This window comes from Dromiciops gliroides, chromosome 1 (genome assembly GCF_019393635.1).
Source record: "Dromiciops gliroides isolate mDroGli1 chromosome 1, mDroGli1.pri, whole genome shotgun sequence".
Taxonomy (NCBI): Eukaryota; Metazoa; Chordata; class Mammalia; order Microbiotheria; family Microbiotheriidae; genus Dromiciops; species Dromiciops gliroides.
Window position 1 is genome coordinate 5581265 of NC_057861.1, and position 259300 is coordinate 5840564.

At 49.1% G+C, this 259300-nt stretch overlaps 3 protein-coding genes and 1 non-coding gene across 7 annotated transcripts; 1 reads left to right on the top strand and 3 right to left on the bottom strand.

Moving 5' to 3' along the window:
* Positions 1-9604: 9604 nt before the first annotated feature.
* On the bottom strand, positions 9605-15651 carry GP1BB (glycoprotein Ib platelet subunit beta). Its single transcript, XM_043987150.1, has 2 exons — positions 12921-15651; positions 9605-11844 (listed from the first exon to the last, which is right to left on the bottom strand). Exons 1-2 carry the CDS (start codon positions 12928-12930, stop codon positions 11231-11233), a joined length of 624 nt encoding a protein of 207 aa, XP_043843085.1. The 5' UTR covers positions 12931-15651; the 3' UTR covers positions 9605-11230.
* Positions 15652-15705: 54 nt separating this feature from the next.
* Positions 15706-50410, bottom strand: SEPTIN5 (septin 5). Of its 3 annotated transcripts, XM_043987137.1 has the most exons (12): positions 50219-50410; positions 49971-49984; positions 26225-26321; positions 25590-25676; positions 24344-24467; positions 23080-23214; positions 20485-20602; positions 20227-20328; positions 19191-19287; positions 18166-18301; positions 17081-17183; positions 15706-16850 (listed from the first exon to the last, which is right to left on the bottom strand). In XM_043987137.1, exons 1-12 carry the CDS (start codon positions 50259-50261, stop codon positions 16794-16796), a joined length of 1113 nt encoding a protein of 370 aa, XP_043843072.1. In that variant the 5' UTR covers positions 50262-50410; the 3' UTR covers positions 15706-16793. The 3 variants fall into 3 exon arrangements, with proteins under 3 accessions (XP_043843072.1, XP_043843057.1, XP_043843065.1); XM_043987122.1 differs by lacking the exons at positions 49971-49984; positions 50219-50410 and adding an exon at positions 30139-30307; XM_043987130.1 differs by lacking the exons at positions 49971-49984; positions 50219-50410 and adding an exon at positions 28827-28928.
* A 16148-nt stretch (positions 50411-66558) lies between these two features.
* Positions 66559-202824, bottom strand: LOC122736701 (septin-2). Of its 2 annotated transcripts, none has more exons than XM_043979086.1 (13): positions 202716-202824; positions 180335-180383; positions 178700-178802; positions 172966-173052; positions 171543-171666; positions 162930-163064; positions 162391-162508; positions 140927-141028; positions 125796-125941; positions 120809-120892; positions 119880-119937; positions 95902-95995; positions 66559-68082 (listed from the first exon to the last, which is right to left on the bottom strand). In XM_043979086.1, the coding sequence occupies exons 2-12, from the start codon at positions 180356-180358 to the stop codon at positions 95927-95929; spliced, it is 1050 nt and encodes a 349-aa protein (XP_043835021.1). In that variant the 5' UTR covers positions 180359-180383; positions 202716-202824; the 3' UTR covers positions 66559-68082; positions 95902-95926. The 2 variants fall into 2 exon arrangements, with proteins under 2 accessions (XP_043835021.1, XP_043835022.1); XM_043979087.1 differs by lacking the exon at positions 202716-202824 and adding an exon at positions 180839-180967.
* On the top strand, positions 136321-136427 carry LOC122737467. The gene has a single exon (XR_006354300.1). It is a non-coding gene; the product is annotated as a U6 spliceosomal RNA (small nuclear RNA).
* Positions 202825-259300: the final 56476 nt, after the last annotated feature.

Here is a 259300-nt window from a genome sequence, read left to right on the forward strand (position 1 = left end):
TGGCAGAGCTGTGAGGGCCCTTAGAAGAGGGGATGGCAGGGCTGGAGAGAGCTTAGACACCACTCATTTTACAAAGAAGGAAACTGAGGCCCAGATGGGCCTGGCCCTAGGTCCCAGGGTTTCCATTTCCCAGGTCCGCGCTACTTCCTCCCCCAGGTTGGGAGCCTGTGCTGCACCAAAGCCTGGCCCTGGGCTTCCTTCCTAGGCTCTCAGTCCCCTTCTCCCTGGTGGAGCCCATGGACACAGGGAGCTCTTTCCGCAGGCTCAGCGTGCCCCCTGGTGGACATTGGAGGAGTTGTCAGGGCTCAGGTGACACCCCTCAGGGTCCTGGTGGTTTGCTCCAAGCTGGGACCCAGGCAACCATCCATTTCAAGCAGGGAGGGTCCTTAGAGACCTGGCCCCGCCGGCTTCCTTTTACAAAGAGGGAAATTGAGGCCCAAAAAGGAGAAGGGTCACTTGAGGCTGCCTGAGAGCAGGGTCTGGGGCTCGGTTTGGTGGGTTTTTTTTGGGGGGGAGGGTAAACCCAATACTTGGCAGATCACAGGCCCCCAATAACCACATGCCTGTTGACAGACTTGACCTTGGAGTGAGTGGCTGAGCTGGGGCCCCAGCAGAGCCCCCCCTCCTCACTGTCACCATAACCTGGGCTGCCCAGGACGTCCCCAGAGGACAGGTCAGGAGTATGTGTGTTTGTGGGTGGGGGGCTGCAGCCCCAGAGCTGCTGCTGATTCTCCACCTGCCTTCCTGCCGGTGCTGCCTCTATAGCTGATGCCTCTGCACGGTGCCTGCTGTAGGTGTCTGATAAGTGCTTTTGGCAGACTGCTGAAAGACAAATTCTGGCCCTGCCCCACAGGGACCCATCTGCCCCTCAGTGTCCAGGCCCTGCAGGCAGGCCATCCCTCTCCAGCCCAATGGGTCTTCCTGCTTTTCCTCCATCTCCTCCCTCCCTGTCTTTGTACTGGCCGGCCCTCATGCCCGGCGTGCCGGCCCTCCTCACCTCTGCTGCCTGCGAAGCTCTGCTTTGGGGCCCCATCCTGTGCGAGGCCTTTTTCTGATTCTGCAGCTCCCGAGCCAGGGCCTCCCCACCCACTTTCCTCTGTGCATCATGAATGTGTTTTGTCTTTATTGCTTGCCCTTTTAGAAGTGAGGTCCTTGTTTGTGCTTGGGTCCTCAGCCCTAGTACACAGCAGATGCTTAATAGCCGTTAGTTGCTCTGCCAGTCAGTCAGTCAGTCAACTAGCATCTAGCCTGTGACATGGATCTCTGCAGTGTCCCTCTCCAACCTTGGCCAGCACCCTCTGCCTCACTCTTCCCAAACCCGTCTGCAGCCCTATTTTCATAGTCTTGGCCCAATGTCACCATCTCTGTCCCCTCACCCTTTTGTTGCTCATACCCTGCCCACTGGAGACCCTGTTTCATTCTCCTGGAAATGAGGGCTGGGATCTGGATTGTGAAGGGAAGTAAATGTAAAGCTGGGATAGTCCTAGGGAGCTATGGAAGACTGTTGAGAGAGAGTGATATGATCTTGGGCCTGTTAGTTTGGCAGCCGTGTGGAGAGCAGACTGGCCAGTAGAATGGCTCATCCCTCCTCGCTCTTTCTGCCCCTGGGACCAAGCAGAGCCAGTCTGACCCCCCTGCAGTCTCAGCGCCTTCATCTGACTCCCTCCAAGGGCACGGCGGCCAGGCCCCTTTCCATGCCGTGTGTGGAAAGCTTATCTGAAAGGTGGTTCCAGGAACCAACCTAAGTCCAACCCCCCATTTTGCAGATGTGGAAACTGAGGCCCCAAACAAGGTGGTGATTTCCCTAAGCCAGAGCCCAGGCCCCCTGACTGTAAGCCCATGCCGCCTCCTTTGGCCTGAATGTTGGACATGGAGTCAGGAAGCCTTGGGTTCAAATCCTTCCACAGACACTGTCCCTGGCAGGTCACTGAGCCTCAGTTTCCTTCTCAGCAAGGGGAAGAATTACCTCAGGAGCCCCTTCCAGGATGAGAGCATGGGTGTGTGTGTGTATGTGTGTGTGTGTGTGTGTGTGTGTGTGTGTGTCCTTGCAAACACTGCTTGCACTCACACACCGCCCCCCCAAACAGGCTGAGACATCCAACAGGCTCGCCCACACCCTGCACTCCTCTCCTCATTCAGGTGCACTGAGGCGGGACCCCTCCACCCCCAGCCCGCGCTTCACTGCTCTCCTAAGAGGGAGGGCCGGGCTGCTTGGGGCCCAGGCTCAGAGCAGGCTGAGGAGGAGGAGAGGAGGGGAGGGGAAGGGTCAGTGCCAGGTCGAAGGGCTGCAGGCCAACAGCCCATGCAGAGATTCTGGACACTGGGGGACAGGGGATGAAAACTCAGCTTATCCCACGGCAGGCTGAGCTCCAGGCTTCATAAACCAAGCCCCTAATGTCAGAGCCCCAGAGTTGGAAGGGACCTTGCCCTGCCCCTCCCTCCTCTCCTTGCACACTTCCAGAGACAGGGAGCTCACTACCTATGGAGACAGCTCTGATCCTTAGTCAGGTCTCCCCCATTCTGAAACGGTTCTGCCTTCCTGTCACGGTAAACATGAACATCCAGGGGGTCTCCAGCATCAGAGCCCCCAGGGACCAGACACAGGCAGGTCTGGATAGCAAGTGTGCTCACCCTCTCCAAGTAACTGAGATTACTGGCAATTTATCCCCTCTAGGCTTCAACTGCGCATAGACATTTATTGCGCACCTGTGGACCACAAGGCAGTTTCCTTCTCTGCACCTCAGTTTCTTCTTATGTAAAAGAAGAGGTAAGATTGTGCCCAAGGGCACTCCCGGTGTGGGCAGACAGTGTGGCACAGGGGAGAGGGCACTGGGTTCACATCCCGTCTCAGACACTTCCTAGCTGTGTGGCCACAGGCAAGCCCCTTCCCCTCCGTCTGCCTCAGTTTCTTTTTTTTTTTTTTTTTTTAGTGAGGCAATTGGGGTTAAGTGACTTGCCCAGGGTCACACAGCTAGGAAGTGTTAAGTGTCTGAGGCTGGATTTGAACTCAGGTCCTCCGGACTCCAGGGCCAGTGCTCTATCCACTGTGCCACCTAGCTGCCCCTGCCTCAGTTTCTTGATCTGTGAAACAGACACTCTCCTGTCGGCAGTGCCCGCCCCATGGGCTTGTGATAAACGAGTCTCCAGCAAGACAATTACTTGAGACATTTTAGAGCTTTGTGGAAATGTGGGTTGTTATGATCATCCCGTCCAGTCCCTTTATTGTACAGATGAGGGTACTGAAGCCCAGAGAGGACAGGAGACTTCCTCAAGGTCACACAGCAAGTCAGGGACTCGATAGAACCAGAGCTCTGGGCCACTGCATCTTCAATATGACTTTTGTCTATCAAGGATTACTGGGGCTGGAGCGGGTGCGAGGCACTGGGGGGAGAATGGGGGTACTGAAGTGTTTGGAGGAAGGGGGATGGGGCTGCAGAGGAGGCAGGAAGTTGGAAGAGGGCGAGGGGGTAGGGATAGGGAACAGGCGTCCCCTGCCTGACACCAGCCCCGGGCTGTGTTTGTCTAAGAGGAGGAGGGGGCTTCTCCAGCACCCCCCCTGCCTCCAACCCACTTAAGGCCCCCCAGTGATCCGGAAGCCCCAGCCACCTGGGCCAGCCAGGCACAAAGGACGGGATGTGAGGGCCTACACCCTGTCAGGGACTCTATGGGCCTGGGAGAGATAGCAATCACGGGCTCCCGGAGGGACAATGGTCCAGCCCCGTGAGGATGAGCTCGGACGGAGCCATCCGTCTTGTGGGGACAAAGCTCATGTCAGCAGCGCCACATCCCCGGCAGGTCAGTGGCTGATCACCCGAGGCCGGACACGAGAGGAGCAACCCCCCCTCCCCCGTCCCCAGAGGAAGACAGAGCCAAGCATCCTGGGCCCGGGGTCACTGGGGAGGGGCAGGGTGGGGCTGGGGGGCTGGGCTCACATCCCCAGCCATTCCTGGTTAGCTATGTGACTTTAGACAGGTAAGTCTCCTTTCTGGGCCTCAGTTTCTCTGCCTGTAAAATGAAAGAGTTGGGCCCAATGACCTCTGAGATTCCTTCCTGCTGTAACCATTCCTAGGGAGCTAGAAGGGACCATAAATTCCAATAAATCCATTTCACAGACGTGGAAACTGAGTTTAATGCTCTTTCCAAAGTTATACAAGTGCTGTTGTAGTGAGCAGTGTGGCTCTGAGGCCCCTCCCCAGTCTGGCATTGCATATTCTATGTTCTAAGGGTACTTACCAGACATGAATTCTCTGTTCTCAGGCCCCTCTCACTTCTGACATCCCCTGTTCTAGGGCTCCTCCCAGCCCTGACATCCCCTGTTCTAAGACCCTGCCAGCCCTGACATTCTTGTTCTAAGACCCTGCCAGCCCTGACATTCTTGTTCTAAGACCCTGCCAGCCCTGATATTCTTGTTCTAAGGCCTCTCCCAGCCCTGACATCCCCTGTTCTATGGCCTCTCCCAGCCTTGACATCCCCTGTTCTAAGGCCCCTCCCAGCCCTGACATTCTCTGTTCTAAGACCCTGCCAGCCCTGACATTCTTGTTCTAAGACCCTGCCAGCCCTGATATTCTTGTTCTAAGGCCTCTCCCAGCCTTGACATCCCCTGTTCTATGGCCTCTCCCAGCCTTGACATCCCCTGTTCTAAGGCCCCTCCCAGCCCTGACATTCTCTGTTCTAAGACCCTGCCAGCCCTGATATTCTTGTTCTAAGACACTTCCCAGCCCTGACATTCTTGTTCTAAGACACTTCCCAGCCCTGACATCCCCTGTTCTAAGGCCCTGCCAATCCTGACATCCCCTGTTCTAAGACCCTGCCAGTCCTGACATCCCCTGTTCTAAGGCCCCTCCAGTTCTGAGGATCTATAATCTCCAAACCCTGCCACGAGTCCTTCCCCATCCCCAAAGGAATGGACCCTTCCCCCTTAGGCCCTGTCAAGGCTCCCTTTCCCAGAAGCTGGGGAGTTGGGCTGGAGGAGGCAGGACCCTCTCAGAGCACCACTCCCCCCACTCTGGCTCTGCCAGCCATTGACTCACCCCATGATCCTAGAGAAGTCCTTTCATCCCAATGAAGCTCAAGTTTTTTCATCAGCAAAATGGGGATGTTTTATTCTCCTGCCCCCAAGGTCCTGCAGTAGGGAAGTCCCTAATAATACTTAGGGTGGGCTGGATAGAAATGATTGTTATTCTCGCCCTTATCGGCTCACATCCCTAAATCTGCCCCAGGACACTTCTCTATGGCCCTGCTGGCTGGCATAGAGTGGACTCTGAAAAGTTCTTCCAGAATCCACCTTAGCCACGGCAGGTTCTGGGGAGATCCATCCCAGCCCCAGCAAGGCGAGCCTGGCTAAATGCACAGAGCTTGGTCCCCAGCAGGCCCAGGAGGCAAAGACCAATACAGAATGGTGCCGAGGCCATTTCTGCAGAAGGGTGAGAGAAGGATGGGGGTGCTCCAAATCCCACAGCTTTCCCATCAGCTAGGCTCTGAAAATGATGACAATGGAGACAGAAGCAACTCTCTAAGAGGAATCTTGTGGCATGTTAATGACTAGGCTGGGCCAGAGGCATCTCTTTCTCTTCTTTGTAGAGGTGGGGGAGTATGGGTGTGGACTTGCTGAATTGTTCTTCCTCTTTTCCTTTTGTATTCTTTGATCATTTGGGGTAGGAAAGGGAGGATAGATACACTGAGAAGTGCTAGAGGGGCTGAATCCTCGCAATCACAACTTTCTTCCTAGGAAAGAGTCAAGAAGGCCTGAGTAAAACCTTGTCTCCAATTTCACTAGCTGTGTGACGATAGGCAAGTCACTTAACCTTCATCGTCCTCAGTGTTCTCAAATGGAGATCATCATAATAGCACCTACCTCCCAGGGTTGTTGTGAAAAGCCAATGAGATACAATTGGTAATGTTCCTAGTGCAATGCCTAGCGCATAGTAGGTGTTTTAATAAATGCTTGTTGCATTCCTTCATTCCTAGACTTAGAGCTGAAAGGGAACTCAGACAAAGAAACAGATGAGGAAACAGGCCCATTGAAGAGAAGGGTCCTGCCCAGGCCCAGGGTTTTGGAGTGAGTCTAGGAGAGCAGCTTCACCTGCTTCCTGTAATTAGGAGTCCCGGGAGGCTTCCAGCACACCTGGAATCTGCTCCCACCCCCTCATTTCCTTCCACTCTTCCCAGGTCTGCCAAAGCCCTAGGGTCTGATCCCCGGCCCGAGGCAGCCCTGCCAAGCTCACCTGCCCAACAGGGGACAGAAAGGCTCGGCCCAACTTGGGGTCTGAGCAAGGGACGCAGGCTCTGCTCTAACCCACGCCCCCTCTCCCTTCCCTGCCTTGGTGGCCCCTGGGGTCCAGGCAGAGTTACAATAATACTGTGGGGGAAGCGGGACAGTGTTAGCAACGGCCCCTTTTTAGCGAGCAGGAGCAGACCATGTGTTAACGACAGAGCGCACATCCACTATCCTTGGCTCCCCACCAAGATCTTCCCAATCCTAGGCTCCCCCATCCCTGGGGCTGGAGGTAGTTGGCACACGGCTGCCCTCTGCTGGCCTTCTGTAGGACTGCAGACATTGGTTTTTCCCTGGTCCTCCCCATTCCCCCAAGCCACCTTCCTTCTTGGAGGGGCAGCTCCACTGCTCCAGGTGTGTGGCACAGACTGGGGACCTGCCTCCCCATCTGACCTCAAGTAGTCTCCCCAGGTCCAGCCCCCTCCCACCTTCCAGAGTTGTGGTAATAACAAAAGGTCTTTGCAAATTTGACCCCTACCATCATCATCATTATTATTATTAATGAGCACCATCTCTGTTGGTTTGTTTTGTTTTGTTGTTTTTTGGTGAGGCAATTGGGGTTAAGTGACTTGCCCAGGGTCACACACCTAGTAAGTGTTAAGTGTCTGAGGCCGCATTTGAACTCAGGTCCTCCTGACTCCAGGGCCGGTACTCTATCCACTGCGCCACCTAGCTGCCCAAGCACCATCTCTGGAGTTCGAGACCTGGGTTCTAATCCTGCCTCTGATAATGTCTGCCCGTATGACCTTGGGCATGTCCCTCCTGGAATCTCAGTTCCCTCATTTGTTTTTTGTTTTGTTTTGTTTTTTGTTTTTGTTTTTCGTGGAGCAATGGGGGGTTAAGTGACTTGCCCAGGGTCACACAGCTAGTCAGTGAAGTGTCTGAGGCTGGATTTGAACTCAGGTCCTCCTGAATCCAGGGCTGGTGCTTTATCCACTGCGCCACCTAGCTGCCCAAGCACCATCTCTGGAGTTCGAGACCTGGGTTCTAATCCTGCCTCTGATAATGTCTGCCCGTATGACCTTGGGCATGTCCCTCCTGGAATCTCAGTTCCCTCATTTGTTTTTTGTTTTGTTTTGTTTTTTGTTTTTGTTTTTCGTGGAGCAATGGGGGGTTAAGTGACTTGCCCAGGGTCACACAGCTAGTCAGTGAAGTGTCTGAGGCTGGATTTGAACTCAGGTCCTCCTGAATCCAGGGCTGGTGCTTTATCCACTGTGCCACCTAGCTGCCCCCCCCAGTTCCCTCCTTTGTAAAAGGGATTGGACTAGATGGTCTCTTCTGGTTCTAGAGCTAGATTCCTTGTGATCCTAGTAATAAACTCTTACCTCCATGCCTTTGCCCAGGCTGTTCCTCATGCCTGGTATTCAATCCCTCCTTACCTCCACCCTCTAGCTCCCTTCAGCACAAATTAGATGCCACCTCCCACATGAAGTTCCTTCCTGATATCCTCCCCTGACTCCCCCCACCAAACCCTTCCTCTCGAAATCACTTTGCATGATGGTGTGCATGCACTATCATGTCTTCTCTATGTGTTGGATCCTCCCATATAGAAGGTAAGCTCTTGTCTCCAAAGCCAGCACAGTGCCTGATGCCACATCCCTCAAAGGAATGAGTGATCGAGTATAAATCTAGGTGTGAACATATTCTCAGCTGAGTGTAAGCACCTTGAGGGTGGGGACTGACATTGGAGGGAAAGGAACTTCAAAGGAAATGACTGGAGGCCATTGGGGATTATTAAGAAGCTCCAGTTCCGGACTAAAGCTCAGGGCTCTGCCCTCTCCCTGAGCCCCCAGACAGGTCACCTAGAGCCTCTCTCTGTCTGTCTGTGTCTATGTCTCTGTCTATTTCTCTGTCTCTGTTTCTCTGTCTCTCTCTGTCTCCCTCCCTCCTTCCTCTCTCTCTGTCTCCGTCTCCCTCCCTCCCTCCTTCCTCTGTCTGTCTGTTTCCCTGTCTTCTCCCTCCCTCCTGTCTCTCTCTGTCTCCATGTCTGTCTCTATCTCTGTCTATGTCTCTGTCTGTTTCTGTGTCTCTGAAATATATCTCTCTGTCTCTGTTGGTCTCTCTCTGTCTCCTCCCTCCCTCCTCTGTCTCTGTCTCTATATCTCTGTCTCTGTCTCCCTCCCTCCCTCCTTCCTCTCTCTGTCTCTATCTCTATGTCTCTGTCTGTTTCTGTGTCTCTGTCTATATCTCTCTGTCTCTGTTGGTCTCTCTCTGTCTCCTCCCTCCCTCCTCTGTCTCTGTCTCTATATCTCTGTCTCTGTCTCCCTCCCTCCCTCCTTCCTCTCTCTGTCTCTATCTCTGTCTATGTCTCTGTCTGTTTCTGTGTCTCTGTCTATATCTCTCTGTCTCTGTTGGTCTCTCTCTGTCTCCTCCCTCCCTCCTCTGTCTCTGTCTCTATATCTCTGTCTCTGTCTCCCTCCCTCCCTCCTTCCTCTCTCTGTCTCTATCTCTGTCTATGTCTCTGTCTGTTTCTGTGTCTCTGTCTATATCTCTCTGTCTCTGTTGGTCTCTCTCTGTCTCCTCCCTCCCTCCTCTGTCTCTGTCTCTATATCTCTGTCTCTGTCTCCCTCCCTCCTTCCTCTCTCTCTCTGTCTCTCTCCTCCTGCCCTCTGCCTCACAGCTCCCTGAGTTGCTGTGATAAATCACTAAATTCTCAGGGATCTATGTGCCAGGAAAGATTGTCTATGGGTAAAGTACAAAGGAACAGTCTGAAGCGCCCCTGCTCCAAGAGCAGAGCAAGTTGGGGAGCAGGGAGGGACCCTGGAGGTCTAATTCCCTCTTTTTTTAGAGAAAACCAAACTGGGGCTCAGGGAAGGGGAGGGTCACCCCCAGGGAGGAAGTGGAATTGGATCAGAAGTCTTTGAACCGGGACTGTAACCAGCACTGAGTGAATGGGGTTTTGTCCAAGGGCACTGATATCTAAGGGGGTACATTGCCCTGGATGGGTGTCTTCCCTGCTGGGCCAGAGTGCTTCCCCCATCATAGCAGAATTCACAAGGCCATTGAGCTGATAGACTGGGGTAAAAAAAAACCTAGTTATAAATGACATTTGCCAAATCGCTGGGCTGTCTTCAACCAATATTGTTCCCCACCCCATGGGGCACCGTGTCTCTCACCCCCAACCCCACCCCCGTTACTGCCTTCTCCCTCAAGGATCCAGGAAGAGAAAGGGGGAAATGGGCACTGATTTGGAACACATGCTCTGACCCCCAGCCCCAAACGCCCCAAAGACACCATTACAGCACCATAGTTTATGCGGTTGTCTGAATTCTGTTCTGGGAATCTTTCCTAGCTCTCCCAGATGAAATGGTCCCAGCAGTCCCAGGATCAGTGATTTCTTTTATTAATTCCCCCCACACACACACTCCCCACCACACACACATGCTTCTTCCCAAGCTGGAGGATGGAGCTTCTCAAAGAACTGTAGCAGATTCTGGCCCATTTTCTGGGTCCGGCTCCTCTCTGCATCCCCTGGGAGCCTGACGAAGTTGTCTTGACCCCCTCCTCCAATCTCACCCATGTTCTGGATGGGACCCAGGCCAGCAGGCCCGGGACAGAGCTTAGACTAACCCCCTCACTTAGAGACCCGGGGTCTCCTTCAGGGTCTGTGCTGTGGGCCACGCTGGCCCTCTGGATTCTCTGTGATGTGACCCATCACCTGTCACCAGGTGGGGACAACCGTTCAGTTGCAGCATGGTAGGGCTGGCCAGGCCAGTGTCTGACGGGGTGTCTGCTAGAAGGCTCTGGCAGATCTGGGACATGCAGCTGTCCTCTCCGAATCTCAACCATTGCTGATGAGACCTTGTTCCAGCACTCCCTGAAAAATGAGTCTCCAGCTTCTCCTGAAGGCCTCCCATCCTGGGGAAGCCACCCCTTCCTCCTGGGGCAGCTCTCCTTGTGAGGACTCTGCCCCTCAGCCAGCCCCCACCCCCTCCTCCTGGCTCTGCTCTAGGGCCCAAGCTCTTCGGATCCTTGGACAGAGTCACCCCCTGTCCCCCTCCCCCCAGTCTTCCTTCGATGGCTCCTCCTTGGGGGAGGCACTTCAGGTCCCATCGCCAGCCTGGTGGCCTCCTCAGGACACATGACCACCTCTCTGTGTCCCTAGTGGATGTGACACCCGGAGCATCTGTGCCCTCTTCTGAGGGATGGGGGTAACCGAGGGGGAGCTACAGAGGAGGTTGGCAGAGGGTCAGAGAGCCCATGAGCCTGGGGAAAGAAGCAGGTGTGCAGGATGTGGCCACCCTGGAGATGAGGCCTTGCTGAAGACCTCAGGCCTCGGGCAGTTCCCACCAGAGGGAGCCCTGAGGCCTGTGATTGTGCAGTCCTTGCCCCCTGCCTCCCTCTCCTCTGCTCCCGAGGATGAAAGTCAGCAGTGGGGGCCTGTCACACAGGTCCTGAGCTCAGGGCTAGGGAGGCAAGGGAGATGGGTGCCCCTTGCTGTGGGGTATGCTCCTTGGCGCCAATGCCAGGCAGAGCAGGGGCATTAAGGGTGGGTCAAGAGGAGCAGGCCTGGGCCTTTGCTCATGTCAGATCAGAGGGGCATTAGCCCCAGGCAGGGTGGAGCCAGCCAGGCTGGGCAAGGGTCTTAGGTGGGCCAAGGGGCACAGGCCTGGACCTTTGCTCAGGTTAGGTTAGGGGGGCATTGGCCCCAAGCAGGGCAGATGCATTAGATGGGTCAAGGGGAGCAGGCCTGAGCCTTTGCTCATGTCAGATCATAGGGGCATTAGCCCCAGGCAGAGTGGAGCCAGCCAGGCTGAGCAGGGGTCTTAGGTGGGCCAAGGGACATAGGCCTGGGCCTTTGGTAAAGTTAGGTTAGGGGGGCATTGGCCCCCAGCAGGGCATGGCAGGAGCCTTAGGTGGGTCAAAGGGCACAGGCCTGGGCCTTTGCTCAGGTTAGGTTAGGGGGGCATTAGCCTCAGTCAGGGTGGAGCTGGCTGGGCTGGGCAGGGGCTCAGGTCAGGGGGTCTGGAGCACCAAAGGCATGGTCTGCAGCAGATCCTGAGCAGTGAGCTGAGTCTCTCGGGCCAGTGCCCGGTAACGCCAGAGCCGCAGCAGCAGGACTAGCAGCAACAGGAGGTGCAGCAGGAGCAGGCAGAGGAGAGCAAGCTGGACCCCCAGCGCCTGGCTGCAGCCCGCCAGCCTGCAGCTGGCCTGCAGCTCCTCAGGGCCCAGGTAGAGCAGGAGGCGGCCCTGCAGGTGGCGGGGCCCAGAGCAGCGCAGGTCGCGATAGGGCCTGCGATCCTGCTGGCCCCCCAGCCAGGCCCACAGGTAGAGTAAGCCACAGTCACACTGCCAGGGGTTGGCCGCCAGGTGCACCAGGTGCAGGGAGGGCAGCCCGTCGAAGAGCCCGGCGGGCACGCTGCTCAGGTTGTTGGCTTGGAGGTTGATCTCCGTGGTGCTCAGAGGGAAGGCCTTTGGCAGGCTGGCCACAGTCAGGTGCTGGTGCCCGCAGTCCACCAGGCCACCGGCACAGCGACAGGGAACGGGACAGACCGGGGGCTGGGGGACCGAGGCCTGGGGGACAGAGGCCAACAGCAGGAGGCCCAAGGCCCGGGCCCCCAGCAACAGCCCTAGAACAGAGAGCCAGTGATGGGGGGGGGGCTAGGGAGGGGCCGCCCACAGCCCTGCCCAGGCCCCAAGGCCGGGGCCTTCATCGAGGGCCCAAGCTCCCCGTCTCACAGATGGGGAAGGTGAGGCTGGACGCTGGGGCCGGCATCACGATTTCCTTCCCATTTACAGATGAGGAAGAGAGGACTTTGGGAACCCAGAACTTAAGGCTGGAAGGACCTTAGAGATCCCCCGGCGGGTCATACCCTCACCCCGCAATGTACAGAGGAGAAACTGAAGTCTGGCAAAGGGAGAGACCAGTCAGTGGCTGAGTCTGGATTTGAACGGGGGTCTTTGCCTGCCAACCCCGGATGCCTCCCCCCGCACCCCTCCTCACGCCATTCAGTTCAACCCTATGACATTGTACTGAACATGTGTTGGAAACCAGGCAGTATCCTGACCTCCGGTAGGCAGAGGGAAGCTGGGAAAGGGGGCCTTGAGGGAGTTAGAGAAATCTAGAGCAGAGGAGGGGGCACTACCCCAGTGGGGCTGCCTGTCTGCCTCAGGTTCCCCATCCGTGACCTGCCTTCCCTGCCTCCAATGCCAAGGGCAGCAGGGGTTTGGGGTCTGCCTCTCCCACCAGCTCACTGTGTGACCCTACTCAAGAGATTCCTCCTCCCTGAGCCCCCAGTTTGCTCATCTGTAAAATCAAGGGGTTGAGCTGGAGGACTTCCAAGAACCCTCTGACTCTGGAATTCTGGGATTCTGAGCCTGGCCTGACAGACAGGAGCGCCTAAGGGCCGGGGCTTTGGGGGTAAGCCCAAGCAAGGTCTCGGCCCAGCCCTGGCCCCAAGAAAAGCAAAGCAGGTGAAAGGGCCTGGGAGGATGGTCAGGGACGAAGTCCCTGGTTCCTCCAGGGAGGGGAGTTGAGGGCTGGGGATGGACACGTCTATGGGGAGAAGACCCCTGTTTTCCAGGACTGCAGAAGACAAACAGCACCCTTCCACCCACCCCAGGCCGGGGGGAGCCTTGAGAGGGCCTGAAACAGCTCAGAAGCCTCCCCTCTTAACCCTTTGATCAAGGCCAAAGCCACACTCACCAAATCCCATGGCCCCTTGCTGGCAGGGCAGAGTGGATGGAAGAGGATAGGGAGTGGACAGGCTGGCCTCCCCACAGTGAGCCCTTCAGGGAACAGCGGTCAGAGTAAGGCAGGCAGAGATAAGGCAGAGGCCCGCCCCTCCCCACCCATCGGCCCACAGGAAATAGGAAAACAGCCAGTGGGGGCTGGGGAGGAGTGGGATAGGAAGGAGGGGGATGAAGAGACAAGCCAAAATGTGGGAAACCGAGGCTCAAAATATCAACCATATAAGTCCAGGACAGAGGTATGTCTGGACAATGATTCACATGAAAATGATCTGGGGGTCTTAGTAGAACACAAGTTCAATCTGAGACTGATGTGGCAGCTACAAAAGCTGGACCTGAGACTTCCTTGCTAGGTATATAAAGTCTTGGAGTGGGGGGGGGGGGGTGATAGCTCCACCATCCCTTGACCTGGCCAGATGCCACCCATAGGAACGTGTCCAGTTCTGGGCCTCCCATCCAGCACCTCCTCATGGGGTAGAGGAGACCCTGAGCCCCGGCAGGCCACACTGAGGGGCAGAGCTCACCCAGAGATGACCGTGCCCCTGACACAAGTCCCAAGTGGCTCAGCCTTAAAGGCCCATCAGCCACTCACTCCCTGGGCTCCTTCCACTCAGACCTTCAGCTTCATCCTCTGCAGAATGAGGGTCCTGTTCTAACCCTCTGCTCTCACATTACCCTGGGCAGAGTTCTCAACCTCTCTGGTCCTGTTTCCCCATCTGACCAGGAGATTGATCCAAGTTCTAGATCTAAGGTGCTAAGGTCTCATCTATGTGGCCCCAAGCTTGAGTCCCCCCAGAGCCTCGGTTTCTTCATTTGTGAAATGAAGGGGTTTGACGAGATGCCCTCTGAGGTCACCCCCAGCTTAGATCTTGGGGAGCATCCGTAGTCAAAGCTCTCCCTCGTGAAGAGCTTAGAGAGACAGCCAAGAGCACTGGCTAGGGCTGGGGACTCCAGCCCGGCGGGTGTAATGGGAAAGCACTGGGACCCGGCCCTGGCTCTCTCCCCCGTCCCAGCGTGTTTGCAAACCTCACCCGCGTGGGGGCCTCATGAGGAGAGCTGTCTGTGTACTTTTAAATGCTCCTGAACTGGGGGCCATTTTCTCAGCCTTGGAAGGACCTGGGGGTGTGAGGCAGGGGATGATAAAGGAGCCCTTCAGATGGGGTTTGAAAAGCAACAGAAGGAAGTGGCAGATTTGAGCTCAGTGGCAGAGAACACTTAAATAGCTATGCCCAGATGCAGTGGACTCCTGAGAGGTAGTGAGCTCCCCATGCTCAGGACTCCTAGCAGAGGCCAGATGGCCACACAGCAGTAATGTATTGCCCTGGCATTAAACTAGATGCCCTCAAAGCCCCTTCGAGCTGATTCCCTGAATGACTCAGAGGGCCCCGGGCCCTGAGAGATGGACCCGCTGGGAAGTACTGGACCCAGCTGGACTCGGGCTGTCATAAGCCTGAATGCCCCCTCCTTGAGAGCATCCAAGTGGGGAAACCCAGGGCCTCAGTTTCTCATCTGGATGATGCTGGACTTGGTGGTCTTGGGAGACCCTTCCGGTTCTAAGCCTTCAAGGCTTTGGGACCAGCTTCCTTACGGGCCAGGGACAAGGAGGGCGCAAGGCAGGGACCCTGAGAGGTCTGGAGCGGAGGAAGCGTTGCTGGGCAGCTGAGGCTGTTGGGGAGACAGGGGGCTGGTGAATAGGGTTTCCAGGCACCACAAGGGACCACACAGGACAAAGCCGGGAGCTCCATCATCATCCTTATTCTCCCATCCTCCCTTGGGATGGGAGACACGAACACACTGAGAATGTCAGTTACCCAAAAGGCTCCATTTCCAAAGGGGGGGGGACAGAAAGGATTGTACAAAGACCAGAAACTGGGCCACAAGTCCAAAGTGGGGGGATCGGGGAGGGAGGATCTGCCCCCAGAGGCTGCGGGACATGCAGGATGTGCCTGGAGAATGGAGACCCCGCCTGCCTGGGACCCGCTTCTAGGGGGCTAGCCTGGGCATTCGGGGCTTGCTCCAGACCAGAGGGGGTCTAAAAAGCCAGCCCGTGACAGGGGGGATAGAGGGGAGCGATGACCAGGAGTACACTGAGCCAGTGGGGATGGGGGTGAGGGCCCGCAAGGAGGGGGCGGGGCACTCTGGGGTGGCTGGTGGACAGGCATCCTCATTCCCTGGGCCCCAACCATGGGAAGGTTTGGGTCTTTAGGGAGCTGGGGGCCCCAACAGAGGCACATTGGGGGGGAGGTCATCTGGACAGGTCTCATCCACAAGAGGGGGAGCTGCTGGGGGAAGGGAGAGCTCAGGCCCTAGGCCCAGCAAAGGGCTCAGCTATGTCTGGGGGGTCAGGGATGGAGGACACCCACCAGCCCTTCCCCCCCAGGAACGGCCTCTTCTCTCCATGCCCAGCTTTTACTGAGCCCACAGAGGACTCATCTCCAACCCCCTGGTCAGGTGTGGGGCTGGGCTGTGCTGAGAAGCTCTGTCCCCCAGGTTGTTGGTCCCGTGAAGAACCTCAGCCCCCTTCTTATGGCCCCTAGGCTGACCCACCCGGGGAACAGCCCAAGGCCTGAGCAGCCCAGGAGGCCCAGAGCGGGAAGGAGCTGGCTAGAACCACCTGCTCCCCACTCCTCCAGGGTGAGGCCAGGGCTCAGGGTCTGCTGGGAAGCCCAGGACCCGCCCCCCACCCCCCACCCCCCACCCTAGCAGCCTGAGCCCAGGGATGGGCAGGAGCTGAGCTCTGAGTGTGTGTGAGTGTGAGTGTGTCTGTATGCTGACAGGAGGGGCAGGGACGGGTCCATGGAAGGAGGACTCTGGATAGGGAGTAAGATGACCTGGGTTCAGATCCTGATTTTTGTACCTGCCACCGCTGGGCCCCTGGGTCTCTGAGCCTCAGTTTCCCTGTCTGCAATCGTGCTTTTAGGTTTATAAATATTTCTTCTGTGATCCTCCCAACAACACCAGGAGGTGGGTGCTATTGCTAGCCCCATTTTACAGACAAGGAAACTGAGGCAGAACAAGGGTAAGGGACTTAGCTGGGGTCACCCAAATAATACGTTTCTGCATCAGCATTTGAACTCAGGTCTGGCTGACTCCAGACCCAGCGCTCTGGGCACTGTGACACCTCATTTGTACGTGGGGGGCATAGGCCAGAAGGTCCCGGAGGTCTCTCCTGACAATAATTCCCATGATCCTCTCTGTCTTCTGGCCCTTCCCCTCCCCAAATAGGCAGGGCTGGCTAGGTCAGGGAGGGGACAGGGGGAACCACATAGCCCTTATCTGCCTGCACCATAGTTCCCCCCCCTTCCCAGCAGGGGGGAGAAGGGGGGGCCTAGGAGGAAAAAGGGGAGAAAGGAAATGGGGGAGGGGGTGAGAGCCTGGCCACTCTCTGCCCCAAGGCTGCAGGGAGCCTCGGTCCCGGGAGATAGGGAGTCGAGGCAAGACTTCCTCTGGCCCCGGAGCGGGCCTTGGTCCTCAAGAGGCAGGGGAGGCACGTGGAGTTGGGTCTAGGTCCGAGGCATGGCTGGCGAGGCCTCAGACCCTGAGATGGGAGAGGGGCCGGGGGAGGGAGGCTAGTTCCCCAGCCCCTGTCCTGTTCCTTGCCAGCGCAGCCTCAGAGGGGGCGGTGCCTAGCCCAGGAGGCCTGAGTCACACAGGGGGTGCCTGACCCTATTCTGGGCCGGCCGGCACAGGCTGAGAATAAATTAGGGGCTGGCTAGGGGGCTCCCTCATGGGAGAACCCCTAGACAGCAGGGGGGCCTGGCCTCCTCCCCCGGTGGAGGGAGTTGGAGGAGAAGTTTCTTGGGGTGGGGGCCCTGAGTCAGCCCCAGCATCACTGATCCTGCATTTGCTGTTTCATCTTCTGTAGCATCTCCTGCATCCGCCTTAGCTGAAGAGGGGAAAGAGAAGTGGTGAGTGAGGCCTGCAGAGCCCCCAGAGCCACCCCAGGCCTCCCCCTGACATCCTGAGGGCCCCCAAGGTCTCCTCTCGCAGAGAAAGCGGGCCTGGCTCGGAGGCAGGAAAGTCTGGGGCTGAGGAGATGACAGGCCCAAGGAGGGCCCCCAAGGCTAGCAGCTGGGGGGGGGCGCCCTGGGGGAGCCGAGGGGCCAAAGGACTCACCTCTTCATCCTTCATCTTAATCAGCTTCTCTGTCTCTGTGTCTGGGGTGGGCACAGGCAGAATGGGGATGGGGCTCTCAATTCGGTTGTCCTGGGTTAGTTTGCTGGGGAGAAGACAGGCTGGTTCTCTCTCTGTCTCTGTCTCTCTTTCACACACACACACACACACACACACACACACACACACTTTGGGGGGGGGGTTGTGGGGCAATGAGGGTTAAATGACTTGCCCAGGGTCACACAGCTAGCAAGTGTCAAGTGTCTGAGGCCGGGTTTGAACTCAGGTCCTCCTGACGCCAGGGCCAGTGCGCTATCCAGTGTACCACCTAGCTGCCCCCATACACATACTCTTAAGAAGTTCCATTGGTTTTGTTTTGCCTGACAGTCTCACATTCCATCTCCCCCTCTCAGGAGAGTGAAAAGTGCCCTGAAGCCCAGCTGCCTTTGCTTGAAGACTTTCAATGACAGGAAGCTCACTCCTTCCCAAGATGGCAGCCCATTCCACCCTTGGACATCTCCCCTTGCTAGGAGGCCAGAACTGTCTTATCTAAACTCCATCCCTTTTCCAGTACCTAGCTCAGGGCCCTGCACACAGAAGGTGCTTAATAAATGTTGGTTGAGGGGGCAGCTAGGTGGCACAGTGGATAAGGCACTGGCCCTGGATTCAGGAGGACCTGAGTTCAAATCCGACCTCAGACACTTGACACTTAACTAGCTGTGTGACTCTGGGCAAGTCACTTAACTCTCATTGCCCTACCAAAAAAAAAAATGTTGGTTGAGAGCAAACCAGAGCTGGAGGCAGGTGTGTCAGAACCCAAGGAGGCCTAGGTCCATTCTGCTCAGACTCCCCAGCATGGCAGGATTCCTCCCCAGCTCGGCCAGGATGGCCTCAGGGAGCTAGGGACCACTAGGGACCAGGTCTGATGGTGGCAGGGAGGGGTGGGAATGAGGACACCGAGACAAGGGAGGGGCTGAGAACTGGGCAGCTGAGATGGAGGGGGCCGGTGGGCAGGGCAGCCCCAGGCCCCCTGTAGGTGCTGCCTTCCTTCCCGTGCTCAGGCTGCCCCACCTCTTGGGGGTCCCCACCTGGTCATCTGCTGGATGCAGTGGGCCCGGTAATTCTCATAGTGCACGTCACAGGTCACATCCTTCAGGTCGTGCATGTGTGTCCGGATCAGCATGTTCCGAAGCTTCACAAAATCGCAGTGTGCCTGGTTCTCCACTGCAGCGAAGTGGGGGGGAGGCTGAGCCTTTGGGATCTTCTCTCCCCCACCCACCATCCTGCTCTCCATAGCCACAGCCCATGTGACCTGGGGCCAGCCCTCACCTGCTCTGGGCCTCAACTGACTCTTCTGTAAAATGCCTTTCCCAGCTCTGACATCCCCTGTTCTAAGACCCTTCCCAGCTCTGACATCCCCTGTTCTAAGACTCCTCCCAGCTCTGCCATCCCCTATTCTCAGGCCCCTCCCAGCTCTGCCATCCCCTGTTCTCAGGCCCCTCCCAGCCCTGACAACCCCTGTTCTAAGGTGCCTCCCAGCTCTGACATCCCCAGTTCTGTGATTTAAGATTGTTCTCGGCTCTGACATTCTGTGACCCTTTGAAACAGGACAGAACCCTTGACAAGTCCTCTCCCTGGGGTCACCACATTGGGAGTGCTCTCTTTGTTAAATTGGATAGGGGTAGTTAAAAGGTCTTTTACACCCCTCCCCAAATATCTCCTGCATTGAAGCTGATGTTAAAGACTCACCCTTTGGGTTAAGGCCTCTCTGGGTTGTCTCCCCACCCCCAACCTTCAAAATGAAGATTTCCCTTAGGCTAGAGTGTTATACAGGAAGCTGGCTATTATCAATCATTGACACTCTAGTATGAATGAGTTCATCAGCTTCCTGAGAGGGGTCTCTGAGGAAAGGAGAATTATGATGCATTTTAGCGATAGGACACAAATAGGGGCAGATTGCCAGGACCAGGAAAGGGGAGTGAGGCACACTGAAAGGGGCCCTAAAGGCAGACGTCCCAGCATCCTTGGCATGGAGCCCCAGCTTGCTGCTGGTCTCAGTGTCCCCCAGTGTGGGGGAGGCGGGGCAGTGGAGACAGAAACCAAGCAGACTCACCTTCTACGATGCCCCAGGGATAGAGCCTCCCCCGGACTCGCTGGCCCTTGGCCTCCACCACAGTATTGCTGCCTATGACAGCGAAGGGCGCACTCTCCTGAGGGGACAGAGGAAGACGAGGGGAAGCACAGGAGGCAACAGTGCCTACTTATGCTCCCGGCACCTCATACAGACATTCCTAAAGGTTCCCCACAGCCATGCTTGGTCCCACCTTTCCAGCCCCATCCTCACTGAGGACTTGGGGTCACTAGAAGGGTCTCAAGGTCATCCAATTCACCCCCCCCCATTTTACAGTTGAAGAAACTGAGGCCCAGAGATGAGGTCACATGGGGAGATATCGTCAGATATGAACCCCGGTCCCGTAAATCCAAACCCGGCATTCTTTTCTGGCCTCCTGCTTGCCAGCTCTGGGACACAGCCATCTTTGCTAAGCTCTGGACCCCTCCCTTGAGCGCCGTCCCCACATTGTGGGACAAAACGGTCCCTATCTTTCGGGCCCCTTCATGCTGATCTCACTCATCTCTGAGCCCCTGCTGAGCGCGACTGTGCCAGGCTATCACCATCCTGCCCTCCGAGTGAGGTTTGCCTGCCACCCCTGCCCCTGGGACCTCTGCCCTGTCTCTTGTAGGTCAGTCTGCTTGTAGAGAGAGCCCAAAGATCCCAGCTCCAAGGACAGAGGAGCGCTGGCCAAAGGCAGGCAGGCCAGCCTTGAACGAGGGGCCCTGCGGGTTTGGAGACGGAGCAGGGAGTAACTTTCGGACGTGGGCCAAGATCCCTTGGGCCCTAAGAGGAAATTGGGAGACTGAGCTCACTATCCTGGGGATCCCCCAGAAGGAAGGCCCTGCAGAACCCAGAGTAAGGTGACAAAGAGACAGGATGGCCAGAGCCAGCTCTGCCCTGGGCCCCAGGCCCCGGCGCTTAGAAAGGCCCCCTTAGAAAGCAGGCCAAGGCAGCAAAATGAGCAGGCCAGGGCCGGGAGGGACAGCCACCCACTGCAGGCCGGGACGTGGGTCCTGGTGGGGAAGGGGCTGCTTACTTTTAACTCTCGGTCCTGCTGCTTGAACTCCTCGTCCTCATCCGAGTCACACTCTGGGAACTGATACACCTTGATCCCAAACTTGTCAATCTCCTCCCGGATCTAGGCCAGATGCTCAGCTCAGAGCCCCCAGCCCTGGTACCATCCTCCCCATCCCTGTCCACCTCCGCCCTGGGAGTCCGACCATCCCCCATAGGCCCCAGCCCTCGACCCCAGTTTCTGGGACCCTCGGGAATAGGGGGAGAGGGAGTGCCTCACCCGCTCCTTCAGCTTTCGGATCTCTCCTGGGACGAGGCAATCAGCCTTGGCGATAAGGGGGACGATATTCACTTTTTCATGAAGGGCCTTCATGAATTCCACGTCCACCGGCCGCAGCCTGGGATGGGAACTGAGGCGTTAGAGGTGGCGGGGACCTCAAGTCTGTCCAGTCCAACCACCTCACTTTACAGACAAGGAAACTGAGGCCCAGGGAGGGGCGGGGGCTTGCTCCAGAAAGACAGAAGCACAGAATAGACAACTGCAAGGGAGCCCAGTGACACTTTGGTCTGACCCATATCAGAGCTAGACTGACCAACAAGGTGGGCATCCTACCCCGACGTGGAGACCTAGAGGGAGGGAAAGCCTGATGCCTCTGGAGGCAACACCTTCTACCTCTGGGGAGAAGCTTTTCCAGGTACTCAGTCCTGGTCCGCCTCCTGGCAGCTTCCCCCCATTGGCCCTAGTCCTGCCCCCTGGGGCCAAGCAGGAACGACGCCCCCCCCCCCCACCCCGCCCATCCTTGAAGATTACTCAGAGGTCTTCCCCAGGCTTCTCTAGACCCCATCCCCCACTCCTCCAGCTGCCCCTCACATGATCTGGGCTCTCTCCTTCACCTCCCAGATCATCTCTCCTGCCGGACACTGTCCAGCGTAACACTGTCCTTTCTAGGTTTGACAAGGTACCCCAGGACACCTTCCTTCCTTCCTTCCTTCCTTCCTTCCTTCCTTCCTTCCTTCCTTCCTTCCTTCCTTCCTTCCTTCCTTCCTTCCTTCCTTCCTTCCTTCCTTCTTTCCTTCCTTCCTTCCTTCCTTCCTTCCTTCCTTCCTTCCTTCCTTCCTTCCTTCCTTCCTCCCTCCCTCCCTCCCTCCCTCCCTCCCTTGAGTGGAAATTACAAAGAGGCAAACTTAGGTTTGAAGTCTAAAAAAACCCTCTGCCAATCAGTATTGTCTCAAAGTGGAACAGGGTGCCGGGAGAGGCAGTGAGCTCCTCAGCACCCAAGGTCTTAATCAGAGGCTGGGTCGGCACTTGTCAGGTGTGGTGGAGGGGATTCTTGGCCAGGTCTGGGATGTGCTGGTTGGCGTCTGAGTACCCACAATTCTGATTAGCGTCTGAGCTGGCTAGTGGCCAGGAGCTCCCCACAAGGATTTCCGAGTAGAAACCCAGGCCTCTTCCCTCTCTGTACTTCTGCCTTGGATTGCCCTAGTTCCCCTGTCATTCCCTCCTCATTACATAGGTTGGTCAAAAGATGACCTCCCTTCACCTCTTCACCAGGGAGATGGGCACTGTTCCCACAGCCTTAAGCATCCTGGGGATAGAGCTAGGCTAGTCTAACAAGGAGGTCCTACAGGATAGACAGGACAGGTCTGGCTGGCCACTGGACCACAAGGAGGGCCCTCTAGTGGGGGATGGGGGCAGGGGACCTGAAAGGACTAACACCTCCACCCATATCATAGAATTTAGAAACAGAAGGGTCAAGACCAGAGATTTACAATGGAAAAGGACCCTAGCAGTCATCTAAATGACCTTGATCATCTCTCTCTTTCTTTCTTCCTTTCTTCCTTCCTTCCTTTATTTATTTGTTTGTTTGTTTATTTTCGCAGGGCAATGAGGGTTAAGTGACTTGCCCAGGATCACACAGCTAGTAAGTGTCAAGTGTCTAAGACCAGATTTGAACTCAGGTCCTCCTGAATCCAGGGTCGGAGCTTTATCCACTGTGCCAACTAGCTGCCCCCTCCTTTCTTTTTTTTTTAGCACAGACTTTTTAATTCTTTTGTTTTCTAGTTCCAAATTCTCTCCCCTTCCCAATAAAAAGGCACTTGACCACACACACCTATAACAAATGTGTATAGTCTATGCAATGAACAGGCAGATTTCAGAAAAACCTGGAAAGATTTATATGAATGGATGCAAAGTGAACTGAGCAGAACCAGGAAAACATTGTACACAGTAACAGCAACATTGTACAGTGGTCAACTGTGAATGATTCAGCTCTCCTCAGCAACACAATGATCCTTCAAGACAAGTACAAAGGAAAATTCTAGCCACAACCAGATAAAGAACTGATGGATTCTGAATGCAGATTGGAAGCATATTTGTTTCACTATTCTTTTTTGTGGTTTTTTCCCTTTTGATCTGAGTCTTCCTTCACAACTGTGACCAATATGGAAATGTGTTTTACATGATAGCACATGTATAACCTACATCAAATTGCCTACCATTTTCGGAAGAGGGGAGGGGAGGGAGGGAGGAAGGGAGAAAAATTTGGAACTCAAAATCTTGTAAAAATGAATGTTGAAAACTTCTTTACATGAGATGGGGGGAGGGAACAAAATACTATTTAAAGAAACAAATGTGTATAGTCATGCAAAGCACATTTCTACACTAGCCAAGTTCCAAAAATCAAGAAAGAGAAAGAAAGAAGTAGACTTCAATCTGCCTCTAAGTCCATCAATTAGGTTCTTTCTTGAGGTGGGTAGTATTTGTCATCATAAACCCCTGCTTTTACAGAGGAGGAAATTGAAGCCCAAGGAGGGGAGGAGAAGCTGGCCCGCCTGGTCCACCCACCATGCATGCCCACCCGCCACGCTTACCCACCCATGCCCGAAGGGAGAAATGAAGTAGAGGCAACAGTGGACTCGGTTGTCCTGAATGTTCTTGCGATTGAGGCCACTCTCATCTCGGAAGTACTGCTCAAACTGTTGGTCGACATAGTCTGTGATGGGTTTCCAGCTGGGGGGACAAGGCGTCACCTAAGCATGGGGACCCACCTGCTCCTCCCAGCAGCCTTCCAGAGGTGGAAGGGGCCTTAATGGGTCACTGAATCCAATTCTTTCATTTTACAGAAAAGGAAACTGAGGCCCAGAAGGAAGGGGACTTATCTAAGACCACACAATTAATAAACGGCAGAGTGATATGGTCTCACATCAAATTCAGGGCTCTTCCCACTTGACCACACTGCCCAGACTGGGTCTCTCATTAGCGATGGGGATTGGGATCTTCCCACTAGAAACAGGGCGTGGCAGGGGTTGGACCCTGGCCATGACCCACCTTCTCCCCCTCCATACATGCACCCCCTGCCCATGCATTTTGTTCCACCCAAAGAGGCAATCTTTCCCTCGGGGAGGTAAGGTCTGGAGGCCTCGCTCTCTTTTCTGCCCTTGTTCATGGGATTTAGAATTAGGAGGAACCCTCAAGGTCTTAGGACCACAGATGTAGGGTCAGAAGGGACCTCAGAGTCCAAAGCCTTAATCTTACAGCAGAGGAAACTGAGGCCCATAGAGAAGAAAGGACTTGCCCAAGGTCACACAGCTGGACTCTGAACCCACTACCCTTTCCACTATCCCACGTGGGTCAATGTTCTGGAGGTGCTGGGAATTCAACCTGAGGCCTCAGACTGATAAAGGCTATGTTCCCCGACTGAGTTACATCCTCACCATGATCCAGGCCTATCCTCTCCATTTTACAGGGAGAAACTGAGGCCCAGGCAAGTGCCATGACTTGCCCACAGTCACTCTGGCCATACAGTGCGGAGACGGGATTTGAACCCCTGACCTCTGACTCCAGGGCTCTTTTCACTAACAACAATAATAACTAGCATTTCTCTCTCATTTAAGGTTTGCAAAGTGCTTTACAAAGAATTTCATGGGATCCTGACATCAACCCTGGGGGGAAGATGCTATTATCACCCCCATTTTACAGATGAGGGAACTGAGGCAGACAGAGGTCAGATCACTTGCCCAGGGTCACACAGCTGTCTGAGATGGGATTTGCACTCAGGTCTTCCCAACTCCGGGCCCCAGACTATGGGTTGCATGGCTGTTCTGTTGTCCCCAGGCCCTCCAGAGGCCTCAGTACTCACCACTGGGTGTTGTTAACGGCATCCCCAAAGCCCGGTGTGTCCACAATAGTCAGCTTTAGCTTCACACCCTTCTCCTCGATGTCTACTGTGTGCTTCAAGATCTCCACTGTCTGGTTGATTCTCTCTGAGAAAGCCAAAGACCGTCGATCACGGAGTGCCCTGGCTAGATCAGTCAGGACATGGCAAAGGCCTGGAGGCCATGCTGAGCCAAGGCAAAGGCCTGGAGGTGGTACCGCACAAAGGGCCCCTGAAAACACTGGGACGGCCCAGGCTGGCCAAGGGAAGGCTCAGGGGTGCCTGCTGACCTTGCCCTGCAGAAAGGCCTCTCTGGGCTCTAGGGGACCTCAGGGGCTTCCTGTCCAGCCTGCCCCTGAGCAACACACAACGTGGGGGGGGCCTCCAACCTTGCCTTGCAGATCTCCAATGATGGGAAACTCCTTCCCTGCCTCGGCTGCTCATTTCACTGTGGGCTGGCGCTAATCCAGCCTCTTCCCACTTGGTCCCCAGGGCGGAACCAGGCGCAAGTTGGGACTGACACTGTTGTAGTCAGGGAATTTTCAACTGATTATAAGGAAGTCTCCCTAGCAGGGTTGTCTCAGTCTGAAAGGGCTTGCCTCCCCCAGGTCTCCCCGACTCCAGGGCTGATGGGACAGAGTGGAAGGATTGGGGCAGGGAGAATGATTTAGTCTATGCTGGAGGTCAAAGGTTTCACACTCTTGGGGACCTGGGAACCAGGTGCTGACCCAGGAGCTGTAGGACCCTGGGCACCTTCGGCAGGGGGCAAGGGGCAGGGACAGGCGGGGAAGATGGAGGGGGCAGTCCATTCCCCGCCCCCCCCCCCCGGCCAAAGGGATCCAATTCTTGTCCCTTCCCGCTAACATTCCCTCTGACTCCAGGGATGATCTCATCTGATTTGCGCCACAGCCCCACGATGGAGACAGGACTTGCCCCAGTGTACACTTGGGGGAACTGAGGCCCAGAGAGGAGAAAGTCACTGGCTAGAAGACAGATCAGGGAAAGGGCCAGGCTGACCTTGACCCATGAGTCCGGCTTGCTCCTCTCCCTCAGTTTTCCCATCTATAAAATAGGCTGTTCTCTTAAGGTCTCTACTACATCTGGTGTTCTATGGGCTTCTTCTAAGGTCCCTTCTAGCTCAGATGTGGAGGGGGCATCTATTTAAGGGCATTCCCTGGGGCTGGGGGAGCTCCCCGGGAGAGTTGGGGGTCCTCTGGAAGCTGCCACTCACCCTCCGCATTGAGCAGCTTTCGGTCCTTGTAGAGGTCAGTCAGGAAGAGGCTGTTCACCAGGGTGGACTTCCCCAGGCCTGACTCCCCTAATGCACAGCACAGAGACCCCGGTTACAAAGGGAGAGTGGCTGCTGCGGTGTGCCGAGGACTAGGCCAAAGGGATGGACCGAGGCAGGGCCCCTGCCCAGAGGTGCCCAAGAAGATCCCAGGAGATGGGCAGAGGCAGTCCCCCCACCCAGGTTGGAGGCACTGCAAGGGCACGGCCCGTCCTTGGTCTCTCCCATCCTAGGGGACCCCACATCCCCACCCAAGTGAAGTCCTAAGAAGAGGTGCCCCTGAGGGACAGCATCCATGGGGAGCAGGACCCAGATGAGCCTGCCAGCCACCTCCCTCCCCCGGGAGTGAGCCTCTCCACCCAGCCCTGGCTGATACCTTGTATCTTCCTTCCTCCCCCTTGTGTCCTCACTGCCCACCCACCCCCACCCTCCCACTAGGCTCTGAGGCTGTGCTGGTTTTCAACCTCAGAGTCAGGGCTTGAGAAACTTCCCAATTCGAATGCAGACCCCTTAAGCCCCCAATGAGGCGCCACCCCCAGGGCCCAGGGGGGCCACCCGCCACCCTGGGCAGTGCTCACCGGCGACCATGAGCGTGAAGTCAAATCCCTTCTTTACCGACTTGCGATGGACCTGGTTGGGAAGCGTGGCAAAGCCCACATACTGCTTGTCGTGGTCCTGGAGGGGACGAAGCAGGGAGGGAGGCGTGTGAGCGCGGTGAGAACGTGCCTGCACATGTGTGCACACTCACACATGGACGCATACCACGACGTCACGACTGGAGTCGTGTGGGACGGGGAGGCCTGGGTTCAAATCCTGACTGCCACCTGCCCACTGGGTGACCCTGGGCAAACCGCATGACCTCACTGAGACTCAGTATCTCTCCCAGGGTGGCTCTGAGAAACAAATGAGCTCATGATACAAACAGCTCACATCTGTACAGGGCGTCCCAAAGGTCTTGGTGCAGGAAGAAGGCCTTACTAGTCATCTGTCACTCTAGACATTTGCACGGAATGCACAGGAAGCTCTGGGGAGGTAAACCTTAAATAACGGAAGGTACGAATGCAATTCATTTTACAAACAGTGTCATGTTTGATCCTCACAGCAACCCTGGGAGGGAGGGGATATTGGGATCCCCATTTTGCAGATGGGGAAACCGAGGCAGGCAGAGGTGAAGTGACTTGCCCAGGGTCATACAGATAGTGTCAGGCTGGATTTGAACTCAGGTCTTGTTGACTCTAGGCCCAGCGTGGTCTGTTCATTGAGGTGCTCCTAATATAGTAGCTTCCAATATAGAATGTCCCCCAAAAAGTCAGCTTATGTTTTAAGCATGAACAGCCCTAGGACTTTTGGGACACCCTGTGCAAATGTGAGCTCTTAAACCTTAAGATGATCATCTTGAAGTAGTGGACAGAGAGCCAGCCTCAGAGCCAGGAGGCCCTGGGTTCATGTCCCGCTTCTGGGGCATGCTGGCTGTGTGACCCTGGACAAGTCATTTCACTGTGTCCCAGGCAATTCTCCAGACTGGGCTGTAGCAGGAAAGAGATCAGTGATCCACCACACACAGGGAGACTCGACTCTCAAAGCCCCATAGACACGGTGAGAGGCTGCTGCTCCCTGCTCCTGCCTGGCGCTGCCAATGCACATGCTCCTCCCGGTCCTGAGCTCTCGCTGGCTGGTACCCAGCTGCAGTCCAGGGGAAGGGAGCAGCCCCTGGCCCAGCTGGGGGGTACAGGGAGGGAGATGGGGAGACTTTGGTCCCTGGTCCTGCTTTCAGAGAGCTTCTAGTCTAGGGACAGCCCCCTCTTCCCTGGGCAAAGGGGCCCGAGGGTGCAGGGGATGAGTGTCCTGACAGGGCTAGAGCCCAAGGAGGGTGGCTGTCCAGACTAGTCCCAGAGACCCTGGCTGGGATGGCAACCTAGCACGGGCCGAGCCTAACCTGGGCCAGGAGCCTGGGGGGACACCCACCCCTAGAAGGCAGGAGGGTGAGGAAACAGCAGCGGAAGTGGCCAGACTGCCACCCCCAAGCCTGGCTATTCCTGGGCACTCGGCCCACTGCTGCCAAGCGTCCCAGCTCCCTCGAGCAGCTGCCACCCGGCGCTAGTGGGCAGGAGACTGTCTGTCCCAGCCTCCAGCTCCGACTCGTGTGGGAGAAGCCAGGATGCAGAGCGATATATATATAGAAAGGAGGCCAGCTGAGCTGGGCCCCGCAGCCAGCCCACGCCTGCCCCATGTCCTGGGCTTGGAGGGGGGGAGGGGCCCACCCAACCTCCCTCCTAGTTGGGCTGGGGCTTCTAGGGGCCAGAACTGCCCCATCCCTCCCTCCCATCAACAGAAGCCCATGGGTGCTGACACAGCAGGTTGGCTGCCAACATCGGCTGGACCAAGTCAGGGTCCCATAGGGCAGGCTGGGGCGGGGGGGGGCGGCATTAGAAAGGGCATCTCCTCCCTAACCTCTTGCCCCAGTCAATCAATTAATCAAAAGCATTTATTAATGGGCCCCAGGCTCTGGGCTGGGTGCTTTCCTCAATACCCTGCTAGGGTGGGGGGATGAGACCCCAGGGTCCCTTTCTCCCCAGCTCCCAACATTAGGAGGAGACCAGAGATAGCCAAGGGCACAGTCCCTTACAAACACCTGGCCCAAAGGGGCAGCTAGGTGGCACGGTGGATGGAGCATAGGCCCTGGAGTCAGGAGGACCCGAGTTCAAATCCGGCCTCATTCACTTGACATTTACTAGCTGTGTGACCTTGGGCAAGTCACTTAACCCCAATTGCCAAAAATAAAACACCTGGCCCAGAATTCCTGGGGGTCTTGTTCCCATAGAGACTGGCACAGACAGGAACACAGGCACCCCCAGCTGAGGGCCGTGTGCCCACAAATACATGTACATGCTCACACATGCTGAGCCACAGACAGAGACAGACTGCATCTCTCTGCCTCTGTCTCTCTTATACACACACATGCTCCAGGGAACCTCCTGGCCCATGACACCAAGGGTCCCAGCTTCCAAGAACCTCAGTTTCCTCATATGTAAAATATATCTAATCTGGCCTCCCTGGGTTAGACCCCTGATAAGACCATGGTCATAACTAACATACACCGGGCTGGGAGGCATGCAAAGAGTTTTGTGTATAAAGAGCAAGCCTTGGACCCCTCCCCCACTCGGAAACCACGAGTCTCACATCATCCCCAGCCTGGAAGGCAGCACCAGCCTCCAGCCTTCCTCCCGGGTCTCCTTGCCTCCTGCCTCTTATTCGTCCTTCATACATCTGCCAAAATAATCCTCCTTGAGCCTGCCACGACCCTGGTGAAAAATATTCAGCAGCTCCCACTGCCCCAGGATGAAAATGCAAACCTCTCAGGCTGGCATTGGCTGCCCTCCATAATCTAACTCCAACCTTCCTTCCTCTGTGCCGGAAGCGGAGCCTCCCCTTCCAGGAGCCAGAGACAGAAGCAAAAGAAGTATGAGGACTGAAGGGGCCTTAAAGAGTGAACCCCGCCCCCCATTTTACAGAAAAGGAAACTGAGGCCCAGAGGGGTTAAATGTTGTTTGAGGCCACACAGTGAGTTCCGGAGCTGGGATTTGAACCCACACGTGATTCCAAAGCCAGTTTGCTTTCCATGGCCGCCTGGGGACTCTGACATCACATTACCAACTCGGGGCTAGAAGGGACCTCTGAGACCATTAAGCTCGGGCATAGCTAGGATGGAGATGAGGCTTGGAAGACACATCCCCCTCTCTGCTCAGTGCCCATCCAGGAGTGTCCTGGATTGGCCTGGCCTCCCCAGACCCCACACAGCATGCTCCACCTCGGCTCCTGGTGTCCTCTCCCAAGGGCTGCTTTGACCGAGGTAACAGGACAGGTCGACCGAGGCCCGAGGGGTGGTGTCCCTGACAGCCCCAGAGTGGCCCATCTGCCCTTTGGGGCAGCCTCTGCTGGGAGAGAGGTCGGGGCTCACTGCTTCCCAGCTGGGCCCTTCCCCATCCTCTGGGGGTCTTGGGGCCCATTCTGCCGGTGGCCTCTCTCCTGGGACCCACTTTTGCCATCTAAGTCCAAGGAGACACAGACTCACTCCCAAAGAGGGACCATCACACATCCCTTCCACTCCCCAGGCCTCAGTTTCCCAATCTGTAAACTGAAGGGATTGGATTAAATGTTGCCCTACATTCTGTGATGGGAGAATGGATGAGATACAGAGACAGAGACTAGGTCACTTCCCCACGGACAGACAGAGGCTGTGATGGACACATACACATCCCGCTCTTCCATCTACAACCCCCCCCTCCGCCACGCACACATATTCTCTGGCCTGGCCCTGCCCAGACCAGTCTCATGTCCTGTTCCAGGCCCCACATCCCCTCCCTTGACAAGAAGAGCGCCTTCCCCGGGTGACACAGTCACAATCCAGCCCCAGACCCACCCTGTTCCCTCGCCCCACTCCCCCAGCTGCTCCTCCCAGTGGGCCTCACTGCCCCGAGCCTGGCCCGGGTACCTTCAGTTTGGGCAGCCTCCTCTGGGCCTGGGTCCGAGGTGACAACAGCTGCTCGGCCAGGTGGTCCTGGAGCACCAGGGTGTCCATACCGCCAGCAGCTCTGACAGGCTCACACACACGCGCAGCCACGCTCGCTCGCTCCCTGGCTGGCTCCCCAACTCCCGCCCATGTGGTCCCCCTCCCACTTGACAGCTGGGAGCTGGCTTGCAGGCTGCCTATCTCTCCCACCCCCACGCCTGCGAGAGCCTGCTGGATGTGGGACAGCCAGGGCCCCGGGCGCAGACTGCAGCACGTGACCAGCCCCTGACCCGGCCTTGGGCAGGCCTCACTTCCCAGTAGAAGACGCCACTGGGGAGGGAAGGCAGGGCAGTCCAGTGGCAAGGGCAGCAACTGTGGCCCTGTGAAGCGGGACTGCAAGCACAGTTCTGCTCCCTACCACCCCTGTCATCTCAGCCAAGACCCTTCCCTCTCCAGGCCTCAGTCTCCCCATCTGTAAAGTGGGGGCTGGGGAGACTCACTGGTCTCCTCTAAGTCACAGTCCCAATAACCTGCAACCTCTTCCTGGAACGGCTTGACTCCACCCCCATCGTGGTGTGGTAGGAAAAGTACTGATTGGACCCAGAGGCCTTGAGTTCAGATCCTGGCTCTCCACTTGGGTGACCTCACAGGGGCAGGGAGGGCCTGATCTCACCCTCCTCTGGAAGACTATCTCATGTCCTTCCCCCCTTCTTACCTCTCCGAGGTCTGGCTCCCAACCCCTCTGTTCCACCCAAGCTGCTCTCTCCAGTGACCGGTTTTTCTCAAAGCTCATTCCCCTGACTTCTCTGTACGCTTTGCAAGTATTTCTCCCCCTCTCCTCCTCCATCCTCTCTTCTCTCAAGGTCTTCAGGACACCCTCCTCTCTCCCTCCCTCTCCCCCCTCTATTTCTGCTCTCTCCCTCTCCCTCCTTCTTTCCTGTGTCTGTGTCTCTCTCTATCTCTGTCTCACTCTGTCTCTCTGTCTCTGTCTGTCTGTTCCTCTCTCTGTTCTCCTCTTCCATCTCTGACAACCCCTCTGTCTCCTTTGTTGTACAGGCCACCCCATCCCTCAAGGTTCTGGCCTGGGTCCTCTTCTCCCTTAACACCATTTTGCTTGGTGATCTCATCAGCTCCCACAGACTCAGATCCAGCCCTAACCTCTCTCCTAACCCCCAGTCCCATATTTCCAGTTGCCTATTGGACATCTCCAATTGGATTTCTAGTAGATACCTTAAAGCCGACCAAAGCTGAACTCAGTATCTTTCCCCCAAACCCTCCCCTTGTCCGGAATTTCCTATTATTGTTTGGGGTTTTTTTGCACAGGGCAATGAGGGTTAAGTGATTTGCCCAAGGTCACACAGCTAGTAAGTGTCAAGTGTCTGAGGTTAGATTTGAACTCAGGTCCTCCTGAATCCAGGACCAGTGCTTTATCTATTGCGCCACCTAGCTGCTCCCTTTCCTATTATTGTTAAGGGCACTGCCCTTCCCCCAGTCCTCCAGGCTCCCAACCCAGGAGTGATCCTTGGCACCTGAATTTCTCTCACCACCTCATCCAAGCTGTTGCCAAGGCCTGTCGATTTCACCTTTGTGGTATTTCTTGAATACACCCCTTTCTTTCCTCCGATGTGCCACCCCCTCTGGCCCCCATCACATTACACCTGGACAATGGCAGTAGCTGCTGGGGGGGGGGGGGCGGTCTGCCTGGCTCCAGGCCTTCCCTCCTCCCATCTATCCTCCATCCTTCAGGACCATGTCACTCCTCCTATTGCCTCAAGGATCAAACAGAAAATCCTGGTTTGGCTTTTAAAGCCCCCTGAAATCTCCCCTCCCCTAGTCTTCTCACCCCTTCTGCCCCGCCCCCACTCTTCCATCCAGTAACACAGGCCTCCTGGCTGTGCCTCAGCTCCTGACTCCAGGCATTGTCTCTGACTGGGTCCCACACCTCAAAATGCTCCCCGCCTCCTCTGGGCCTCCTGGCATCCCTTAAACCCCACCTCTCACGGGGAGCTTCTCCTGATCTCCCATAATTCTTGGGCTTCCCCCCTGTTCATTAAGTCCAGTATATTCCATCTGGGACCTGTTGGTGCACAGGCCTGTACATATAGTCTTCCTCATTAGCCCAGGAGCTTCTGGCATACAACAAGCACTTAATAAATGCTCATTGACTATCTGCCTCTTTACATTCTCCTCATCCTTCAAGATCTGGCTCAAGCTAAGCCTCCATCATGATTACTCACCCTCAGCTCCTTCTCCCTTTTTTCTAAGCATGTTTAGATATTAAGGACCATCCCATACTTTCCACAACATTTCTCTTCTGGTATGGGGGAGGGGTCTTGTTCTTTGGCCACTTCAAGATTGGGAGCTCCCAGGGGCAGCTAGGTGGCACAGTGGATAAAGCACTGGCCCTGGATTCAGGAGTACCTGAGTTCAAATCCAGCCCCAGACACTTGACACTTACTAGCTGTGTGACCCTGGGCAAGTCACTTAACCCCCATTGCCCCGCAGAAAACAAAACAAAACAAAACAAAAAAGACTGGGAGCTCCTCAAGGGCAGGAGGAATATGGTCCCTGCCAGCTCCAACATTCCCTGTTCCAAGGCCCCTCCCAACCCTGACATCCCCTGTTCTAAGGCCCCCCCAGCCCTAACATCCCCTGTTCTAAGGCCCCTCCCAGCCCTGACATCCCCTGTTCTAAGGCCCCTCCCAGCCCTGACATTCGAGATTCTAAAGTGTAAGGTCTCTTCAGGGCTAACCTTTAGGGTTCTAAGGTCTCTTTCTTCAGGTTGGATAAGGGGGGAAGCCCAGCTCTAGGGAGATAGGATCAGATTCTCTCCTGAGGGCCGGGTTCCAGTCCCACTTTGGCCTCACTGAACATGGAGCTGCCTGACCAGCATCTGGGCCTCAGGGGAGGCTTATGATTGGCCCCCGGGGCATCTCCCCCTTGCTCAGGAGGGCTTGGTGCCCACCTGCCTGCCCCACTGCCCCCCCCAGGGCGCTCGGCTCTGGGGCTCATCTTCCCATTCTGCCCACGCCCTCTATTAATGATCATAGCCCAGCTGCTATCCACCCCCCTCCCCATCACCTCCCACCACCAGGGGTTGCTAGGAAACCATATTACCCCAGCAACCCAGGAGGAAGGGATGAGGACTAAAAACATCCCAGGCCTCCTTCTCCCTGGGCAGGCACAGGGGAAGCCACAGGACACAGGGACCAGGGAGTGAAGTCTGGAGATGGGAGCTGACACGCCGGAGCCGCAGCCGCAGCCACAGCCACAGCCAGGTCACCAGGTGCTGGGACGCAGGGGCTTGGGGTCCTGATGGTTGGGGGTGAGGGGATGGGCTTAGCCTCCTCCTGGTGTGGCAGAAAAGCCTGGGGACCTGGGTTCCACTCCTGTCCCTGGCACCACTGAGTGCTGCGTGACCTTGCCTGAGCCCCTTCCCTTCTCGGGGTCTACAAAATAAGAGAAATGAGCTGAATAATCTCTACGGACTCGCCCAGGTCTGAAAGTTGGTGTCCTGAGGCTCTATGACTTTGGAGAGGCAGGGCGAAGGGACTGCCTGGCAGGGGTGCAGGGTGGCAGGAGCATTCTCTGTGCCAGCTAAACGGTCCTGGGGAAAGAACGCCAGACTCAGTGTGAGAGGAGCTGCCCGTGAAGGCCAGCTCTCTGCTCCCTGAAGCAGCTGGGGCAAGAGGCTTTCCTTCCCGAGGCCCCCAGTTTTCTCCCCTGGAAAGGAGGAATCCCGAAAGCCATGCGATCGCTATTCTCATAGCAACAAGGGTTTCATGGCTCCTCGAGAGCTTTCCAAGCAGCAGCCCCATGAGGTGTCAAGTGGACAGGTCAATAAACCCACTCACCGGATGAGAAAACCGAGGCTCAGAGGGGTGAACTGGCTTTCTCAAGGTCACAAAGCTAGGAAATATCGGGGTTACGATTGGAAGCCAGCTCTCTCCTTCCTTCCAAGTCCAGCCCGAGTCAATCAATGTTGCCGGTTTTGAATCAACAAGCCGAGGATTCCAATCTGTTCCGGGGTGGGGCGGAGGCTCTTCAGTTAACAAGGATGTTGGGCAACCCAGAGCTGAGGTGCCTTTCGTTAAATAAGTTAACGTAGGAAAAGCTCAAGTGCTTTAAGTATAATTAATAAATAACGCAACCTTCAAGCATAATTATTAGCCATCATCCCCATCATTAAAATTGTCTCTAGAACTGGAACCTTGGAGGGTAAGAGACCTTGGAGATCATCCCATCCGTCTATCTAGAGACAAAGAGGCTTGCCTACGGTCACAGAAAGTTAGTAGATGGGGCAGGAGTAGAACCCAGGACTCAGCTCCAGGCCTGTTCTGAGCATTTCATCTGGAACCAAGAAGACCTGGGTTCAATTTCCAGCTCTGGCACTGATTGTATCATCTATATGGCCTCAGGCAAGTCCCTTCCTTTGTCCTGGCCTCAGTTTCCCCAGCTGTAAAATGAGAGGAGAACCAGATCATGGTTAAAAATCATCTCTGGCTTGAGATCCAATGATGTCCTGACAGGCACGAGGGCCTGGATTTGAACCCAGATCTTTCAAAGCCTTTTAAGGAAAGAGACCTGGGCTGGGAGTTATGCCACCTGGGTTCCAGTTTTGATACTGATCCCAGGTCAGCCCCTCTATACTCCCCAGGGACAAAGGCAGAAGCAATTGTTTTCCAGGGGAGCTCATTCGGACCATGCTGCAGCAATGCTGCCTTCAGCCACCAGGGGGTGTCACAGGACTGCAGATGGACCCGATCTCCTGGTCCCACTGGTTCTGGAGAGAGACCTGGAAATGGAGAGTGTGTGTGTGTGTGTGTGTCTGTGTGTGTGTGTGTGTCTGTGTGTCTGTGTCTGTGTGTCTGTGTATGTCTGTGTGTCTGTGTGTCTGTGTGTCTGTGTGTCTGTCTGTCCTCTGGGGCCTCGACAGACCCTCACAGAGATGGATCATAGTTCTAGAGATGGAAGAGACCCTACAATCCATCTTTTCCAAACTCCTCATTTTCCAGAGGAAGAAACTGAGCCAGAACTGGGCGGGGCCACAGAGCCCCAGGCCACGGAGCCAGGATTTGAATTTACGTCTTCCTGCTTCCAGATGATGCAGCCTCTTTCCCTAGTACCCTGTGAGGGGTGGGGGAGGGGCCGCCTTGGACTGGAACCCGGACTCGGCATTGTCTTCCTGGACCAGCCCCTCCACCTTCCAAGGTGTTCCCGAGGCCAGGGAATCCCCTCTGCCCAGCACCCAGCTGCAGCTGGGTGCTAATTAATGTTGGATGTTGTTTGAGACCTTGAGCTCAGGGATACTCCCTGGGGGGGGGGGCGGAGGGAAGGAAGCCTCTAAAACAGTAAAGTGAGTAGGGGGGAAAGAGGCCTGGGGGGGGGGGAGCCTGAAAGCCTGGATTCTAAGCCCAGCTGTGACACTCACTCCTGTGCTAGGCTCACTGGCCCTCTCTGGCCTCAGAATCCTTTCAGCATTGAAAAGGTTGGAGCTGGTGTACAGGGCCCCTCCCACCTCTGACATTCCACCTTCTAAGCTCCCTCCGGCTGACATTCCACTGTGACACTCCATGTTCTAAGCTCCCTCCAGCTGACATTCCACTGTGACATTCCATGTTCTAAGCTCCCTCCAGCTCTCCAGGGCCCTCCCAGCACTGAGAATCGGCTCTGCTCCTCTGGAGCTCAGACAATCCTGTTCTAAGCTCTCGGCCCTCCTCCTCCTCTTCTCCCTCCCCTCCTCCCCTCCTCCCCTCCCCACAGGGCCTAGGTCCTCTGATCCTGCTCCCCCATCAGCAGCCCCTCCCTTTGGCCTTGGCCTAGGCTTTGCAGACAAGAGCAGCTGCAGCAGAGGTTAGGCAGCCTAGAAGGGCCAGGAGGGGCAAGGAAGGGAAGATGGGGGTGGGATGAGGCCGGGGTGTGGGAAGGGGGGGAGGCTGGGATGGGGGGGGTGTTACCGCATGCTCCCTGCTGTCACCCCACCCCACCCCCCAGCCTCCTCAGACACTGTACTCGGCTCCAGACCCGACGGAAACTTCCTCTGGAAACAGTCACAGACTGGGCGACGTCTCAGAAGCCACGGCCACCCCCCCCTCCCCCCACCCCAGAGCCAAGAACGCCCTGGCCGCAATGTCCAGAGTCGGGGGAAGTGGGGGGTGCTGGGAAGGAGGCCCTGGCCCCTGCCCAGCTCCCCTGTTTACACAGGCCCTGCGGGGGCTGGGGAGGGGGTAGCCAAGAAGAAAAGCCCATTGAGAGGCCCCCCCAATCCCCGCCCTAACTTTCCGTGCCCTGGGCCTGAGTGGGCTCCGAACAGCAGCTGTCTGTTCCCTGTGTCCGGGCCCAGGTGGCCTCCCGGCTGGGGGTGCACCACAACAGGGAGAGGCTTGGGGGGAGAACAGAAGACAAGGCATCTCTGATGCCTCCAACGGTGCCCCTCCACGTTTAGAATGCTCCCCGAAACAGCACGAGCTGAGCTGTCCATTTTGCACTTAGGAGACACTGTCCAAGGCGGCCCCAGCCAGTCTTGCTCCCCATATGCCAGGCCGAGGTTCACATCCATCCTCGCTCCCCCCCACACACTTCCAGAGAGCTCAACTTGAGGCACAGAGGGTCTCTGGAACCCGGGGGCACTCAGTCCCTCCCCCTCTTCACCCCAGCCAGGCAGCCAGGAGGGTGTGGGGTGGATGAGGGAAGATCACCCCCCCCCCCAGCTATCCTGGGGCTGGAAGAGGAGACCAATGGAGAGAATGGAAATACCCACACGGAACTTTCCAGTATATACTACAAACCTCTCAGAAAAACAACCCTGTTTCTGCCAGAAAGGAGTGAAAGGGAGAGGAATTGGGGGGGTAATGGAGGAAGAAGGGGGCTCCAAGAGGGGCCCAAAGGGTGAAGGGAAGAGGGGGAAGGTGTGAGGAAGGGGAGGAAAGGGGAGGGGGGAAGACAAGGGGAGGGGGGAAGGCAAGGGGAGGGAGTCAGGAGGTTAAGAAAGGAGGGATAGAGGGGGTCTGAGGAGGGAGGTGAGAAGAGCCCAAGCCTGGATCTAGAAGGCGCCACCACCCATCAAAGGCAGGAAAGCGGCATCATCCGCCCATTTGCTGGCTACCCAAAGGGGCTGCCAGGCTGACAAGGGGGCCCTCAATCTGCTCCTTTCTCAGTCACTGCAGGAGAGTCCCCTAGCTGTGCAGGGTTCAAGTTTGGGGGGTTGTTGTGGGGTTTTTTTAAATGGGAGATATCTCCCTGCCCCTTCCCTGCCTTGCCCAGCACCAGCAGCTACTTCCTCCTCTGGTACTGCTCAGTAGAACAGACCCCCCCCACACACTCTATGGGGAAAGAGGGCATACAGATGGGGAGAGAGGTGACACCCCCCCCCTGCTGGCCAAAGGCACACCTGGATTCGAGATGCCCTTTCACCCCCCTCCCTCCTCCACAGCCTCTCACCTAAACAACAGAGAGCACACTTCTCTTCCCACAGCCTGGACGCTGACTGACAGCTGAAGGGAGGTTGAGACTGGTCCCAAAACACAGGATGGAAAAGCAGAAAGCCCGGCTGGGGAGGGGCATCGTCCAGCCCTTTGGGGGTTTCTATCCTACTCCCAGAGTTCAAGTGGTCCACCCAGCCCCGCCACAGAATGTGTGAGCTAGAAGGGTACTCAGAGCCCATCTCCTTAGGAATGCTCCGATCTAATGGCCAGTCTAGATGAATACCTTCAGTGATGGGAAACTCATTACAATCCATTCCACTTAGACCATCCTGCTTGTTTTCCCTTTTATACCAAACCTCAATCTGCCTCTTCCCCCATCTCCCCTGGGTTCTTCCCTCTGGGGCCAAGCAGAGCAAGGCGATCCCTCTTCCAGGTGACAGTAATAGTCCTTTTAGATACTTAAAGACAGCTATCAATTATCCCACTAAGTCTTCTCCTCTCCAGGCTAACCAAGCCCAGTTCCTTTGACCATTCTCTAGATGTCATGAACCAGAGATCTTTTCCCATGTGGACTGCCTCCTCTGGCCCCTCTCCAGCTCATCATTCCAGCCTTGGGGAGTTGTCTGGGGGCACTAAGAAGCCAACCTCTTGCCCAGGGTCCCCTAAAATGTCTTCCCCAAAATGTGGCCCCCAGAACTGAACTCAGCACCGCAGGTGTGGTTGGACCAGGGCAGAGTACTTGTGGCTCAATCGCCTCCCACTGCTGTTCATCATTTCTTGAGCTCCAAGTGGTGGGATTGGTCTTTTGGGGCTGCTCTATCTCATGAATGACTCAGACTGACTTTATGTGCTGTTTCCCCCAGGCTCAGTGACCACCTTTCTGCTTGTGCCTCCCTCAATAGCAGTACATCCCTCCATCTCCCTGCTGAGTTCCAGCCCCTTATCTCCACAGAATCTTAGAACCCTGAAGTAAGAACCTTCAAGGTTGTCCTACCTCCTAGGTGGTACAGAATGGTTCCCACCACTCTGGTCCCCAGTGATGCAGCGCAATAAGCAGTTATTAAGCACCTGCTGCATACAAGGCAGAGAGGTAGGTAGGAGTAGACTGGGGACCTACCATGGAATAAGATCAGAGTGCAAATCTTGCCTCCCATTCACAGTGACTGAGAAACCCCGGGTGTGGCACTAATGTCTTAGTGCCCCTCAAGACAACAGTCCAAGACTCTGCTGAGTCTCAACAGTGGGGGCATTTTTCACAGAGTTCCTCTGCACAGATTAAAAATCACAAGTCCAGAACCTACTCCCCCTTACATACATAAAATGTACAACACATTGGGGATACAAAAACACAGGGAATGGAGCAGCTAGATGGCGCAGTGGATAAAGCACCGGCCCTGGATTCAGAAGGATCTGAGTTCAAATCCGTCTTCAGATACTTGACACTTACTAGCTGTGTGACCCTAGGCAAGTCACTTAACCCCAATTGCCTTACCAAAAAAAAAAACAACCATGGAAAAACTCTCTCTGCCTTCTAAGATTTAACTCTGTACTGGGCTCTCTCACTTTGTCTTGCTCCCTCCCTTCCTCCCCCCTCTCCTTTTCCTTCTCCCTCTCCCTCTCTCCCTGTCCCACGTTGCTATAGAAAGATCACTGGCTATGGACTCAGAGGATGTAAGTTCAAATTCCACCACCTACAATTTCTCCCCATGTGCCTTTGGACAAGCCACCTAAGTTCTCTGGTCCTCAGTTTCCTTATCTATAAAATGAGGGGGTTGGTAACCTCTGAGGTCCTTTATCTGCCTAAGACTCAGGTACAATGAACTCACTTGGCTCTGAGTCTAGTTTGCCTTACGTTATTTCATTTCTAAGTCACACCAGCTCCTCTGTAAGTTCCTCGAGGGCAGGAACTGATGGTAAAAACTAAATACAGTGAAGGGGAGGTATAATACATAGGAGTTTCTGTGAGGATGATCTACTGGTCTAAGTGGACCACAAGCTCCAACCTATGCTGCCATACAATGTGACATCACTTCCAAACAAACTAACTTGATCTTTAGCTGCATGAATAGAAATCTAGGGCCTAGAATGAGGGATCTTCCCACTGTCCTTGGCCCTACTGGAAGGAATATGTATGGGAATCATCACTGGTGACCTAGATTATGTCCATGAAGGGGCAACCAGAATGGGGAGGCACCAAAGACCATGCCTTGTGATCAGAAGTTGGAGGAACCGGGGATCCTGAGCCTGGAGAGAAGTAGACTCAAGAAGGCCTTGATCACTGTCTCCACTGTCACTAGGAAGAGGATTAGCTTTGCTCTGCTAGGCCCCCCCAGAGGGAGTTTAGAGGGAGGTAGATTTGGGCTGGATGCGAGAAAGCTATTTCTAATCATTGGCGCTGAACCCAGCAGCTCCCACGGCCAATGACTTCCCCATTGCTGGGAGAGACTGGGTGAGAAGGGGCACTGTAAAGGGGGTTCCTGTGCTCAGGGGAGGCCAGGGAAAGGACGGATTGGGCAAGCCTCGCAACTGGGCAAGGGCAGCCTCAGGCTCAGTTACTCGCCATCAGTGTCCTTGGATCTGGAATAAAGAAGCGTAGCTTTTCAAGATTCCTCCCAGCAACATCTTTCTTTATTCCAAGATCCCTCCCAGCTCCTACACCCCCTGCTCTAAGGCCCCTCCCAGCCCTGTCATCCCCTGTTCTAAGACCCCTCCCAGCTCCTACACCCTCTGCTCTAAGGCCCCTCCCAGTCCTGTCATCCCCTGTTCTAAGGCCCCTCCCAGCTCCTACAGCCCCTGTTCTAAGGCTCCTCCTAGCCCTGTCATCCCCTGTTCTAAGGCCCCTCCTAGCTCCTATACCCCCTGTTCTAAGGCCCCTCCCAGCTCCTACACCCCCTGTTCTAAGGCCCCTCCCAGTGCTGACATCCCCTGTTCCAAGGTGCCTTCTAGCTCTGACATCCCCTGTACTAAGGCCCCTCCCAGCCCTGTCATCCCCTGTTCTAAGGTTCCTCCCAGCCCTGACATCTTCTATTCTAAGGGCCCTAGAACAGGCCATGGCTCTCCTAGAGAAGGTTCCCATAGAAGAAATGACTGCCCTCCCAACTGGGGCTATCCCATCCCCCTGGTCTGTAGCTATGCCTCTTTATCACCGGGCCCCTCCCTTCCTGTCTCTTCCCTGACCCAACTGTGACCCACACAGTGGGAGGCTCCTGGGTAGAGGCCATGGGCAACCTCGGGCAGGAGGCAGGGCTCCTGGACCCGGCCCAATGGCTGGCTCAGGCTGGGCCGACTTGGGGACAAGGATGGGGTAGCAGACCAGTAGAAACAGGGAGCCTTTTCATAGGGGGTGCAGTGAGCATGATGGGCCCGGAGCCCAGTCCTCATGGCCACAGCTGATGCTGGGAAGACCCAGGCCAGGGGCTGGGCCTGGCCTAGGAGCCTGGGAGACAAGGAGCAGAGGGGCCGGCTCTCATCTACCACCAGCCCACTTTGCAGGCTACTGGGGAACTTCACAGCCTCACACTCACCCCTAGGCCCAGTCTTTGTGCACAGGTGCCCCATCACCTTGGGCCATAGGACCGAGGCCTGTAAGGGCCCCCCTGCCCTGGCCCCCCAAACCCTGGCCCAGGCCTCTTCTTCTATAGAGGGAAGAAACGAGCCGAGAGAAGGGTGAGTGTTACACAGAGGCACCAGGTGACTTCTTGGCGGGGTTAGACCTCAAACCCAGGGCCTCCAAACTCCAATGACGGGTCCTCACTAAACCACGCCGAGTACCCCAAGGTGTCTCCATCAGGGCTAGGGACAAGCTAGTCCTCTCACTTCCCCTTCAGAGCCCCAGAGGCCTGTAGGCCCGGCAGGCCAAAGGAGGATGCCCCCAAGCACTGTGGCCACATTGCAATGCTCTGTACATGCTCATTGTCCTTGTGCCCAGGCCCCAGACTCCCTGTCACCTGCTCCAAGGTGCCCCCATGCCCTGTCTCTGTCCAGAGCCTCCCCATCTCTGGCCATGCCCAGCCCCTTCATCCCCCTATTCCTCCTGTGGAGGAATATCCCACAAGCCCTGCTCTGGGTCCCACACCATCCATCCCCACCCAGCTTCCAGTGCTCTGAAGGCACAAGTCTCATCTCTTCAACCAGACTGAGGGATCCTGGACCACAGGGGCACGTCCAGGAAAGTCTGTGACCTCGAGGATGCGCCTGTTTCCACTATGATCGCCAACATCTCATGCAGTTCTTAGGACTGAGAGCCGGCAGGGGGACCGTGCCAGGGCTCTCCCTGAGCAGAGGGGTTAGCTTTCTCCTGCTTGGCCCGGAGGGCAGAACCAGGCACGATGGCAAGGATTTTCAGGAAGGCTCCAACAGCCAGCCCTGCTCCAAGTTTAGAATGGGCTGCCACAGGAGGCAGGGAAGTGAGTTTCCCATCGCTGGAGGGCTCCAAGCAAAGCCCAGGTAACCAAACCTAGAGGGGACCCCTGCTCACACAAGGGTCCCACTAGCCAGTCCTTTCCACCTCTGAGATTCTGCTCTTCCTCAGAGCCCAGCTGGCACAGGGCTGGGAGAGCTCTTGGTGACTAAGACCCCCAGATCCTTTTCACCCAGACTCCGGGCCAGCCCCATTTCCCCAGCCTGTCCCTGAGCAGTCGATCCTAAGCCCAAGAACTGGACTTCTCATCTGTCCCTGTCAAGCTTTATCTTATTTGGTCTGGCCCAGGCCTGGCCAGAACCTTTTGGATGGGGATTGTTGTCCCTCCCAGCCACGGGTCATCTGCAGAGTGACCCAGCCAAGTCATTGATAAAAATGCTAGGGGACCCAGGGCCAAGGACTGCCTCCCTGGGCACCCTGGGAGAGGCCTCCCTCCAGGCTGACCTCAGTCCATTCATCATCCCCCTCCCTTTGGCAGAGGCCTCGCTTGTCCCGTATCCCAGCCAGAGCGGCCTCCTCAGTAGGAGGGCCTCGGGCCTACGCATAGGAGAGACGCGGCCTCTGCTGCTTCTGGCTACACACGGCAGGGCCGCCCGTCTTGCCCCACCTTAGGGCCGGCTGCTTACACGGCCTTGCTACCACTCCCACCCTCTGCCCCCAACGCTGGGCCACAGGCAAGAATCGGCCTCCTTGTGTGAACGGCCGGGCCTGGGCTGGTGCCAGGAACCACAGGCAGCTGGCAGCAAGCTTATGCCGCCCAGCCAGGGAGGCCCAGCCACACTGTGCTAGGGGAAGAAGGATCCCGGGCTACTGAGGATGGGCTCGTGAAGAAGCCCCCAGGGACCCTCCTCATCCCCGTCCCCAAATGCCAGATGGGTTCCTAGGCCCTCTCTGCATCCCTCTCTGCATACCCACGAAGCCATTCTGGACATGGCGGGTCCCCACCTTGGGCAGAAGTGCTGAGCAAGAAATTCCCCTTCGGGAAGCAAAGGGAAGGCCCTCTCCCTTCCGTCTCTATTCTCCGAGATACTCAAAGTACCAACACATCACACACACACACACACACACACACACACATATGTACACACACTCATGTACACACAGGCACACACTCAGAGTGCATGTACACGCATGCACACACATGCATACACGATACTCAGATCTGATTCTAGCATCTCTCTCCTTCAGATCCATCAGTGTCTCCCTATTGCCTCTAGCTCAGGGCTTCTTAACCATTTTGGTGTGTCTGGGACCTCTGGCAGTCTGGTCAAGTCCCAGGGCCCCTTCTCATGAAAGGGCTGTTCAATGCATGAAATGCAGTCTAGAGGATAACCCAGGAAGCAAAAAGCTGGGGAAAATCAAGATGTCATTTTTTCCCCATCCAAGTTCCTGGCCCCCCTGAAATCTATTAAGGGCTTCTCTCAGGGGCAGCTAGGTGGCACAGTGGATAGAGCACCGACCCTGGAGTCAGGAGTACCTGAGTTCAAATCCAGCCTCAGACACTTAACACTTACTAGCTGTGTGACACTGGGCACATCACTTAACCCCAATTGCCTCACTAAAATAAAAAAAAAATAAAAAATAAAAAAAAAGAAGGGCTTCTCTCGAGTCAAGGTCTGGCTGAGTCTGGCATTCAAGGCTCTTTGTAATCTGTCACCAATCTCCCCCTACAGCCTTGCCCCATACACATCCTAAATGCTCTGTCCAGACGAGAGCATCAATCCACAGCATATCCCAGGAGCTGGCCCACCCCGGGGCCGTTGTTCAGGTTTCTGCCCCCGAGTGTTCTCACCAGCCTGGCCATCTACTGGCAGTCTACTCAGCTCAAAAGCCACCTCCTCCAGGAGGCCAGCCATGATTTCCTCCGTCCTCAGGATGGAGCCTCAGAAAACCTTTGCTCACAACTCTCAGAGCCTCTTCTCAACGACTTCATCCCTCAAAAGCCCCCTCCAGGTCCTTGGACCTGAGGCTCCAGGGCTTGCCCGCTGTTGGTAAGTGTTAGGAGGGCTGGGCTGGTTCTGTTGGCCCCCAGGGGCAGAGGGGAGGGGGAAGGGGATATAGAGGTCAATTTTGGTCAGCAGCAGTGTCCAGATGGCTACAGAGCTGGCCCTGGGTTCCAATCCCACCTCTCACACGATCTGGATGACCCTCAGCTTCAGTGTCCTCGGCTGTAAAACGGGGGGTGAAGATAATGTGGTTGTTCAGCAGTTTCAGTCGTGTCTGACTCTCCGTGACCCCATTTGGGGTTTTCTTGACAAAGACACTGGAGGGGGGTTGGCCATTTCCTTCTCCAGCTCATTTTACAGATAAGGAAACTGAGGCAAACAGGGTGAAGTGATTTGCCCAGGGTCACACAGCTAGTAAGTGTCTGAGGCTGGGTTTGAACTCAGGAAGATGAGTCTATGCCCTAGGGCGAGCACCTATCTCTCAGGGTCAGATGAAATAATCCATTTCACTGTAAAGTACTTTGCTACCTCAAGGCACCACAAGCATGTCCATTGTCATTATTACCACTCCACAAAATGAGAGGTGCCCATGAACAGAATGGGCTGCCCCAGAATCAGGGGACAAGCTCTCCATTCTGGGAGGTCTCCAAACAGAGGCAGCTGTAGGAGGGATTCTGGGGCTGGGCTCTACCAGGTCTGGGATTCTGCTCTTAGACAGTCAGCTCCCCTGGGGCTGGGCAGGGACTTTGTACCCCTGTATCCTTGCCAGCAACAGGCTCTGCATGCAAGAAGTGCTTAATAAACATGGCATTGCTGCTGGAAACAGTCTAAAGAGGAGGCAGCATCACAGAGTGAGCACAAAGCCAGGAGGGTCTGGGTTCAAATCCTACTCCCCATCCTGGGGAGGTCACCTCACCTCTCTGTGCCTGGTGGCAATTTTCAAAAATTCTAAATTGCAGGGTGGGTAGAGATTTACATCAGTGGAGGGCCCTTCCTCACTGGGACTTTCCTACACCTGTGAAAGGACGTCTGGCCAAAAGAGGGGAGAAAATCAGAGGCGGGCCGTGTGCTGCCAGTGGAGCCAATCATTGAGAAGCCTAGGAGGAAGGCTCAAAGCTGGGTGTGCCTTAGAACTCTCTGTGCCTACTTAGCTACCCTTCCCCCAGGTTCAAACCTCTGAATTGGGGAGTCTCTTATCCAGGGCTGTACACTGGCAAGAACTTTGAATATGGCACCTGAGGTCCTGGATTCGGGTCTTCCCTGTCATCTGCTTGGTGAGTGGAAGTTGGTTTGGGGGAAAGTGCCCAGGTTGGCCTCAGGAGGTAGTGAGTGAGCTCCCCGTCACCATGAGACTTCAGATGGAGGTTGCATGTTTAGGGGGTCAGACTAGACCCCTCTCTAATGATGAGGTTCTGCCTTGATGGCAGAGTGATCTTGACCAAGTCATTTCTGTCACCTGGCAGTCTGGAGGGGGAGACCTAGAGAAGCAATCAACCAGCAAATGTCTCCTAAGCTCTTGCTGAAGGCCCGGAGCTCTAAGCAGAGTCTGGTATAGTTCTGAAGCCTGTGACCCCGGGGAACACTGTCTGGAGGGTAGGGTCTTCCAGCCTCTCCCCTACAAGGAGCATTTAGTGGGGCTGGGGAGATCAGTCAGTCAGACAAAGCACCTACTATGTGCTGTGATCTATACACACACACACACCCTGCCAAGTGTCAATAGAGACAAGCTGCACTGGAGCCACGCCCCCGCCCCAGCCTTGCTGTCCAGTCTTCCCTCTCTCCCTCATGTGGTCCAAGCTTCCTCCCCATTCACACCAGCATCCCCAGGTTCCACTGAGGGCTTCTGGGTCATTTTCCCTCTCCTCGGTCCACACCCTTCTCTTCCTAGCCCAGTCCCCCTCCTCCCCCCTGTCCCCTGCGGAGACCGTGAATGTGCCTCTTTTTCACAGAAGGCAAAACAAAAATGTGCCGAGGCTGCAGAGGTCAAGATCGCACACCAGCAGGCTTTAACCCCAATTACTCCTCGGGCTGCAAGGCCTGCTAAGGGTCAGGGGATAGCAGCTGTAGAGGCAGTGGGCCGCAGAGGAGGGAGTGCCTTCAGGGGTAATCTAGCTAGACACCGCCCCCCCCCATGACTTAGCACAGAGACAAGCATGCAGTAGGTGCTTAATTGCTTCTCACTGACCCCCTCATCTTACAGAGGTTCACTGGCCTGGCCATGGGCAAATGGGCAGAGCTGAGATCTGAAGGTTGCCCTCAGATTCTAAAGGCTCTGCTTTCCACTGAGCCACACTGCTTTCTGTCTTGTCTCTCGTCAAAGCTAGACTTTTAGTTGGGTGTCTCAAGGGACCGAGCTGCTGCCCTGGGACCGTGGCAGGGCCCACTGGGCAAGTCTGCAGGCACCCTAGAGGTTGGGTGGGATGGGAGACAGGAGCCACACTCTCTCTTCCAAGCTCAGCCTTAGGGCCACAGCCTCCAGTCAGGGCCTTCTTCCCTCTCCCACTGGCTGCCCTGGGAGCAGCCATCCTCAGGCACAGTTTTCCAGGGACCTCATGAGGCCCAGAGAGGAGAAGTCAATTGTCCAAGGTGTCCGAGGTGGGTCCTCTGACTCGAGGGCCAACGCTCTTCCTGCCTTCCATACCAGACTGTCTCCCTGCGGCTCACATCAAACCCTATTGCTGTAAGGTGGCCCCGCATCCCTCCAGCTGTGGCTCCCAAATCTTGTGCCATTATCTGGCCATGCAGAAGAGCTGGCCCCACTAGCTGGAGAGGGGGGATAGGCCGAGGGATCCTCACAGGAAGATGAAGAAGCCGGGAAAAGAAATGGGCGCCCAGACATCCTAGGGTTCCCAAGGAGGCTGTCCTGCTTCCAGGCTGCTGCCCTGGCCTCTGCTGGGAAGGCCAGGGAAGGGCCCTAGTAAGGGGATTAAGCCTCTCCCCAGGGGGTGCTTCATTCCTGACCTTCTCTCAGTTGCTTTCACTCCCCTAACCCTTGGTTAGGCCAGTTGGGGAAAGCAAGGCGAGGCTTTTCCTGGCTCCCATCCCTAGGTGGTACACAGCTGGTGCTTAATAAATATTTGGTGACTCAGATGAAATGCTGCTGTTTTGCTCGATCTTCTTGGGTCTCAGGAGGCTCTGCCTCAAGGTATGTGTGGGATGGGGGGACCATTGGGATCACAAAATAGTCAAAGAGGAGCAGCTGGCCATGTAGCTGTGTATAAAGTACCAGCCCCAGATTCAGGAGGACCTGAGTTCAAATCTAGCCTCGGACACTTGACACTAACTAGCTGTGTGACCTTGGGCAAGTCACTTAACCCTCATTGCCCCACCAAAAAACAAAAACAAAGCAGTCAAAGACACGGATGTCCAAAAACTAGCCCTGGGCTCCTGTTTTTCTCAGCATCTAAGGGGGGGGAGCTGGGTGATGGGCGAATGGGAATGAGAAGGGAACAGTGGTGGGGAGGGTGTGGGGAGAGAGACAAGACCTCGGTGCCCTCTTAGGGCCCCTTCCAGCTGTGACCATCTGCGTCGAAGGCGCAGCCACATGAAGCCTAGAAGCCAATAAAGAGGGTGTCAGCAGGAAGAGCACCGGCTGCTGCGATCCCCGGAGACACAAGCCTCTCACAACGCCCAGGAGAGACAACGGTTCTGTTTACGCCCCTGGCGGCCTGGGAGGAGGGCCCGGGGTGGAGGAGGGGGACAGTCGGGAAGCGGGGCCCAGAAGCCACCAGAGACAACGGTTCAGACAAACCCATTAAGAGAATTGGCTCCCCCGCCCGCCGCCAACCGGCGCTTTCTCTTCACCCAAACAATGGTTCCTCCTTTTCCCCCAGTGTCTCCAAGCAAAGGGCTTTGTTCTCTCCCAGCACCTCGGGCAGGTCTGGGGATTTTGCCACCATCCTCCTCCCCACCCTGGCTTCCCCGCACCTTCCAAGTTCATACCGGAGCCCAAGGCTTCTAGCTCTGGCTCCCACGATCTGCCAGGGGAGAGGTTCTGTGGGGCGTGCCCCACGCGGAGAGGAGCCCAGGGCTGGCAGCTACTGAGGGGCACGCCCTCGCTCCATCCCTCCCCGGGCTCCTGACGTTGAATGGCTCCACTGAGACACTCCCCTCCTTGGTGGACTCCTGGGTCCTACTGATTTGGCACCCATGGGCCCCAAAGCACCAACTGAACCGTCTCCCTTTCTGCTCAAGCCAGGAGCAAGGAACAAAAGCTGCTGATGGGGGTGGGGTGGGGGTGAGGGGAGAGAGAATATCTGGCCAGACTCCCTGATACAATGTTCTTTCAAGCGGGCAATTCTCCCTCTCCGATCCCCATCCTCCCAGAGGTGCCCATGGTTACCACCTGGACAGAGGCACCCTCACCCTGAAGGCTCCACTGTCCTAGCTCCCCACTGTCCCGCTCTCCAAAGGCACGAATGTCCCCCCTCCCTCTGCCAAGCTCCCTGCTCCTGACTCCGAAGACACAAACTTCTGCAAGTCCCTTAGCGGTCATGTGCCTCTGTTTCCCTATCTGTCAAATGCAGAGAAGCATGCATACAAACACAAAGCTGGCCCGGACTGTGGACGCCACATGAATACTGCTCCCATTGCTATAGCATTTCCCTCAGAATCCTCTTGGGAGCTGGGGAGTGCAAGGATTGCTCTCTCCATTTTACAGAAGGGATAATGGGGGGTGGGGATAGGGGTGGATGGGGACCCAAGGAAATGAAGTGACTTGCCCAGGATCACACAACTGGGAAGCGTGAGAGCTGGGGCTTGATCCCAGGTCTGCTGCTTTCTTCCAGGCTGCCTCTTGCAAGTTAACAAAGAGAAGGCTCCCCGGCCACAAGCCCCTTCCCTCCCATCTGCACACAGAGGGCCAGGCCAAGCCCTTGGGGTGGATGGGTGGGGAGAACTGAAGCAGGTAAGATGAGCCTCCTCCGGAGCTCCCAGAAGGGCTGTGGGCACAGAGAACACCAGTGACCAGTGACTTTACCCTCTCCACAGGACTTGGCCTTGGGGGGAAGTCTGGCACAACTACAACAGCACCAGGGCCCTGGGGTCGCCAGCTGGAGGGAGGGGGCATGTCCTTTCCCCTGAAGAAGCCAGGGCCTCCACCTTTCCACACAGCCCTACCAGAGCTGGTCTGGCTCTAAGGCACTGATATCCTGGGAAGAGATGGGAAGGAGACCGCCCCAGGAGGGGGCGCTGGGAGGGTAAGAGAGGGGCCTGTGAGTCTTCGAGAGAATCAAAAGGCAGATAGATCTACTCCCACCTAAGCTCTGACACTGTATATACCCCTATCCTGCCCTACAGGACAGAGCCAGCAGGAATCAGAGGAGGAGGGGGCAGAAAGAGGCCGAGTTAGAAACCCAAGCATCCCTCCATCCCTGCTAACACAATTAGGGAGAGGAAGCGGGGTCCTGCTGGGGTTGGGGGGAGACGGCCCCAACATCTGGGAAGGCGATTGGAAGGTTAGGGGGGGCGGGGAGAGGCAGAGGCTGGGAGTCCGGGCATCCTGAGGCATCCCAAGCCCTAGTGGTACAGCAGAGAAGGGCAGGATAGGGCCCCTGTTTGGGGGGAGGGGGGTGCAGTCTCACGCTCGCACCTATCGAGGGGCCCAAAGCTCCGGAGGTCCTGGTCCGGTGCCCCTCCCCCTCCCCCCCCATACATAAAATACACACACAGAGCTGGGTTAGAGCCAGAGGGAGCTGGGCAGGCCGCTGGGGGGAGGGGCTGGGGCTGGAGACCACAGCATCTTCCCTCCCAGCCCTTCCCCAAGCCGCCGGGAGGGGAGGCAGCCCCCTTCCACATCTGGCGTGGAGCTCCAGGGCAGGGCAGGCCAGGGCAGGGCAGGGGGCCCGGGATCAAGGCCAGGGCATCGCCCCTCGCCCATCCCCACGGCTGGGCCGTGGCCAGCGAGGACCAGACCGCTCCCTGCCTCCCCATCTGGGCTGATGTCAGGAGGGCGCGGCGGCGGCGGCCGCCCGGGGGAATGTCGCGACCGACGACGACTGGGAAGGGGCGGCGGCACCCACGTACCTGCTTCTCCTCCACTGCGGACGGGGTCCGGGTCCGGGTTCGGGTTCGGGTCCGGGTTCGGGTCCGAGGCGGCGACAAGGGGCAGAGATGAAGAGAAATAGACAGAGACACTGTGAGCGCCCAAGGGAGGCAGGGATGGAGGGATGGATGGAGGGGGGTACGGGGAAGGATGGAGGGATGGAGGGGCTCGGGGAGGGATGGAGGCAGGGATGGAGGGCACAGGAGCAGGGAGGGGGCCCCGGGCTCACCTGGGTTCACCAGCTTGCTCTTGTAGCGGAGGCTGGTGCTCATGGCGGCGGCGGGGAGGGGAGGGGGCCCCGGGCCGAGCCGGGACTAGAGGGGACCGAAGGGCAGCGGCGGCGGCGGCGACGGTGGCGGCGGCTGCAGAGCCAGACAGACGGAGGGAGCGCGGAGCTGGGCGGCAGCCGAGAGAGAGCCAGCTCCACAGCCGCCTGCCCCAGCCAATCATCAGGCCGCACTCCAGCCCCGCCTCCCCGCCCCCCCCAGCCCACGCCTAACCACGGCACCGCCCACGCGAGGCTCCCCCACGCCCCGCCTCCACGCGCGAGACACGCCCCGCAGCACCCGACCGTGCTCCGTGGGGCGTGTGGGGTTGTCACCCAGACCAGCGGCAGCAGGGCCCCTTTCCCAAAGGTCCAGTCTGGAGGCTGGGCCGGGGGCTGCCTCTAGCTACTCTCCTGGAGGGCCTGGCCCTTGCAATGATTCCTTCTCAGTGCAGGCCGGCTGAAACTCAGTCCCTCTCTCTTTTTAAAAAGTACTCCAGCCCTTCTCAGCTCTGACATTCTCTGTTCTAAGGGCCCTCCCAGCCCTGACAGGTTCTGTTCTAAAGTCCCTCATAGCTTTACTGTTCTGCCCATCAAGGAAACCGAGGCCAAGGACAGCGGTCCCTCGGTGGCCATATGACACTGAGGCATCTGCAGGCAGTTTCTGCCCTGGGTACCCCTGCTCCCCAGTAGAATATAAGCAGGGTGGAGGGGGGGGCTCATATTCGTGTTTATCTTTTGTTTGTTTGTACAGGGCCTGCACAGATTGTTAAATCCAACTGAAGATGTGACTCGGGCTTCTTCTGCTGGGCACCCATTTAAGACAATATAGTGGGGGCAGCTAGGTGGCGCAGTGGATAAAGCACCGGCCCTGGATTCAGGAGTACCTGAGTTCAAATCCGCCCTCAGACACTTGACACTTACTAGCTGTGTGACCTTGGGCAAGTCACTTAACCCCCATTGCCCCACAAAAAAAACAAAAAAAACAAACAAACAAAGACAATATAGTGCATTGGTTAGAGCACTGGATTTTAAGCCAGATTCTGGCTTCAAATCCTGTCTTATACTTCCTACCAGTGTGACTTCCCTGAGATTTTTCTTTTCTTAAAATGAGGGTGATGAGAGCTGCAACACTTGCTTCCCAGGGCTATAGTGAGGCTCCAGTGTGATCATGTCTGCAAAGCACTTTGTACATCAGAAATCACCGTGTAAATTTCAGTTATTATTATCTTCATGATGGTGGCCATGGACTGAGTCAATCAGGTGAGAACACATCTCCACTGAATGAATCAGAAGTATGAACAGGTGTGGAAAAGACCTGTACACCTCCACCATTTCAGCTAGAAGCAAGAGAAAAGTTTGTCTTTGGAAGAGAAGGGACTATAGTCTGGGGGACTATAACATCAGGGAGCAGGTTTGGTATCCAAGATTCCAGTCTCAAAGCTTAGATGCAAAAGCCTCCAGTCAAGCCCCAGCAAAGGAATCTCTCTGGGGGAGAAGTGCCTGGGCCCTCCCTTAGTCTCCTCCCCACCCCTACCCACTCTGGAGAAGGACCCCAGGAAGGCACTCAGAGAATCAGATGATTTCAATTTGTTCAAACCGATCCTAATCCTGGGGCCATCTGCACCTGGTGCCCAAGGCCAGAAGGGTGCCCAAGCAAAGACAACTTTCAGATTCTACAAGGAGTCCAGAAGCATAGACACCCTATGCCTTGGGGAACCCCTTGAAGATTCCAGCAAGATAGGACCCGAGTTACCTCTTTGCCATCCATATGTGTTCTCTAAGCTTGTGGCCACTTTCCCCTTGGAAATGGCTCACACGTGCCTGTGGGACAGTGTATCACAGACTTTTTTTAGAGCGGGGGTTGATGTTTTGTATCAATTGTTTTTATCATATTACTTTTTTCCTTTAAAAAAAGATATTATTATTAATATTATTGTTATTTGTGGGGCAATGAGGGTTAAATGACTTGCCCAGGGTCACACAGCTAGTAAATCTCAAGTGTCTGAAGTCACATTTGAACTCAGGTCCTTCTGAATCCAGGACTGGTACTTTATTCACTATACCACCAAGCTGCCCCCTGTTTTTTTCTTTTTAAATAGTATTTTATTTTATTTTTTCCAATTATGTGTAAAGATAGTTTTCAACATTCATTTTTGTAAGATTTTGAGTTCCAAATTTTCTTCCCTCCCTTCCCCCGTCCCCAAGACAGCAAACAGTCTGATATAGGTTATACACTTGCAATTCTGTTAAACATATTTCCACATTAGTCATGTTGTGAAAGAAGAAACAGAACAAAAGGGAAAAACCACGAAGGAAAAAAAAAACAAAAAAGTGAAAACAGTATGCTCCTTACCACTTATTTAACAAATACCTCTTTCGAAAAGCTAAGTATCTGGCTGACTGATTGATATCTGCTGATAATCAATGAAGGGAAACACACTGATGGGGGCTTTTTTATGAGCTATTGCATTAGAAAGATCCATTGCTCCACCTCCCCTCCAGTGCCTCAGGGTTAACCCTAGACCCTTCTGGGGATAATGACCATAGCCAGTGTCCGGGACCTGGCAGGCCAATGGCAGAAAGGAAATGAGGGTTGGGAAAGGTGCTCCAGAGCATGCCCTGCATACAAATATTCCTCCTTTGGGCTCTGACACCAGATGGAGGTGTTTTAGTTTGGGGGTTTGTTTGGTTTTTTTGGTGAGACAACCTACCACACAGACATGTCAAGTGACCTTGAATCCATGGAGACCTTTGCCCTTCTACATGATGGGGAGAGAGTAGCAAGAAAAGGAGCCAAACTGAGCCTCCTGGGCCCAGGGCTGGTGCTTTGTCCACTGTGCCACTCAGCTAACCCATGATGACATCTTTAAAATAGGGTTGAGGGGTAGGAGGAATGCACTGGGGGAGGAGGAAGGGGAGAGGTGGACTGGGGAGAGGTAGCTCACATGAAGGAAACAAGAAAAAAGCTTATGGAGGGGAGGGGAAGAGGGGGAAGGAGAGGGGGAGTGAGTGAACCTTACTATCATCAGAATTAGCTCAAAGAGGGAATAACATACATACTCAAGCAGGTATAGTAATATATTTTTGCCCTGAGGAAAAGTGGGAGGAGAAGGAGATGGGAGGGGGGGTGGGGAGAAGAGGGGAAGGAGGGAAGGGAAGTTTGGGGGAGGGAGCTGTAAAAAGCAAAATACTTTCGAGGAAAGTGAAGATGTTCTGAATAACACCACATGTATGACATATATTGAATTGCTTGATTTCATAGGGAGACTTGAGGAGGGAGAGAGGAAGAAAAATTTAGAAAATAGAATTAGCTCAGAGGCCTTAACCTCATCAGAGTGGGCTCAAGGAGGGAATAACACCCACACCCAATTGGGAAGAGTAATCTATTTAACCCTACAGGAAAGCAGGAGGGGAAGAGGATAAGGAGGGAAGGGTGAATGAAGGGAGGGTAGAGCGGGGGAGGGGGCAGTCAGTAGCAAAACACTTTTGAGGAGGAATAAGGCAAAATAAGATAGACAACGGAGTAAATATCATTGGAAGGGAATGCGATGGAGGGAAATAGTTATGATGATTGAATACAATGTCAAAACGTATGGTACCTACTCTGCTGGGCTATTGTGAGGAAAATTCTCTGTCAAGTTTAAGGCACTATGTAAAAATTATGATGAACAAGATGCTATCAGAAAAACCTGGAAAGACCCACATGAACTGAAGCAGAGAGAAATGTACTGTATACAAAATAACAGCATTAGTGTAAGATGATCTGCTGGGAAGCATGTGGTTATTTTCAGCAAGGCAATGATCCAATATAACTCTGAAGAGCTTATGAAAATTGCAGTCCATCTACAGAGAAAGAACTGATGGTATCTGCAAACAGACTGAAACATTTTTTTTTTGACAATTCCTTAATCTGAACTTTTGTTTTTATCTGTTTTCTCTCACAACCTAGCTAATGTAAAATTGTTTTCTATGACTACTCATGTATAATTTATATTGAATTGTTTGAGTTCTTGGGATGGGGGTGGGAAGGGAGGGAGGAAGAGAAGTTGGAACACAAAGGTTTTTTTTTAATTTATGTCAAAATTTGCTTTTACATGTAATTTGGAAAATAAAATTCTAAAGAAAAAAAAAGAAAAGGAGCCAAGGATGCCAACAATTTAATTGCAGGCATTCATTGGGCAAATGTTGTCCAAGGACCACTGGAGGAAAGAAGTCCTACATGCCTCTCTGAACTTGTTTCCTTATCTGTAGAATGGGGACAATATCTGTGGTTCTTGCCTCACAGAATTGTTGTGAGAGATAAAAAATGTAAAGTGATTTGCAAAGTTTAAAAGCCAGATAGTATTACTATTCTTTCTCCTGCCCCAGATATTAAAAGAACAAGAGAAAGGAATCCAGTGTGTTGGGTGAAATTTCTGTAGTGAAAATCACATGCAAAGTTAAGAATAAGAATTATGCATGATAAAAGGGTTGCAATTTCTATTAATGTAGGGAAAATAATAAAAATAATTCATATATCTGTATGTATATATATCAGTCAATACTTGAAGAAACTAATTAATGGAAATCAAAGGGATGTCCATCCACTGGGGAATGGCTAAACAAACTGTGGTATGTGATGGTGATGGAATATTAGTGTGCTTTAAGAAATGACAAGCAGGATGATTTCAGAAAAGCCTAGAAAGACTTGTCTGAACTGATGTATAGTGAAGTGCACAGAACCAAGAGAACATTGCGCACGGAGACAGCAATATTGTTTGGTGAAGAACCGTGAATGACTAAACTATTCTCAGAAACACAGTGATCTAGGACAATCCCAAAGCACTACTGGTGAAACATACTCTCCACCTCCAAAGAAAGAACTGATATTGATTGAACACAGACTGAAGCAGGCTATCTTTCACTTTCTTTCTTACATTTTTTCTTTTATTTGAGTTCTCTTATACAAAATGCCAATCTGGTCGTGTTTTACATAATGACAAATGCCTCAAGGAGAGGGGAAGGATAGAATGTGAAATTCAAAACTTTAAATAACAATGTTTAAAATTTTTTAAAGATTTTTAAAAGGGAAAAAAAGAAATTAATTCAGGCTATTTACTGTCAGGTCAAATCCAGAAGCTGAAGCTTCAATACTTTGGCCACATGATAGGAAGATGGGACTTGTTGGAAAAGCCCCCCGATGTTGGGAAAGATCGAAGGCCAAAGCAGAAGGGGCAGGCAGAGGGGGAGCAATGAACATGAGCTTGGACGGACTTCGGGAGATGGCCCGTGTCGGGCCGTGGGGTCACAAAGAGTCAAACATCCCTGAATGACCGCACAACAAATATACGGGGCGGGGAGAGAGGGGGGGGGAGAGACAGAGACAGAAACAGAAACAGGGGCAAAGGTAGAGAAAGAAGAGGAGGGAGGAGATGGACAGAGAGAGAGAGAAAAGAGGAGGGAGGCGGGGAGAGCTCTAAAACGTGCCAAGTATTATATGGACATTATCTCATTTCATCTTTACAACAATCCTGGGAGGTAGGGCTTATTATTATCCCCATTTTATAGATGGGGAAACTGAAGCCAACAGGGTCATTAAGGGACTTGCCCAGGGTTCCACAGCTAGTGTCTGAGGCTGAATTTGAACTCAGGTCTTCCTGACTCCATGTCCAGCTCTCTATCCACTAAGCCACACTGCTTTTGCTGCTGGGTACCCACCCTTGAAAGGCTCAAGTTTAACACAACATACCAAGAGCTGGGAATTCCTGCTCAGGTACAGGTTGGACTAGCTGGCCCGGGAGTTCGATTGCATCTGGGAGATGCTGTGATTGGATGAACTGGAAGGACAGGAAGTGCTCACACCCATTCCTCATCAGCAGTTGGCTGCTGTTCACAATAATCATAACCCTAATAGCTTCTCACATGTTGATGCCGCTTAGCTCCCTCCCCCTCCTTTGATACATTGTCTCGTGAGAATAATTATTATGTAATTTCATTGTTCCCAGGATCCATAATTTCATTAGTGCGGGTGCTCCACCAATGCAGACAAATACAGATGATTAATAGGTTTTACAAGATAGGGACTGAACCTACGGATTGTGATTTCACTGGCGCAGGGAACTTCCAGGTGAGGAAACTCTACCAATTCAGATAGTCACTTAGAGACTTAGAAAGTTGACCAGGTGAGCATGGAGAGGTTAAGTGACCCTGTTCCCAGGGTCACACAGCCTTTGACAGAATGTATCAGAGGTGGGATTTGAACCCAGGTCTTTGGTGCTTCCAGGCTACCCTCTCTGTCTAATACAACACCCAGCCGCTGTTATTTGAGCCTCCCACCAGCCCTGTAAGGTAGACACTACCATCCTCATTTCACAGATAGGAAACTTGTAAGGAAAGTGATTTGCCCAGGGTCATGAAGCCAGTAAGAGTCAGTGGACCCCTGGGGGTTCTGGCATTCAATCCCACTGTGGACCACTTGGGGATACACCTCACAAGACATGGATGTGACCTGGCCAGGGCAGAATATGGCAGGGTGGGGCTCTCCCCATGCAGACTCGGAACCTCTCTTTATGTAGCTTAGTCCAAGCAAGCCAAAGCAGGAAGCACTCCTGGGTGTGAAGCACCATACTAGGGTCTGGGGCTATGGAGACAAAACAATGCCTGTCCTCAAGGAGCTTACACTCCACAGCCTTTCTGGCTGCATTCTCACCTCTGTACCCCTGTTACTGCATTGGTTAGAATACTCTGCTTCTTAACCCCTCTCCAAATCTATCCATCCATCCATCTTTCCGGGCCTGGCTAGAGCCTTCCCTGATCCCTCCAGACCCGACTGAGGAGCCTCTCTCTCCTCTGAACTCTTCTGGTGCTCCCAGCTGACACCAGCCTCCTCCCACTGCCCTTTATCATTTATCAGTCTCCTCTCCAGCTAGACTAGGAGCTACCTGAGGGCAGGATCCAAGTCTGATCTTTTTTTTTTCTTTTGTGGGGCAATGAGAGTTAAGTGACTTGCCCAGGGTCATACGGCTAGTAAGTGTCAAGTGTCTGAGGTCAGATTTGAACTCAGGTCCTCCTGAATCCAGGGCTGGTGCTTTATCCACTGTGCCACCTCACTTCCCCGTGGATCTCTCCTTTGCCTTTATCACATCATATTCATTCCCTATTGGAATGCTAAGCTCGTTCAGCTTTGTGTTCTTACCACACGTCCAGTCATTTTTCAGGCATGTATGACTCTGTGACCCCATTGGGGGTTTTCTTGGCAGAGATACTGGAGCGGTTTCCCATTTCCTTCTCCAGCTCATTTTACAGATGAGAAAACTGAAGCAAACAGGATGAAGTGACTTGCCCAGGGTCACACAGTTAGGACGTGTCTGAGGCTGGATTTGAACTCAGGAGGATGAGTCTTCCTGACTCTGGGGCCGGGGCTGCACCAAGTTGGATTTGCGGACAGGCCATATGAGGAAAGTCTTTCTAACCACCAGAACTATCCAGTGGTGGGTGGGCTGCCATGGGGAGGGGATCCATTTCCCCATCACTGAGGAGGCTGTCCCTTGTCTGACATGGTGGGGGGGGGGGGTAGAGGCCTTAGCTTGCTAGGGTTCCTTCCACTGCTTCTCTGCTTGTTCTACTGGAGAAAAGGGAGGAGGAGGGGGAGGAGGAGGAGGGGGAGGAGGAGGAGGGAGAGGAGGAGGAGGGAGAGGGGGAGGAGGAGGAGGGAGAGGAGGAGGAGGGAGAGGGGGAGGAGGAGGAGGGGAAGGAGGAGGGAGAGGGGGAGGAGGAGGAGGGAGAGGGGGAGGAGAGGTAATCCAGGCATCGTGCTCAATGAGGACACCCGGCCTCATTCCATGAGACTGAGGAGGAAGGAAATCCATCACTTCTACAGCACGGATTCAATTATTCATCTGAGTGAATTTTTATTCATTCCAATTTTATTGATTACAATGAATATTAATTAGGTGCCTGCAGTGAGCAGGAAGCTTCACTACGGGAGGTGCTGTTGGGGGAAGGGGAAGCGATGGTTTTTAGAAAGACACTGCCCCTGCCTTCAAAAAGTTTCCACTCTAAGAGGGGGGAAAACATTTGCAGGGTAAGAATAATCCCTGGGGGCAGCTAAGTGGTGCAGTGGATAAAGCGCCGGCCCTGGATTCAGGAGGACCTGAGTTCAAATCCGGCCTCAGACCCTTGACACTTACTAGCTGTGTGACCCTGGGCAAGTCACTTAACCCTCATTGCCCCTCAAAAAAAGAAAAAGAAATAAAAAGAATAATCCCCAACATCAACTAGCTTCCACCTAACGTCCTCCAGCGATGGAGGGGAAAGCTCTTCCTCCCGAGGCCGCCCAGCCCGTCCCACTTAAGGATGCCTATAATTATTGGGTAGTTTTTCCTTTCTTACATACATTTCAATGGCCCTGTGATTGTATCCATGTGGGTAACTCCCTCCATTGGTACAGATCATAACTGTTTGTGCCATCCCATCCTGTGGGATTCTTAGCTCTGTGTTTCTGCAGATCTGCCACAGAAGGTCTGGGTCTACTCAGCACAAGAGGGCGCTCTTCCTATCATTTCTTGACCTCTTCATCTCCTTTTCCAACCCCTCATATTTCTGATACAGCCCGGGGTGGAGGGTAGTGCTGGGTGCTGGCATCGGAAAGACCTGGACTCAGATCTCACGCCGGACCCTGGACATTGAACATCTGTGTGGCCGTGGACAGTTTTCTCCAGCTTCTCTCATGAGTCATGGCTGAGCTGTGGGCTACTGGGAGGGAGCTCCTTCCCCCATGTGGGGGCAATCATGGATCCTTCCTGCATTTTTGTTCCTCGTACAACCTCTTCCTCGAAGGTCATCAATGGAAAAATGTAATCGCCTGTTCAAACCCAACATGAAGCCCTCTGTTGTCCTTTGGATCCCCTGTAACTTGGACTCCTTGGAAATTCCAGGATTTGTTCCAAGATTTGTCACCAAAGAACATCACTGCATTACTGGGAGAAGTTGTGTGTGTCTGTGTGTGGTTGCCCAGTAAGGGCTTTTGTGTGGTGTGGCACACTGCCTGTCACATAGTGGGTGCTTAATAAATGCTTCTTGATTGGTTGATATCCCTGAGGAGTCCTAAGAATATTCTGGGACTCGTGCATGACTGCATGCATGACAGCATGAGTCCAATCCCATCGGTGAATGGAAGCCCTTGGGACACCTGGTCATATGATCCCTATTCTTTGAATTATCTCCTACTTATCCTATAGATAGCTTGTTTTTTCCATATTTCTTTGAATGTTATTTCATTAGATCATAAGCTCCTCAAGGGCAGGAATCATCTTTTGCCTCTTTTTTGTATCTCCAGAGCTTGGCACAGTGCCTTACACATAGTAGACACTTAATAAATGCTAGATTGATTAGTGTGGATCTTGCATAAAGCATACTTCAAGCCCAAGGCAAATACCTTCAGCAAGCATGCACCTCCTTGTTTTGAGCTTCACATACTTTTAATAATCCAGGTATTATTGAAGCATTATCTCTGTGGTCCCATTTTTCTGTGTTGTATTTTTCAAAGAATCTCATCTGACCTCCTTCAACTATGATGCGGCTCCACTGAGATTCAGGCCAATCTTTGGTTAGATTTCCTTTTGCTCCTACTCTTTAAATGAGGCAACACTGTTTGTAATCTTCTTCCGGGTACAAAGTTTAGAAAGAAATGGTCACTTCCCCATGAAACCAGTAGCCTAGGAGATATTTGAATACAGGAACTATAATACATATATTATAGTTATTTCTAACTTGGTTGTTTTTGTTTGTTTGCTTTTTGTGAGGCAACTGGGGTTAAGTGACTTGCCCAGGGTCACACAGCTAGTAAGTGTTAAGTGTCTGAGGTCAAATTTGAACTCAGGTAACTCCTGACTCCAGGGCCGGTGCTCTATCCACTGCGCCACCTAGCTGCCCCTATTTCTAACTTAATAAAAGCTGTAACTGTAACACATGATGCTACAGTTACCTCCACTGAGGAGCCTCTGCCTGCACATTTCTGGTGACAAGTAGATCATTACCTTTCAAGAAAGCCAGTTCTGGCTAATGTGGAAATGTTTTGCGTGACTGCTCATGTATAGATTGTATTGAATTGCTTGAGTTCTGGGGGGGTGGAGGGCGGCGAAGGGAGGGAGGAAGAGAATTTGGAACACAAAGTTTTAACAAAATTGATGTCGAAATGTGTATTTACATGTAATTTGGGAAAAATAAAATTCTAAACAATAAAAAAGGCAGTTCCACATCTGGACATCTCCACTTAGTAGGTTGTTTTTCCTTACACGAAGCCTAATTCTGACTTTTCTGTGGCTTGCATTTATCGCTACTGGTTCTGCCGTCTGGCACCAACTAATCTTTCTTCTGATGGCTTTTCAGATACCTGAAAGCAGAGGTCATGTCTAGAACCTTCCCTTCTCTGGGCTAGGCGTCCCCACATATTTGCTGTGGTTTCCGTAGGAAAAGCCACCCCCGTTAAACCAGAGGTTGTCTAACTTTCGAATCGTTATGGTTCCAAACCACAAGATTCACCATTTCATGCTGCTCTGCGGTTAATTATGTCAAGATTGACCTACTGGGCACAGACCTTCTGCACAGGGACAATAACGGTGTTTAAGGGGCTCTCTGGGGGTCGAGGTGGCTCCTAACTGAGCTCTTGTCTTTGACTTCAGAAATGAATCCCTCTTTGCTGCTTCAGCTACCCCTCCCCGCAAGCCCCAAGGGCTACTCCATTCTAATCAGTAATGTCATTCCCTCCTCATGATTCCCTTTGCAAAGTCAGGTTGTCAAAGCCACTTTCCATCCCTCCTGTCCAGAAACGTTACCGAACTTACACAAAAATCTTGCTATTCCGAGAAAACTGTGTATCAGTTCTGGGGAAATGAGTCAGCCAGCAAGCATTTATTAAATATTCCTTGTTATAGGAGATGGCTTTTTAGACGGGGGAAAAGGAGACACAGCAGGAAATCTAGGTGTTATAAAAACAAAACCCAAGCATCTATGAAGCACTGACTATGTGCCTGGCATTGTGCTAAGCATAGGGGAGACAAAGAGAGGCAAAAATAGTCACTTCCTCTAATGGGGGAAGGGGGTGACACATCATGTATAAATAGCAAGATACATACAAGAGATGAGCACAGGAGATAGAAGGTGATCTCAGAGGGAAGGCACTGCTGGGGGGGGTTGGTGGGGGCCGGGGGAGAAAGAGCAGAATCAGAAACCCCAAGTTCAAGTTCTGCCTTTCTCTGTGTGACTTTGGGCAAATCACTTAAGCTCTCTGGGCTTGGATCCAAAGGTCACCAAGCTTTCTTCCAGCTTGAAACTATGATCTTATGAACTGAGCCTTGAAGGGAACGAGGAGTTCAAAAGGGCGGAGGTGAGGAAAGCGAGTGTCCCAGGCATGGAGACAGGAGATGGGATGCATGTCCAGGGAGGGGTCAGCAAGTGAGGCAGCTTAGAGAATGTGTGCAGGGGAATAATGTGAAAGGTCTGGAAAGAAAGGTTCGAGCCAGTTAGGGAAGAGCTTTGGGTGGCAAACAGAGGAGTTTGTTGGGGTGTGTGGGGGGGTTTCTTAGAGAAATAAAGAATCACAGAACGTCTAGTTCGGGGAGACAGATGGCCAGATTTGTTCTTTAGGAATTTCAGTGTGACGGCTGTGGAGACCATGGATTGGATCAGGAAAAGACTAGAGGCAGAGAAGTCAGTTAGGAGGCGATCGCACCAGGAGAGGAGCTGAACTCAGTGGAGAGTGAATGGGCGTAGGTGATAGAGGTGAAGGCAAAATGGATTAGATTGGGCAACAGCAGAAAGGTGAGGGCCTGAGGGAGAGAAGGGAGTCAAGGGTGACCCAGATTTCAGATCTTGGTGACAGGAAGAATGGTGCCCTCTACCACACCCAAAACAGGCAACTTAGGAGGATTGAAAGGGGTGATGTTAACACCAGATGGCCCAAAGGGCTATAAAGCTGTGCATACCCTTTGACCCAGAAATACCACTTTGGGGTCTTTTTCCCAAAGAGATCATGGAAAGAGGAAAGGGACCCACATGTACAAAAATATTTATAGCTGCTCTTTACATAGTGGCAAGGAATTGGAAGTTGAGGGGATGCCCATCAATTGGGGAATGGCTGGACAAGTTGTGGTATATGAATGTAATGGAATACTATTGTGCTATAAGAAACGATGAGCAGGAGGAGTTCAGAGAAACCTGGAGGGTCTTGCGTGGGCTGATGATGAGTGAGATGAGCAGAACCAGAAGAACATTGTACACAGTATCATCAACATTGTGTGTTGATCTACTGTGATGGACTAGATTCTTCTCACCAATGCAATGATACAGAAGAGTTCCAGGGAACTCCTGATGGAAGAGGATCTCCAAATCCAGGAAAAAAAAAAAAGAACTGTGGAGTATAGATGCTGAATGAACCATAGTATTTCTTTTGTTTTTGGTGCTGTTGTTTTTCTATTTTGAGGTTTTTCATCATTGCTCTGATTTTTCTCTTCTAACATGACTAATGCAGAAATAAGGTTAATGTTATTATGTGTGTGTATATATATATATATATATATATATATATATATATATATATATATATATATATATATATATATAAAACCTATATCAGATTACCTGCTGTCTAGGGGAGGTGGGAGGGAGGGGAGGGAGAAAAATCTGAAATTGGAAAGCTTATATAAACAAAAGTTGAGAACTATCTTTACATGTAACAGGAAAAAAATACTTTATTAAAAAAAACATTAGATGGCACTTTCTGTTGTGCACATGGTAGGTCTGAACTACCTAGATGGCATCAGATGGGGAGGGATGGGGGCTGAGTATGTAGATTTGACAGACATTTGCAAAGAGGTGATCCACCCCATACATGTAGAGAAAGAAAGAGGACCCAGGTCACAAAAATGGAGCATCAGACAAGTCATCTTGAAAACCTTTCCCTATCTTGACCCCATGGAGAATACATTTTTTAAAATGTTATATTCTATTTTATTTATTTTTATTATTTTTTTAAAATAATAAACATTTTATTTATAGTTTGCGGTTCCAATTTTTATCCCTCTTTCCCTCCCTTCCCTCCTCCCTCCCTGAGGCAGCAAACAAATAAGGGTTATACAAGTATGATTATGTAAAACATGACCATATTTGTCATTTTGTATAAGAAAGCTTGATTAAAAGGAAAAAAATGAAAGAAAGTAAAAAATACAATGCTTCAGTCTGTTCCATTAATATCAGTTCTTTCTTTGGAGATGGATAGTATGTTTCATCGTTAGTCCTTTGGGATTGTCTTGGATCATTGTATTGTTAAGAATAGTTGAGTCATTCACAGTTCTTCATCAAACAATATTGCTGTCTCTGCGCACAATGTTCTCTTTTTCTGCTCTCTTCACTATACATCAGTTCATACAAGTCTTTCCAGTCCTTTCTGAAGTCATCCTGCTTGTCATTTCTTAGAGCACAATAGTATTCCATCACCAACATATACCATAGCTTGTTTGGCCATTCCCCAATTTATGGGCATGCCTTTGATTTCCAATTCTCAGCCACCACAAAAAGAGCAACTAGAAATGTTTTTGTACAAATAGGTCTTTTTCTCTTTTTGGGGAGAGAATACATTTAACTTTTTAGTATCCCCTATGTTCAAACTTTTACCCCCTTGTCCCACTGACAACCACACCTTGAAAGCCCCAACCAACCCCAACAACTTCTGACATTCACATGCTGTGAATGGAATTAGGTAAATCACAAACCTGAGCTGACAAGGTTCACTAGAAACATACTATTTAATCTCAACCAGGTTCTTCCTGTAAGGAGGCAGTTTATCCTTCCCTGATTGACTCACCACCCTACTCTCTGCAGCAGCTGTTCCAAACCTTCTAATCTCTCCTCAAACCTCCTTCCTCACTCCCAAGTCTTTCAGCTGAAGACCTCATCTCATAATTCCCCAAAAGAAATACAAGTTAGGCCATTTGCTAAGACCTCCCGTTCTCCCAATCTCACACCATCTAGATATCTTCCCCCACTGAATCCTCCTTCACTCTGGTCTTGGACAGAGGTGGTCCTTCCCTTTGTCAAAGTCAACCCCTCCCCCTCCCCAAACCACCATTTTCTCCCCATTTTCTCCATCAGATTGCCCCTATTCTATCTTTGGGATTGATTGAATTGGGTGAGACTGAGAGACTAAGTACCTACTTGTGATGATTAAATCAGGACCACACCTGGCTAGCCCTGAGGAGGGTATTGTTCTCAGAAGTTGAACCTAGTTAAGGTTGATTAAATTGAGATCACACGTGGGCAACCCTGAGGAGGCTATGGACTTCGACATCAACAGGAGACCGCTCTCAGTCAATCAACTTTTTGTTTTCTTTTGTTTTGTTTTTTGTTTTTTTGTGGGGCAATGGGGGTTAAGTGACTTGCCCAAGGTCACACAGCTAGTACGTGTCAAGTGTCTGAGGCCGGATTTGAACTCAGATCCTCCTGAATCCAGGGCTGGTGCTTTATTCACTGCACCATCTAGCTGCCCCCTCAGTCAATCAACTTTTGAAGAACCTCCCATTTCGGGGAGGAGGACAGGAAGTAGGAAGCTAAGGCTGGTGGAGGGGAGTTGGCTCTTTTGGTTTGAGACATCAGTGTGGTGGCAGGACTTCACGTGGGCTGTTAGGAAAGCTAGGATTTCCATGCTATAAGGAATCTGTTCTCAATCTTTCTCTCTCTTCACTATCTTACATCTTTTCATAAACCCTTAAAAGCCTAAACTCTTGGTGAATTTATCAGTGATTTTAGCCAGTTTCCCCCCAAAACTGGGGGAGGGGACAGATTAGAACCCACATTTAGATTTTTAAACACACTCTTCTGTTGCTAATCTCCTCGAGAAAGCTATGGCAATAGGCCTCCATTTCGCCTCCGTAGTTTAGCTTCTGACCTCAGCATTCAACTGAAATTGTTCTCCAAAGTTAACGATGATCTCTTCATCCATCCACATGATGCTCACGAGCCATGGTGCCCCAAGGCTCTGCACTGGGCTCTCACTTGGTGGCTTCCTATGGATTCCATTGCCATCCCTATGCAGATAGTTCCCAGATCTCTATATCCACCCCCAGCCTCTCTCCTGAACTCTAGTCCTGCACTTCGTGGAATATCTTAGACCCAAGGGAGAACTCATTATCTTTCCCCCTACACCTTCCTTCCTTCTTAATTTTCCTATTATCATCCAGCAATCCCTAACTGGTCTCCCTGCCCTCTAATCTCTTTCCACTTCAATCCATGCTCTTCTCGGCCACTAGGGTGGTTGTTTTTTTCCTAAAACTAAGTCTGGCCACATCATGCCCCTACTCAATGAGCAGCTGTGGCTCCCTGTTACTGTTAGGTCAACCATATCCATGCCTGGCATTTGAAGGTCTTCAAAAGCTGGTCCCTTTCTGCCTTTGTGGTCTTCTGTTCATTATTATGATGTTAATACATATTTATGGAATAAAACAAGCATTTCCATGACATGGAACAACAAAAGATGATTGTACATGAACCTGCCAATCTACTATGCACAACTTGCTGTTCTTGTCCAATGGCCAATGAGATTCTCATGTAAATTTCTTTTGTTTCTGCCCTCCCCCCACCCTGCCCCAGAGATATGTCTTCTCTATGGTCTTCCACTTTCCTCCTCCATGCACTTTGCTCCAATGACTCTGCTCTGGGTCTCCCATTGCCCTGCCCATCCTATCTCCCCCCCCCCCCATCTCTCTGCCTCTCAGCTTCGCTGGCTTTCTGCAAGATTCAGCTCCAACCTTATCTTGTGCTCTTAAATCTGAGATGCATCAAACCACTTCTGCCTCTCTCTCAAGTGCCCCCTTCTAGAGAAGGCTTCTCCTGGAAGCTCCTCTTTTCTCCTTGTGTCCCCAGCACATAGTAGGTGCTTGATAAAGCTCTGTGGGGGGATTCCCCCAGTTTTTAGCAGCTCCTCTTCCCCTCCCAAGAAATGACTGTCTACACGGTCTGGATTTCTTCTCTGTGCCTCTCTCTACTGGGATGGAAGCTCACTGTGGTTCTGTCTGTGTGTACCTGGTTCTTACTTGGTGCACAGTGCAGGATGGTCAATGCTTCACAAATGCTGGATGCACTGAACTTTGGCCTCTATTTTCCTGGGCTGTGGTGTCCCTTCCCCCCCACCCCCCACCCCCATCAGTAGCATGGAACCCTACCAGCCCAGGTCCCCAGAGAGGTGGAGGTCTGGGTCAGCCAGCTAGACCAATGGGAGACTTTACCATAGAAAGGAAGCTGGGGGAGACAAAAGTAGGAGACGGACCAGGTGAAACAAGAACTTTTTAATAAGATTAAGGATATTCCACAAAGTCACAGAACCCAGAAGGTGAGATTACACAGCAGTTTTTGAGGTCAGGGCACCGTGGCATTCACATGGCACCAGCATGTACCGCAGGCTAAGTTTGGACGAATTCATTCAAATACGGTCCTAGAGCAGAGACCTAAATGATGGCGAGACAAGAGGCCCAGTAGTGGGTGGCCCTAAGCTCAGACCATATGCCAGAGCAGGGTCCCCAACAACCTGGGGCTGCATGTGCTCTCAGGAAGCCCGCCCCAGGGGCTGTCTGGGCCTTCCTATGCATTACAGACTGCCTTGTTTCCTGGTTCCCTTAGCAGGCTCAGGGGAGAGTGGGAGGAAGAGGAAACTGGATAAGATTAGAGATGATAGGCATGTGACTGATTAAGAGGAAGGTTCCCTTGGGAGTGGGGAGGTCAGCATAACTCACAAACACAATGTGGCTGGAAACTAGAGTGTGGTCCACAAGGAGGTTTTCAAATGGTCCAGTTTAAGCAGACAAGGTCCCCGCAATGGTGTCCTTTCTCTGCAGGTGGGCCTAGAACCCAACTGAGAGAGAGAGGGGCCCTGGGCTGTGTACAGGAAGGGGGCTCAGTGCCATCCCCCTCCAAGCAGCTCCCATAGCACCTCTCCTTTAAAGAGCTTGCTCGCTGGGGCTCACTCACTGGGTGAGAAGATGTGGCTTGTGAAAGACTCCCTCAGGACAGGGGTCGCTGAAGGCACAGGGGTGTTTGCACATAAGGCACTAGATACAGCGTTCTGAGTTAAACTGCCCAGCACCACAGGGTCACAAGATTGGGAGAGGGAAGGGGCCTAGTGACTCCCCAGGCAGGACACAGCACCAGTCATGAGGCAGATGGGAGGAAACTACAGATGACCTCTTAGAAGGACATGGTGGACATCACCCATCCATGGACATCTACACATTTTATTATTTTATTATTATTTGTCAATTAGTTTGTGGGAAAATATCATAAATGGAATTATGAAAACCTCATATGATGGTACAGAGACAATCAAACAGGACAGGAACAAACATGTTCAACTGGGACAGGCTGTCATGGATTATTTAGTTGAAAACAACCAAGGCCCTTTCCCGAGGTGGTCCATCTCCCTTTGGTACAAGCAGTGCGGGGAGAGAGAGTTTTTTTTCCTATGATTTCATATCGATGAGATCATGAGCCTAGGAAAATACTGACACAGGATTTCATAGAAAAGAGGTGTACACAAGGAGGAAATGAGAAGCCCCTATTAGAGAAAGCATGACCACAGTTAGCAAATGGCAGAGAAAGAAGTCTGGACAGGTTTATGCTTTAGTATATTTCTTTCTTTTTTTGGTTAAAGTATCACAACGATTGGGCCGTTTCTTCCTTGCAGATAGGCAGGACCTGGCCGTCGTCCAGCAGGGCTCCTGTAAGGTGGTGTGTCCGGTAGGTGACTAGTGCTGTTAATGTACAACAAAGCTCCAAGCCATTTCCAGAAGCATCATCGGTATCTGCAGGAGGAAGGGAAGCAGAGAGAAAAGACAACATCTGGTTAGCAGAGACATAAGAGTCTGCATGGGATGAATGGCCCCCGCAGTGTGACAGGTGCCATTCACCAGGAGGCAATGGTGAAGCTGCCTTTGAGCAGACCTGAGCCCTGCACATAGAAGAGACCAGTGCAGCAGGATGGATGGCCTCATGGGGGACCAGGATCCCCTCACCAGAGCTCTGCGGGGATCGAGATGACGAATGACCATTTTGGGGGAGGTTGGGGGGATGACTCGCATTAAGCCTTTGGGGTCCTTTCCAGTAGAAGATGGTGGGATTCCCCAAAGAGACTCCCAAAGCCATGGAATCGTTCTGTACCTCCTATGTGAAATACCAAGGAACAAAGGATGGATGCTGAAAAGGGGCATTGGGGACGTCAGAAGCTCCCTAATGCCCATCGGTGACATCTAAGTTCTCACTCCTGACGTTCAAGGCCCTTCACAATCTGGCTCTGACCTCCCCCCCTTTCCTCCTTCCCTGCCCCTTCCAGCTGCAGACTGGCTGGGCTGGCCACTGACTCTAAATCGAACCAGTTCATGCACAAACTGTGCCTTCCTCCAACCGCTGCCCCTCCTGAGCCCCTTCCCTGGGTGTGTTCTCTGAGGTTCGGTGTACACTCAACCTTCTGGGAGTCCTCCCCACCGGGCCAGGACCCTGGCCTCTGTCTCTCCTCTCTGACTTCTCCTTGTGCCCCGGGAAGCTCATTCCTGGAAGCACCTCATCATGCTGCAAGACCCTGTCAGCTGTGGTATCCCACCTCATTCCAGCCTCTGTCCCTCTGACTGGGGGTGCAGCGTCAACCCCAAACCTCCATTTTGGGGGGGGGCTCAGCTCACACATCTTTTCTCGCCTGGATGCACAACCTGGAAGCTCCCTGAGGGCAGGAACTGTTCTTTTTGTATCTGTATCTCTGGCACACAGTAGGTGCTTAATCAATGCTTATTCGCTATTGACACAATGCACTGTCTGAGGTAATCACCTGTCTCTAAAGTCACTTTTGATGTTCATGTGTGTGTCTTTCCCCCTACCTCAAGGATGGGGGTCCCCAGGTCCCTGTAGGGCATACGTCTGTCTCCATCAGACCACCTGGGCATCCTGCTGAACCCAGAGTGGGTAGTAAACACTTGTGCCTGGATGCCATAGGAGTGACTTCAAAGGAGAAAAACAGATGTGGGGCTGCGGGGGCGGGGCACCCAAACACTGGTGCATGCCGATTCCTCCTTGGGGCTTTCTCCAGGGTCAGCCAAGATCAGAGGGATTTGCTCCTTTTCAACTGGCCACAGCCTGAAGATCTTCTACTAAGTCGGAGAGGAGCTGCTCTGTGTCAGAGAAGGGAGCTCCTACATCCAACAGATTGGTCACGGTGGTTGGGGTGAGGAAAATGAGATAAGATAAGAGAGGGAGAGGGGGAGGGAGAGAGAAAAAGGGGGGGGGAAGAGGAGAGGGAGGAGGGGAGATAGAGAGAGAGAGAGAGGGAGAGAAGGTGGGAACAGGTGCATTCTGGGGGAAAGAATCCAAGAGCTCAGTCTCCGGCTGGCTCTGGGACCCTGGACAACTCCACCTCTTAAAGCCTCAATTGCCTCCTCTGTGAAATGGGGACAATACAATACCACTCGTACTCTTACAACCACCCAAGTCATGCAGAGCTGATCATGCCACTTCACTACCAGATAAATTCCAGTGGTCCACTTCTCTACTGATAATGGGCTCAAAGATTATTTCATCTTTTTTTTTTTTTTTTTTTTTTTTTGCGGGGCCATGGGGGTTAAGTGACTTGCCCAGGGTCACATAGCTAGTAAGTCTGAGGCCGGATTTGAACTCAGGTACTACTGAATCAAGGGCCAGTGCTTTATCTACTGCGCCACCTAGCTGCCCCAGATTATTTCATCTTTAAGTCATCCTTTTAAAATGTATTTTTATTTGATTTTCTATAAATGTATAGAATTGATAGTATAGCAATCAGCAGCCTCTCAAATGCTCAGATGGGTCTGTGATCCCATCGATTCTGGCTATTTCTCCAAGACTGCAGGTCACAAGGCAGCCATGATAGCCTAGGAGAATATGTCTGTGACACAAGAAGTAAATGCACCTCTCCTATACTGGGGGTGCATCAAGGGGGCCAAAAGTGAGGCTGACCCAGTGCCTGCTTCCCCACAGCCCAAAGCGCCTCCAAACCAGCCCTGAAGCGGGTCTGAAGCAACACCCGGGGCTCTTTCCTCTCTGCCCCATGACCACCCCGCGTCCAGAGTGGAGGGTGCACGGAGAGAAGGCGTGTTTGGGACGCCCCACAAGGAGAAGGATGCCCGCCCACTGGCTGTTTGTCAAAAGCAAAAGGTGGTTCCCGAGAAGAACTCAGGCAAGATTCCCTAGTGAGCCAGACTTGGAGTTGACAATTCTCCCATGATGCATTAAGACAAAGAAAAACACAATTCCTCATTGAAAGCTGGAGGCTGCAGAGATGAGCCAAAGGAAGAGACGGGTTGATGGGAAACATGCTGACCTAGAAAGCGCCTGGACGAGAGAGTCTGACAAAGTAGGACGAGCACCACCTGGCCATCCAGTGGTGGGCTCCCTCCATCAGAGTCCTCCCAGATTCCTCACACCCTCCACCATGGCCCGGACCTCAGAAAATGATGCTAGGACACCCTACCATGCACCATGGACTGAGCCTGCCATCCTCAGACCGGGTCCGGAGCAGCTCATCGCCACAGGGCAGTGGGGATGATGGGCTCTGGCCCCGAGAACCCAAGAATACCACTGCCTGCGCCAGGGCCGTGCAGGCCAAAGCAAAGCACAGATCCCTGGAGTCTGGGCGTAATGGCTCTGCTTATCCTTCACCCAATGACTCCTTCATTCACTCAGCAAACACCTGCCAGGTCCTGCCCAAGGATGAAAGAGGGGGTGGGGTGGGGGAGGGGGGGGCATAGTTGGGCCAGGGCCCAGCAGGTGAAGCACAGCCGTGTGGGGAATTAGTGGGACAAAGGGAAATAATGAAAGACGGTGACTTAACACAATGAACTCCCTGCACTGCACTCGCTCCACATTTAAAAACATTCACCAGGGACTCTTGTCTTCCCTTTGCTGCAGTCACTCGTTTGGCATGACTAGCACTGAGTTCACAAGATTCTGACACTTAAGTTTTCATCATGAAACCACACATGCCGTGAGATATTAAGTGTACTAGGAAAGTTCATTTTTCCGGCTTAGTGGCACCACAGTACCTGGAGTGCGGGGCCTGCAGCCAGATACCAGCTAGCATGTTACCTAACCCCTGCTTGCCTCAGTTTCCTCATCTGTGAAATGAGGAATAACAACAGCACTTCCTTCTCAGGCTGAGGATTAAATGAGACACTTGTAAAGTGATTTGAAAACCTTAAAGTGCTCCATCAACGTTGGTTTTTATTACTGTTGTGATTATGACTACTTTCCAAGTCTATCCTTGATTATAGCTCAATGGTTCTCCATGGGGTTTATATGAAGGGAGTCTCCCAGGCCAGTGGAACACATTTATTTTCATCTCAGGTCAATTTTGAATGAAAAAATAGGTTTCATCAGTAAAAATTACTTTCCCCACCTTTAGGACTCCAGTCTTTGTATTGTCTCGCCCATGAGAAGTTATTTCTTCTTCACAGAATGGTCTTTCACTCTTCTCCCAGCTCCAAGAAGCCTCTCCCACACACACTTCCAATCTGCCAGCCCCTCCGAAGGTTTGCTTTTTCCCCGAGGATTAATTAAGTGGCTCTGAAAGCAATCGCTCACTAGTCCTTGCCACTGCTCTTAGTTTCCACCACCCTTCCCTTTGGCACTTTGGTGAGACTGGTCCTGTTTCTTTCTTTTTTTTTTTTTTGTGAGGCGATTGGGGTTAAGTGACCTGCCCAGGGTCACACAGCTAGTAAGTGTTAAGTGTCTGAGGCTGGATTTGAACTCAGGTCCTCCTGAATCCAGGGCCGTTGCTTTATCCACTGCGCCACCTAGCTGCCCCCGACTGGTCCTGTTTCACTGTGGGCTTAAATGACTTTTTTTTTTCATTTTTATTTATTTATTTTTTTAAGGGCAATGGGGGTTAAGTGACTTGCCCAGGGTCACACAGCTAGTTAAGTGTCAAGTGTCTGAGGCCGGATTTGAACTCAGGTCCTCCTGAATCCAGGGCCGGTGCTCTATCCACTGCGCCACCTCGCTGCCCTTAAATGACTCTTAAAATGCCCGACCTCGCCATGCCAAAGTGTCGCCATATTCCCAATAGCTGTCTGAATGTTTTCTTTCAGAGCTACAACTTCTGAAGGTTTCCTACCCTCACGCCAAGAATGAAGAGCACAACAAAAGAAAGCACTGACATGGTACAAAAGCCGTCACGCAGGGTGGGGAAACCAGCTCCATTGAGTCTCATGTGGCCGAGGCTGAATGTCTGAATTAGCCGGTCTCTGCTGACACGACGCACATTTGTGTCCAGTCTTTCCCCAGAATGAAACGGTGCCACTAAGCCCACAAGTCACCTCTCATAGAGCCCTTGAGCTCGGGAGCCAGAAGAGACTAGAGAGACGGACCATAGTCCCACAAGTTATCAGCCATTCACATCTTTGAGTGAATTAGGTTATAGGTCATAGGACCAGAGACTTACAAGCTGGAAAGGGGCCTTCTGAGTCATCTAGTTCAACCCTCTGATTTTACAGAGGAGGAAACTGAGGCCTAGGGAAGGGAAGCTACTTCGCCCAAGGATGTACAGGGAGTAGGAAGGCCCCCAGCATGCCTGAAAGGGTACTCTCTGCTTGGGGCTTGAGGCCCACTTCCACCATTCTCTGTGGCTTACTCCTCTGAGAAATGGCCACACCTGTGCTCCCTGTGTGGAGCGTTAACACCTCCTGTGAGCAAGAAGCCCTTCACAAACTGATGCACAACACACAGAGATGGGCAGTGGTGGCTCTGGCCACACTCTGGGCCTCTGGCATTTAGGTCAGGCAGGGGACCATTACCATGGAGGACAGAGGCTGAGGCCACAGAGGAAGAGCCGGAGGAAAAGGTCTGAGAAGGTGTGCGGCTTTCATGCTACAAGTGCTGATATAAGAGGTGGGGGAGGGGAGATAGGAGCCCCTGGCCTTCCTGCCCCCTGAACAAGGCCCCAGGGAGCAGAGGGCCTGGGTTTGAAACCCAGCCCAGCCTGTTGTTCCCAGGACCAGGGGCTTCCTCTCTGCTCCTCAGCCTTGTGCTTTGTGAAATAAGGGAGCTTTCTGGCTCCAATTCCTACCTAGAAGCCCTGGAGTGACCCTCCAATCCCAGCCCTCTGAGGCTGCTGCTGATGCCCAGGACTGGGTGACAGGAGACTGACTCCCCCATGATTTCTAATCTTCCAAAACCTGGTGGGAGAAGCAGGCTAGTCTCTGAAACCACACGTTCCTACACTCTCGTGTGCTGTGCCGACAATCACCACAGACACAAGTAAGGAGAACTTCCGGCTTTCTACAGGACTTTCTCAATCCATTAACCCTGGGAGGGAGACTGGACCAGACTGGCTATGTCCAGTTGACAGATCAAGAATGAGATTTCTGAACCTCTCCCCGTCCCCACAGCTGAATGGAAATGTCAGAGCCTGGCCTAGAACTCGGGTCTCCCTGACTCCAGTTCAATGCTCTGATGAGAAGGCCAAAGAGGGATGCCACCAAAGGCCTGGGTTTATCTCATCTATGCAATGAGCAGGTTGGGCTGGGCCACTGGGCCCCTTCTGTTGGTGATTCTGAAATATCTGAAGGATGGTTAGGCAGAGAAGAAATGCCTCGCTTGATGGTGTTCCTGCCAGACACGGGGAGACTTGACTCAGAGGGAGGGAACCTGGGTTTGACCCACAGCTCTGGCAATCCCTTCTTCTTGAGCTCTGCACAAGTTGGGGAAGCTGTAGAAAAGGCAGGGGGACTAGAAGCCTCTGAGGCACCTCTGGGGTTGGTTTTATTTTAATAACCTTGCTGGGGGCTTCTGCTTCCTTCTCTGAAAATTAGGGGCCTGCACCAGATGGTCCCTAAGGTCCGCCCCCCAACAATGTGACAGATGGACCTCCCCTCCCCCATCCTCCTCATGGGCATCCCTGGGCCTATGCCCTCGATGGCCTTTGTGACTTCCTCCAAGCCTTTAGGGGCTCTCGGAGGGTCCCTGGATTTAGAGCTGGTACAGAGACCCCAGGGCTGGATTGGGCATCTGAGGGACTGGATTCAAACCCCAGCCTGGCCCCTGGTTCCCCAGGTGTCAGCTTCCCTGTGGTAAGATGAAGGGGTTGGACTTGATGGTCAACTCTATCTCTAGGATCTCAAGATGACTGAGTCCAACATCTTTACAAATGAGTAAAGTGAATCCTCAAGAGAAGAAACGACGGGTCTATGGTCACAATGGTAGTGGTTGAACAGGAATTTGAACTCAGGGCCTTGGACTCCAAATTTGGTGTTCTCTCCCCATTCTGCCTGGCATCCTGGGTCCTGTGCCCACCTCTCATTCCCCTCTATTATACAGTGAGCATCTTGAAGGCAAAGCCAATGCCTTGTTCCATCTCTGGATGTATTTCTGATATGGCCTTTGGGGCCCTAGGCACCAGAAGCACTCAGTCAGTGGTTGATGGATTGAAGTTCTCACTGTACAGGGATATCATACCCATGAACACATCACCAAGGAGCCTCCCAGCTGCTTTTTGGTTTGCTTTATAATTTAATATTTTCTTTTGCTCCAATTACATATAAAAACATATTTTAACATTTGTTTTAAGATTTTGAGTTCCTAATTCTTTCCCTTCTTCCCTCCCTTCCCCTTCCCATTGAGAAGGCGAGCAATCTGACAAAGGTTATATACGTGCAGTTATACAAAACATATTTCCACGTTAGTTATGTTGTGAAAGAAAACACAGACTGGAAAAAACCCCCAACCAAACCAAGAAAAATGAAGTCCTAAAAAGGTCTGCTTCCCTCTGCATTCAGACTCCATCAGTTCTTTCTCTGGAGGTGGAGAGCATTTTTTCATTACAAGTCTTTCAGAACTGCCTTGGATCACTGTTTTGCTGAGAGGAGCTAAGTCATTTGCAGTTGAACATTGTACAATATTGCTATTACTGTATATAGTGTTATCTGATTCTGCTCATTTCATTTTACATCAGTTCATGTAAGTTTTTCCAGGTTTTACTCAAATCTTCTTGCTCATCATTTCCTATAGCACAACGGAATTCCATCACAACCATATATAACAACTTGTTTAGCTGCCACCAAATTTTTTGCCACCACTAAAAGAGCCAATGTATTCTTTGTACATATAGGACCTTTTCTTTTTTGTTTTTTTATGTTTTGGGGATACAGACGTAGTAGTAGTATTTCTGGGTCAAAGGGGCATGCATGGTTTTAGAGCCCTTTAGGCATAGTTCCAAATTGTTCTACAGAATAAATTAGTATACAACTTCACCAATGGTGCATTTGCTGCATCCCCTCCAACATTTGTCATTTTCCTTTTCTGTCATATTAGCCAAACTGAGAAGTATGGGGTAGTAGCTCAGAGTTGCTTTAATTCATATTTCTCTAATCAGTAGTGATTTAGAGCATCAATTCATATGACTATAGATAGCTTTGATTACTTCATCTGAAAACTGCCTGTTCATATCCTTTGACCATTTATCAATTGAGGAATGGCTCTTATTTTTATAAACTTGACTCAGTTCTTGATATATTTGAGAAATGATGTCATTTTTTTCATAATTATGATTACTATGTGTTTTCCTCCATCCTAATTTTCTGATTAGCCTACCCTTTCTCCTTTCACTCTGTTCATCCTCAGAAGTATTTTGCTTCTAGGGCAGCTAGGAGGCGCAGTGCATAAAGCACTGGCCCTGGATTCAGGAAGACCTGAGTTCAAATCCGGACTCAGACACTTGACACTTACTAGCTGTGTGACCCTGGGCAAGTCACTTAACCCTCATCGCCCCACAAAAACCAAAAACCAAAACAACAACAACAACAACAAAACCAAACAAACCCCCCCTCAAACCAACAACAACAACAAAAGTGTTTTGCTTCTGATGTTTACCTCCCCCAATCCACCCTCCCCCCACAGACACACACACATACCACCTCCTCTTATCCCCTTTCCCTCCTACTTTCCTGTAGGGTAATCTATCTCAGCCAACTGACTATCTATGTTATTCCCTCTTTGAGCCAATTCTGATGATAGTAAGGTTCATGTGCTTCTCCCTCCCCCACCTTCCCCATCACTGTAAAAGCTTTTTCATGCCTCTTTTATGTGAGATAATTTACCCCATTCTACCTCTCCCTTTCCTCTTCTCTCAGTGCATTCCTCTTTCTCACCCTTTAACTTTTTTTTTAAGATAACCATCCCATCATATTCAACTCACACCCATGTCCTTTGTCAATATATACTCCTTCTAAAGTCCTAATAATGAAAATGTTTTTAGAAGCTACAAGTATCATTTTCTCCATGTAGGAATTTAAACAGTTTAACCTTACTGAGTCCCTTCGGACTTCTCTTTCCTGTTTACCTTTTTACACTTCTCCAGTCTTGTATCTGAAAGTCAATTTTTCTATTCGGCTCTGGCCTTTTTATCAGGAATGCTTGAAAATCCTCTATTTCACTGAATATTCATGTTTTCCCCTCAAGGATCATACTCAGTTTTGCTGGGTAGGTGATTCTTGGTTGTAATCCCAGTTCCTTTGCTTTCTGGAACATCATATTCTAAGCCCTCAGATACTTTAATGTGGAAGCTGCTAAATCTTGTGTTATCCTGACTGTGGCTTCACAATATTTGAATTGCTTCTTTCTGGCCACTTGCAAAATATTTTCTCCTTGACCTGGGAACTCTGGAATTTAGCTATAATATTCCTGGGAGTTTTCATTTTGGGATATCTTTCAGGAAGTAATCAGTGGATTCTTTCAATGTTCTAGAATATCAAGGAAGTTTTCCTAACAATTTCTTGAAAGATAATGTCTGTGCTCTCTATTTGATTGTAACTTTCAGGCAGTCCAATAATTTTTAAATGATTTCTCCTGGATCTATTTTCCGAGTTAGTAGTTTTTCCAGTGAGCTATTTATCATTCTCTTCATTTTTCATTCTTTTGATTTTGTCTCATTGTTTCTTGATGTCTCATAAAGTCATTAGCTTCCACTTGCCCAATTCTAATTCTCAAGGAATTCTTTTCTTCAGTGAGCTTTTGTACTTCCTTTTCCATTTGGCCAATTCTATTTTTTAATTTTAAATTATTTTTTAAAAATATTAGGGGCTGTGTGACCCTGGGAAAGTCACTTAACCCTCATTGCCCTGCCCTGACTCCCCCCCCCCCAATAATTAAGAGTATCCAATTAAGGTGGTTTTAGATTTAGGGAGTGTTTCCCATAACCCTAGAAAGGGTTGACCACATCCCAAAGTGTTTCAAAGCAAGGCTCACACGATGACTTAGAAAAGTCAAATGCTGAGGAGGCCAGGGTCAGAGAGGGCAACAAGAGAGTCAAGTGGTGAAGGCACCATTACACCAGTGGGGCTGGCCAGCAAAGCTGAACACCTGACCTGACTGGTGGGAATGGCCACTGAGAGCTTGGGCCATTACTATTGACAGGAAGTGTGCTGGTGTGGAAACTTGACTTGTCTTCCCTCGATAGCTTCAACCTCTCCTAATTCACTGTGCCAGCCACAGGGTCACAGGAGCTTGGATCTGGAGACAGAGGGGACATGGGGGAGGATTTCATCCCCTATGCTCAGAGAACCCTCCCTTGACTCATCTGTCCCCTCTAGCTGGAGTCCCCCATCTCTGCAGCCTTTTGTGGCTAATCTCCTGGGGAAGGCCTGTCTACAGCAGGGGCCTTCGCTCTTTCTCCCCTCACTCCCTTCTTCACTCTCTGCATCCAGCTTCTGACACCATCATTCCATCAAGACTGTGCTCTCCAAAGTGACCAGTGATCTCTTAAGTGCCAGTTCCCGTGGCCTCTTCTCCATCCTCCTTCTCCTTGGCATCTCTGCAGCCTCCAACGATGACTATCCCTCTCTCCTCCTCAAGATGCTCTTCTCTCTAGGCTTTTGGGACATCCTTCTCTCTGGCTCCTCCTCCCCCCTCTCCCTGCTCCTCCCCCTCCCTCTCTCTGGCTCCTCCCCCTCCCCTCCCTCTCTCTGGCTTCTCCCCCTCCCTCTCTCTGGCTCCTCCTCCCTCGCACTGGCTCCTCCCCCTCCCTCTGGCTCCTCCTCCCTCGCGCTGGCTCCTCCCCCTCCCTCTCCCTGCTCCTCCCCCTCCCTCTCTCTAGCTCCTCCTCCTCCCTCTCTCTCTGGCTCCTTCCCCAAACTATGCCTCTTCACTATAGGTGTCCCTCAGGGCTCTGTCCTGGGCTCTCTTCTTCTCTCCCTCTGTACTACTTCACCTGGTGACCTCATCAGCTTCCATGGATTCAAGTATCATCTTCATGGTGGTGATTCTTAAGTCTACTTATCCTGCCCTAAACTTTCTGTCACCCTCCAGACTCATATTTCCAACTGCCAATTAGACATCTTGCATTACCTCCTCCCTGCATCCTCTGCTCTTCAGACTTCCCTGTTATCACTACAGAGGGCACCCCTATGCTCCCAGAGCCCCCAGCTTTTACTCTTCACACTTCTTTACCCATTGTCAGTTGGGAGGCCGCTGGAGGAAAGGGTTTGCGAAGCCTGTTCCCTTCTCCTGCCTTCCTTGCTGGATACCTCCTTGTCCTGCTGACATCCCCACCATCCATCTCTTCAAGTCCTGATCCTGAATTAGCCCCACGACCGACTTCTCTGCTCCCTTCTCCATACTGGATGAACACCAATGGAAGAAGCCACAGGATGGTGCCGACTGGGCCCACTACAAGTCGATGACTCGAGCTGCACTCCCCCAGCACCTGCTCTCCCTCTTCAGTCACCTGTACCACCCAGCCAATGATGCGACTGCACCAACACAGGGGACTCTGGGTTGGCTCTCACTGCTTCCTGTTTAAGACAGAATCAATCAACTCTTTGGTCATACTGTTCCATACTGCCGCCAGCCGCCATCCCTGATTACTCTCTTGTTGAATGGTGACGGGCAGACTCAGACTTCCTCTGCTCCCATTCATTTCCTCCTGATCCCAAAGCATGTATTCCTGCTCCTTGCCACATCACCCTCTCATGCACCCAGGTCTGTGCGAGCTTGGTTGGGAGGATTTCAGGAGGGTCTCTCCAAGATTCCTTCCCTTCCTCATCCCCTGCAGCAGATGTTGGCACATATGTGTGTTGGGAGTGCTGCCAGGCAAGATGACCAAGAGTCCCACGAAAGGATGTCTCCTCTTTCCTTTAAGCACACAATGCGGCCGACCCTGCCACATCCTCTAGTCCCTCTTTGGCCGAGAGTCTGTAAGCCATTCTTTCACTGAGCCGGAGCTGCTCTGCATCTTCTGGTTTCATTTATAACAAGAATGTCAATATGGATGGGCTTCAGGTCCTCTCAGAGGCTAGCAGCTAGCTGCTGAGTAGAGCATGCTCACACACCCAGAGCACCAACAACTGAAGTAACGTTTGGAGGCTGAAGAGGGGAGTCTCAGCCCTCTGCCTTTTCTGCCACTGCATGGTCATCCCCATGAATGTGGACGTGTGCCCAGAGCTCCAGGCCATTCTGTATTTTTATCTGCTTCATGGCTCACCAGCATTTTAAAGCATTAAGATCCAGGGACCAACCTTGTGGCGATGGGCCCCTCTCACTTACCAGGCTTGGGTTCATACTGTGCTTAGCCAACTTCCTTTTCCCAGACCTAGCCAAAGTTAGCGCCAGTTCGTTACCCCCAGACCTGCAGTCTGAGGAAGTGAAGCTGTCTTAATTGGCTGTAGGACCTTCAGAGAAGGTGCAAAGGGCCTCCCAGCCACCTACCCATATTAATGGGGAAAGTGAATGGGAAGGGCCAAGTGAATTACCAAAGATTCCTCGGATGGGTTCAGGCCCCAGCCAAGGTTCTTTTCCCAGCCTCAGAGCAGTTTAATTGGGACAGGGGGCAAGGCTTGAGGAATTTGTAATTAGCCAGACCCTGCCCCCTGCCCCTACAACATGCCCTGGGAAAAGGAGCTTGTTCTTTGGAGTCATTCTCCTGCCAAGGCCCTGTCAGATCTCCTGGGATTAGCTCTGCCTTTGCCTTCTCCCCCAGTCAGAGGCGGCAGAATCTTGGACGCTGTCTCTCTTAAGGAAGCTGCTCCTGAGCCTGGAGTGTTCACTTTCCCAAGCTTTTATCACAGCTTCCTATTTTGTGAGAAAGTAGAACTGTCCATAATAGAGTGCGGCTGCTGCTGGGGCCCCAGCTCTGCTCACCACCTGTGTGACCTTGGGTGAGTCACTGAAACTTCTGAGGCCAGCTTCTTGCTCTACAGAATCTGTGACACCCAGAGAGTGGTAAAGAGAGAGGATCATCCGGGCAGTAAGTGGTAGTGCCAGGGCATGGCTCCTGGCCTTGTCACATCACATCCAGGGCGCTGGCGTTCGCTTGCTTGCGCACGTGAGTGCTCTCTGTCTCTGTCTGTCTGTCTGTCTCTCTCTTTGCAGGGCAATGAGGGTTAAGTGATTTTCCCAAGTTCACACACCTAGTAAGTGTCAAGTGTTTCAGGCTGCATTTGAACTCAGGTGCTCTTGAATCCAGGGCCTGTGTTTTATCCACTGGGCCACCTAGCTGCGCCCCCAGGGCTCCTTCTCTTGTACCATTTTAACCCACTAATTCTGGTTAATCTGTAAAGAGGAGAAAACTCCCTTCTGTCTTGCTGGTGGCCTCTGATAGGATGGCGGCAGAATGCCACAGAAACCAAAGGTGTCATTAAGCCAGGAATAGGCATCAGATGTTGGATTTAACTGGCACAGGGAATTCCCAGGTGAAGAAACTCCGTCTCCCAAGACAGGCTGGCATGTTTTCTGCAACTGACAATCTAGGAGGGTCACCTGGTGCCCTAAGAGGATCCACATGGTGGTACTCCAGCGCAGGGTTTTCTGGCTGTCTCTCTATGGGGCCCAATTACCTCAAAGGCCTCCTAAGTCAGGGGATCTGAACTCAGAGCTTTGTGGGGGTTTAAAACCTGCTTGATGCATTAAAAATTCATTTTTATGTCTTTATTTAACTTTCCCCAGTATTCTTTTCCAAGAGAGCCATCTCATTCAGCAAATAATATTTCTTTTTTAAAAATAATAAACATTTTAATTTCTAGTTTTGGGTTCCAATTTTTATCCCTTTTTCCTTCCCTCCCTCCTCTCCCTGCTCCCTGAGGCAGCAAACAATCAGAGATAGGTTATAAAAGTATGATCATGTAAAACATGACCATATTAATAATTTTGTACAAGAAAACTTGATTAAAAGAAAAAAATGAAAGAAAGTGAAAACTAGCCTGCTTCAGTCTGTTCCATCAATATCAGTTCTTTCTTTGGAGGAGGAGAGTATGTTTCATCCATAGTCCTTTGGGATTGTCCTAGATCACTGTATTGCTGAGAAGAGTTGTCATTCACAGCTCTTCATCAAACAGTATTGCTGTCTCTGTGCAGTGTTCTCCTGGTTCTGCTCCCTTCACAATACATCAGTTCAGACAAGTCTTTCCAGGCCTTTCTGAAATCATCCTGCTTGTCATTTCTTAGAGCACAATCATATTCCATCACCATCATATACCAGTTTGTTTAGCCATTCCCCAATGGATGGGCATCCCTTTGATTTCCAATTCTTAGCCACCACAAAAAGAGCTGATATCAGTATTTTTGTACAAATGGGTCTTTTTCTCTTTTGGAGGATGTCTTTGGGATATAAACCTAGCAGTGGTATTGCTGGACCAAAGGGTATGCACAGGCATTATAGCAAATAATATTTCTAAGGCAAAGAAAAAAAAAGAAAATCAGCATAACAGATTATTACATCAAAAAATCTGAAAATGTGCCGTGTACAACACTCGTGGGCTTCCTGTCACTGCAAAGGTGTTGGGCAAAGGTGCCTTCTCCTCTCTCTTCTCGCAAGCCGTGGTTGTTGCTTATAATTTTGCAACATTCACCTTTTATTTTTGTGGTTGTTTTGCCATTTACATCGTTTTGGTCATTGTGTATATTTTTTTCTTGGCTCAGTTTATTTCAGTCCACATCAGTTCATAGAGGTCTCTCCATGCTTCTCTGTACTCATCACATTTGTTACAGCACAGCAATATTCCCTTGCATTCCTGCACTACAATCTGTTTACTCTTTCCCCAACCAATCAATAAACATTTATTGTTAAGTGCCAATTATGTGTCAGGCACTGGGCTAAGTGCGGGGGATACACAAAAAGGCCCTCAAAGAGCTTACAGTCAAATGTGGGAGAGTCAATGGACATTTATTGTTTCCAAGTCTTTGCTATCACAAAAAGTGCTGAGATACACACACACACACACACACACACACACACGTGTGCATGTACACCTATCTGTATAGGTAATTTGTATATATGTAGGTGTGTCTATGTGTGTCTATAAAGACTGTCCTCTTATAAATGATTGATTCAAGGGACAAGCCTAGGAATGGCATCTTTGGGTCAAAAGGTATGAAGATTTTATCCTGCATAATTTTGCACAATTCCAAAATGGCTGCACTGAACCACAGCTCCACCAACAATGCATTAGTGTTTATCTTTCCACAATACCTCCACCATGGACTATTCCATCTTTTTATCATCTTTTGAACAACTTCTCCCCATCTTTTGAGGCTGCTGTGTGGTGCAGTGGATACACTAATGGACCCAGAATCAGGAGGACCTGAGTTAAAATCTGGCTTCAGACAGTCACTAGCTGTGTGATCCTGGGCAAGTTAAATGACTGCCTCAGTTTTCTCATCTGTAAAATGGAGTTAAAATAGAAACAACCCAGAGTTGTTGGGAGGCTCAAATGAGATAACATTTGTAAAGAGCATTGCAAACCTCAAAGTGCTGTCTAAATGCTCCTGTTATCTCTGCCAACTTGCAGACTGTGAGGTGAAACCTCAGGGTTGTTTTAATTTGTATTTCTCTTATTATTGAGTTAGAGCTTTTAAATGGGTTGAGAATTTGCCACTCTTCTTCTGAGACCTTATTGTCCACATCCTCTTAGCATTTATTTATTGGAGAGTGGCTTCTTGTAACATGTGTGTATATTAATTTGTATACAGGGTCGGCCAAAAGTCACAAATCTTTAATAACTCCTTTGTTTTTTGTTTTTGATTTACAAATACCACAGCATCACATACAGTCTATATAGGAAATGAATTTACATTATGTGTGAAAAATCAAATATCGTAAATGGTGAAAAAATAAAGAGAAAGTACTTTTCAGTAAGTTATTAAAACATTGGACTCATTTGTGACTTTTGGCCCACCCTACATATCTTAATATACCAAACTCTTATCAGAGAAATTTGACACAGAGATTTTTCTTCCCATTCGATCACTGTGACCAGAAGTTCTAAGCAGTTTTCTCCTATTATCTCTTGCATCGTGGTGTTCAGGTTTTTTGGCTTGGCTTGTCTGTATCCCATCTCTGAGATCAATATGTTTGGCTTGAATGGAGATAGTGTTTTCTTTTCACGTCATTGCTTTTTGCTTCTCCTCCCTGCCGTCCTTCATTTTTTCTGTCCCCTTCTTCCCCCAAACCACAACTCACTTTCTAAGAGCCAGGCATTGCACTAAGTGTTTTGCAGTTATTATCTCTTTTGATCTCACAACAGGCCTGGGAGGGCTAGTCTTATTTCACGTTGCTCCCTTTTCCTGCTTTTGCCTTTGTCTCTTTGGCATTAGCCCAGTGCTTTGCACACAGTAAGTGCTTGATAAACGCACACTGATGGACTGACTGACTTTACACACTGCTTTGTACAAGTGGGACCAGACTTTGTCCTGGACTCCTGTTCCATCCTTTCTCAGCTCTGAATTCTTGCAGGCCGTACTCCACAGCATCTCTCTTTGTCTCTGCATGTGGAAATCTCTGTATTCTTCTGGTACCCGACTTTGGTCCCACCTGCCTCCTCCAGAAAGCCTGTTCCCTCCAGCTCCTCAAAGCGAAACCTTGCTCACTGCCCCAGTGACTTTGAATAAACTCTCTGGTCTCACAGGGTGAGGTTAGATGAATTCCAAGGTCCCTTTTATGCACCCCCCCACCCGATCCTGTGACCCAATGTGCTCCTATCACAGCTGGGCGAGTTGAATTGGAATTTAAGGGTACTGGATTTGGGAGTCAGGAAAGACTTGGTTTTGAATTCTGCTCCAAGCACTTTTTTATCAGCATCATCATGGGCAAATTTTACCCTCTCTGAGCCCCAGTTTCCCCATCTGTAAATGGAGATAAAAATACCTCTAGTACACAGGCCTCCAGCAAGTGTTACTGTGAAGACCAAAGGAATGATGGGGGCCAAGCTCTTTATGCACCATAGAGTGACCCAGAAATGTCCTTCATTAGGCTGATTATTACTACCTTAGCTGGACATACAAGTGACTGTCTTCTGGGCTCTGCCTCCCTCAAGGCTCCCATCAGCTGCTACAGTCTGAGTTTTGGCACGATCCCTCCTCCCCCTGATGTTGTTCATCACGTCGCCAGGGCACAGCCACAACTCCAGAGCTCTGGTTGCCATAGCAACAACTCCATAAATCTTGTAAAAATCATTCAGCCCAAGGGCTGTCTGAGAAACCCACACTTTCTGTTTTCCCTTGAAACACTCCATAGTAAGTCAGGAGGATGCAGGGAAACAAACAAGTGGCACCACAAATGCCCATCGGCTGACTCCTCTGCATGGAACAGGAGATTGGGGAGCCTGGCATCCAGGGCTGTGCAACCTTGGGCAAGATGGAGGGTCACAGAGCCTAGAGCTTGGAGGGATCTGAGAGGTCACCTGATCCTCCCCCTAATTTTAGAGAAGAAGGAACTGAGGCTGAGACAGCAAAGGATGCCCTAGGTCCTGGCAGCCTATGAACACATCAGTATTTCTGGCAGCCGTCATGCAGCTGACTTACACTGAGTCTGCAGACCACTAAAAGCCCTCATAATCATTGTCTGGACCCACATCTCCTTGACTGTGCTCGTATGGGCCAAAGATGGTTTGAATGCCCAGTATGAGACGCTACACCAGCTCTTGTCAGATGCAGCCTCTCATCCTGCCTTGTGATTTGACAAGGCGGCCATCTCCCCTCTGCAGGGCTGATAGGCCTATCTTCCATATCTTCATCATCTCCTCCCACACTCTCCTCCTCCAGGAAGGCTTCCTGGATGACAACAACAATGATGAAGACAGGACCACTAATCTGAACATGTGTTTGTACAGAGTGGCGGTTTACAAAGGGCTCCCACAAGCACATCGCCTCATTTGAACCTCACGACAGTCCTGAGGGGCAATCACTCGTTTGCTCTCTAAACATTTATTAAGTGGCTACTGTGAGCAAGGGCTCATGCTAGGGCCCATTCTATAGGTGAGGCAAATAAACCCCACTTTCCACTTCTTACTCATGTACCTTGAACGCGGCAGATGCCAAATGTTTACAAGGGGCGATGGGTGTCAGACGTATGGATTTCAAATCCCAGCTCTGACAGACTCAGGCTAACGAGTAAATCCCTTCCCTACCCTCCATCACAGTTTCACCATCTTCGAAATGGGGACACGCAGTCTTGAGCTACTTGACTCACGGGGCTGTTGGCGGGGAGAACATTTGATAAAGTCAAGGGGATTATTCCACACGGACCTAGGTCAGGGCCAGTCTTCCAATGCTCTACAAATGTGAGTGACTGATGCTGGGTCACTTCTGGTGGATAAGCTGGCTCCCTTTCTGGAGCTCAGAGGGGTGATTCCCCCCAAGGCCAAGCACGACACTGCATAAAAATCATAGACAAGGAGGCTAAGCCACCCCCCATTTCTGGGTTGGCTTACCGTCTGCCCAGCATGCTCCTTACAGCGACCTTGGGGGCAGGCACTGCCAGCGGGGCCATCGCCACACTTTACTGGTGCCTTAAAGGAGCCAGAAGCAAACCCCACAGCCTTAGGGATCTATCCCCTCCCCGCCTGGGGGTATGACCACAAAGCGGCTTGGGAAAGGTCAGCCCTGCCCCCTCCTGGTCTCCTGGTTTCCTTCCAGCCCCAGCTCCTGAGGAAGCCTCTTCTGGTCCCCTCCAACACCACTCTCACCCAGCTCCAGATAACCTTCATCTACTCTGTCTATACCTTCTACATCCCTATTTACATACCGTCTCCTCCATTAGAACATCAACTCCTTGAGGGGAGGGACTAGTTTTTGTCTTTCTTGGTATTCCCAGCACTTGGAGCCATATCTGGTATACAGTAAGTGCATAATAAATGCTTGGTGACGGAATGACTTAAAAAGACACGTAAGAAGGATGACTGTATACATGTGGCCCAGCACGATGAGCACTAAAGCTCAGAGCAAGCTGAAGGTGGGAAGGAAAGCCGAGGATCATTTGTAAAGTGATCTTGGTGAAAAGGGGAAGATGGAAGAGAGGGGGTGACTAGTGATGAAGAGGAAGGGGAGCTCAGACTTTCTTTTCCATCTACTTCAGATGCCTCTGAAAAGCTTCTGAAATGACTGACCAAAAACGAATGAATAAAGCAAAGAAACATCTTCTAGGCTTGTTATGTGCCAAGGGCTGTGGACACAGAGGAAACAAGACTGCTCTGGGAGTTCAGCAGCTGTGGGGTCTGGAGGCAGACCAGCGGGGGAGGTCCAAGGACCTTAGTGCACAGTAGCAGGGCAAACGAGAGGCCTGCTGGTTCTCCATCTCTCCAGAGGGACTTGTGGGTGACTCCCGTCACTCCAAATGGTGTCTACACTCACGCTGCTTTGCCCTAATTGAGTCTGGACCACCAAGAATTTGGAGGGGGAATGAAGGCGGGGCAAGCAGGGAGAGACTGGTACCTGAAGTAAATAAGGAGACGGCAAGATAGCATCTAAGTACCCCTGCTAAGCTCAGGCCACCTGCCCAGACAAACGTCCTGGCCGGCTGGAAGAACTGGCTGCTATGGCCAACGAGTCACTGTCAGGACTCCGAAAAAGTGTAGAAAAAGGACGAGGTCCCGAAGAAAGGCAAATTCTGTCCTGTTTTCAAAAACTGGAAAAGAACTGAATCTGCAAACAAATCTGCTACAGAGCTTGACTTAAATTCTGGCTACATTCTAGTCCTCCTTATTTAGGGAGTGGCAATCCTAGGGAGCCAGAGCAACTCCGTGAAGCCCTCGTCCTGCTGATCTCGCCTCGTTCCCTTTTTATGGAGGGCAACAAGATGGCAGATGGAAGGAACACGGCGGACCCGGATTTACAGCCTCTCAGCACTTTGTAAATTGTGGCTGATTGAAGCTATTTTTGTGGGAAAGAGGAAGAGATGTGGGTAGATTCACAACAGGCTGATCACTGGCCCTGGAGATTGAGCAGCCAGATGGCTCAGCCTCAGGAGAGGCTGCCAGCAGAGCAGCCCCGAGATCTGTACTTGGCTCTGGGCTGCTCTACATGGTCATTGATGACTGGGAGACACCCGTGAGGTTTCACTTCTGGGCAGAGATGAGAAACAGGGCTGCCGTCCCTGTTGGAGATCCCCACTGCTGGCAGAGCCGTGAACTTGTCTCACCAACGTGTAACATTTGGAAATGTGGAGAAAAGTAAGCCGTTCATCCCCCTTGATCCTGCAGTGCTAACAGTAGGCATGAGTCCTAAGCCAAAGACAGAGTAAAGGTCTCACGTATGCCAAGATATTCACAGCAGCACTGTCTGTGCCAGAAAAAACACACACCTCAAACCAGATGGGTATCCATCAATTGTGGAATGGCTGGACAGACTGTGCTATAGAAGGGAAAGAGATGAGTGTGGTGCTGTAACAAACCCTTTTCTTCTTCCTTTTTTTAACAGTATTTTAATTTTTCCAACTGGCCTCATTCCATCCAATCCACCCTCTGCTCACACAGCCGCCAAACTGATCTTCCTCCAGCTCAGGCCTGACTATGTCACTCTCTTCTCAAGAAGCTTCATCCTCTCCCTGCTGCCTCAATGATAAGACACCCGCCCGGCTGTTGGGTGTTTAAACTTTTCCTAAGGTGGTTCCAGCCTAACTTTCAAGGCCCACTGCACATTCCTCTCCTTACAAACTCAAGTCCAGACAAAAGTACCATGTTGTTGCTCTGACACAGAATTCCATCTCCTGTCTCAGTGCCTTTGAATAGGCCACATCCATAGGAGCCAGGTGTAGATGGCACACCCGCCTAACCTCTGGCTCACAGAGGTCCAAGCTTCCTGATGAAGCTCAAGTCAAGAACAAGGCCTTTTGGGGTCCCTCCGACCCATCACTTTGTATTTACTTTGGGGGTTTGCACTTCTCTGATTGGCTATAGATTATCTCTCTGCCTCTCAATGCAAGCTCCCTCAGGGCAAGGGCTATTTTGAATCCCCAGCCCCTGGCACAACATCTGGCACAAATGATCATTGGCTGAATGAAGGAAGAAGAAACAAGGAGTCTGAGAAATTCAGAGAAACCCGTTCAAAGTAATGCAGGACTAAGAAAACAATATAAACAATGACCACCAAAAGGCAAGAGTAAGCAACACAAAAAATATTAGCACTGGAAGCCTGGCTGAAATCTCTACCCCGAGGTTTGGTGACTTCTTTGATGCTAAAGAAAGTCTACACAAAGAATGGCTTAGGAAACGATCAGAGGTACTGATGTAACATCTCCAGCAATTTCTCAAAAGAGTTTTGGTTTTAGAGGCGAGAAGCTGGCTAGTTCTCACTCTGGGTCTGCTCCTCATGGCTTGTATGGCCCAGGGGAAATGACTTACCCTCTGTGTGCCTCAGTTTCTCCTTCTGTAAAACGAAGAGGTTGGAAGAGGTCACAACGACCTTGAATTCTATGACTCTCGTGGCTCTGCTACCCTGTCCAGAGCCTAGAGGGACCACATTCTTCTCACCATCCCAAGTCTCAGAGAAATGCCACTGTCAGCTGCAAGTCAGAGGTTCATCTACCTAACACCAGATCTGCCACATCCCCAATTCAATAACTATTTATTAAGCACCTATTGTATGCAGCACATTGTGCTAGGCACTAGGAGAGGGAAAATGTTTGGGCAAGACAGCCCCTACCTATATGGGGTTTATAGTACAGCAGGTAGAACAAATCATAGAAACAATCAATAATTTCATCCAAGAGAATGACGGTAATGAGACAACATACCAAAACTCATGGGATGCAGCCAAAGCAGCTCTTAGGGGAAATTTTATATCTCTAACTGCTTACATGAATATAGTATAATAGGTAGAAAAGATGTTCAAAAACAATATATAACTGTACCTGAAAACATGAGGTATAAGCATGTGAAGTGAAGGGTAAGTGGGGGGGGGGCGGCGGGAATGTGGCCAGAGAAAGGAATGTGGAGAAGGGGGTCACTGAGCTGGGAAGGAATGAGTGTGATAGGGAAGGTGAGGGAGGGAAGACATTCCTGGCATATGTAATTTCTAGAAAGAGATTAAGAAAAATCTGTCTTGGCCCAGAGTGACTTGCACCCTCCTAATTTCAGGACAGTAGCAATGAGGGTGTTGCAGTAATAGAAATGCTGTAACAATGATCCATTGGGAAAGGCTTGGCCACTCTGATCAAGACAACAATCCAAGACAATCCCAAGAACCCATGAGGAAAAATGCTAATTGAGTGCCGATTGAAGGTGATTATTTTCACTTTTTAATTTTTCTTGCAACATGGCTAATATGGAAATATCTACATGCATAATTGATATCACGGAGTCTGCCTTCTCAACGGGTCTGGGAGGGGTGGGAGGAGGGAGAGAATTTGGAACTCAAAACTTCAAAAAGTGAATGCTAAAAAGGTTTCAAAATGTACTTGGGAAATGTTTAATGAAATAAAACTGTTTTTGAAAAGGAAAAACAAAAGAAAAAATGTCATTTATGACACTGACAGATCTTCCTGGAATGCTGGAGATGAGGGGCTGGACGAGCCAGGCTCTCGGTGACTCTCGCCCAAACGCCCTTCCTCTCCCTCTCCATCATTAACGAGCTTCTCTTGGTCCCTGATCTGTCTGTGCTAAGTGAACAGCCTCCTGTAGTCCCTGACCCAATGGCCAATGAGGAGAAGCTGGCCCGGCCCCACTTCTGTGCCCATCCTGCACTGCCATCTTCCTCTGAGGGTCACTCCCCTGGTCACTGTCACAGAGCCCAGACCCGACGCCTTGGGGCTGCTCTGCCTCTTTTCTCACGGTAAAAGGCTCCCTCTCTCCATAACCTAACTCAGGCTCTCATTTGGGGGATCCACTCCTCATGCTCAGCTCCCGGACACACTGAGGCCTCCTGGCTCATCCATTAGCCTCAGCTTCTGTGACCTGTAGCTTCCATCGGCTTCAGCTTCCCACAGGGACGGTCACTTCTTCGGTCTCATCATCACTCACGACTGTGCCATCTCCAGGATTCTGAACTCACAGACTCCCCTCCCTCACTCAAACGTCCTGTCCTTTCACGTCTTCCCTGCCTCACTCCTTTCTCCTCCCTGTGACCTCCCTGTTCTCACCGTCCATTTCTCCTGCTCTGGCCTCCCTCGGCCTTGTGTTCTTCTACTATTCTGACCCTGCCAATGCGGATCCCCGGATGCTTCCTACCACACACCTTCCCTACTTGTCCTCCTAAGTTACTGAAAACAAGTTCGTGGCTATTTTCCTCTGGGCCCTCACTGGGGAATAGCAAGTGTATATTGTTCCTTGACTGACTCTCCATCCCACTCCCCTCAGCAGCTGTTCCAAACCTTCTCTTCTCAAGCTCCCAGGGCCTCTCTCAGCAGATGTCTTAACCTCAGGTGCTCCTTCTGCACCACCCACTAGATACTGTAAAACGCCTTTGCTAGGGGCAGCTAGGTGGCGCAGTGGATAGAGCACCAGCCCTGGAGTAAGGAGTACCTGAGTTCAAATCCGGCCTCAGACACTTAACACTTACTAGCTGTGTGACCCTGGGCAAGTCACTTAACTCCAATTGCCTCACTAAAAAAAAACAAAAAACAACCTTTGCTTCTTCTCCTGGATTACTGGCATTGCAAACTCCCTCTGTCCAAAGGCCAAAGTGTCGGTGCTAAAATGCAATGACATTTCCCCTCAGACTTCCCTATTTCTATAGAGAACAGTTCTTCCTGTCACCCAGGTTCCTAACTGTAGCCACCCTTGACCTTTCCTTACCCCCATGCCTAATCAGCTGCTAAGTCTTATTGCTGCCACTTTGCCACCATCTCTTGCCCCATCCACCCACCCCCTCCCACAGCCACCTTCCTGATTCAGGACCTCACGCCTTCACACCTGGGCCACTTTCAGATATTCCCTTCCATACACAGCTGCCAACTTCAGCCTCCTGAGGCACAGGTCCCCTGCTCTAAAACCTTCAGTGGCTCACACCTGCTCAGAGGCTGGGACACCACCAGGTGCTGATTAGTGTGAACAAGGGGCAGGAGAATTCCCACTCTTTGCCTTTATCATGATATAAACCATGGTCACTGGTTCCAGCCCGATGGAAAGATGCAGGGCCAATCCCTCGGCTTGGCCCTCCAGAGTCTAGATTTCACCTCCTGCCCCTTGACTCCTGCCCATCTTTTAAAGCCTAACTCAAACTCCAACAGAAACTTTCCCTGCTCTTTCTGCTGATAACAAATCCCCTTCCCCCTCAGGCCTGACTCAGCCGTTCTCTACTGTGCCAGGCTATAGGGAACAGGAGCCAGGACTGTGTCTGACCTCAACTCTGCATCTCCCTCAGCACCGAGTAGAAACCCGGCGCTCAAGACATGCCTTTTGGCTCTAGGAGTTCAGCAACATTTCAACAATGTTTGAATAGTGAGGAACCTTGGAGTCTAGCTCATTCACCTCCCCTCGCTCAGGAAGCAGAAGTGGGTTGGTTGTCCAGAGCCAGGGAACGGCCAGGCCAGATCTCCTGCCTGCCAGTCCAGGGCTCGCTCATCCCCACCTCACAACAAGCTCTGCAGGGCACAGGAAGAAAGCCCCACACAGGCTCCTGTCTTTGCCCCCGCCCCAGCACTCTTCAGGCTGCAGATATGAAATCCAGATGCCAAAAGCAGGCAGCCAGTGCTCCGAGGGCTCCTGGATGTCTAAAGCCAGGGAAGAACGGCGTAAGGAAACAAGCCATCGCCTGCGATCCCTAACCCTAACCCTAACCTGGGTCTGGGTCTGCGTCTGCTCGGGCAGCCCAAGCCATGGCAAACAAGACGTTTGTGCCTCCTGACCAGCTTCGAGGAGGGACCCAGGGAAAGATGAGGCGCAGTCCGTGGGCCCGATCTCGGTGAGGGGGGTTTGGAGGGATGGGGCAGAACAGTTTCCAGGAGCCTCGAGCAGACTCAGCCCTTTACACCCAGCTGCCATTTATGTAAAGAGCCCAAAACTCCGGAGTCACAGCTCCTGGCTCCAAGGATGGGCCGGCCCCAGGGCTGCAGGGTTTATGCCTCAGTCTGGGCGCTGTTCATGCTCATTGAGAGGTTAGGCCATGTGGTCGGCAGGATCGCTGTCTGCTTAGAATTGGAGCTCACAGTGGGAAGTTTAGTCAAGAAATGTCCTGTGAGGCTGGTGAAGGGGTACAGGTCGGGACAGTGCACTGACCCCCACATTGAAACCAGGATGTCGGGCGCGAGCCCTACCTCTGAAACTGTGGGTGAATCACAGGCGAGCACAGGAGGAGACCTTGGCCCTCATCTGCTGCAAGCCTCTGATTTGACCGATGGAGAAACTGAGGCCCAGGGCAGGGAAGGAAGCTGCTCAAAGTCAGAGGCAAAAGCGGCAAAGCTGGGATTCAAAGTCCAACGTATCCTGCCTTAGTTTCCTCATTGGTAAAATTTGGGTCACAGTAGCCCTGAGCGCATGTAATCTTGAAGCCTATATTAATGTGGTCCATTATCATCATTCAGGACTCTTCACTTCTCTGGGACTCAGTTTTCCAACCGGTAAAACGGGAGCTCGGTGGCACAGTGGGGAGAGCACTAAGCCGGGAGTCAGGAAGACCTGAGTTCAAAAGCAGCCTCAGATGCTTCCTAGCTGTATGACCCAGGTCAAGTCACTTAACCCTCAGTTTCCCCATCTGTAAAATGAACTGGAGAAGGAAGAGGCAAACCACGCCAGTATCTCCACCAAGAAAACCTCAAATGGGATCAGGAAGAGGCGAACACAACTGAAAACGACTAAATGACAAAAAATGGAGATAATGCCTGCACATTCGACTCTACGGTGCTGTTGTGAGGACAGCCATTTGTTGGTTTTTTTGTTTGTTTTGTTTGTTTGTTTGTTTGTTTTTTTGCAGGGCAATGGGGGTTAAGTGACTTGCCCAGGGTCACACAGCTAGTAAGTGTCAAGTGTCTGAGGCCGGGTTTGAACTCAGGAACTCCTGAATCCAGGGCCGGTGCTTTATCCACTGTGCCACCTAGCTGCCCCCCGAGGACAGCCATTTGTAATCCCCAAAGAAATGGAGAAACAGGGGTTATCGTCATCATGGCGGGAGTCCCCAAGAGGAAAAATAATTCAGTGAGCATAGCCTTGCCTGCAAACTTCGGTGAGACCAAGAGCTCCAAACTAATGTATGGTGGGCCAAGGCCAGAAGGAAGGTTCCAGAGGAAGCTACAGAATCCTCCCTTGTTCCCATTGGGAATGTGGGCAGCAGTCCCAAGGTCACCCGGCAGAGGAGAATTCATCTGATTCAGGATTCACATTCCAGAAGAACCCCAAACCGACAACACCACCACGGAGAAACGGAATCACGGAAAAATAGGATGCTTATTGGGTTTCTTTTTGCTTCTGGGTTCATAAAATTGAAAACCAATTCTCTTTAAACTGAATTTTAAATGTAGGGCATAAAAAGAACAACTGTTCAAATTAGGCCCCAGTCTGAAATGTCTGACACATAATGAGCCAATCGGGGCCAGGAAACTGGCTGTCAGACAGGCATATTTTTTTTTTTCCTAGAGAGAGAAGACAAGGGCAAGAATATAGGAATTTCTCACGCTTCCTTCTGTGAAAGAATGTTGCCTCCTCTCTGTCGGTATGGGACTGTTTGCTCAGGCCCCTAAACAACATTCTTTGGGGCCTGTGCCTCAGGAAGTTGATGCCGGCAGCTGTGGAGGGAGGGGAATGTCTGAAAACGACCCAGGTGAGAAGTCTGGGGCACTCTGGGCAAGGGATGACTGACCATTTACAAGGGCATCCCCAGCCTGCTCAGTGAGACCCAGAATGCATGCCAAAGCCCCCTGGATGCGTGCACCAAAGACCACTCCATGATACCCCAGAGCTGCTGAATGGGTAGGAAACACCAAGCAGCTGAAAGAGGAATGAAATCGGCAGCTCTGGAGGCCGGTCAAAGCCCTCAGATGACCCCCAGGTGCCCAATTAAATTCAATCACCTTCCTTTGCTTCCTTTGCTCTCATCATCCCTCTGGGGAAATGAATTCCTCTTTAGACATGAACTGGCAGAATACATAAAAGTTCCATTCTGGTGGGGCTATGGGGAAATCGATCCTATCTGTCCCTGAGCAATCTCGTTGCTCTCACTAAATCTGAAGGGTGACATTCAGAGAAAAAGTGACCCATCTGCCCCAAATGACGGCTAGCACTTTATCCGAAGTAGCAGAAAATGGGGAGCCGCCTTTATGCCTAGAGACCCGGGAGAGGCTGAAGAGACTGCGGTCTATCGACATGACAGAGTACTCATGTGCCATTCAAATGACAAATGGGGAAAACTCCACAAAGCAGTTTGGAGACGTGCACCAAGTGACATGAAGTGAGAACAAGTGTTAGACAATTGCACGCACTCAGTACAACACGCACACAGAGCACAGGGTTCTACATCTGGTCTCAGAGGGAGGGACCTTGGAAACTGTGGAGCCCAACTCCCTCAATTAAAAAAATATTTTTTTTTCGGGGCAATGACTTGCTCAGGGTCACACAGCTAATAAGTGTCAAGTGCTGAGTCCAGATTGAACTCAGGTCCTCCTGGATCTAGGGTCAGTGCTTTATCTACTGTGTCACCTAGCTGCCCTGATTCTGTTCATTTAGTTGCCCCAAGTAGGTGCCCCAGTAACCTTCACTTGAGTGTTCCCCTGATACCCTACCATGGCATGGAGAGGACTTTGAAGGCTTGAAAGTCACATGAGGGAGGCTCGAGCCTATCACCCTGGAGAAGCTCTGGGCAGAAGCCTGGGGAGGAGTGAGGGGCAGCAGGTCCGATCTGAGGCCACAGCCACTCAGCTCCTCAAGCATCCCAGAAGGCTGGGGCTGAACCTGCAGAAATGAAAGGTCACCTCCTGGAAAGTGTCTGAAGAAGCACTTGAGCAACTTCACAGAAAAATAAGCTAGTGAACATCGCATTCTAAGCCTTTCCAACGAAACCAAATGAACCCGCAGGTGAACGTGCCCATTTGTCAACAGCTCCCTCGAATCCCCTTTCCATCTCAGCGATTTTCTGTTCACTGTAAAGTGCCACCAGCACTTCAGAAAAAACCACCGTTGTGCCTGGGGTCACAGTGAAGCCCACATTCTACTATGTCATCAAACTTTCCCCATGTCTTATTCTCAAGGTGCCCCCGGAGCTGTGGGAGCGGGCCCTGGGCTCCTCCCAGTGATGCCAGCTGAGGAGAACTCTGACCATCCCTCCAAAGGAGTTTAATTTGTTTTAAGAAATGTACAGAATGTGACCTTAGTCCTACCTTCTAGACACACTTCTACAGGACATTTCCTTTTCACAAGGCCAGTGCTGAGAGCAAACAAAACCACGTGGTTAGAAGATTGTGGTGCATTCAACTTTTTTACCTTGTGCTGCTGCACGTGGAGGCTCTCACTCCTCCCCAGGCTTCATCCGCATCTGGGCTTGCATCTGTGCAATCATCTCCTGCATCCTTCGGAGCTGTAAGGCAAAAGGATGAGTTTAGGGAAACTGAGGCACTCGAAAGCTTGGGCACTTTTATTCAGGAAAGAGAACTCTTGGCTCCTGGCCTCCTTCCTTCTGAGACAAGTCAAAGGCAGTGGGGCAAGGTGTATTACTCTTATGAAATGCCTAACACCTCACCTTTCTGCTCCCCAAAGGATCAGAGTCTGCCACAGGTGCTAAAACATCACCGGGGCTCTGTACCAGAATCCCTAGACCAGCAGGGGACGGGGCTGCTTCTGTTTCCTCCCAGCCCCCACACACTTGGGCTTCCCCCACCATAGCTGGGCAAGCTGGATGTGCCCATGACGAACCCTCTTAGGTTAGCAGACACACACCCTGGTCCACCTTGGCAGAGCCGTGGGCACAGCTGATGGAGCTGACGATGGCGCTCCTTGGCAGACCGTGTCATCTTCCTGGGCTGAGGAATGTCCCCACCAGCTGGCTGCTGCTCCAGCAGCCCTTCACCCGTAGAATTCTGGTCTGCCTCTTCCCACAAGCCCTGCACAAAGAATCCTCCCAGAACATGGGCGCCTGCCTGTTCTCCAGAGTGCCAGGGCAGCCGGGGGTGCCACCTGCTGCTTCTCATTCCCACTACATGACCATCTGCCCATCACCGTTTCCCAGACTGGCTTTAATGCCACTTGTGGGGCAGCAGCCGCCCCTAGGCTGAGCCTCAGCCTGCTGGGTCCCTCATCGCCTCAGGCCATGGCCACTGCCTATAGTTACTTGTAACCAAGACAGGTGAGGGGGGAAATCCCTGGGTTGCTTGAAATGAGCCCCCAGAGGAATGTTCTGCTGTTCTCTGGGACCATTGGCCTTCAAACTCCCTCCCCTTTGCATTGGACTGTGTCCCGGCCCAGGCTAGAGCCCTGGGGTCTCCATCATAGCTCTATCACTAATGTGTCATGAGATCTTTGACAAATCCACCCCGTCCCCCAACCCTGGCCCCAGGAGCCTCAGCCTTCTCCTCTACCAAATGAGAGCAGCTAGAATAAGCCAGTTCTATGACTGCACCAAGGCCTCTAGGGTTATACAGAACAAAACATGGGCACTCGGTTGTACCGGCTTCTGGATTTCTAGATTCTACCCAAGCTAACCTGAAATCCAGTGACCTATCTGAGGAAAAGAGCAGGTCCACAGGCCATCACCAGGCCTGGCGCCACCACAGCTCACCCGTCCTGAGCAAGCCACCCCAACCCCAAATTCACAGCCCTATCTAGAGGCCACTGAGAGCTCTGGTCCCTGGCAGGAGGGCAGGCTGCTATGTGGCTAAACTGTGGTCCTGGGCAAGGACAGAGAACACACTACACCAGGGGCTCTTCACCTCGGTGGCGCCCTGGCTGCCTTGGGTAAGCGGTCGGGCTGGTGAAGCCTAGGAACCCTTCTTGGAATCATAATTTTCAATGCGTAAAACAAAATACAAAGGTCATAGGAAAACAATGATATTGAAGTAAAGATGTCATTTGCCCCCATCCAAGTCCTCAGACCTCCTGAAATCTATATAAGGGGCAGTTACTTAATATGCTGTTTCTGAACAATGGCTAGGGGTAGGAGGATTAAGCTGACTCTGCGAGGCCTGGGTTTCAGGCCTCCTAGTGTTTTGTTGTGGTTTTTTTTTGGGGGGGGGTTCATTTTTTTTTTTGCGGGGCAATGGGGGTTAAGTGACTTGCCCAGGATCACACAGCTAGTAAGTGTCAAGTGTCTGACGCCGGATTTGAACTCAGGTCCTCCTGAATCCAGGGCCGGTGCTTTATCCACTGTGCTATCTAGCCGCCCCCCAGGCCTCCTAGTGAAGAAAAGCCAGCGAGTGGGTCTCCCTGTCTCTAGTCTCTCCCCACTCCAGCTCATCCTCCACCAACCATCAAAGGGGTCTTCCTAAAGCAGAAGCGTGACCATGCCAACAACTCTCTACTCAAATTCTGCTGTTGCTGCTCAGTTGTATCTGACTCTTCCTGACCCTGTGGACCCTAGCATGCCAGTGCTGTCCATGGGGTTTTTGGCAAGGACACTGGAATGGTTTGCCACTTCCTTCTTGGCCTGGAGAAGTACTGAGGCAAGCACTGGTAAGTGACTTGCCCAGAATCACACAGCTAGGATGGGTCTAAGGCTAGATTTGAACTCAGATCCTCCTGAATCCAGGACCGGTGCTTTGTCCACTGCGCCCCTTCGCTGCCCGTGTTCAAATTTTAAAGTCTTTCATAATATTAAAAGCTTAAAACATTTCTGTCACACTTCCTATGTGCCAGGCCTTGTTCTAAGCACTTTATATACATCTCATCTGCTCCTCACAGCAGCCCTGGGAGATGGGCACTATTATTATTCCCATTTTACAGATGAGGAAACTGTTAAGTGACTTGCCCAGGGTCACACAGCTAGTGTCCAAGGCCAGATTTGAACTTGGGGCCCTTCTTTCCTTTCCAAACTTTCCCACAGCCTAAAATCCAGAGAAACTGGCTCCCCTGCTCTCGCACAAGACACCCTATCTCTCCATTCTGGGCATGTTCACACCTGGAGCTCTAAGGAGGATGAGGACGGGAGGAGATGCCTCGATGGGGTCACCAGAACCTGCCCTCAGGGAGCAAAGGCGGTGCCCAAACTGAGCTCAGCTGGGCGCCTCATCTCCCTGCCCTACCCAGGGACCCGGCTGGGCCAAGCTGACTCCCCTGAAGGACTGGGGGAAATGTGTTCATGTTTGTTCTCGCTAGAGCTCTGAAGTCGCTCTGTCAAAGTTAATTTGTTTTAATCATTTAAATGGGGTGGAGCCCCTAAAATGGGCAAGTAGAGTTGGTGCCAGTGGCAGAGAAGAGAGACTCTCCAAACCTCAGGATCCTGGAGGTCCTGGGGAATTGGGGAGGGGGGAAAGTGAAACAGAACAGAGAGCAGGCCAGAGCAACCGCATCGCATACGAATAACAAGACATTCAGAGAGGACGCTTCCCTTACTCACTTGTTAAATTCATGAGTGAAATTAAGATCAACATAAAGGCTTCACACAGGGTTGATTCTAAGATCACGGTTCCAGAGCTGCAAGAAGCTTCAGGGACCACCTGGTCTGGCCCCAGCTCATCTCCCCCTCCCAACATTCCCCGCTTCTTAGGTCAGCTAGAGGCCCGCCTCCTCCAGGAAGCCTTCCTGGCCCCCTCCGTGCCCTCACGGCCTTTCACCTGCCAATCCTCTCCAACTTCTTCTGACCGCAGCTTGTTTGATCGTTGTCTGCCCCCCTGGACTGTGAGCTGCTCCCTGTTGTTCTCTCTCCCCCATCCATCTAGCCCAGGGGCCTGGCACATAGCAGACGTTTAACAAACATACACCATTGCTAACCGTCAAGTGGAAAGTCTGAGGAGCACAGTAGGGACGGAAATCAGACGGTGATGAATTAAGAGAGGAAGGAATAGGCTGTGGAGATGGACCAGGTAATGGGTACAGACTTGGGAACTAAGCACAAAAGAAAACTAAAATGGCAGCCAAAGGATAGCAGGCTGAACGAATGAATATTCTAGAAGGTTTATTCACCAAATATTTACTGAAGACCAACTATGTGCTGGGCATCGTGACAGGTATGAAGAGGGATACAAAGAAATATATGGCTGGTCCCCACCAACTTTAACAACTACATGGCAGCCTAGTGGCTTGGGAAAGATAGAGATGGGGGAGGCCTGCTCCGACCTGGGTGCCTCACCTCCTAGTCTGCTGAGCTCCTACCATTTTTAAAGCCCCACCTTGGAGCTCATTAAACTTCTTGCACCTCCCAGATTATGTAAGAGTGTCGATTCTAATTCTCTAGATTTCTCTCAGCCTCCTTGCTTCCCTGAGGGCTGGGGCCTTGTCTCCGAGTCTAATCTAGGCTTCCTATCTCCTCCACTGCTTCATTGGTGCTTTGCTCATTCAGGGAGATAAATATTTGTAGAATGAACAGTCTCTACATGTATTATCTGGTTGGCGAGGTAAGACATACAGTACCCATAGACACAAACAGGGGGGTTACTTCTGTCTGGGCTCGTTTGGAGAAAGCAGGCTTTGAGGTGGGCTTTGGCATATGGGTGGGATTTCATTAGGCCATGAACAAGGGGAAACCCATTCCAAGTAGGGCAAGAGACATAAGCAAAGGCAGAGAAACAGGAAGTCCCGAGGTCTGGGCTTGCAAGGAGGGAGAGGCCAAGGAGGCTGCAGGAGAAGGGTTGGTCAGAGGGCTATGAGAATGAGAACTCAAGAGGCCACTAGGAACTAGACTCAGAAAAGCCCAGAACGTGACATCAAAGAGTGGAGGCTTCGTCCTGCCGGTTCTGGGAGTTCCTAACTGGGAGAAGCAGCCCAGCCAAACTGCTCTCAAGGGGATTCATGTGCATCACGAAGGAGAGAAGGATAATACCCCCAACCTCTCAAGCACCCTTGGGTGCTGAAAGTGGTCTCCTCATGGCCTTGTGAGGCTGCACATCCCTGTTTAACTTTGTTTTACAGGGGGAGATCCACCGACTGCACTCCTCCATGTAGGAGGCAAGGAGCCGGGACCAGAGACCAGGCCTCCCGACTCCTGCCGGACTCTCCCAACTCCACCATCTCCCTCCTGAGCTAAGAAGCTATTGCAATGGCCCGCAGTAGGATGACAAGAGGCCAGACCACCATGGCCCTAGGGTGAGAACTGAGCATGCTCGGGAGAGTGAGGGCTATCAGGAAGGGCACTGCCCTGGGGAGGAGGTCCCCTCGGGGATGGGAATTGTTTGGGAGATGAGGGCTCCGTCATCATCACACCATCCATCACACCATCGGCGCAGCTCACAGCAAACGGCCTGGACAGAAACCAGGCTGTGATCACGTGGTTTCATGCTCCGATAGGATGAGAGCTCAGTGGGGTCACCGATCCAGTTCGACAAGTAGGAATTACAATTTTAGAGGTCTCAACGCCCCTCCCCCAAACCAGCTACAATTGAGGGCAACTCCACAAACTGTGTCCTGCTTGGAAGCCCCTTTCCAATCTGTGCCTCAGGCATTGCGTGAACTCTTCACACTTATATGTGACCAGGAGGCCCCGGCACTAATACATGGCACAGAGGATTGTTTTAGGTGAGACACGGCCCCTGTGTTCTTTTTTTTTTTTTTTGGCAGGGCAGGGTCACACAGTTAGTAAGTGTCAAGTGTCTGAGGTCAGATTTGAACTCAGGTCGTCTTGAATCCAGGGCCGGTGCTCTATCCATTGCAAAACTTAGCTGCGCCCCCCAACCCCTGCATTCTTGAAGCTTACAGCCCAGCTATAGGACAAGACACAAACACAGATAACTCTAGTACACAATAAGGTCTGACAGGAGATGCTGGGTGGGGCCTGAGGTTGCATGAGAAGATGCCATGTGAGCCTGCTTTCAAAGGTTCAGGAGGAACTCCACATTTAGAGGGGCCAAGGGAGGGCCTTCCAGGAATTCAGAAGGCGAAGTGTGAAGGCACAAAGGCAGGAAAGTCCAGGGCTCATTTGAGGGACAGAGAAAATTGCAGATGGAAAGAGGGTTTGAGGGAAGAGCAGCAGTATTGAGTGTGATGCCCGCACCTCACACGTGGCATCGGGTGACCTGGGCTATGTTACACCACCTACTCAGAGCCTCCATTCTTCTCTCCTAAGATGGTGGTTGTCAACCTTTCATGTTCAATCTCTCACTTACAGGGGAGATCTCTAAGCCACATGCTGGGGACATTGCAGAAGGCATTCCTCTTCAGTTGGGGATGCACTTGAGGGTTCTGAGGTTCCCTTCAAAGTCAGATTCTACAGATGAAGGTCTGGGGGCACCAGGTAATGTGGTAAGGGCCCTGGAATGCCCGGCAAAAGAGAAGGCCATTTATGTGGCTGGTAATTGGGAGCCACAGAAGATTTCTGAGCAGATGACTAACATTACAAGATCTATACATGCACAAAATGATTTGGACAGTGGACTGAAGGGTGAATTGGAATGACGGAATCCAAGGGAAAAGCTTCCAACATCTGACACAAACCCAAATGACAGAATTGAAGAAGACTACAGCCGGAAGGACCACCCAGTCCAAGCCCAAAGTGCTGCACGTGAGAAAATGGAGCTCCAGATGGGGGGGGGGGGCGCCCCAAGATCACACGGCAACAAGTGGCAGAGCACAGAGCTGGGGCAGGCCCTCAGCCCCTGCTACCCTAAGCCCAGGGCTGTGGAGGATGCATCGCTGTCTTCAGAAAAGAAAGAGCGATCGATCGTGGAAACCTTGCGGATGAGGCTGCCTGGGAGCGCGATTCATGACCTGTTATGACTTGGAAAGGAATCCCACAGGAGATGAGCCCCACGAAGGGCCCTTCAGGGCAGGCCCCGGCTCCTCAAGGCTGCCCAGGCTCCACTTGGACTCTCAGGTGGAGCCTGTTGCCATTCTAGCCCAGAGCAGTGAGAACAGAGTGCCCGGCCTGACCTGAATCGCCCTCACATGGTACGTGATACCCAATCACGGATGATGCTGTCATCATGAGGGAGGGAGGAGGGAAATCAGGAGAGCTGCAGCTCTCAGCATGCAGGGGAAGGCTGCCAACACATGTAGTGTCTGCGGGACGCTTGGGACAATGCAACAGCGGAAGATAATCAGTGCTGTCCAGTGCAATGCAGTCGAGCTTCTCACTTGCTGGGCTACCAGCCGTCCTCTGTTCTTCTTAGGGAAGAAATGCACTTGGCAGCACTTTTTTTCATCTCGAAAACATGCAGGAACAAACACTGGCCCCCTGCTTGGTCCCCATGGCCCTCCCAAGGGCTACACTCCTCCCTTCATGGGAGACTTAAGAACCATTTCAATTTCAGAAACATTTATTAAGCACCTACTGGGAACATGGGGCCATGCTGGGCACTAGGGGATGTAGAGAGTTCACAAAAGACTCCGTCCTACACACAAGTGAGCAGCGTTGGGAGCTACTCTGTTAAGTCCGAGGCAAACAAAACACAATCAGGCCTGGTAGAGATTCAGGGATTCCCATGCAGTCACCTTTTTCTGCCCTTTGCACAGGGATATATTCATGGCTGTTGATACGTGTCAAATTCATATGAAGAAGAAGGAAATTTGAAGATCAAAAACCGTTCCCCAATAGATATGCTAAGGACAAGAACTGAAAACTATTAACCAGCACATGGAATAATGCTCCAAATCACTAAGGAGAGGGGGCAGCTAGGGGGCGCAGTGGATAGAGCACCGGCCCTGGAGTCAGGAGGACCTGAGTTCAAATCTAGCCTCAGACACTTAACACTTACTAGCTGTGTGACCCTGGGCAAGTCACTTAACCCCAATTGCCTCACTAAAAAAAACAAATCACTAAGGAGAGAGATGCCAACCAAAACCACTGAGCTTGTGCAGAGTGTAGATTGGTCAAGATGAAAGAACATGGACCGTGGGAAGATAAGGCACGCTGATACACTGTTGGTGGAGCTGTCAATCAGTACAACCATTCTGAAAAGCAATTTGAACTAAATTGACTAAAATGTCCATCCCCTTTGACTCAGAGGTTCTACCACTGGGCATATACCCCAAGGAGGTCATGGATGACAAAAGTCCTCATATATACCAAAATATCGATAGAAGCACTTTTTTAATAGCAAAGGACTAGATACAAAATAGATGCCCATCAACTGGGGAAGAGCTGAATAAACAAACTGTGGTACATGAATGTAATGGAATATTCCTGTGCTATAAATATGATGAGTACAGGGAAGTCTGGGAAGACATGAACTGATGCACAGTGAAGGAAGCAGAGCCAGGAAAACAATATAAGAAAGATGATGATCATGTAAATGGAAAGAACCAACCCCCTCCCCCAAATCAAAAGTGAATGGTGCAAATATACACACAAAAACAAACCCATATGAGAAGGTCCAAAGAAGAAATATGAGAAGACAAACAGGTCCCACTCCTTTGCAATGGTAAGAGGTACCTGGCTATGGGACACTGCATAAGTTTTCAGATTTTTTTCAATGTGTTGAGCGGATTTTCCCCACTCCTCTTCCTCTCTTTAAAAAAAAAAAAAATATATATATATATATATATATATATGTGTGTGTGTGTGTGTGTGTGTGTGTATACACACATATATTATAGATGGGGGAAGTCCTTCTAGGGGAAGTGGGAGAAATATAAATGAAAGATAAAAATAAAATTTTATTTTTAAAAAGTTATTACAAAATTATGAAGAATAAGCATGGCGGGGCAGCTAGGTGGCGCAGTGGATAAAGCACAGGCCCTGGATTCAGGAGGACCTGAGTTCAATTCCAGCCTCAGACACTTGACATGTACTAGCTGTGTGACCCTGGGCAAGTCACCTAATCCTCATTGCCCCACAAAAAAAAAAAATGCATTCAAGAATAAGCATGGCATCAAATAAGAGGTATGAGAAGACCCCTTCCTACAGGCTTCTGAGAAGTGGAAGGTCCACAAGTATGGAATATTGCATATATTTTCAAACCTTTTTGATATATTGATCATTTCTGCTGATTTTTTTTCTTCTTCCCCTTCTTTCTTTCTTTTTAGATATTGTTTGTCATATGGAATGGCTTTGGGGTAAGGGAGAAATTTAGGAGATATAAAAACAAAATATATCAATAAAAATTTATTTAAAAAAATTTTTTAAATAGTCAGTCCCTATGCTGCAGAACTTTTAATCTGGTTAGTCAACAAGCATTTATTAAATACCTACTGTGTACCAGGAATTGTGCTAAGCTCTAGGAATACAAAAAAAGACAAAAGGTAGGCCTTGCTCTCAAGAAGCTCACAGACTAATGGGGAAAATAATATGGAAACAACTATGTACAAACAAGCTAGAGACAGGATAAATTGGGGGATAGGACCCAAACCCAGATAAACTGATTACCTAATCACACATGAGAAAGGCCTGATGGAGGTACAAACAGAGGATTACATGAAGGCCCAGGCACCTCTTGTACCCTGCACTCCCTACGACATATCATACTTACTTTTGTACATGCTGTATCCTCCTGAAAGAACAGAAGCTTCCTGAAAACCAAAACCGTCTTTCCTTTTTGTATCTCTAGTGCTTGCTGCAGTGTCTTGCACACAGTGGGTGCTTAGTCAATGTCTCTTCCATCCACTGTATTGAAAAGCTCAGTTGACACCTGTAACACCTGGACTCACGTGTAAGTCACTTCCCCGAGTCTCAATGGCCTCATCTGGAAAATGGAACGATAGTTCCTGCAACACGCTGACCTCTCCCCAGACTAGCTGGGTGAGGAAAGCACTGCGGAATGCTGTGACGATCCTGGTCCTCATTCTATCGCAGATTCCAAATGAGTCCTCAATCAGTCACGACCCATTCTGCTAACTCACTATCATCTCAGGTCTCTTCTGCCCTTTGTAGCTAAGCTCTTCACGAAGGCCCCAAAAGGCGGCCACAAGAGGGGCCTCCATGCTGCCTCCCGTCCTGTCCTTGACTTCTGCCATCACGGTCCCATACGCTGCTCTCTCCAAAGGTCTCTTAGTCACCAAATCCAGAGGCCTTTTCTCCACCCTCATTCTGCTTGACCTCTTTACCACAGTGCATCACTCTCTCCTCTCTAGGTCCCCAGGCCAGCTCTCTCTCCTGGCTCTCCTCCTCCCTCTGCCTCCTTCCCTGGATCCTCCTCCAGACCACCCCCCCCCAGCCCTAGGTGTGCCTCAGCTTTGTGCTGGGCCCTCTTCTCTTCTCCCTCTAGACTACGTCACTGGGCGGTCTCATCGTTCCCAAGGATTCACCTACCATCTCTGCCCTGACGATTCTTAAATGTGACTGCCCTGCCCCTGTCTTTCATCTCCAACTGCCTCCCATTCGTGTCCAACTGGATGCCCAGTAGATGCCTTACACTCAATATGTCCCCTAAACCCCCTCCTCCCAACCCCCCGGGCTCACAATCTAGGCATCACCCTCAACTACTCACTATCTCTCAGTCCCCTGATCCAAGCTATTACCAAGGCCTGGCACCCTCTGCAGCATCTTGACAAGTCCCACCCCCTTCTCTCCTGACCCTTTCCCCATCCTGCTGCAGAACCTCATCACCTCCCTTCCAGACGACTGCAGTGGCTGCTGGTGCATCTGCCTCCCTCCAGTCTCTCCCCATTCCAGTCCAACCTCCACTCAACCACTAAAGTGATTTTCCTAAATTGTCAGGTCCCTGCTCCATAAACTCCTGTAGCTCCCTCCTGCCTCCAGCATCAAGTACAAAATGACCTCTCCAGAGTTCTTATACTTGACTATTCACTGCCTACTCTCTGGTCCGGGACACCGGCCTGCTGACTGTTCCATGAACGAGGTGCCGTCTCTGGGCACTCTCATGGGCTGTCCCCCAGGCCTGGAAGCCTCTCCCTTTTCCATAGCTGCTGACTTCCCTGGCTTCCTTTAGGTCCCAACTAAACGATAACTTCCCACAGGAAGCCTTCCCCAGCCCCGTGACTCTGGGCCTTCCCTCTGTGAATGACTTCCCATCCACCAAGTCTAGCCTGATTTGTATAGGCTCGTTTGCACATTGTTTCCCCCGTTGGGTTGTATGCTCCTTGAGGGCAAGAGACTGTCTTTTTGCCTTTTTTTTGTTTCCCCAGCACTTAGCACAGCACCTGGCACATAGTAGGGACTTAACAGAAGCTTAACGATTGACTGAAGTCATACTAATAACTAAAATGTCTATGAAAAGCCAAGTAGAAATAAGGGTTGACACACTCGGATCGAGAGAATGCTTTGTTTTCAGATTCCTCAGAAAGCAGACGGGATATTATTTTGGCATTTTACATACCATTGTGTAATTAATTTTATAATGATAGAGAAGCCACGTGGGAGTCAGGAGAGGCCAGCCCAGGTCCTGTCTCCTGACCCAGGAGCGTCACCCTTTCCTTGGTGAAGTACAAAGGGTGACCCTTAGCTCAGGGGGAAGAAGGGGTTTTGAAGAGCTCTGACAGGTGCAGAATCAGTCAGGCAGGAGTAAGAGGTTTTTGCCACACTGCAGTGAGAGCCCAGCTGAGGTTAGAGAACACAGCTTGGTGACCTCCCCCAACTCAGCAGCCAGAGGAGGCCACAGCCTCTGGTCTCCTGGCCTCCAGATTCTCCCCTTCTCCACACGCTGCACAACTAAGATTCCAAAAGCCCAGTTCTGACCCATATTCTGCTGCTCAAGAAGCTTCAATGGCTCCCAGCTGCCTCCAGGATAAAACACAAAGTCCTTAGACAAGCAGAGTCCTCTAGGATCTGGCTCCGTCTTCTCTTTCTGGGCTTATTCCCCCCTCCCTTGCTCACACTCTCTCCTTCACACACTCCATTTTTTCACCAGAGAGGCCTCCTTGCCACTGCCTGCACCAACACTCTGTCTCTTCTCAGGGTCTGGACCCCCCCCATGTCCCCCTACGCCCCCCCCCATGTCTCCCTACATCCCCCACCTCCTCCCACCTCACCTCTGCCTGGCAGAATGCCAACTTCATTGAATGAGGATGTGTGGGCTTCACATCCAGGACTTACTGGATGAATGGAAGAGGAGTGCCTGGTTGTGCCCATGCCCACCAGGGAGCAGGTCCGAGCCTCAGGCAAGTAAAGGATCTTCCTTCAAAGAGCATCAACCACAGAAAACAAAGCCCGCTGTGTTTGGGTGGCGCAGCACAGGGGGCTCAGACAGCACCAGCAGATTTAAGTCCCGCCTCACCTCGGATCCTCACTACCTGTGAGACCTTGGGCAAGTCCTTTCCCTCCTTGGGTTTCAGTTTCCTCCTCTGAAAAACGAGGGGAGTGGACCAAGAAAGACTGAGGATCCTTCCACCTCAGAATCCATAATCCCAGGGGCTGATCAGCCCTTAGTCTACTTTCTCACATCCTGGAAGGTCTTCTAATTGTCAACTGTGCACCACAAGGCCTGGAGTGCAAATGCAGCCTCAAACACTCAAGAGTTGTGTGACCCTGGGCAAGTCACTTAAGCTCTGTCTGCCTAGGTTTCCTTATCTATAAAACGGGAATCTTGACAGCACCAACCTCTCAGGGTTGGGGCACGGACGGACCCAATGAGATCTGTGACATGCTTAGCGCAGCACCTGGCACACAGTAGGCGCTTCCAAAATCCTCGTTTGTCAAATGAAGGGGTCGGACTGGTGTGGCCTCTTGAGTCTCCTCTAGCTCTGATTCTATGCCCTCGATCTGAATCCTGCGTCTGCCACTGACTAGCTTGAAGGCCCTCTGGAGGCCTGTTTCTTGAACTATACCATGGGGATAACGACACTTCCCCTGCTATTTCACAGGGTGTTTTTGTTGTTGTTGTTGTTTTTGCGGGGCAATGAGGATTAAGTGATTTGCCCGGGGTTACACAGTAAGTGTTAAGTGTCTGAGGCCAGCTTTGAACTCAGATCCTCCTGACTCCAGGGCCGGTGCTCTATCCACTGCGCCACCTAGCTGCCCCTAAAAATAACATTTTGACATCAATTTTATTTTTTTGTGAGGCAATGAGGATTAAGTGATTTGCCCAGGGTTACACAGCTAGTAAGTGTCAAGTGTCTGAGGCTGGATTTGAACTCAGGTCCTCCTGAATCCAGGGCCGGTGCTTTATCCACTGTGCCACCTAGCTGCCCCTCCCCCCATTTCACAGTATTGTAAAATTCAAGTGAGGTAATATTTGTAGAATCCTTTGCCAGTCCCCAAGTTTTCTGTATTCCCGTCATCAATCACGGGGGTCTCCTCATCTTGCTTCATTAGAATAATCACAGATGAACCTGAGGGTGCCTCATTCAAGAAAGAACCAAGCAGGTACTCTGCATCCTCCTATGAAGCGGCGTGACTGGTAAAGGACCCCCTTTTTCCTCCCCCGCTCAGACTTTCTATAGTGTCTAGAGAATCACACCATTCCCGTGCTGTGTCAATAGCCCTGTATCCCATTATCGTACTCTCTGGCCAACACAATCATCCAGGATAGCTGATACAGAACTGCAAAAAGGGGAACTGCAACCAAACACTGGCTTTTCCCAGTTTTATCTAGGTTTTAATTTTAAACAGGAGTGGACAAAAATAGGCAGACCCCGATCAAGTGCTTTAGCCTCTCTGAAAAGGAAGACTGGGGGATGGTGGGAAAAAGGGCTGAGCCTGGACCACAGACATGCCGGGAACTTCAGGATGTTCCCACGATACTCACTGTGTTTGTTAAAAATACCTTCAATACCAAAAATGACAAAGGGTGCAACTAATCCTGTTAATTAAAGCCAAGAAAAATACAGTCAAGTCCGAGTCATTACATAGCCTGAACCGAGGGTTTTTTACAGGGCATATTGGCACTATAAATACTACAGTTCCTCTGAGCTATTCGCTTAGCTGTTTCTGTGCCACTGTAGACATGAGCCCAGCTAAAAGAAGCCCACGAGAACCCGAAGTCCTTCTTGGAAAACATTTACTGCCTATCCACCAAATGCCTGTTCAAACTAGTCTCTGGATTTCCCATCTTTTAAGGGTTAGGATCCATGACTCTTGATATCAATGTCACAACCCAGACTCCAGAGCACGGAGGCTAATTAAGTCAATGCTTCTTCCTGGGGCATATTAGGATTCCTCTGCTAAGAATAGGGAGATTTTTTTTTTTTTTTAGTGAGGCAATTGGGGTTAAGTGACTTGCCCAGGGTCACACAGCTAGTAAGTGTTAAGTGTCTGAGGCTGGATTTGAACTCAGGTACTTCTGACTCCAGGGCCGGTGCTCTATCCATTGCGCCACCTAGCTGCCTCAAGAATAGGGAGATTTTGTTCCTGAAGATCCAAAGTTATTCTAGAGCCCTCCAAGCCCCAAATCAAAACAAAGACCCGCCCCCCCCAATACTCTGACATATTGTTTAGAGCTCTTCCACTCAGGGTTCTGGGATCACCATTAGTCATTATCACCAAATACCCCAATACCTTTTAGCTCTTGGAGGAGATCCATAATAATGTACCCCCATCCCCAAGGACACGTAACAAACTGACCTTTCACACGCCATCACTTTGCCATCACAGAAAACTGGCTTCCCCAAGGAGACAAAGCCCTGCCTCCCTGCCCCCTCCCCTTGGGCTGGAGGCACCTTCTCTCATTTGACCCCACTCACACACAAGAGGAGGAGCAGGCATACGCCACTCACTGCCTTCACTCAGCAGCCTTCCCCCTCAGGTGTCAAGGGCATCTGGGCATGCTAGCTCTGGCAGTAGCAAACTCCCAGTCATTGTTCTAGGAACCTTCTTTGCCCAAGAAGTGAAGTCCCTGGCTCACAGACTTTCCCGCACCAGCCCTGCCCTCGGGACTTCAGGCCCCAAGCACCCTGATCTCCCAGTTCATCTTCCATGGCCTCCATCTTCTCTCCAACTCAGCTGCCCAAAGGGGCCGCCAAGACCTTGATCTTTGTCATCACCTAAAACAGCTCCAAGTCCTCAAACCACAACCTGGACTGTCCTCTATCTGTTCACAGCTTCCTATCCTTCCATATCTCCCCGTTCCTTCTTCCTGAACGTGTTCTCTATCCTCACCACAACCTCCCACCACTCTGCCCCTCCTTGGCTTTCCCCAAGCCATGAGCCCTGCTCTGATGGTGCTTTCTTACTCTTGCAAGAATCGTGACACCAGCGTTACCCCCTTATCTTTACTTAGGCCCTTCCCCTGGAATCTCTGACTCCACTGCCTTTTGTTGTTCTTCCTTTTCCAAATCCCAACCCTGGATCGCCTTCGGCACCCACCTTCCCATAGATGAAGGAAGTCATGCAACCATGCTGACTGGGCCCACTACAAACTTCAACTTCACCATAGCAAGGCAATCCTTCTCCTACTTCCCTCACTCATTGTTCCAGGAACAATGCCCATTACAAAAGTGTATAGTCATGCAAATTCCTAAATCAGCCGAGGAGAGGAGAGGAGAGGAGAGGAGAGGAGAGGAGAGGAGAGGAGGGGAGGGGAGGGGAGGGGAGGGGAGGGGAGGGGAGGGGAGGGGAGGGGAGGGGAGGGGAGGGGAGGGGAGAGAAGAAAATGTGCTTCAAGATACACTACTTCTATCACTCCTCTGTCTGCATCATGAGTGCTTTGAAATTATCATTGCTGGCTATGCTGATCAGAGTTCCCAAGTCTTTCAGAGTCGATTGAATTTACATTGTTGTTCATGTACAAATTGTTCTCCTGATTCTGCTCATTTCACTTCCCATCAGTTCATATCGGGTTCAGAAACCCTCCCACTCATCGTTTCTTATAGCACAATAGTGTTCCCTAACATTCATATACCAACTTGTTCAGCCATTCCCCAACTGATTGGCATCCTCTCAATTTCCAATTGTTTGCCACCACAAAGAGAGCTGCCATTAATATTTCTGTTCATGTAGGTCCTTTTTATCTTTCTTTGATCTCTGAGGTACAGACCAAGTATCACCATCACTGGATCAAAGGTGTGAGAAACTCCATTTAAAACTTTCTGGGGGGGGGGCAGCTAGGTGGCGCAGTGGATAGAGCACCGGCCCTGGAGTCAGGAGGACCTGAGTTCAAATCCAGCCTCAGACCCTTCACACTTACTAGCTGTGTGACCCTGGGCAAGTCACTTAACCCCAATTGCCTCACTAAAAAAAAAAAAAAAACTTTCTAGGACTTAGTGTTGAAGTATCAAAGGTCTTTATATTCTCGAAAGAACTGGCCAGCTCCCTAATGGAAATGGTGGCAAAACGTGGGCCCCTGAGCTTTTATTCTTTAAATTGGCTGGCCCCTCCCTTCTTCCCCAGTTATAATCTGTGCCAAGACACTGGTGCCAAAAACTAGCCAATCAGAACGCAGTGTAGCCAATGGGGGGAGGCGACACAGAGACAGCCCTCTAAACTCCCCTTATCATGTGATTTGGTTCACTGGGGAGGCAGAGAGGAGGCAGCCCTTTCTTAGACTGGGAGGAGTCTGTTTATAGACATTAGCATTTTCAACTTTTGAGGGGGGCCCCACATTTTCCCACAAAAGGGTATGCCCAATTTTATAGACCAAATTCTTTCCCAGACTAGTTCACAGCTCCCAAACTTCTTGTCTCCTCCAGCCATCTCCAGCAGACCCTCACCATGCCCCCTTAGCCAAGGATTCAGATTTTCCAAGAAGACTAAGGCCGTCTGTTATGAGCTCCCTCTTTTCCTCGGTTTGGCTCTTCAAATCCCTTCTTTCTTTCTCTCTTCCTTTGCTCTAGCCTCTGAGGAAGAGGTGGGTGGCCCTTCTTGCCAAGGCCAACCTATCAGTTTATGCCCTTAGTGCCATCCCCTTCACGGTCCCTAGAAGATGGTCTCTTCTATCATTCTGCCCTCTCTATTCTTCAGTCTCTTCAACCCCGGGTTCCTTTCCTGTGGCCTACAGGGTTTCACAGATGCTCCCCAGATCTCCTCAAGCTATTGTCCTTTATTTTTCCTCTATGGCCATCACCTCTACTTCCTGGTCTCCCATTCATTTCTCAACTCTGTCATTTGCCTTCCCAAGCTGCCACTCCCAAGGCCACCAGCAATCCCATAAATATGCTCGATACAATGGCCTTTCCTTAGTGCTCATCCTTCTGGACATTAGCTGCAACATGTGACACTCCCGACTTCCCCTTCAGGCTGCATATTCTCACCTCCCTGGGTTTTCATGACATTACTCTCACCTGGTTCTCCTCCGCCCTAGCTGACCACGCCTTTTTTTAGTATATCCTGAAGGATTATCATCTCTATTCAAACAGAGGGCTTTGTCCTCAGGACTCTTTCCTTCCCTCAGTGACCCCCAAAAGTACCATGGGTTCAGCTGTCATAACCAGGAGACACTCTCCCAAATCCAGTCTTCTGGATGAACTGCTGACTGTGCATCTCTCCCTAGAGCTCCCATAGGCAACACAAGTTCAACAAAGTGAAAACAGAACTCACTGCCGTCCCCTAAAGCCACCCCTCTTCCTAACCTCACATGATTGCAGAATTCAGGAGTTGGGAAGGACCTTGGCAGCTACCTAGTACAATATATAAACAAAAAGAATCCTTGCCCTTATAGGTGGTCTTGTCATCTGCAAATGTGAAGGGCGTGCCATCTATACCTTGAAGCAAGGCACTGATAAAAAAAAAAAAGTCAGCATCCCATGTCTCTGGGGTAGTTATCACATTGAAGATCTCTTGCCATGGTGACTTGGGGCCATGAACAACCACTCACTGGAACCAGTCATCCGGCCGGTACTAAGACAATCTAACTGTGTAGTACGGGATACAAGAGTGTCAGAAACCAGTGAGGCTCCGGGGAATCCATCTGTTCTGGGGCTAGAGGAGACACTTCGACTGACCTGGCAATTCCCAATCAAAAGACCCCAATGGCCACCATCATTTTGAGAACAGATATTCTGCCACTGAATCAGTCAGAGCTGGAAAAAGTGCCAAATACAAGCCTGCAGGAGGGAATTTAGCCCAGGAAGCATGAATACATAGAAATCCAATGATCATGGGGGTGTTAGGAGGCTGGGGCCTGGGCAATGACTATATTACCTGAACCCAAAATCCAGAGGTCGAGCAAACTCACGAGAAGATTAACCATCCAGGACATGATCAAGTGGAACAGAGACGCATACATCAGGCATGGAACCAGTGGGGGCCCTCCATGACCTTTCCAGTCTTCTCTCTACCACTCAGCACATGTTGGCTGACTACTGACTGAGAAGATGAAATTTCAAAGGCAAAAAAAGCAAAGTTCCATATGTTTTGGTTCAAAAAACCCTAAATGCACAAGGAGAAGATTCAGGTGTGGCTAGACAAGAGTTCTTATGAAAAAGATATGGGGACAGTCATGGATGGCCAACTCAACCTGTGAGGAGTCATGCCCCATGTGAAGTGGTTTAGAGTTACCTTAACAGAGGAGTCATGGCCCCATGGTGAAGGTGAGGCACTTCTACGACTGCTCTGCTCACAATATGTCCAGAGAGTGGCTTCTGGTTCTAGGGAGCTCCTCCATCATAGGAAGCATCAGGGCAAACTGGAGAACATCTGAAGGAAAATGGATGGTGGGAAGAGCCAAAGCCAGGACACCTGAGGATGAGCCGAGGGAAATGGCACTGGGAGGTGACGGCCATGAGAGGGAAGGAGCAGGAGGTGGCAAGTTTAGACGTGCCCTGCTTGGCCCCTACCCCATGGTCTTGGGCTGGGTGGGCTCTCTGCCACGATGTGCCAGAGGAGACTCCAGGTCAGGCATCAGCTACAGAGACGGGAGAGCCTGGATCTGCAGTCATTCATGAGACACTTCTGGAAAGGATGCTCATGTTTGAGGAAGCAGGCAGGGGCTGACCAAGGCCCCTAAGGTTCTCTGGGTGGGGACCCTTCCATAAATGCTGTGAGCAGCTTGGGGTGACGGTGCCCACAACAGAAGCAAGGCTTTCCTAATGTTAGGAAGGAGAAGCGGAGGTGTGTTCACGGCACTAAGGGGCCAATTCTGGCCACAAGTGCTGCCCCCTTGTGGCTGTCTGTTTCCTCCATAAAAAAAGCAGAAGCTGCTCTCCTACACAGTCCTCAAAGGGACGGGGGTAGCATGTGCAACCCCTTCCTTGGGGAGACCGAGGCACAGACAGCACAAGGGCAGCGCCTCCTAAACTGCCCTGACCCCAACTACAAAGTACCTTCCGAGTCTCCCCAGGAACCTGGCCTGGCTCTTTCCCCTCTGTTCCCATCTTGGGGGTTCAGAGCTGTAAAGGCCCTTCCCGCCCCTCCTTGCTCCCTCACCCGAGAGCTAAATCTGCCTCCACAACCCACCTCCCACCTCTCTGCTTCCTCCCCCATCCCCTCTGGCCTCCTAGCTGGTGGATCCCCTCCACCTCAACTCCCAAGGGACATTCCTTAAATGCCAGGCCACTCTTTACTTACACTCTGGTGTCAGAGAGCCAGTGCTGGACGGCACTCTTCTCTTTGGCACTTTGAACCCTGCACGAGCGGGCAATGTGCCCATTTCCAGCCTTCCTACACCCTGCCCCCCTTCCCACCCTCCATGGCCTTCTCACACAGCACCCACCCTTCATGCTAGAAACGTTCCCTCTCCCTCTCATCATCTGGTGCTCATGGACACCTGGAAGACCGCAGGAGACACCGAGTCCTTTCCAGGGATGCTGCTCCCCCAACACCGCTGGGTGCCAGGAAGACGCTATCAACCCGCACTTTCAAAGTCCTGGGCATTTCAATGAGCTAAGCACAAGATTTAGGAAACTTCAGGGCAGATCCCATGGTCACAGAGGAAAGGCTCCTAACATTGCTAAAGGGAAGGTTGCCAAGAGATTACTTTGAAAGAAAGAGCGCTGTTGGCTGCAGTTAGAGGGATACTCACTGTACCCTGAACCACAGACCAGCCAGAGCCACCGCAGGCCGATCCCCTGCACCCCAAGAAAAGGTGTGTCCACACCCTCTCCCTCTTTCTCTATCTAAGGCCATCTGACGGCGGGATTCCAACATGATGCAGTCAAACAAAGCGTCTTCTAAGAGGAGCTGAGATGGGGGTGAGTGATGCCACCGGGCACAAAGGGGGATCATCAGCTCACAGAGGTGATACCTCAGGAATGACTGTCTCTGGCACACACCCGAGCCTGAATCCCAACCTTATAAAACCCTAAGGAGAACTTGAAGCACCAAGCCTGGCCCGAAGGCAAAACAGAAGGGGAATTGGCTGTTTATTTTCTCAGCTGAGGCCAAGGAATGTGAGCCCATTTCCTCTGGGCCCCACCCCACATACCGCTCAGCTTCTGACATGGGCTACCTCCCAATGTGGCTTATCTGGGGAGGGCCCTTGGAGCCTCCTCACTTCCAAAGTGCCACCTCCCCCTGACCTTTCCGATCCAAGCATCTGTAACTGAAGGCAGCCCATCCAAGCTGGAGAGGACGGTGAGAGGCAGGGGCCCTGGCATCCAGGCAGCGATGCTTGTTACATCCCTGAGAGCCGCCAGAACTCTGACCCACACATTGACCCACCAGCTATAGAAGAGAGTTAGGACACAGGAAGCAGTCTGGAGTTGTTGATGAGGCCCATGGGGAGGCTCGCTTTGCTTAACTCTGCTGCTAGAGCAGATGGTAGCTGGGGGGAGGCGGGGTATCATTCAAAAGTGACAATCAGAAAACATAAAACGTGAGTCTCCTGTTGTCTCCTGCTCCTATTTTCCTGGCCTTAGGCAGGTCTTCCTCCTCTAGGAATCTCTTTCCTCATTTAGTAGAGGAGCTGTCCCAGCCACATCTTCCCCAGGTGTGGCCAAGAGGCCCCTCAATCAGAGAGAGAGAGACCTGCTGGCTGGGAGTTGCTCCCCTCTTTCAGCACCTTCCCCCTAAGGTAATTTTACCTTGGTCTTGGGCTTGGCAGAGGGACTGACCATGGCCCATAATGACTCTCTCCCCTCTTTGGACTGGTGAGAAGCCCATGAATGAGAAAGCAGCAGAAGGGCAGCAGCCATGCCTCCAGCACCGCAGGCCAGGTCCAAGGCGGTGTAAGTAAACACAAGGCATCTTGCACCATCCAGACTGCAGGCCCAAGCCGGCGATCCGCATTTCTCTTCTATCTCTTCTGTTTGTTTTGTTTTTTTAGGCAATTGGGGTTAAGTGACTTGCCCAGGGTCACACAGCTATAAGTGTTAAGTGTCTGAGGCCAGATTTGAACTCAGGTACTCCTGACTCCAGGGCCAGTGCTCTATCCACTGTGCCACCTAGCTGCCCTCTTCTATCTCTTCTGAGAGGACATGGGTCTGAAGTCCTCCTCACTCTCCTCCCCCCAGAGCCTGGGGAAGCTTATCTTTGCTGCTTAAAAGTTTTCTGAATGCTTACTTTGTCTCTTAAATCAGCAATTAGGACAGAGCTGTGGAAACACACTGAGAGATGAGCTCCTTGAGTTGTCCCAACTGCCCATCATAGCCCAGATAACAGGGACTTCTCATCCACTTGCTTCTTCCCATGTGGATAACTCGGCTGCCCTTTTTCATATGATCATGGATCTCGCTGAGCAGGCTCTGCAGCGTCCCAGGGCTTACTGGCAAAAGGGTGTCATCAGTGCTGGGCATTCTCCAGGGCAGAAGCCTTGGTTTGACGCTTCTCTTGATACTGGCAGAGGATCACGAGGAACCCTATAGGACTTTGCCATGGGGGTGGGGGTAGTGTAGGGACAACCGTCCATTTTACAGAGGAGAAGGTTGAGTCTCAGGGGGTGTCCGGCTTGTCTATATTGAGAGTCCCTACCCTGATTCTCACTGCTTGTTATCCTTAGTAACAGTAACACAGAAGGAAGAAGGAACCACACAGAAGAAGCAGAGTAAAAGGATACCATCCACAAAATGTATCATGAAAGAAGATGGGCGTTGGCGTGTTCAGAGTGGAGGATAACAGATGAACTTGGCGCTGGTACAACACCAAGACATGGTGTGGGGAGGCTTCCCCTAACGCCCCGTCATGAACTGGAGGGAGAATGGGTGGATGTGAGGCCCAAAGAGGCGCCAATCTGCATCGCAGGAGTGGTGACCCAGACGGAGGAGGGAAATGGGAAGCAATAAATAAGCAATCTTTCTTCTAGGGCTGTTCAATTCACTTCCATTCCAAGCAGGCACCCTGACAGACGTCCTGTACAGGACAGACATTCGTGCTTCAAAACCATGGCATTTCAAAAACAAGGAACTGAGCCTTTGCCACACGTAGGCCCTGCGATCTCGCGTGAGGTGGTGTCAGAGCACATCCAGAGAGCTGGGTCCGCCACGGCAGCTGGGCCCCTCTCCATCTCCCAAGGCAGCCTGGGCCGGGCTAGCCCTCAGCAGCTTGCGTGGGGCTGCGTCAGCCCTCCCTCGGTATCACTGGACAGCCTGGGTCCAGTATGTTGGACTCCATCTTGTGCTGAAGGGGACAGGGGGGTCAGGCCCTAGACTTCTCGTGGTGGTGACAGCTGGAGGAAAAATGGCAAGAGGGGCCTGCGGAGCTCCAACCTCCTGCGGTAGCCAGAGGGGAGACTGGCCTTCTGCCTCAGTATCCCTTCTCGAAGGGCTCACCCACCAGCAAAGTCTGTAAAGGGACACACGCCCTCCCCTATGGCCCCAGCCAGAGAAACACAGCCCGTCCAGGAACCAGCCAGCAATGAGAGGCTCTGCTGTATCCCAACCGCATTCTGTTTTGGAGCCAATCTGAAAGCACTTTGTTGCGTTCAGAGCCTCCTGGGGACACAGCTGCAGAGCGACAATGAGAAGAGAAGGGAAGGGGCCAACGGTGCCTGCAGGACGGGGTCTCAAGCTGCTCCTGCCACAAAAGCCCAGCTAATGATCCTCCGGACTATACACCATGGACCACCATGACCTCAAAAGAATCAAAATGGCGGGTGACACGGAGTGAGACAAAGATGCACAGAGGGCACAGGTGGGCTGTGAGCAGCCGGCGACCAGCAGTGAGTGAGCTGCGCATGAGAGATGGGATAAAAGACATGCTCGGGATCTGTATGACTGGAAGGAGGAGGCCGGGGACACAGCACAAGGAAGGGACACCATGGTTACCCGGGAAAGCTTCCAACATGCTGGACAGAGAGGGAAGGGGGGGCAGTATAGAATGCCTACTGTGTGCCAGGCCCTGTGCGAAGTGCTTTACACACATATCCCATCTGATCCTCACAACTACCTTAGGAGGGAGGGGCTATTCCCACCCCCATTTTACAGAGGAGGAAACCAAGGCAGGAAGCTGTTCAGTGACTTGCCCAGGGTCACCCGGCTGGGAAGTGTCTGAGCTCAGGTCTTCCTGACTCCAGGCCTGGTGCTCACCTGCATAGATGTTTCTCATACACATTACTGAAGGGCCAGGACAGGGGGCAGTGTGGGATAGTGGGGACAAGCCTAGGTCTGGAGGCTGAGGAGCTGGGTGTGAATCCTGGCCCTGCCACTTATTCCTATGGGACCAAAGGCCAGTACCTTAATTTTCTTTGGGTCTGTCGAAGGGTTATCTCTGAGGTGCCACCAGCCCTGAGAGCACACGATAGCGAGGTTTGCAGGGGCTCGGTCTGCACCCCCTTGGAGGAGGTCCGGGGCCCACACCCTGAACTTCACGTGGAGGAGAGATGCAGGTCAGAGGCAGCGATGGGAGAATCCTCTACTGAGTGGAGGGAGGCACGGCTGTGTGGTCCAGAACCAAGGGGAGGCGTCAGCTCAGCGAGCATGGGAGGGGTTCTGGGCTGAGGGCCCGCCAGGAGCAAATGGTCTAGCGAGAGAAGTGAATCAGGACAGGGTTGTTGGGGGAGATTAGCAGGGCCTTCAAGGAACCCAGAGGGGAAGAAGGAGGGAATTCTGGGCCTGGGGCATGGATAGGAGGGCTTCCCCTCCTGCCCAGTAAGTGTTCTTCCCAAGAGGATTTCAAGAGATAGCACTGCAAGAGTGAGGATGTGTCCTTGTGCATGCATGTGTGCGTGCGTGTGCGCGTGCGTGTGCATCTGAACGAGACAAGCAGAAAGAGATGAGCAAGATCACTGCTGCTACTTCATTAGCACATCCTGGAGCTGAACAAAAGCCATCAGCCCTGCTGGAGAGGTAGCCCGGGGGGACTTTCTGGAGAAAAAGGCCAGCATGTCCCTGCCCACACTGAAGGACTCACCAACCAAGAGCACTGAAGGTCTCCCCTCCCCAAAGCATCCTCCTGAGGCCTCTGGGGAGCACCAGGAATGTGGAGGCCACCCAGCCCCCTCTGCCTGGGGTGGGGGATGCCTGAGGGCAGATCACAGCGCTATTTAAAGACACAACCCAGCATCTTCTCTGTTGTGTTTAGCAAAATCCCAATCCCCCGGGAAGACCCGTGCAGAAGCGGCCTCGAGCAAATACTGCACACTGACCTCTTTTTAAAGCATAAACAAAGCCAACTCGGCTTGGGGGAGGGGTTCTGTTTTTAATCTAGAGAAGCCCTGAGTGAGCTGTGGGGGCATCCTTACCTCAGCCTCCTTCTGCTGAAGGATCCGGTCTTTGTCGACCACCTCCTCCCCCTCCGGCCTGAAAGACACAAACACAGAGCCCAGCTGGGGTCAGACAAAGCCAGGAGGCTCATGAAGGAGGCTGCCCCTGTGGGCAGCACCCCTGTTCATCCTGCAGCCCAGGAAGCTCCTGCTCTCTGCAGACAGACCCACCCCTTGGTGCTCCTGGGACCAGCTCAAGCAGACTCCTCTGCATGGGGGGCAGGGCAGTGGCATTGCCTAGAGTTTCATTCACCTGAACAGTCAGTAAGCAGTGTGGTCACTGGGCTGCCTTGGAGTCAGGAGCCCTGGGTTCAAATCCCTGGTCTAACACTCACTGCATGACTTAGAACATATCATTCACCTCGTGGGACCTCAGTTTCCTCACATGTAAACAGGAATACTCATCCTTGCCCCATCCAACTCTCAGAACCACTGAGAGGAAAGGACTTTGTAAACCTTAAAGCTTTATATAAACATGAATTTCAATCATCTTGATTTGGTTTTCAAGACTATTTGCTAAGAATCAAATTGAACTTTCCAAATAGCACAATTTCCATCTTAGCAGGCTGAGACAGAAAGAACGTCCCAATAACACAGAAGAGAATTTCCCAAAATCAAAGTCCTCGGGGGTAAGTTATTTGAGGCCAGAACAGAGCAGAAGGGAAACAGAAGAACTTAGGGTCAGAGATGAGAGACTGTGGGCCAAGGGCCAAAGCACAGTGTGCAGAAGAGACCCAGCAGAGGCTAAAGGAATAAATGAGAACAAGGGCTTCTGGGGCCACCTCCACTCTGATGGTCCACCTCAGACCCAGGGCTCTGCACCCCACTGCCCCAGCCCTACTCCCAACCCCATACCATCCTGCCAAGCCAGCCCAGCCACCAAGGCCAAGGGAGAAGGCCACACTCACCTGCCGCTACGTTTCAGCCTCTCCGAGCGGAAGTTCTCATAATGCAGATCCTGGGTCACTTCTTGCAGGTCCTGCATGTGTGTCCTAAAAAGAGTCCATGCGTGTGCTGGGTCAATGCCGAGTCATCACCGTTTCTTCTCCAGAAGCTCTCTCTTCCCTCGACCAGCCGCTCCCTCCCCACAGCTGACCGCCCCAGCCACCGGGCATGGTCACCTCACACACACACACAGCCCCTCAAGCTTTGCCATGGCCCCCTGACTGACTGACTGCCGTCTGGACTGGAACTCCCGCTTAATGAAATGACCCGTCTTCCCAGGAAACAGGAGGACTCACAGCTGTCTGTCCTGGTGCCAAGCCATAGGCCCTGGCACACAGGAGGTGCTCAATAGATGCTCGATTGACCAGAACGTCTCCATGTTTGTAACAGTTTGGTTTTTCTCAAGGTGGGGAAGAAGAGGAGACAATTCGAACCTAAAAGTGAAATTGGCTTTTTTAAAAGCCTCTAATACCAAGGGAGAGACCTCCAGCTACAGAGCCCTTCCAGGGGCCCACTGCTTCCAACCCTTCGCACCTCCTTGCAGCCTCTCGGCAGGACTGTGAAGTAGAGGCTATGGAGGGAGCTACACTCTACAGACGAGAAGGCTGAGGCTCCCAAGTGGAGCGTGTAGTCAGTAAGGGTGGGATATGAAATTGGAATCTAGGTTTCTCCCCCAGTTATTGCCCTCAGCAAAAAAAAAAAACCCACACACCCGCCTTATGGATGCTATCTGTCTTTGCCTCAGTTATTTCATCAACTCACCTCACCCCAAACTAAACTTTCTGGGACAAAGAAAGGCGATTAAGCAAAAACAACTGACACTGTGACTCTGAAAACATGGTCACAATTACCTCCCTCTCTCTGCCCTGAGGGAAGATGGAGGCTTCATCCAGGGCCTTCTTTAGTTTTTACATTACTATGAAGACAGAGTAGAGAGTACCCTGAGCCTGGAGTCAAGAAGAGCTGAGTTCAAATCCAGCCTCAGATACTTCCTTGTGGTGTGACCCTGGGCAAGTCACTTTACCACCATCTGCCTCAGTTTCCTTATCTGTAAAATGGGAATCATAATAGTACCTTCTGTAGTTGTCAGGTCCATGTAATATTCATGGAGGGCTTTGCAAACCTTAAAGCGCTGTGTCAGCACTGGCTGCTGTTATGAGCTGTTTCTTGTTGCTGATCTTTCCATCGATATTGCTGATTAAGTTACTGGGAAGTCATTGTCTCTTGGTTATGCTTATCTTCTTCTACATCAGTTCATGTAAATCTTCCTGTGTTTCTCTGAGTTCCTTACATTTATCATTTTTTTATTGTACATTTTCCAATTGAGGAGGGGAGGAAAGGAACGACCATTTATTAAGCACCTACTATGTGCAAGGCACTGTGCTAAGTGCTTTACAAATGTTATTTCCATGGTTCTTAGTGTTATATGCTTATGCAAATTCTCTGTATATTTTATTAAAAAAACATATGCATTAATATTAAGGGCTGGACTGGAAACAGTTGAGAGAAAAAAGAAAAACATCAGAAGAAAAAGGGAAATTTTCTATGATAGAGTTCTCTACAGAAGATCGAAGAGAGAAAACACACACACACACACACACACACACACACACACACACACACACACACACACACCCCAAGAGAAGGGAGGCTGGGCAGCCAGGGGCAGGGCTCTTGGTTAGTCATCTGCTTCACATAGGTTTTTGGTGGGTCTTTTCTAAAGGCTATGGGGTTTGTCCAGAGCTCAGCCGTGTGTATGATCAATGGGCTGTCCACGTTGGCTTTTCCCAGCAGGCTCTGAACAGACAGTTGTGACTTTGTTATATAGGGATGACACCTGTCCAAACATATTGCCTTGGGTGTCCATACTGGGATGCTAACAGTGTGTTACAAACTTCACAAGAGGGGTATTATACGGCTAAGATCTGGAGAACTCCAGGGACAGCTTGGATCTCAGATCCTCATATGCTGTCCCAGCTGCCCCATGGATGGTCCCAACCCATTTGAACTGATTATCTGACTATGGGAAGGCAGAGATTAGAGAAGCTCCCAGGGAGCAGGAATGTCATCTCCCTCTCTCCCTCCCCAGCACCTAAAGGAGGACTGAGTACTGGGTGTGCCTGTCAGGTGACAGGGAGCCTCTCCCTCACTGAGGGTCTCCAAGCTAAGGCTTGCCAGGGGTGTGGTCATGGGGATTCTTTGGGGGGGGGGGAGGAGCTGAACTGGACAGCCACGGAGGTCCTCTCCCAACACTGGAAGTATGTGCTTCTGGTACCTGCCACTGTTTGGCAGATGATGTGATCATAGACAATCACTTACCTTCCTTGAGCTTTAATGGCCTCGTCTGTCAGATGAGACTGATAATTCTTAGGCTACCTCTGATGAGGTGGGGGTTTTTTTTGTTTGTTTTTTTTTAGCGAGGCAATTGGGGTTAAGTGACTTGCCCAGGGTCACACAGCTAGTCAGTGTTAGGTGTCTGAGGCCAGATTTGAACTCAGGTACTCCTGACTCCAGAGCCGGTGCTCTATCCTACTGTGTCACCTAGCTGTCCCTCTGATGAAGTTTTGAGGAAAATACGACAGACCTCAAAGCACCAGAGAATTGAGCTATGATTGTCACCTGTTAAGTGTTTAGACATAAATTTCTCATAAAGAGCTCTAAGGAAAGTATGGATTGTGCAAATAGATATGTGTGTGTGTGTGTCTGTGTGTGTGTGTCTGTGTATGTCTGTGTGTATGTGTGTGTGTACACATGCGTGCACTTTCAACAGATTCACACACCTGGGAAGCACCTACAGAGTGTCAGTGTAAACACGTAATGAGCCTTCTGAAGAATGGCTTCCCTCACCTTCCACTGTCATCCCAACCATGAGGCCTGGCTCGAGGGGAAAGAGGCTAAGGATTCTCGTTTAGAAGGGCCTGTGGCAAAGCCACCCAACGTCTGTGTTGTTTGACGGAGGCTCGGCCAGGATCCCATCGCAGTCTCTCCTCCCACAGTAAGCAGGGCACTGGAACCTAATCCTGACTCTGGCACTGACTGGCTCCTTTACCTCTTGGAGCCTTAGTTTCCCCTTCTGTAAAGTGAGGACCTTCAACCATCTTGCGGGAACAGGAAGGGGCTGTTAGTAGCAGCAGCTGGGCCCATCCTTAGGCCACCAGAGGGCAGCAGAGGGTTGCTGATGTAACTCCAGAAGCACCTGGGTGTGTTCCCCTCCCACCCTCTCTAGCAAGATCAAAGACAAGCTGTGGATTCCCGAGCTTTTCCACTGAGGCAGGTGGAAATGGAAAGTCAGACCAGAGTTAAACCACAGGAGAAACCTCCCCTTCCGCCCATGACCTTGGTCTTCTTGGTAATCAAAGAGCTTTGGCCCTGGCTGGGAGGAGACATGGGGCCCAACGGCTCCTTCCATGCAGAGACGGCTCATCGATGCATGCGTCCTCTTAGCAATCAACAGCTGGAAAGGCCTCAGCCACCCCCACCCCCGCCACCACCTTCTCTTTCTTCTCCCCCCCAAGAGTCTCAATCTCTCTTTTAGAAGGTGTGCTCACAATTCCAAAGGACTCATGAGAGAAAGTGCTCCCCACGTCCAGAGAAAGAACTACAGAATGCTCCTGGAGGCAGACAATTTTCACTCCTTTTTGTTCTGTTTCTTCAGTCACAACATGACTAATATGGAAATAGGTTTTACATTCCCAAAGAAGACCGTGACACCGGCATGATGTCATGACTTGCACTGAATTGGACTGAAGTAAGGGAGGGCTGTGCAAGGCCACCAACCTCCCTCTCTCCTCCAGAGCCATCTGGGTCCAGCGGCAAGATATGTATCAGGATAACTGGAAATGGCCCCAGATGTCTTAAGGCAATTGGGGTTAAGTGACTTTCCCAGGGTCACACAGCTACTAAGTGTCTGAGGCCGGATTTGAACTCAGGTCCTCTTGACTTCTGGGTCAGTGCTCCAACCACTGTGCCAACTAACTGCCCCAGGTTTTACATGACTGCACATGTATAATCTATATCAGATTGCTTGCTGTCTTGGGGAAGAAGAAGAATTTGGAACTCAAAATCTTTCAAAAAATGAATGTTGAGAATTGTCTTTATATGTAATTGGAAAAAATAAAATACTATTAAAATGTTTTTAAGTGGGGCAGCTAAGTGGCTCAGTGGATAGAGCACCGGCCCTGGAATCAGGAGGACCTGAGTTCAAATCCGGCCTCAGACACTTAACACTTACTAGCTGTGTGACCCTGGGCAAGTCACAACCCCAATTGCCTCACTAAAAAAAAAAAAAGAGAGAGAGATCCTGTACACAAATAGCTGTGTGACCCTGGGCAAGTCACTTAACCCCAATTGCCTCACTAAAAAAAAAAAAAGAGAGAGAGATCCTGTACACAAATAGCTGTGTGACCCTGGGCAAGTCACTTAACCCCAATTGCCTCACTAAAAAAAAAAAAAGAGAGAGAGAGATCCTGTACACAAATAGCTGTGTGACCCTGGGCAAGTCACTTAACCCCAATTGCCTCACTAAAAACAAAAAAAACTAAAAAAAACCATGTTTTTAAGTGCTCACAGAGCCACATCCTCATCTGTTCCCCCTTACTCATTGCATTGCCTTTCTTCTTCAGTCTCTCTCCTGTTACCTTCTCCCACTAGGAAGAAAACAGTACTTTGGCAACCACCAGTGGGGCCCCCCAACAATATGAAGTGAAATGGACCTACTGCTTCACTTCATCACAGGAAACCCCAGGCCAGCCTGTCTGCCGCCATTTTATTAGAACTGAGCAGGTTTGGACTTACTAATTTTTCCTGTAATTAAGTGACTTTCCATCTTATGTATTCAGAAGAAGAAAAATGCCTATAAAACATCCCATGAAAAAAGGGGGTCCTAATGTTTCAAAGGCCACTCAGAGCCAATTAACCCACAAAAAATAAACAAGGGGCAGTCTTACTTACACCAACATAGCCCGCAACTTTAGGAAATCATTGTGCTCTGGATTCTCAACCTCAACCACGCCCCAAGGATACAGGCGGCCTCGGATCTTTTTTCCTTTGACCTCAATGAGTTGGTTAGAACCGATAACAGCAAATGGTATGCTGGCCTAAATGAAGAGAGGGAGAAAAGGAAAATAAAAATTAGTTCTCAGGCATCATTTGTGCTCAAGGAATTAGCCTTAGGCAGAACTAGGTCCATACGCTCAAAGTCTTCAGAGTCAAAAGGGACCTGAGAGATCATCTAGACATCTATGGTGTCAAACTCAAATAAAAATGGTGGCCACTAAATCATACAAAAGGATCCCTGCAGGCCTCATCTCAACTCTGTTATTGTTGTTGTTGTTTTGGTTTTGGTTTTTTTGGTGAGGCAATTGGGGGTAAGTGACTTGCCCAGGGTCACACAGCTAGTAAGTGTCAAGGGTCTGAGGCCGGATTTGAGCTCAGGTCCTCCTGAATCCAGGCCCGGTGCTCTATCCACTCAACTCTGTTTTAAAAATGTAACATTCCCTGTTGTGTTAAACATTTCCCAACAGCCACACTCAGGAGTACAATGGCCACAGGCTGCATGTTTGACACCTCTGATCTAGCCAAATTCCTTCACTTTACAGATGAGGAAAGTGAGGTGGAGGGAAGGGAAAGGACTTGCCCAAAGTCACACTGATAGCAAGTACCTCAGTCAGGATTCAAAATCCAGAGCTCCTTCCACTCAAGCTAAAAGATATTTTGGTAAGTTTCAACTATAAAATTTGTCTTATTTTAAAATAAGAAATATGTTGGTTAATTTCAATTTTAAAATATAAAAACATTAGATAGCACACAAAAGACAGCAGAAACTCTAAAAACAGTTTTTTGGTGTTTTTTTTTTCTTTTTGCAGGGCAATGAGGGTTAAGTGACTTGTCCAAGGTCACACAGCTAGTTAAGTGTCAAGTGTCTGAGGCCAGATTTGAACTCAGGTCCTCCTGACTCCAGGGCAGGTGCTTTATGCACTATGCTACCTAGCGGCCCCTCTAAAAACAGTTTTAATATAGTAAAGTACCATCCCATCAGGGAAAACCAATGAAAATCTACAGATTTACCAAGAGCAGAGCCTCACACTGGTACCCAGGTGGGTAAGAAGCGGCAGGGACAAATGGCTAAGGGAAAGGTCAGACTGACAGTTTCCTGTCACTAATTTTAGAATGGGGACAAGCTAGGTGGCACAGTAAAGAGCACTGGACCTGGAGTCAGGAAGACTTATCTTCCTGAGTTCCAATCCAGCCTCAGACATATCCTACTTGGGTGACCCTGGGCGTCACTTCGCCCTGTTGGCCTCAGTTTCCTCGTCTATAAAATGAGCTGGAGAAGGAAATGACAAACCACTCTGGTATCTCTGCCCAGGAAATCCCAAATGAGGTACCGAAGAGTGAGGCACAAATGAGCGAGCAAAGGAAAATTTAGAATGTTACAGGGAGAACCCCACGAGGTGAGAAGGCAGCCAACGCACGGGGCTGGTGCACCAGATGGAGAGTGAGACAGGAGGAGAGAAGACTGGGCTGGGAAGCATCGGGACTTCCGTGATTCCAAGTCGATCCCCCACAGGAGAGGCGGAGGAGGGTAGATTCGGGGCTTCAATGGGCCTCCACCCTCTCATTTTAGAGAGAAGGAAGCAGTGGCCCAGAGAGGGGGAAGAACCCACCCAAGACCACACAGAGCTACACTAGGGCCAGGGCTGGGACTGGAGCTCAGAACTCTTTACCTACAACCTGCTGCCATCTTTTTCTTTTTTTTTTGCTGTCTACATGCAAGGCCTCATGCTGGGCACTGGTGGAACAACAAGAAGGAAAATAGTCTCTGTCCTCAAGGAGCTGGAATCAGGAGGACCTGAGTTCAAATCCGGCCTCAGACACTCAGAGTTCCCCTGGCACAGAAGGCAAACCTAAGCAGCCACAAGTGTTTTCTGGGCAGAGGGAGAGAAGGCCAAAGTGGGGGCAGGGAAGGCAGAGACGGAGTCACACTGACCACAAAGGGGAGAAGGGAGGATGGGGCATGCCCTAGGAACAGGGGCAGTCAGTGAACAGATGCAGAAACAGCAAATGCAATGTCTTGCTTGGGCAGCAGCTGCATAAAGGACAGTAACAGGAAATGAGTCACTGGTAGAAAGGAACAGTTAGAGCTTGGGGTGGGGGGGACTGAGTTCAACCCCCTTTTACAGAAGAGCAAACTAAGGCACAGAGAAGTGACTTGTCCAGGGTCACACAGCAAGTAAGTGTCCAAGGGTAAGCTCTGAACCAAGGTCTTTTTGACTGCCCCCTTCCACTACAAGGCTCTGCCTCTAAAGTATGGAAAGTGGGCTGAGATCAGACTGTAGGGGGCTTTAAATGACAGGTGGAGGAGCCTGTGATGTATCCTGAAGAAAATAACAGGGAGTTTCTGAAGACTCTTAAGCAAAACCTGAGTCTTGGGAAGATAATTTTGTTGGAGGACATAATGGGGCCAGAGAGACGAGAGGCCAGGGGTCCTCCTTGGGAGCGGCAAGGCAAGGAGTTCAAGCCGGATGGGAGGAAGACCTGAATTCATCATGAGGTGGCCAAGGCAGGGAGGAGAAAGGGATGGACACAAGAGGTGTGACAGCGACAGAACTGACAAGGCCCCAGCGAATAAGGGGCAGGAAAGAGAGAAGAATAACTGTGAGTATACTGAACCTGAATGACTGGAAGGATGATATCCTCAAAAGAAATGAGGCAGCGGGGTGGTGCAGAGGGTAGAACACAGGCCTGGAATCAGGACGGTCTGGATACAAATCCAGCCTCAGACACTGCGCCAAGCACTTCCTGACCCTGGGCAAGTAATTTCACCTCTGTTTCTATGTTTCCTCACCCTTAAAATGGGGGTAATCCTGGCCCCCACATCACTAGGTTGTGAGGAGAAAATGAGATATCTATAAAGCACTTTGGAAAACCTTAAAGTGCTGCATGAGAGTTATTGTTATTAATAATAAATAGGCGAGGAAGAAGGGGAAGTTTCAAGGGGAACATAATTGTCTTTGTTCTGTACATTTAAGATGCCAAGAGGAAATCCAGGCAGTTAGGGACAGATGGTGTTAAGGTGGTAAGGATTTTTGGAGGAGTATCTAAATTTGGGAGTTACACATGTAAAGATGACAAATTATATGTATGTCAGGGTCTATGATAAATAAGCTTTTTATGAGAGATCATAACATCACCAAGAGAACACGTATAGAGAAAGAATCAAAAAAGGACCCAAGACAGAGACTTGGGGTTATAATCCCTGTCAGAGTGGGGGATCCAACAAACCAAAACAGCCAACAAGCATTTATGAAGCACCTACTGTATGCTGAGGGCTGGGGCTATCAAAGGAAGAGGAATCAGTCCAAAGGAGACCAAGAAGGAGAGTAAGGAAAAGAAGAAAACAGAGCAGGGTCAGCTTTCCAAGCTCGCGGTGGGGAAGCAGGGCTGGATGGGAGCTCATGAGTCACAGCTGATGCCATCCCCAGCACAGCTTCCAGGAATAAGGAGGTGACGAGGCTTCCACCCTGTGCCCCAGTCAGACCCCGGTAACAGCACCGTGTTCCATCCAGGCACCACGTTTTAGGAAGGACGTGGCTCAGCTGAAAGGCATTTCAGCACTTACAACATGCCAGGCACTGGGGTAAACACTAGGAATACAGAGAAAGGAAAAAGCAGTTGCCACCCTCACCAAGCTCTCTAGACAAACGGGGTCATCTAACAAGGTCTTAACCTCCTGGTGTGTTAGGGACCCCTTGGGCAGTCAATCTGGTGAAGCCTACCCACTTCTCAGAATCAGGTTTTGGAATGCATATCACAAAATAGAGAGGATAATAAAGGAAACCAATTATGTTGGAATACTGCTGTCAAAATATTTGATGTACACCAAGTTCACAGGCCCCAGGCTGAGCAGCCCTGAAATAGAGGAAGCACAGCCAGGGTAGTGAGTGAAAGGCATTGTGTCCATGCCACATAAGGATCAGGCAAAGAAGCTGGGGAATAAGACCAACTAGGGGGATATAAAAACTGCTGCTGAGGATCTGAAGGAATCTGCACTCTCCAAGGGCAGAATGACAAGCTGACACCACAAATTGTAGTAAGCTTGTGGTTTGGGTTTTGAACCTAATCTATAACTTTATTTTTTTAAAATGCATTACTATTTTTAACATTCTTTTTAAAATTTTAGAGTTCCAATTTCTCTCCCTCCCAGCCTTTCCTTACCCACTGAGGAGGCAAACAATATAACAATTATACATGTGAAATCATGCAAAATACATTTTTATGTTAACCATATTGCAAATAATAACAAAGCAAAAAATGAGAAAATTATACTTCAATTTGCACTGAGAGTTCATCAGTTTTCTCCCTGAGGGTGGATAACATTTTTTCATCATGAGTCCTTTCAAATTGTCTTGGATCATTGTATTGCTCAAAGTAGCTAAGTTATTCACATTTGATTAATGTTACAATGTTGCTGTTACTGTGTACAATGTTCTCCCAGTTCTGCTCACTTTACTTTACATCAGCGCATGTAAGTCTTTCTAGGTTTTTCTGAAATCACCCCCCTCGTCATTTCTTATTGCACAATAGTTTTCCATCACAATCATGTGGCGCAATTTGTTCAGCCATTATCCCAATTTATGAGCTTCCCCTTGATTTACAATTCTTTAACCTCAGAGAAAGAGCTGCTACAAATATTCTTTGTATATATGTCATTTTCCTTTTGTTTGGTTGGTTTTTTGTGGGTCTTTTTTTTCCTTTGGCTTTGATTTCTTTGGGGCACAAACGTAGTCATATTGCTGGGTCAGAAGGCGTGCAGTTTTATAGCCCTTTGGGTATAGCTCCAAATTGTTCTCCAGAATGTTTGGACCAGTTTACAACTCCACAACCAACAATTCAGTAGTGTCCCTATTTTTCCACATCCCCTCCAGTATATTTCATTTCTGATAGATATAAATTGTTTTAATTTGCATTTCTCTAATCAATAATGTTTTGATTTGTATTTGGTTTTAATTTGCATTTCTCTAATCAATAATGATCTGGAGCATTTTTTCCATATGACTATAGATAGCTTTAATTTCTCCTTCTGAAAACTGCCTGTTCATATCCTTTGACTATAAATTGGGGAATGGCTCTTATTCTTATAAAACTGACTCAGTTCCCTATATATTTGAGAATTAGGCCTTTATTAGAGAAACCTACTGTAAAATTATTTTATATTAATTCATTTTCTATGGTACCTTTTAGCAAAACTGTGGTTTCCTTGATTATTTCTTATCAATTAAGTCTATTTTTGCTTTTACTTTGTCTGAGATCATGAATGCTAATCCAGCCTTTTTTACTTGAGCTGAAGCATAATAGATTCTGCTTCTGCCCCCCACTTTAACCCTGCCTGTGTCCTTCTGTTTCAAATATATCTCTTAAAAAAACAACAAAAACATATTGTTGGATTCTGGTTTTAAATCCATTATGCTTTCTACTTTCATTATACGGGTGAGTTCATTCCATTCACATTCAGAGTTATGATTACTAAATGTGTATTACCCTCCATCCCACTTTCTTCTATTAAGCTTCTCTTTTTATCCTATCCTTCCCCAAAGTCTGTTTTGCTTCTGACTACTGCCTCCCTTAATCCACCCTCCCTTTTGTCATCCCTGCCCCATTCTCTTATCCACTTCCCATCTTATTTGCCTGTTGAATACAATAGATTTCTATACCCAACTGAGTGTATTCTTCTCTTCCCCTCTTAAACCAATTCAGATGAGTGAGGTTTTAACATTGCCCACCCACCCCCCATTCCCCCATTTCCCCAACACTCTAAGAGTCTTTTTTGTGCACCTCTTTTATGTGAGATAATTTCTGCTATCCTACCTCTCCCTTCCCTGTTCTCCCAGCGCAACCCTTTTTCTCACCACATATTTTTAGATCATAACAACATAATCAACTCACAGCTGTGCCATATTTCTATGTAAACACCTTCTAACTGCCCTAATAAAGTTCTTAGGAGTTACATGTATCATCTTCCCATATAGTAATGTAGACAGTTTAACTTTATCGAGTCCCTTATGATTTCTCTTTCATGTTTATCTTTTTATGCTTGAGTCTTATATTTGAATCTCAAAATTTCTATTCAGCTTTGGTCTTTTCATCAGAATGTTCTCAATTTCATTAAATATTCATTTTCCCCCTGAAGGATTATACTCAGTTTTGCTGGGTAGGTGATTCTTGGTTGCAATCCTAGCCTTCCAAAATATCATATTCCAAGCCCTCCACTTCTTTAACTTGGAAGCTGCTAAATCTTGTGTAATCCTGACTATAGCTTCATGATATATGAATTATTTCTTTCTGACCATTTGCAATATTTTCTCCTTGACCCAAAGTTCTAGAATTTGACTACAATATTTCTGGGAGTTTTATTTTGGATCTCCCTCAGGAGATTGGTGGAATTTTACAATTCCTACTTTACCCTCTGGATGTAAGATATTGGGGGCAGTTTTCCCTTATGATTTCTGGAAATATAATGTCAAGGTCTTTCTTTGATCATGGCTTTGAGGTAGTCCAATAACTCTTAAATTATCTCTCTCTTTTTTTAAATTCTTCTTCTTTTTTTTTTTTTTAAGTGAGGCAATTGGGGTTAAGTGACTTGCCCAGGGTCACACGGCTAGAAAGTGTCAAGTGTCTGAGGCCGGATTTGAACTCAGGTCCTCCTGACTCCAGGGCTGGTGCTCTATCCACTGCACCACCTAGCTGCCCCTTAAATTATCTCTACTTGATCTGTTCCAGGTCAGTTGTTTTTCCAATAAGATATTTCATATTTTCTTCTACTTTTTTTGTTCTTTTGGATGTTTTATTGTTTCTTGATATCGCATGTAATCAGCTTTCCCAACTCTAATTTTTAAGGAATTATTTTCTTCAGTGAGCTTTTGTACCTCTTTTTCCATTTGGATAATTCTGTTTTTAAGATGTTATTTTCTTCAGTGCCTCTTTTACGATTTCTGTGCCTCTTTTACCAAGCTGGTAATTCTCTTTTCATAATTATCTTGTATCAGTCTTATTTCTTTTCCCAATTTTTCCTCTACCATGCTTATGTCTTTCTTTAACACTTCCAAAAATTCTTGTTGGGCTTGTGTCTAATTTGCATTTTTCTTTGAGGCTTTGCTTGTGGCTGTTTTCACACTGTTGTCTTCTTTTAAGTTTGTGACTTGGTCTTTCCCAGCCACTATTGTAGCTTTTATGGTTAAGTTCTTTGTTGTTGTTTGCTCATTTTTCCAGCCTATTTTTTTATTTTGAACTTTATGTTAAAGTTGGGCTTGGGGGAGACATTGTCCCAAGCTTCAGGCTTTTTCATGCTGCTGTTTTTAGAGCTAGTTCTAGGGACCTGCTAGTTTTCATTACTTCCAAGGTGGTGTGATCTGTGGAGAAGTGTGATCACTGTTCTCCTGATCTGCATGGTCTTTACCTAGGAAGGCTCCTTGATCCCCTTTAGCCACAAGCACTAGCTTTCCTCTTGGCCCTAAAACTGTGAGCAGGTCCTCTGCTCTCTTGTGAATGAACACAAACATTCCTCTCTATTCTGGAACTGCAACCCCAAACTACATATGGGCAATAGAGTTGCCAATCATGCCAACAAAGGGTTCCCTTTAATTTATTTCTGATTAGTTGTCTGACTCCCTTACCTTCTCTTGGCTAAGAGCTCTCAAAGTTTCTGCTGCCACTGTTATCAGTTATCTCCAAGGCCCACTAATGGTGCTACAGCAATGTGTGCTATAAGCTGTACCTCCCCCTACCCCACTCCCAGTGTCACAGACCTGTCTTGCCACCACCTAAGTTATTTTAACCTGGAAAAAAGTCTCACCCTGATCTTTTATTGGCTCTGCTACTCCAAAATTTGATTTGAGATGTTATTTTAAAGTTGTTTGGAGGGGAATGTTGGGAGAGTTCTGCTGGGTTTCTGGCTCTACTTCGCTATCTTGGCTCCCAACCAGCAAGCTTGTTAACAAATTTTGCTAATACTTTAAGGTGTTTAAAATCACCATGGGCTTCCTTGGCAGTCATTGCACCAGTTCCTGCACTAAAGGTCTTTAGGCAAAATCATGGTGACCAATGGCTGGGTATGCTGTAGAAAGATATGTTTTTAGGCTTAGATTGGACAAGAGGTCTACCAAGGCTCTTTCCTGCTCGGAGAGCCTGTGGGACCAGGCAAGGAGAGAGTGTCCAGGAGGAGTGGGCAGTCAACACTGTCAAAAGCTTTACAGAGGCCAAAGAGCATGAGGAATAAGAAAAAGCCAATAGATATAACAGTAAGGGACTGTCTCAGTCAAGTGTTGAAGTCATAAAGGACAAAGAAAAGAGTTGAAAAATGAGTGGGAAGTAAGGACATGGAGGAAATGAGAGGATACTCAATCTAACAGTTTATCTCTGAGAGGAAAAAGAAATATAGCATGACTGGTTGAAATGGCGAGAGCAAGGGAAAGTATTGGAAAGATGGGAGAGAACTGGTCCTCTCAACTTCCAGATTATCATGGAAGGTACACCCAAGTCTGCAAGCAAGGATCTTCCATCTCCCTGATCTTCCCTTCCTCTCCCATTGGCACCAATGACATGCAAAGTCCTAGTGAATCCTCAACATCTCTCATCTGTCTCTTTCTTACACTGCAGCAGCACGACTCCAGGTTGTCATCACCTTGCCACTGGTCTACTTCAATAACCAGACCTAATGGGTCCCCTCCATCATCCACCTTCCACAATTTGCCAAAGGGATACTCCTACTATCTTAGCCAGACCCACCCAACTATGCCAGTCCTCTGCCCAAGAAGCTTCAGATGACCCCCAGAGCCACTGGGATAAAATACAAACTTGGCTGGCATTTAAAGCCTTTTCCTATCTGGCTCCAGCCTACCTTTCTAGGCTGATGACACATTAATTCCCTTCACACATTCTACACTCAATCAATCAATTAATTAATGAACATTAAGCACCTACTACATGCCAGGCACTGTGTTAGTGCTGGGCATACAAAGAAGAGGCAAAAGGCAGGTCCTGCCCTCAAGGAGCTCACAACATGCAAACAAATCTAGACTAACAAGCTCTACACGGGATAAACAGGAAATAATGAACAGAGAGAAGGTGCTGGAATTCACAACGGTTGGCAAAGACTTCCTGTGGGAGATGGGAAGCCGGGGAGGTCAGCGGGCAGACATTCCTGTACATGACATGCCATCTCTTGCCTCCATACCTTTGCAGAGGCTGTGACCAATGCCTGGAATGCCCTCCCCTCTCTTAGAATCCCTGGCTCCCTGTAAGGCTCAGCACAAATGCCATCTTCTCCAAGAAACACATCCTCACATCCCAAGCTGTAAGTTCCCTTTTCCCCATCTCCCCCCCCACCCCGGGCTCTTGCACACACATGCACACGCGCGCACACACACACACACACACACACACACACAATTATCACATAGCTATTTTCATTTACTCTTTTGGGATCACATTACAGAATGTAAGCTCCTTGAAGGCAGGGACAGTATCACTTCTGTCTTAGTATCCTCATTGCCTAGCACAGCCCCTGGCACACAGTAGGCAATTAACCAATGCTCGTAGGCAACAGGAAAGAGAGAAGTTGAGACAGAGCGAGACTGGACCTGTGAGCAAGAGAAATGATAGGAATAAAGGGTAAATTCCCCAGGGGGGCAAAATAGTCAGGATCAAGATGAGAGAGAACTAGGTTGGGCTCAGGAGAAGCCAAAGAGTGATGGGCACCGAGGAGATGATGGGTGGGTGGGTGGGTGTGGGCTGCAGCATGTTACTTGGCCATGAGAAATCATAGAAAAGCTATCCCTTGGGGCAGGCCTGACTAGTCCAGGAAAAGGGCCAATCATGGACTGACTGTGAGGATGGCAGAAGCAGAGAAGGCCTCTGGCAGACCAGCCAGATCCTCCACAAGGATGAACAGATGGACACAGGCATCGAGGCACAGAATCTGCCCCCTGAGATCACAGACTGGTGGGACCAGGAGCTAGAAGGGGCCTTAGAGACCACCCAGGTGCTAGGGATGTGGCCAAGACTGCAAAGGAAGGAGTAAATTCTGGACAAGCCAGTTAGTTCTACCTGAGGAGAGTGAGAGGGGAGAGGAGTAACACCTCCCACAGTGGGTTGTGAGAACTGATATGCCACCCCCTACTGGAGAGATACTATAGGGAAGCTCCGCCATGAGGAGAAGGCATGTGATTTAGAAAACATGTGACTTTAGAGTCCAGAAGCTGGCTGGCCGGCGTCCAGGAACTTGCATCTGTAGAGCCGCCTCTTAGACTTGTCAATCAAAGTTGTCAGCCAATTAGCTTGGAGCTGTGTATGTGGACGGCCCTGTTTCCTTTTGGAGAGGAGGCTTCTGGGAGGAGGAAGGAAACGTTGGAGGCTGTTGGGTTCCTGACCTCGGTTTGGAGAGGTCAGATGATGGGGTCTCTTAGAAATAGTTAGATCTGTGCTCGCTTCGGCAGCACAAATACTAAAATTGGAACGATACAGAGAAGATTAGCATGGCCCCTGCGCAAGGATGACATGCAAATTCATGAAGCGTTCCATATTTAAAAATAAATAAATAAAATAAAACATAATGCTTTAAATAAAAAAAAAATAGAAATAGTTAGATCTATTTCCTCTCTCTCGCTTTTGCACCCAGGACCTCGTATGGAGTGGAGCAGAGATGCTGGCTCCCTTAGATAGATAGATGAAGGTATCTTGGCCTCTTTCTCTCTGATCACTAGATTCTAATGCACCTTAATAAAATGATTAAAAGTCTAAACTCTTGCTAAAGATTCTAATTTGGGGCGACCACTCATTAGATTTTAGACATTCTAGCTAGAATTTTAGACCCTTACGGTGTCATTCTTGACCTCATCCGGCCTGCCCCTGCTACCCAGAAAGGTCTACAGTTTTTCTCCCAGCATTTGACTCGGTGGCTCTATTCCCCCTCTGAGCTGCTACCAGAGCTAAGTAGAAAGGAGGGGATGTCTTGGGAAACAGCCAAAGCCGGGTCACTCCATCCACACAACCCACAATCAGCCAATGCCATCATCAAAGAGCCTTGGGAAATTGGGTCATTCCAGCCTTGGTGGCTCCAATGAATCCCAGCTTGAGAAAAGCACCAGTGTGCCTGGTGACCTCTGAGGCCCAGGAAACAAAAACCGAACCTAAGAAATGGCGGACTGCAACAGGAATGAGAGGCGCTCATTGTCCCCATAGATCTTCAAGTGCAGAGAAGTGTTCTCCGCCTGCCTTGCAGGTCCTTCTCTCCCAGCAGGGTGCCAGGCAGGAAGGCCCCACCCCCAACACCGGCTGCACTACGCATGTGTTAGTGCCATGCTCTTGTAGGGAGAGGTTTTCAAACCTTCACTCCAAAAAGCCTCGGCTCTCTGAATGAGCCTCTCTTTCTTTCTAGGGCACAGCTGCGGGGGAAATAGGCCTTGGTGCTATGGGGAGCATTCTAGACAAAAAACCAGGAGGGATGGGCTCCTTTCTCAGCCCTGACCTTGAGTGAGCAGCCACACTCACTGGCTAATCTAGGAGATGGTGACAATGATCCCCACCCTGCCTACCTCCCCAGGGGCTCTGTGATCATCACATGAAATAATGCCTGTTAAAGGGCTCTGAAAACTCCCAAGTGCAGTCTGGCAGATCTACGGATGAGGGAAGACTTTATGACAAGACAAGAGAGAGAGAAAGCATTACAGAAAGTAAAATGGATAACTTTGGTTACATGAAATTAAAAAGGTTTTGCCCAAATAAATCAATGCAGTCAAGATTAGAAGGAAAGCAAAAACTGGGGAAAACATTTTACAAGTTTCTCTCATAAAGGCCTCATTTCTCAAATGTATAGGGAACTGAATCAAATCGATAAGAATATGAATCATTCCCCAACTGACAAATGGTCAAAGGATAGAAACCGTTTTCAGAAGAAATCAAAGGTAACTACAGTCATGTGAAAAAAATCACTGTTGAAATGCAAATTAAAATAACTTTGAGGGGGCGGCTAGGTGGCACAGTGGATAAAGCACGGGCCCTGGATTCAGGAGTACCTGAGTTCAAATCCAGCCTCAGACACTTGACACTTACTAGCTGTGTGACCCTGGGCAAATCACTTAAACCCCATTGCCCCGCAAAAAACAAAACAAAACAAAACCCCACAACTTTGAGGTACCATCTCATACCTATCAGAAATGACAAATGTTAGAGGGGATGTAGAAAAAAAAGGACACTAATGCACTGCTGGTGGAGCTGTGAACTGATCCAACCATTTTGGAGAACAATTTAGAACTATACCTAAAGGGTTATAAAACTATGAATACCCTTTGACCCAGTGATACCATTACTAGGTCTGAACCTCAAAGAGATTTTTTTAAAAAGGGAAAAGGGCCCACATGTACAAAAATATTTATAGCAGCTCTCTTTGTGGGGGCAAAGAATTGGAAACTATAGGGATGCCCATCAATTGGGGAAAGGCTTAACAAGTTGTGGCATATGAATGTGATGGAATACTAGTGTGCAATAGCAAATGATGGGCAGAATGTTTTCAGAAAAACCTGGCAAGACTTACACAAACTGATGCAAAATGAAATGAACAGAACTAGGAGATCATTGTACACAATAACAGCAACACTGTAACGATAATCAACTGTGAATGACTTAGCTCTTCTTAGCAATACAATGATCCAAAACAGTTCGGAAGGATTTATGATAAAAAATGCTATCCAATCCCAAAGAAGGAAGCAACTAAGTCTCTTTTTTAAAATTAGAAAAAAAAATTTTTTTAATTTTAATTTTTTTTATTTCCCGAAGTTACATGTAAAAACAAATTTTCACGTCGATTTTTAAAACTTTGTGCTCCGTATTCTCTTCCTTCCTCCCTCCCCACCCCACCCCACTTAAGAACTCAAGCAATTCAATATAAATTATACATGTGTAGGGGGCAGCTAGGTGGTGCAGTGGATAAAGCACTGGCTGGCCCTGGATTCAGAAGGACCTGAGTTCAAATCCGGCCTCAGACACTTGACACTTACTAGCTGTGTGACCCTGGGCAAGTCACTTAATCCCCATTGCCCACACACACACACACACACACACACACACACACACACACACACACACACACACACACACATTATACATGTGCAGTCATACAAAACATAACAGACCAAAAAAAAAAAAAACCCTTTAGAAAGAGGAACCAACAAAAACAAAGAAAAAAATTATACTTCAATCTGCATTCAAATACCATCAGTTCTTTATCTTTATCTGTAGATGGATTGTATTTTTCTAAGTTCTTCTGATAGCATCCTCTTCCTCATTTCTTACAGTACAATAGTGAGGAATAAATTAAGTCTCAATGGAGATTGAAACAGACTTTTTAAACTTTCTTTTTCTTGGGGGTTTTGTGTGTTTTTTTCTTTTGCAACATGGCTAATATGACAACATGCTCTGCATAACTACACATGTAGGGTCTATTTCAAATTGCTCGCCGGGGAGAGGGAAGGGAGAGGAAAGGACAAAATCTGGAACTGAAAATTTTTAAAAAGCAAATGTTAAAAACTGCTTTTACATGTAACTGGAAAAAAATAAAATCAATTTTTAAAAAATTCCTGAGTGCTATGTAGATGTCTGCGTGTTTTTGTTTTGACCTACACCACCTTGGTATGGAGAACTCCCTATAAGCAAAGTCTCTCTAGCAATGCTGACCCACAGTGGCTCTATGCCTTATCATCTGAGCACTGCCTGGGGCCAGAGTGGAATTTAGGGTGGCACCTGAAGCCAGGGCTTCCTGTCTCTGAGGCTGCCTCTCACCTACAAACGAGGCTGTAACCATTGAGATTTTTATGAATGTGAATTATTTGTTTTGTTTTATTTTGTTTTGTGGAGCAATGAGGGTTAAGTGACTTGCCCAGGGTCACACAGTTAGTAAGTGTCAAGTGTCTGGGGCCAGATTTGAACTCAGGTCCTCCTAAATCCAGGGCCAGTGCTTTATCCACTGCACCACCTCACTGCCCCTATAAATGTGGATTATTAAAGGAGACTGAGTTCCTTCTCCTCTCCAAGCAATCAGGGCTTCTGGGTTGGACGTTCTGCCATGTTGCTTGCCCTCTCCCCACCCCACAATTCAGTCTCTGCTTGATACCTGGGGGGCCAGACCTGCCACAGGAAGGGAAGCCCTGCAGAGCACTCTCCTCTACTCCTGGGCAGCACAGGCCAGCAACACCAGGAGCCTGCAGGTTTCCTCTACTTTCTCCTCCCTTTTGGTCCTATGTGTACTCCAAAAAGTCAGCTACTAAAAGGCCCCGGGGCTGTTAGAGAGTTTCCCAAGTCCGTTTGTTGGAGCTAATTCATAAAAGAGGATGTCAAGCATGGGGAAAGTGAGGGAGAGGAGAGAGAGGCTTGACGTGCTGCTGCTGCTGTCATGGAGAACAAAGTACCAAAGACAAGACACTGTGGAGAACCTGGGTACAAATCCCCACTCAGGGGAGAGTCTGGGCAATTTCTTATTTAATTTTTCTGACACTCTGGTTCCTCATCTATCAAAGAGGAGATTGGTTCCTTCCAGTTCTAGATCTTTGAAGCTCTTTGAGCCTTTCTGTCCTTAACTGTGAAGCTAGACTAATGATCCCAGAGCTATGCCACCACATAGAGTTGGGAGGGACACACGTTCACGCATTATCAGATTAAAGGTCTGAGACCAGAACCTTCACTTTATAGATGAGGAAAGCAAGGCCTGTGGCACTGAAGTGACTTGCCCAAGATCACCCATTCAGTAATTGACAGAACCAGGATCTGAGGCCAAGAGAAATGGTTATCTCAGCTCTTCCGTCCCTCTCTTGGGTGAACAAGACAGAAGGGACTCAGGCCATGACAAAGCCCATGTTGGCACAGAGGCCCCCAGCAAGGCTCCTGCGTATTTTGCCACATAGTCTTTCTTTTTCTTCCCAAACCAGGTCTTCAAGGAATAAAAGCCCTCTGTGCATAACCATGGTCTTGTTGAGTAGCATATTTGGTAAATGCAGTCAGCAAAACAAGGCACAAAGAGCAAAAGACAAGCTCACCTTCAGGACTCTGGTTTGCTCTTTGAACTCCTCATCTTCATCAGAGTCTGCATCAGGCAACTGATAAATTCGAATGCCATGTTCAGAGATTTCATCCAGGATCTATGGGGGAGGAGAAAGGGAGGAAGAGAAATGGCATCGTCACATACCAGGATGGCTCTGGGCCTGGCCAAGACCAGGACATGACGTTCTCCTGCCGAGGTCACTCTTGCCCCCCCCAAAGAAAACCCTGGACTACACTGGAGCATCAAGACTCTACAAAGGAGCCTAAACCTCAAGTGGGGCACAATGGTAGTCTGTGGAGATAAAGATGACTACTTGGGAGGGGACTTTGAATGGAGAGCTGGCCCGGAGAGAAGGCATCCTCCACCCCCAGCAAGGACAACCTGGCCTAGAATGAAGGAAAGGAGAGGTTGTGCCAACCCCCACCTAGGAAAGCTTGGCCTACCTTAGAGAGGTGAGGAGAGGCCACACCAGCTCCTATCTAGGAGAGCCTGGTCTACCTTGGAGAGGAGAGGAGAGGCCGCACCAGCTCCTATCTAGGAGAGCCTGGCCTACCTTGGAGAGGTGAGGAGAGGCCACACCAGCCCCTATCTAGGAGAGCCTGGCCTACCTTGCAGAGGTGAGGAGAGGCCACACCAGCTCCTATCTAGGAGAGCCTGGCCTACCTTGGAGAGGAGAGGAGAGGAGAGGCCGCACCAGCTCCTATCTAGGAGAGCCTGGTCTACCTTGGAGAGGAGAGGAGAGGCCGCACCAGCTCCTATCTAGGAGAGCCTGGCCTACCTTGCAGAGGTGAGGAGAGGCCGCACCAGCTCCTATCTAGGAGAGCCTGGTCTACCTTGGAGAGGAGAGGAGAGGCCGCACCAGCTCCTATCTAGGAGAGCCTGGTCTACCTTGGAGAGGAGAGGAGAGGCCGCACCAGGTCCTATCTAGGAGAGCCTGGCCTACCTTGCAGAGGTGAGGAGAGGCCGCACCAGCTCCTATCTAGGAAAGCCTGGTCTACCTTGGAGAGGAGAGGAGAGGCCGCACCAGCTCCTATCTAGGAGAGCCTGGCCTACCTTGCAGAGGTGAGGAGAGGCCACACCAGCTCCTATCTAGGAGAGCCTGGCCTACCTTGAAGAGGTGAGGAGAGGTTTCACTAGCCCCTATCTGCGAGAGCCTGGCCTAGAATGAAGGAGAGGAGAGGTTGTGTCAACCCCCACCTAGGAAAGCTTGGCCTACCTTGGAGAGGTGAGGAGAGGTTTCACTAGCCCCTATCTGGGAAAGCCTGGCCTAGAATGAAGGAAAGTAGAGGTTGTGCCAACCCCCACCTAGGAAAGCTTGGCCTACCTTAGAGAGGTGAGGAGAGGCCACACCAGCTCCTATCTAGGAGAGCCTGGCCTACCTTGGAGAGGTGAGGAGAGGCCACACCAGCTCCTATCTAGGAGAGCCTGGCCTACCTTGGAGAGGTGAGGAGAGGCCGCACCAGCTCCTATCTGGGGGACCCTGGCCTACCTTGGAGAGGTGAGGAGAGGTTTCACTAGCCCCTATATGGGAGAGCCTGGCCTACCTTGCAGAGGTGAGGAGAGGCTGCACCAGCTGCTATCTGGAAGAGCCTGGTCTACCCTGGAGAAGTCAGAAGTGGCTGTTCTGGTTCTTATTCAGCCAGCATGGATGCAGAAAAGAGCTAAGGCACATAAATGAACCTTATGCTTTTAAACACCAGATCTTTGTGTATTTTCACCATCGGCGATATCTCAAGCTCAATGCGTTCAAAGCAGATTCATTCTCTTTCTCCACAAATCCACCCCTCCCTTAAATTTGCTGTTGCTGTCATGGCCACCTCCACCCTTCCACTCACCCAGGTTCAAAATTTTGGGTCACCCTCAACTAGTCACTCTCCTTCACACGCACAACCCCCATGTCCAGTCTTGTCAATTCTACCTCCACAACATCTCTGCCGTCTGTCCCCTTGTCTCCACTCACAGCAAAAGCACCTTAGATCTGGCCTCATCACCTCCTAACTGATGTTTCTGAAGTCTTCCTCTCTCTCCATCCTACACATGGCTGCCAAAGTGATATTCTAAAGTACTGGACTGTCCACAATATTATTCCCTTGCTCAAGAAGCTCCAATGGCTCCCTATTGACTCCCTATAGAACCAAATACAAACTCTTGTACCTGACATTTAAAACCCCAGCCTCCCTTCCCATGCTTAAGATACATGAGTGTTGTTCACACTTTATAATCCATCCAATCTGGCCTACTTGGAGGCCCTCCTCCCTGCTTTTGTGCTAGCTATCACATGCCTGGAATGTTCTCCCTCCCTTCGTTCACCTTGGTTCCTTTCAGGCTCAATGCCACTTGTTTCCCCTCTTACTGGTGCCTTCTCAACCTGGAAAAGACTCCACATTTTTATTCTCTATAGACAGCTCCTCCCCTCATATCTACAGGCCTCTATCCTTAATGTAAGCTTCTTGAGAGCAGTAAATGTTTCATTTCTGTCTGTATGTCCTCATTAATGAGCACCGGGTTTGGCCCATATTTAATAAGCGCCTGTTGAATTTAACCGCAAATAACAAACTGTATCTTCTTGAAAATGTTCATTCGCTCAGACTTTAAAAAGTGATTCACCCTAACCTTCCCTTCAACTGTCCTGTAGTAGCAAGAGTCATTTCCCATGGGCTTATTTCTCATTCTTAGCAATATCTTTTATGTCACTTCTTTTTAAAAAAAATTTAATGAAAAATTTATTATCCCTTTCTCCCTCCAGTAAGAAAAAGAAAAAAAGAAAAAGGAAACCCTTGTGACAAGAATGTACAGTCAAAGCAAACAATCCCTGAGGTTTTATTGTAAATGATCATGACAAGATGCAAACAGCCATTTTGGACAGTGTGCTGTTGGCATTCTGTCGTTCTGTTGTGTCTGACTCTTTGTGACCCTATGGACCATAGCACGACAATACTGTCTATGGGGTTTTCTTGGCAAAGACAGTGGAGTGGTTTGCCATTTCCTTCTCCAGTGGATTAAGGCAAACAGAGGTTAAGTGACTTGCCCAGGAGCACACAGCTAGTGAGTGTATGAGGTCAGAGTTGGTTCTTTCTGACTCCAAGTCTAGTGCTCTATCCATTGAACAACCTAGCTGCCTCATTTCGGAAGGTACAGATTTGATTAGACACCTTGTGGATAGTGTATAAACTAAGCACCAAAAGTAGCCCCAAAGGAGACGATACTGTCCCTTGGGGCAAGGGACGGGGCCCCAAGGAGCACCAGAAGGAGGCAGTTACATGGCCAAGCACAACAAGTGGTAAAAGAGACATTGACAAGGACACAAATGACTGGAAGAAGAAGGGAGCCAGCCACAAAAGGAGTGTGAGAAAAGCCAGCTGGGCATCCTAGGAGTTACACTGGAGTCCATTGAAGACCATGGGGAAGGTCCCCCAGATTTCTAGAGAGGTGAGGGCAAGGACTGTACAGGGTGCAAGGGCACAAAGGTGGCAGAGACTTGTGACCTGCACTGAGGAGACCAGAGCCACACACGAAAAAAGGGCAGCCAGCCATTTTCCTGGAGGACAGTTAGCACCAAGCTTATGGACAAGGACTTGGGCCATATGATCTCCCAAGGTTCTTCTCAGTGCAAACCTTTACAACAACGCATTCCTAAAGGATACCAGACCAATACAACAGTAATACAACAAAAGAGCAGATGGAAATGAGCCTGAGTAACAAGGCCTTCCATAAGACAGCAGCACTCCTTTGAAGAAGACAAAGGAAAGCGTTCCACCTCCAGGGATATGAACAGTTGCATACCAATGTGTAGGGTCAACCAGCCTGCGATCCCATGGCCATTTTTTCTTAAGGAAATGACTGCAGGGCTACAATGCAAGCTTAATGGGGGCTCTAATCATTTAGAAAGGAGAACCTCTTTGCTGTTCTCTTCCCTGAGGACAAGGGGATCCCTCCCATAATGACAACAAGGGGCACTGTGACTGTGGGTTCTCATGGCAAGAGCTCAGTATCTGCTGTTTTCTCAAATCATATGAAGTCCCCTGAGACAAGAAGCTCTGCCTACCTTAACATTCTAAAGGCACTGGGACACTGGACAGCTTCTTTCCCTGGAAGCCTCCTATCTCCATAAGGATCAAAGGGAACATAAGATTATTATTATTATGAGATCTGTCTAGAACAATAAGTGGTTTTCAGGAATTCACAGCTGTTCCTCCTGAATGGACTAAAAATATTTCACACCGAGACTGAAGTTGATGGCCCTTCCCAGAAAGCACATGGCTACCATCCAGAGACTGTGGAGTCTATGGCCAGAAGCTTCAGGTCTGTCTTCCCAGCAGCCCCTGAGCCCATTCTCTTTAGACACAGTTTGAACATATCCCTCTCTTCCTATCTCTGCTCTCCATTCCTCCTCTAGCCCTGTAAAAGGAAGGACAGAAAATGATGCTTTCTCAGCCTCCTAGCCCTACCAGGTAGGAGGGTGCAGTGGAAAAAGCCTTTGACTCTGCAATCAGAGGCCCTGGATTCAAATTCCACCTCTGATCCTTGCTAACTATATAGGACCTTGGACAAGTCACCTGTCTCTCTGGGCCTCTGAGCTGCCTTCCAGCTCAGATCCAAGGATCCAAGATCTTACCAAATATGATGGTTTGCTAAGGTTGTCTTTGTGTTTTCCCAGGCTTCATTGGAAGTAGCAAATAAGAAAGCATCAGAGGAAATAAGGTGGGGTGTGTGTGTGTGATGGGGGAGGCTAAGCTCCCAATCTAATGAGTGGCAAACAGATCTGTGACCATTTGGGAACAATATACCTAGCCGCCACTTTAAACAAGTTAGGGACTTATTTTCCTAACAAATTCCACCAATAAACATCTACCAAGCTCTGTGCTAAGTGCCGTATTAGCTTCAAGCCAGGCTCCAAAGCCAGGTCTTCCAGCTCCCCACCAACCAAGGAGCCCCAACATGCAGCCAGTCACCCAGCCTCCCTCTAGGAACCCTAGGGGCAAGGAGTTCAAGGCCATCCTGAGGCTGCCCAGTCCACTGTTAGAAACCACCAATGATTAGGAAGTTGCTCCTTATGCCAAGAGGAAATCTGTCTCCGTTACTTTCACCTACAAGTCCTAGTGCAGTTCTCTGAGAATGACTTTTCAATCCATTTTCCATATTTGAAGGAAATTTATTAAGCATTTACTATGTGCAAGACTCTGGGAATACAAGAAGAAAATAAGAGACAATCCCTGCCCTTCAGGAGCTCATATTCTAAGAGGGGAGAACAAAAATGTAGAGAAGATGGAAGGGCCTGAGGACTCCTACTCCCAGAGGGTGGAAGGAAGACATTGAAGAGTACTGAGGGCGCAGCAGCAGGGTGGAAGGAGGGACCACAGGAGTACTGAGGGCACACTACCAGGGCACATCTCATCAATGGGAGCATTCCTTCTGCCAGCACAGACTGCTCTCCCTATCCTCTACCTCCCTTCTGATGCTGGACAATGTCTTTCTCTAAGTCACCTGGTTCTTTTCCTATCACTGGCATTGTAGCCCTCAGGCTGTTCTTTGGTCATCCTTTCCTCTTCCTAAATATCCCTCCCACTTCCTTTTTCAGACACAGCTGTCCTTTATTCTGTCTTTCACATGAGGGTCTGTCAGTCACATAATGCAGCCTACACACCATTGACAAATGGTCATGAAAAGTACAGGCCTCTGGTGGCCAATACACATGGGCACCATTTGTTGGTGTGGGCACTCAGCTGGGAGGACCCCTCTTCAGGAGGTGCTGTTGCCCTTTTAATGTCGAGCCAGACCAAGAAGAAGCCCACACAACTACGCCACCTCAGGACCAGTACTTGAAGCTGTTCCAGTTTGGGTAGGGGAAACCAGAGTGTGTTGTCTGAGGCGAGCCCAGCAGCACCTTCATGCCATAACAAGTAATCAAGGAAAAACTTTAGTAGAAGAATTTATTCTCTGTGGCCAGTGATAAATTCAATTAAAATAATTCATGAATAATTAGAGAAATGCAAATTAAAACAACTCTGAGGTGCCACCTCACACTCATCAGACTGGCTAACAGGACAGAAAAAAAGTGACAATCCATTGCTGGTGGAGTTGTGAACAGATCCAACCATTCTGGAAAGGAATTTGGAACTAGGCCCTAGGGGCTATCAAACTGTGCATACCCTTTGACCCAGCAATACCACTGCTAAGTCTGTACCCCAAAGAGATCAAAGAAAAAGGCAAAGCTATGTTTAATGTGATTGTACATATATAACCTATATCAGATTGTGGAGGGGGAAGGAAGGGAGGGAAAAATTTGGAACTAAAAATCTTTTGAAAACAAATGTTGAAAACTATCTTTGCATGTAATTAGAAAATAATAAAATACTTTCATTATCTAAAAAAAAAGGAAAAGGGAAAGCACGCATTTTTTATAATCTTATTTTTCTTAATGTTGATGATTTTTTTAAAAACTTTGTGTTCCAAATTCTCTTCTTCCCTCCCTCCCCACCCCACCAAGAACCCAAGCAATTCAATATAAGCAATACATGAGCAATCATGTAAAACATTTCCAAATTAGAAAGCACCCATTTGTACAAAAATATTTCTAGCAGCTCTTTTTATGGAGGTAAAGAATTGGAAGTCAAGGGGATGCTCATCAACTGGAGAATGGCTGAACAAGTTGTGGGATATGAGTGTGATAGAATACTGTTGTGCTATGAGAAATGACAAGCAGGATGATTTCATAAAAACCTGGGAAGAGTCATATGAGCTGATGCAAAATGAAGCGAGCAGAACCAGGAGAACACTGTGCATGTTAACAGCAACACTGCTGATGATGATCAACTGCAAGACTTGATCACGACAATGTCCCACCACAACTCCACAGGACTCATGATATAAAATGCTATCCAGCTCCAGACAGAAAACTGATGTTCTCAGACAAAGACTAAAACATAATTTTTTCCTCTTTTTTTCCCCACCCCCTCTGCCAAACGTGGTTGCATGACTTCACAGGTATAATGGACAGTGTATTTTTTGCCTGCTCGGTGGGTGGGGGAGGGGCTGGAATTTGGAACTGAAAATAAAAATAAAATTTAGGGGAAAAAAATTCACGAAATTCAAATAGCCAGGGAGACTTCATATCTTAGAAATACTTTTGGATGGGAATCTGATCACTCAGAGGCACCAAGTGCACTCTATAGCTGAACAGGAGTCCTTTCCACAGTCTAACTGATCCTCATAGCCTCTGCTTGGAAACCTCAAGGAAGAAGAGCCTCCCTTCCCAAGGCAGCCAGTTTGGGACAGATCTCGCTGGTAGCAGGCTTTTCCTGACATAAAGCCTAACTGGCCTCCCCCCTCCCTGCCCCTAGTTACTACCTCCTGGTTCCTGTCCTTTATCTTCGCAAACAACCAAAGTGACACAATTATGTTGAAGTCATGGTGCAGGGTGTCTTACTGTGGCTGATCAGGTGGACGGCAGGGCAGGTGCACATACTCCACATGAACATCTGGAGGGGAGATGTCTCTAGATTTGTGCATCTCACACTTCTACTTCCTCAGGCCAAAGAGAAGGAGGCCAACCCCTCCTCCGCTTGACAGTCCTTCAAATGCTTGATCGCAGCTGTCCTGTCCCCCATCTTTCTCTTCTCTGGGCTATTGTGCCCAGTTCTTTCCTCATTTGGCATGGACTCCAGGACCGCAGCATCCTGAACCCTCCTCTGGATGCTCTCTAGATCACTGACGTCCCTTTTCTTTTTTCTTTTTTAATTAATTAATTTATTTACTTTTAGTTTTCAACATTTGCTTAGATAAGATTTCCAATTTCAAATTTTTCTCCCTCCCTCCCCTCCCCCCTCCCCTAGACAGCAGGTAATCTGATATAGATTGTGTATATATAGATAGATATATATGTATATATATATGTATATATGTGTATATGTGTATATATGTATATATATAATAACATTAAACATATTTCTGCATTAGTCATGTTATAAGAGAAGAATCAGAGCAAAAAGGAAAAACCTCAAAAAAGAAAACCAACAGCACCAAAAACAAAAGAAATAGTATGGTCCAATCAGCATCTATATTCCACAGTTCCTTTTTTTTTTCTTCTGGATTTGGAGAGCCTTTTCCATCATGAGTCCTTTGGAACTTTCTTGTACCGTTGGATTGGTGAGAAGAGTCAAGTCTATCACAGTTGATCAACACATAATGTTAATGATACTGTGTATAACATTCTTCTGGTTCTGCTCATCTCACTCATCATCAGTTCATGCAAGTCCTTCCAGGTTTCTCTGAACTCCCCCTGCTCATCGTTTCTCACAGCACAATAGGATTCCATTACATTCATATACCACAACTTGTTCAGCCATTCCCCAATTGATGGGCAACCCCTCAATTTCCAATTACTTGCCACCACAAAAAGAGCAGCTATAAATATTTTTGTACATGTGGGTCCTTTTCCCTTTACTGACATCCCTTTTCAATGGTGGTGCCCAGCCCGGAACACAATGGCCAGGGCAGAGGACAGTGGGGGGACTCTTACCTCCCCCCCGCCCTGAGATCATAGCTAAGACTGTTGAGATGCTACATCATGCTACTGATTCATGTTGAGCTCCCCAGAGTCTCATCGGGACTAGGTGCTCTGGCAGGGCACAGACGGGAGGGACCAAGTGTCTGACACGTGAGGTCCAGGACCAAGTGCAGAGATGCTTGTCACATCAGGGCTGCAGGGGGGCTGTGACCTTGTACCAGTGAAGAGAGTGTGTGTGTATACAGGGATGAAAAGTAGGTCACAGGAGTGTTGAAGTAAATCCACTAGTGTAGAAAAAGGCCCACAACGGTGAGTGAAAATGTCAAGGAGCGATTGCCAGTCTTTCCCCACAAAGTCACACACCTTTCAGGATATGATTAATTTTCACTTTGCAAAATGAAAAAGTACTTAATTGGGACCCACCAGATTAGCTAGAAGCATGGCCTGAATCCAGCAAAATGAAATATAACAGGAATAAGTGTCAAATTCTATATACACACTAATACTATCTCCTGCATCGCTATGGAGCCAGGGAAACCTTGGCTAAAGAACAGCCCATGGGGAGATGGCATGGGCGGGGGGGAGGGGGCTCATGGCCTGTGGGCTCCACGTTTTTAAGTAACTGGGTCTTGTGAAACCATGCTGTGTTTTGCCCCAAAGGCCAGAACTAGGAACAGCAATGGAAGCTGCGGGGCAGAATCTGGCTGGACTTAGGAAAGCCTTCCTATTGGAGCTGATGGGGCTGGCCTGCCTGGGGAGACTGGAGGGGGCCTGGTGAGCTCCAGTGTGGAGATGGTTTGGGGGGGGGGGTGTCCCTTTTCAGTCCAATTCTGTGGGGACCACAAATTGTATCTTCTCCATTGTGACTTACTGAGTGCTGGAGAGCAGGCAGGACAGGCCTGAGTTTGTGGCTCCATTCTCAGGACCTGTGAGGGGTTTCTATCACACTGAGACTCTAGAAGGTGCCGAGATACACAAACGAGGCAGTCCCTGCTCTCAAGAAGCTCACCTTCTTCTGGGGGCCATGACACACTGACAGGTAAGTAGGGAAGTGCATGGTAGAGGGTGAGACCAAGAGGAAGGTGGCGGGGGGGGGGGGGGAGTGCATTCTAAGCATGGGGCACAGCTGATGCAAAGGTGTGGAGGGAAGAGATGGAGTCTCAGTTTGCACAGGAACAGTAAGAAACAAGGCTACAAAAGGAGGCAGGAAGTCAAAGGCCCACGGACTAGATGCCAAGCTAAGAAGCATGAAGCCTATCCTCTCAGAGACAGTGGGACAAGAGTAAAGCTCATAGAACCAGGCAGACCCAGCATCCTTGGTGGTCCTTGGGCTGCTGGGACACCTCAGCAGTGCTGCTGTCTCTGAGGGAACAGGAGGCAAACACATGAACCACGAAGCCCATTCAACTTGTCAGCGGTGGCTGGGATAAAAAGGCAGCAGAAACAATAGCGGGAAGGCCAAAAGCAGGGGTGCAAGATAACACAGCCCAGCTGTTAGACCCAGGGCCTTCCTGAAGGATAAAAGAAAGGCAATAAAAACAAACTCCATTTCATGGTTCAACAATGAAACCGTTCTGCTTCTCCTCCCATCCACTTTATTGGTCTCCAGAGGTTCTGTGTTTCTGAAGATTAGCTTCCCCTGGGAAACGTCAAGAAGAAAGGAATAACGCCAACACCCGAGTGCCCGCTCCCTCTCATGAAGTCGTGCCTGCAGGCAGGCTTCCTCCAGAGCTTCCCATTCAAGTGGAGGGGGGGAAACTTTGGGGAAAAGGGCTTTGAATTCCAGCAAGCCCAAACAGGAACGTCTCTGAGCAGAGCTTCCTTCTCAAGGACTCTAGGCCTCGTTTGAAAAATCAAAACAAAAAGTCCCAGGCCTCAGATTGGCCGCCAAATGGCAGTGACTTCTAAAACCCATCAGCTCCTGTGATCCTGCCGGCCAAGACCCCCGACTCTCAGTGCTGATTAGTGACCTTCTCCCCCAGACGTTGGGAGCTGAAACAACATACCGTCATTTCCCCAGAGAAAACACACCCGCGCCTTTCTTGGAACAACTTGACAGGCTCGTCCACGGAGTAACGTACACTTGGAATGACATAACACACGTTTTTCCTCAGAAAACCTGTGTGTGCAAATGTGTCATTGCCACCCCTCACCCCCAAGGAACAGACAGGACTCCCCTCGTTCTCACTCCCTCGGCTGGACAGGAAGCAGCTCAATGTCACCTCACTGCCATTTCACCCTCAGGGCAGATCAACCAGCTCAGTGGCCTCGGCTGATCCCCAAGGCCTTCTCAGAGCCTTCCGGAAAATAACAGCTCCCTCCACCCTGAGACATGGTAAGGCGCCACAGAGGACCTTGATGGTGGGTCTGATCCCTCAAATTAAATCAATCTATCTTTTTTTTAATTTGGAGCTGAAAGTGGGCTGGTGCCAAGGGCATAAGGCATCAAAGGGGCAGGATGAAGTGACATTTCACTGAGAAATGCACCCATTCATGCAGGATGTCATATTCAAAGTCTATGACTGCTGGCCTAATCTGTGGGGAGAGAATGCCGCCCCAAAACAGAAAATCTGTGTATGGTTGCTAATGTCAGTATGTGTCAAAGTACAATGGTAAATGTCAAGATGTGGATGCCAGGCATGTACCCCAAGGAGGACAAGAATTAAAAAGAAAGACCTCGTATGCCCCAAAACATTTATAGTGGCCTTCTTGGTCTGGAAACAAAGCAGATGCCCACTGAGTGGGGAATGGATGAACAAACTGTGGTACATGAAGCTCTAAGAAACCATGAGCATAAAAACAAACATACAAACAAAAAACCTTAAAAGAAACCATGAGCATGATGCATATGGAGAAGAATGGAAAAGCTCACTAGGAACTGATTCAGGGCAAAGTAAACAGAGCCAGGACAACCACAGACACAACAACACAGCTGAGACTGAGAGTTACCAGACCCCAAGTCTGGCCCCAAGGGAAATTGCTGAGATGAGGGGAGACGGCAGAAGTCAGACACAGCATTTCTCTCCCAATTTCTTCAATATATGACTTAGTTTTGCTCAGCTTTCCCCCTCTTTTTAGATTTTTTTTTTTGTTATAAAGGATGGTTCTTGGGAGTGTAGAGGCCAAATTTAATATGGGGAGAGTTAATTGGGTGGCTTGCCATAATATTAGGGTTCAGAAAATAATGAGGGACCTCTAAGTTCCAAGTTTCCTCCCCTCCGAACTGCCTTTTTTAGTTCTTTCTCCCAAGCCAATAAGAAAGGAATTAACAGCCTCTTTTCCACAAACAAATCAGGTTTTATTAATGGGAAGAAAATACACAGCAAAGGTGAAATTAATACAGTCAAGGACAAGGGAATAGGGAAAGAGGAAAATGGATAATCTCCATGGCTCTAGCAAAGACTGTCTCAAAACCCAAACTCGCTTTCAGCTCAGCTAATTCAGTAATTTGTTTATTTATTTATTTATTTTTATTTTTGGTTAGGCAATCGGGGTTAAGTGACTTGCCCAGGGTCACACAGCTAGTAAGTGTCAAGTGTCTGAGGCCTTATTTAAACTCAGGTCCTCCTGACTCCAGGACCCACCTAGCTGCCCCAAGCTCAGCTAATTCAAAGAGCTGGATTTTATTAACTCACCACCTGGGGTCTGTAATTTCTATGGGAATCAGCTGTGTAGCCCATCTCCAGTACGCTCCAAAAGGCAAGAACTCCCACTTCCTGATGGTGGTCCCTTTTTCTACTTTTTTCTCCCTCCCCCAAAGGGGAGGTCCTTCAAGTTGTGTGGCTGAGACTTGTCCTCTGTTGATGACACAGTCCACAGCCTCTGAGGACACTCCTTCTCAGAGTTGGCCAAGTTTAAACTAGGTTTAACAGGACCAGCCAGGTGTGGCTAAAAATCTAATCATCTTAAGTGGGTACTTAGTAGTTTCTCATTCATACCCAACTCAAACACTACTAAATCAATCACGCTAGACCCCTGGACATCTGCCAAATTCCATTATTTTACCACAGGAGAAAGAGGAGAACACAGTGGGAAATGTAGATAGTGTAAAAATAAAAGGTGTTAATAACAGCTTATTTTGGAAAAAGAGTAAGATGTAGAAGGAGAAAAAAGAAAAGCTTTGAAAATTTTTTCTATTTTGGGAAAAAATGCCCCATTTCACTGATCTTAAATGAGGCCTCCTTTAGGGTCTTGCCGGGTCGTCCCCATCAAAGCAAGCCTTGTAGGACTCGGCTGAAATGGATCTTTAGGCAAGGCTGTGCCAGCTCCCTCTATGCCTTCTCATCTAGGGCAACTCTGATAACAATGGGGACCTTCCTCTGGATCCATTAGTGGTTCACAAATGTGAGAGTGGCCTTTGCAGCGTGCTGGGTGCACCTCCTTTCCCAGTTGCCCACCTCTCTGAGCCCACCTACCACTTGCTCCAACCTACAGATCCCTGACATGTGCCCTTCCACGTTCCCTTAGCTCTCTATTAAGTTCTGACCTGTCCTGCATCTCCAACTGAGACATACCATCTACAATGCATTATGGTCCCTGCTCTCCCACATCCCCTCCAGCATCTGTCACTTTCCTTTGCTGTCATGTTAGCCAAACTGATAGGGGTGAGCTGATACCTCAGAGTTGTTTTAATTTGCATTTTTCTAATCAATAGCTATTTAGGGCTTTTTTTCACATGACTACAGATAGTTCTGATTTCTTCTTCTGAAAGCTGTCTGTCCACGTCCTTTGGCCATTTGTCATTTTTATACATTTGTCTCAGTTCCCTTTGTATTTGAGAAATTAGGCCTTTATCAGAGAAATCTGTTATTGTATTTCCCCCCAGTTCCTGTTTTCTTTCTAATTTTGATTGCATTTGTACTGTCTGTGCAAACACTTGTTAACTCCATATAATCAGAATTATCCATTTCCCCCCTAATCTTTTCTATCTCTCCTTTGGTCATAATTTCTCCCCTTGTGCATAGACCTGACAGGCAGCATTTTCTGTGATCCTCAAATCTGCTTATGATGTCATCCTTTATGTCTAAATCATGCACCCATCTGAGTTAATCTTGGTATATGGTGAATGTTGGTCTAGGCTTAGAGGTTTCGTTTCTGCTGGACTGTTTCCCGGTTTTCCCAGAGATAAAAGAGGGCTTCTTCACCTTTGTTGGGTCCAGGCTCACTTGGTGGTCAGTCTGGGGAATCCATAGGCCCCTTCTCAGAATCATATTTGCAAATACATAAAATATACAGGATTACAAAGGAAGTCAAGTCTATTAAAATAGTTATCAAAACTTTTTTTAAAAAGTCTCCAAGGGGCAGCTAGGTGGCACAGTGGATAAAGCACCGGCCCTGGATTCAGGAGTACCTGAGTTCAAATCCGGCCTCAGACACTTGACACTTACTAGCTGTGTGACCCTGGGCAAGTCACTTAACCCCCATTGCCCTGCAAAAAAACCAAAACAAAACAAAAAAACAAACAAACAAAAAAAAAGTCTCCAAATCCCACTTGAAGACCCTTCTACCCTAAAGCAATGTTATTAAATAAAAATGTTTTTATAGCCAACGGTGAACTGACAAAGGATTCATCAAGAAGACATGTAATGTCAGGAGTGAAAGATAACTCATGGACACACAGTCTGTGTGGTCCCCTGGAGTCTATGTGATGTCAAGGGAAATGGAGGAAGGCCCCAGCAAGAAGTTGTGAGAACCAGAGCGCCACCCCCTGATGAGAAAGACATGAGGTGACCTTTCTAAGGTCATCCCAGCATCCGGAAGTCACATCACAATTCATGGACCACCTTCAAGTCATGTCAATCAAGAGACTTGAATGCTACCAACCAATTAGCTTGGAGCTGAGTATGGGGACTGCCCTTTTTCCATTCCGGCAGGAAACTTCCTCTTGGGCAGGTAGCTTCTGTTTGAACTGAGGGAGGATCACTCCTTCGTTCGGGAACAAGCTCATGGTGGCAGAAGAAGCAGGCCAGGGTAAACAGGTTTTCTCTCTCTCTCTTTATCAACTTCTAATACACTTTAATAAATGCTTAAAAGCCTAAACTGTTGCTGAATTTATAAGTAAACTGTAGCTAATTCTCCCCCAACACTGGAGGTAGGGGGCAGGTAAGGACACACACATTACATTTTAAACACTACAGTTGGCGAGCCATAAGTGGAGTGCTGAACCCCTCAATCTTCTGATCTTCAAGTTGGGTAAGAAACTCTCTTCCTATGTTCCTGTTCCTTTAAGTTTCAAAGTAGTGCCAAGTACCAGCTGTTTTCCCTTTAAATTTTCAATTTTTTTTTAAAGTCCTTAAGTACCCCTTTTCTAACTTTAGCCTGGCTAATCAGACAAGCAGGTGAAAATATCATGTTAACACTTGGTCAGTTTTAATTTAATGAATTTTTTTTTATTCCTATTCTTATTTTTGCCGGGCTTTGTTATGTGGTATGGAAAGTTCTAAATGTCATGGAGAGGATTAGAAAGAGTGATATTCCCCAGGATTCCCCATTAGGAAAGCTACTCATGGATTGGGATGAGGGAAAACTTACAGTGAAATCAACCTTGACCAGAGAAAAGCTAATCAAACTGTGTTTTATGTGGCATAGCGTATTAGAGGAAGAATGGCTTGAACATAGGTCATTTACTCTCCAAACATTGAGGCATTTGCAAACAATCCTATGCCACTGGCCACCTAAACATTCACTTTATTGGAAAGTCTGGTTCAGAGCAAGCAGGGATTACAATACTGGGCATATGAGACAAGGAGGATCCAGGCCCCAGCTTGAATCTGAGCCTGTTTCTCAGGCTAGAACACCAAATGGCCCAGCTTCTATCTCCTCTCCTTCTATTTATTCTATAGACAATTCACCTCTAGAGGAGATGAGAAGCCTAAAATTCTTCCCCTTCAAGAGATCCTCACCCATGATCAAAAGGGTACTGTTGGGGCAGCTAGGTGGCGCAGTGGATAAAGCACCGGCCCTGGATTCAGGAGGACCTGAGTTCAAATCCGACCTCAGACACTTAACACTTACTAGCTGTGTGACCCTGGGCAAGTCGCTTAAGCCCAATTGCCTCACTAAATTTAAAAAAAAAAGGGGGGGGGGGTACTGTAGTAAAACTCAGACAATATACACCTTTTGGGCCCAAAGATTTGAGTTCATGGAAACAAACTATTCCTAAATTTGATGAGGATCCCACAGAAGTTATCAATCAGTTTAGAGCAATTTTCAGAGGATATCAGCCCATTTGGGGTGATGTTACTGATCTCATGGAAATGATATTATCCCCAGGGGAAAGAGCTGATATATGTGCTGCAGCAAACTCCTTAGAAACACCAGGAAAAGTTACTACTCAATGGCCTTTAGAAGACTCTAACTGGGACCCCAATATCCCTGAGCATTTTGATATGCTGCAGGAAGCAAGGGAAACTTTGTTGAAGGCAATGGATACTGTGCTAGTAAGACTGATAACTGGCAAAAAATTATAGATACAGGTCAGGAACCTAATGAAAGACCTAATAGATTCTATGACAGACTGTAAGAGTGCCAAACAATATACTAGATTAGACCCATTAGATTTTAGAGATGCCCATTTTATCTGTTCCCATTTTGTGCACCAGTCCTTGCCAGAAATATGGAAATATTTTGAAAGGCAATGTACAGGTTGGAATGTCCTGAGTACTGACAGAATTAAGGAAATAGCAACATTTATTTATGAAGGAAATGAGAGGGAAGAAAGGAACAGACAGAGCATTTTAGCTCCATTACAGGAAACCACGAGGCAGCAAGGTCAGTCAGTTGAGAATCGCTATCAACCCCCATATCACTCTCAACCCCCTAGATTTTGCTATTACTGCAATAGACGGGGGCACATAATGTGGTACTGTAGGACTATGCAAAGGGAACAGAAGCAAAACAGAAAGAGTTTCTCTCAGAGAAGTACAGAGAGGCAGAATCAAAACAGATATAGATCTTTTGGGGGAGGTACAGAGAGGCAGAGTCAAAACAGTTATAGACCTTTTCAGAGAGATATAGAGGGGCAGAATCAGAACAGTTAGAGGCCCTCTCAAAGGGATACAGATCAGAGAGATATAAAGGACTGATGGTGTAAGGGAGGGGAAAAGGACGGTGGAATCTGAAGACTTTACCTTTCTAGACCCTAAGATCTTTAGCCCTCATGTACTGGTCCATTCACCATCCCAGAATAGTGAACCCCATGTAGGGTTGGGGATACTTATTATGATTGTTTATTAGATACAGGAGCCTCAAGATCAGTCCTAGTGAGCAAACCTGATGCTGAATGTACATCTATTTGTTCTCTAAATGTAGTTGGAATCTCAGGGAAAACTCAGTTGCAAAATTAACCCCTCGCATGGTGTCTATGGGCCCATTAACAGTAAAACATTCATTTCTACTTATGCCTAACTCTCCTACAAATCTATTAGGTCGTGACCTCCTTTGTGAACTTAGAGCAACAATATCTTGTTTCCCAGATGGTGACATTTCCCTGGAATTGCCAGAGGACACTGTTCATTTGCTGCCAATTTTGATCTCAGACACTCAGGAAACAGTGAGGGATACATTTGAAACCCCTTCTGATATTCCTGAGTCCCTGTGGGCTTCCTCCTCTACTGATGTAGGTCTCCTTAAATCTGCTATGCCTATTCCCATTAAGCACCATCCATTCCACAATATCCCTTATCTAGAGAAGCCATTGAGAGAATTTATTCTATAATTGAGGCTTTGACAGACCAAGACATAACTGTCCCACGCCATCATTCCCCATGTAATACTCCCATTCTGCCAGTTAAGATGCCCAAACCTGGGCCAGATGGCAAACCTCTTTACTGATTTGTATAAGATCTGCGAGCAATTAACTCCTATGTTATACCTAGACATCCAGTAGTGCCCAACCCTGCTACTATCATTTCCTCAAGCCCATGTGAGGCAACATGCTTCACAGTGGTAGATCTCTGTTCTGCTTTCTTTTCGATACCAGTACATCAGGATTCCCAATACTTGTTTGCCTTCACCTGAAAGAATAGACAGTAGACTTGTACCAGACTCCCACAGGGGTTTGTTGATAGTCTCACACTATTCTCTCAAATTTTGCAGCAGGATTTAGCCTCTATTACCTTTTTTTTTTTTTTTTTTTTGGTGAGGCAATTGGGGTTAAGTGACTTGCCCAGGGCCACACAGCTAGTATGTGTCAAGTGTCTGAGGCCGGATTTGAACTCAGGACCTCCTAAATCCAGAGCCGGTGCTCTATCCACTGCACCACCTAGCTGCCCCCCTCCATTACTTTTAAAGGTTCCACTTTAGTCCAATATGTAGATGACTTACTCCTGGCTGCACCTAATGCTGAGATTTGCCAGGAAGACTGCCGCTACCTGTTATTAGAGTTGCACAAGCAAGGCCATAAGGCCTAAGTCTAAAGTACAATGGTATCTACCTCAGGTGGAATATTTGAGTTTTGTTTTGGCTGCTGGCACTCGATCCATCTCTACTAAGTGTGTCCAGACTATTCAACAACTCTCTGCTCCCTCTACTAAGAAGCAGCTAAGGGCCATTCTGGGAGCAGCTGGATATTGCAGACATTGGATACCCTCTTTTGGTGAAATTACTAAGCCTCTTACATCTCTAAACAAAAATTCTGTCCCAGAACCTTTACAGATGGATTCCCAGCATCTTTCAGCTATATCAGAATTAAAATGGGCCTTGTTATCAGCACCTGCACTAGGACTCCCAGAATACAGGAAATCTTTTATTCTTTTTGTACATGAACTGAGAGGAATAGCTTCTGGGGTCCTGACTCAAAAATTAGGACCTGTCCAGTACCCAATAGCTTATTATTCTACTCAACTTGATTCTGTAGCTGCTGGAGTGCCACCTTGCCTTTGGGCCGTGGCAGCTACTGCTCTTTTGGTAGAAAAAGCCTCTGATCTGGTCTTAGGTAACCCTCTAATCATGCAGTTCCCTCATGAAATTGAGGCTCTCTTACTACATCATAGGACACAGGCTTTTTCAGATCAAAGGCTCACTAGATATGAAGTAACCCTGCTAGGAAATGAGAGAATCACTTTAAAGTGTTGCACAGTCCTTAACCCAGCAACACTGCTCCCCTCAGGGGAGCCTTTGCATGACTGCACCTCCCTAGTTGACATAGCTGAGAACCTCCTGATGATCTTATTGACACACCCTCAGAGAACCCTGATTTTATTTTCTATACTGACTGATCCTCTTTTATACATGAGGGAACCTGCTATACAGGTGATACTGTCTGAGCAGCTTCTCTGCCTTCACATCTTAGTGCACAGGCTGCTGAACTTGTGGCTCTCACACAAGCCTGTTCTCTAGCCAGAGGAAAAAGTGCTACTATTTACACTGATTCCAGATACACATTCAGTGTCTGCCATGCTATAGGAATGTTATAGCTGCAGAGAAGATTTTTAACCTCTGCTGGCAAAACTCTTGCTAATGAAGAATTTATTAAATATCTCCTATCTGCCTTAAAACTCCCATCTGCTCTAGTTATTGTTCATCATCCTGCTCATATGGGAAAAAGTGACCCTGTTTCAAAAGGAAACAAACTGGCTAACACTGCTGCTAAGCTTGCTGCTTTGGAAGCCCCTGAACATGTATTTAGCTTTTGTTCTTCTGATCATGTCTGTATTTCACTTACTTATGATAAGTCTAAAATAGAGAAGTGGAAAAAGAAATTCAAGGCTAAAGAAGTCATTGGGGTCTGGGTGACTTCGGAGGGAAAGACATTTCTCCCCCAGAGCTTCTACCATCAGATATGCCTATCTATTCACAGAAAAGACTATTTTGGCACACAAGGAATTGGGGACTCAGTAAAAAGGGTTTGGATTGCCCCTGGAGTTACTAATGTGGCCTCTAGGGTTTATGCCTCTTGTCCTGTCTGTCAGACTTATAATCAACATGCCTTCCAGGCTAAAGTTTATGGAGGGCATCCTTTATCATATATACCTTTTGAGCATCTACAAATTGATTATATCACAATGCCTAAGGCAGGACGATATAAGTTTTGTCTTTGTTATAGTTGATCAACTCACTTAGTGGGTAGAAGCTTTTCCATGTCCCCAAGCCATGTCTATATTTGTTGCCAAAATTCTCCTCAAAGAAATAGAGTCCCTCGCCTTGGCCCACCTGCCTGCATTGATTCTGACAAAGGCACACACTTTACTGATTCCGTTCTATCCCAAATTTACTCCAAAGTTCCATACACCCTACCACCCACAAAGCTCAGGCCAGGTGAAACATATGAATAAAGAGCTTAAGAGCATGACTGGCAAACTGTGTGCTGAAACTCCTTTGAAGCGGCCTGATGTTCTACCTTTGGCATTGTTCTATCGGCACAGCAGGCCAAGAGAACTACACATAACACCTTATGAGATGCTTTCTAGCCATCCTCCTATCCAAGCAAAACCTTTTCCCTAGTATATCCATCACTGGCGGGGGGAGATACCTCTGTTGCTTCCTGTAGACAGGATTTACAAGCCAGGCTACGTGATCTCCATGAGGCAGGAGCAGCAGTACAGGCTGGGCCCTTGGGCTTCTCCTTACATGATTTGAGACCAGGAGACAGTGTACGTATTAAAAATTCTCAGCAGACTACTGGAACTCAGCCAGCTTGGGAAGGTCCTTTCCAGGTATTGCTAACAACTCCGACTGCCATCCAAATCAGAGAGAAGGACTCGTGGATCCATTGCTCCCACGTAAAACCAGTCCCAGCACATGTAGACCATTGAATCTCATTGTCTCTTATTCTTCCATGTGTATTTTGTTCTATTCATCTATCTCTCCATTTTTGAACCAATGCAAAATGGTTTTGATTTCATAATACAATATTAATTCTAGAAGTATTGTTCTCCCATATTCTAAATTGTTTGTTTTTTCAACTGATTATTTGATCAAATTCTATAATGTTTTCCCCTGGAAAACTGGTTGCCATGGCAAGCGTAAATTAATTCTAGAAGTATTATTTTTGCTAAGCCAAAAAAGAAAGAAAGAAAGAAACTGGGGCTGAGAATAGTCAAATGTTAAAAGGTAAAAGTCAAATGACTGGCCCAAGGTCACAAAGCCAGAAAGGGCCTCTGAGGCAGGACTGGAACTCAGGTTTTCCTGACACCGAGTCCAGGGCTTCATCTACTATTATGCCTAGTGACCTAATTATGCCATAAAGAAGGACTGATGTGAACAGGAAGGAAGGCAATTGTAATGGATTGCTTCCTATAAAAATTCTTGTAAATAAGAACACTCAGACATTGTTACTATACTATCTTCTATTTCTGTCATAAATTAGGGTTCTTTATCCCTAGCTTCTCCATGAGGTAGTCAGCAATGTATTATCATGTCCAATTGATACAGAAGGAAACTCGGCTAAGACATGTGTGACACAGCAACTAAGTGTCAGAGAAATAGGTGCCCTTCCTTGCTGTGACATTGGCTCACACACAGGCAGGTGCAGGAAGCCCTCCCTCCCCACGTCTGCCTGTCAGATCCTTATTGGATCCTTAAAACCCATCCCCGGGGCCACCTCCAGCACACGTTCCTACAAAGTCCAAATGAGGTTTCTTCTAGAAACTGATGGAGTTCTCCATCCAGAGCCTGAGAAGAATCATTCCAAATGTGAAGACTTTCCATCAAAGTGTCCACTTCTATGTTCTCAATGGCAAAGGAGACGCTAACATGTCAACCTGATGGTAATTCTTTAAAAGGACAATGAATTCCTCCATCTGAGCTGTAGCTGAAAATGAGCTAGGTCAGCCTCATGGTTGGCCTCATCACAAGACGCTCCCCAGGAGCCATCCTGCACGGGGTTTTTAAAATCTCCCTTTAAATAAACAAAGGGCACCCCACCCCCTTCCCACTCGCTATGCTTCCAGCCCTTGGGCTGGAGGGAGGCACCGGCTTCTCATACACACCCACTTCCCAAACACTGCACTTACCCTGTGCTTCAGCCTCTCTCGCTCCTTCAGCGTAAGGGTGTCTGCCTTGGCGATCACTGGCACGATGTTCACTTTGCTGTGAAGTGCTCTCATGAACTCCACGTCCAAGGGCTTCAACCTGGAAGGAAACTGATGTCAACGACTTGAGTGACGCCCACGTCTCTGAAAACTCTAGCAGAGTCCAGAGCAGAGAGGGTCGTTCTCTAGGTCTCCATGAAGCATAAAAATGCACATGGTGGTCAATAACCATTCATTCAGCTAGTTAAGTCACAGCTGAATGGACCCGGGGAGGAACTCCACATTTCCCATCAATCTTCATCCTTTCCAGCAATAGCTCAACACCGACTCTAGAGTACAATTAAATTGCTACAAGAATGCTGACCAACCCAAGGCAGCACTGATGCCAAAGACACTCTCTGAGAGCCCAGGAACGACCTAGGCTCCCAACAGAAGGACTCTACCTCCGCACTAATTTGGGGGCAGCTGGAACATAAGTCCAGGAATGGCCCCTGACCAAAGTCTCTGCGGCCCTTACTTACCCATGACCAAAAGGGGAGATGAAATAAAAGCAGCAGTGGACACGGTTGTCCACAATGTGGCGCCTGTTCAGCCCGCTCTCGTCGTGAAGGTACCGTTCAAACTGATTATCGATGTAGCGGATGATGGTTTTGAAGCTGTGGTGCAAGAAGGAAAAGAGTTTATAAGGACCTGTCTGAACAGCAGCTCAGGAGGAACACGCTGGCGTGACTCAGAACGAGTCCCCCATAGGGACTCGAACGCTCAGGGTCATCACCTCTGTAAAGTGGGGCAATGATACTGGGGAGCAAAGGAAAAAAATATTGGGGGAAAGGAGAAGCCTCAAAACCACCAAGCTCACATTAAATTCCATTTGCTGATTCTGCAGGAGAGACAACACAGCTTCACCGAATCAGGCCCAGTGTGAAAAACCCTTCCTCCACCACTGCCTGCTCCTGGGCCAGCCCATTGGGGGAGAGCACTGTGCTCCATTGGGAACAACTGGGCACTTGTTTCCACAGGGAGAGAGAGCAGCCTCTCGCTGAGATGATCAACAGGGGTGGAAAGAGGCAAAGAGGACCAGGCTCTGACAAAGGACAGGTCCAATATCCTCTCAATCAACAGCCAGTGTGCCATGAGCCAGCCCTCTGGGAAGCTGGTGCGGAGGCTGTAGCCAAGTCACACATAAAGCACACAAGCTGTGAAAACAGGGCTGGACTCAGAGCCCCAGCCCAGCACTTACTACCCTGACCACAGGCAAGGCGCCGAGGAACGGTCATCCCCATCCCAGCGGCTCCCATTTCAAAGCCTACAAAATGCCCTCCTCACAGAAGCTCTGCCAGGGACGGTATACAGACATCACTGCACCTTTCTTATACGTGGGGAACCTGAGGCTAAGAAGTGGAGTGGCTGGCTCAGAGTCACACCTGTCCCTCTCAACGCCTCCATTTCCTCATCTCTAAAAGGGGGATGACACGTGCACTCGCTATCTAATCAGCATTGATTAGGCGCCTCTCCTCCCTGCGGAGAATGGGGCTGTGCAGTAGAAAAGGTCCTAAGTTCAGCATGAAGCTGTACCATCCTCCAAGAGCTGACCACTGAGTTCAGGACAATGCTGCGGGGCTGCTGGGTGAGCCCTGAAGCCCTAGTGAGGGTCATCCCAGCAAAAGCACATCTTCCAGGCTTACAAGGCTCTTCATCGACATTGCTTCATTTGACATTAAACACTGACTGCTCTGTGGTTGTTTAGTCTGTTTTACTATTGACAAAAATGGCGAAGAGATGGGAAGGTGGTGCACCCGATGGAAACAATAAGAAGCTTGTCTGGTAGCAGGCGTGTCTGGGACAGACAGCACAGATGGATGCTGCTTTTCCACACTCCCATTTTCCAGATTCCATCAGCCAGAGACACAGGAAGCAGTAAATGGCAACAGTCACAGGCTACAAAGCCCTCGATTCACAACCCAGTGCCTGGCCAAAGGGGAGAAAGGTGATAGTGGTGGTGGTGGTGGGGGGTGTCACTTGAAAGGGAAGAGGGCCCTATGCAGACAAGGGAGGGAGTGGGCACAGGGCCCCTTCAGATTGCTGAGGGCACAGTTCAAGGAGGATGTACAAAAGCTCTGAGCCCCCATCTTCCCTGCCCAGCTGACCCACCACCTCAGCCCCAGAACCTGACCGCAGGCCTCCAAAGCAAAAGGCCTCCCTGCCTAACGGGTTCCAGATTCTGGCTCCAAATTATTCAGAGAAACCCAATAAATCAGAAACTGCCCATCTGGTAGGAGAGCCGGAAGTCCTAGGTTTGAATCTTACCTGGAGGGAATTAGCTCACAAGTGTGGGCCTCCATTTCCCCATCTGTTAAAAACGAGGAGGTTGGAAGAGATGATCACCAAGGTCTCTTTCCCATTCTAAATTCTAAAACCCCAAACTAGTATTTTTTGTGGGGCAATAAGGGTTAAGTGACTTGCCCAGGGTCACAAAGCTAGTAAGTGTCAAGTGTCTGAGGCTGGATTTGAACTCTAGTCCTCCTGAATCCAGGGCCAGTGCTTTATCCACTGCACCACCTAGCTGCCCCCCCCCCCGCCCCAGTATTTTTACCAATGAGACCTCAGGGAAGCACTCAGCCTATGAGATGGCTAGCCAGCTTCTCACCATGCAGACAAGCACCCTCTGAGACCAGTGGAGGCTCTGTGTCTACTAGTGTCCAAGGAACAGAGGAGAGCCACCCATCACAGGGTCATAAGCATGAGAGGAGCCTGGCCACTGTCAAAGAGGCCCAGACCGGAGTCTCAGCCCAACCATCCAATGGCCCTAGGACCCTGAGCAGTCACTTCCCCGGGAGCCTCGGCTCCCTCAGCTCTAAGATGAGAGACTGGCACTGTGAGAAGTGAGAAATAGGAAGGATCAAAAACACATACGGGCTGATGCTGCCCAATGACAGCCAGACTACAGGCAGTCCCCATGAGACCTCAGACTGAAGCTGCCCCTGGGCACCTCATGCTCTGGGAAAGAGGGGATAGACCCAAGGTCAAAAAAGGGCACAGCTTCAAGCAGAGTCGAGCGAGCGAGTGAGCGAGCGAGCAGGGCTGCTGGGCTATGTTATCCCTCCTAGTTACACGGAGGGCAGGCAGGGATAGAGACATAGAGAGAGCCTGGAGGAAGCACTTTTCAAATGCTCAGAAAAGAGCAGGCGGTTCAAGCAGGGAAGTGGTGTTACTTCTGGGTTCCTTCTAACTCCAGGGTTTCCCAAACAATCCTCATTTGATCATTCCCTGGACATTGAAATGGGCATCTTTGTCAGGTCCAGGATAAAAAAAGCTCTTCCCAAAATACAATAAAATGCAGGGCTGAGCCCGAGGGTTTCCAAGATCCTTGATAGCGCTGACATTCTGGCCATGTGACCCTCTCTCAGACATCAGTAAAACTGGGCCCAGGACAGCACCTACACCCCAGGGCTGGCAGCTCCGTGTCCTCAGGCCCTTCCCAGCCCAGACAGTTCCTGTTTTCAGATCTCCTCCTGCTCTGAAATTCTGTGTGTTGAGGCCTCCCCAGCTCCAACAGCCTGTAAAATGCCTGGATTGGGATTATTCTCCTGAGGCCCGCCGGCTGGCCTTTCCAAAGGTGCATGAGAGGACCACACGGGCGCCCCCCTCATCTATGCCGTTCTGAACGCTCTCAGGAAGCTGGCGGGGTGAAAAGCAGACAACTCCTTTGACTATCCATGTGCTCACTTTCACAGAGGCCCCTCCACGGCCCATCAGGAGGGCAAAGTTCTAGCTAGCGCTGCCCAAGTGGGAAGGTGTCCAGTCCCAGGCTCAGTCCAGCCAAGGACAAGAGGGTCAGCTCCAGGATGGCCACAGGGCAGTGACTCTAGCGGCCAGAGGCCATGTCTTCACCACCAGAAATCTCGGCTCCTTGAAGCACCTTCATGGCCATCCCTCCAGACTCATCTTAGAGGAGCCTGAAGCCCAGATGGGAGGGGAAGCCCAAACAATGAGGGAGAATATTCCTGGCCTAGCCTCAGGGTCCACGTCCTGTCCCAGCCTGGCCCAAACCATGCATGGTGCCGCCCGACTTCCAGGAAACACCTGCCTTGACATCACTCTCTATCCACGCTGGGGGAGTGTGATTGTGTGTGTGTGTGGGGGGGGGGGGAGCATGTGCTGCACTTGTGTTCCAGAATCATCCAGGGCAGATGTTCCAGCTCGGCGGCTGAGGGGAGCCAGCGAGATAAAACAACCTCCAGTACTGGAAAAATGCTCCCCCTGACAACGGAGGTCAGGGGCCTCTTAAAGCTAAGAGTGAGAGCCCAGAGGGGCAGTGACACTGACAAGGCCACATCCTCTGGCCCCTGTACTCCTGGCCTCATGCCACCCCCGCCTCCACAACCCACTCAGCTGTCACCAATGCTCCACCCACAGTGACGACGCAGAGCAGGCTGCTCTTTGCCCAGAGACTTCTAGTGAAGATAAACCCACCAAGCCCCTAAGAGGCAGCCCATTCCTTTCTGAGGCAGCTCTTTAAGGGCATGTTTCCTCAGTGAAGGCTCAATGAGGTCCCTGAGGTGGATGCTCCCTCCAGTAGGGCAGATAGCCACCCATTCCCAGATGTCACTCTGTGCAACTGGTCTCCCTGTGGGTCCTCACGGACAGTATGTCTCCTGGCCCAGCACCTTTCACTGGCCAATGCTCTCTCCTCACTCTGCCCCCGGGGCTTCCTGAATTTCCCTGGAGGCTCAGTTCAGACCTCACCTTCCTTCCTAGACCTCCCATGCTAGTGCCTTCCCCAACATCACTGCACAGTTCTGCTGCATCTACCTTGTACATACAAGGTCTGCATGACCTTGGCTATTAGAATGTGAACTACACAAGGGCCTTGGTACGGTGCCTGGCATACAGCAGGCACTTAATCGATGCTCGCTGACTGGCCAAAAAAAGAAGAATGCTGGCTCTTTTGGCATTGCTGCTTCTGAAAAAGATGATTCCCAGAAAGCTCGACGCTGGACCTTGCCTGTCCCTTCCCCAGGCCAACCCTTCACCCGTCACCCTGGCTCCGTCCCCCTCCCTGGGCAGGAAAGAGCACAGTTTGCTGCAGTGGCCCTTGGATGACCCACAGAGCAGAAGAAGGGGCAGCCACGGGCCAAGCAAGAGCAATAACAGGAGCTGGTGATGAGAGACGGCCTGACCATGTTACCTCATCCTTGCCACAACCTTGGGAGGGAGATGCTATTATCATCCCTATCTTACAGAGGAAGGAACTGAGGCATGCAGAGCTCAGATGACTTGCCTGGGGTCCCACAGCTGCTAAATGACAGAGGCAGGATTTGAACTCAGGCCTTCCTTAGTCTGGGCCCAGCCTTCTGCGCACAGTGGCGCCCCCTGGAGGCTGAGGTTCTTCATCGCCAGTTAAAACAGAGCACCTGTAGGTTTACCAGGCACTCTAAAAACATTCTCCAGCCTTGGCTCCTTCTTCTGTCAAATGGGGATAACATGATCTGCCCGGTCCCCTTGGAAGATCCCACGAGATCATGATGACAAAAGTGCTTTAAAAAGCATCACGTAGGGCAGTTAGGTGGCGCAGTGGATAAAGCACCGGCCCTGGATTCAGTAGTACCTGAGTTCAAATCCGGCCTCAGACACTTAACACTTACTAGCTGTGTGACCCTGGACAAGTCACTTAACCCCAAGTGCCTCACCAAAAAAAAAAAAAAAGCATCACGTTCTACCAACATGAGGCCCCAGGGGCCGCACGTGGGCTGGGGCACCCAGGGACTCTCTAAAATCAGGAGGTTGAACCAGATGATCACTAATGAGCAGGCAGGTGTTCTCCCTCACAGTGCCTCCCCTATTGCTGTGTCTCCTCTGGGCGTGGCACAGGACCTGCCCCTCCCTGTCCTTACCACACATTTGTGGCCTGGGAGCTGCCTCCTTCCAGGATGGAGGTGACCTGGCCTCTCCAAGGTCTGGAACGGATGTAAGGAGGAGCCCAGGAAAACTTCAGTCCCCATGGGCTGTACGCTTCCAGACTTCCCATCATGCCCTGGGACACCCCCCTGGGCCCCTCTTCATTTCCTACCATTCTTTCACCCTTCCCCCACAGCAGGGCCCCCACCCCATGTACACCCCTTTTTGTGTTTTGTTTTGCAATGAGGCAATGAGGGTTAAGTGACTTGCCCGAGGTCACACAGCTAGTAAGTATCAAGTGTCTGAGGTCAAATTTGAACTCAGGTCCTCCTGAATCCAGGACCGGTGCTCTATACACTGCGCCACCTAGCTGCCCCTGTACACCCCTTTTATGGAGGGGAAGACCCTGAGGTCAAGGACTGTCTTACTCACTGCCTGTATTTGCTTTCCCACTGCTTAGCTCATAGCCCAGCACAGAGTTGGTCCTCAATAAATGCCCACTGACTGACCACTATCCAAGGCCCAGCCTGGGGGGGGGGGCAACTTTCAGCCAGAGAGAGACACCAATGAATGCCCAGGGGCAGGGAGGAGGGGGCTGCTACTAGTGCTGGTGAAGGGAAGAGCCCTTACTGCAGGAACACAGAGCGATACTCCAAGGACAACTCTCCTCCCCCAGAGGCCCAGAGAACCCCCGGACAGACTCGCTGAGCAGAGGGCTGGCCAGGAGAGCTGTGGCCAGAACTGCCCCTTAGAGAAGGCGGGAGAGAGGAAAACAAGGATGACTTTGTCTCAGTCTGTGCCAGGAGCGGCTGGTGAGGGGACATGGGAGAGGAGCGAGAATTCAATGGCAGATACACTTTGAAGAATTAAACTTGACAAAAAATACACACAGTCGGACCCCCAATGATCACAGCAACCGGTCTCCAAGTAGAAGGCTCCGGACACAAGCCAAACACAGGAGACACCCCATGCAGTCCCCACAATGACCCCTCCCATTTGATGGTGCTTAGAGGCTTACAAAACAGTACCCTCACGACCTCCCTCTAAGTTGGTGGCTCCGTGGTTATTAGCCCATTTTACAGATGTGCAAACCAAGGGCCACAAAATGCCAGCACCAAGGTTTGAATCCAGGTCAGCTGGACTAGGAGCCCAGCACACTTTCTCCTCACCCACAATGCCTTTCAAAAAGCTGGTGAGAAACAGGGGGAGCATTTCCTGGGGTAAGGGACTACTGTGATTCTGCATTTTCAGGCCCTGCTCAGCATGTGAGGAGACACAGAACAAAAAAGATGCAGGAAGGGCGAGCACACTCCAAGGGACGCTCCAAAGCCAGAAGTCTCATTCACGATGGCAGGACTGTCCTTCCCCTTGACCCTCCCCACATTCTCCCCCCCAAGCACCATCTCCCAGCAGCAGAGGAAGCTGAAGAGATAAACAGGGAGGCAGAGAGGTCACAGGCCCGAGGCCCACCCACCCCTTGGACACACTCCCAATGCTGACACTGCAGAGTGAGGCCGACCGCCAGCCTTCAGCAGCCCGGATCAGCACGCGAGGTGTCTGCCCATCCATGTGGGCGCTGCTCTGTCGACAGTGACTGTCCCTCAGAAACAAAAATGAGAGCAGCCTCTCGTCAGAAAACCTTCAGGGAATTATCTGGCTCGACTGCAGTTATCCAGAGAGGGAATCAGGAGACTTCAGCAAGCTGGCTACAGAGATGGGTACCAGGTGAGCAGGGGGCTCAGGAAGAGAATCCCACCCAGCAGGTCTGTCCCACACCCTCCCTCCCCAAACTCAAGGCTCTCTGATGCCATCACTCCCTGAGGGGCCTGGGGGATCGCCCCACAGTGAGAAAGCCCTGCTTCCCAAGCCTGTCTTCCTGAGAGTGCCCCGAGGGCTGGGCGCCAATCCTTCCTAGCCGGGCGGCCCTCAGTGCCTCCTCTGTAAAACGGGCACAGCACCGATCCTGTGTTTTCAGAGCCAGAAGGCTGGAGAAGCATCAGTCGTCATTCCTTCCAAACCCTGCAGGCTCCAGAGCTTCCCTCCTTGACTCCTGTCGCCCTCCCAGGCCCCCCTGACAGGGCCATCCTATGGCCAAGCAGGTCCATTTCTATCCCCACCCCACCCCCTTGCACCCTTGCCCTTCTCTCCACTCCCACAGACCTTCTCCTTTCCCCAATTATGGCAGGGGCCTCATCATTGGTCATTGGTCACCCTGTCTGAGCCACCGCCCACCCAGCAGCCACAGTGCTGATCCCCTGCTCAACAAACTCAAGTTTACCAAGTTTTGCATCTCTAGGTAATTCTCTGGAATCAACTATTAATTCCTGTGTCTGGCCCCTCAGTGGAACAATGGATAGAGCAGGCCTGGAGTCAGAAAGACCTGAGTTCAAATCCTGCCTCAGACACTTTGTGTGACTGTGGGCAAGTCACTTCACTCGGTCTGTCTCACCTCCCTCCCAACGTGGTTGTGAGGATCAAATGAGATCACATGTGGACAGTGCCCGGTACACAAGAGGAGGAAGAGGAGGAGGAGGATTAAACGCTGGCTGACCCCATGACGGGAAGGCTCCCTCTCTTCAGATCATCCGCCTTACCGGAGTTCAAGTGCCCAGTTTCTCAGGGGGCTTTGGGCAGCCCCTCAGGCTTCTCCTGCCCCCCTGGCCACAGCTGCCCTGGACCCAATTTAGATGCATTTGGTGAAGAACCATCTATGTGTATGCATACCGCCTGCCCCAGGGAAGGTAAGCTCCTTGAGGCCAGGGGCTGGTTCATGGTGGTCTCTGTCTCCCCAGTCCTGAGCCTCCATACAGTAAGCACTTAATAAATGCCTATGTTAGCTTCTCTGACAGGCTGAGCTAACAAAGTCCCCAGTGCTGCTGCTCCCAAGTGCTGCAGGAGCCTCTAGGAGGCCCAACCTCAGGCCTCCTGCCCCTTCTCTGCCTCCCCTCTCGTGTTCCTCAGAGTGACACATGGCTGTGGCGCCCCCAAGAAGGCACAGAATTTTTGTCTGTCTTTGTACCCCAGCACCTGGCACACACTAAGTGCTTAACAGATGCCCGCTGACAGCCTGGCTGTGGGCACCCAAGCTTCTGCCCCGCACGGCCTCTGCCCTATGCTTCTCCCAGGCACTGAGCTGGCTGGCACAACCTTCACCCAGGGAGAGAATCTCCTTGCCAGGACTTCCCTAAAGTTGTGACATCACAGCTCTGGGCCCCACCCAGGCCAATGAAACGTACCAATCTTGACTGTTAATGGCATCTCCATAGCCTGGGGTATCGACCACAGTCAGCCGGAGCTTCACTCCTCGCTCCTCAATTTCCACCGTTGAAGCTTCAATCTCAACCGTTCTCTCAATTTTCTCTGGGATAAAAATGGACAGTTCACATGTTAGATACCCAGCTATAACCCAGGGCTTCTCTCTAACAGCCTGCCCCCCAGGCTCCTGCAAAGTCCCCCAGAGCCCCACCACGTGTGGGCCCCACTCCCCAGAGCCCCAGCGGCCAAAAGCCGCTCTGCTGGCCGCCAGCCATCCAGAGACGACCCTGAGAGGGGGTCTAGTCCTCCAAGGACAGATGTCAAGCCCATCACTGGGCTGGAGCCCACCAGGCTTTGCAGTGGGACCTCTGACTGAGCAGCCAGAGCCACTGGAAGCTGAAGACCTCCCCCCCCCCCAAGTAAAAATAATGATAATGTAACAAGAGGTGATAAATCAGGGGAGCAGTGGAGATGGCCAACCAGTCCTCCTCCGAGCTGCTCCAGGAGGCCCCTGGGATCTGGAGCCTTTGGCCCACCCAGATACACCACAGCCTTGGCCGATCACGGCCTCCAGAGGACGGGGCACTCAATACACACCAGCTCCCCCAAGAGCAGAGGGCATGGGGGCAGTGGGGTGGGGCAGTGGGTAGAGCACCAGCCCTGGAGTCAGGAGAAGCTGAGCTCAGACACTTCCTAGTCAGGTGACCTTGGCCAAGTCACTTAACCCTGATTACCTCCCCAAAAAGAGAGAGCAGAGGGGGCAGCGAAGTGGCACAGTGGATAGAGCACCGGCCCTGGAATCAGGAGGACCTGAGTTCAAATCTGGCCTCAGACACTTAACACTTACTAGCTGTGTGACCCTGGGCAAGTCACTTAACCCCAACTGCCTCACCCAAAAAAAAAAAAAAAGGGAGAGAGAGAGAGCAGAGGACATGCCCATGGGGCTACAGGACATGGAATAAGGACCTGGATAACACAAGGGAAGGGCTGCCTTCAGCCCTGCACATTCCTGAGGAGGCCCCTCCTATATCTGTCCTACCACCCTGAGGGGGACCAGGTCTCTGCCAGGAGCCTCCCTGCCTGAGGTTTGGGCTGTCTCCCAGAATCAAATTCCCCAACATGCACACACACTCACACACATTCATGTTCGTTTTTTCTCTCTCATGGGTGCATGCGTGCACACACACACACACACAGACACACACACACAGAGCCCCCACCACAGCTTGACTGCCCCTTGCTTCTCCTCCCAGAGGCCCCTGAAGGACAAGGTCAGGCAAGGACCTTGGGCTGACAATGGGCCAATCCAGTGGGCCACTGGGCAGGGCTCAGGCCCATTCTACTCTCCGAAGACTTCATGCCCACTGGCTTGAATCAGCAAACGCATGCCTGTGTCCCACATACCTGCAGCTCCAGGAATGTATCGTTCTGGATAGAGATCAGTCAAAAACAGGCTGTTAATCAAGGTGGATTTTCCTAAGCCCGATTCACCTGGAAGTAAAACCGGTGATTCAGTGTGTGGCTCCATATACCCCGGCACCCACCCCTAAAGCTCCAGGCAGGGAATGCAGATGTCCGCCCCCCCCCCTCTCCCCGCCCAGTCCTGCCCAGGACGACTGCTGCAGTCCTCAGGGGGAGAGATGGAAGGGCCTACCTGGGGTCTACATTTGACCATTAAACCAAAGGTCTGCTCTGACCTGCCCCTGTGGCACCCTCCAAAGGCCTGAACGGGCAGTCTGGCCTTGTGTGCCCTGGCTGCTTATTCAGCAGCCTGGGACGTGGGGGCTCCTGTTGTTCCAGCACAATCAGAAGCCCCATCGCTCACGTGCACCTTCACTGTGGGCTTTGAAGTCTCCCCTGGCCCCAGCAGGAAATCAAACCTAAGCTTTAATTCCTTTTTATAAACCATCTTAAACAAAACTGGCAACACTACTTCCTCTGATTCAGGGCAAGGTACAAAGAGATTACGGCTGGGAGGGGCTGGGAGGGGCCCCTGAGTAGGCCACCTGCCCCTGCCAGGGCCCTGTGGGACCCCACAGAGCAGCCTTTGGATTCTCAGCCCAGGACCCCCATGTCCCACCCTCTCCCCTCAACGAGGTTGTAGGTGGTTTATTTTCTCAAGCAAACAGAGCTGAATGCTGAGGCCCACAGGCATGTTATTCTCCTCAGCCTGGGGCTGAACTCAACCCTTAATCCTGATGGAGGAGCCTGGGCCTGAACTATGTCTGGAATCTGCCTGCCCTCGGAGCCCAGGCAGGACACAGAGGGGAAAAACATTCTGCTCCTCTCCGAGCCACACCTCACTTCTTAAAAAACTCAAACCCAAGACAGCCTCATTGATGCCCGATCTTGTTTGGCAGAAGAGGTGAGAAGCGATTTCTGACACTGTCTACAAAGCGAATCCTCCCCAACAGACAGACTGGACAAGCAGCCGCTCCCTGGGGAGCGTCAGAAGCCGGCCCCAAAGGAGAACCCTTACATCTGGAACATCCTGAAGTGGAGCAGCAGACCCCACCTTCAGAGCTCCCAGCTGGGGGTGTGGTGAAGAGCCCCCCCATCAGAGGTCTCTGCAAGGCCAAAAGACCAGGCACTCCCTGAGGCCAGAACCAGGCCTTAGCATAGGACCTCACACACAGCAGGTGCTTAAGGTTTGCCATGACACGGCCATCCGTCTATCTGCTGGGCCTTCCCAGGTGAGGGAGGAATGCCCTCAGATGAGAAGGATCACAAACCCTGGCATACCGGACCCATCTCACACAGCATCACCTTCCCAATTCCCTCTGGGATATACTCTCATACACTACAGGACCCGATCTGAGCAGCCAGGTGGCCCAGTGGGTAGGGCACTGGACCAGGAGTCAGGAAAACTGAGTTCTAATCCAGCCTCAGACACTTACTAGCTGTGACCCTGGGCAAGTCACTTCACCCTGTTTGCCTCAGCTTCCTCATTTGTACAATGGGAACGATGATAACAGCTCCCTCCCAAGTTCATGGTGAGAATCAACAAAGTAGTATTTTTTTTTCAATTTTTTTTTTTTAGTGAGGCAATTGGGGTTAAGTGACTTGCCCAGGGTCACACAGCTACTAAGTGTTAAGTGTCTGAGGCCGGATTTGAACTCAGGTACTCCTGACTCCAGGGCTGGTGCTTTATCCACTGTGCCATCTAGCTGCCCCCAAACAAAGTAGTATTAAAGCAATGTATGAATGCTGGGGGTTTGGGGGCGCTCTACAAAAGGCCACATGGCCTGTCTGAAAGCAGAGGAGGAGCCCAGGGTCAGGTACAAACTACAGCCCGGCGGGACGAGAAGGGAGGAGCCTGGACAGCCACAGCCGGGCTGTTACAAGTGTCTCAAGAGGTCTCTCTGTCTGCCTCCGCTCACAAAGATACATCAGCAGTGAAGGCCAAACCTCCCTGGCTAAAATCCAGGTGGGACACAGCAGATTCCCTCCCGTTCCTCTCTGAGGCACACATCCAGGGAGCCCCTTCCCCCAGCATGCCTTGCTGATGATGCCCCAGAGCTGAGCTTCTTCCCCTGGCCTGGGCCCAGTGATCTGCATCAGAAACGGCTCCAGGAGGGAAGAGGCGGCTGTGACAAAAGGGACCCCCAGAACATAAGTGGTCGGGGCCAGAGACAAGGGGCACAGGCAGCGTCCGAAGCACAGGCCAACAGCGTGGGGAGGTCAGAGTCCAAAAGGCAAATCGGGCCCATGGAGGGGGCTGGGGAAATCAGGGGGATCAAGTCAAGCCAGAGTTTCAGAAAACAAAGGTCTGAAGGGGTTTGAATCCAGACAAGAGCTAGATTTCCGACTTGATTCATTCCAAAGGGTCAATCAGCTAACATCCTTTGGGGCGGGAATGACCCCAGTGCTGCCAGACTCTCTGGAAGTCCTTTAACCGCGGACAGCGCCCTGCCAGATGGTCACAGTGACCAGAAGTCTCACTTGGGCAGTTTTACAAGCCTCGAGACTCTGTCCTGACCTCCTTTGGGCTTTTCCTCTGACTTGGTACAAAGAGCCACTACAAGGGAGATGAAGAGCCCTGTTGGCGGTACCGAGAACACGGGGCCTCCTATGACTCTGGACAAGCCTCTGGGCTGTCCCGGGTCGCTCGGACCTCTCGGCTCCCTTCTGGGTCCTCGAGGAGCTACAACCGACTGAAGGCTACGCCGCTGCATCCTGCTGCTGACACCAAGCAGAGAGACCAGACACGGCCCACCCGGCTCCACCAGAGTCCAGACCAGAACTCCTCAGCCCCCAAGGGGCCAATTAGCTGCTCCTTGGAGAAACAAAATGAATGAGAACGGAAGATCTTCACAGGAGAAGCAAGGACAGGATTCCCGCTGGTGGAGGCTCCAGTCCCAGCCCTGCCCTCCACGGGCTGGGAGCATCAAATGGGAGCTCAAGGGGGGAAGATACTTTGAGCCCTAAAAGACTCCCCAAGCTCCAGGGGCTGGGCAGAGGGTGGCTTCAGGATGGAGAGGCACTCCTTGCGACCATATGTGGATGCTGGAAACACATGAGGCAGGTGGCTCTCTCCACATCCCAGAGACCACAGAGCTCATCACTCCTGGCTTCAGCCCCTGCCCCTACCTGCACCTGTTTCTTAAGACCCAAAGTAGGACACGTACCCACACTGGGGAAAGCCGTTTAGAATGAAGCCAAGAATTCCCCCCAAATGCCAACCCTCTCTGACCCAGAGAGCCCCGTTCGATGTGACGTCCCAAGGAGACCAAGGATGGACAGGGGGATACACCCAAGAGAGCAGCAGCCCCCAGGACCACCAAGGGCTGGACATAGGGTGAACATCATGCCATGAGAACATGATGGATGGGTCGCTACCAGAGTGCAGGGAGCGGAGCAGGGAAAACAGAAGACACACAGATGGAGAGCACCACAGCCCAAAGGACGCGGAATTGGAGCAGCCTCAGAGGCCAAGCTCAGTCCCAAAGAGACCCAAGAACGGGTTCTTCTGGCTCCTTGGAAAAAGCCAAGGACTATGCAGGAGGAAGCCAGAATCTCCCGCTTACGCTCGCTCCCTTGAATATATACAACCTTTGCAGGCTCTCTCCCCACCTTAGACAGTGAGATCTTTGAGGGCAGGAACCTTAGGGTGCCTTTCCTGAAGTCCCCAGTGCCTGCACACAGTAGGTGCTTTATAACTGTGTGTTGTTGATGATGGTGGTGGTGGCACGTTGGTGAATTCTGCTGAACTTTTTTCATTCTTTTTTTTTTCTTTGTTATAAGAGATGACTCTGCATGACGGAGGGTAGGACGATATATTTGGAAATCAAGATGATATAAACACAAAATTCAAAATAAACATAATCAATTGGAAACAAAGTCTCACTTTCTAGACTAGAAAGACTCGGAGGAGATGGGAGGCCTGCTCCATGACGACCCCCTCACCCCTGCTGTCCCGCCGCTGCTCCCCAAGTTCCCAGGACACAAGGCAGGTCAGATTGTCTGTGGCGATATCAGCGCCGTCTTGAAATGATTCTTCCATCTCCTGTATCTGGGTACTCCGTGGCCACCCGTTCATGCTCAGATGCATTCAGCTGGCAGAGCAGCCTGACATTGCCTGCCCGGTGGCACTTGGAGACCGTGTTTTTGGGGACCTCGTCTTGACATTTACTGGTTAGAGGCCACACAGGTGGCAAAGCTGCTTCAGGACCTGGAGATGACCAACAGAAAGGTCTGGCTTAGTTTCCATATGAAACATGGGGCCTGTTGGACTCCTCTCTGGCCCAGGGTCTGGCCACACTATCTCCCAAGCCCCACAAGGGTCTGCTGGCCTTGATACTTCAGTCTTCAGCGTCTTGACCAGCCAGCTCACTGCTCTTCACCTCCGTCCTTCTTACGGCAATCCCGTGGCTTCCATCAGCCACGTTCAGGATTTTCCAAGGTCCTGAACTCTGCCTTCAGCCTCCTATGGCCTAGCATACCATCCATGAGGAGGAAGGGGAGATGGCGGCCTCGCTGAGGTCCTTAGCGCTTCTAGGCCTCTTGCTTCCCCTCTCTTCTCTCCGGTGCCTCCTCTATGGTCACAGGCACCTAGAGTACCTCATGAAAGTCTACAGTATCCATTCCTGGCCCTGGCATTCAAGGCCTTCCTCAACTAGCCTACAATCTACCCGTCCAGCCCTTACCTCATAGCAGTCCCTTCACATCTCCATTCCCCATTCTCATCTGTCCCTACCCCATGTCTCCACCTCTGCTCCTACAATTCCCTTGTGCCTAGAATGGACATACACACCCCTCCACCCCTGTCTCTCAAGCCCATCTCCAACTGCTGAACCCCTCCCCCCAAGCAAGGTTCACCTCAGACACCACCTCTTCCATGAAGCCTGCCTTTGAGTTATCTCTTCCTTCTTCAATTTCCCATAACATCCATCCGTCAGCTGACAGACACACGCCCTTCCATGGCCAGCCACCCCCGTGAGGTGTGTCCTCACAGCCTTTGGCGGGCGGGGGGGGGGGGGGGGGGGGGAAGAGGCTGCCAGTTTGCCCTGGGGGCCGAGGTCACCTCCCGCATGAAGGGAGAAGCTCAGTGGAGGCCCAAGTCAAAGGACCCCATACAGATGCTTCCAGCATTCCAAGCTCTTCTTTCTCTTTTTGGTCTGTTTATACACTAATTCCCTCCACACCCTCCAAAATCCAGTCACAGCAGCCAACTAGCTGCTCCTCACCCCCCAGGGATCTCCCACCTCCACACCTTTACACCAGCTGCCCCCGCCATCACATCCCTTTCCCCAGATCCCTCCTGTCTCTACATAATCACACACCTACATGTGGTCTCACCCATTCAAATGAAAGCTTCCTGTGGGCAGCCACTGCTTCCCCTTTGCCTTGTATCCCTGCTGCTCAGCAAAGGTCTCCTGCGTGATTAATGCTTCATTTCTCCACTCACAAAGGGGTCTGGTCTAACCTTCACATGGACAAAAGGGAGCCACGTAGAAGGATGGATCTAAAGAGATGTGGCCCACACAGAACACATGGCTCAGGACCCACTGCAGCCAGCTGCAGCCTGTGGAGGCTCGGGTCCGGTTTCGTTCTAATCAGAACAACTGAAGCTAACTCTGTCCTTTTACTCTCATTTAGACAGAAGGCCGCCAGAGTTACAGTAAGGAAAGGGGCTCACCAACCACCATGAGGGTGAACTCAAATCCCTTCTTGACGGACTTCCTGTGCACCTGGTTAGGCAGGTTGGCAAATCCCACGTAGCCCGCCGTCTCAGAAGGAAGCTGAAAAAGAAGACCCTGAGTTAATAAGAAGGAACGACACACACAGGATGAGGAGGTCGGGGCCGCGGTGGTCCCAAAGACATTCTTTACATGCACTACCTGAATGGGACCATGCCCTCAGCCCACATGGGGCACATGGGTGGCAGGCCTCGAGCTCTGGCCCAGGGGCTGCAGCACTCTGCTCACCTCAGTGCCCGCCCTCAGTGCTCCTTGTTCCATTCGCCAGGCATGACTCATGCCATCACCACATGGTCTGGGGAGCCGCTGGTTAAACAGAAAAGGTGGAGGCGTGTGGATGCCAGCCATGTGGTTCTCAAACTCATCCTGTATGGCAGGGGAGCCGGCAGGCGTGAGAGCTGGCTCTGGCAGGGAACAAGAGCCTCAGGGACAGGAGAGAAAGGACAAGGTGGGCGGCTCACAGGGTCTTCAAGGGAGAGCCAGGTAGATGGAGGAGTATGAGAAGACAGCGACTTGTTACCAGGAAGACAAGGGAGGCACAGTGGGAGGGCAGGAGAGGCTGGGAAGAGGTCCAGGAAGGTGACTAGGCCGCTGTCCCCTGCCCAATGAGCTGTCCCGGGCTAAGCCGCTGAACCTCCTTAGGCCACAGCCTCCAGATCCAGGGAGAAATGAAGGTCATTCAAGGAGGGAAGACGTGCCCTGAGCTGCCCTTTGCCCACAAGGACAAGGAACCAAATCAAGGGCAGGAGTTTTTAAAAGCATCACAGAGCTGCAGAGGCTCCTGTGATGAAAACTGCAAATTAAAAGTGCGAGCCTCACAGAGCTGGGTCTTCTCTAGCCACATCCCAACAAGGGGGCAAAGGTAAGTGGCAGTAACAAGAAGGTTATGTACATCTCTACCTCGATTCAAGGACTACAAACACTTTCCCCATTCTAACCCTCTGAGGGACGGAAGGCAACGATAATCTCCATTTCATAGATGAGGAGAAAGGGTCAAGGACCTGCTCACAACCACTTCTCCCATAAGCACCAGAGTCAGAATTTGAACCTGGGTCTTCTGACTCAATTCCCATGATACTGTACTGGCTCCTACAATTCAGACTGCTCCCTGAAGAGCTCTCGCACCCACCCGGTTACCACCCTCAGAAAAAAGCAGATTCAGGGAGCTTCTAGCTTGTAAGCAAAGAGCTGAAAACAGCAACTAGGTGCACCTGTATATCAATGTACACATATACTTAATTCATAAAGAATGACGGGTTGCCTTCACTCTTCAGGAAACACCTAAAAGATTCTTTAGCTCAAAAAAGATTTTTTTCCTAATCTTTCTAACTTTATAATCTACAACTCTACCTACTAAAGAAAAAAAAAAGAAAATTTTATTTCTCTGCTGAATCTATATCATTCTAATAGCGTGTAGACATACGATATACTTCATAAAGTTATTAAGTTTGGTTATCAGAATCATGGCACCTTTCCGGGTTAATTCGAATGAGTGAACTTCTCTGGAAAAGTCACTCCTTTGCATAACAGAATGCACTTTTCAGACGTTTAATTACAAAACAAAGACACTTTACCTTTTTATCGCCTGACTGGGACATGTTGAGTCACTCTGGGCTTCAGCCTCTGGAAGACAAAAGGGATGTCATCAGTCACCTTTTAGGCCAGGCTCCTTCCCATACATTCAGCTCAATGACCTCTAGCATCTGTTACTATTATCACCTAAGAGAATTTTCCCTCCAGTAAGACCAATGATGAAGGGGGAAAAAAGCAAGAGCCGACCATTTTAGTTATTTCCTAGATCATGGGAACATCTCCTTTCCCAAAACAGCTGACATCAGAATTCACCAGTGGGCCTCCCCTTTTTCATAAATCCAAATCCCAACAGCTGGATCCTACACATCAGAGGATCCTCACAAAGGCCTATCTCTGCCTCCCAGCCCCTCCAAAAACAAAAACAAAAAACCCAAAGCTACAAAACAGGGGCAGGAAATGAAAAGGAAGAACATCTGTAAGTTGGCCTCTTTTTTGGACAATTCAGCTACTAGCTAGCAAAGGGAGGAAATGCCTTCTTTGGACACCTGTGCCTGGCTCTTGGAGAGGTTTTCCTGCTTCTTTGTCCCAGCATTCTCTGTTCTCCATCAGCCCCGATATAAACAATCCATGCAGCTAAGCACCCAAGGACCACCAGGCATCAAGGCAGCATTGCTAGAGTGAACAGACACGATTTGTGACCAGGCCTGGAAATTCAAAATAAGAAATTCCCAGTACTTGGCCATCACCTCAGTGCCTCCTGTGCTGGAAGACAGGCCCGGGGACGAGGCGGGCCACAGCTTCGAGCCTGCAGGTGTTGTCCAGGGCAAGTGTGTCCAACTCAAGTAGAAACGGGGCCACAGGGAGGTACAGAAGGATCGCCGTGGGCCATGTGTTGACTGATTTTTAGAACGTAATGTTCCACATTTCAGTGCATTTTTATTTGTTGCGTTAAGTATTTCCCAACATCTTAATCAGGTCCTGGCTGCACTCAGAAGTGCTGTTAGCCGCCTGTGGTCTGTAAGATACAGGTTTAACCCTCTGGCCCAGAGCTCCCAGAGTCCCCGACAGTACCTGTCTGACATGGTGCTCAAACCCAGGCTTTCTTGGGGCAGGGGCCAGCCCTCTGTCTAGTAAGCCACTCTGCCACTGCTACTAGCAGAGACAGAGCTTAAACAGTACCACTGATGGGAGAGCTGCAAAGGTGTGGGAAGCACAAAACCCAGCCCCTCCCTTTACAGACGTGCTCATGAATGGTTCTGGGGCAGATGGGCCTCATGCCCTCATGAGGAGGAAGTCGAGCAGAATGCTCCCAACTGGACCCTTTTTATTCCTGTCCATTCTAAAGTCAGGGGTCTTTTCTCCACCCGCGGCCCTCCCTCCTGGGCCTCTGCAGCCTTGGACCCTGTTAATCCCCCTCTCCCCTCTAGGTGACCCTCTCTCCTGTACTCCTCCTACCTTTCTTTTTTTTTTGGGGGGGGGGGAGGGCAGGGCCAATGAGGGTTAAGTGACTTGCCCAAGGTCACACAGCTAGTAAGTGTAAAGTCTTAGGCAGGATTTGAACTCAGGTCCTCCTGAATCCAAAGCTGGTGCTTTATCTACTGTGCCACCTAGCTAGCTGCTCTTCCTCCTACCTTTCTGACCATTCTTTCTCAGGCCCCTTCCCTGATCTGCCCCAGGGCATACCCCATAACCCTGGCAACTCCCCAAGGCTCTGTCCTGGGCCCCCTTTAGACTCCCCTTCACTAATGCTCTCCCCCTCCCAAGAAAGAATGGATGGAGTCTGATTGTGGACAGAAGCAGACTACTTTTCACCTTCTTTTTCTTTTTTTGGTTTGAGTTTTCTTCCACTAAATGACTGATATGGAAATACGTTTTACATGACTGCACATGGATAACCTATATGGGCTTGCTCGACACCTTAGGGAGGGGAGAGGGAAAGGGAGAAGGATAGAATTTTGAACTCAAAACATTTCAAATAAACCTGGATGTTAGACTGCTTCACTTGGGGATCTCATCACCTCCAGTGGCTACAGTTACCACCTCCACGCAGATGACTGGCAGACCTAACTGTCTGGCCCAAACTCCTAACCTCCAGTCTCATGTCTCCAGCTGCCTCTTAGACACCCCAAACTGGATGTCCTAGAGGAACCTTAAACTCAAAGTCCCAAAGTGAACTCGTTACCTTTCCCCTTAAGGGCTCCACTGTCCTCTGGGTTACCCAGACTCACGGCCAAGGTGCCATTCTCAGCTCCTCACTCTACCTCTGGCCCCCCTTGTCATTTCTACCTTCATGACACCTCTTGGATATGCCCCCTGGGCAGTTATGCGGCAGACTGGAAAGAGCACTGGCCCTGAAGTCAGGAGGCCCTGAGTTCAAATCTCACCTCAGATGCTTACTAGCTGTGTGACCCTGGACAAGTCACTTAATCCCAATTGCCTTAAACATCAAGGGCCATCTCTAGTCATCCTGATATGTATCTTACCACTGGATTCAGATAACTTTGGAGGAGAAATTGAGGTTGGTGACCTTGCACAGCCCTCTCTCACTTTAATGCAATTCCCTCTTCAGGAATGAAGGACAAAGAACAGCAGCCTCCACTCTGGAACAGGCCTGGACTATGGCAAAAGGTGCTGTGAGGTCAGCTGCCTCAGCTCCCTCCCCCTCCAGCCCATCCTCAGCTCAGCTGTCAAAGTGATATTTCTGAAACACATCAGACCATCTTTTTCTCTCCCTCTCTCCCTCCCTCCCTCCCTCTCTCTCTCTCTTTCTTTCTCTCTCTCTCTCTCTCTCCCTCCCTCCCTCTCTTTCCCTCCTTCCCTCTCTGTCTCCCTCTCCCTCCCTCCCTTTCTCTCTCTCTCCCTCCCTCCTTCCCTCTTCCTCCCTCTCTCCCTCCCTCCTTCCCCATCTCCCTCTCTCTCACCTCCAGGATCAAACATGAAACCCCACTTGGTTTTCAAAGCCCTCTCTTCCAACCTTTCCAGGTTTCTCATACCTTGCTCCAGGCCAGTCCTCTTCCATCCAATCAGACTGGCCTCATTGGCATCCTTGCTGTTCCTCCCACATGACCTGGCCCCCTGCCCTTTTCTGAGCAGATTCACAGGCTGTTTCCCTTACCCAGAATGCCCACCCCTCCTCATCACTGCTTGGTCCCAGGGTTCCTGCTTAAAGTCTCAGCTGACAACCCCTCTTCTGCAAGAAGCCCCTCTAAGCCCTCCCGAATCACAGCAATTAACTTCTGTTTATCCAAGACATTTCTTTCTTATTTGTACCCGGCTGTTTGCAAGGTGTTTCCCCCATTGGACTGTGAACCTTCTTGGATGCAGGGACTGGTTGTTGCCTTTCTGTGTACCCCCGAGCCTGGCACAGTGCCAGGGAGGCATTTTTTTAGCTAGAAGGAACTTGATTTTTTATCACCACTTTTTTATTTTTTTAAATAATAAACATTTTTCTTTCGAGTTTTGGTTCCTTCCCCGCTCCCTGAGGCAGTAAGCAATGGGATGTGGGTTATACGTGTGCACTTATGTAAAACATAACCAGGTAGGCAGTAATAAATGCCAGAGAGCCGACTGATTTACATTCAATTCACCAAATCCGAAGCCCGTTTATTCATCATCACAACAGTAAGAGCTAGTGTTTGTATAGCACCTGAAGGTTGGTTTGCAAAGCACTTTATATGTTATCCCTAAAGAGCCAGGGCTATTATCATCTCCATTTTACATATGAAGAAACAGATAGATTCAGGGACTTACCCAGGATCATGAAGCTAGTGAGCATCTGAGGCAGGATTTGAACTCAGGTCTTCCTAGCTCCATGTGCAACACTGTATCCACTGGTTCACTGTACTAGCCCCTGAGGATACAGAGATGCAACTACAGAAAGGGGCTTAGACAGAAGCATAAAAGGAAAGGCAGCATCGGCCCCACAGAGCTTGGGATCTCTGCTTACAAAGAAGGAAAAGCCTCTGTCTCCTTCCCCAGAGCCCCCTATACTATGCACCAAGGAAAAGTGGCAATGACCAGTGTGGAAACATCAAACTTAAAGTCGTTCCTCCATCGCATCACTGACTTAAACACATATAAGGCTGGGGGCCAGGCCTGGGCCCTCCGTCACCAGAGACCTCAGTGTGTGCTCAGTCCTGTGCTAAGTGGGAGCAATTTCTGCCCACCACCAGCTGCTGATGTTGTGCCTTCCACTGCTAGAGGACAGCAGCATCACGACAGATGATGGACACTCTGGAAGTGACTCCCGAAGCTCTGCCGGGGGAAGGGAAGGCCGAGCTCCTGTCAGTGACCCCAGACAGAGTAAGCGCCCGTCCCGGTACAGGCAGTGGCTCGGGCCGGGCATTCTGCCCTGCCATGACACCAAGAAAGAGACCTTCCATTCCTTCTCAAGAAGCTGCAGACTCCAAAGGGCTCCCATCGAGGAAAAGGGCAAGCTGTGCCCTGCCCCAGAGGCCCTCTGCTGTGACTCCCCCATTTTGTACATCAGCAGGACAGGAACAGGAATCCCTGGGTTCTTGCTGCTGTGCTGGGCCTCCTGCACCTCTCAGGGTTACACATCCCCTGGGACATCTGGAACAGAAAGCTTTTGTTTTGTTTTTCATCCTACATTGAGCTGAAAGCCTTCCTCCAATGGGACGGAGCAGAATGAACCTAGCCCCTCTGGTAACTGATGCTGAGGACTGCCTTGCTAGAGGCTGGGTCCCTCCCTCCTTTGTATATCCGTTGGTGTCACACACACACACACACACACACACACACAGTCTTAGAGACCCTCCTTTCTAACGCTAATCCCATTCTGTCTACACCCAACACAAATTCCCTCCATGACATCCCCAGCAAGTGGTCCCAGCCAGAGGAGGGGAGGCAGGGAGGGGCCAAGACCTCAGACCCCTGTATGGCTAATTACTCGTTGTCCTTGCTCCAATCTGCACGACAGTTATGTGCCCACCTCTCATCTTCCCCCGGACGTTAGCTCCTCATCTCAGAATGTCCAGCTTCCAGCTCCGAGCACAAGGCCTCAGATGTTGGAGATTTATTCAACGTTTGCTCTCCTTTCCAAGTTTCGTGCCCGCACCTCCTCAATGACCAAAAGTGCTTCCTTAAAGCCAGCTCTGGGCTCCCGTTTGGTTTCTTGCCAGCTCAGGAAGCAGGGGTGAGGAGAGTGGCCAAAAGGTCAGCTCTTCAATGCATGATGGGCTTCTCAATGACCCAGAGATACCGACCGTTGGGAGGTGAGAAATCCCTGATCGGGCATTAGCTTCACCCATCAGGCCTTTCTAGCCTGGGCCAGGCTCTCCAGGGTAGGATGGGAGGCCAGGCCAATGCATCCACCTCAGGTTCCCAAAGCACCTGTGCAACTTCAAAAATCTCCCAGGGCAAGTATGGGGGACGCAAGGCAATGTTGGGCAATTCCTTCCATTCTCTGCTCTTCCAGACTCAGGACATTTAGTTGTAAGAGACTGCAGATGATCAGAAGGTAAGATCCTGGAGATGTGACTAAAATTCAGTCCAGGAGAGAGACCACCTGGCTGGCCCAATCCAATAGGCAAAGCCTATTGGGCTGGGCCCAATCCAATAGGCAAAGCACAAAGTGTCAGGAAAGTAATGGGATAAGGGAGAGAGACCATTGGCAGAAGGTTAGGGTGGGGCAATCACTCCTATTCCCAGTTAGCTGGCGGGAGACTTCTTGGATTAAGTAAAGGGATGAAGGCGGACCTCCCGCCCGGCTTCATCCAACTGCCAATCACATCTTCCTGCAATTAATCACGGTTGTGGGCTCAGCCAAAGGGTGAATCATCTATGAGTACGTGAAGATCTCTCAGGACAAATATCCTAGGGATGTATTACTCATTTTCAAAGATGAGTGGTCATTCCCTGAGGCATCACGAAACAGTGGGAAGAGCCAGCTTCAGAACCAGCTGGGAGACCTGGGCTCCATTTCCGGCTCAGCCATTTTTGATTTCTATGACCCTGGGCAAGTCCCTTCTAGGCCTCGGTTTCCACCACTGTAAAATGTAAGGGCTTGGATTAAAACATCTCTAGGCAGGGGTGGCTAGGTGGTGCAGTGGATAAAGCACTGGCCCTGGATTCAGGAGTACCTGAGTTCAAATCCAGCCTCAGACACTTGACACTTACTAGCTGTGTGACCCTGGGCAAGTCACTTAACCCCCATTACCCCATAAAAAAAAAAAAAAAAACATCTCTAGGGCCCTTTCTTCAAAATCTCTGACCCGATGACTGGCTAAGAAGGTGTGCCATTGCAGCTGACCTCACAGCGATAAACAGATAGCATTTATTAGGCACCTGCTGCATGTCAAGCACTGTGCTAAGTGCTGGGGTTACAGATAAATAAAGCAAGCTGCCCCTGCTCTCAAGAAGACAAGACATAAAAGGGAGCTGGGAAATAGGGTCAAAGAGAGAGGATCTCTGTTGGGGCAAGGCTTGGGGGGGGCAGAGCAATGCAGAGAGTGAGCTGAGTTGAGCTAGGAGGGAAGGGAGCCTGGATGGGGCCCCTCACAAGACAGAGATCAGGGACAGGGCCTCACCCATCAGCAGCAAAGGCCAGGGCAGAGGCATGGTAAGGTGGGCAAGGCTGCCCATGAGGAGGCCACGCCACGCACACCAACTGAACTCAGTGGCCTCATCTGGGCCTCTTGTAGCCCTCACCCTGAGCTAACAGGAAGAATTTTCACCTAACAGAAGTTTCGCACTCGTAGTCTGGGCTCATGTCTTATTCTCTATTAGACTGCTCGATCTCTGAGGGCAAGGGCTGACTGTATCTTAGTATTCCCCTCAAGGCTCTTCCTACCTGGCTGCTTTCTTTCCATCTTTGGGTCCCCTTTCTTTCTATCTTTTGGGTGACCTTTAAGAGGTCACACATTGGTAATTAATTAATAAATTCTCATTGACTCGAAAGGGGTGAGATTCAATTGGCTCACCATTTATCAGTTGCCAAGGCTCAGGACACGCACAACATTGGCCTCTGATAGTGCTACAGTATTAGACCCTACAGGGAACCAAGATGAATCACAATCTGTCCCTGCAGCCCCCAGCAGAATTTCTGGTGACAAAAGGAATAAGGATCAGGTTATCCAGTGAGATTCCTTAGAAAATGAGAGTTAAGATTCAAGGTCACTTCTGAGGAGCCCTGGGGGAAATATATGTACTGATTGGGAAGTTTGAAACAGAACAAGACCTGGACAGGAGGAAAAAAATCAAGAGGAAATATAGTGCATACACACAGCAAGTAGGAGGTCACCATGCACAGGTGTCAAGAGGGCCCAGGGGCCAAACTCCTCCCAGTACTACTACGCATTACACTCATCTTTGTTTTCCCACATAGTCCCTTTCACAAAGCACAGGATATCAAAATCTCCAGGAATGGTATTTCTAAGGAATTACCTCACAATTCAGGTGGTAAAGTTATTTGGCTCCTAGCCTGGCTTCTCATTACCCCATTGTCACACCCTTCCCGACATGAAACAATCACGAAGAAATTCACCTCATTCAGTGACCCAGTTGGCTGAACTAGACATCATGTAGCCTCCTCGGCTCAGAAGCCTCCGTCCCTCTCTGGGCTTCTATCTGTCCCCTGCAAAGCCTGACTCAAAGCAAGAGTTGGTTGGTGGGAATCGTAACATCGAGAGCCCAGCCTTGCCCAAAGCCTAGCCTGGGATGGGCCACCACATTCCCAACCCTCATCTCAATGGAAAAGAAACAAAACTACTCGTGTGTTAAATAGACACTAGAGAGAAGTAATGGGATAACCCAGAATGTCTCACAGCATTTATCAGGTAAGAACTTCTGTGAAGGGCGAGGGTGATTTCATTCGTGTGGAAACGCCTTCCACCTGGACAGAGCTGAAGCTCACCATCTTAGAAAGCTGTCCAGGGGACAGCTAGGTGGCACAGTGGATAAAGCACTGGCCCTGGATTCAGGAGAACCTGAGTTCAAATCCAGCCTCAACCACTTGACATGTACTAGCTGTGTCACCCTGGGCAAGTCACTTAACCCTCATTGCCCCACAAAAGGAAAAAAAAAAAAAAGAAAGGCTGTCCAGGGTCCTAAGTGACTACAGAATTCACATGTCACACCACTAGTAGAGGATGGGCAGAGCTAGAAGCCTGGCTATCTAAGTCCAAAGCCAGACCCTACACCTCATGGCCTTAACAATAATATAAGGAAGAAATATCAAATATCCCTGAAATGTCCAAGGAGTTGACAAGATTCATTCGAGGACTCAGCCAATATTTGTTAAATACCTACTGTAGATGGAACATTCTACGGGGAAAGTCACAAAATGTAGATAATGCAGGACCTCCTTCCCTCATGAAGCTTACAGTCTAGCAGACGCTGACAACTCCAATATGAAATATGCCAATACGCCATGGTCAGTGACTTAAGGGTGAGATGTGAGGGAATGAGGGAAGGCTTTTTATTAGGGGATGACAGTGGGCAGCTGGTCACACTCACAGGATCAGCTCTGACTGCTGAAAACCTCCAGTGGAGACCAGGCCCTTAAGCCCAAACAGGGTAGCTGAGGGGAAACTTGGAATGGGGGGCTCCGTCAGTCCTGGGCACCCTTCCACTTCCAGGCTCCAGCCAGCCCCACGAGCTTCCCTGCTTCCTCCACCCTTATGACTCCCAGTCCCGCTAAGCCTCAGTGGGCCCTTCTCATGAGCCTCATCATGGCCTGGTCAACCTTCCATGCCAGGCCCAGCTTGGCAGGAGCAGGCAGCCTGGCACGGCACTGGCCCAGCTGTCAGGGGAAATTCCACAACAAGATGGCACCTCAAAGAAGGGCCAGAGTTAAGGATCCGTTTACAAAAGCCCATATTTCAGAGCCAAAAGGCATCTGTGCACATGGTTTCCATACGTTCTATGTCCCCATTCGCACCGCATGTCATATTTTCCCTTCAGCTGCTGCCACACGTGCTAAACTGCTACAGTCCCCCCTCTCAGGGGACTCTTATCTTAAATCATCATCTAATTTGCCTCTCAAGAAGCAAAAGCCAGCGCTAATTACGCTTCCACTTACGCAAACACAAAGGCCGCAGCTTGCCATCATGTCACCCACTATTCTCAACAAGCCCATCCAATAAATCAGGGAGGAAGGAACCTGGGGCCATTTCCTTCAGGATATAAGAAGTAAACTTCTCAGGGCCAGTATGGGATTTTCCTCATGTCAACAACAACAAATCAAAACCAGTTATGGAAAATGAGCGAGGATTGCCCCAACACAGAGTGTTTCAAGGAAAGAAAGAGCGGGGCGGAAGGGAGCGGGCAGTAACCGACTCTCCCTGCTGATTCTGAGAGGGTTTGACGATCCAGAAAACACAATCTCCACAAAACCCTGTGAGATGATGCCCATGTTCTCAGGAACATCTTATAGGGAAGAAAACTGAGGCCCAGGAAAGGAATCGGTCCAAGTTCCCATGGCTAGTTAGCATTGATACAGAGGACATTCTCTACCTGGGACAGGTTAAGGAGCTCAAGTCTTCTCCATCCTTCATTCCCAACCTGCATCTCTTCCTCTTCCTCTCCCTCTCCCTCTCCCTCCACCTACTCCCAAAACCCATCTGTAGACGATCATCACCCAACCTCATACCCTAGCCCCTAAGCCAGGGTTAAGCAAAGTATCAGGCAGAGCAAGCTAAAGCAAGACAAAGTGGCTAAACCTCCTTCTCTTCACTGCAGAGGTGAGGGCCCGTGGGTGTGGAATAGTGCATACGCTATCAAATGTGTTGGTTGGTTTTGCTAAACCATCATTTCCTTTTTTTTGTTAATCTTGATCAGAGAGAGAGCTTGCTAGGGAGGAGATGAGGGGGAGGATCTAATCAAGAATTAAAGTAATGTAAAAGTGAAAGGCATCACAAAATAACATTATAAAAATGTGTAAAAGATTGGGACTGAGGCACAGAAATAAAATCTAATGGAAGCAGTGAAGCAAGAGGAGTCTCTTAGGCGAGTAGTCCTGCCCTGTCTTCGAATCACACCTGGCTCCATGGCAACCAGCCCTAGGCCTGAACAGGAAATAAAGAGAAGAGGCAGAAGGCCTGCCAGGTCCAGTGCCTGGCACTGCGTGAGTGGGTATCGGCCTGCCCTCTGCCAAGGCAGAGCTGCACTCTTCCACAGCACAGCAAAAGGACTTCAGGAGGGGCTAGGAGCAGAAAGTTAAGCCAGAGCAGCTCAGCTGGACAAACTATAGCCAAGGGTCACAGCCAAGACCCCCAAGGCCTTCATGAGCCACTAAGACCCGGCCCAGCTCATGCTCAGCCTTGCCTTGAGAGCCCAGGCTCACGCCCCAACAGAAAGCCTCTGACTCTTCACCAAACCCATCTCCTGGCTCTGAAGCTGGCCTCTCTGCAGCACACCCTCTGCCCTCTGCCACTCTCCAGATGGGCTAAGGCAGCAAGAGTGAGGAAGGTATTCTGTAGACCATACAGTGCCACGCAAACGCCAATGGCTGACACCCTAAGTCATCAGCTCCTGCATCTCATCCCTTTCAAGAGGAACAATGAATGATGTGGAACAGTGTCAGGAGCTGGAAACCAACCTTGGCCAGGAACCGTGGGCACTGGGCACCTGCCTCTGCCCCCTCTGCTTTCTCCAGTGTAAAAAGGAATGCCAAGTAAGCCTTCCTTTCTTGGAGGAGCTGGTAGGAAGAAGAATAACCATCCCGGACACAACCAGGGAACAAGAGCTATGCAAAGCGACCACAGGGCTGAGCAAACAAGCTGCCTCCGCGGTCAGTCAGACCCTCCTTCAGCCAATGTTCTGTACGGGACCTCGGAGAGTCCAGGAGGGGAACACAAATGAAAGGGAAGCTCGGGCCCTGAAGGGCTGAAGTGTTGGTCAGATCCACATAACGAATCCAGATCAAGTGTGACAGGAATGGAAAAGGGAGAAATTCTATCCATCTGCCCACACGCCCTCAGCCACACAACTTTAGTTATCCCTGCTGAGACCCCGGATGTCTCTTTAAGCCAAACCCTTCTTGCCTTCCCCCAAGAGGCAGGCAGAACCATAGGACTCCGCACTGGGGAAGAACAGAGAGTGGTCCTTGCTGACTTAACTCATTCAAAGACCGTGACCTGTACCAAAAGTCTGCTAAGAGGGAAGACTGAGGAAGCCGATGATGTGGCATCCTGATTCAATATCATGCTGAACGCGGCTGACGTTTACTGGAGGAGTCACTAAACGGTTAACTCACATTTATCAGATGAGCTTTTAAATTTGCTGTGTCCCTGCTTTATTCAGAAAGATGCTCTGCGGGCGACTCGGAACGCTTCCATGTTCCCACTGAATAATGCTGATCCTGAGCTGATCATTCTTAACCAAGGGGATATGACAAAGAGCCCAAGTACACCTTTCTTAGGACTTCATTAACCTGGTGTTGGGAAGCACCTGACTCTTTCAGACAAGAGAGAATGTGCTTTCTCAAACTTGTTTGTCCAGTTGAGTTTTCTATTTTTGTTCTTTGAAGATGACCACACGGAGTCGATTTCCAGAGTGCTTCACAGAGAGCTGGCAAGGCCCTTTTTAAAGCTCTCCTCAAATACTCCGGGCATTCGCTGATTTGGGGAACCTGTCCACACACCTTCCGAGACACCTTCACCACCGGGGGTCTGCCCACTGGCTGGAGGCCTCCGGAACACTGCTGGAACATTCTGGCCATGTCTCGCCATGGGGCCCCCCATCTTCTTCCAGTCATAAGATTCCTCAAAGATGTTTTTTACTCCCGGTGTTGCTTGGAAATGTGCTTCCTAGAAGGGGGAGCCTCAAGGTAAAGAAATGCTTCATTCCATCTCGTTACAGTGACCAGTTCTCTAAGATGGCTGTGGAGATGAGCATGCCTACATGGAAGCTATGCCTGTTCCCCTTCTTGTTGGGTGTAACATTTTAGTCTGGCCCTACCATCTTTTTTATTTTATTTTATTGGCGGGGCAATGAGGGTTAAGTGACTTGCCCAGGGTCACACAGCTAGTAAGTGTCAAGTGTCTGAGGCTGGATTTGAACTCGGGTCCTCCTGACTCCAGGGCCGGTGCTCTATCCACTGTGCCACCTAGCTGCCCCCTGGCCCCACCATCTTTTCAGGCTGATCATGTCTACAGAATCCTTTGCACCCTCTGAGATCCAGGCCAACCATCCTCCTCCTTGCCTTCTGTGGCCCAATATTCCCTTTCCCATCTCTGTGCTTTTGCCCAGGCTGTTACCCCGGCCCCTGCCCTGGCCATACCGAGCATCCCCTCTTCACCTTCACCTCAGAAGCCCTCACTCCCTTCCAGACCCGGCTCAAGCCCCGCCGCCCCCTCTAAGAAGTCTCTCCTGATTTCCCAGGCTGCTGCTGTGTTCACTCCATATGCAGACTGCATGGATACCCTGGGCACATTTATCCCCACAGAAGGACAAAAGCTTGTGGAAGGCCGGCATCATCACACTCTGTCCTGGTGACCTGGGAGCCTCACCCAGGGCCTGGCACAAAGCAGACACATATCAAGGGCTCCCTGACAGAAGAAGACAAAGCTCTCCTTAGCAAACGAGGGAACAAAGGAATAAAGGGGTTTGTCCACAGTTAGGGAACAGGGGCCGGGCCTGGAGACGTGGCGAAGACCGTGCCTGTGTGACCTCTGTGGGGGAAGGGGATGAAGCAAAGCCCCCAGAAGATGCCGGCCAGCTCTGACTGAGGATCCTGTTCATTCTGAAACATCCTCCTGCTGCTCACAGAATGAAGCCGATGGCTGCCCAGCACAAGGCACAGAGACACAATGAAGGAATGAAGCATTTATTTAGCACCTCCCATGTACTAAGCACCGAGAAGGAATGAAGCATTTATTTAGCACCTCCCATGTACCAAGCACTGAGGAGACAAACAGAAAAGCCAGACAGGGTCTGCTCTCAGGGAGCCCCCGTTCCAATGGGGGAGACAACCCATCAGGAAGGTTTCAGCGGCAGGTCAGATGAAAAGGTCCTGTGGTCCCTGGGGGCAGGCCAAGGACTAGCACACAGGACAGAAGGCACTGGCCCTGGAATCACCAAGACCTGAGGTCAAAACCTGTCTCAGACACCGGCTAGCTGGGTACCCCGGGCAAGCACTTCATCTTTGCCTTGGCCCTCACCTGGAAAATGGGGGTAATCATCCCACCTCCCTCCCAGGGTTGTGCGGAGGATCCAATGAGACATTTGTGAAGCATTTACACAGTGCCTGGCACACAGTAGGTGCTTAATAACTCTATGTTTATCTGTATTCTCTGTGTCTCTCCTTCAGGCCCAGCTGCCTTTCTTCTCTGGATCCTCAGTGGGAGCAGGGTGGCTTCCCAGGGTGATGGCTGAGGGCACCGAGCTGGCAGGACTGCGGTGCCCAAAACTCCATCGAGGCTGGAGGGAGACAGTGTGTGTGTGTGTGTGTGTGTGTGTGTGTGTGTGTGTGTGTGGTGGGGGGGGGGGAGGCCTGACCTGCCTGACCCATGCTGCCCCTCCCTCAGGTGCCTCAATGCTTCAGCCGCATCCACAGCCAAGGGTCACCAAGTTCCGAGCAATGAGATTTGCCTCCATTGAAAGCAGATGAAGTGTGCTCGCTGTCCAGCCTGTTCTTGCCCAAATTCCCAGAACTCCAGGATCCTGAAGGCAGGTGAGCCAAGAGGATGAGCACACGTGTGCTCAGATCTCTAGAAGTCCTTGGGAACAAAGGCAGAGTTCAGAAGTGGCACCGGAAGGCACCAAATGGCAGCTTTTCACCCAGGAAAGGCCCAGGGCCGCAGTCTCAGAGGTCATCTGCTCTAGCTCCTAACTGACCCGGAATTTCTCCCTCCACAACATACCAGATGTGTGATCCTTCAGCCCTGGACTGAAAAATCTCCAGTGAGGGAGAATTCATCGCCTCTCCAGGCCACCCTCTTCCCTTCTGGCCGCCTCCAATTGCGAGGGAGTTTTTCCTCAAATCAAGCCTAAATCGGCCTCCTTGGACCTTCCGCCTCTCGCTCCTAACTCTGTCCTCTGGGACCGAGACGACCAGATCTAGCCCCTCCTGCCCACAATGATGCCCTTTCAAGAACATGAAGCCACATTCACCCCCAGCAAAAACTCTTCTCCAGGAGAAACATTTTCTTTGCCTGATCCTCCTCCAGCATGAACCCAAAGCGTCTCACCATCTTGGACGCTTCCCAGGGCTTCACACCGCCGGCTAGGACATGCAGTATGCTCTGCCCAGACGGTCTATCACCTCCTCACCTCGGCAGGCTCCCGTATCCAGATGGGCTGGGAGCCGTCCCCCTCACTTCCTCTCTATGCTGTGAAGGCACCAATAGCGATGTTGTGCAGTTCTTCCTCAGTCATGGGGTGACCAGCTTCCCTTTTTCCACTTCTACCCTTCTGGGATGGCGCCCATCCCACAACTTCATTTAGCAGGCACTGCCATCCCTCCTCACCCGAGTCAACAACCTCGACCTTCCTCATGCTGACTCTCCTTGAATGTCCAATCAGTCAAATTCTATGATTTCCCCAGAATTCCCTGCAAGCAAAGGTTGTTGCATTCTTTGTCTTACCCCACCGCCCCAGCACCCAGCAAAGGGCCCAGCCCAGAGATGGTACATTCATTCATTCAATACACATTTATTAAGCATCTACTATGTGCCAGGCACTGTGCTAAGCACTAGGGGTACAAAAAGAGGCAAAAGACAGCACCTGCCCTCAAGGGGTTCACGTTCTAATGGGGGAGACAACACGCAAACAAATCTACACAAAGCAAGCAACAGACGAGATAAAATACACGTGAAAAGCAAGATTAACTGAATCGCTTCAACACCTCTCCTCTACATGTCCTCATCCCCTCTTGCCTCCTCATTGGTCTCTCCCCACTCCAGGGCATCTTCCACACAGCCACCAAAGCTCATCTCCTAACGTCAAGCCTGAACACATCACTCCGATACACCAAGCCCAGTGGCTCCCCCCATTTGGCATTTCAAGCTCCACCAACCTCTCCCGATTCATCACACATTTTCTGTCCAGTTAAACAAGGCTCCCTATCTGCCTCCTGCAGGCCTTTGTCCTTGAGGCCCCCTGTCTGGAATGCTCTCCCCACTCCCCACCACCTCTTGGAATCCCTACTTCCAACCATTCTGGAGAGAAGTTTGGAATGACATCCAAAGGGGCATAAAGTTGTGCATACTTTGACCCAGTAATTCCACTACAAGGTCTATGTATCCCAAAGAGATCCCCCCAAAAAGGAGAAAAGAACCTATTTGTACAAAAATATTTATAGCAGCTCTTTTTGGGGTGGCAAAGAATTGGAGGGTTTGCCCATCAATTGGGGAATGGCTGAACGAGTTGTGATATATGACTGTAATGGAATATTAGTGTGCTATAAGAAATGATAAGCTTCAGAAAAACCTGCAGTGGATAAAGCACTGGCCCTGGATTCAGGAGGACCTGAGTTCAAATTTGGCCTCAGACACTTGACACTTACTAGCTCTGTGACCTTGGGCAAGTCACTTAACCCTCATTGTCCCGCATGAACTGGTGCAAAGTGAAGTGAGCAGAACCAGAACACTGTACACAGTAACAGCAAGCAATAGTGTACAATGATCAACTGTGAATGACTTAGCTCTTCTCAACAATCCAAGACAATTCCAAAGGACTCATGATGAAAAATACTATCCACCTCCAAAGAAAGAACTGATAGAGTCTGAATGCAGACTGAAGCATACCATTTTTCACTATTATTATTATTATTAGCAACAAACATTTATTTTATTTTTTCCAGTGACATGTAAGGGTAGTTTTAAACATTCATTTTCATAAGATTTAGAGTTCCACATTTTTCTCCCTCCCTCCCTTTCTTCCCCCCTCCACAAGATCGCAACCAGGTTATATCTGTTTATCAGTTCTTTCTATGGGGGTACAGAGTAAGCTTCCTCATTAGTTCCTGGGGATTGTCTTGGATCATTGCACTGCTGAGAGTACTTAAGTCATTCACATTTGCTCCTTGAACAATACTGCTGTCACTATGCACAATGTCCTCCCAGCTCTGCTCACTTCACTATACATCGATGTTCATCAGTCTTTCCAGGTTTTTCTGGGATCATCCTGTTTGTCATCTCCTACAGCACATGACCATTCCACCACAATCATATAGCACAGCTTTTTCCATCATTCCTCAATTGATGGACATTCCCTTGATTCTCAATTCTTAGCCTCCACAAAGAGCTGCTATAAATATTTTTTGTACAATTTTCCCCCTTTTCTCTTTTTCATGATTACTATTGTTAACTGTTTCCCTTCCATCCTATTCCTTTCCCCATGATATTTATTCTATTATCCATCTTCTTTCATCCTGTCACTCTTCAAAAGGGATTTGCTTCTGTCTGTCCCCTCCCCCACTCTGCCCTTCCTTCTTTTGCCCTTCTCTCTTTATCCCCTTCCCCTCCTATTTTCCTGCAGGGTTAGAGAGATTACTCCATGCAATTGAGTGTGTACATTATTCCTTCCTTGAGCCAATTTTAATGAGATTGAGGTCTTTGAGCCAATTCTGAGGAGTGTTGGGCTCATTTACTGCCCAGATTAAATAGATTACTCCACCCAGTTGAGGGGGGGGGGGGGTTAGTCCCTCCTAGAGGCAGCTCTGATGAGTTTAAGGTCTTTGAGCCTTTTCTGATGAGTATAAAATTCATTTACTGCCCTGCTCCTCTTCCATCTCTTCCCCCACTCCATAAGCCTTTTCCTGTTTCTTTCATGTAGGATTTCATCTCTGTCCTTTACTTTTATTTTTTTATGTGGTTTTTTTTTTGGTCTGTGTTTTCTTTCACAACATGACTAATATGGAAATATTTTTTGCATGATTGCACATGTATAACCTGTATTGAACTGCTCATGGTCTCAGGGAGGGAGGAGAGGAAGGAATGAGGTAGAGAATTTGGAAGTCAAAATTTTTAAAAAGCGAATGTTAAAAATTGTTTTTGGGGCAGCTAGGTGGTGCAGTGGATAGAGCACTGGCCCTGGATTCAGGAGGACCTGAGTTCAAATCTGGCCTCAGACAGTTGACACTTACTAGCTGTGTAACCCATGGCAAGTCACTTAACCCCAATTGCCTCACCAAAAAAAAAAAAAAATTGTTTTTACATGCAATTGGGAAAAATATATTAAAGTTTTTAAAATAACAAGATATGTCTTGTAACTATTAAAAAAAAAAGAATCCCAGGCTTCCTTTAGGTTAAGGGTCACTTTCTTTATGAAGTTTTTCCTGATTCTCTCTCATTGGCAAATGCCTCCCGATTATCTTTAACCTAATTTGTATTTAGAATGTACATGATACAGGTGTACACACTGTCTCTCTCTCCTTAAAGAATGTAAGTGTTAGGGAGGGGAGGAAGAGAGTTTGGAAGTCAAAATTTTTTTAAATTAATGTTAAAAATTGTTGAGAAATGGTCAAAGGATAGGAACAGGCAGTTTTCTGATGAAGAAATCAAAGCTATCTATTGCCATATGAAAAAATGCTCTAAATCTCTAATGATTAGAGAAATGCAAATTAAAACAACTCTGAGGTACCACCTGACACCTATCAGATTGGCTAATATGACAAAAAAAAGGAAAATAATCAATGTTGGAGAAGCTGTGGAAAAATTGGAACACAAATGCATTGTTGGTGGAGCTGTGAACTGATCCAACCATTCTGGAGCGCAATTTGGAACTATGCCCAAAGGGCTATAAAGCCTATGCACAGCTCTGACCCAGCAATACCACTATTAGGTCTTTTTCCCAAAGAGATCATAAAAAAGGGAAAGGACCCACATGTACAAAAATATTTATAGCTGCTCTTTTTGTGGTGGCAAGGAATTGGAAACTGAGGGGTTGCCCATCAATTGGGGAATGGCTGAACAAGTTGTGATATATGAATGTAATGGAATACTATTGTGCTGTAAGAAACGATAAGCAGGCAGATTTCAGAGAAACCTGGAAGGACTTACATGAACTGATGCTGAGTGAGATGAGCAGAATCAGGAGAACATTGTACACAGTATTATCAACATTATGTGTTAATCAACTATGATAGACTTGACTCTTCTCAGCAATACAATGGTCCAAGATATTTCCAAAGGACTCATGATGGAAAATGCTCTCCAAATTCAGAAAAAAAGAACTATGGAATCTAGATGTAGATAGAACCATACTATTTCTTTTTTTGTTTGTTTTTGTTTTTTGAGGTTTTTCTTTTTTGCTCTGATTCTTCTTTCACAGCATGACTCATGCAGAAATATGTTTAATGTGATTGTACATATATAACCTATACCAGATTGCTTGCTATCGTGGGGAGGGAGGATGGAGGGGAGGGAGGGAGAAAAATTTGAAACTAGAAATTATGTAGCTGGAAAACAATAAAATACTTTTATGAAAAAAAATTGTCTTTACATATAATTGCAAAAATAAATTTAAAGAGTAGGGATTTTTAAAAAAGAAAGATAAATTTCTTGAGGGAAAGTCCTTTTTTAATTTTGTCTTTGAAGCTTCAGTGCCTAACACAGAGTAGATACTTCCAAACCCCGCCACACACACACACACACACACACACACACACACACACACACACACACACACACACACACACACACTGACTAAATTCATATCACCTGGCCCTGATGAACCACATCCTCTCCCACTGAAAAATGAGCCAATCTGACTGATGAGCCACTGCCAGTGATATTTAAGAGACCACGGATAAGAGGAACAAGAGCTCAAGCTGCCAGAGAGCCTGACTGAGACTCCCGGGGAAACCTTCGAGCAGATCAGGCTGATCAACATCTAGAAGGGGAGATGGTGATTAAAAAGATGCGGTCTAGTCTCAGCAAACAGATTCTCTTCATCCTTTTATGAGGGGGATGCCAACGTGTAGATGAAGGGGATACCAACGTGTAGATGAAGGGGATGCCAGGGCCACAGTTCACCTACACTCTAATCTTGTATTTGCTTTGCTCCAGAGGGCAGAACAAGAAACACTGGATGGAAGTGGGAGATTCAGACGAGGTGGAAGGAAAAATGTCCTAATGAGAGCCAAAGATAAGTCAGATGAGCCCCCCACCCCCATCCATTCCCACTTGTCCTGGGGGCTGAAGAAAGGATTCTGATTCCAGAAGGACCTGCCCCACTGGCTTGGAGGTTCCCTCTCCCCTGGTTCTGTGGGATGGCATTGGGAGAATGAGATTTCAGCCATTAGAACTAGGAAAAGGGAGGGAAAGGATCCCCTCCCCTCTGCCCCCCCCAAGAACAGAGGGGTGCAAAAGTGCCAAAGCAGAACAGTTGAGGATGGGGATCAGGAGGGGTATGGTTCTATCTGATACACAGGAGACACAACACATCAAGATCCCCTCACCTCAGGCCATTCTCCCTGGCTGCCCCCATGCCTGGAACACTCTCCCTCCTCATCTGGGGCTACTTCGTCCTTCCTGAGAATTCAAGTCCCAGCTACAATCCCACCTTCTACAGGAAGAAGCCCTCCCCAAGCCCTCTCAATTCCAGGGCCTTCCCTCTGTTAATACTTTCCTATTTATCCTGTCTCTGGCTTGTGTGTGCAGTTGTTTGCAGACTGTGATCTCAAGGGTCTTTTGTCCCTTTTTGTATCTCTTACGCTTAGCACAGTGCGTGGAACATAGTAAGTGATTAACAAACACTTATTAACCAGCTAAATGAGAGGACATAGTTTGGGTGCTGCTGGGTTGTCCAGGGGCTTTGAATGTCTTCCTACATCAAATTATATTACTGCAACAACAGACTCCTCTTCCTGAGTTCAAATCCAGCTTCAGATACTCGCTGTGTGATCCTGGGCAAGTCACTTGACCCTATTTGCCTCAGTTTCCTCATGTGAAAAATGAGCTGGAGAAGGAAACCACTCCAGTATCTCTTCCAAGAAGCCCCCAAGTAGGGTCACGAAGATTCCAACAACAACAACATAAATCTCTGAGAGAAGGGGGAAGGATATATTTGGAAATGAAGGTGGTGATGTCAAAAGAAAACCTCTCAAAAATCTTTTAGAAAAGAAACTGGGTTCTGAAAATGAGCTCCTCACAAGGAGAATGTGGGTCTGGGTGTGTCACGGCCACATCTCAATAACTGAAAATTGAGACAACAGCTCACTTGTACAAAGGGCCCTGGATGTGGGAGGAAGGTAAGTCTGCACTTATCACTTCCCAGATCAGGCCAGACAACTCTCATTGTGCGGAGCCTTGTGTCCCCGGCCTTTCCGCTGGCGCCCTGGGTTTTCCTTTGACCTCTGCCAGCACTATTCAGCAAACACTTATTAAGCACTGGCTGTGTGCAGAGCAGGAGGCCCGGCGGAGGTTCTAGGAGAGATACGGAAGTTTGGGTCAGATGTGGCCCTCACTCTCCTGGAGCCTAGGGATAACTTGCATGCCCCAACAACTAACTGCACAGTGAAAAGATGCAGGCTGAATGAATGCTGGAGGAAGCGGATAGGGAGGGGAGAGGAGAGCGGGGCAGGGAAGGGGGCAGAGGCTCCACAGGAGGAGGAGAGGGGCGCAGGGGTTCACAGCCAGAGCATGAGTGGAGGACAGAACTTCAGGTTGGGCTTTCTTGGCACGGGCCTGGGGAGACTTAAGCTTGTTTTTTCCAGGTTAATAGGATAAGTGGTGCAAGGCTGTTCTGCAAAAAGTAGGAATGGGATTATTGGAATGGGAAAAAGGGGGACAAAGGGCATCATGGTACAGAGGCAAGTGGGCACAGCACCAGACGTTTAGAACTGAAAGACCATCTGGTTTGAAGCTCTTATTTTACACACATCCAAGGACCTAGGTTCGAATCTCAGCTTTGCCATTCCCTAGCTGTTGGACCTTGGGGTCACTTAACATTGATGAGCCTCAGTTTCCCCATAATTAAAGTGAGGGGGTTGTACCAGACATCTCTAAGTCTACGGCCCTCTGATTCCTCTTCCTCTAAGACAGGAGGAAAATGAAAATACAAGAAGCTGGTCTGCCAGACCCTGACCCCGCAATGTCACATCTCTGGAGCCGAGGCTCCTTATCTACATGAGGATCCTATGCGGGCACGCTGGTCAAAGGCACCGATGACACAAGGCTAGTGGCCGGGCCAGTTAACCCAAGAAAAGAGGGTCTGGCACGACCCAGATGAGACTTTGGCCCAAAGTGCAAAAGGGACAGAAGTCAAGGGGCGGGGCGCTGCCCCCCAACCACCTGGTATGCCCCCCCCCATTTACAGGGAAGGGGGTCAGGGATCCTGCTCCTGCTCCATTTCACTTAGACCTGCCAGGGTGTGGACCCTCCCAATGCCAGGACTCCATGTCCTCAACCTCTCCAGCAAGCTGAGGCCTCTGGGGCTCCTAAGGGGGATGAGGACATGGACTGAGAAGAGGCGGAGCTTCACAGAGTCTATCTTCCTCTTTCTCCTTTTCCAAAATGATCATTTATTTTCAGCCTCAAACTAAGCTTCCCACATGGGCATGAAGTGAATGTGAGGTGGCTCACCACCAGCTCTGCCCCAGGGTGTGGGAGAAGGAAAGGGGAAGGAGGACCCCTGGACCACTTCCCACCTCCAGCCAGACACCCATTACTTAGAGGGGGGAGGAGGAAAAGGAGGGAGGGAGGGAAGAAGGAAGGAAAGGAGGGAAGAGGGGAGGGAAGTTAAGAAGAAAGAAGGGAGCGAAGACAGGAAAGGAGGGGAGAAGGGAGAGAAGTAGCCAGGAAGGGAGGGAGGGGAGAGTAGGAAGGCCAGGAGGCCCCTGCCCAGGAATGCCCACCCCCCACACACGCCACTTTTCCCAGTTGGCACAGCCCACTCCGTGCCCGGGCTCGCTGCCAGCAGGGGCTGGAGGCTAGTGCCAGGGATGGCCCCAGGGGTCCAGCTCATGGGGCCAAGTTGGGGAAGGGGCTTCTCCTCAGGGCTCCTAACAGGGTCTCCTGCCTGGTCTTCACGCTTGTCTTGGGCACTGATCCACCCCCAGCCCCATCTCCAAAGGGCAGGAGGCCGAAGACGCCCCTTCCCCCCCCTCCCCCGCCCCAGACCCTCGCCCCGAGAGCTGTCATGTGCCCGAGCCCTCTCCCTGTCCAGCCCTGACCTCTCTCCGGCTGCTGGCCTGCAGGACGGACGTGTCCAATTAAAGGTGCCCCCCCCCCCCCCCCCCCCGCCAAACGTCAAGCTCCACGTGCCAGGACTCAAGTGCCCGCCCCCACCCTCCTCTCCCTCCCCTTCCCACACATGCCCCGCCCCCCCCGTGGTCTCCCGCCTCCGCGCCTTTGCCCGGGCTGTGCCCCGCGTCCCCACGCCCTTTCACCTGGGTCTCTCAGGACCCCGCCCCCGCCCAGGTGCTGGGGTCCCTGAGGATATCGGGGCCCGCCGGGCAGAGCCCCCCCGCACGGCCCAGGCCTTGGCTGCGCGACCTCCCCTCCCTCCAGCGCTCACCTCTCCCGGCTCCGCGGCGGCTCCTCAGGGGGCGGTGGCTCCGGAATCCGCGCCTCCCTCCGCCCGCTCGCTCCTCCAGCTTCCCACAGGGCACCGCGCGCGCCCGGGCCGCCCTCCCCTCCCCCGGCCCTCCCTCCGCGCACGCGCCTCCTCTCCCGAGCGGTCGGGCACGAGCGCGGGCGCGGGCGGTACTGCTGCTGCGCAGCCCCAGCCGCGTGCGCGCGCCCCGTCCCCCCCCCCCATCCCCGTCACGTGCCAGCCGGCCCCGCCCCCCACCCCCACCCCCGGCGACTTCGCAACCGCTCCCCCCATCTTCTTCATCCTCGTCGCCTCCTCTCTGTCCCACCTTGGTCCCCCTCCCTCTTCATCCTCAGACACCCGGAGCCCCCCCTTCTAAACTGTGCGCCCAGAAATCACCGGCCGGGGGCCCTCCAGGAAAGACCTCTAGCCCAGCCCTTCATTCTCCAGATGGGGAAACTGAGGCTCAGGGCAGAGGAAGCTTGTCCTAAACCCCAAACACCCCCCCCCACGCCACACAAGCTGACGCTTCCCCCCAGGCTCCTTTGCCCCGGAGCCCGCACCTCCTGGGGCTGGGGGGAAACTGAGGCAGGGCTGAGCCAGCACGGTCACCCACTGCCCAGGGTCCGGTGGGAAAAGCCTCTCCCCCGCGTGAAATCATTACAGCTTCCCGGGCCTCAGTGGGCCTCCTGTAAAATGGGGGGACCCCACGCCTCTGGGTCCCCACCGTCCCAAGCCCACCCCGGCCACCTGCCAGCCGGACACTGCCGCCGTCCCGACTCGAGCTTCTCCCGGGGAACAAAGCCCCCCAACCCCCACCCCGCCCGGGCCGGGCCGGGGGCGGACGAGACAAAGCGCCCCCACCCGCAGGCTCCGGGCCCGCATAGACGGGAGCCAGGATCCATCTCCGAAGCCCTCCTATTCCCACCAGGCCAGACCCGGGCTCAGTCCGAGAAGTGTCTACCCTTCACCGTGCCAGCTTCCCGGGGTTTAAGAAGCGGAAACAATCTTTGCCCTCGGGGAGCCAACACCCTATGGGGAAGGTGCTGAAACACTTCTCCGAATGCCTGGGGGTCCGTGCCCTGGCAGAGGGGACCTGGCCCAGAGAGCGGGCGCTGCCACCCGCTGACCCGGCCCCCTCCCCTCCCTGGGCGGCAGATGTGGCTTCTCTGTTTCCTCCCCCAGAATTTCCTTGTAGCACTGAATGGCAGGGACAGTGCCTCTCCTGTCACCGAGGGCGAGGCCCCTCTCCTGAGTACTTGTCCCCCTGCCCTTCTGAGCCCACCCTCCCATCCTGCTCCGAACTGGGTGTTCCCCAAGGCTCTGTCCTAGGTCCTTGTGGCTCCTGCTCTCTCTCCCTTTCTCCCTCTCTCCCCTTCTCTCCTCCTCCTCTTCCTCCTCCATACTTGCTGATTTTAGAAACAGTCCTACAAGTTGCAGGAGTTGGTACTAGAAGTGTCCTTTATTCTTTGATTCAGTGAGAGATGGAGATGTCATGAGTCAAGCTAACAAGAATCATGGGGGAGCACGGGAATTTTTGGAAGCTAAAGAATAGCAAGTGGACACAACCAAAAAGTAAGATTCTTTTGTTAGCACCAGATCATTTTTGTTTTGTTTTTGTTTTTTGCGGGGCAATTGGGGTTAAGTGACTTGCCCAGGGTCACACAGCTAGTAAGTGTCCCGTGTCTGAGGCTGGATTTGAACTCAGGTCCTCCTGAATCCAGGGCTGGTGCTTTATCCACTGTGCCATCTTTAACATAGATTTTAGAAACATTTAATTTTTTTTTCAAAATATTTTAAAGGTGAAATATGTGCTAACCTACCTTGTGGTTGTTGTCGGTCCTTTGTTCTTGATGAGAACCATGACATCAGGGTGATGTCATGACTTGTAATGAAGTTGGATTGAAGTGAGGGAGGGGCTATGCAAAGTCACCAGCCTCACTCTCTCTTCCAGAGCCAGCTGGGTTCAGTGGCAAGATATATATATATCAGGACAACTAGAGATGGCCCAAGGTGTTTAAGGCAATTGGGGTTAAGTGACTTGCCCAGGGTCACACAGCTAGTGTCTGAGGTGAGGTTTAAACTCAGGTCCTCTCAACTTCAGGGCCTGTGCTCCATTCACTGCCCCTAGGAATCAGCATTGTGTTATGGCAGCTAAGAAGCCAATGGTATCTTGGGTTGCATTCATTGGGGCTAGGAAGGTGAGTCTTACCATTCTTTGCACCAGTCAGACCATATCTCGGTTGTTGGGCATCTTCAGTTATGGGCACTATGATAACTCCCATTGTCTGTGACAACAAAATGCAGTACATGTCATGCTGAAAGACTACTGGATCCACAGGTTGCATCTGATGGTGTCTCAATTCACAAAGTTGTTCCAGTTCAGTGAGAGCGCTCGCAAGCCGAATTTGCAGCTAAGAAATTCTGCAGGGGAAAAAATCGTTAATTCACTTTAGAGAAATGTCTGTGACTGCATTTTGATAGTTTTGCCTAGAGTGTCCTCTCTGTTCGGTCATGAGGTCCACAAGCGGAGACCACGTTCTTTGTGACCTCCATATCCCAAGGCCCTCCACACAGGAAGCACCTACGAAGTGTTTGTTGTCGGGGACTAATGCCTGAGAGTAAGCCACAGAGCTTAACAAAACCCAATGGGCTTTGCTCTTCCTGCATCACCCGGTCAAAGTTAACCAGGAGAGCAAATCCACACACGGATGGCGGTTAGAGGAAGTATTCTAGACAGCCAGCATGCCATCGACAGGCAAGACAGGACAGGAAGGAGAAAGGGTCTTCATTGGTCCACAGTTTGTTATATGAGGAAAAGAGTGTGGAGGTAAAGGCAGAATAATGCCAATGAGACTCTCTACCAGTTTAGAAGAGATGAAATGAAATAAAATGTTTAAGTTCTTGCTATGTGCCAGTCATGGATATAAGTGCTGGGGAAAGGAAGGAAGGAAAGAAGGAAGGAAGGGAGAGAGGGAGGGAGGAAAGAAAGAAAGAAAATACAAGACTATATGGTAATGTTTTGCATAATTGCACATGTATAACCTTTGATTGCTTACCACCTCAGGGAAGGCGGTAGGAATGGTAGAATTTGGAATTCAAAACTAAATAAAACTGCTTAAAAATTTAAAAAATAAATGCTTGTTGATTAGCATGTCAAGAATCTAATATTTGGAAATTGTGAGTCCTTGAGATAGAGGCATACTGTCATTTTTTCTGCACATGCCTCAACTCATGTTATAAAAAATTTATTGAGGGGGCAGCAAGGTGGTACAGTGGATAGAGCACCAGCCCTGGATTCAGGAGGACCTGAGTTCAAATGCGGCCTCAGACACTTACTAGCTATGTGACCCTGGGCAAGTCACTTAACCCTCATTGCCCTGCCAAAAAAAAAAAAAGAGAGAGAGAGAGAGAGAGAGAGAAAGAGAGAGAGAGAGTTTCTAAAATGGTCCTCAAAGAAATGCCATTTTTGAAAATGCCCAGAGGCAGTGAGTGCTTCAACAGCTCTCAACATTGGAGGGGCTCCTGCTGCTCTGCAGTGTGCCCACCAGTCCTGAGCATCTGCCTCCCATGGGTCCCTCCAGTAAGGAGCCAGAGTCCAAGGGGTACGGGAAGCCTAGGACCCAGCCCCAAGCTGACTCTGTGCCTCCTTCTTTCCAAAGTCCGGAAGCCAGGAAGGAACTTCTCACTTGTTTACTTACCCTGGGAGGGAGAGGGAAGAGAGAAATATAAATCTACCCTGGCACATTAAGTCACACAAAGTCACCAAGCAAATTAATGATAGGGTTAGACAAGGGACAAGGCAGCAGAGTGGAGAAAGGGCCCCGGGTCTGGACCGCTGACTGGGGTTCAGGTCCTAGCTCTGGCTCCAGCCGATCTGCGTATGACCTTGGCTCACACTCCTTTCCAAGAGTGTAGAAAATCCTTTCCTTTATGGTCCTGTTAGCCCTTCCACAAGCCCCAAGGAAACTGCCCTCACAAGCCTTTCTCAACAATAAAGGAGTATTCACTTAAAGGCTGTTACAGCCTCTGAGTCAAGACCCTGCTTCTCTCTAGGCCTCAGTTTCCTTATCTGTAAAATGGGGTGATCAGACCTGGATGATCTCTATGGTCATGTTCAGCTCTAAATCCTAGGAATACACATGGTAGGAAGTCTCAATGGCACTGTTGCCATTTCACAGATGAAGAAACTGAGGCACTCTCAGTACCTTGTAGCTGTGACAGTCAAACCCTCAGACTAAGGTCCCAGAACTCCACATTTCCACACTTTGGAGTGAAACTGTGTCCCCTGCCCCAGGGACCTTCCTTCTTATTGGAGGTTGAAGGGCTCCCCCAAGAGCCTCCATTTAAGGTTCCCCCACCAGGCTGCAGAGCTCTGGAACTCACCCTGCTCACAAGCTGGCACCCTCTCCTGCCCCCTTTCCAGGCTCCTTTTATGTGTTGTTTTCCCTTTTGGAATATAAGCTCCTTGAGGGCAGGGACTGACTTCCTCTTTGCTTGTATTTTATTACCAGAGTTCAACACAGCGCCTGGCAGATAAGAATTAAGAGCTGAATAAATGTTTGTTGATTGACTGACTGACTTCTAGAGACCAGAGTGGGAAAGTAGAATGGGGAGGCTTTATGGAAGGATGTGGGACTTGAAAGACAGGTTTGATTTGGATAGACAGAATGGGGCATTCCAGGTGGAGAATGCCACATGGACAAATGTGTACAGGTTGGAATTAACTGGGTATGTTACATGTGGCCGCCAGCCTGATTAGAACAGAAGATGGATGGCACATGGACCAGTGAAAAATATTTCCTGGGCATTAAAAGCCAAGAGAGAGGGGGTACTTAGAGGTAGAAGATCAGTATATATTTGTTGAATGAATAAATGAATGAATGGATTTGTAACATTTCTCTAGATCTTTCTTCCCCTCCAAGATGGCATCTTGAATTATCTTGATAGTGATTTCATCATGTGTCATTGTTGTTTTCAATTTGAAAAAGTTTGAGACAAATGAGAGCAGTAACTTCTGTATTAGGGGAAGAAAAAAAAAAAACGCTAAATAAATACCTACCAGGAAGCATTGTCTCATCCTCTCGTCTCTTAGCGTATCAGGAAAAGCCCAGTCTTCCATTTCCTTCCTGCTGCTGTCCCTTTCAATAAAGACAAAAATAACTTCTCCATTTCACTTCAGATTACCTGTCCTGAGGAAATACTGAGCTTGAAGACCGAGTGACAGGTTTGGGCAGAAAGGAGAAATCCACGTGGGTTAGAAATCCCCAAACCTGCAGGCTCCTGGCGTTCTCCCCAAGTCTCCCTCTCCTTTCTCAGCTCTGGCTGCCCCCAGCCCTCTCGCCACCTCCTTCCACCCAGGAGGTTTCTGGCCCTTCTGTTGCTTGAGATAACCTTCGAAATGTAAACTAGTTCATTTTGTATTGTCTGGAATCCAACTGGCTAAAACAATAAGAAGGGCCGAAGTCCCACTATTCGTGCCAGTGGAGTGGGAGCAGTGAAATCAGGGAGGGTCGCCATGACGTCATAGTTGCCCACTTCAGCTCTGGGTACCACCTTTGAGGAGAGATGCTGAGGAACTGGAGAGCTTCCAGCCAGAGGCACTGAGGATGGAGAAGGGCCTGAGATCGTGCATGGCCTTGGAGGGCCAACTGTAGAGGCCAGGGAGGCCGGGAACCAAGTGAGATCATTGATTGGAGTGTAAGTCATATCAACAAGCATTTATTAAGCACCTACTAAGTGCCAGTCACTGCATCAAATACCCAGGAGATGTGAAGCAAGACAAAAAACAGCCCCACTCCTCAGGGAGTTTACAAGCTCATGAGAAGGAAAGGATGGGCAAGTAACTGTACAAACAAGCTATAGATAGGATAAATTGAGATAAGCCACAGAGGAAAGGCACTAGAATTAAGGGGGATTGGGGGAAAAAAGCTTCCTATGGAAAGGGGGATGTGAGGAGAGTCTTGAAAGAAGTCAGGGAGGGGCAGCTAGGTGGTGCAGTAGATAGAGCACCGGCCCTGGAGTCAGGAGGACCTGAGTTCAAATCCAGCCTCAGACACGTAACACTTACTAGCTATGTGACCCTGGGCAAGTCACTTAACCCCAATTGCCTCACCAAAAACAAAAAAAAAAAAGAAGAAGAAGTCAGAGAAGCCAGGAGGTAGAGATGAGGAAGGAGGGCATTCTAGGCATGGGGCACAGCCAGTGCAAAGGCATGGAGTCAGAAGATCATGTGGGAGGAACAGCAAGGAGACTACTGTGGCTGGATCATAGGGTATATGGTGGGAAGGAAAGTGTAAGAAGACTGGAAAAGTAGGAAAGGGCCAGACTGTGAAGGGCTTTGAATGCCACACAGAGCATTTTATATTTGATTCTGTAGGTAATAGGGAGCCACTGGTGGTTACTGAGGAGTGGGGGAGACATGGTCAGACATACACATTGGAAAAATCACTTAAAGTACCAAGTAAATATTAGCTGTTGTGATTATTGTTATTATTATTATTATGTTATTCTTATTTGCCTGGAAAGAGGAGACTTGGGGAACATGATGGCTTTTTTCAAGGATTTTCAAGACTGTCTGGTCAATGAAAGATTCAATCTGTTCTACTAGGACCCCATATGGCAAAACTAGGAGGAATGAGTAGAAGTGAGATAGTCAGACTTAAGCTTGATTGCCAGGACAGAGAGGTGGGCCGTCATTGCCAGCAGCAAGCTCTCCCTCGCAGGAGGGCTTCAGGCAAAGGCTGGATAGCCAGCTGTAGGTGTTGGAGAAGGGACTCTTGGTCAGGGAAGGGTTGGACTAGATGCCCTGAAGGGTCCTTCCAGCTCTGAGGTCCTGTGATTTCAGAGGCATTTCTCCCAAACTTCCCATTTAGGAGAATTCAGTAGAAGGTACTCAATTTAGCCACTCAACTTGGCCATTCTGTTCCTCTCCAAGGCCATTACTCCTAAATGGAGGCTGTGCTGAAGGGAGACAGAGGGAACTTCTAAACAGAAACTCTGATCCATGCATGAAGGGGAGTATCCAAGGCCAATAGCCTGAACTTTCCAAAAACACCAAGAGAGTTTTCCCACTGTAAGCCAGGATCCTTCCTCCCATCCTGGAGCACAAAGGGCCAAGAGGAGCAAGGTCTCATCAGAGGAGAGGTGGCCAAGGGGAGAAAGCCAACAACATTCCTAGCACAGAGGGAATTTCCCAGGCTAAGATGGGACGTGCTTTACATGGATCACCAACCCTTTGTTGTCCCAGGCAAAAAGCAGTTTAACCATCTTTCTATTTTCCTTTTTAAAGAATGTGTGTGTTTGTGTGTACACATGGAGAGAGAGAAAGCAAGAAAGAGAGAGCGAGAGCGAGTGAAAGAGAGAGAGAGAGAGAGAGAGAGAGAGAGAGAGAGAGAGAGAGAGAGAGAGAGATTAGGGGAATTTTTCAAGGTAAAAAAAATTGAATTTAGAAAAAGAAAAAGGTACAAATTTTTTTATTAATCACAACTTTAAAAAAGATAGAAAGTTCTTAAGTCACAGAAAGGAGTCACAAGAATATGGGATTTGGAAATTTAAAATTACCAAGTCTGATGCTCTCATTTTACACAGAAGGAAACTGAGGCCAAGGAAAGAGACATGATTTGCTTAGCAGCCCTTTTTGTGGTGGCTAAGACTTGGAAATCAAAGGAATGCCCATCAATTGGGGAATGGCCATACAAGCTGTGGTATATGTTGCTGATGGAATATTATTGTGCTATAAGAAATGACAAGCAGGATGATTTCAGAAAGGCCTGGAAAGACTTTTATGAACTGATGTATAGTGAAGAGAGCAGAACCAAGAGAACATTGTGCACAGAGATAGCAATATTCTTTGATGAAGAACTGTGAATGACTCAACAATTCTCAACAATACGATGATCCAAGACAATCCCAAAGGACTACTGATGAAACATACTATTCACCTCCAAAGAAAGAACCGGTAATTAGGGGCAGCTAGGTGGTACAGTGGATAGAGCACCAGCCCTGGAGTCAGGAGGACCTGAGTTTAAATCTGGTCTCAGACACTTGACATTTACTAGCTGTGTGACCCTGGGCAAGTCACTTAACCCCAATTGCCTCACAGAAAAAAAGAAAGAAAGAAAGAAAGAAAGAAAGAAAGAAAGAAAGAAAGAAAGAAAGAAAGAAAGAAAGAAAGAAAGAAAGAAAGAAAGGAAGGAAGGAAGGAAGGAAGGAAGGAAGAAGGAAGGAAGGAAGGAAGGAAGGAAGGAAGGAAGGAAGGAAGGAAGGAAGGAAGGAAGGAAGGAAGGAAGGAAGGAAGGAAGGAAGGAAGGAAGAAGGAAAGAAAGAAAGAAAGAAAGAAAGAAAGAAAGAAAGAAAGAAAGAAAGAAAGAAAGAAAGAACTGGTATTGATGGAACACAGACAGAAGCATGCTATTTTTCACTTTCTTTCATTTTTTTCCTTCTATTCAAGTTTTCTTATACAAAATGACTAATATGGTAATGTTTTATATAATCATACATATATAACCCATATATGATTGCTTATTGCCTCAGGGAGGGGGAAGGAAAGGGAAGGGAAGGAAAGAGGGATAAAAAATGGAACCCCAAACTATAAATAAAAATGTTTATTACTTTAAAAAAAGATCAAGTATTAATACAATTGTCAAGAGTGGAACTACATAAAGAGAGAAGAGAATGGGGCCCAGGACAGAGTCTTGGGGCATACCTACATTTGCAGGGCATGACTTGGGTGATGATTGTGAGAAAAATGATGATGTGTCAAAGGCTCATTTATTGTCATTTTCACAAGAATGGGCCACCCTGTGTGCAGCTGGTAGGTGACCAAAAATGGAGGCTCACAGACCCCCTTCTTTCTCCTAATCCCTAATGTGAAATGGCACCTCCCCTTTTTCATCATTGGTCTGATTACTCAAGGGTTACGATCTATGTGCAAAAACTAGCTAATCAGAACCAGTATTTCTTAGCCAATGAGGGAGGTGATATAGGGACAATTCTTCAATTCCTCCCTTATATGGACACAGCTCAGGAGCAGACCTAATTGTGACCAGCTCAGGGTTTCCCTGAACCATGTGATTTTGTTTGCCAGCTTAGGGAAGGAGAAGGAGGGGTGTAATTTGAATGGTGACTATTATATTCTTATTGAGAGGAGACCAGTCCCCTTTTCCTCACAATGATCAAGCAGAGAAGATTGAGAAGAAACAAAGAAGATTGAGAAGAAGAAAGAGAAGTCAGAGAGGAAGGAGAACAAAAAGGTGGATGCAATGGAAAATAACCATAGCAATAACTCACATTTACATAATGAGAGAAATGATTATTTCTTTCTTATATTCATAATCAGTTATTGAATTAAGACCAGGATTTTTTCAGAAACCTGTAGGTTGTTCAGGACATTGAATTTAAGGACAATGTTGATGGATGTTATTGCCCAAATCCCCAGGGCACCTGCTTTTTGATCCTAGGTGGGAGCCCCCCTCCCACTAGAGAATTTAATCTAAGGGGAATTCCAGCCCATTGTGTTCTCCTCAGGCTTGGGTGGGGGTAGATCCTTTGTCTAGACTGCCCCAGGTGAGGCTGGGAGGAGAATGATCAAGTCACACCCCCAGCCCCTCATTAGAGTGGGTGTACCTCTCATTATAATATTCATTCTTCTCATTAATTGCAAAGCAAAGTTGATTGTCAACCTCAGGAACACTCACTCTTCCAAGAGCATGTGTTATGTGGGTTCCATGAGGGATCTTTGGCATTCGAGAGTGCCATTGACCCTTTTTATTAACTATCTGTTAGCATAATTAATAAAATGATTAATTACCCCAAAAGTATGTCTCTCGAACTTTTATACATCACAATAATGATGCAAAGCTGACAAAGGGTTTTCTTCACAAGCAGAAGGTACCTGATGTGGTGGAGAGACCTGGGTTTGAGCCTTGACTTTGCTACTTACTTCCTGTGTGACCTTAAGCAAGTTCTTTTTTTTTTTTTTTTTGGTGAGGCAATTGGGGTTAAGTGACTTGCCCAGGGTCACACAGCTAGTAAGTGTTAAGTGTCTGAGGCCGGATTTGAACTCAGGTACTCCTGAATCCAGGGCCGGTGCTTCATCCACTGCGCCATCTAGCTGCCCCTTTAAGCAAGTTCTTAACCTGGACCTCAAATTCCTCATCTATAAAAGGAAGGGGTTCGACCCATTGACCTCTGAGGTCTCTTCCAGCTCTAAATCTATGGTCCTATGTATGCCTTTGTAAGGTAGAAAAAATGAAAATCATTTTCAGATCCATAGCTAGCATGTAAGCATGAGGCTTCACCTTGAGGCACCAACATCTAGAGATGGCCCTGGGCCTGCCACACCCAGTCATCACTCTCTTCCCAAGCTACTTTCCTACCACAGGGTGAGGGCCAGATCACCCACTGCTCTGATGGGACTGACCCCATGGTCAGACCATCCCCCCATGCTGTTTCTCCCTAAACACCATCATTGCCCTAGGGAGAGGCTTACTAGTCATACCTTCATGGGCTTCAGTTTCCTCATCTCTAAAACAAGAGGGTTGCACTGTGTGGTCTCTTCTAATTCCTATGATTCCGTGATTGAAATCCAGTACTCCCAACTCTGTGTCCAAGAGTCTTATTGTATTGCATGTTGTCTCTCTGCATCTCGTTCTGTCCCTTCCTTTATAGACAAGCTCAGGGTCCTCCTCTTCAAAGCCCTCCTTGACCCCCTCCAACTGATCCTCTCCCTCCTCAAACCAAACTAGAGCTCTTTCTCCCAATCAGCCCTTTGCCCCGTCACACCTTAACCTCCTTCATCCAGTGTATGAGCTATTCCTCCCAACTCATCTGTCAATTGGATGAAGGTGCCCTCTAAGTCGTAGACAAAAAGGTTAATAGGACAGAACTCTGGGGCACTTCAATAGAAACCTTCTTCTAATTTGACATGGAAACATCAGTCTCTCTGAGAATGGCCATTCTTTGCCTAAGAGGAATATTCCCAGTCCTCATTTCTCCATCTAGTCCACAAGAATTACATGAGATACTTTTTAAAAATTTTATTTTTAAAAAATTGCCAATTACACGTAAATATATTTTTTGAGTTCCAAATTTTTCTCCCACCCTCTCTTCCCTCCCCCCTCTCAAAGCCAGCAAGCAATCTGATATAGGTTATACATTACAATCATGTTAAACATATTTCCACATTAATCGTGTTGTAAGAGAAGAATCAGAACAAAGACAAAAAAATGCAAGAAAGAATAAATAACAACAACCCCAAAAAAAGCAACAACAAAAGTGAAAATAATATGATTCAAACTACATTCAGACTCCATAGTTCTTTTTCTGAATGTGGAGAGCATTTTCCACCATGAGTCTTTTGGCATTGTCTTGGATCATTGATTATATTGCTGAGAAGATCTATCACAGTTGATCATCACACAATGTTGTTGATACTGTGTACAATGTTCTCTTGGTTCTGCTACATGAGATACTTTAACAAATGCTTTTCTCAACTAGGGAAACTGTATCAGCCTTTCTTCATCTACCTTCCAGGGTTGAAGTGGGGATAATATTTGTGAGATAATATTTATAAAGCACATAGCTGACAGTGCCAGGCACATAGTACAGGCTTTAGAAAATCTTTATTTCTTTATATTCCATTCCATTCCCTTAATCTATAAGGTTGGTATAGATGATGCTGAATGAGTATCTCTGCCTACTTCTGGTCCTAAAGCATCTCAGTGGTAGACCAGAAGACAAGGAAATATCTATACATGGCTCAAGGGTAAACCTATTTTTTAAAAGAAGGAATTGGGTTGGGGCAACTAGGTGGCTCAGTGGATAAAGCACTGGCCCTGGATTCAGGAGGACCTGAGTTCAAATCCAACCTTAGACACTTGACACTAGCTATATGATCCTGGGCAAGTCACTTAACCCTCATTACCCTGCAAAAAAAAAAGAAAGAAAACAGAAAGGAGAGATTGGGTTATGGCATGATCTGCTCTTTAAATTTTTTATTTTTGGTTTTATATCACTTTAATATCCATTTATTTCACCCACTCTCCATCAAACCTTCTCTTAATATAAAGAAAATCAATTAAATAAAACCAAACAACGCGGTAGTCTTGTCTGATAGTGGACACCACGCTTCATGGCCTAGCTCTCTCCTTGTCTAGTGAAAGGAAGGAGGTGCATTTCTTCATCTTTTCTTCAGGGGTCAAGATTGGCCATTATAATTATAGAGCTGGCCTTCATGACCCATTTTTATTTTTGTAGGCAATGGGGGTTAAGTGACTTTCCCAGGGTCACATAGCTAGTAAGTGTCAAGTGTCTAAGGCCGGATTTGAACTCAGGTACTCCTGAATCCAGGGCTGGTGCTTTAACCACTGCACCATCTAGCTGCCCCCCATGACCCATTTTTGGTCATTTTTTTCACTTAAAAATCTATTTTCTCATGTTCTTATGGAAAATAAAGCAAAAAAAAAATTCTTGTAACAATTATACAGAGTTGAGCAAACACTGGTCGATCCCAAGGACAGGTACAAAAAAGTCTCATTCTGCATCCTGAGCCTATCACCTGAATGAATCAGGAAGTGGGAAAAAGGGGAAGTAAACATTTATATAGCACCTACTATGTGCCAGGTACTGTGCTATGCATTTTACAAATACCTCACAATAACCCCAGGAGGTAGATCCTCTTGTTATCCCCAGACTGTTAGGAAGCAGGCTTCATCATCAGTTGTCCAGAATCTAATTGGTTGTTACATTGACAAGAGTTCTTAAATGTTCTAAAGTTGTCTGTCTCGCAGTTAGCAGCAGCACATGCTTGACTCGGTCTCTCTCTCTCCCCAAAGGTGGCCTTGGGCTTTTGGTGAGTTTTATACAGAATATAGACTAAGCTTAGACTTAAGACTATTTGTTTTGTATTTCTACTTTCCTATCCCTCTAATCAACATCACCTGGTAACTACCACACAATAAAAGCTCTAACTAGAAAACCAGAAGCTTCTTCCATTTACTAGTCTGGGAGATAAATTAAGGGAAAGGTTAAAGAAGGGAGATTTATGATCTAATACCAATTTTAAATCTCACTGTTGCTGTTATTGTATACATTGTTATCCTGGTTCTGCTTCTTTCCCGCTGTATCAGTTCATATAAGTCTTCCCAGGTTTCTCTGAAATTATGCCCTTCATTGTTTCTTATAGCATAATAGTATCTCTTCACAATCATAGACCATAATTTGTTGAGCCATTCCCCAGTTGATGAGCACCCTGCCCTCATTTTCCAGTTCTTTGCCACAACAAAAGAGTTGTTCTTGGTTTTGGTTTTGGTTTTTTGTGGGGCAATGGGGGTTAAGTGACTTGCCCAGGGTCACACAGCTAGTTGTGAATTTTGTTTTTGTTTTTGTTTTGTGGAAAAGAATTGTTCTTAATATTTTTGTTCTTATGTGTCATTATCCTCTTTCTTTAATCTCTTGGGTATATAGACCTAGTATTGGTATCACTGAGTCAAAGGGTAAGCTCAGATTAGTAACTTTTGGAGAATAGTTCCACATATATTTTTTTTAATTTATTTGTTTGTTTGTTTATTTATTTTACAGGGCAATGAGGGTTAAGTGACTTGCCCAGGGTCACACAGCTAATAAATGTCAAGTGTCTGAGGCCGTATTTGAAGTCAGGTACTCCTGAATCCAAGGCCAGTGCTTTATCCACTGTGCCACCTAGCTGCCCCTCCACATATATTTTTAATTCATTTTTTATTTTTAGTTACAAATTATCTCCTTCCTTCCATTCCTCTCCCAAGCAATATTATGCCTATTATACTTATGAAGTTATACAAAATGTATTTCCACATTAGCCATGTTGTGGGGGGGGGGCAAGAAAAATAAACAAAATGAAGAAAATATACTGCACTCTGTACTCAGAGTTCATCAGTTCTCTCTATCAGGAAATGGATAGCATTTTTCATTATGGGTCCTTTGGAATTGTCTTGAATCATTGATCAGATAGCAAATTCTTACACAGTTGATCATCATTACAATATTGCTGGGGCAGCTAGACACTTGATACTTACTAGCTGTGTGACCCTGGGCAAGTCATTTAACCTTCATTGCCTCTGCGAAAACAAACAAAAAACCAAACAACATTGCTATTACTGTGTACGATGTTCTGGTTCTGCTCACTTCACTTTACGTCAGTTCCTTTAAGTCTTCCTAGATTTTTCTGAAATCATCCTCTTTATCATTTCTAGCACAATAGTATTCTATGACATTCATATACCACAACTCGTTCAGCCATTCCCCATTTGATGGGCATCCCCTCAGTTTCCAATTCTTTGACACCACAAAAAGAGCTGCTATAAATATTGTGTGTGTGTGTGTGTGTGTGTGTGTGTGTGTGTGCCCTTTCTTCTTTTCCCTTATCTCTTTGGAGTACAGACCTAGTAGCAGCATTACTGAGTCAAAGGGTACACACAGTTTTATAGCACTTTGATCATGGTTCCAAATTCTTCTCCAGAATGGTTGGACCAGTTCACAACAGGTTTGACCATGTTACCTCCTTCACTCAATAAACTCCAGTGGCTCCCCATCACCTCCAGGATCAAATATAAAATCCTATTTGGCTTTCAGAGCCCTTCATAACTTAGCCCCTCTCTACCTTTCCAGTTTTCTTATATCTTACTCACCCCCAATGACTCTCCAATACAGTGACCCTGGCCTCCTGGCTATGCCTCACACTAGACACTCCATCTCCAGACTCCAGGCATTTTCCTCTGGCTGTGCCCCCTGCCAGGAATACTCTCCCTTTCCATCTCCACCTTCTGCCCTCCCTGGCTTCCTTCAAGTCCCAGCTAAAATGCCACCTTCTACAGGAAGCCTTCCTGATCCTCCTTAATGCTAATACCTTCCCTCTTGATTCTCTTCAATTCATCTTGTTTGTACATAGTCATTTGCATGCTGTGTCCCCCATTAGTCTGTGAGCTACTCAAGGCCTTCTTCCCTTTCTTTATATCCCTAGCCCCTTCCCCACCCCCATTCCCCAGCACCCCCCACATAATAGGTGCTTATTGATTTGACTTGTCGCTCTCTAGTTCTAGATTAACTCACCCATTTAAAAAAATCAAATGACTTTCAATAAACTTTCTTTAAATAACCACAACCCTAAAACCCCTGTCTCCACCCTATAGTACCCTACCCCGCTATGATTACTACCCACATTTGCTCCTTCATTTGATACCAGGAGGGATTTTCAGTCCTGGGCATGAAGTGGTTTTTCCACATTTTCGTTGTTGAAAGTTTCCTATTTTGGCACAGAACATTTTGTGAAGGAAAACAGGGGCCCTGCCATGGAATAAACCAGCTGCTCACATTGTGTTTTTAGGGACAGAGAGTCATTTTTGTTGGATAACCTTTGTCCCACAAAGCACCCTCCCCACATACTGGAAATCTCGGGTTGTAAATCCTAGATGTTCTCAGTAAGCCCCAGGTGGTCCCTTTGCCACCAATTCCCAGTAAACGACCCAACGCCATTTCCAAAACACAAAGGCTTTGGTCACTACTGATTTCCCTGTGTATCCTGTTAGTGCAGGAGGCTGCCTGAAACCTGTATAAACATCCCTGTGGAGGTAAGAGGAAGCATCTCTTCACTGGGACCTAGCTCGTCCTCCAACCCGGATTGGCCTCCAGAGAGTTGGGGCTTGATACCAGGCTCATAGGTACACAGGAAGGAAGGGACCTCAGGGGTCGCTGAGTCCCCCGCTCTCATTTTACAGAAAAGGAAACTGAGGCCCAGAGAGTTGTTTTCTCAAGGTCACACAGAGCATTAAATTCAGGTCTTTTGATTTCAATATAGAGGGCTGGGGTCAATAGGAATAGAGGCAAAGAGAGAAGAGAGAACAGGACGATCACAGGGAATGAAGGGCATTCTGAAGCACAGAGGTGTGAAAGGGAAATTATAAGAAAGGAGACTAGAAAGAGAAATCAGAGACTGATTATAGAAGGCCTTGGATGCCAGCACCAGGCATTCATATGTTGGAGAACACGAAAGCTTTCTGAGTAGAGGACTATATTACCAATGAAGGCCACTAGAAATTTTTCCTACAAAGCCAAGAGTGTTGGGGGGAGAAGAGGAGTAAAGAGTCAAACAGAAGATGGTCCAACCACAGTTGAAATCATGCTGGGGGTGGGGGGCAGGTGGCATGAGCCTCGTCACTGCAGGGATAGAGGTGTGAGTCATTTCCCCAAGCTACCTTCCTCTCCAACATTCAGGGATGAAGGTTGTACTGCCTCCTCTCTCAGCAGAACTGTACCAGTGGTCACTTCAGGCTGACAGAGGACTGCAAGGTAAATATGAAGAGAGTGCTCTAGGGGGCAGCTAGATGGCGCAGTGGATAGAGCACCGGCCCTGGAGTCAGGAGGACCTGAGTTCAAATCCGGCCTCAGACACTTAACACTTACTAGCTGTGTGACCCTGGGCAAGTCACTTAACCCCAATTGCCTCACTAAAAAAAAAAAAAGAGAGAGAGTGCTCTACCTGCAGATGAAGCCCAGCCCCTCTTCCAAATATTGGCATCCTGGGGCAAAGCCCTGTTCCTTCCCCTCATGCTAATTATAGCTCTGTCAGGAAAGTGACTCCATTCCTAACAGGTAAGCAGTCAAAGGATTTGAGCAAGCATTTCTCAAAAGAAGACACCATCAATAAACATATGAAAGAATACTCACACACTAGTTTAAAAAAGAGCAGTTCAACTTAAAACTACTCTGAGGTTCTACTTGGCTCCCATTAGATTGGGAGAAGTGACAAAAGACAAAAATGATCAGTATTGGAGTAGCGGGGGAAGGATGGGTGCACTAATTCCCTGATGGTGGAATTGGGGGTTGGTCCAACCATAACGGAAAACAATTTAGAATTATGCTCAAAAAAGTTGCTCAACAATTCACATCCTTTGACCCAGGGAAACCATTACTAGGCATATATCCCAAGGTGGTCAAAGACAGAAAAAAAGATCTATATACAAAAATATTGACAGTAGCACTTTTTTTTTTGACAGTAGCACTTTTTACGGTAGAAAGGGACTAGAAAGAGAGTGAGTGTCCATCTTTTAGGGAATGGTTGAACACATTGTTGTAATGAACTTTATTAATGTGCCATAACAAATGGCAAATATGAAGAATCCAGAGAATCATGTATGAAATGATGCAGAGCAAAATAAGCAGAATCAGCCAAATAACTGACACATTAACCACATTAATGTTCAGGAGAAGAGTACATCAGAACTGTGATCAAGGGAGTCACCAGACTCCAGACATGACTTTGAGGACTGATGGTGAAGCCTCTCATCAGAGAGGTGGTGGTCTATGGGTACAGGACAAGGCATTTATTGTCAGACATGGCCAATGTGTTGCACTGTTTCAGTTAACTTCATTTATTTGTTACAAAGGAGGGTCCACTGGGTAGTAATAGCAACGTGAAAAGGGAAAAAGCATAATTAAATGTTATTTTAAAGTTCACTCAGATAGTGGCACAGGTGATAGACTGAATAGCAGATAGTATGGAAGAAGGAACAGGGCAGGAGAGGTCTAGTGCTGGAAGAGGGAATGAAGAGAATTAAATGACTAGTCCTAGATCACACAGGTAGTAAGGGACAGAACTAACTGGGATTCAAACTCAAATGGTCTAGCCTTAAATCCAATTCATAAAACTGCCTCCCCTCCAATTTGTGCTACCTGTATCTTTGATGTGCACACTCTTGGTTTGTTCTCTCTCCCCATTAGAATGGAAGCTCCCTGAAAGCAGGAATGTATTTTTGCCTTTCTTCATATTCCTAGTTCCTAGAACAGAATCTGGCTCATGGTAAGAGTTTAATAAATGCTTGTTGATTGTTGAATAAAGTATAGTCAAGAACTCCAGCAAACAGCCTGGGCAGGAGACCCAGACATTACAGTCCATTAGACTGTAAGCTTCTTGAGGGCAGAGACTTGTATTTCTGTTGTTGTTGTTTTTAATCTCCAGCACTTAACAAATGTCTATTGATTGATGGGGGTCTTAATGGCCAGAAGTCCACGATAATGATCATGAAACAACCTTTTGTTTCAGCCGGGACTTAGGTATTTCCTGCTAAGGCAGAGGCCAATCCAAGAGCTTTTTCTCACACCTCCTGCTTCTTGACCCCTCTGCAGGTCATCTTGCCTCTACTGACCACCCCCTCCTCCCTTTGGACACTCTCTCCTCCAGGGGTTTTCCCAACACTGCCCTGGCCTGATTTTTGTCCTCCTACACATCAGACCAGTCCTTCTCATTTTTCTGGTACTATCTCTCCCTTTCTGTCTTTCAGGTCTCTATATCTAGTCCTCTTCTCCCTCCTGAGTCTCACGCCTCCAGCTATCTGACTGTTGGACATCTTCACCTGGATGTCCCACAGTCCTCTCAAACTCAATTGGTCCAAAACAGAACTCAATTTCTTTCTTTCTTTCTTTCTTTCTTTCTTTCTTTCTTTCTTTCTTTCTTTCTTTCTTTCTTTCTTTCTTTCTTTCTTTTGAACTCATTCTCATTCACCCTAAACCCAACCCTTCTCCAAACTTCCCCATTTCTGACATTGAGGACACCACCATTTTGGTGTCCTCAATACCACCATAGGTTCACCATCTGGAAGTCATTCTAATCTACCTGTCATCTTAGTCATCTAGTTTTTTGGGGGCTTTTTTGTGGGGCAACAGGGGTGAAGTGACTTGCCCAGGGTCACACAGCTAGTAAGTGTCAAGTGTCTGAGGCCGGATTTGAACTCAGGTCCTCCTGACTCCAGGGCCGGTGCTCTATCCACTGTGCCACCTAGCTGCCCCCTCATCCGAGTCATCTAGCTGAATGGCGGCTAGATAAGCTATATGATGTAACTCCATATGACCCAACCCTAACCGAGGGTACAGTGGATAGAGAGCGCTGGACCTAGAGTCAAAAAGACCTCAGACACTTACTAGCTGAGTGACCCTGGGAAAGCCATTTAGCTTGTCTGCCTCCATTTCCTCAACTGTAAAATGGGGATAATAACAGGGTTATGGTGTGGCTCAAATGAAATATTTTTACAGTGATATGCAAATTTCAAAAGTATGATATAAATGTCAGTTATTCGAGTTGGCTCCAGGTCACAGTCACTGAGCTACTAAGTGTCTTTAGCCAGAAGCATGGTCCCTTCTCCTGAGAATCAGACAAGCATACCAATGCTAGGAGATCGGCTGTCTTGGGTGAAGCCCTAAAACATAGCAAAAGAATGATGAGAAAATCCATGTGAGGATTAAGAGCACAGCACACCTTTCTAGAGCAGAGTCAGGAGCAATCCTAGGAACTTGGGCCAAAAAGGTTTTGAGGTATGAGCAATTCAAATAGGGGTGGGAGGACAAGAGTTACACTTCCAAGTAAAGAAAAGACTTCTCCCAATACAGGTAGGCACTGCCTGGGCAACCCAGAGTCATCTAGAGCTGAGGTGTCAAGAGGACGGCACCCAAACCGGATTAAAATGTAATTGGGAAATACCTAACAAAACAAACAAATAAATAACATATGTGTGTATATACACACACATATATATTATATACAACACACAAAAAATGTCAGTTATTACCATTTTTTTTTTTTAGTGAGGCAATTGGGGTTAAGTGACTTGCCCAGGATCACACAACTAGCAAGTGTTAAGTGTCTAAGGCCGGACCCGAACTCAGGTACTCCCGACTCCAGGGCTGGTGCTCCATCCACTGCGCCACCCAGCTGCCCCTATTACCATTATTATTATTTCCCATCCAAGTCTCCCATTACCCCCCTTTACATAATCTCCATTCTGGCCGAACTCTTCTTTTCATCCTGACCCATAATGCCTCTGCACCCTCACTTACATTGTTCCCTGTGACTGCAGAAAACCAAAAGGGATTCAGGAGGGGAAGAGATGGAGAAAAAGGCAGCCGGAAAAGGAAGAGGAAGAGAGATAAGGCAGAAGGGAGGAAAAGGCGAGGAGGAGGAGGAGGAGGAGGAGGAAGGCAAGGGGCAGAGAGGAAAGCTTGATGCTGGAGAGAAAGGAAGGAGGAAAAGGGAGACAGAGACACCCTCTGCTCCTAATATTCTTTTTGTTTTGTTTTGTGTGTGTGTTTTTTTGTTTTGTTTTTTTAGTGAGGCAATTGGGGTTAAGTGACTTGCCCAGGGTCACACAGCTAGCAAGTGTCAAGTATCTGAGGCTGGATTTGAACTCAGGTACTCCTGACTCCAGGGCTGGTGATCTATCCACTATGCTATCTAGCTGCCCCCCTGCTCCTAATATTCTTTTGGGGGGGCAGGGCAATGAGGGTTAAGTGACTTGCCCAGGGTCACACAGCTAGTTAAGTGTCAAGTGTCTGAGGCTGGATTTGAACTCAGGTCCTCCTGAATCCAAAGCCAGTGCTTTATCCACTATGCCATCTAGCTGCCTCCCACTTCCTAATATTCTTAATGCTGCTCTCCTTTCCTTTATTAACCTTATTTCCCTTAATTGCCTTCTCTCTCTCTCTCTCTCTCTCTCTCTCTCTCTCTCTCTCTCTCTCTCTCTCTCTCTCTCTCTCTCTCTCCCCCTCCCTCTCTCTCCATTTCCCTCTCTCTCTCCCTTCCCACCCACTTTCCCCCCTCCCGTCCAATTAACTTGTATTTTCTCATCTGTACTAGGAAAGAAGCAATGTGCTATGATGGATAGAGAATTGGTGGTTTTCTATTCCACCTTGTTCAAACACAGGCCATGTGACCCTGGACAAGTCCCTTAACCTGTGCTCCAGACAATTCTCTAGGAAGAGAAGGTTTTGCTTTTCTGTAGCAGAGGGAGTTTGCTGTCTGGGGGTACCTGGACCAGTGAGATCACAGGTCCATTCCCTATCCCTTACTTATCAATGGATGTTCCCTTCAGCTCTGTTCTGGGCTCTTATCTCTCCAGGCCCTCTTTCTTATCATCCCATCAATCCCCAAAGGCCCAGTTCTCATCTCTGTACAGAAGCCTCGATCCCTATCTCCAGACTGCATCTGTCCCCTAAGCCTTAGTCTTGAAACTCCAACTGTCTGCCGGGTGTCTCCATTCTGATATCCCATGGACATCTCCATGCAAACAGGTTCAAATCTGAACTCATTACCTTCCCCAATAAACCAGGGTTCCTTAATTCTATGGAGGGCATAAATCTTCCCTGTCCCTCATTTCCATTACCAATCATTTGCCAACACGAGTCTACTGAGAGGCAGCTGGTGTCACAGTGGATAGAGCGCTGAGCCTGGAGTCAGGAGGACATGAGTTCAAATCTAGTCTTGGATACTTACTAGATGTGTGACCCTGGGCAAGTTGATGTGCCAATCCTGCTTTAAACGGTTGGGAAGAATCCTCAGAATGGGAGAGCTGGCAGAGCCCTTGAGGGCTGTCAGCTTCACTGAATACCTAAATGCTGCCTTGGACTAGCCACCTGACAAATGGGCCTCCATCTAGCCTTTGCTCGGAGACCTCACCATTCTGGCTTGGAAGAACTCCAATCCGATGTGCCCCGCAACACCACCACCCAAACCCCTCTCTTTGCTGCTTCCCCCATGGCCCTCAAGGGCCAATGAGAACAAGGCTGACTGCCCCACTACATGGCCATCCAGCAGATGGTGCTCCTGAGTCCTCTCTTCTCCATTTCCTTCAGCTGAGCCCTTCTGTGTCATGGATTCAAGTCCCTCTGCTGTGCTGGCTGCTCTCCTCTGGACCCTCTCCCTGGGCCCTTCCTAAAACGGGGCACCCAAACTGAACTCAACATTTAACCTGTTTGCCTCAGTTTCTATCTTGCAGGGTTGTGGGGATCGAATGAGATATTTGTTGTTTTTTAAAGGCACATAGTAGGCACTTTATAAATGTTTTTTTTTTTTCCCTTCCCTTCCTTTCTTTCCCTTCCCAACAGTCCAGGTGGAGACTGACCAGGGCAAAGGACAAGAGTACTCTGAGAATGCCTACGATCATTGGATCTGAGACTTCGATCCTGAAAGCATCTGATCCAGCCCCATCATTTTAGAGGTCAGAAAACTTGGAGGGTCAGAGAGGGTAAGCCATTCACCCTGGGTTTTATCCTCTTTTTTTTTTCCTGGACCAATGGGGGTTAAGTGACTTGCCCAGGGTCACACAGCTAGTAAGTGTCAAGTGTCTGAGGTCGGATTTGAACTCAGGTCCTCCTGAATCCAGGACCGGTGCTTTATCCACTGCGCCACTTAGCCGCCCCCATCCATTCACCCAGGGTAACCCAGCTAGTAAGGGGCAGAGGCAGGATTCTGAGGGAGGGCAAACACCCCCAGGATGGAAATGAAGCAGATGGAGCCACCGATGCCCCCCAGAGCCCAAGACATCTACCTTGGGCAGCTCAGGAAAGGGAGGGAGCAGTTTCTTGGCTCAGCCCCTCCAAGGCTTTTCTCTGCCTCCTCAGCCCCTGGGGCGGAGGAGAGGTGTGTGTATCTAAGCCCTGATAGATCTGACAATGGCCACATTGTAGCCAGGCCACAGCGATAGGATCTGATGGGAAAAAGTCTGGGGGCCCGCGCTAGAGTGGTTCCTGTTGTTTATAGACTGTTTCCTGCCCCCTGAGCTGGGCGGGAAGCCGAGGAGGGCCATTGTGTGGAGGGCACAGCAGGGACCGAGGCAAGGAAAAGGCAGGACAGTGTGGCCCTGAGCAGGGGTCACAGGACCACCAGCACCTCCTGCTTGCAGAGAGAGCAGACCGGTAATCCCCTTTGGAACTGCAGACCCCCAGTGATGGGGAATTCCCCCTCCCACTTTGAAACATCTCCAGTCTAAACCTTTCGGTAAAGATCATTGAGGGTAACCCCCCTCCTTCATTTTACAGAAAAGGAAACTGAGGCCCCACAGAGGTTAAGTGATTTGCCTAAGGTAACACAGGTAGCAAGAGGCAGGGATGAAATGGGAACCCAGACCCTCTGACTCCAGAAGCAGCATGCTTTCCAGAAAGCTATTCTGATCCCAGGGAGTCTTCTCTTCTCCGGCTAAATAGCCAGGTGGGACTAAATGATTCTGAAACTCCCTTCTCTATCTACTATAGAAAACCAATCAATAGACATTTATTAAGCACCTACTTTGTGCCAGACACTGTGCTAAGCTCTGGAGATACAAAAAGAGGCCAAAGACAGTCCCTGCCCTCAAGGACCTTGCAATCTAATGCTCAAGTCCCCTCCACATAGACTGTAAAATCCTTGAGAGCAGGGATTATTTCATTCTTTGTTTATGCATTCCTGGTGCCTGGTGACAGAAGAGGCATTTAATGGATTCTTGCTGATTGATTGATTGACAATTCTATGAGCCCAGAAGAGGCAGGGTCCTCATAAGGGTGAGCTGGCCACAATCCCTCCCTTCTGTACCTGTCCTCTCCATATATGTCACCATCATATTTTGACCAAATGATCATGGATCATTCCCTGAATGTGACTCAGGTCTTCCTGATTCCCACTCCAGGCTCTTTCTGCCAAGCCACCCTCTCTAGCAACTTCTTCAAAGTTCTGTTCCAAGGCCACCATCTCCAGAAAGCCTTCCATGAGCTCTCCACCCCCACTCCCCAGTCTGGCGACAACCCTTCCTCCCTCCAAGTCCCCACAGTGCATTGTGTTTGCAGCTCTCAGGGGCTGTGTCCATAATCTATTTGCATCAATTAACAAATATTTTTGTGAGTTTGTAAGATCTGATACAAAAAGGCACCTTAGAGAATATCTGTCTAGACCCTTTGGGTGACAAGCCCAGAGACAGTAAGTGACTCATCCCAGGTCACAAACCAAGGAAGTCAAAGGGCCAGGATGTGGGTCCCCATCTTCTGTCCCTTGTCATGGCACTTCCCTGGGAAGGTGGGGCCTGAAGAATCCCCTCCTCCAAGGAGCATCCCCTGAAAGCACTTTCTTCCTGCTCCCCAAATTTGCCTAGATCCCTTCGTCCATCTCTCCTTGACTCCCAGTCACACTTTACCTTGGACTACACTTTTTTTTTTTTTGCAGGGCAATGAGGATTAAGTTGACTTGCCCAGGGTCACACAGCTAGCAAGTGTCAAGAAGTGTCTGAGGCCACATTTGAACTCGGGTCCTCCTGAATCCAGGGCCAGTGCTTTATCCACTGTGCCACCTAGCTGCCCCGTGGACTGTACTTAACTGTATGCATGCTGTATCCTCCCAGGAAAGATGTAAGCCCTCTGAAGGCAGGGGCTGGTTCATTTTTCATTTCGGTGTCCCTGGAGGAACAGGGACATAGTAGGGATGGGAGATGGGGGGAGTGGGTGAGAAGGGATATGAGATAACATCAAAGTGCTTCTCAAACATTAAAGCTCTATATAAATGCTAGTTTCTCACTATAGTTACTGTTATTATTGTTACTACGAGCAGAGAAATATACAGTATGAGGGAAACTGAGGCTGGAGAGAGGGCCCAGGGAAGTGCTGGAGCCAGTTGGATCTGACTTACGAAGCTTATGATCAGTCTGAGCGTTTCTCCAAACACTACAAATGAGGGCTTTATTTATAGTTTTATTGATGGTCTAGGCTTAAGAAAGTGATGGAACTCTGGGGGCGGCTAGGTGGCGCAGTGGATAAAGCACCAGCCCTGGATTCAGGAGTACCTGAGTTCAAATCCGGCCTCAGACACTTGACACTAGCTGTGTGACCCTGGACAAGTCACTTAACCCCCATTGCCCCCCAAAAAACAAAAACAAAAAACAAAAAAAAAAGTGATGGAACACGTGTTAATGCGGAATAAATTTCCAAGTGGGTCCAAAGTTTCTGGAAAGCCATTTGTAAACATTTACCAGCATCCCCCGGGCAGAGAGCTTTAACAACTAGGAGGAGGAGCAGGGAAGACCCCCGGAAGAAGTGGTAGCTCTCAGACTGATTCCTGAAGGAAGATAAATGGCTTCCACTTCCAAGAAATGAAGAGAAGATCCTTAATTTACTGTGGGTTTATTCTAGATGCCGAGCTGGTCCTCCCCACCCAAGACTTAGACTAGGAAGCTGCCGAGAACTCCGCAGAGTCTAGATTCTGGGAAAGGAGGCTCCCAGCCAGGTGGCCAAGGACCACATCTTGTTCCCCTTGCCCTGGGTCACACAGCTAGGAAATGTCTGAGGCCAGATTAGAACTCAGGTCCTCTTGAATACTAGGCTGGTGTATTCCCAGGAAGCCTCACTCAGACAGAATCTTCCCTATGGGAAGCCCTAAGTAAAGGTGAGTGGATGAAAGAATCGAGTAAAGGAATTCAATCCTTTTTTTTTTAATGTGTAGGTTTTCAAAAGGAAACTTTCTTCCCTCCTGGTTAACCCAGAAGACTTCCCTTCCTGGGGTCCCCATCTCCTCTGGGGTGGGCTTTCAATTCTCCAGAATGGTTTCCACTTCGAGGTCTCTGTCCCCTGGTCCATCTATGGCCTCCAAACATCCCAGAGACTACAGGGCTTTGCGATAGAATGGATGAAGTCAGCAAGCAATCTAAAGTGTGGGTACACAGGTCAGGGGGCACTGGTTAGAAAACCAGTCCTGGAATCAGGAAGACACTGGCTGTGTGACCTTGAGCAAGTCACTTAACTCATTCCAGAAGACTCTCTAAGATTGTCAGTTACTTTTATAGAGGAGGGGATGGGTTTCCTCATTGGCAGTCTTCTAACATACAGGTGTCTAACTTGGGGTCTGGGGGCAGCAGGCAGTCAGGACAATCTGAATCAGATTAAAATATAATTGGAAAATATTTAACAAAATAAATAAAAATACAACAAAATATACACAATGTTAATATGTGGTTTTCTAATCAAGATACACCTGCAAGGATCCTCCTTGTAGAGAGCCATCTCTTCTGAGTTTGATCCTACCGGTCTATGAAGTCACAGGTGTGAGAAATAAGCCATTTGTTCCCCTGCTCTACTTCAATCAGTATTAATCAGTCTGATATGATTTCATAGGGGCAGTGATTATAAATTCTGCATATTAGGCCCCGGAGCTGTGAACAGCAGATTGTAAGTTCACTTGCTTAATCATAGGAAGCTAATTAGTGGCCCTCCACCCTTGTTTTTCCTTGTCATGGTGACCAAGCCCAGTGTGGTGGAGGTGACTCAATTACATGGAAAGTCCTCCAACTTATTTTTGTAAGCCTGGGCCACTCTCTCTCATCCCGCATGAGCAAGTGACCACCTCATGACCACTTAGTCAATGAAGATGCCCCATACTTTACCCAACCTGAGACCCCCCTGCTAACATACATTTCTAGCTGATGCATTTTTTTTTTTTGGCCCAAGAAGCAAGATCTGTCAACCAATGGGATTCTGTACTTTGTGTAGCCTCTTTAGAATGTTCAGATGTCAAATCTGGTAGCAAACCTTATGAAGCTAAGGTGCCAGAAGAAGGGCCCATCTCAGATAGGAAGATCTGAGGTCTGCTTCATTAAAGGGGACCATGGATCCTTTAATGAAGTGGCATCAGCCCAGAGCTCTGCCTCGGTCTCTCTTATTGTAGGTTGGACAATGTTGCTCCCCACATTAGTGGCACCCTGAGATGTGGACCTCAGCCTCTTTAGACTGGCCCCTGTAAGGGACCCAAAATGGAAATGCACCCCAAGTTGGATTTGCGCCTATGGCTCCCCCATGGACACTGGCCCTGGGAAGTTGAACTCCTTTAGATGTCAGTACCCAAATTCTCTGAACCCGAGCTAAGTCTCTCTGCACTAAAGATTGGTGAGTCTACCTTGATTTACCCTAAATTCATTTTCTTAAAGTAGGGTCCCTGGTTGAGCTAAGAGGGACTGCTTGAATTTGTGATGAATCTGTCTAAATTTATAAGCTCCAGAACCCTCAAATTCTACTTTTATACAAATTTATATGGCCATAATTTTAACTCTTTATATACAGGCTACTGTGGGATTTTCTATCCTTTCTTTTCCTCCGTTTTTTCTTACTTTCACTTTGTTAAGCCCAGAGAGATTCAACAGGGGAATTGCTCCTTTCTCATTTTCAGCCAGCTAGCTACCTAGCTCGTTTTAAAACTTCCTGTTGGCAGGGTTAAAACAGATTATTTTTTTGACCTTTAAATTCTTTTATTGAGGGGTAATTAAATCATTTCTCTCATGGTAGAGAAATCTCTCAAATCCGTTGAGGTGGGGAAACTCATTTCAGTGGCTCACAGTGGTGAGGACCCATCTAGAGGACCCTATGACCAGTCCCGGGATGGCTCGGGTTTGAGACAGCGATTGCCAACTCCAGTGTTCTGACAACACCTTGAGGGAGCAACAATTCAGGCCAGACCCAACAACCTTAGGGGAGAGATGCCCCACCTCAGTGGTGAGCTGTCTGGGCATGTGACCACCCTGGAGACAATCCCAGCCCCTTCTGACCTGAGAAGAAGGCTCCCTTTCATTTAGTGAGTAAGGTTATTATCACTTCTATTATTGGGATTAAATTGGTCACTGACAATCAGAGCTACATTTTTAGGAAGTTTGAAAGCAAAGTCGAATAGCAAAGCCTATTCATGTCTTTCTTTTTGTTTTTCTTTTGTGGGGCACTGAGGGTTAAGTGACTTGCCAGGGTCACACAGCTAGTTTCAAGTGTCCGAGGCCAGATTGCAACTAAGTTCCTCCTAAATTCAGGGCCAGTGCTTTATCACTGTGCCACCTAGTGCCCCCTGACTGTCCATTTATAAAAGACCTTCCGGCCCTAGCTGACCAGTCTTGGGATCCTAGAAATTAAGCCCAGAAATTACAAATTGGAAGTATTGGAGAATTTGCCAAAACAAATCCCTGAATATTACAGTGTTAGCTATAGGAAAGACTCCCATGAGGATGAAGCTCAGACAGTCAGGGGACGGTCAGGGGTTTGGTCTCCAGCATCTTCAGTGGGGAATGTCTCAGATGGAATAAGCCAAAAGGCGGCTACCTCGGGAGTCTAGTCCAGTTCTCTCAGGAGAAATTCCTCCGAGGAGTGCCCCTCTTAGTTGGGGTCACCCCCAGGAGAGATGGGATCAGGCATAATCCCACAGGATCCCCATTGGGACAAGAGTGGACTCTCTTTCCAGGGATGACTAAAGAAAGAGCTACTAAGCTTGAAAAGTTTGGTTTGAGAATACAAGGGGTTTAGGGGATTGTTTTGGCAAAGCATGGAACTTTGGGGGGGCAGGGCAATGAGGGTTAAGTGACTTGCCCAGGGTCACACAGCTAGTAAGTATTAAGTGTGTGAGGCTAGATTTGAACTCAGGTCCTCCTGAATCCAGGGCCAATGCTTTATCCCCTGCGCCACCTAGCTGTCCCCTAGCTTGGAACTTTTGATTATTTAGAAAGCTGTGGAATTTTATTGAACCTCCCGAAATCAGCTTAGAATAAATGAACTATTGATATTACTAAATTCTTCATCAGCCTCAGTTTTTCTTCCCATGAACCAACTCTCTGTCTGTTAGGAGCTTGTTCTAGATACAAAGCACACTTTAAATGGGTGAACCCAATTGGTAAATTTTGTATTATTACTGAATTACATTTTTTGGTGAGATTCCAAAAGTATTAATATAATTAGGAAACAGAAGAATTATCTTGGGCTGACAGCAGGACTCCAGCTACAAGATGGTCATAAATTCTAGGCTTAATTAATTAAGGAGATAGGGAAGATCTTGACTTTGAAATCTCCTGGAGAAAAACAGAAGTTCAAGGGGGCAGCTAGGTGGTGCAGTGGATAAAGCACTGGCCCTGGATTCAGGAGTACCTGAGTTCAAATCTGGCCTCAGACACTTAACACTTACTAGCTGTGTGACCCTGGGCAAGTCACTTAACCCCCATTGCCCCACCAAAAAACAACAAAAAAAACCCCAGAAGTTCAAGCCTGATTTAATATTATGTCTTCTTATATGTTCTGTGTGTATTTTGTAAATGATAAAATTAAGGTTAGGAATAGTGGGTCTTTTACTTAAGATAGAAAGGGACTTTATCCAATCAGGAAAATCTTCAAGAGAATGGGAAAAAGGGTCTGTTTTGCTATGTTATTCATGCTTTGTGCTAACCCGTAGCTAACAGGTGTTTTTTACTTCTGTCTTTTCATTTAGCATGACCAACCAAAAGGAACAGGCTATAAAAAATAAACTTTCAAAAAAGCCTTAAGAGAGGACAAACCTCGCTTTTTTTCTGTTTCCAGCCTTGGCCATGCTGGAGATTGAGTTGAAAGACAGATATGGAAATTAACTGAAACCTAAGATAATAAAAAAGGGATTAGAAACCAAATTTGTGAGAAAATAATTAAATGTTTTCTCTTCTAAAATTATAATTTGGAAGTCTTTAATAAATGACTTTGATGAGTTTATGGGGTACTAGCAGACTGTGTAGAGTTTAATGAAACCAACAAATAGATCAGTCATTTCTTGATAATATATATATATATATATATATATATATATATATATATATATATATATATATATATTTGCGGGGCATTGAGGGTTTAGTGACTTGCCCAGGGTCATACAGCTAGTAAGTGTGAAGTGTGTGAGGCCAGATTTGAACTCAGGTCCTCCTGAATCCAAGGCTGGTGCTCTATCTACTGCACCACCTAGGATCAGTCATTTCTTAAAAAGGACTAGGATTAATTGAAAACTGAAGTTTGCATTTTAAGAACTGTCTTGGGGGCAGCTAGGTGGTGCAGTGGATAGAGCACCAGCCCTGGAGTCAGGAAGACCTGAGTTCAAATCCAGCCTCAACCACTTGACATGTACTAGCTGTGTCACCCTGGGCAAGTCACTTAACCCCAATTGCCTCACCAAAACCAAAACAAAATAACACAAGAAATGTCTTATTATTCATGAGATGCTAAGGAGACAATCAGTGAAATAGGGATTCAAGGAAGTGTTAAAATAAGAAAAAATTTTAGGAAATAGTGTAGAGGAAATTAGATTAAAATTCTTGTGAGCTTAAATAATTCCACATTTCAGAATTTTCAAATGAAGCACATTTGCTAATCCCAGAAATTCCAGTTAACCAGTCTCTAAGTCTGAAGTTTTGGGTATCAATCTGTGAAATTGGTTTTAATTTTAGTGTAGATTAAAGGTATACTTTAAATAACTATACTTCATAATTGCACATGTATAATCCATCTCTGCTTACCAACTCACAGAGGGAGGAGGGGAAGGAGAAAAGGAGGAATAAAATTTGGAATTCAAAACTTTAAATAAAAATGTTTATTATTGGAAAAAAACCCTAAAAGTTGGGATAAGTTTATTGCAGGAAGGAATTGTTATTATTAGAAGGCAGAATGAGGACATTTTTAGACCACCTGCAGAAAAGAATAAATGTGGGTAGACTTGGAGTTCATTTACTTTTCTGTCGTTTGTTGCTTTTAAACAACCAACCTGAGGGCGCCAAGCAAATCCTGATTGAGACTCCCAGATCCAAGGTGATTCCCAAAATACGCCCAGAAAAAGGAAAACTCATTTTGAAATCAGAGGGCAACTGAACTAAGTGAAGTTCGATGATACTATTGCAGTTTAGATCAAACTAAAACACAGTAAAACTTGTGTTGGAATCGGTTGTTTACTGAAAATAAGTTTAAATTGTATAAATAAGCTAGGGAAAATTATTGAAGATATAAAATATAGAAGAATATAAAAAGATAGATATAGGAATAAATGAAGTTCATGCACTCCTAAGAGAGGGTGCTCAGATTACAAAAGAGCAAATTAAAATGAGCATATGAAAGTATAAAATACTGACATTTTGAGAGGGGCAAAGCAGAACTTGCAAATTATTTACCAATATCTGTGCCATTCCTGTGCCATAGTTAGACCTTGGCTGATCCCCTTGGGCATCGTGAGAATATCTGGATGAATGCGTTTCCAGAATAAAATAGGCTCACTTTGAGGAGATCGATGATTTCTGCTCTCAAGTCATCCTGCTTCCTGAAATCTGTGACACCCTACAATGAGGAACTTGTACTGAGTGAGTTGTTTTTGAGTCTTCCCTGTCACTTACAGAAACTATGTGATCGTAACCAATTCTAAAACCCAAAAGCCCTTAAAGAAATTGGCAGGAACCCTACAACTATAACCACTTAGGAACTCAAAAGGTGGTAACTAGAGGAATTAAGAAAGTAGGAAGAGTAATGCTGCATAAGGAAATAAGAAAAGTGAAAACTGCATAGAGGAATGAAGAAAGTTGGAATCTGTTAGCACTGACAACATAAATTCAGGGTGTGAAAGTAAAGGGCTTTGGAGTTTTAAAAAGGAGACTTCAGAGGGTCTTAATCCCAACGATATAAAAAAGATCTAGGAATTTTTAAAAGCAATACCCTTTTATAGTTGCTGCATGTCTTCCTTCCCCAATCAATATGACTACAAAATAAGTTTCATAAAATACATATTAATTGATTTATAGAGAAAAGATTATGTCTTTGCTTTGGTTTAAATAGTCATGCAAAAGGATGAGTAATTTAGAAAATTTAAAGGAACTGATTTGTCTTTGCATAATTCAAAGAAATAAAAAAGCAGTAATAGGAAGTTGGGTGTGGCACCATGATTTTTTAAATATAATCCAATAAAAATAATGGAACCTTGTGCAAAATGAAGTTTCTCTATTGCCACTAGTCATTACAAATCAAAATTGGTTGGGTTGGAAATATTGTAATATTGTAGTAAATTTGAGAATCTAATCAGTCCTTGTATGTACAAAGGGGTTACTAAATCTTTACACCCATCTCCCAGAAACACAGTTGTGAAGTATTTAACACAGTGCCTGGCTTGTGTAAAGGATGAGCATTGTAGTGTTCAGACCTTGTAGGAATACAATTGAAGAAAATGTTATCAAATTTACAGGTCCTTTTTCTAACTGTCATGGAATGATAACAAATTGAGAAATTATAGACCAAACCTTTGAAAATATTACTAAAAACCGACTTGAACAACTTTCAAGACAAAGAAAAAAGCCTCATACATAGTAAGCACTAAGTAGACTACCATGATTCTCATGGAAACACCAGAGGTAGTAAGATAACTGATTCTCTATAAAGTGATAAGTGTAAAAGGTATTTAGCTGCATTATTATCACCTGATTGGTGACGTTTTCAGTACAAGAAGGCTAAGAGAGGCTGCTAAAGCGAGTTTATTCCTCTTTTCAATCTGAATACTGTTCCATTACAAATATGTCTGTTATGTGATAATTAAAGGAGATTTTCTTTTAAAAACTAGAAAACAGGGGGCAGCTAGGTGGCGCAGTGTATAGAGCACCGGCCCTGGATTCAGGAGGACCTGAGTTCAAATCCGGCCTCAGACACTTAACACTTACTAGCTGTGTGACCCTGGGCAAGTCACTTAACCCTCATTGCCTCACCAATAAATAAATAAATAATGAATGAATGAATGAATAAATAAATAAATAAAAACTAGAAACAATAAAAATATTAAATTACTTACAACACATTGGGAGAGAGGCATGTTAAAATCCTCTTAGGAGATTTCTGTCTGTGAAGTTCTTTGGGATGAGCCCAGTTGACAGGATATTGTAAAATTCTGCAGCCCTGCCCTTTGAGAAACTAGAGCCTTTCCCTTCCAAAGTGAAGAAATGAAACTTATTTTAATAACAAGTGGGTGCCATTTGGGATCATTTAGAAACTCATGTAATTATATTTTTGTTTTGGTTTTTGGTAGGGCAGTGGGGGTAAGTGACTTGCCCAGGATCACACAGCTAGTAAGTGTCAAGTGTCTGAGGCCAGATTTGAACTCAGGTTTTCCTGAATCCAGGCCCAGTGTTTTATCCACTGCACCACCTAGCTGCCCTCTGTAATTGGTTTCTGTTTTTGGTTTTTTTTGCTTGTTTGTTTTTTGTTTTTTAGTGAGGCAATTGGGGTTAAGTGACTTGCCCAGGGTCACACAGCTAGTAAGTGTCAAGTGTCTTGAGGCCAGATTTAAACTCAGGTCCTTCTGAATCCAGGGCCGGTGCTCTATCCACTGCACCATCTAGCCGCCCCCGTAATTGTATTTTTAATGCTATTCTTCTGACCCAGCTATTCACTGTGTATGAACTTGTAATGAAGAAGAGGAAACAGCAGGACAAGGCTGAACAGGTCTCTTGGGTCTGGGAGACTGAGGAAGGGAAGCCATCCTCCCCAGAGCTTCCATCTCCAGGTAGACTTTTTAGTTCATTGTGGGGTGGAGGTCATTGTGGCACACAAGGGGTAATAGATTCAATTAAGCAAGAGTGGGTTACTCCAGACATCACTCCAGTGGCTACTTGCATGAAAGCCACTTGTCCAATTTGTGTGCCTTTTCATCAGTTTGTTTCAAGTCACATCCACTAGTTTGCATCTTTCTTTGAGTTCTTTCGTAAAAAGATTATTATTGTGCCCAAGTCAGTCCTTGACCAAGGTTGAACTATTCCCTAGTTCTAAAGCCACAGCTCCCTCTGGTACCATCGTTTTCACCAGGAAATTGTGCCCAGATAGGACCCAAGTGTCTACATGGACTCTCATGGACATCTCATCTCATTGTATTCTAGAAATGATCTGATGTTCTCCCTTTGGTTTTATCTGCAGACCAAGGTGAAGAATGATGGTTGTGAATAGATGAAATTTGTGAATAGTTCAGAAATTCTAAATGAGAATTTGAGGCTAATATATGAGAACCATAACAATTATCTAGCCCTAAGATGGAGTTAGTGAAATCTTGCCATTTCAGGAAGAGTCTCTTGGGACTTTAACTTGCTGCTATTCTGTCTTAAATCCAGGTAGAAATGTCTGGCCCTTCATAAGGCTGCTGGTTCATCATTCAAGGGAAATGCCATGTGCTTGCAGCTTGAGGTCTGCCACAGGTGGAAGTCTGCCCCTGGAAAAGTGGAGAGAACAACCTCGTGAAGGTAGCATTGTCTTGACCTCTCCCCATCTTGGTAAATAAGACCTTTTCCTACCTGGTCAACTCTGAGCCTGGCTGTGACATCCTGTCTTTTTTTTTTTTTTTTTTTTTTTTTTTTAGTGAGGCAATTGGGGTTACGTGACTTGCCCAGGGTCACACAGCTAGTAAGTGTTAAGTGTCTGAGGTCGGATTTGAACTCAGGTAACTCCTAACTCCAGGGCCGGTGCTCTATCCACTGCGCCACCTAGCTGTCCCAACATCCTGTCTTACAACTGGCTGCCTATGACTCATACCTGAAATCAGACAGAACTAATGCTGCTATGTCCCTGCCTTTCTCCTCACAGAGCAAATCCCATTGATAAGGGCGAGTGTAAAAGATGAACCGCATTGGTGATTTTTGATTAAGGAAAATACGCAAGTATAGTGAGGGATCATTTTGAATTGTCATTTGAATCACAAATAATGGAGACCATGAAGCCTTACAACTGGTGGGTTATTTAGTTTATAAGAGACCACCCTAAAACATTCTTTCATCATGGTAATGTGATTAGTGGGAGATGTGACACAATTTTCAAAATAAGATGAAGAATTTTACATGTAAAATTGCTTGAAACATCTATCTAATAATATTAAAAAGAGAGAAAGATTCATTTTTCCAATTCAAGCCCTCGTGATGAAACAATTGAAATTCTCTGAAATTTCAGGTGAATTGTGTATTTTTTTTTTTTAGTGAGGCAATTGGGGTTAAGTGACTTGCCCAGGGTCACACAGCTAGTAAGTGTTAAGTGTCTGAGGTCGGATTTGAACTCAGGTACTCCTGATTCCAGGACCGGTGCTCTATCCACTGTGCCACCTAGCTGCCCCCTGAATTGTGTATTCTTAATATGATTCTTCTTATAGCTCTATTTTTTATTGAGTTTGTATTGTCTTGGCACCTGAGACAGATCTAGAAGGAAGAAGCCCCTTTGGAGCTGACCTAAGAACATGGCTTGTTCTAGAAATATAAATTTTGTGCACAGGACTGAATCAGAAGAAGTTTCAGTGACTGGACAACTATGAGATGGGATGAAACAACTAGTTCCACAAAAGTTGATTTTTCTTTGTGCAATTTGTGGTGGGTTTGCTATAGGTTACCACTGTGGGGCTGCGTGTTGTGACAGTTACAGAAACTTTTTAACATAATCAGTGTAAGTTGTGCCCATTTCCCCTCTTCTCTAATGTCACTTTTGTGCTTCAGTAAGGGATTGCCCCCTTCTGATTTTGCATCACCCCTGGAGAAGCACATTTAGATTGTAATGATCCAAAGAAAGACTGGGATCAAAGCGTGGTGTGGGGAGAATGTGAGAAATAATTCATCTGGACCCCTCCTCTATTCCAATCATTATTTTTTTTGTTTTTTGTTTTTTGTTTTTTTGTGAGGCAATTGGGGTTAAGTGACTTGCCCAGGGTCACACAGCTAGTAAGTGTTAAGTGTCTGAGGCCGGATTTGAACTCAGGTACTCCTGACTCCAGGGCCGGTGCTCTATCCACTGTGCCATCTAGCTGCCCCCCAATCATTATTAATCAGCTTGATATGAGTCTGCAGGGATAGCGATTATAAGTTCTGTATATTAGTCCCCAGAGCCGTGAACTGCAGGAAGCTAGCTAGGACCCTCCACCCTTGTTTTTCCTTGTCCTAGTGACCAAACCCAGTATGGTAGAGGTGACTCAATGACATGGAAAGTCCCCAGCTTATTTTTGTAGCTCTGGATCACTCTTTTGTCCAACATTAGCAAGTGACCATCTCATGACCACTCAGTCAATGAAGATGTCCTATGCTTTGCCCAACCTGAGACCCACCCCTGCTGACATAGCATTTCTAGCTGGTGCATCCTTTTTTGGCCTTTGAAGCAAAGGTGTGTCAACCAAGGGGATTCCTTACTTTGTGTAGCCTCTTTAGAATTTTCAGATATCAGATTTGACACCCAGCCTTATAAAGAGAAGGTCCTAGAAGAAGGGGGCATTTCAGATCATAAGGATGATCTGAGGTCTGCTTCATTAGTGGGGACCATGGGCCCTTTAATAAAGTGCATTGGCTTAGAGCTCTACCTCAGTCTCTTTTATTGTAGATTGGACAATTTTAATGCCCACATAGGATTCACAGCAGTGAAATCGTCAAAGCAGTCACTAACAAACTACCGAATTTTACATGAGTCACAAGGAATAGAGTGCTCTGAACCATAAAGGGGCATTACAGGCTAGTGAAGCCATGGTTGTTGTCATTGAGTCATTTCAGCTGTATCTGACACCATTTGGGTGACAAAGATATCGGAGTATTTGTCATTTCATAGATGAAGAAACTGAAGTAAATAGGGTTAAGTGATTTGCCTAGGGTCACACAGCTAGCAGTAAATATCTGAGGTCAGATTTGAACACAGATCTTCCTGACTCCAGGCCAACTGCGCCACCTAGCTGCCTGGGGAGCCATGGTAATACTCACAAAATTGTGCATAAATAAGGCACCGTTTTCAATGGAGTAATGATGGTAGAAAAAGCCCACATTTCCTAGGATGTCACAGACCAATGGTAAATAAAAGAAGCACACAGCTAAGGCCGGAGGAAGTATTGGGAAAGAAAATGAGCCATAGGAAAGGAGAAAAAGAGAAAGGTTTTCTGAGATCTGATGAGTAAACAGCAGAAGCAGGAGCAGGAACAGTCATGGAGGCATTCAATGAACCAAAAGGCTTGCTGAGTAAAAGTAGGACCTATAGGGGGAATGCAAGCAGCAACCTTTCCTGAGAGATCATGGGCATGGCTTCCTAAATCAGGATGAGGTAGCGACTTGAGCTTGCAGTAGTAGGAAAATGGAGGAGTTCCTGGACCAAGCAAAACTCTGGGGAGGCTGGAGTGCAGAAATATTCTGACTTACTAGCCTGATTTGGGGCTAATCGGACTGGAGGACTAATCTGGGGACTTTTGACTGACTGGCTATCTGACTGCTATTAATTTAATGTGGGCTGTTTATAACGTTCCACCACACTGCTCCACTCCCAAATTGATAAGCAAAATATTAAGAAGCCTCTTAACTAAATAATCAGAGCAGAGTTTATTTATGAGATACTATTGAAAATTAAGAATACAGGGAAATCAAACGTACAACCTGACTGCATTGCGGTGTGTCTCTTTCCACTTCGTCTCTTTCCCACCTGCTGCACCTGGAACTTCTAATCTTGTCCACCCAGTCTCTCTATCTTGTCCTTCCCCACTCTGAGTCTCGTCCGCCAGCCTCTTCCTCTTGTCGGTCCTAGTCCTTTAGCCTTCTCCTGCGTCCTTGTAGCCCCCCGTCTCTCGTCTGCCCCCACTCCTGTCTAACTCCCAGGTCTATATATATTTTCCTTTTCTCCACTCAAATCTTGGGGCCTTTTTGCACCCCCACAGACCAAGCTAATCCGCCAGCCAGGGCTGCAGCTGGGGCTGGGGGGATGCTCAAGCATCCCGTGCCTCAGCACAGGCTACACCAGAGCCCGGCCTGGACAAGCCCAGGATCTCTCGGATAGCTCTGCTCAGGATGGAGGGAGCTAGTGCTCCCCACCTTGCCCCCACCCAGCTGTCTGACCTGGCATCTTATACAACCCATGGAACTTTTTGGCTCAGCTGAAGCAGAGGGGGAAGGGCACCAGCACCTCCCACACAGAAGAGACCCTGAAGGCCTAAGGCTTTCTAATCTCAGCCTAAAGGTAGGGTCCCCAAATCAAAATAAATTTCCACAGGAGTCAAGGACAAAGGCTAAGAGAGAGGCTCAGATCTCCCTCCATTGAAGGAATTTCCCTATTGATTTTATGAGTCTCTTCCTTGAAAATGAATCTGGGGGCAGCTAGGTGGCACAGTGGATAGAGCACCAGCCCTGGAGTCAGGAGGACCTGAGCTCAAATCTGGCCTCAGACACTTAACACTTACTAGCTGTGTGACCCTGGGCAAGTCACTTAACCCCAATTGCCTCACTAAAAAAAAAAAAATCAAAAACATATTTACTTCAGAAAACCTCAGTCAGCCAACAAGTATGTTTGAAGCACTTTTTATATGTTAGACACCAAATTAAGTGCTAGGGATTCCAAGAAAGGCCAAAACATAAGCTCTGCCTTCAAAGAGGGCAATGAGGGAAACAATGTGCAAAAAATTATATATACTTTATATATTCAGAGTAAATGGGAGGAAATCCCAGAGGGAAGGTACTAGCCATTATGGTGGGAAGGAGAGGAGAGAGTTCTGGGAAAGACCTCCTACAGAAGATGAGATTTAAGTTGAGTCTTGAAGATACCAAAGAAGTCCAGGCTGAAGAGGGAAAGAATTCTAGGCATGGGGACAGCCAGTGAAGAAGTATGAAATCAGAACTTCCACAGTCCAGTTCCCACTGGGCAGCAAGATGGAACTGTCATGGGGTGCAGAGCACCCCAGAAGTTCTCTAGGCATTATCTGTCCTCTGGTTTAGTTTCTCAAGGAGAAGTTTCCTTGATGTGCCCCAGAGAACTTCTGGGGTGCTCTGCACCCCATGACAGAACAAAGAGATCTAGCTGACCCCAGATATCTCATCCCCAAATGCCTATTGCTTCTTCCCATCAACTCTGGGAAATCTCTGGCTTGCATCTGGTCAGCCCCAACTCTCCAAAGCCACTCATGTCACTTTACAATCCTGACAGTGCTAACCAGCTCTCAGATAGACCTTAAGTATGCCCTGGCATGTTCTAGATCAGCATGGAAGTGACCCTGATATAGGAGGCAAAAAGGGGTTAATAGAAAAACCTAAGGTCCAAACTAAAAAGAAAGAAAGAAAATGAGTCTGACCCCCATTTAGGTCCTTATGTGGTTTGTAAGAAATATATCTGTGTCCAAAATGCATATTGGTGGCCTTAGTCACCAAGAGATGAACTGTCTTGAATGTCTTAGAAGCAAAAGCTAACTTCGGATGCTCCGGATTAACTGGGTGAGGACAGAACCATGCCTTACTTATCAGTAAGTCTACCAAGGTGAACCTAATCCAATTGCCCTCTAGTTACATGCTCACAGGCTGCATGGCCCTGTGAGTAAGCATGATGTGCTGAAGCCAGCTCAAGCCGGCTAGAGAGGGCCAATTGTTCAATGGGTTGTGGGTATATTTTTTCCCCAGTGAGCTGGTTGTTTAACATTTACTAGCACTCCCCTTCACATGAGTAATAAGTACTCCCCGGGGGGCAACTTGACCCCAGCACTTCTAATCACCAGGTATGGCAACAAGCATTTATTAAATACTGTTTGCCAGGAGCTTTGATTCTAAGCGGGGAGACCCCATGTACTAACTAAATACCAGGTAAACACAAGGGAATTTGATGGAGGGGGAGAGCACCAGCAGCTGAGGAGGAGGTGGGGAGGCAGGGAGGCCTCAGGAAAGGCCTCTTGGAGGACACAGGGCTCCAGCAGAGCCCTGAAGGGCACCCAAGGGGCTTCCACCTGGGCAAAGCACAGCCCCTTGTACGTGACCTACCCATAGTCCGTCCTCTATACCTGGGTTTATGGCTGGTCCTCATGCCTGAGATGTTCTCACCCATTCTCCATCCCCCTTGGCCAAACCTGAAGGCCTTTCCATCCTTTAAAGCCCAACTCCCCCAGGAAGCCTTCTCTGATTGCAGCAGTTAGAAAAGCCTTTACCCGGCAAACTTTTACTTAGTAGCCTTGAGACATTGGGCAAGTAACTTCCATTCTCTGAGATTTTCTTTATCTGTGAAACGAAGGGTTTAGACTAAATTATGTCTAGGGCGAATGGCGTCTAAGGTCCCTTCCACAGTGCCTGGTATATAGTAGGCTCTTAATGCTAACTGAATGGGACTGAAGAATCGGGTCATGTTGTGTTTCATGTATGAGACTCCTCTACCTCTCCAGGACTGTGAGCAACTTGAGGAGAGCTGGGGATTCTCTCCTCTAAATTCCCACCTGACCCAGAACCAAACACGGGACTCTGCATATAGCAGGTGCTTAATTAATGTTTGTAGGTCAGCTGGGCTGAACACACTGCTGGTCTTTGAGTGGAGAAATACGGTCACCATACTTAAGAGGCCTGGGACATTTATAAGGCGGGAAGCAAAAACTTGGGAGTGTGGGTGAGCAGGGACAAAACCAGGAAAATTCAAAGTGGGAGCTGCTTCCTCCTCTTTCCCTGGTCCAGTGGTGGGGGTTGGACTGCGGATGTAAGACTTCCTCCCTATGGCCGACATGATTTATGGGCTGAAGCCTCTGTGCCCCCTCCCCCACAGCGGAGGGGGCCCCTGCAGGCTTCTCAGTCCAGCAGAGAATGGGGGCGTGGACCCGGCCTTCTCCAAGGTGAGACATGACCACAAGGCACCCTGGTGACCCATTCAGTAACTTGCAGGCTCCCCAGGGGCCTAGGCTGAGGCATTCTGGGTGTCCAGCTGTAAGTGGTCCATTGGAGCCCTTTCTGACTGCCCGTGACCTCTTTGGGTTATAGTCCTGGCCCTGGGAGAGCTGGAGGCAAGGCAGTTCCTCTGATTTCTGCCACACTGGGGGCAGGGTCACAGCCAAGAGCATAAGGACTGAGCCCAGACTCTTGAATTGCAGCAAGCAAAAAAAAAAAAAAAACCATCGGGTGATGGAACATCAAGTCATAAACCTGTCCAAATCGACCAAGGCTGTCCCTTTGTATAATAATAATAGCCGACATTTATATATCCCTTATTTGTGTCAGGGCCTGTGTTAAGTGCTTTATAGTTATATCTCATTTGATCCTCACAAAAAACCTGGGAGGTAGGTGTTATGATCACCCCCATTTTACAGATTAGGAAACTGAGGCAAGTGACTTACCCAGGGTCACACAGCTAGTAAGTATCTGAGGCTGGATTTTAACTCAGGTATTCCTGACTTCAGGCCCTGTGGCACTGCCTAGCTGTCTGTAACAGACACATAGGCCATTGGTAGCTCCATTTTTGAAGCACTCTGGCGAGTAAGGGTACTAGGGGAGACAGACCTGGAGTCCAAGGATCTGGGTTCAAATCTTAGCTTTGCCATTAAGAGGCTTGGGACATAGTTTCTCCTCTCCTGACCTCAGTTTCCTCAGGTGTAAGACGAGGTACAAGATGAAATTGGACCAGACATCCTCCAAGGTCCCTTCCAACGTGACCTGAGGGAAGTAGAGGGAGGTCCGAAAGGGTCAGGACAATAATGGCGATAGATAGCAACAGAGCGCCGTCTACACTACTTTACCAACATTATCTCACATGGTCCTCACCACCAGTATCATCCCCATTTTACTCCTTAGACCACGGAGACTCAGAGCATTTAAGTGACTTGCCCAGCTACTAAAGGAAGGAGTCAGGATTTGAACTCAGGTCTTCTTGATTCCTATTTTTACTATGCCATCTAGTGCCTCTTATAACCAGAATTCCAGGCCAATGTCAAGCCAAATATTTGACTGGTAAAGAAATCTAGCAGCCTAGGCCAAATAGAGAAAGGGAATATCATGTGGTGGATTGAGGCGTGGACATAAAATCTGAAAGACCTGAGTTCAAATCCTGCCTCAGACACTTCCCTAGGTCTGTGACTCTGGGCAAGTCATTGATACTGCCCTATTCCTCAGTTTCCTTACCTGTTAAATGGGGATAATGATAGCACTAACCTCACCAATGAGTAGGATCAAATGAGATAAATAAGGGGAGTAAGACAGAAAACAGTGAAAAATGTCCCAAACTTTAACAATAGCAATATGGAGCAAGCTGGCCAATAGGACAAGCAGAAGGACTAGGACTCCCTGTCCGAGCTTGCACAGGGCAGGGCGTCATTTTCTTTTGTTTGTTTGTTTGTTTTGTGAGGCAATTGGGGTTAAGTGACTTGCCCAGGGTCACACAGCTAGTAAGTGTCAAGGGTATGAGGTCGGATTTGAACTCAGGTCCTCCTGAATCTAGGGCCGGTGCTCTATCCACTGCCCCACCTAACTGCCCGGGGCGTCATTTTCAGCAGACTGAGGTGACCCTGTCCTGCCACCTCTCAAACACGCCCCCTTTGCAATGGACAAGGTTTTATCGGTGCCAGGCAGTGCACTCAATGCTGGGAATGCAAGAACGGAACAATCCCTGTTTGCGATGTCCAATGGCTCTTCCCCCAGCATCCTCCAGGATCAAATAGAAAATTCTCTTATTGGCCTTTAAAGCCCTTCCTTCCCAACCTGGCTCCTTACCTTTGCAGGCTTCCTACACTCTATTCTCCTGCACTCACTCTTCGATTCAATGACCCAGACCTCCCTGGGATCTCTTGCACCCTACACCATCTTCCCACCCCACGACTTTGCCCAGGGTCTTAGAGGCAGAACAATGGCACGCTAGTGAATGTTTAACAACCAGCTTGAGAGTGAGATGTACACAGTACACATTTTAAAATTTAATCTTCATTTTAAACATTCTCTCCTTCCCCTTCCTAAGGCTAAAGAAAACAATAAATCAAGCCCTGATCTGTAACATTTGTTGATTTCTGAGGTGTCAGTGTCTGCTGAAAATTTAACTATTGGCTCTCTGATAAGGAACTGACTCCAGCTCACCCCTGGGGCAGAATCTTGAGAATTTTCTCTTTCATTCCCTTCATTCCTTCTGGTGTCCAGACTCATATCCCTCGGCCCCCAGGCACTGTCTTCTCAAGCATCTCAAACATCAAATATTTTGGTGTGGGAGGGGAAAAAAAGCTACAAAGGACAGAAGGTAAACTGGTCCTTTCCTTCACCCAAAGTGAAAACTCTTGGCTAATACTCTAAGCCCAAACTCCCGGGAACCTGGAGGCTAAATTTAGAGTTTCCTTTCAACGATACCAGGTCACTTTTCTCTAGTTCAGCAGCTGTTTCAGAGAAATTTTGTTTTTGTCAAATAAGCTGCTTTTTTTTTTCTGTGCAATTAATGAGATCCTGTTTTGTTTCCCCTGGGGATGAAGAACAATGTGCCTGGTCCCCAAACAAGCCAGTGCCCTTCTAGGGGAAGGGGGGAGGATAGGGAGAGGGGGGAGAAGAGGAGGCAGCTGAGACCTTTGATAGCTGCTGAGTCTGGGCAAAGTGTGACCCAGAGGAATGAGAGCATCGCCAGAACTAGCACTTGGCAGAAGGGGGAAGGGGAATTTGTCCCAGGGCGCTGCTATAGGTTTGTACATGCTTCCTCCCTGCTGCACCCGCTATCCTCATACCTTGCCAAATGGCCCAGTCAAGCATTCCCAGAGGCCCATCTCTAGGCTCACACTCACCCAATCCACATAGTGGGCATAGTCCTCCTACCCCCCAGGGTTATTCTTCTAAAAGGAAAAAAGATCAATAATCAATACCTTGAATGCTTTGCTCTCTATTGCCTTGCTAATCGCAGCTATAATCATTTGGATAAGAAATAACTGTGTACTGAGTTCAAATCCAGCCTCAGACACTTGACAGTAGCTGTGTGACTCTGGGCAAGTCACTTAACCCTCATTGCCCAGCAAAAAAAAAAAAAGAAAAGAAAAGAAAAGAAAGAACTGTGTGATTTATAGTAAAAACATAGTGCCAGGTAAAACCAAAAAACCTGTGTAACCAAACTAAGATACACTCCCAGGAAAAATCCTGCATTAGTTAACCTAAGGAGTATAACAGTGTAACTATAACTATTATGATAGTGTGTGACTGTATTGATCATCTTGACTAGAGTAATCCTCTTTATATTAAAATGTAGTTGTTTATGGGGGCAGTTAGGCAGCGCAGTAGATAAAGCACCGGCCCTGGATTCAGGAGAACCCGAGTTCAAACCTGACCTCAGACACTTGACACTAGCTGTGTGACCCTGGGCAAGTCACTTAACCCCCATTGCCCAGCCCCCCCCCCAAAAGTAGTTGTTTATTCTGAGCTTCTTGAGAAAAAAAAGACCTTTTTTCACAAGAGCTTGCTTGAAGTCAAAGAGAACAAATATGTATAACAATAGCTTTTTTCCCCTCTTTTTTTCACCATACATGAATGAAGAGACCTATAAATAACTGTGAATTCTGTATCTCAGGGTCTCAGTCTGTACTCTGTGGACTGTACACCCCATCTTTGTTTCTATTTTTTTGTTTGGTTGGTTTTTGGGGGTTTTTTTTGGTGAGGCAATTGGGGTTAAGTGACTCGCCTAGGGTCATACAGCTAGTGTCAAGTGTCTGAGGTCGGATTTGAACTCAAGTCCGCCTGAATCCAGGGCCGGTGCTCTATCTACTGCGCCACCTAGCTGCCTCTGTTTCTCTTAATAAAGGTTGGTTTCTTTGCCCAGAGAGGTTTCCCACATTTCTTGTTTGTGCTTCCAGCAGCTTACAGGGGGAGAAAAGGACAGTTATGGCTAGCTGAGCTCTCCTTCACTGACAGCTGCAAAGAAGGGCATTGCTCCAGACTTAAACCTCTCTATCACGTCTATGGATAAACTAGGAGTATGCCGAGCAGTTCAACATACAGAGCACTTGGCCTTATGGTTCTCAAGGGGAGGAGAATTGCTGGTTCGCTCCCTCCAGCTTGTCTCCCTCCCACTAAACACTTGGCACACAAAAAACCAATCCCAAATAGTCTTGCAGTAAATAGAACTTGGGGAAGTTATACAGATCAAAGTAAACCAAAGAACAGACAAGAATAGATGGGTTCCTGCGAGATAAAATCTCAGCTCCCAAGGAAAGAACTATCTCACCAGGAGGGGTCCGGTCCTTGGGGACCAACTTCCCCACAAGTCTTCCTCTCCACAGAGACCCTGAGCTGCCAATCTAAAGTCCACATTTCCCTCTCTTGACCTCCACCCTGGAACTCCTCTTCTTCAATGTCATGCCCCAGAGAGAGGTCTCTCAGCTACTCAGAAGTCATATCTCGGCTGATTTTTACACTGAAAAGAGAGCAGAAGGGAGTTCAGTAGGTAACTCAGACAAGCAGGGAAGTCTTGTTCCTGTTGAGGTACATTTTACATGCTACTTTAAACAAAAAAATCTGTATATAACTGAAACACACAGTTTCTTGCACAAACTATTTTCTGTTCTCTGTATTGTAAATTTTTTTATTGACCTTTATTAAGTTTATAATTTTTTTAAAAAATCTGAGGCTCAGAGAGGAATGGTGACTCCCCGGAGGTCACACAGCTCATCAGTAACAGAGCCAGCATTTGAACCCAGCTCTCAATTCAAAACCCAAGGTGGAGAAGTACTTCATCCCGTCCCATGTTGCTCAGACCTCCAGGAAGCACTGGCTGGCAGCTTCAGGAATTTTATAGACACAATTTGGTCTTTACGCCACCCTGGAGGAAACTCAGGAAATTGTTCTCTAGGGCTGCTGGGTCCACAGAAACATGAGCGTCTGGAGCAGATTTTATGAGATGGGCCTGGATTTCCTTAATAATAACCTAGTAACCATTTTTTGCATTTTTATGGCCTTTCACCCTTTTGAGGGGAGTTCATAACCTTTGCCTCCATCAGTCCAAGTGGCAAGTCCCTGAGAGAGACAGGGAAGATGTAATGACCCACCCCCACTTTTTAGATGCCCAAAATGCTGAGCTATAACTAGGGCTGGGCAATGAGTTTTTGTCCCAGGGCTCTGGGATTTAGAGGGCACTGACCACCCTTTCAGATTTTTAGCAGTGAGAAATATGACGCTCAGTACCTTGTTAGCAAGAACGAGTAGTTAAAAATAGGAAGCTGCCAGAAGACTCCTTTCCTTCCTCCCTAGCTTGCCCGTGCCTGGCTTCACCCTGTCCCCAAGCATCACCTCACAGTCTCTTGAGACCTATATTTCCCCACAACAGGGCAGGATCCTGGGGTCTTGCAAGTACATTTGCAGACTTGTGTTGTGTGGCTTGGCGAGAACTCAAACACTGCACTGAGTAGGATGCACAACCAGCTCCTGGAGGGCAGACAATGGTTCACTTTTTTTTTGGGGGGGGGCAACGGGGGTTAAATGACTTGCCCAGGGTCACACAGCTAGTGTCAAGTGTCTGAGGCTAGATTTAAACTCAGGTCCTCCTGAATCCAGGGCCGGTGCTTTATCCACTGTGCCCCCTAGCTGCCCCCGATGGTTCACTTTTGACTTTATCTCCCCAGTGCCCAACACAGTTGTGGTGATGTTCAAATGAGATCATGTGTGAAACACTTTGCAAACCTTCAGTCAATCAGCCACTCAAAAGCTTTGCCTTTCCACCTTTCTAGTCTGCTTTTTCCTTACAATGCTCACCTCTCCCATCATTGCCTGCCGACTTCCCTGGCTTTGATGAAGTCCCAGCTAATAGCCCACCTTCTCCAGAAGCCTTCTGGTGCCTTGCCTCTGTTGATTATTTCCTATTTATTCTGCATATAGTTTATTTGTACATATTTATTTGCATGTTGTCTCTCCCTGTTAGATTGTGAGCTCCTTGTGGACAGGACTGTCACCTCTTTTTGTATGTCCCTAGAACTTAGCACAGTGCCTGGAACATAAGAGGTACTTGATAGAGGCTTAAAGATTAATTGAAATAAAACAGTAAAGAGTGAAAAATTATGTAAGGTATCTCATAGCAAAAACAACTGGCCTGGGAAATAGTTTAAAGATAGATAATTTAAGAATAATTGGGGGCAGCTAGGTGGCACAGTGGATAGAGCACTGGCCCTGGATTCAGGAGGACCTGAGTTCAAATCTGGTCTCAGACACTTAACACTTACTAGCTGTGTGGCCTTGGGCAAGTCACTTAACCCCAATTGCCGCACCAAAAAATAAATAAATAAAAATAATTGGACTACTTGAAATTTATGAATTTTTTAAAAGATCCTACATATATGTCAAGAAATCATAAAGGAAAACTGCTCAGATCCCTTAGAACCAGAAGGCAAAATGGAAGTAGAGAGAGTCTACCAATTACCTCCTGAAAGAAACACCCAAATGAAAACTCTGAGTAACACGATTACCAGATCAAAGAAAGATGCTTCAAGCAACTAGAAGAAAATTCAAGTCCTGAGGAGCCACAATGAGGATCACATAAGATTTAGCCGCCACTACTATAAAGAAGCAGAGGTATAGGAATATGATGTTGCAGACTACAACAGATATGGGCTTATAGCCAAGAATAATTTACCCAGCAAAACTGAGCATGATTCTTCAGGGGCGAAAGTAGATCATCAATGAAATAAAAGCATCCCTGATGAAAAGGCCACAGCTGAATAGAAATTTTGGAATGCAAACATAGGAGTCAAAAGAAAAACAACAAAAAAAGGAAATATGAAAGACCCCACAAAAGTAAACAACGATAAACTGTTGACATTCTACTATGGGGAGATGCATGTATCCCTTTAAAGCCCTATCATCATCAGAGGTCATAGAGGGAATCTAATTCAACAAGGTCTGGGGGTGGTTTTGTTACATCTTGTTGAAAGGGAGGGGAAGAAGAATATGAGGAAATTATCTCAGACAATTAGTGTGTCTGAGTAGAAGTTTATACAAGCAAGAAGGAAGGGGTGGGGGCAGCAGCTGACACTTCAACCTTACTCTCATCTAAAATGGTCAAAGGAAGGATGAATACGCACACACACACAGAGCTGGGCACAGAAACATTTCATTCAACAAGGAAATAGGAAAGAAGGGGAAGGGGAGGGAGAATTAGAAGGAGGGAAGGGATAGTCCTAAACAAAACAACTCTAACTGTAGACATACAAATATATGTATAGCTCTTTTGTGGTGGCAAAGAATTGAAAACTAATGGGCTGCCCATCTGGATAATGACCGAGCAAATTATGGCATATAAATGTGATAGAATACTATTGTGCTATAAGAAATGATGAAGGAAATGATTTTAGGGAAGTCTAGGAAGACTTGTATGAACTGATATGGGATTGAGAAAGTACAACCAGGAGAACAATTGTAACATAAGATTTTCTAAACAAATAGATTTGAAAGATTTAGGAATTCTGATCAGTTCAGTGATCAGCCATGATGTCAGAAGTCACAAAATGAAACATGCCACCCACCCCCTAATAGAGAAGTGATAGACTCCGAGCAGACCAAGACATATTTTTTAGACATGGCTAATGCTTAACTCTACATGTTTGTTACAAGTGTTTTGTTTTTCTTTCTCAGTTGGTATGGGAAGGGGGGAGGGAAAGTGAGAGGAAGAGAACGATGACTTTTGTTGAATGAAATGTAGAGAACATAAAATTTGCTTAATCTTTTTAGAAAGAAAGTGGATTGAAGTAGGGAAAGACTTGAGGCAAGGGAACCAATTAAAAATCTCCTGCCATAGTCCGGGCAAGAGTGAGCTATGGTGGCAATTATGAGTGGAGAGAAAGGAGTAGATATGAGAAATGTGTAAAGGTAGAAATAGGATTTGGGAATTGATGGGGATGTGAGGGATGAATGAGAATGCGATGTCAAGAATGACACCAAGCCTGGTGAGTGGAAAGAATGGCAGTGTTCTTGACAATAACAGGAGAGTTCAGAAGACGAGAGAGTTTGGAGGAAGATGGAAGATAAGGAGCTCCAATCTCAGGTATGTTGAGATTAAGTTGCCTTTGGGACACCTGATTCTAAATGCCCAGCAGCCAATTTGTAGTTCAAGACTGGAACTCAGGACTGGGACTGGAAATGTAGGTCTAGGAATCATGTGCACAGAGATGATCATTGAAGCCATGGGTGCTGATGACATAATCAAGAGGGGGGAGAGAAGAGAGCCCAGTTCAGAGCCTTGAAAGGAACTCAAAATAGATATGGATGTAGCTCAAGCAGTGTGGGCTAAGAAGGAGCTGTCCGACAGGGAGGAGGAGAAACACAAGAGAACAGTATCATAAAACCCAGAGAGAGTTTCCAGTGAGAGAAGGTAACCAATGTCATAAAAGACTACACAGGGAGGTCAGGAAAGGTGAGACCATTGGATCTGCCAGTTTAGAGGTCATCAATCACTTTGGGGTTTTTCGTTGTGGTTTTTTGGGTGGGGCAATGAGAGTTAAGTGACTTGCCCAGGGTCACACAGCTAGTAAGTGTCAATGTCTGAGACCGGATTTGAACTCAGGTCCTCCTGAATCCAGGGCCAGTGCTTTAACCACTGTGCCATCTAACTGCCCCTTCTGTTTTGTTCTTTAAAGAATGGGGGAGATCTGGGGTTGCCTGTAGAGACCTGTAGATAATTTTGGTGTTAGAGAAAAGAGCAGATGTTTGATGGGGCAATCTGCTGGAGAAGACAGGAAGGAATGAGGTTGAATTGAATAGGGATTTGCCTTGGTGAAGAGAAGGATCACCTCATTGTCAGAGACTGGAGTCAAGGAGGAAAAGATTGGGGTAGAGAATGTGATGTCAAAAGGTTGAGATGTGTAAAGGAAGGGAGAAGAGGGCGTTCTCAGCAAATAAAGTGTGAGGTGAGAGGGGCAGCTAGGTGATGCAGTGGATAGAGCACCAGCCCTGGATTCAGGAGGACCTGAGTTCAAATCAAGCCTCAGACACTTGACACTTACTAGCTGTGTGACCCTGGGCAAGTCACTTAAGCCCAATTGCCTCACCCAAAAAAACAAACAAAAAAAAAGTGTGAGGTGAGGTCTTTACCAGAGAGTATAGGGAAAGGAAGGAGGGAGGGAGGGAGGGAGGGAAGGAAGAGAAGGAAGGAGAGAGGGAGGAAGAAGAGATAGAGGCAAGGAAGGAGAAAAGGAAAAAGAAAAGGAAAGAAGGAAGGAGGAAAGAAAGGAAGAAAGGAGGGAGGAAAGGAAGAAATAAGCATTTATTAAATACCTACTTTGTGTTAATCACTATGCTAAGTGCTTTGTGAATATTACCACATTTGATCCTTGAAATCCTGGGAGGTAGGTGCTATCATGACCCCCATTTTATAGTGGAGGAAACTGAGGCAAAGAGGAGGTGAAACGACTCGCCCAAGGTCACCCAGGTAGCATGTGGTACTGGTGGGGTTTGCCTCCCTGTTCTCTGACTCCAGGACCACTGCCCTTGACCAGAGCTGTGCCTGAGGAAGGGCACGTTAGCAATGGCGAGGTGGGCTGGGAGGGGCAGGCAGTAGGAGAGGTGAGTGAAGATGTTATTTGCATGAAAGCAGATGAGAGAGAGGTCAAGAGTCTGTACTAGGAAGGAGGAGCTGCCAGGGATGCTGCAGACTCCACCCAGCCTCTTAGACTTCGGGGGAGCCAAATCAGCAGTGACCAATCAGAGAGAGGGGAGAGCAGGTGAGGACCAATGACTCCTTTCAGATTCTGCTGCTTCGTCTAGGACTAGCCACGTGGCTCCTCCGCTGGACCATAGAGCCAACCCCATGCCCGCCTGGCTCCCCCAGCTTTCCAAGGACTCTACCTGCCTCCTTCCCCATGCTCCTGGGAGGCAGCACTGGGAAGAGAAGAGCACTGAATGTTGAGTCCAAAGACCTACTTCTGCCAACTGAGCCAGTCACCTGACCCCTCTGAGCCTCAGTTTCCTCTTCTGTAAAATAAGAGGGTGAGACTAGTTGGTCTACCTGCAGGCTTTCCTCTCTGAGCCCGAAGCCACCCAGTCCTCCAGCCCTGACTGATGGTCACCTTTGCCCACACTAGCACATAGCGGCCCCTCCTTCCAAGGACCAAAGAGCGTTCTTTCAAGAACCATCCAAGGTATTGTGGAGAAGAATGACCGGAAATCCCTCGCCTCTCGCCTACTGAATCACGGATGGGAATCTCGTCCTCTTTTGCCAGGAAATGCTGCCTTAGCATTGTGGTCCCAGCCAGCCCGGGGCTGCTGATGTCAGCCCAGGAGGCTGCTCAGCCTGGCTCCCAAAGCCAGGTATTCCTTGCCATGCCAGGGAAGTGAGTAGGCACTGGGCTCGTCATTTCCCCCTTCTTTTATTCCTCTGTAACCTTTCTTCCATACACCATTGGATGATCTGAGTTCAATACTTATTAGCTGTGTGACCCTGGGCAAATCACTTCACCCCTATTTGCCTCAGTTCCTCATCTGTCAAATGGGGGCACACTGGAGAAGGAAGTGGCAAATCAGCCCAGTATCCTTGCCATGAAAACCACATGAACAAACACTTGACTATACCCCGTTGTTCCAGGGAATTGTTGGCTAAGGTGAAGACACGAAATATGAAGCAAGCTAATTGGCTTAGCTTACTTTTGTCTGTCAAAACTCCATTGTGTACATGAAAGACAAAATATTCCCAAGTTATCTTACATTAAACAAATTATATGGGGATAAAAAGAATTGTAGGCAACAGATAGAGATGTGGCTCTTTGGGGGGGGGGAGCAATGTGAAGTGGTGGCATCAGGAAGATCTGAGTTCAAATTCTTTCTCTAGATACTTGCTAGCAGTGTGACCCTGGGCAAGTCACTCCTCTCTGTGGGCTTCAATTTCCTCTCCTGTGAAATGGGGATAATAATTTTTGCATGACCTCCTTCACAGAGGTTGTTGTGGGAAGGAGTGCCACAGTACAAGTCTTCCTTGAGCACCTGCTGTATGCTCTATCTTCAGCTTTACTGTAATTTACAAATGAATGGCAAAGCATTTAAGTACCTACTATGCGCAAAACACTGAGCCAGGTACTAGGGACAAAGAAAGTCCTTTCATTCTACCACAGGTCAGATGGCTAAGGTCCCATGGTTCTTAGGGTGATTAGCAAAGCAGTTAGTCATGCTTCTTTCTCCGTTGATGTCATCTCCACTGAGAATCACATCCGTTCTGATGCTGAACCACTTGATAGTGCCAAGGACTTGGGTCTTGAAAGCTTTCTTTGCCCGGGCTTTGCCGGGGCTGTGGCTGCAGAGGCGTGGGGTGGAGGTAGGACTGATGCTCTGGTGGGGAGGGGGAGAGGGGGTGTGGATGCTGCTGCTGCTATTCCCCAGGGCTCAGGGTCCCAGGATATTGCTCTCAGGGTCTGGGGGAGATGGCAGGTGAAGTGGTAGTGGTAGTTTCACTTACCTGGCATGGCCCTCCTCCTGGCTCTCCATCAGAGTGCCTAGGCAGGCTTTTCTTCCCTGGGTGGGGTGGCAGTTGTTGGAGAGAGCTGGCCCCTTTTCCACCAGAATTGCTCCCCTGGATAATGACTGTAGAGGCTGGGCTAGAGAAGGGGACAGTGCACTGAGGATTGCTGCTAATCCAAACACATAAACATTTATTAAGTGACTACTGTTTTACTATTACTGGGAATACAAGTAATAATTAATACAATTCATGCTAGAGAAGGAAGCAAAATCTTTACCCCCAGGTCCTTACTGTCTCCTTCTAGTAAACAAGCATTTACTAAGAGCCTACTGCGTGCCAGGCTCTGCCAAGCACTGGACACAAGCCACGGGCAGGACAGTGCTCAGCACTGAGTGGGCACTTAACAAATACTTTTCCATTCATTCATCCATTCATTCGATCAATCATTCATTCAGCCAAACAGCATAGAACTAAGCTCGCACAGAGTCCACATCTGGGGAGAATGAGGTCAGCCATCGTGGGCAGGTGAGGAGAGCACAGGGTCCATGGGGTCACAACAACAATTAGAATGTAATCTCCTTCAAGGCAGAAGCTATTTGGGGGCTTTCTGTCTTCATAATTCCAATGCTTAGTGCACAGTAGGTGTTTGTTATTAATAATAACACTTTGAGGGGGCAGCTAGGTGGCTCAGTAGATAAAGCACCGGCCCTGGATTCAGGAAGACCTGAGTTCAAATCTAACCTCAGACACTTGACACTTACTAGCTGTGTGACCTTGGGCAAGTCACTTAACTCTCATTGCCCCACAAAAAAAAAAAGATAATAAGAAGAACACTTTGAATGAATAATAATTTAACACTTTGGTACTTGAATGATCTCAGAGGTGGGAATTCTGGCTGAGGCCCTCCAGAGCAGAGGTGTCAGACTTGAATAGAAACAGGGCCATTAATTTGTACATAAGGATCCCTTAGGGTGCTTATTGATTTGACTTTTAAAAAATCATTACTCATTTACATTTTTTACATTTTTATTTAAAGTTTTGAGTTCCAAATGCTATCCCTCCCTTCCCTCCCCTCTCCCTGAGGCAGTAAGCAATCCAATATAGGTTATATATGTGCAATTTTGTAAAACATTTTCATATTAGTCATTTTGTACAAAAAGACTTGAATAAAAAAATAACTGAAAGTGAAAAATTGCATGCTTTAGTCTGTGTTCCATCAATATCAGTTCTTTCTCTGAAGGTGGATAGTATGTTTCATCAATAGTCCTTTGAGATTATCTTGGATCATTGTATTGTTGAGAATAGTTAAGTCGGGGCGGCTAGGTGGCACAGTGGATAGAGCACAGGCCCTGGAGTCAGGAGTACCTGAGTTCAAATCCGGCCTCAGACACCTAACACTTATTAGCTGTGTGACCCTGGGCAAGTCACTTAACCCCAATTGCCTCACTAAAAAAAAAAAGAGAGAGAGAGAGAATAGTTAAGTCATTCACAGTTCTTCATCAAACAATATTGCTGTCTCTATGCACAATGTTCTCTTGGTTCTGCTCACTTCACTATATATCAGTTCATACAAGTCTTTCCAAGCCTTTCTGAAGTCATCCTGTTTGTCATTTCTTATAGCACAATAATATTCCATCACCATCATACCACAGTTTGTTTAACTATTCCCCAATTGATAGGCATTCCTATGATTTCTAATCCTTAGCTACCACAAAAAGAGCTGCTAGAAATATTTTTGTACAAATAGGTCTTTTTTCTCTTTTTGGGGATGTCTTTGGGATATAAACACAGCTGGTATTGCTGGATCAAAGGTTATGCACAGCTTTATAGCTTTTGGGGCATAATTTCAAATTGCTCTCCAGAATGGTTGGATCAGTTCACAACTCCACTAACAGTGCATTAGTGTCCCAGTTTTCCCATATCCCCTCCAACATCCAACATTTTCCCTTTTTGTCATATTAGTCACTCCGATAGGTGTGAGTTGTTTTAATTTGTATTTCTTTGATCAATAGTGATTTAGAGCATTTTTTCATATGACTATAGATAGCTTTGATTTCTTTGAAAACTGCTTATTTTTTCTAAAAGAAACCTGCTTGTTTATACCCTTTGACCATTTATCAATTGGGGAATGACTTGTATTTTTATAAATTTGACTCCATTCTTTATTTATTTGAAAAATGAGGCCTTTATCAGAGATACTTGTTGCAAAAATCCTCCTCCTCCCCGCCCATTTTCTGCTTTCCTTTTAATTTTGGTTGCATTGATTTTGTTTGCGCAAAAACTTTTTAGCTTTAGCTGAAGCATAATAGAGTCTGCTCCAGCATCTTACTTTTACCCTGCATGTATCTCTCTTTTTTAAATGTATTTTTTATGTACAACGTATGGTAGGATTGTGGTTTTTAATCCATTCATATTTATGGTTATGATAACTGTGTATTTCCTTCCGTGCTATTTTTTGCTTGTTTATCCCCCTCTCTTACCCCCACCTTTTCACTCCTGACAAGTGTTTTACCTCCGATAACCCCCTTCTCCAATATGCCCTCCCCATTCTATTATCCCCATCCCTTTTTACATCCTTATAGGGTAAGATAGATTTCTATATCCAGCTGGGTGTGTGCCTTATTCCCTCTGAGTCAATTTTGATGAGAGTAAGGGTTAAGCTTTGCCCCACCCACCTCTTTCCCTACTTTATAATAGCTCTTTCATGCCTTTTTTATGTGGGATAATTTAACCCATTCAATCTCCCCCTTCATTCTTCCAGTGCAATTTTCTTTCTCACATCTTTATTTTGTTTTTTAGGTATTATTCCATCAGTCACCTTATAGCCACATCCTCTGTCTACATACACTCCTCCTAGTTGCTCTTATAGTAAAGAAATTGTTAATATTATCTTGCCATATAGAAATACAAACAGTTTAACCTTATTGAATTTCTTATGTGTTATTTCTTGTTTCTTGTTGGTTTTTTTTCTTTCTTTCTTTCTTTTTTTGGTGAGGCAATTGGGGTTAAGTGATTTGCCCAGGGTCACACAGCTAGTAAGTGTCAAGTGTCTGAGGTCATATTTGAACTCAGGTCCTCCTGACTCCAGGGCCAGTGCTCTATCCACTGCGCCACCTAGCTGCTCCTCTTGTTTCTTTTTTACCTCTTTATGTTTCCCTTGAATCTTGTATTTGGAGGTCAGATATTTTTATCCAGCTCTGGTCTTTTAATTAGAAATGCTTGGAAGTCCTCTAATTCAGAAAGGCTTGAGGCCTTCATGACTCCCACTTTCCTTGGTCCCACCGGTCCCTTCTGTCAGGTGTCTCAGTGCACTTGTCCCTGTCACACAGAGAACATCCTGGTAAGATGACTTTCTCTGCCTAGTGTCCTCTCCCTGCTTTGCTTGTTTTCTGCTCATGAATTAACAAGCTTTGATCCCCGTGAGCACGCACCCCAAGAGGGTTGTTTCCTTGTTTTAGAGGAAGGTTCTGCAACATCTCCACCTTGGCAGTGGTGATCCCAATGAGAGGCTACAAGAAGCAGGGGGAGAGAAGGGGAAACCTAGTCACTGAGCACTTCCCAAAGCTTTTCCTTCCAAAAGTTGTGAGCACGTACCTTACATGAGGTTGCTAACTGGTGTAGCCTGGCTCTAGACATTTGAAACTGTACCTTGCGGGGGCAGCTAAGTGGCACAGTGGATGAAGCATCGGCCCTGGATTCAGGAAGACCTGAGTTCAAATCTGGCCTCAGACACTTACTAGCTGTGTGACCCTGGGCAAGTCACTTAACCCCCATTGCCCCGGAAAAAAAAAAAAAAGAAAGAAGAATAAAGAAACTGCACCTTGGATGTCTTGCCTGCCTTTGGCTCCTGACAGGCTGGCCTCCCTCCAGGAAGGTCCAAGAGAGAACTAGAGCCTAGCTTGCATCTGTTGTATTCTGAACTCCATGGCCCAACTCCTCCAGAGGCAGGAGTTGCTGCTCCCATAGAATTCAAATTGTGGTGAACAGCATTGCTGCTGGCTGTTCCATGGGACAGAGCTACCTCCACATCACCCACAGGGCATCCAGCATTGAGAACAACACAAGACTTGAACAAAGACAAGATCCTTCTAAGGCAGAGTGGAAGGGAGAGCCTCAAGACCTAACAGACTTCAGTCAGGCACTGAGTGAATTTTTCCCAGGGTCAGAGGCACATTCCCTTAGGACAGAGGGGAGGGGTGGTGGCTTTCTCCCCTCGTCCCCCACCCCTACCTCCATTTCCTCTAAGGAGTCAGGCATCCCCAGCTGGTGAGTGTTAAGTGACATGCTTCTCCCAGAGAGCAGATCCAAGTGTCTTTTTTAAATGTAGAGAAAACCAAATGAGGTGACTGTTGTTTAAGGAAGAAAACATAAAATACCAGAAAAAGAAAGTCCTTTATTTCATTCAATATTCATTTTCCACCTGAAAGATTATATTCTATGTTGCTGGGTAGGTGATGTTTGGTTATAATCCTAACTTTTTTGCCTTCCGGTATATTATATCCCATGCCCTCTAGTTCTTTAATGGGGAAGCTGCCAAATCCTGTGTAATCCTGACTGTACCTCCATGATATTTGAATTGTTTCTTTTTGGTTGTTTGTAATACTTTCTCTGTGAGCTCTGAAATCTGGCCATGATGTTTCTGGGAATTTTAAGTAGTGATGAGTTGATTCTTTCAATCTCAATTTTGCCCAAGGTGTTGTCCAGGTTTTTTTCTTTCTTTCTTTTTTTAATCATAGCTTTCAAGTAGTCCGATAATTCTTACAGTATCTCTCCTGCATATTTTTTCTAGGTCAGTTGTTTTTCCAATGAGAAAGTTCACATTTTCATCTTTTTTTACTTTTAAAATTTTGTTTTATCATATCTTG

Coding starts and splice junctions, on each gene's coding strand:
- SEPTIN5 (XM_043987122.1), bottom strand. CDS start 30,225: ATGGACACCCTGGTGCTCCAGGACCACCTGGCCGAGCAGCTGTTGTCA. Junction 19,288..20,226: donor AGCAGGACCGAGAGTTAAAA/GTAAGCAGCCCC, acceptor CTGTCCCCTCAG/GAGAGTGCGCCCTTCGCTGT. Junction 18,302..19,190: donor TCCCTGGGGCATCGTAGAAG/GTGAGTCTGCTT, acceptor ACTTCGCTGCAG/TGGAGAACCAGGCACACTGC.
- LOC122736701 (XM_043979086.1), bottom strand. CDS start 180,358: ATGTCCCAGTCAGGCGATAAAAAG. Junction 162,509..162,929: donor ATCTCCCCTTTTGGTCATGG/GTAAGTAAGGGC, acceptor GTTTCCTTCCAG/GTTGAAGCCCTTGGACGTGG. Junction 125,942..140,926: donor AGCAAACCAGAGTCCTGAAG/GTGAGCTTGTCT, acceptor CTCTTCATTTAG/GCCAGCATACCATTTGCTGT.